General features: G+C 28.2%; 10 protein-coding genes across 23 annotated transcripts; 5 read left to right on the top strand and 5 right to left on the bottom strand.

The window, feature by feature from the left end:
- Window positions 1-27,614: 27,614 nt before the first annotated feature.
- On the top strand, window positions 27,615-32,918 carry LOC139426499 (uncharacterized protein MAL8P1.12-like). The gene has a single exon (XM_071185631.1). The coding sequence runs from the start codon at window positions 27,615-27,617 to the stop codon at window positions 32,916-32,918; it is 5,304 nt and encodes a 1,767-aa protein (XP_071041732.1).
- A 5,872-nt stretch (window positions 32,919-38,790) lies between these two features.
- Window positions 38,791-86,536, top strand: LOC107439004 (inversin). 3 transcript variants are annotated; one of them, XM_071181899.1, is made up of 16 exons: window positions 38,791-38,930; window positions 55,129-55,298; window positions 57,282-57,540; window positions 59,014-59,253; window positions 61,758-61,832; window positions 61,985-62,183; window positions 63,006-63,139; window positions 63,388-63,551; window positions 64,689-64,810; window positions 66,003-66,336; window positions 69,492-70,534; window positions 73,081-73,271; window positions 74,416-74,462; window positions 83,229-83,370; window positions 84,428-84,962; window positions 86,292-86,536. In XM_071181899.1, exons 2-16 carry the CDS (start codon window positions 55,182-55,184, stop codon window positions 86,434-86,436), a joined length of 3,747 nt encoding a protein of 1,248 aa, XP_071038000.1. In that variant the 5' UTR covers window positions 38,791-38,930; window positions 55,129-55,181; the 3' UTR covers window positions 86,437-86,536. The 3 variants fall into 3 exon arrangements, with proteins under 3 accessions (XP_071038000.1, XP_071037997.1, XP_015906942.2); XM_071181896.1 differs by having other exon boundaries at window positions 61,725-61,832; XM_016051456.3 differs by lacking the exon at window positions 86,292-86,536 and having other exon boundaries at window positions 61,725-61,832; window positions 84,428-86,281.
- On the bottom strand, window positions 75,114-80,905 carry LOC107439008 (uncharacterized). The gene is made up of 5 exons (XM_043038766.2): window positions 80,769-80,905; window positions 79,759-79,964; window positions 78,215-78,396; window positions 76,885-77,104; window positions 75,114-75,267 (listed from the first exon to the last, which is right to left on the bottom strand). Exons 1-5 carry the CDS (start codon window positions 80,792-80,794, stop codon window positions 75,176-75,178), a joined length of 726 nt encoding a protein of 241 aa, XP_042894700.1. The 5' UTR covers window positions 80,795-80,905; the 3' UTR covers window positions 75,114-75,175.
- Window positions 86,537-90,165: 3,629 nt separating the features above from the next.
- On the bottom strand, window positions 90,166-97,292 carry LOC107439013 (probable RNA-binding protein EIF1AD). The gene is made up of 5 exons (XM_016051468.3): window positions 97,040-97,292; window positions 95,951-96,056; window positions 94,192-94,300; window positions 92,239-92,347; window positions 90,166-90,354 (listed from the first exon to the last, which is right to left on the bottom strand). The coding sequence occupies exons 2-5, from the start codon at window positions 96,035-96,037 to the stop codon at window positions 90,186-90,188; spliced, it is 474 nt and encodes a 157-aa protein (XP_015906954.1). The 5' UTR covers window positions 96,038-96,056; window positions 97,040-97,292; the 3' UTR covers window positions 90,166-90,185.
- An 11-nt stretch (window positions 97,293-97,303) lies between these two features.
- LOC107439005 (abscission/NoCut checkpoint regulator) lies at window positions 97,304-119,966 on the top strand. 4 transcript variants are annotated; one of them, XM_016051458.3, is made up of 12 exons: window positions 97,304-97,393; window positions 99,199-99,255; window positions 100,568-100,692; window positions 101,681-101,731; window positions 107,065-107,198; window positions 108,596-108,684; window positions 109,010-109,177; window positions 110,640-110,802; window positions 113,731-113,777; window positions 114,647-114,736; window positions 117,115-117,221; window positions 119,526-119,966. In XM_016051458.3, exons 2-12 carry the CDS (start codon window positions 99,208-99,210, stop codon window positions 119,599-119,601), a joined length of 1,098 nt encoding a protein of 365 aa, XP_015906944.1. In that variant the 5' UTR covers window positions 97,304-97,393; window positions 99,199-99,207; the 3' UTR covers window positions 119,602-119,966. The 4 variants fall into 4 exon arrangements, with proteins under 4 accessions (XP_015906944.1, XP_071038017.1, XP_015906943.1 ...); XM_071181916.1 differs by having other exon boundaries at window positions 97,306-97,393; window positions 109,010-109,165; XM_016051457.3 differs by having other exon boundaries at window positions 97,311-97,479.
- Window positions 119,967-120,650: 684 nt separating this feature from the next.
- On the bottom strand, window positions 120,651-125,429 carry LOC107439011 (B9 domain-containing protein 2). 2 transcript variants are annotated; one of them, XM_016051464.3, is made up of 4 exons: window positions 125,279-125,429; window positions 124,647-124,767; window positions 122,302-122,427; window positions 120,651-121,280 (listed from the first exon to the last, which is right to left on the bottom strand). In XM_016051464.3, the coding sequence occupies exons 2-4, from the start codon at window positions 124,732-124,734 to the stop codon at window positions 120,964-120,966; spliced, it is 531 nt and encodes a 176-aa protein (XP_015906950.1). In that variant the 5' UTR covers window positions 124,735-124,767; window positions 125,279-125,429; the 3' UTR covers window positions 120,651-120,963. The 2 variants fall into 2 exon arrangements, with proteins under 2 accessions (XP_015906950.1, XP_015906951.1); XM_016051465.4 differs by having other exon boundaries at window positions 125,180-125,425.
- Window positions 125,430-125,604: 175 nt separating this feature from the next.
- Window positions 125,605-130,569, top strand: LOC107439012 (uncharacterized). The gene is made up of 4 exons (XM_016051466.2): window positions 125,605-125,936; window positions 126,567-126,677; window positions 128,408-128,533; window positions 130,316-130,569. Exons 1-4 carry the CDS (start codon window positions 125,781-125,783, stop codon window positions 130,448-130,450), a joined length of 528 nt encoding a protein of 175 aa, XP_015906952.1. The 5' UTR covers window positions 125,605-125,780; the 3' UTR covers window positions 130,451-130,569.
- Window positions 130,570-130,957: 388 nt separating this feature from the next.
- LOC107439006 (methylthioribulose-1-phosphate dehydratase) lies at window positions 130,958-136,476 on the bottom strand. The gene is made up of 6 exons (XM_043039292.2): window positions 136,361-136,476; window positions 134,530-134,696; window positions 132,619-132,719; window positions 132,436-132,531; window positions 131,208-131,314; window positions 130,958-131,128 (listed from the first exon to the last, which is right to left on the bottom strand). Exons 2-6 carry the CDS (start codon window positions 134,549-134,551, stop codon window positions 131,044-131,046), a joined length of 411 nt encoding a protein of 136 aa, XP_042895226.2. The 5' UTR covers window positions 134,552-134,696; window positions 136,361-136,476; the 3' UTR covers window positions 130,958-131,043.
- A 2,622-nt stretch (window positions 136,477-139,098) lies between these two features.
- LOC107439007 (COMM domain-containing protein 9) lies at window positions 139,099-150,499 on the top strand. Its single transcript, XM_016051462.3, has 5 exons — window positions 139,099-139,237; window positions 142,705-142,836; window positions 146,845-147,019; window positions 147,116-147,219; window positions 149,548-150,499. The coding sequence occupies exons 1-5, from the start codon at window positions 139,190-139,192 to the stop codon at window positions 149,686-149,688; spliced, it is 600 nt and encodes a 199-aa protein (XP_015906948.1). The 5' UTR covers window positions 139,099-139,189; the 3' UTR covers window positions 149,689-150,499.
- Window positions 150,500-150,630: 131 nt separating this feature from the next.
- Window positions 150,631-227,402, bottom strand: LOC107439002 (Rab3 GDP-GTP exchange factor). Of its 8 annotated transcripts, none has more exons than XR_001583472.4 (34): window positions 216,164-216,349; window positions 215,099-215,172; window positions 210,092-210,924; window positions 208,859-209,000; window positions 206,307-206,465; window positions 203,472-203,603; window positions 201,851-201,964; window positions 201,666-201,746; window positions 200,013-200,351; window positions 199,858-199,924; window positions 198,449-198,589; window positions 198,216-198,329; window positions 197,182-197,353; window positions 196,039-196,141; window positions 194,537-195,034; window positions 192,930-193,104; window positions 192,281-192,349; window positions 190,585-190,699; window positions 189,722-189,905; window positions 189,415-189,597; window positions 187,668-187,755; window positions 187,472-187,585; window positions 185,968-186,089; window positions 184,817-184,987; window positions 183,449-183,723; window positions 182,293-182,509; window positions 181,489-181,596; window positions 180,637-180,801; window positions 177,095-177,167; window positions 175,826-175,932; window positions 165,379-165,451; window positions 160,150-160,196; window positions 155,751-155,897; window positions 150,631-152,676 (listed from the first exon to the last, which is right to left on the bottom strand). XR_001583472.4 is itself a non-coding variant. In XM_071181801.1 (34 exons), exons 3-33 carry the CDS (start codon window positions 210,724-210,726, stop codon window positions 155,820-155,822), a joined length of 5,061 nt encoding a protein of 1,686 aa, XP_071037902.1. In that variant the 5' UTR covers window positions 210,727-210,924; window positions 215,099-215,172; window positions 216,164-216,349; the 3' UTR covers window positions 150,631-152,676; window positions 155,771-155,819. The 8 variants fall into 8 exon arrangements, 7 of the variants coding, with proteins under 7 accessions (XP_071037902.1, XP_071037894.1, XP_015906930.1 ...); XM_071181801.1 differs by having other exon boundaries at window positions 155,771-155,897; XM_071181793.1 differs by lacking the exons at window positions 155,751-155,897; window positions 216,164-216,349 and adding an exon at window positions 227,231-227,402.
- Window positions 227,403-270,504: the final 43,102 nt, after the last annotated feature.

The raw sequence follows: 270,504 nt of genomic DNA, 5'->3' as shown, positions 1-270,504 counted from the left end.
AGTTTATTACAACAAACAAACAAAAAAAACGAAAAAAAATTCGCAAAAAAAAAGCACTAAAAACTGCAACAACTTTCAACAAATTAGAATTTCGAGAAGAAAAACTATTGCTAAATTCCCGAATAAAAATAATCCTTTTAGCTTATCAAGTTTCCATTATTTAGTTATCTTCCTGCGCGTAACAGAGAGTGGCTCACACTGTAATTTTTACTGCATTTTTAACATTTAATATTTCTCAAACTAATTTTTAAATGCTTTATTTTTTTTATTTCATCGTACTATATGCATGTTTTTCTACACACCTTTGCAATTTCTAGTTTCTAAATCTTATAGATTCTGCGCAGTAAAACAAAATGGTACCAAAATGGAACACTAGAAACGGTGACGGCGGCGTTTACCATCTTTAAAAATATAGGTCATTTCTTTTTTTAAAAAAATCAATCATAAAATAATACTACATTTTTAAAGTCTCGTAATTTTTATTGCAAAATTAGTCTCGCAAAATTAAAAGTTAGAAAACGATTTTAAAAAATTATTTATATAAAATAACCATTAGAATCGTTTGATAAATAAAAAAGAATATTCCAGGTAATATGAACCATATCAAAATTAAGTTTATTACAACAATAATTAACAGGTTGTTGGGATTTTTTTTTTAAAAAAAAAACTTATTTTAAAATAGTTTTTATGAAAGGTAATAAATTAAAGTTTTCCTACAGTAAATGCAAAGCATGTGAACATGGAAATTTCAATTTAGAATATCAGAATTTCGGAGTAACTTAGAAATATTGAAATGTGAACATAGAAATCTCAGTCATTCGTCACATCAGCTGATTTTAAAAATGCATTCTAAACGGATAAAATAAAGAAAATTAGAAAGAGAAAAAGAAGTTAAATCAGATTCAATGGAGACAGACGATATTTAAATTATTTTTATTTGATAAATAAAAAAATTACACTGTGACTTTTGGTGAAAGATATTTAAGAACAATTGTACCGTTTGTTGCTAAACAGCCTGCCAGCATTAATATTTTTTAAAATTGATTTCCTATAATAGTATTGGTGAATTACTCTAAGTATAAAAAATCATACAAGTTAGTAAAAATTTTTAAAAGACTTTTTTAGAATTTTTATTTAAATCGTGGGAGGATTCTATATGCTTTTAATTGATAAAAATATTTTCAGTTAATTTTAAAAAATTTTTGTGAAAATATGGTATGTCGTTATAATTAAGTTAAATATGGTTATTATTGTTTGAATGTTTACTAGTTTCGAGCTTCTAGTTTAAGTTCTTTTGAAAAATTTATTTATTTGATACATTTTGTAGAATTTCTTTAAAATTTCATTTTCCTCAGTTGCTTAAAAAATGAAAAGAAGCGAATTTTTTGCGAAGTATAACTAAAATTAAATGATTAGGAATAATACCAATGTAGTCAATGTTAAAAGGAATTGTATTCTGGAATGTATTATATTTTACTGAAATATAATTTAGTCTAGATCTTAGAATATTTTTAGGAAAATATAATTCTGACAATAAAATTTTGGATTTCATGAATCATATTTTATGTTTTAAAATATGTTTAATTTACTAAGTCTATTTAGTTATTAAATTATTAAGATTCAGATTCCCTTGAATTGACAATCATATAATTTCTCGTGTGACCATTTTGGAGAATTTCTTCAATGAAACCAAAAGTTTATGTTAAATATTTTAGATCATATCGAGATAGAATTGGATAGTATTTAATGAGTTTTATCTCTTCTTATATACTCACGTCAAGAAAACTTATTAAGTTAGAACAAAAAATTTTATAGGAAAGGAATTGCGGATCATCAAAATTTTTCACAGATAATAACAGTAAACATTTGAATCATAGTTTGTCTCCGCAATTCTTGTATTATTGTTCTTTTTTGTATTTAAAAATAATCCTTTTAAAATAAGTACTTGATGCCAATGGTGAAAAAAAAATTAAGACATTTTTTTATGCTTTTAAGTTTATTTAAGTTTAGAATGAATAGTTCGAATAAGTTAAAAAACGAGAGCCTCTTTTCTATTTATTTTAAATCTGCTAGGATTTCGCAAGTGAGAAACACGGGGGAAAAATAGAGGCATATATGTCTCAAATACACCCTTGATATATTGTTTAATCTTTAGATTTTCTTCTTCTTTTTCTATTTTACCTTATCTTTTGGAAGTTTTTCATGATTGGTTATAAAATGTTAGTATGATAAATGCACATCTAATCTAATAAATTGTAATTTATTTTACTCGTTAAAATATGAAAATGTATGTTATTATAAAACTTTATGAGTAAACTTATTACCAATGCATGCAGAAAGGGGAGACAAGGGGTAACCAATCAATGACTACAGTCACTCAAATTGAAATGTATATTACAATTATGTATTTAAATAACTTAGCAGATAATATTTGGCTGTTGTAAAATATTTTACGCAGAGCGATAATGTAATTTGGAAGTAAATATAAAAATTATGGGCATTTGAATACAAAAAAGGAAGATTACCTAAAACTAAAAACAATTTCACATTGTGGCCCTAGCTAGATCTCGGGGGGTTTAAAATAAGGGAAAAAGCTTAGTGCCAAATATTTTATTAGTACACATATTTTATTAGTACACGGACAAACAAACATAAATTTAATTAATTAAGAAAAGGAGAAATAAGTGTAAGGTCCATTCATTTCGAAGTCTGAGCATCCACTGCCTTGTACATGGTGGCGCTGTTGTAGCTTAGCTATGTGGTTGCTACAGTCTCCCCCTCTGGCTCCGACGACGTCCCGGCGAGGAGACAGAAAGAACAACACTTGGATGTGGATTTTGGGAAAGGGTATTAATTTGGGGTCGTTTTGGCGATCTCGCTTGCGAAGAGGATAAATCGGTTGAGTGTCAGTATCAGGAGTTTGAACGTAAGGACTCAAGGAAGAGGTATGATAAGTTCCAACACAAACACTTGGTTCATTAGGAGTTGAAACTTCATAACTTGTTGGTGAACGTTGGGAAAGTATTATATAAGGACTGTCACGGTGAGGTGCAAATTTAGCTGATTTTTGTTTAGCTTTGTTACTTACAGGGTGTGAAGCAACCCATACACGATCACCAGGTGCATATTGAGCAACTTGTCTTTTTCTTTTATCAGCATATATTTTTCTTCGATTTTTTGCTTCTTTTCTATGAAATCCTTAATTTGTGCCGAATATTTCGAAAATCTTTTTAAGTATGATGTAATTTCTGCTACAAAATTGTCATTGTGAATAACTGGTCAAATGTCATGTTTTATGTCATCGAGAGTTCGTAGTTCTCTGCCGAACTGCAGAAATGCTGCAGTGTGTCCTGTAGTTTCGCACTATGTAGTATTAAGCGCAAAACGTATCATTGGAAGTTTCTCTGACCACATGGTATTATCATCTCCCACAAGAATAGAAAGTTTGGGTTTCAAATCTCGATTCTTGCGTTCAACTGGATTGGCTTGGAGATAATATACAGGAGTTAGTATTTGTGTAATTGTCAAGTAAATATCAAAGTTGTTGGAGAACGGCACGTGCGAACTGTGTTCCACTGTCACTAATAAGTCTACGGGGAATGCCATAGCGTAGAAAAACTTCTTCTAAAAGTGCCATGGCACATTCTCGAGCAGGGGCAGATTTGAGAGAAAATATTTCAACCCATTTTGTAGTTGGGTCTTCAATAATGAAAATCCATTTTTTACCGTCAGCGGTTTCAGGCAAGGGACCGAAAAGATTGATCGACAATGTTTCGAATCTTTGGGACTAAACTGGAGTTCTTAGAAGACCGGTTGGTTTTTGGTTACTTGGTTTGTATCTATTGCAATCTTTACAGTTTTTAACATAGTTCGTTATGTATTTGCGCCTTCCAGAAAAGTAGTAGCGTTGAACTACTTTATTGTATGTTCCGTCAATATCATAATGTCCAGCGGTAGGTGAGTCGTGATATTCTTTTTTAGCGCGCATTATGTTTTCTCTCTCTTGTAAAGGAACAACTAATTGGACTTCGCTTCTTCGGAGTCTGAGTTCGGAGCAAAACGATATAATACACCTTGTGACATGAGGTAACCACGGCAGGTCCAGTTCACGTAATTTACGTCCTTTTCTTTGCTTTCAACGCAGTCGATGATCTTTTTTAATTTTGCATCGTTCAATTGTGCCTCACGAATTTCGCTCGCTTTTCTGCCTGGAAAATCAATTTGGACAGTGCATACTTCACATGTTTTTTCTTGGTGCTCACAGACTGGGAGACTCAAGAGATCTGCAACAACATTGGCTTTTCCTGGGGTGTACTGGATTTTAATATTATAAGATTGTATTTCTATTTCCCATCGAGCAAGTCTACCGGTTGGAGATTTAACACTGAATAGCCATTTCAAAGGTTGGTGGTCGGATGCCACGATAATTTCTGATCCTTCTAAAAATCCACGCAATTTTTTGAGAGCCCATACAACCGCTAGAGCTTCTCTTTCAGTTGTCGAATAATTGCGTTCAGCCTGAGAAAGAAGTCGGCTCGCATATTCAATAGGGTGTTCGTCGGATCCATTGCCTTGAAGTAAAACAGCTCCTACAGCATAGTTACTGGCATCAGCTCGGACAATGTACGGCCTTGTACAATCAGCTTGTTTTAACACAGGAGGTGTTATAAGACACTTTTTAAGTGTTTCGAATGCCGTCTTGCTGTTGAAATCCCCAATTCTATTGAGCCATCTTTTTTGTGAGGTCACTGATGGGTCGTGAAACCTCAGCAAAATTTCGAATGTATCTTCTAAACCAGGAACATGTTTGAAGAAAGGATTGGATCTCTTTAACATTTTTCGGAGGTGGAATGTCTGGATAGAGGCCACTTTTTCAGGATCAACTTCTATTCCTTTTAGAGTTATCCAAAATCCTAAATATTTCACTCGAGTAGATGCAAAGCAACATTTTTCTCGATTGGCGCGAAGTTTGAAAAGTATGAGTCTTTCAAACACACTCTTTAAGTCGGAAATGTGTTTCTCAAAAGTCTCGGACAAAATAATGATATCGTCCAGATAAGCGAGAGTTAGAATGTCTTCCAGACCATGACGGAAACGGTCGATCAATCTTTGAAATGTTGCAGGGGCATTTCGAAGTCCAAAGGGCATACGTTTGAAACGGTTATTTCCAAAGGGACACACAAATGCAGTTTTATCTTTATCTTGATCATTTGGAACAACTTGAACTTGGTAGTAACCAGATTTCAGGTCAATCGTCGACATAAAGGTATTTGGTTTAGCTTCGTGTAATAAATCGTCTATTCTTGGTAATGGGTAGGAGTCTGGAACCGTAATAGAGTTAAGCTGTCTATAATCAATACATAGGCGCATTGTTCCATTTTGTTTTGGGATCAAAACTACGCGAGAGGCAAAAGGAGATTCGACCTCTTCAATTATTCCTTCTTTTAAAAGTCTATCTATTTCTTGCCTTAAAAGTTTTTTGTTAGTAGGTGACATTCTATAAGGCGGTACAGCAACCGGGAGATTTTCCCAACAAGGAATTCAGTTGCTTTCTTTGCTGTTCTGTAAGTTCTTTGCCTTCATCACTTCGAAGCGTCATAGGAGATGACATTCCAAGAACTTTAACTTGATTGGATAGTTCTTCATTCATTTTCTCAGAAGTAGTACTGGAAGTATATTTTGCATTCTCAGGAGGAACTTCATAGAAAGGATATTGCATACATGGATTTTCATGGAAATACCATGTACCATTAGGCACATTCAGAAAGATTCCCGCAGCTTGGAGAAAGTCTACGCCTAAAAGCGTCTTATTTCCTTCAGCTTCAGGCAGAACAATTAGATCTGTTGGTACCACTTTGCCTTCTACGTTAAAGTCGACAACAGTAGTTAAAGTCGACAACAGTAGTCAAAGCATCTACGTTGTTCTTTGTTCCATCAGCAAGTACCAAATATATGATCTTGGATCTAAATTTCACTTTTTCTTCTTGTAATCGATGATATAACTTCTCTCCAGCAATTGAATGAGATGCCCCAGTATCAGCACAGACAGCAGCATATGTTCCAAAGAGTTTTAAGAGAATCAAACTGGGTGGTGATGTTGAAGATTGAAATGCATACAAATTAACATTATTTGCCGATACTTTTGCTTCTCCTTTGGGCTTTGAGCAGGTAGGACATTTTGATTTAAAAACACCGGTAGCTTTAAATTAATTTATTTTTATGCAATTGAAAAGAAATTTCAATTAATTTTAAGAATATGTTAAATAATTTTAAGAATGGAATGAGCAAGTCCATGTTAAATATATTTAAAATATGCGCAAAAAGATTTAAAGGTGGCTAATTAAATCATGAAGAGATAAGTTCTTTTCCAGACATAAGATATTTTGTCATGATTAAATGTAAAATCTTAGAATTTTTTTTTGTAATTTGTTAATTTTAAGTATATTTATCTTTTATTACGAAAAGTTTTAAACATAATAACAACCGAGGGAGGTTCTCCTCTCCATGTAACGCAAATACGAGTTAGTTCCATCAAAAAGTCCTCCACGAAGTTAAATTTCCCCTAATACTTTATCCAGGAGTTCTATTGTCTTTTGAATTGGGTTCAAAATTACAAGACTACGGACATTAGTAATTGTAAACCCCAAAATCGGTTGTGATGTTCCACAACGGTTATAAAAATTAAAAAAACAAGACATTGCTCGACCACTCACAGAAAGGGATGGACAACAAGGAATGCTTCCTCCATCTTACCGCCCTTCCCTGACCTGCATGATCCCCAGATTTGTCACCGAAGGAGCATATCTGGGACTACTTGGGACGGCTAGTTGGACAGCCTCCGAGTTCAATAGATTAAGCGGTGTTTTTACAGCAACTGTAGAACGAGATGCCGCAAGACATAATTAGTCTCGTATGCAACAATGTCCGACCGAATCGCATTCTGTATTCGCTGCAGAGGCAACATAAGAGGGTACTAAAATCTCCATTCATTTGTATTTTTTCCTACAATAAATCATCATTTTGCTTTCATTTTTGATCACTTACTTATATCAACGTTGAACATACGTCTGTAAAATTTCGTTTTATTCTAACTGCTCTTTCTAAATGTGCTAATTTTCATGGAAATGAGTGATAACTCATAAAAGATTTTTCATACTCCTTACTTGTTTAAACAGTGCGTTTTAATAAATAATTGGATGCATGAAGAAATATTATTCAGTAAATGTTATGTTTATGTTAAAAAATAGTTTTCCTTCTTGGAACTCGTTTGAAAGTTTTTTTTTATTATTTAATTTGTTTTTAAACATGAAACATTTTTATTAACACATATTAATAACAGTTTTCGTTCTTCGAACTTGTAAATATAAGGCAATAAATATTCCACCGAATATTTTAAAGTAACACTAAACAAAATGAGGGAGGATTGAAAATGTTTTATTTCTATTGTTAATCTATGTACGACTACTAACAAAAGTATAAAAATTCGTATGGTGTAAATTGCTGGAAAGTCCAAAAATGTTTTAGCTGATATGAATTGTCTAAATGTGTCCTTTTTTTCCGGAATCATAAATTTCGATTTCTTTTTCTTTCTTTGTATAAAACTTCTTTCAACTCAACTATCAGTTCTCATAATAAAATGAAGAGGATTGAAAATGTTTTACTTCTATTGTTAAGCTGTCTACGAATACTAGCAAAAAGGTGAACATTTGCTTCATAGGAATGTTCTCCAACATCATACAGTTTCAAAATATTGAAAGAGCCAAAAAAATATTCCTGTTGATATGAATTGTCCAAATAATTACTTTTGGAATCATAAATTTCGATTTTCTTTTTCTCATCTTTCTTCAAATAAATACTAACAACTTTCACTTTAACTTCTTAAAATAAAAGTTCTTCTTATGGAAGTTTTTTCTTGTGTTCTTTTTTCCCTTTTGGCCATTTAGGAAAACTAAATTTCCAGATCTTTTTATCCTTTTGGGGGTCAAATGGACAATTTATTTTATCATTGCAAGACGCAGAAGTTTCAATGCATCCATCTGTTGGTCTAACATTTTTATCTTTTGCCTTTTTATCTTCATTAGGCTCATAATTGCCCTCCGTGGGAATCAGTTGGTCGTTGCAACAATCAAAACACACAAAGTGTCCATCTGATCGACTTACATTTTTATCTTTAACCTTTTTACCCTTTTTGGGTTTGTGATTGTCAGCCCTGATAATCAGTTCATCGTTGAAACAACCAGGATATTCAATATTTCCATTTAATCCACTAACATTTTTATCTTTTATCTTTTTAGCCCTTTTTGGTTTACAATTCTCAACATTGCGAGTCAGTTCGCCATTGCCATCTCCAGCAGCTTTGCTCTGCCGATCAAATCGACTAATATTTTTATCTCTCGTTGCATCTTCAACCTTTTTGGGCTCGTAATTGTCAGCCTTGCTAATCAATTCGTCATTGTAGCAACCGGGATAGCGTCCATCTAATCCACTATCATTTTTTTCTTTTATCTTTTTAGCCTTTTTTGGCTTACAATTCTCAACTTTGCGAATCAGTTCGCCATTGCTATCCCCAGCTGCTTTAATCTGCCCATCAAATCGACTCTTGTTGTTATCCCTTGTTGAAAGAACACTTATTTTAAAAATCTTTTTTAAAAGTCCTTTCTTGGATTTTTTAACCTTGGTGGCATCAGAAGACGAACATAAAGTTTTGGAACAATCTGCACCCATTGTTTTACTTGGAATGCTGTCGTTTTGAGCACTAGTAGCATCATCGCATATTTCATTTGAAGAACTATCATCTTCATAAGTAACGCTATTTAATTTACTATCAATTGCATAACGTCCTTCATTTGAGGTACTATCATTCTTTTCATCCACAGCAATTTTTGAATTATGTTTCTGACCACATGCCTTCTGACCTGATTCTAGTATTTCACAACTCTTTCTCGTTTTTATTTCAAAACTATAGGTAGGTGACACAGAAGATAAATATTTCATATCCAAGTAACAGCAGATATGACTATTTCGGTCAGTTTTCTGCTTTGGGTAAAAAGTCTCTCTTCTGTTGTATCTACATCCAATCGACAGAGCATTTTCTTGACTAGTTTGCGAAACTACGTTTCTGTCGATACTTTCAGTCACTTCAGCATGATGGGAACTTCCATGACTAAAAATAGGTGAAAAACCAGCACTGATGTTAAAAAAATTTCTTGTCATACACATACTCATAAAAAATATGCTAAAATCTCCATTCCATACTTGCTCTAGTCGAAAAGTAGTATCACTTAGGAACATTTCGATTAATCGATAGCAATCAAAACCTTTGGAAATATTTTGCAACGATTCAAAATGTGAATTTTCAAAACAGTTCCTAAGCATTGAAATAGGAGAGATATCTGCTCTCTTTTGAATCACGTGGCTGTTTGATCTTCCTTCTGGCCTATTGGGCACCGAAATCCAATCATCGAGTGCTTCATTGCGATTTATATGCTTGTTGTCAAATTCAGTGTACCACATTATAAGACATCTTTCAGCCATGTCAGCAAATAAAGTCTTTTGCAGTGACTGACTCAAATGTTCTAAGTTTATGTGGCAGGGTGTTATTTTTCCACTATCAGTTTGATTCCATATTCTTTTAATTCTGGTTATATATTTCGTCTCAATGTATGTATTTGCAAAAAGAGAATGTTGTTCTCTAATGTTATCCACATACTGAGCTTGATATTCAGCCACAGTTTTTTGGATTTCTAACGATTCCACCCATTTAGTGATCGTTTGTTCTGAAGAACATTTGCATTTCTCAAAATTCGAGGCAGTCTCACTTGAAAAAACAGTATTTCTTTCCATTTCAAGTACATTTATTGATGTTTCTCTCCTATGTTTAAACACAACCACTTTTCGTTTCTGGTGCGAAACATTATCCAAGGTTGCCGTAATACTTTCCACAAAGTTTGAGTTATTGCCAAAAATAAAATCATTCCAGGATTCTCTATATCTGTTGGGGCACCAAATCGGGCCACAGAGTTTTTTACAGGGCAGTCCATGAACAACAGTCTTAACTTTGCGTTTTCTTTTTTTCCACCCAATCGTTGGGCCATCACAATTTGTGGTAACATCTCTCTCTTGCACTTGGATTTTCAATATGCTTCCAGTTTGCAGTGTTTTGTTGACATAAAATGAAAACAGTTCATTGTCTTCATTAAGACTCGGTGAGCTTTGTTTATTTAAAGAATTTGCTTTCTCCTTGGGCATATCATTTATTTCCACACAAAACTTCCTGTATCCATTTTTAAACTTAGTAATTTTCTTGCATTCTTTGAAAGTTTCGAAAGACATCAAGAACTCAATGCTACCACTTGCATCGCCAAATTTCTTACATAATAATCCTTCGTAAGGATTATATTCCTCTAAAGCACTCTCGTTAGAGTCCCTTACACTCTTAAATTGGCTCGTCTCTTGTGTATTAAGGTCACACCATTCAATTTTCTCATCTGTTCCAGAAAATTCCATTCCTTTATCAGAAGCAATGACTTCACATTGGCTTCCTTCTCTTATTTTAACCGATAACACTAACGACCCTAATTGTCCACCATTTGGTGTTTTGATTTGACCGCAATCACCGTCGAAAGTTTTAGTGAAACCAAGGGAAGATTTGTTTTCTTCCAAACAAGCTGTTTCTCCAAAACCTTTTTCACTTTCGGTCGTTCTAACTGGAAACTCACTTTCCTCTTCAAAATTCAGGTCTCCAAAACCGAATTCTCCATCTAAATGTTCACCCATATACTCAAGTAAACATTTTCTCTCGCTGCCTTGCTTTTTAGACCTTTTAGAAAATAAGTTTATAATAAATAAATCAAATTACAAATTTAAGGAAATAAATAAAGTAAAACTTTTCCTTAATACTTTAGAAGTTCTAAGGGTTTATGTTAAAAATAAAAAAATAAAAACAATTTTGTGATTGAACTTGCTTAGCCAAATGACAGATACCTAGAGAAGTAACTTTGTGACCAATCTAACTAGACAAGTGAGGTTTTTATCGTTTGTATTTTTGCAAACTGAATCGAATGGAACGATACATTAACTAACATGACTGAAATAGTTTCGAAGTTGCAAGGATTTTTATGTATAAAATAACTAGCTTTGATTTGCATTTTACATTACTGTCTAGTTATTATATCTCTGTATTAAAATATTTTAAGCACCGCCCTCGCTACTGCTTTAAGTTTTATTACATTTAAAGTTTACTTTGCATTTTGTTTAACTGCTCAAAATTTGTTAGACTTAGCTTAAAATTATGAAGATATATATAGAAATATTATACAAGAAGTGCATTGGAATAAAAAAATAACATGTGATAATTAGTTTAAGAATTTTTAACTGTTAAACTTATGGTAAAAAATACTACACGAGCCACTCTGTAGGCCACAGAATTTTTCCGTAATTGTTACAATTTGTTCGGCAGTAAATGCAATTGGGAAATGCTTTTTCCTCTTTTTTATGTATTGCATTTTGTCTTGTGCAAAATTTATGATATTTAGAACCTTGAAATTACGAAGGTGGGTAGAAAAATGGACAAGTAATACGATAGAATAAAAAAAGATTAACATTTGCAAATTAGTTGCAGAGTCAGTACCTATTAAACTTGTAAAAAAAAAATTCCATGCGGACTGCTCTGCAGTTCACAGGTATGCAATAACGTAGTTGAAATTAAATTTGTTCAAAGGACCATTTTTATTTTCGAAGTCCGAGGTTTTTCGAAAGGAAAGTACAATTTGTACGAAAGTTATTGCAGTTTTACCTGTTTTTTGCAATTATTTATAAGCTCGCGTTAGGTTTGATGTCAATAGTTCCGAAATAAGTAAAGAAAATAAATAAAAAAAAAGAATGAATGTAATAAAAAAAAATTACGAGAGAAGGAGATTAGATGTTACCAGATATAAATCCAAACATTTGTGCCAAAATTTTTAAAAATGCAAAAGGCCCAAGAGGGATAATATCTGTTAACAATTGGAACAGTTATACGATCTAAGGTCATCATTACCTATTGCTAACAAGTCAAATTACTTCTTATTTATTACTTCTTAGTGTGTCAGCGCAGTTTGTATCTCTAAGTTTAAATATATATATTTTTTCAAATATACCTAATTACTTCAATCTATGTATCCGTACATTTCGATAAGATTTCCATTTAACATAATGTGATATGTTAAACTAATAATGATTACATATTTTATAAATAAAACATTCTTTTTTATCGACTTTTAAGGGGATGAAAGCAATGATGAATGAGAAGATTATAGGGGGTTGGTGAACGGAGCGAACAGAAGGCAGAGATTTCTCATCTGAATAAAAAAAAAGGTATTTATCCCTGTTTATTTTTGAAAGGTGACTCGATGAAACCTAACTCGACTTATAGAATCAAAAGTCTAAAAGTTCTAAAGAATTTATTCAAAAAGCATTATTTAAAAAGTATTACTTTTAAATTGTGCTCAAAGTATTATTTTTTATTGCATTCTTCTGAACTATTAGACACATTCTTTCGTGTTTGATCTCATTTGGTAAAGCGTAAAAAATTACATCAGATACAATATTCACTTTTCTATATAGTAATGTAACTTGCGTTATTAGAAACATTTAAAGTAAACATTTGTACTTTCTTCTTTATGAAACTCGTATAACTTCTGAACAGTTGGTCCTTTAGTTTAAAGCTCTTTTTATCCATAAAAATTCTCACAACTCCTGAAGTATTAGCTCCATTGATTCATCTTTGGTCTCATTCGATTTAAAGCACGAAACTACATTGGAAACAAGTTAGCACTTGTGGCCGTGTCAGATGCAGAGATTGGTACAAGAATTAAATTGTACTTTTTGTACTCATACATTTTATAACTACTGAACTATTAGTTTTAATGTCTTGGGGTTGGCCTCAATCGATTCTTTCTACGCCGGAAACAGTACCCTTATATTTCTACTTAATAAGTTTCTTCCCTTTTTAACATTCCCCCCCCCCTTTTTGAATCTACAAATCATGACGTGAAATAATAGTGAAACTTTTTATCACTTGCTAAAAGAAGGGTACTTAACAATTTGCTGCAGATAAGAACTTTTGTTTCTGAATGTCCAGTTGAAACCCTATTTTTACTCTACTATTGGGTCAAGAGTAGGATGCAAGAGCAACATTGGTTGCAAGTAAACTACTAGTCACATAATTAAAAAATACCTTTTGGTTTTGATTAGATTCTTTCTATACATTTTCATTTATGTGCGAAACATTTATCTAGATAATCATTAGATATTGTGCTGTGAATTATCTAACTGGAAACATTTTTAGAAATATTTCCCTTATTTAATCCTTTTAAAAATCCAGATACTAAAAGAAAGGCATGCACAATATTTGGACGGTGGATAAACCACAGGTTTTAGAAGAATTGTATGTTCCTGTAATGCTAGCCAGAGTAACAACTCAAGGTGGTGGTAATTACATGGACAACTGAGTAAATAGAAAATATTATAGACTAGTTTCATTTAACTAAAGGTTGAAGAATCCGTTGACTTAGGAGCGGAGATAATAGACAACTAGTCAAATTTTTATTTTGTGACATTGCTAAGTTAACTGCTAACCGAGCTAAAAGCCAAAACGTAAATATTTTCCGCATGAACATCATGCGGTTCATCATTGCTTTGAATCTAAACAAAAACCGGATCAAAAGCATGCGAAGAGGTTTTCCCCTTCCACAAACATACACAAAGCAACGCTTGTTACTTAATAGAACCAAATGAACCCTTTTCCTGGCTTCAGAAATCACCTTACTTATGAGGCAAACATAAACATTCAAACCGAAACAGTTAAGAGGCTTCGTCCCATTCGCGTTGTGTATATAGATATAAAAAAAAAAAACGAGAATCCAGAATCGAACATGCCAGTTAGACTTAGGATTATGCTATATCAGGTTAGAACTCCATCACGGCAAATTTTTTTCCACCTCCATAATTAGTTTAAAGTATAGAAAAAGTGAGTGCAGGCAAACCTAGAGAAGTTTCAAATGCTGAAAAGAGAATTTTAAAATATCAAATTGGAAGCAAATTATGAGAGGATTACCTTGTGGGGAAGTTCTATAATAATTTACCTGCATTTTAATATTTTAAAATTTTTTTCCAACATTTGTGAATGAAAGCGAAACACAATATCTCAGCATATATACGGATGTTGATGTTCGAGAAGAACGGCATCAACCATATTTAGTAAACGCAATGAGCCATACAAATCTTTTAACAATCTTTTTTTCAAAAATTTAGGGTAAACTTCTTGATTTACTCTAGTTCCACGTGAATTCACTTTTCTCTAAATTTTGAATTTCAATATACCAATGGAAATTAAACAGATGAAAAGTTCCTCTCGTGGTGTAGCGTGCTCTTAAACGAACAAACTGACTTAAGAAGCATTCTATGATATCGTTTTCTTCTGGGCTGGAGACGTATTGGTAGATAAAACAACGGGTACTGCGGCAAAATTCTGAAATAATTTTAAAGTTGGCGAGAATGTATCAGAAACAATCTTTAAATAAGGCTTTGGAGAAAGGTTTTTCTGTTGTGATTGAGAGTGGAGATTGAAGCCACGAAAAAGGAAATAAAGAGAGAAGTTGCCGAAATGGCACTAAAACTGATTGCGGGAATAAATTATAGCAATTCCTGAGAAGAGATGAAGTTATTTTAACACTTTATAAGGTCGTGGGGAGTATACTTTCCAACAACTTCATTAATTTTTAATTGTTGATAGGAAGCTATTTTCCCACTTATGATTTATGCGGTCATTAACTGGTAATTTCAGAAAATACAAATCGTATATTTCCAAATGTATGCCCATCCGTGCATAAGCCGAAAAATACGTTTTTTATTTGGAAATTCACCCAAAATTTAAAAACTCGTTTATAAACTGACGTAAAAAAAATTCGGCATGCTACTCTTGAAAATAAAAGTTTATCATTTCTCTTATGTTTGCATAGTGGATAAAAGAAGCAAGGAAGCATTTTTCCTTATCAAATTAAAAATGACTTTAATTTTTGCAAACTTTTACAGCTAATTAAAATGCTAATTGATTGTGCAGTTTCCCCATATTCCAACATTAAACGACATCAGCTTTATGAGAACTGATGATATTTTCGTAATTAATCTTTTCTTTTAAAATAAAAATTACAACTTACAGCTTTTTACGAATTCTTCGAAAAAATCGCAAAATGAACTCCATCTGTGAAAGATGATTAGATTAATCGCTTATAATCACAATAAATCACCACTTAATTAAGCAGCAAACCTATTATAAAGATTAAAGAGGTTTGAAATTAACAATTGTTGCATTAATATTTATTAAAAAATACTTCTTATAACAATGTTAAACTACTTGTCTAATAATTTGTTATCGTCAGTAAATATCTATTATTTGTTTAACAACAATATTAAATGTTTCAAATAAACTTTGCTTTCCTGCACATTGTTTGGTTATAAAATATTTAAGTTTCCTGAAAAATGCACGTAAAATGTTCACATAATGTACATTATTATTATAATAATGAAAAGAGTACATTATTATTGAAACAATTTATTTAAAAAAAGCTTAATTTTAAAATGTTTTAATTTGTTCCCACAACACATTTTTAATAAAGAGAAATAAAATATGAGGCTTTTTTTTGAAACCAGAAAACCTTTTTTAAAAGAATGTAATTTTTTAAATATTATTTTAACAAAACTTTATTTTTGAAAATTTTTTTTTTCTAATTTTTAGAGCGAAATTTTGGGTATTTTTACTAAATAAACGTATCATTTTTTTTTATCCGCTGAATTCAAATTTTCAACATTCAAATGAAGGAATGTCATGAAGTGTTCTCAACACTTAGAACAGTTCATACCGAATTACCAGTACCCCTTATTCGTTTAGATCTGTGATAAAAATTAAACTGAATGGAATATTAGAGTTATACAGGGGTTAGACAAAATTACGAAAATATTTCTATACTTACTCATTTATTTTCATGTTTCTCAAAAAATACCCAGAGAATTAATTTTATAACTTTGTGGCCCTTGCTAGATCTCAGGGGGTTTAAAATAAGGGAAAAAGTTTAGTGCCAAATATTTTATTAGTACACATATAGCACACAGCACACGGACAAACAAACATAAATTTAATTAGTTAAGAAAAGGAGAAATAAGTGTAAGGTCCATTCAGTTCGAAGTCTGAGCATCCACTGGCTTGCATGTGGTGGCGCTGTTGTAGCTTAGCGATGTGGTTGCTACAGTCTCCCCCTCTGGCTCCGTTCAAATCTCGGTTCTTCCGTTCCACGGTATTTGTCTGAGGAAAATAAACAGGAGTAAGAATTTGGGTTATGCCAAGAAGATGGCATACTTGCTGAAGTACAGAACTCACAAACTGAGGTCCATTGTCACTTATGAATCTTCTGGGAATTCCGTACCGTAGGAATACTTCTTCCACTAAAACAATAGCACACTCCTTCGCAGTGGCATTTTGGAGGGAAAAGAGTTCTACCCACTTTGTAGAGGTATCTTCGACGATGAAAATCCATTTTTCCCCATCCGATGTTTCAGGTAGAGGACCAAACAGGTCAATGGATAAGGTTTCAAAGGTTTCAAAACGTTGAGAGTGTACTGGGGTTCTCAACAGATCTGCAGGTTTTTGATTGTTTGGCTTAAATCTACTGCAATCGGGACAGTGTTTCACATAATCAGTGATGTACTTGCGCATTCCAGGAAAGTAATATCTGGTTGAAATTCTGTGAAATGTGCCCTCTGCACCATAGTGTCCTGCGGTTGGGGCATCATGATGTTCCTTCATCACTCTTTCTCGTTCGTGAATGGGGACGACTAACTGCGCTTCTTCTGAATCAGAATCTGGAGCGTAACGGTATAAGACACCTTGGTTCATGACATAACCTCTTTGAGTCCAATTTGCAAAATTTTCGTCTCTTGAACCACTTTCAAAGCTGTCTATTATTTTCTTCACATCTTCATCCTTCAACTGTTCTGCTCGAACATCACTGGCTCTTTTAGATGGTAAGTCCACGATGATTGTGCAGATTTCACAGGTCGCTTTTTCATGCACACAATTAGGACGGGAAAGCATATCCGCAATGACATTCGCTTTACCAGGGATGTATTCAACTTTTAAGTTGTAGGATTGTAGCTGTAATGCCCATCTTGCAAGACGACCGGTAGGGGATTTAGGGTTCAGAAGCCATTTCAAGGGTTAGTGGTCAGATGCCACAGTAACTTCCGCTCCTTCGATATATCCTCTAAACTTTTAGAGTGCCCAGACCACAGCAAGTGCTTCGTTTTCAGTTGTGGAATAATTTCGTTCTGCTGGGGTCAGCAAACGGCTTGCATACTCTAACGGATGCTAATCTAGACCTTGTCCCAGAAGAAGAACAGCACCTAATGCTTAATTAGATGCATCGGATCGTATGACAAAAGATTGTGACTCATCAAGTTGCTTGAGAACTGGTGGAGAAACTAAGCATTTCTTAAGGAATTCAAATGCAGACTGTCCGCTTTTTAGTAAGATTGCTCAAAGGACAAGAAATCGCAGTAAATTGAGGAATGAATCTTCGATACCAGCTGCATGTTTGTAAAAAAGATTGAATCTGTTTCACATTCTTTGGTAGCGGGATACTAGTAATGGTCACAACCTAGGCAGGGTCCACTTCGATACTGGAATTGGTAATACAATGTCCGAGGTATTTGACTTTGGAACAAGAGAAATTGCACTTTTCTCGGTTAGCATACAAGTTGAATTGTTGAAGACGTTCAAACACTAAACGCAGATCTTCGAGATGATCTTAAAGGGTGGGTGACATAACTATGATATCATCTAAATAAGCAAGGATGTTTACCTTTAAGCCATTTCGAAAAATGTCCATAAGCTTCTGAAATGTTGCAGGGGCATTCTTTAGTCCAAAGGGCTATCCTTTTGAATCGGAAAACCCCAAACTGGCATGCAAAGGCAGTTTTATATTTGTCTGGTTGATGCATGTTTATCTGATAGTAACCGGAACTCAAATCAATAGTTGACATGTATGATGTATGTTTGGCTTTGTGGAGAAGGTCGTCCATACGAGATAATGGGTATGGATCTGCTTTGGTGACCGCATTAAGCTTGCGGTAATCAATGCATAAACGGAATTCTCCATTTGGTTTTGGAATGAGAACTGCAGGTGAGGCATATGGAGAGTCACACTCCTCGATAACTCCTGTAGCAAGGAGTTTTTCAATTTCATTACTTAAAGATTTCTTTTCTGGCAGGAGAGAGTCTATAGAGTGCCGATGCAACTGGAGCTGCATTCCCAGTTTTGATTCGGTGTTCGATATATGGTGTAGCATCTCCCCCTGGACGGAAGATATGCTCGTAGTCATTCAATAAAGCACTGAGTCGTCTTCTTTGGTTAGAGTTAAGATTTTTCCCTTCATGTGGTTGAAGAAAAGTAGAATTCTTTGCCCTACTGGTCTCAACAGAGTCGGCAAATTGTTCAGCAACCCCTGTTTGGAGTGGAAAATTTCTTGCTGGTGTAGTGTTATTCGTAACTTCAGAGAAAGGGTCTTCAGCTTCTGGCAGACTTTTGCAGAGATTCGCTGGGGTAGCGTCATCCACAATTCCAGATAGATTATTTTTGACTTCCGGTTGAAGTACATCAGGATTTTCTGAAGTATCAAGTTTCGCAAGTGGGAAAGTTTTATATGGCCTGTTACTGAAGTTCCACGAGTGTTCTTTGAGATTTAGAACGATTCCTGCTTTTTCTATAAAGTCAATTCCAAGCAGAGTATTATTTCTTTGGGCCTCTGGAATAGAATTGAAAATCTTCCTCTTTCCAGATAAAGAAAACGGAGGAAATAAAAATAAAAATATGACCACCGAAGCCGACGTCTTCAGGGGGTACCGGCCTCGGTAGCCATAAAAACGAAACCATTTCTAATTGAGGGAGAAGCAAATTAACATTACAAAAATTAAAAGGAAAATTATTATTACTCAAATTATTTAAAACATTATTCACAGCTTCCTGAAAACTTTCAGCATTATTGCAAATATTTTTGATTCGAACCAATTGTGAAAAAACTAAATTTTTAAATATTTTATTACACAAATTAGTATTAAAGTTGCAGAAAAAAATAACTTTAAATTTAAAAGCTTTTCTTTTATCAAAGACACCAATTTTAATAAAACTGTCAACAATTTCAATTTTAAAATCTAAATATTCAACATTAAAACAATCCTCATTAGTTTTCGTCAAGACCAAATCTCCAGGATAAATACTATAAATAAAATTATAATTATTACAATTAAACAAAATCAAATCATCAATATATCAAAAAGCTTTAAATTCATTATGCTCAAGAAATTTAGCTTCGAAAAAATGCAAAAAAATATTGGCAAAAGCCCCAGAGAAGGAATTACCTTGTGGAATTCGAAAAATTTGTTTATAAAAATTTTTTTTATAAACAAATAATTAAAATTATTTTTTTACATAGAATACTTTCCGCATACATAAAAAATGAATTTACTTTAAAAAATCAATTTTGTTGTTTTATCCAACGTAACATTCGTTCCGATTTAGAGAATTCTCCTCTGATAAATTATTTACATTAATAATTATAGGTACAGCTGCTTACAATATTTCTTATTTAAAAATAATACTGTAATCAAAAATAATAAAAATATCATTGAAATTCATTATAATTTTAGCAATTCGTAAAGTTACAACAGAAATTCTTTTTAAATATGATACATTACATATATTCAATGTTTTAATAGCTCGATCCTTTCTGAGTAAAATCCAATCAGTATCATTTGCTTTAGTGTTACAAGGTAGAGGTAATTAAAATCCAATTAAAAAACTCCCCCCCCCTTTTCTTTTCTTTCCTTTTTTTAAAAACATATTTTGTGGATTTTTTTTTCATACTCTATGTATAGTAATTGACATGAATATTAATAGTATGACAAATTTTCTGAAAAATTATCCGAAAAATCATTTTACCTCTTGGCCGTTTTTTAAAAGTGCGTTACTTTGGCCTTATTGCGAGAGTCTCATTTTAGAGCCAATCGATTTTTTTTAAAAATTATTTATTTTCGAAAGATACCGGGAATTATTCGAAGATAATTTCGATTTTTTTTTTAAAACTAACCCTAGATAATTTTAAATAAATGTTTCTCTTTAACTATAATCATTCGATATACATGCTACGATTTAAATATCTGCTTACTATAGCATTCTTTTTATTCACGTCAAACATATTATGAAGTATTCTTACATTTTAATAAAATATAGATCATCTGTAAAACTTAACATTTAACATTCTTAAAATATATTAAAGTGCAAAATTGGCTCAGCAAGACTGACATATGTAGGTGTTTAGATATTAAAGACTGAATGCATAAGATTTCTGACGTTAGACTAGTATGCTATGTTGTACAGAAAGGGCGATAGTAATATTGTGCATAAAACATTAAATATTTTGAATATAAATTTATTAAATATTTTGTTATAATTTTGACTGTAAGTTAATGCTCGTTATCTGTGGTGCTAGAAGAATGTTAAAAATTTTATCATCTACCGCTATATTTGAAGTGTTTGCATTTGAATGCATACGTATCAGAGAACTTTTTTTTGTTGTTTGTTTGAAATTCTGAAATTTAATTCAAAATTTCAATTCGCTAGTTAACTTTTATAAACTTAAATAGTTTTGAAAAGTTAAATTTTATAACAATAATAGCAAACAGTAGTATGATCAAAAATTATAAAGGAGGACTAAATAACAGCGAATTCAATATAAATGCATGTTATATTTATTTTTTAATTTTAATTTTATTGTTTGACCAAAGAATGAATATGAATAAGTTTTTATCATCAAACCATAAATATAAATGTCAATTAGTAAGGCTATTAACCGTTAAAAATCTAAATAAATATAAAAAATGGAAGCACCATAAAATTGTAAATATCCTTTCCTGTTCTGATTTTTAAGTCATTTTTAGGCTTGTCAAGAAAATCAAATTTATGTCTCTGAAAGATCCCTTTAGCTTTGACAATCGCTGCGACAATCACTGAGATCAATAATTTAATTTACCACATTTCTTGCTGGGGCGACCTTGTTAACGACATTAGTTCCTCACCACCAGCGAGTGGAAATGCACTTTGCCCTGATTTGCTCCTTTCGACCACTGTGGTGTTTCGAATTCTGTTTTTCATTTTTTTCTCGCTCGGATATTGTCGCTTTTCTAGTTTGTTTTTCAAGTTTATTTTTCCATTTCACGTTGGTAACTTACCGTTTTATATTTCAAATCACTTTTGTTTCTTTTCATACACGTCTGACAAGTTTTGAAAATGGGCACCTATTTTTGAAGAGCATGAAACATCTCGACCGTTATTTGACCTGAAGCGAATGAATGATATTTTTGAAGCGAATGAATATTTTAATGAGAAAATACCATTTTATTGTATTTTTAAATTTTTATAAGTTTATAAGTCAAACAAATTATAGTTGGAGATTTACTAGGTACTCCTCCCTTTCTGGCTTTTTGAGAATCTTGTTTCAAATCGGGGTTTGGTGTGAATTCGAAGTAACGATCATGCTATTTTAAACAGTATCCAACATATATTTAAACATTTTCGTATAATCTCTCATAAGGTTTTTTTAAACATTCACGATCATTATCTGATAAAAATTATAAATATTTTATGTTATTTGATTACAAAATTACTTAATTGAGTAGACATATTTTAAATAACAATTAATTTTTGCTTATTTTAGTAATCGATTATTTTGTAAGAATAATTTATGAATTCCTTTATATAAGAAACCGAAATTTTCATTTACGTTTTGTAAGGTATAGGAGTAGTGAAAAATGTTTCGCATAAATCAGTCATAACAATAATAATGAGAACAATTAAAATTAAAAATAAATTGGTTATTTGAAAAAAGTCACAAATCTTCCTTCGAATATTTTTCTTAGGATTTAATAATAAGAATTTATTTATTTTATAGATAAATTAAATACGTTTTTTTTTTTTACAACTCTAGCCGTAACCAAGAACATAATTTATCTTTGAATCGTTCTTTATTCTGTCATTTGAGTTTAAAAAAATCAAGTCGTGAAAAGAAATTAAGACTCGTGGCTTTTCCTTTTATTTAATCAATAACATAACAGTCTAGTTTTAAGTTATAAAAATGCAAATAAAATGAAAGTAATAGATTTGCAATTATTGAGTTTATAAAATAAAAGCGCATTTGAATATTTAAAAATTTTAATATTAAAAAAAAAAAAAGTTATGACTGATTTTGACTGATTATGAATTATAATTTAAAAAGATAGGTCGAATTTCTTCATTGACAGTTGAAATGACACAGGAAACGATAACGATTCGTNCATGCACACAATTAGGACGGGAAAGCATATCCGCAATGACATTCGCTTTACCAGGGATGTATTCAACTTTTAAGTTGTAGGATTGTAGCTGTAATGCCCATCTTGCAAGACGACCTGTAGGGGATTTAAGGCTCAGAAGCCATTTCAAGGGTTGGTGATCAGATGCCACAGTAACTTCCGCTCCTTCGATATATCCTCTAAACTTTTAGAGTGCCCATACCACAGCAAGTGCTTCGTTTTCAGTTGTGGAATAATTTCGTTCTTCTGAGGTCAGCAAACGGCTTGCATACTCTAACGGATGCTCATCTGGACCTTGTCCCTGAAGAAGAACAGCACCTAATGCATAATTAGATGCATCGGATCGTATGACAAAAGATTGTGACTCATTAAGTTGCTTGAGAACTGGTGGAGAAACTAAACATTTCTTAAGGAATTCAAATGCAGACTGTCCGCTTTTTAGTAAGATTGCTCAAAGGACAAGAAATCGCAGCAAATTGTGGAATGAATCTTCGATACCAGCTGCATGTTTGTAAAAAGGATTGAATCTGTTTCACATTCTTTGGTGGCGGGATACTAGTAATGGCCACAACCTTGGCAGGGTCCACTTCGATACTGGAGTTGGTAATATAATGTCCGAGGTATTTGACTTTGGAACAAGAGAAATTGCACTTTTCTCGGTTAGCATACAAGTTGAATTGTTGAAGACGCTCAAACACTAAATGCAGATCTTCGAGATGATCTTAAAGGGTGTGGGACATTACTATGATATCATCTAAATAAGCAAGGGTGTTTACTTTTAAGCCATTTCGAAAAATGTCCATAAGCCTCTGAAATGTTGCAGGGGCATTCTTTAGTCCAAAGGGCATCCTTTTGAATCGGAAAACCCCAAACTGGCATACAAAGGCAGTTTTATCTTTGTCTGGTTGATGCATATTTATCTGATAGTAACCGGAACTCAAATCAATAGTTGACATGTATGATGTATGTTTGGCTTTGTGGAGAAGGTCGTCCATACGAGGTAATGGGTATGGCTCTGCTTTGGTGACCGCATTAAGCTTGCGGTAATCAATGCGTAAACGGAATTCTCCATTTGGTTTTGGAATGAGAACTGCAGGTGAGGCATATGGAGAGTCACATTCCTCGATAACTCCTGTAGCAAGGAGTTTTTCAATTTCTTTACTTAAGATTTCTTTTCTGGCAGGAGAGAGTCTATAGAGTGCCAATGCAACTGGAGCTGCATTCCCTATTTTGATTCGGTGTTTGATATATGGTGTAGCATCTCCCCCTGGACGGAAGATATGCTCGTAGTCATTCAATAAAGCATTGAGTCGTCTTCTCTGGTTAGAGTTAAGATTTTTCCCTTCATGTGGTTGAAGAAAAGTAGAATTCTTTGCCTTACTGATCTCAACAGAGTCGGCAAATTGTTCAGTAACCCCTGTTTGGAGTGGAAAATTTTTTGCTGGTGCAGCGTTATTCGTAACTTCAGAGAAAGGGTCTTCAGCTTCTGGCAGACTTTTGCAGAGATTCACTGGGGTAGCGTCGTCCACAATTCCAGATAGATGATTTTTGACTTCCGGTTGAAGTACATCAGGATTTTCTGAAATATCAAGTTTCACAAATGGGAAAGTTTTATATGTCCTGTTACTGAAGTACCACAAGTGTTCTCTGAGATTTAGAACGATTCCTGATTTTTCTATAAAGTCAATTCCAAGCAGAGTATTATTTCTTTGGGCTTCCGGAATAGCGAAAATTGGCATTGAAAATCTTCTTCTTTCCAGATAGATATTTATATAGGTTTTGAAAACTTCCTTTTTTGACTGGCTACCGTCGGTCAGAGTCAAGGTTTGACTTTTCGAAACGAGTCGCTCGTTCTTTAAGGAGGTGATAGAGGCTTTCACCAGCTATGGTATGAGTTGCGGCATTATCTGCATATGCTGTACCCCACATTCCATTGATGTTTACTTCGAGGATTGCCATCTGGCTGGATGTTGACAGACTGTTCAGCTGAATGCTATGGAAACGAGTTGAAATCTTCTTTTCAGTTTTACGACAATTTGTACAGTTTAATTTGATAAATCCTGGCGTGCTACAATTATAGCAGTAAACAGAGGAGTGTTCTTCTTGTTTGGGCTTCTCGAATTTTCTGACCAAGACCTGTTTCTTTGCAGAGTTGAATCTGGGATAGTCTTCTCTTGCTTTTGTGAATGGTTTCTTAGTGGCAACCACTGGTCCTTCTCTTTTTGTTTTATGACGAAGATTGTCGTATGCGTCTAATTTTTCAGCAAGTTCAGTTGGCGAAATTATTTCACTCCAATCATCCAAAAAATGTTCCTTGAAGTCTGGTGGACATTTCTTTTTTATCTGATCAGTTATTATGAGTTTTCTTAGCTTTTCAAACGTATTAACATTAACCTCCTTAATCCAATTTTCGAAATAGCTTCGAAGTTCAAAATAAAAATCATTCCATGTGCAATCAGGGGTTTTCTTGTGAGTTGCAAATAACTGTCGAAAACGCTCGGCACTTAACTTGAATCTTTTCAGTAAGATATTTTTTATAAAGTTGTAATCTTCAGCCTTTTCATCTGGTTCTCGAGCGATGATCTTTGCAACGTCACTGGGCAGGACTCCTACCAAATATGCAACCCACTGATTTTCTGAAACTTTTAGAAACTTTAGTTGCCTTTCAAAGAGATAGAGAAACAATGAAATGTCATCTTCTTTTACATTAAAGTTGGGGATCAACTTTTTCAATTCAAGTTTTGGTGAATCGGCGGTTAGAACGGGTGATGCCTGTGAAAGTGAAGACAACTTTTGGGCTTCAAGTTGTAGCTTAAGAGTTTCAAGTTCATGTGCTCTTGCTTTTTCTATTCTCTCATCTTCAATTTCTTTTCCTTTGGCGATTCGCTCCTGCTCCATTTCCCTTTGTTTAGAGATTTGAGCTTGCTCATTTGCCTTTTGTGTAGCGATATCTTGTAATTCAGATGCCTTTTCAAAGGAAATTCTCTCTTCTATTAAAGTGGTTAATAAATTTTTTGTTAGCTCTTTGTCGTATCCCTCAGACTCGACAATTAAGTCCTTTAGTTGGACTACTTTTAGATTTTCACCTACGTCCAAACCCAATTCTTGGGCCAATCATCGTAAGTCTTCCTTTCGACCTTTCGCAAGGTAAGCCATTTTGTAGAATAGTTAATTTTGTAGAATAGTTGTAATGTCTATTAAAGTTTCAGATTCACAATAACAGTTTGTAAAAGTTCGTGTTTTTTATAGTGTCCTATAAATCCTAATATAAGTACCACTTATTTATTTTAAAATCAGTTAAAATACCTCAAATTAAATTCACCTTCTTTTCCAATTTGATATTTGAAATTTAAATATGAAAACATGTAATAAATTCACATTGCCTAAAGAGTTTTAAAATTGCAAAAATATTTAAAAAATATTGTATTTACCACGTAAAATACTAAGTTCAATGATAGAAATAAAATTATATTTACTTAGAACGATGAATTGAAATTCTATAATGGAATATTATTTTTAACTGTAGTAACAAATCAACCTTCACTTTTATGCATGAATACTGATTCAAAATAATTTATTATAAAATAATTTATTGTAAAATTATTCATTCTTAAACGCAGAAAACACTACTATACAAAAATAAAACCAAAATAAAAGTTCTAATAATCTTCTTTAAAAGCTATACAAGATTGCAAAATATTAAATCTCTATTCTGAAGATTCAAAAAATAAATAAATAAATCATTAAAAGAAGCAATAGAGAACATGGCTTGAAAACCAAATTATAATACTTCTACAGTTTTATAAAATTTATAACTTTTAAAACATACTACATTTATTTATTTTGTAAAAATAAAGCATTGTGTACTCAAACCGTAACCAAGAAGATAATTTCTCTTTGAATCGCTCCTTATTCTGTCATTCAAGTTTAAAAAAATCAAGTTGTAAAAAGAAAGTAAGACTTGTGACTCTTTCATTTACTTAATCACTAACATAAAAGTCAAATTTTTTTAAGTTATAAAAGTGCAAAGAAAATGAAAGCAGTAGATTTGTAATTATTGAGTTTATAAAATAAAAGTACATTTTAATATTTACAAATTTCAATATTAAAAAAAACGAAAAGTTTAAAGATGACAAAATCCTGAATTATGACTGATTATGATTATAATTTTAAAAGATATTAGAATTTCATCATTGACGGTAGAAATGACACAAGAGACGATAACGATTCGTGTAAACAATTTTGGTATTGTAAATTTTTGACTTTTTTATACTTCGATTTGAAACATATAAAATGAAAATTTCGAAACGCATAAATAAAATTTAAGGTAGGTAGGTACTTTATTTACGTCGCACTAACACAATGGGCTATTGGCTACGGTCTAGGAAACATCCCTGAGGATAATCCGAAGACAAGTCATCGCAATTTTGATCCCCTGCAGAGAGGATAGCTTCCCTGCTTTGGTAACCCGACGACCTGCTCGTGAAGTCGAGCACTTTACCGTAGAACAGTTTAATGAGGACCGATACCGCTCACCCTCGGTCCCTTCGCAGGCTGATCAAAGTGGTCATCCACCCGCTTACTGACCACAGCCAGTGATGATGCTTGACTTCGGTGTTCTACTGGGAATCGCGTCCTTACGATCAGTAATCTGTGGGACAAATAAAATTTAAAGAAATCGTAACAGTTTAATATCACAATTTATAATAATAAAGATGTTCACGGAAAAACTATGTTCTTAAATGTCATTCAAAGGTGTTTTGCCAATTTTCCCGAAACGCAAATGAAGATGTGACTCTTAGCTTCTATTCTATATATAAATAGTATAAGATATTTAATAGCTTGTTTTCATTTCTATGAATTTATTACAAGATATTTAAAAAGTGTTTCATAATAATAAGTCCATACATTTCAGCATTTTGAGTTTTTGGAAATACATCACTAATCTACATTTTTAGTATTCATACCAGTGCTTTTTTTATTTATTAGCGGTTACTTCATGTTACACAAAGTTATATTTTTTAGTACATTAATGTTATAACTTGTTCTGAAAATGAGTAATAATCAGTACACATATGGTAGAAGTCAATAAAATATATGTTTATTATAAAGGTAATAATTTAATTTTACTATTTATAAATGTAATTATTTATAATTGTGATATTTTTAATATTAGATGCAGTGCAACGACGGAACACCTGATGATTTTGAAAACATGGAAGTAATTTCGGATTCCGAAAAATCGGAATATGGGTTTGAAGGTTCAAATCAAGGAATGATATTTGACAATGAAAAGAAGAGCTTAGCAAGTCCTGAAATACCAGTTACATGTAATATTTTACACAATAAAGAAGCAGACATAAACACAGATCAAGAAGAAACTCGTTTCGGTTTGTCAAAGAGTAAAGAGCTAAAAATATACGAATCGAAATATACACAGTCAATTGATAAATGGAAAAAATGTTTGGATTCAAACTGCAATATGAAAGAAAACGATAGTTCTTTCTACATCACCCACGAATCAAATGCGACAGATCTTATTGACAAAAATATTATAAACAATATTATAGAAGATTTAGATAAAACAATTTCTGAAACTATGGAGGATCGAAAACTTAAAATTACTGACTTTGAATGCTTAAATAGTAATAAATGTCAATTCGAATATCCGAAAAATCCTTTAGATACTTGCCTTATTTCGGAATTTAAAGATTTGAAGAAGTTTGGAGAGCACAACACTGTTAAGCACAATACAGAATTAAGTTTTAATAAAACAAATAATGCTGAAAAAACTTCGATTGAAAAAATTAATTCATTGAGTGAAATAACAATTCCTCGGCAAATTGACTTTTCTCAAAATCATATTTCTCATAATCATTCACCCATTTGTTGTATCAATTTTCCGTCTCTAACTTGCACTGAAAATGATCTAGATTCTTATGACTGTTCTCAGTCATTATTTGAATCTGAACCTGAAACTTCAAATTATGATGACAAGTTACAGTTCGTTTCAGAAGCTGTAAAAATAGATTTACATGAAAGTACACCAGAAAACAGAGATAATTATGTACGCAACTCTAATGAACTGCAAAATGAAATGCAGTTAAAAGAACAGCAATACGAAAGAACAATGAATGGGCTGAAAAATACGTCACCTAAATGTGAATATACAAAAATAAATGAGTTACCATCAAGAGTAGATCTTGAGATTTCAGTTGAAGCACAGACTCAGCAATGCAAAAATGTAACTAATGCTGTAGAAGATTTGTTACATGTATGGAATAATACCTCACCTAAAAGTAGGATCGAAAATTCACAGAAAAGAATGCCGAGTAACATTGCACAATATGCCCATGAAAATTTGTCAGTGGAAAAGCAATTAAGTGACACTTTATTTTTACATGACATACAAGATGGTGCATTATTTTATAATAAAAACGAGTGTGAAGTTGGAGATGCCATTGAAAAATCAGGCAAAAACAACGAACCTTTCTCACAAAAAGAAGAAAACTTAGAAATAGTTATTTCTTCTAAAAGTTCAAAAACTTCAGCTAAAGATGAACTTTGTAGCTCGGATGAGACACCTTCGTTTGCCATGGAAATAAATGAATGTTACTTATCTCACGAAGAAAAATCCGGAAGCGAGTACTTTGATAAAATCAGAAAGAATATATCCCCTTCCGAACATTCCAAAACAGTGTTATTAGAGACGAAAGAATTTCTTTACGAAAAAATCGAATTAACTGAAGAAAAAGTTTCTTTTAACGATACAGAAACTTCTAATTCTTCATTTCCGAAATCATCACCTTCTCTTTTAGAGACTAAAGAAGAGTTTCAAATTGCTAATAAGATTGATTCTATTGGCAACTATGATACATTTGACTATGTCAAAAATTGCGTTACTGTCCCTTCTTTGGCGCAGCAATCAGCTAAAAAAGAATTATATGCAAACTTACATGTCCCAGATTTATCTACAATTTATGGTCTAAAGCTGCCCTCAAATGACCATTCTAAAATTATGAATAAGACTGAAGAAGAAATTCAGGAAAATAACAATGCTAAAAGTTATTTTAAAACTGGACAGTCGCGTTGTCTAAAACGTTTTCAAGCCCCTTGGAAGAATGATAAAGATGGAATTTCGCAATCTATTTCGAAAAGGGATAAACATTTCCCACAAACTTCAATTTCTTCAAATATGGATATTAACAAATCTTGTGATAAAGAAGAAACAACTACTGTTCCAAACATTGATACTAAAGCAACAGGAATTAATGATTGTTTGCCAGAAAATGTAAAACCCAAAATAATCGAAAAAATTACAACTTATCAAGAGCACAGCGAGAAAAGCTCATTTGACAGTTCGGGCATCGAAGCTATTGACGAAAATGAACAGCCTAAAAACACATTTTTAGATGATGTCTCGATTGACGAAAAACTGACTGCAACGAAAGAAACTGTAAGCAACACGTCTTCGAAGAGTTTACAAGAAACTAGCATAGAAATTCCTAGAAATATTTTAGAGGATTCTGTCAAAACGTCAGTATTAATGGAATATAATGATAAATGGATATATGAACGCAACTCTTCTGAAGAAAATAATCAAAAAGCTATAATAAAATTACCAGTTACTAAAACAAAAAGTAAGTTTGGAGGAAAGCGAAAACATATAGATATTTCTAATAATGACGAGTCATACACAAATAAAGATAAACAAGAAAGAGAATATGGATCGACTCAACATAAAAAGAAAAAGCAAAATACTTTAAGTTCAGAAGATTACGCAGAGAAAATTCCGAGAAGCACGAAAATGGAACTCAGGATTAGAAACAGTGATCATCAAAGATATGCTTTCAAAGAAGCAAATAAATATTTATATGAAATAGGCAACAGCCAGAAGAGCAAAAGGAGAATTTTATCCATCGCCAATAATTATTCAGTAAGTCAAAATAAATGCAAAACTAATAATTTTGAAAAAGAGAAAAGTTTACTAGATGAAATTGAGGACAGACTTTATAAAATTGATCTTAAAATTACGACGAAAACTGTAAGCATTCGGGAAGCAAAGAGAATCAACACTAATCTGAGGAAAATCAATGATTTATTAATGAAAACAGAGCTATATTGCAAAAATTTCGCTCAGGAAAATGTAAGTAAATCTAAGGATTTAAATACAACTTACATAAATTCGAAGTTAAGTTATTTGATGACAACGTATAAAAAAATCAAAAAAGATATTGAAAACATAATAAACAAGAAGAAAATAATCACAGCTACTCCTGTTCCTTTGAAAGTTTCGCTGGTGAAGAAATGCGAGGATGAAAAACCAGTTTTGGAGTCAAATGATCGAAAAGATAAATCTATAAAAGTTATGAATAAATTTAGGAATGGTTATAGGAAACTTTCGGATTTATTACAAACGATTTCTTCGGAAAAATATTCAACGAGCACTTTTTATAGAAAAGATGAATCACTAATTAGTACGTTTTCTTTGATGCATGAGCTCAGTAACAATTCGCAAGAAAATTTTCATTCAACAATAAAACGAAATGATAAAATCCAAGAAAACGAAACTTTTGACATTCCAATAAATTATTCTCCAAGGTTGAGACAAGGACCCATTACTGAAGAAAATACAATAAATGAAATGACTTCTTCACCAATACTAGGAAGCAATCAAGGAAATATTTCCGAGAATAATGAAGATATTGGAGTAATTGAAAAAGAAGGGTATAAAGAAGGGAATCCAGAAAATTCAATAACTAAAACGATATTTTTAAAGCAGTTCGAATGGAATCAAAATAGTGATGCACCAATAGAATCAACTGGGAAACAAAAAGAGACACAAAAACTGGGGACGTCATTAATTGTAAAAAAAGTAAATCCATGTGATAATTTTTGTGGAAATGGTAAAAATAATTTTACTCCGGAAAATTTTTTATCGATTGAAAATAAAAATAAGTTTCCATTTGAAAAAGCATTTGATTCCCAAACTACAAGATACAATTTAAATCCAAACACAACAACAAATAAAGAAGAATGTGTACGAATTCAAATTAAGAAGCATAATTCACCAGGAATAAAATCCTCAAAAGAAATATTTAGGATAGGAAATTCGATTGATCTTTTTTGTAAAACTAAAAATGACCAACTTATCAATGAAACTTCTTCTGTAACTGAGTGTGATATCACAAATAAGAAACCTTGTCTAACAAATAGTGAAAAGAATAAAATAAGCACTGAAAGCATAAATGATGAATCAAAAAAAACTTTAGCAAACAATAATCGAAATGAATCCTTATCAAACGTTTCAACTACTCATTCTATTAACTTTCACAAACAACCAGATAAAATTTTGTCAGGAAACGAAACTTATAAAACAAATTTACTAAAACCTTTAAAATCTTTGGAAATATCAAATTTGAGTAGTGAAGACGATGAAACTTTATTGAGTTTAGAACTACGTTCTGACAATAATTTTCAACCTGGAGTGATTAAAGTTAAAAATAACGTTGCAAATAGCAACAATACAAATGAAAGAGAAATTTTTAAACCATTAAGTTTCAATAGTATGGAATCCATTAACACAGTGACCGAAGAAGGTGAGTCTCCGTCACTTTTAGAATCACGCGTTGGTAATGTCACAAAAATTAATAGTTTTAATCTCAAATTGATTACGAATCCCAAACCTCGAACCAACGATAAAAACGATCTTAAAACAAACGAATCGTTGACAATCAATTTAGTGAAACCAACGAGCTTTTGTCATCCAACATTAGGGGATGAGCAAACAGGAATTAAATCTTCCGTCCTATCATATTGCTCGAATAGATCAAGGATGTCTAATATAGATTATACATTGAATAGTGCAGAGAACGCTCACAATGGAGGGAAAGGAATTCTAGAAGCTCATAAAAAATCTGGTGAATTATTTTTTAATTTACCGGATAATCACAAAATGAATGATCTTCGAAAATTTATCCTTCTGGATTTATTGAGGCCAGGGAAAAATGTTCTTTCTTTACATACATCAAAAAGAATTGTGTTCGCTTCTTTGAATAATACGGGTGATATAACCTCGAACAAAGGAAAAACATACAAAACGCCTTTAGAGTGGTGCTCCGATTGCTCTGATTTTGTGACAGTAGGCAAAAAAATAACGAATAAAATGTGCTACAGCAAAATATATTATCAAGGACGTACATTATCCTATTTTAAAAATATCTATCAAGGGCTTAGTGAGTGGAAAGCATCCCATAGGACGAGTGGGTCATCAACTTTATCCGAGCCAACTACGTCTCTTGAGGTCGAACTGGGGTCAATTACGCCCGAGGGAAAGCAACCTGAATGTGATGGAAAGAACGTACCTATTGGAAACGTCCTAAATTTAGCAAAAATGAAATTGTTGCTGATTGGAAACAATGAGATTGCCCCGATGACCGCTGAAACAGACCAATGGGAAAATATAGACAAATGGGACTAAATATTAAAAATCACTTTCCATTCTGCTCATGGACTTAGAGTTATTTCAAATATATTTTTGCATTTTGAAAACATAATACTCATAAACTTCCTCTCTCTCTCTCTCTCTTTTATAAATTGCATTTTTAATATTGATTAGATTTGAGGCTATTTTTATCTTAAATTATAAACTCAAGAAATATAACATCACATTTAAATTAGGTCCTAAAACTTTCACATTTTTATACTGAAATGACATGATTTTAAATTCTTAAATTCAAAAGAGAAAAAGTTATATTATTTTAAATTATTGTTATGTGTAACTATGTTTTGGGACAATATTATTTTATATAAAACTTATTGTTTGCCCTTTGTTTAATGCTGTTTAAATAAAAGAATGAATCTCATTTTATTTCCTCATAATAATAACACAACACATTTTTAAACCAATATAAATAATTTCAATTGAAAGTTTAAAAAAATCATATTGTATATGCTCGATAAGAAATAAGGAAGGTAAAATTTATACTATCTTAACCTTTTCAAACTCAAAATGCTTTGATGACAAAACTAATATAACGATAAAACTTATTGTATCATAAGTCTTTTTAAAATCTTACTGTTTAGCTAAATTTTTTACAAAAAAAAATGGGCTAGCCTTTTCTTTTCCCTTTAATTTAATCTTTAAAAGTTTGTCTATTTGATCATTTTGACAACCTTAAACAAAGCTTCTTAAATATTTTTACTCATATCTCATCATCTTTCTAGAAAAGTTGCTCACAAAAATTTCCACTTTTAAAAAGTATTTAAAATAAAACAAATATTAAATTTAACTTTTAATTTTCTGTTTCTATTTACTTTTGCAATCATCAACAAAATTAAATCATCCTTGAGTTAATTTATTGATAATACTTATATGCTAAAGATTAAGTTAGCTGTAAAATAACACGCTAGATACTATAGATTTCTTACCCTGAATTATGCACCCTATTCGAGGTCACAATCAAAACATAACTTTCCTTTATGTTTATTTCTTCTTTTTTAAGACTCAACTGACAAAAACTTATAATTTTAAAGAACCTAACAAAACCGTTTATAACATATAGAACCTAATATATTATAGAACCTTATATTATATATAGAACCTAACAAACCTGTAATATAAGCAAAAGCAAGAGATTACTGATAACGCTGTAAAGCATGCATTTATTGTTTTTCGAAAGTTTTTCTTTTCTAATAGAATGAGGATTATGAAGGTTATATAAGTAATCAAAAACGTTTTTATTGGAGAAAAAAAAACTGCAATTAAACGCAAGTATTGAATCAAAGTATTTTCCCCATGGAAATATTTCATTTTTAACAATGCAAATTATTTTCAGTATAATTCATTAAGCATTATAATCATAATTCATCATTCATAAATGGATTTTATGGCATTATGACAAACATGCATGCAAGCAAAGGTACAAATAATTTATTTTGAGATTAAATATATAGTATATGAAAGCTTGAAAAACATTCATTAAGATCTCTCATTTTAGTCGATCTTTGAATACGGCTTTTAGTATCCATAGAAACCAAATGGACCTCTTAGACTATCATTAAATTCAAAGCGAGACCCTAACCTTTGTTGAATGCTTTGAATGCGAATGATTAGTAAATTTCCAAATGATTATTAGGTCAATTCGATATCTCGAAAGTATGTCACCCACTTTCATGGTTTTTTTTAAAGCAAAATCGTCGATACGGACGTGCCTTTCATGATCTTGCTTAGTAAAGGAATTGTAATGGATTCTTAACAAGTATTTTATATAATACTAAGAATTATTATTTTTATTCTTCCAAATATATATATTATATAGATGTTATATATTGTGCATAATTTTTAAATAAAAATTAAGTTAATAAAATAAATAATATACGTATTTGGTATTTAGAATTCTTAAAAAATTGATAATTTGACAGTATTTTAGGAAAATAAAACAATAAAATGTTTATGAATATTTGGGAACTTTCATTAATTATAAAATGCCTGATAGAATAAAAAAAAATTAATGAAACGTTACACGAAAAACAAAACTTTAATGTTTTGAACTACATCAGTTAGATTGGACATTGAAACTGCGTTTTGTTTTCAACCAAACCTCTAAGATGTTACATGAAATAGTGTCGCGTGACTACCTTAGACTCACTACTTTACAGTAAAGTTATTTGAAGAGCTCAAAAAGATCTCTATCCCTTGTAAACATACCATAAAAATGGACATTTTAAGCTACGAGATCAGATACAAAAACGCACTTTCTCTAAACAAGCATATCTTTTCGTCGACGGATTTAGATTTTTGACCATAAGATATAGGGGGCAGCCGCAATATGGGAAATATGGTCAAAACAGTTTGGAGAAAAGAGCTGTCCAACGCAAAATTTGAACCACTTAAAGTAAATTTTAATATCTGTGTATTTTGCTATATCTCGAGAACTTTTTAAGCGAATTGAAGTATTTTTGCACGCAATTATAAAATTCGTTTATCCAAAGGTAATTCCATGCAAAAGAACCAAGTTTTTAATAATTACTTGGTATTTCTTTATTTTATTTTTCATTATTTTTTCAATATTGGTCGAAAAAAGTTTGAATTGTAAGGTATAGTTTCTTATATCTTTTTAAAGAATGTAATTTTAGGTAGGTCAAAAACATAATGTGTACGCATTCGGTTGAATACTTCAGATAAATTGAATTAAAAAAAGTCATATATTTAAAATTTAATTTCTACTCCAAGGGCTTCGTACAAATTTTGTATTTTGCCTTATAAAATTACATTCGTTAAGTAGATGTAAGAAATTATGTACCTTACAGTTCAAAATTTTTTGACTGTTACTAAATAAAATACTAATAAATTATTAGCAAAATTTATCATTTTTGGCATGGAAATATCGATGGACAAATGAATTTTTTAACTTTGTGCAAAAATTTATCATTTTCCTTAAAAAGTTCTCGAGATATAGCAAAGACATTATGGGATTCATACATTGGACCGTTCTCCTGACCAAACTATTTTGACCATAACTTTTAGATTGACGTTATGCCACCTATATTTTGAGTATAAGAAATCCAAATGCATAGAAAAAGGGTATTTTATTCAAAGAAAGTACGGTTTTGTGTTTGCAGAAATTAATTAGCGTATTTGAAGTTACCCCCTCAAACCATTCAGCTAGATTCCTAGTATGTGAAAATTCGATTATTCGATCAAAAGTTTTTAAAAGTGATTTTTTTTTTTGCTAATTTCACACAAATTAGTTATTGTTAGTAATTACAATTGGATATAAAGCAAAAACTTTATTTTCTCTGTTTAAGCATATACCTTCTTTTAAATTTACTTAATTTTTCTTAAATCTTCGTTTTAATTTTATTCTTGTTTTTTAAATTTGAATGTGCTTGTTTATTGCATTATTATTCTTTGTAGTACAATTAGTTTAATTCTTTCCCCGAAAAAAAGGAAGGCGTCATTGTATATACAATTATTCGGTCGATGTTTATTTCACAGAAAACAATACTAAAACATTGCTATAAGAAATCTGATAAAAAGTTCAAAAATTAGGTTTAAGAACAGTACAGAAAACATCTCAAAACTTAACCTTCTTAACCGTGCGAGGTTATTTAACACATAAAAATTAACAACTATACTACATAAATATTTAAATTTTTTTTTTCATACATAGCATCTTTAAAGTAAAGTTTGCAACTTTTTCGGAAGAATTTGAAAGCTTTGAGTTACTGGTTTTAAATTGTTATATGCAATTAAAAAAAGCTTAGGCTCGATGCTGTATTTACTTGTAACTACTAGTAAATCATTTACTAACTAGGGTCAACTAAACTCTGCTCGCTATCGCTCGCCGAGACTAAAGGAAATCGACAGATATGTCAGTCATGGTATTAGGTAAATCGGTTAAGAGTATAGACTAGGTTGCCCCCATGAAATTGGCACTGTAACTTGGAGCATTTATTGTATATGAAATTTTCCATTTTTCTGTTATTTTTATCTCGACTCCTAATTATTAAAAAATATCACACTTGATTCATTTTTTCTGTTTTCTGCAAGATTGCCTGAATAAGAGAGTCACACACTATTGTAAAATTTTACTTGTAAATCATCTATTGAAGCATCTATCTTTTTTGGAGCCTCATGCATAAGTTATCTTCGTATGAGTTGAGCATAAGTTATCTAACAATAATATGCTGTTAACATGAATATATTGTCAATCACAATGGCACAATGTCAATCAAAATTTGAGTTGTGAAGGCTCAGGGAATAGAGCGTTCGCCTTTCAATGAGGTGAACTGGGTTTGAATCCCTGCAATGACTGGTCGATATGAATTCCGCATCCGACTTGCGCCGAGCACAGTACTGACGTGAAATATCCTCTGTGGTAAACTGATCATGGGCTAGATTCCCCTTTTCGTCAGGCTAGCTGAGGGAGGTTCTCGTTGTCTTCCTCTCCATGTAACGCATATGCTGGTTAGTTCCATCAAAAAGACCTCCAAGAAGGCAAATTTCTCCCAATACTTGTTTGTTTATGCATTTTATTGTAACCGTGATATATTTTTGTTTCGTGCACCTGGCAACTTCGATGCATATTAAATTTGATTATGTTCTTCGTGGCTTCCTGATTGTATTGTGTTAAGTAAGTAATATATAGTGAAAGAATTGTAATTTTGGTGAAAGAATATAGAATGAGTCATTAAAGAGAATTGATACTTGACGAACTTGGCTTACCCGAAATAGAATGGAAAGAACAGTTGCAAACGTAAACAAATGCCACGTTTTAAGAACCAATCAGGATCGAGATACCTACATTACGTCATTTGCAGGTATCCCATTGAAATTATCAATTTGATGCTGATGATTAGCACTCATTATTTATTCTCTCATACACTTATTTTTTCATCGTAAACGCTGCTAGTTGAGTTTTCGGAAAATTGGCAAATGCAATATCGCCAATCGACTAATTATTTCAATTATGTTAAAATGAATACTGTGCGTATTTTATTATCTCCATTTTAATTGATGCTTGTTAATTACAATTTTACTCACATTAAAGTTAAAATTTTTACAAATATTTTGATACTTTTATCCAACGAGATGAAAAAACAACTAAAATTAGGTTAACCCTGTGAGATCTGTGAGCTTCATTCGTTGGACCGACCGTGACTGTGTAACAAATATTTTATGAATCATTTGAATTTTTTTTTCATTTTTTATTCAAGCATTTGATTATCGTTGCCAATTTGGAGAAACAAATTCCACCCTTTTCTGGGAAAACGTTATTCTTTTATGTGTTTACAGAAAATTAATATTTTTAAAAATAATTTAATAAATAATGAAAAAAGTATTATTTATTTATTCATTATTATTCAACAAATTGCAAAAAAAGCTTTTAGCCTACAATAGTTTTCTTAAGTTTCCCTCGATTTACACCTAAAGCAAAAATTTTCGTGAACAAAATCATTAACATTTTTGTATAAAATGCTTTCTTAAGTTACATTTTAATCGGAAATTGAACAAAAAGTAATTTACAGCTTTTCTTACAAATTTATTATTGTTTTATCGTTTTGAAATTAATGATCTGAGGTCTAATAGCTGTTTGTTTGAACGTATAATGTAGGGCACTGGGGCTCACGCACATTAATCTGACGGTCCATCATCAGTAAAATAAATTTTGCTGTTCGTGATCTTTCCACATTTTGCGAAAAAGAATTACTTCATAACAACAGACGATAATAAAAACACATTGCAGCTGTCAGAGCGCCCTCTGTGGTTAGAAACAATTTATACAATAAATTTTTTTAAAAAACGTAGGTTGCCGTTGGAAACGGGAAAACATTAACTGAGTGTGAATTTGCAAGCCCACTCGTCAAACTAAGATGAACCCGCTCAAACGGAAAAAGGCAAATGTTCGAATGGTTAGTGACTCATATCTCGTGGAAAACATAGAACGCCTGCTATGCTATAGCTCATATGTTTTCAAGTAGTTAGCAGGTAAATTTTCATCGTATTCTTTTAATTTAATTATTTTGTTAAAAGTTCAAATTTATGTAAAAAAAATAATGAAACTGTACTATATTATGATTTTTTTAGAACAAATTGCTTCATTATAAGTTTATAAATAACAATAAATTTATGATATTTTTTAAAGTGCTATTTAAAAAAGTTCAAAATTGAAAATGTAGCATGAATAATTTTAAAAATTATATTATTTTTTATTTAAATCACAAATGTTCAAGGGCTAAATAAAGCATTTATGGATTAATATCTTTAGATATTCTTGCAATATATATGAAAGACCATAGGGAATTGTAAACTGCAATATATTAAAATTTCTAGAAAAACTGGTGTATTTTTATTTTATGAATAACAAGTAACATATGATATTATTCATTAAAATGGTAGTTTGAAAAAGCTAGAAATGTAATTCATGGCATAAATTATTTTAAAAACAGCATTGTTTCATTGCTTTCTATTCAAATAAGTTTTCAAAGGCTGTACAATATATTTGGATGGTATTAAAATATATTTAAAGGCCTGGAACAACATAGTTCTAGTCTATAATTTTTCAAAAAATATTTAACATTGAACTGTTCTTTTGTCCAAATAGAAACATCTATATTTGATTTGGAAATCGGTATATTTATTTTTAAAAGCGGGCTTATCATTACAATGCTCCTAGTGTTTCATTTATACAGGATAAAGTGTGTGATGAGTACAGTGCAAAAAAATTCGAATAATCACTCTGTACAGAACAAAACAAAAAATGGACCACTTTGAATCAATAATAATTTAATAATCAGATCTTCATATTTCAGAACTCAATCTTAATGATTTGAGGGGATGACCACAAATATGCTAATTAATTAGTTGCAGACGATACTTTAAATTGCGAAATCAGACACAAAAACGTACTTTTTCTGAATAAGCCCATACCTTTTCATCGACGGATTCAAATTCCTGACCCCCTAGATTTGGGGGTAGCCGTGGGGGTAGCCGAGAAATATGGTCCCAATAGTTTGGTCAGGAGAGCGCTCTAAACTTTTGACCGTTTAATGTCAATTTTACTTTTTGCTCATTCCGCTATATCTCGTAAACTTCTTAAGCGAATTGAAAAAATTCTGTACACAATTCTAAAATTCGTTTATCCAAAGATAATTCCATGCAAAAAATAACTTTTGCTGAATATTTATTATTTTTTATTATTTTATTTAATAATATTCGAAATTTTTTTTTAATTTGGAATGATTTGTGTTACTTATAGGTATTACGAGATATGCGTGTATATTATAACTTTTAAATGATAATTTTCTTATACTATATCATGTAATAGATTAACTTACGTCTAACAGATAGATAATTCAACTTTAAACTGAAATTCCGCGAAGAAATTGAGCAATATTTTAATTTTTAATTCTTTTTTGTGGAATAATTTTTATTTTTTACTACAAGACATATTTAAATTGAAGGAAAAACTTTACAACTTTTGTTTTTCGGCTTAATAATATATATTTATTTTATTTTTTTAAAAATTATTTTATTTTATTTTATTTTAATAATTTTTTCCCTTGTAGGTTGAAAATTACGAAGTTAATGATATTTCCATGAATTAGTTACATTAAAAAAAGCTCTTAAAATGTAATGAAAAAGTTAACTTACTTGTTTGAGAGAGTAAAAAATCAATAAAATTATTTATACGTCCTTATCATTTTTCAAAATTTGTTTTAAATTGAACAGAAGGAAAGAAAGAAAGTTATAATTTTTTAAAATAACAAGGCAGTAGACCTGAAAATTTAAGTTTTCAGTTAGTAGCCAGTGGCCGGTAGACTCTAATAACTTAGTAGCCACTTTTTTCTCAAACCTAAAGAGTCAGTGACCAATATCGATAGTTCCTCTTCCTTTTATGACCACTTTTCACAAACTTTCTTTTGCTTGAGTTAAATTATAAATCCAAAAGAAAAAAATCATATTAGAAACAATCTACGGCTTTAAAAAATTAATTTAACCTTAAAAATAATATAAATATGTGTCAAAATTGAGTGAAACATACTGATTTTAAAGAATTTTATTTAAACATATTTAAGGGTGGCAAAATACATTTAATATACACATCACAACTTTGAAGTATGAGAATTGTTAAAAAAAAATCTCTCCTTCTACATGAATCATTCCACCACATGATGGATTCTAAAAAATTAGAAAAGAACGTTTTTTAAGAAAATGTGTTCATTAATTTTTTAAAGATATGAAATCTCACTCAATAAAGATAAAGTAAAACATATGTTAGTTTCCATCAAAAACTTGAACTGGAAAATAAGTAAATTGGACTCCAGACAATCCACTTATTTGATTTTTCTCTGCATACTAAGTGCTTAAGTAAGAAAACAACTTTTACAGAGATAACTGTTTCATTACTGTTTACGAAACTTGCGGAGGAAACCGGAAACCGTGTTTTTTCCATTATTTTAATCGTTTTATTAATCTGCTTTATTATTTTTTACAAAATATTTGTCTAGCATAAAGTATGCAATTATAACACGTATTCGGAAGTCTATTATAATTTCAACTATTAGATTATTTTTCTGCCGAACCGCAGAGGCAAAAGCAAATAGGCAGTAGGCAAAATCCTACAAATGACAGTTTTTGAGATTTCTAAGGATTACTAAACTTTAACTTATTAGCTTCTCAACTATATTATGTATGATTCTTTGCATATATGATGCTCTTTTTTTATTTATTTTTGAAATAAAATGCATATGTCATGCTATTATGATAAAATATTATTTAAAATAAGGAAGGTAGACGCGTAATGACAATGTGAACTTGATAAATTTACGAAACTACCATAATTGCGACTAAAAACTGATTAAACAAAATGTAGGAGGTAATTTTATATTTTTATTTCAAAAAATGCAACGAACAAATTAGCTGCTCTTTTTTCAATAAAATATTATCATTAATATAATTTTATATGATGAATTTGGTTCACAACTTTTAAGAACTAGAATAAAAAACTAACATCTGTTCTGAGAACTGTTAGAAAGTTAAGGAATCAAATTTTATGTATGATAGTTTACACATGGGATTCTTATTTATATTTATCTTTAAAATATAATTTTAATGTCATCTTAGTTTAACAAGAAAAAATATCACGGAAAATAGTTATTAAGCTTCGTATCAAATCAATAAAACACATTCATCTTTATGCAGCAACTATTTTTCTTCCTTTTTATCGAAAAAATTATTTTTCATCTGGTGCCACTCAGCTACTTTTCGTCCAAAAAATATTTTCTGGTCTTTTTGGATGTAAAGAGATTTTTAATTACTATTTACTATATGTTCGATTACTTTTCAAAGTCATTTACATCGATATTATTTCCGGCATTATATGCGTCAATAATAATTACGTCAATAATAATTTTCCTGACGAAGACAAAGAGCTATTATATTAATTTAATGTTAATCACAGGTACCAAATTAATATCTAAGTATTCAAGTATGTAACGATTTTTAAAACTAATTGAGGGGATGAAATAATAATACAATTCGTTGTATGAACTCGATTTTGGACACATGCCAATGAAGTGCAGCTTAAACCATTAAACGTCTATTGTAGCTTGATACATATTTATAGCTTATAATAGTAAAACAGCTGAAAAGGTTAAGGTCATAATAAAGATAGTCTGCAAACCAACTTTTGCTTTTTTATTTCCCTTTGATTGTTGTTCAAATTCCACTCCTTAAATGGGCTATGTTAAGAGTTGTTCATCAAACTGCAAGATTCATTGCAAAAAATAAGATATAATAAAAAAAGTATGTTGTAATTTTTTCTCTAGCTATATAGTTACATAAATTGAAATTTTAACAAAGAAAGAAAAAATGATAATCTTAGGCAAATCTGAACAGATTACAGATGAACAATTGCATAAATTGAAGAATATATATTTATAATTTTAAACATTAAACTTTCTGGGTTATAAATCTAGATAAATTCTCTAAGGAGCTATAAAAAAAAATCAGAATAAATTACCTATTTTACTTTCAGCGAATGAACTTAGTTTTACAAATTTTTCATGATGCAAATTTAGTTATAAATTTGTATCACATAAAATTAGTTACAAATTTTATGTGATACTCTGTTTCCTTAAAATAAAATTGCAAAAATTACTTCTAAACAACTCTTTGATTTCTAAATATTAGGAGTTAAAATTTTCGATGCAAGAATTCAAAATTCTTTTTAAAGAAGAATATCTCTTCAGAATAACTAATATTTTGAATATGCGAGATTATGTTTTTGATTGCTTGATTCGTGATTTTCTTCTGAAACCAGATATATAATACAACATTTAAAAACAAAATGATCATATTTCATTTAAAAATTGATTTAATCTTTATGCAGTAAAAAAGTATAATATAACAGTAACAGCAAAGGAAAAATAGCAGGCTATGAGCTATTTTTCAAACAAAGGTTAAGTTTTAAATAACACTCTTCTAATACCCTTACGATAAATAAAGAATACCATTCTTTCTTACGCTTAGCGTGACATGCATTACAGTAGACGTTGGTCACACTACACCGAAATGGCTCAAGCTCTGAACGTGACCTATTTCTTGGAAAATCCAAGGCTGAGATTAAGGAGGAATTAATAAGTGACTTTCTGAAGAAGGCTGGTCAGTTGCCAAGAGCACGAAACAGCATTATTTCCCCCAATTCAGATCATACAAAGGATTTTTTTTTATAGAACTAATATAATATAAAGTGTTCGATAGTGGAGATAAAAGTGTCACTTTACTGTCATTTTACTGTCAAGTATAAAGTTTTTATAAGGTTATTTCGAAGAAAGACACCTGTTATAGTTTTTTTCCGGCAATATATATTTCTTTATAAAGATTAATAGTCAAAGTAAAATATATGTCACCAGTGTAAAATGGATATGATCTTTATTTCTTCTAAGTCTTAATTTTTAACTTTATTTTGAGATAAATTCAGAAAAGAAAAACTGGGTAAATCTCTGAATTTTAGTATCTAGTGCGAATGTGCACAAAATAAATATTGTACACGTTACGCAATAAATTTTTATTTTAATTATTGATTGATACCAAATGAACTATTGCGCTTAAAAGAGAAATTAATATTTTTTATAACAATATTTTCTATTAGTTTCTCAAATGTAAGTTAATGCACTGTAGAAAGTAGGCACTAAAATTTAAATAAATTTAATGAACCATTTCCTCATAAATGTTACGAGCGAATATTTCGTCAAATTGAGAAAATTGCAAACTTTTTTTCTTTGAAAATACGTAATTTGTTAAAAGTTTTAAATTTAAGAGGTGAACAGATTACACAAATGATTAAGAAATAAATATTGCTGCGTTTAAAAGTTTAGTTTTTAAAAAAAGACCAATAATGTGATATTCAAAGGGTAATAAAAAAGTTAATGCACTCTTTTTTATTGCAAATTAAAATTGTAGAAAGTGTGGCTGGGGGTAGATATGTATAATATGCACGAAAGCGTGAATGTTGTTCGCATATAATTTGTAACCATCGCGAAAAATGTTTTGCTATTACTTATTAGATTTTAAAAAAAGCGGTCTGTGGTCTAGCTGGAACACGGAGATTCCATAGCCTAGCTTTTTTATAGCGATTTCAACAATGAATATTGATATTTAAATGCAAAATCAATTAAAAATTATTAACACATTTAATTTGTTATTTTATTATTTATTTAAATGTTTACTTATTGAACTTTGAATACGAACAGTACTATCAAGAAAAAGAGAAGAAAAAAATTCCACAGAAACTATAACGTTGTACACATCAATCTTTTTTTTAGATGGTTGCATCAGGAATGAAATTTGATATTAATATTTGATAAAATATGTGATACAGTAGTTAAATATGTTAAAACAATTCAGTTTTAATTCTCTTTATTTTTGCACTATTATATATTGTAAAATGAGTAACGCAAGAAAACAAGATTGCTTAAGTGTGGAGGAATTGACAGGTGAATTTTATGAAAGTATTTATTAAATATTTTGAGTTAAATTATTTCTGTGCTAATCAGAGTTTAGATATACCAACCAAGCCGAAAAGGGAAAAACGAAATTAGTCAATAACTACCTTTATATCTTCAAAAAGCAGCTGAATTTAAAGAAATGTATGCTTGTATGCATAATAATCAACATATAAAGTTATTCAAAAAAATCGGTGATTTTTAAATAAATTGCGTCAAAATTACGTGGCGACAAAAGGACTGAACTTGAAAAAGTCAGTAAACTGTTTGAAGGAAGATCTTTAAATCAAGATTTTGTATTCGCAGAAAGTTTTTCGTTCGTTTTATCTGAGGGGTTATCACTGCTGCAACTGTGACAGTTGTTATAACTTGGTTTTATTATAGATTTACTGACATATGTAGAGTTCAGAGATGATCGAAATCAGTTTTTTTTAAACCAGTTTGATCCAGCGGCCCCTTAATAAGATAAAAACAAAGAAAGAAATGAATACTTCGCTACCCCCTGCTGAAAACTGTTTTGAAAAGATTTAAAAAAAAATGAATACAAATGTTTGGTCGCAAAAGCCTTAAAAGTATTAATTCTTTTAGAGATCATACCATACCTTTTTAAAAAAAGGCCTTGCACCTATGGTGGTATTAAAAATTTAATATAGGGATCGTCTGTTATCGCTTGAAAACAATTTGCTTTACTTTTATCTGTTTCTTATGCCACGTATTGAAGAATTTTTTATGGTTAAACAAATTCAAACTTTTTATTACTAGTTTCAACAATGAGAAGCAAAATGTTAACAATAACTTGAACAGTAATTTCTTTAACATATTGGTTTCTGCTTTGAACCTGATAAAAGGTGTGTGACTGAAAGTGCATTGTAAAAAATACCGATTGTTTTTTTTTTCGGAATTTCATCATATATTTAACGGTTAAAACCGTTTTGTTCACAGAACGGTTTTATTATGTTTTTTACCCTAATCCCAAACGGATTAAAACCGTTCCGTATTAGATATTTATTTTTCTCTAATAATTTTACGATTATTTTTTATATTTACTCTTTTTAAAGCAATTATTTCTGGACATCCTAAAAAAAAACTACGATTCGAATTTATTGTCATATTGATTTAATATTGAAGCGAAATTCTCACTATCACAGTTTCTTCATAATAAGATACCAAAGCCGCAGTGGTTCAGGCGACAGAGCGCGCGTTTCCCAATGAAATGACCCAGGTTTAAATCACAGCGATAACTGGGCTATACAAATTCTGCCGACATAAAATATTTAAATTTTCTGCGAGTACCGATTTACTTCGTAACTTCCACAGAGAAAATTTGTTTCTATATGATAAAAGTCAGTTGAGGCCACAGGGTTATTTCTGTAATAAAAATTTTTTTTGTTACGGTAAAAAATCTGTCTTATTACGGATTTTCTTCGTAATTTTTACGAAGAGAAACTTATGGTAAAAAACAGTTGTGGCTACGGATTTACTTCAAAAATTTTACAGTTTTGCACAACCAATCCAGCGGCGTTTTTAAAAGCGTAAATTTTTCGGTTTTAATAGGTGTATAAAACAATCTGTAGAATTTTTTTTTAAATGCATGAAACTTGTACAAATCAGAAGTACGCTTTTCAGAGGGAATGTTAAAAATCTTTGATGATGAAATTATTAAATTAATTTTGTTAAATTAATCAACAGAATCGTTCTGATTTTTTTCAATGAAATATTTTTACTTCTTCTTTCCTCAGCAGATCTCATCACATCTCTCCAAAAATGTCACCCATTTCGAAAATTATGAAAATAATTTTTAAAAAAATAATGCTTTTTAAGAATTAATTATTTTAGTGCCTTCACTAAACCAAATTATTTTTCTGAACAATATATAGTTACTGAATATGCAAACGGCTTACTAACCATTATTTATTTTAATTATCTTAAGCCCATCCCTTAAAAGTGGTGAAGTTAAAGTTAATTAAAATAAATAATGGTTGTTAGATTATTTTAAGTGAACTACTGCACCACCCAAAAACATGAGATGATAAAGTTTCAGAAAGCGTAATAAAAGCCATGAGTTGACCTCGATGCATATCCAATTTAGATAATAGCAAAACGGTTTATAGACTGCTTTATCAAACAGGAGGGTTCGATTCTCGGGAGAATTTGGTAGAGGAAAAAAAATCGCTTTTCAAGTATCTGAAGTTGATTAGATGGTTCTTCTCATGTCTCTGAGGAATAAGACAATTTTGTTTTGAGAATATCTTCAGTTGATTCGTAATGAAAGCTTGACCTCGGAATGACTATTTCTGAATGCGTGCTATGAACAAAATGTATGATAGTAGATTATTCAACGCAGTAAATTATTTTTTGACCGAGGGAAGGGCTATAAACAAGCCGAAAATGTAAGTAAATATTTAATTACTAATGTATTCTATCCAGTTAAACATAAATATACTGTAATATAATATACGAATAATAATTCAACATAATTGAACATTTAAAAATAATCAATCGTGGGATTTCTGTGAACTGTAGATGGATTATAATAAATAATTAGAAGCGTTTTGAGCAAAATAGAAATATTTTGCTAAAAAATTAAATCATAAACGACCTAAAAATGTTTATTTTCAAATTATTCTGGGGAACCTTATTCGGGTGTGAATTTTAAATTTATAATTAGTTTTGCTCCTAAAGTAACAATTTTGTTTAAATAACATTTTTGTCGAGATGTACAAGTTTAAAAACTTAATATAAAACATGGGGTTGCGAAATGTTGCGACTAACTTCTAGAGGAGTATACCACCTCCTCAGGTATAAAATTGCATAGGAACCCAAAACTGGAAATATAATTGTACGCGGCTGGAGGCGCTTTTCTATTATGACCTGTTCAGAAGCACACAAAGAAAGAGTTTTAAATAATCATCCCCTTTTTTCTTGCAGTAACCTGCTCCAAAAGTTGTGCTCCAATTTTAAGCATTGTTTACATATTTCGCATGACAATTATTTTAAAAATAAAATATAAAATTTTGAAATTAGTTTTTTTTTATCCAAGTACGCTTAAAAAAAAGAAAACGATTTTACATTTGTCAGATCTAAAGCGAAAAACCTAAGGTGCATTTTAAATGCATGAGAAGAATTTTTGCGGTAATAGAAGTTTATTACGAAAGTGATACACCTCATATTTTCCGCCTTTTGGTTAACAAAATTAAAATTATTTTTTTCTTTTTAATTTACAGGAAAACGCAGTATTAGAAAAAAATTATTTTAATTTCCAATTATCTTCTATATAGTAATACATCTGTTAGGTTGTATTTGTCAAAAAATGGCCGAAATTTCCGATAAAACAAAGATAAAATTAACATTAACTTCACTGTATATTAGGTATTAAAAATTAAATATGAAGTAGTTAATAATGATAAGTAGTTTATGAAAAGAAATACATTTGCAATAAAATTTCTAATGTCTAAGTTCTTAATATCAATTAAATTTAAAAAATAACAGCATTATTGATTCAGAAATTAATATTAATTGATTCAGAGCACTATCAAATAATCCCACAAAAATTTTTTATTGAAAGTTCAGTCTATACTTTAAGTGAGTGCACTTACTTAAGTTGCGACTTTAAATTAACTTTTTTATTCTTTTTCCCAAAATCATTTACCAAATAGTAAAATGAAGTTTATATTGCCGCAAACAACCATCAATCATTCGACTATATTTTCCCCTAAAATTGCTTATGGGGAAAAATGAATTCCACTTAATTATTTTCAAGTTATTCAATACAGTAAATTCTGTATCAAGGAATATCTTATGTCATGTGTTTAACCTTTAAACATATAAAGCGGAATATTATTAAGTAAGCAAGGAAGAATTCTGTGAAAAGAAGTTGTCTGAACCGAATAATCGATCGATGATAATAATAATATGATGTTTTTCTTCGAAAAGCTCGGCTTTTTTGTTTTCGCTGTCGTTGCTTGGAGCGGCCGCAAAACTGAAATAAATCGATTCCTTTTTTGTTCTTTGTGCTACTCTAATGTATTTTTTTTATCACGTGATTAGTAAACAGAACATCAATTTAAGAAATAAAAAATAATAAAAGCTAGAACTTGCAGCGTGTTATCTGTTTTCGGTTCGGTTTTCTCTTCTTCTCATATTCCTCTCCTTAACATATTCCCTTTCTGTTTTTTTTAAAAAAATTTTCAAAATTTTTATTAATTTTTTTTAAACAACGCGTGCGTCTCTTTTATTTTGGTAAATTTCGTTATATTACGCTATCTTAACCAAGTAAGCCCCCTCCCCTTTTTTTTAAGTTGGGCAGTTTTTTTTCTTTCTGTATTAGGTTCCTTATGTTAATGATATGGTATTGAACGAAGCTACAAAAGCCGTAGATGTGGTAGAATCTATGAATTGCAGTAAAAGACAATTAATATAATGTTTCTACTTTATTATTAAACGGCAGTATTTGCAGTATTTAATTTTAAAAATCTATTTGTGTTATTTATAAATTTAACAAGTAAAATTAAACTGTAAGAAGTAAAATTAAACTTTCTTACCTATTAAAATTAATCTCTTTCATTGTAATTTGATATTTTTACGACTCAACTCTAAAGTAGATGAAAAATGAAAATTAGTAGCTATAAAATTATCATTCTGCTTGAAACTATTTTTTAAGTATTTAGAAATGTTAAGTGTTATTGCATCAAATAAAAATTGGAGAGCTCTGAATAAATTTTATCCTAATGATCAGATTTTTATGATCTAACATGTTCAATATCCTAATTGATTTTTGCTTTAAAAATGATTAATCGTAAAGCTCGAGCCGTGTTAGCACAGGTAATAGGATGTTTGCCTTACAATGATGTGTACCGGATTCGAATCCCAGCGATGGCTGGTCGATACGAATTCCGCATCCGGCCTGCACCGACTACAGTGCTGACGTAAGATATCCTCAGTGGTAGATGGACCATAGGTGAGAGTCCCCTTGCCGTCAGGCTAACCGTGGGAGGTTTTCGTGCTTTTCCTCGCCATGTTACACAAATGCGGGCTAGTTCTATCAAAAAGTCCTCCGCGAATGCAAATTTCTCCTAATACTTGATCCAGGAGTTCCCTTGTTTTCTGGACTGGGTTCAAAATTACAAGGCTACGGAGTTGAACATTAGTGGTCGTAAACCCAAAAACTGGGTCGGTTGTTCAATGATGGTTATGAAATAAAATAATCATAAAGAGCAATAAGTGTCTCAGAAAAAGTAATATTTAAAAATTAATGACTGGTTGGAATTTCATAATTATGCTTACAATGTTACTTTGCAGATCGAAGCTATTAAATTGAATATAACGCAATTTACCCATCAAATCCATAATAAAAGAAAATAAAAAAAAGATTAGTGAAAATATTCTTGTGTTGTTTTTGAAAAAAATAAAACGTAACAACGTAAAAACAAGGTAAGAAATTCCGGATCAAATTACGGTATCAAAATTGGTACTTTGGGTGCATAATCCGCAAAATATTATACCTCAATTTTTGCAATAATATGTATGGCAAATTAATATTCAAGGAAGGAAAAAACTATAACGATGCCGAAATCTTACGAATAACGACTTAGAAAAGCGGGCTGAAAACATCATAATTTGTTTGACTTCCAGTGTAAGCAGAGAAGTATCGAAAGGGAATTGTTAGAAACTTTTCACTTTTCCCAGGCAATTAAACTTGTTTCGATGTGTACAAGTTATGTGCTTACCCTTTTTACTTCTTTTGTAGAAGGTTGCTTAAAATATACATTAAGAGTGCTCGTTACAGAGCATTCTCCATATCTTTAGCATATAGGGAGTGACATGTATCAAGTGGCAGCGTAAATTTAAGTATAATCTTAAATTATTTTAATACGTAAAAAAAATGAATTTTAAAAATTAACTTTTTTATAATTTCATATGTGTACTCATAATTTTGATAATTTGATCTGTATTTTAAAAAATGCGGTACCTTGACTGAAACGAAGGGAAAAAAACTAAAAAAGAAAAAAAAAACTAAATTAGAGCAAACTTTTATGATTTAATTTCTTTTCTTGTTTACTACTTTAAGAAAAGTATCTGAACTAAAAGAAAAATGCCATATTGATTTTTTTAAAGATGTTTATGCTGCATTTGCTTTTGAAAATGAATCACGAAAATGAGTACAATCATTTTCGTGATGAAGTTTTTATTCATTACTTAGCAACATATAATAAACTAAAATCACTCATTTCGTGTTTGTTGTTTCTATGTAAATGGAATCAGAGTAAACACAAGACAAAAATATTCGTTTCACTGTTTGTTTTTTTTCAAACAATTGAATCTAGAACAAATTATGTATTCAGAAATCAGTTTTTTGTTTTGTTTATCTTGGATAAGAATATTGAATGTCCTAAAAACAAAAATATAATGGTATATCAGATAAGCCACGAAAAAGATATTAATATGTATCACCATTATTTTTAAATGATTTTAACCTTTTAAATGCCGACTTAAGAAAGGGGAAAGCAAATAACTTGAAATTTGATAAATTCACTCGCAAACTTAAAGACAATAAAATAAGAAATAGAGCAAACAAATTTTAAGTGTGTTTTTAACGATGTTCCATTTTTGGGAACATTGACGTCTGACTGGGTCATTTTTTATTGATAATGGTCAAGATCGCTTCAGTTGTGTTCCAGTACATATCTTCTGTCGGAACAAGAGATATTCTCCAGGAATAGTTTTCAAAATATGTCAAGATGAGCACAATTCATCCACTCATGATATTTTTGCAACATTGTTTCAGGATTTTTCAATATTGTTGCCTCATCAAATTTCACTTTCTTATTCGATTTTTGTAATTATTAGCCTTTCTATTTTTTATTTGCACTGGACTCTAGGATTTGATTTTTCCCTTCATCTTCTTCAATATTACTTTAAAAACAATATTTTTCTATTATAGAATGGCATAACAGGATCTGAATTATGCCTAACATAAGGTTATATTATCCCTTTAAAATCCTGTAAATTTTGTATTCGTGAAATAAAAACTGAATTTTCGGTAAATTATATTACAAGTAAATAAAAATTTACAAATCATATCAAACTTTTAAAATTCTAAGAAAATCGAACAGTTATGGAAACGGAACCTAAGTGAGTGTAAATATACTTTATAATGTAAATTTTAAATGTATGAGAAATAATATCATTCGGACTTAAAATCGCTCACTCAATTCAAAGTCCATGTTCCATTTTTGGAGCTTTTTGCATGCAAATGGTTAAGCACTACAAAATGAAGGATTTTGTTTAAAACAAGCTGAATTTATTGTTTTAGTTGCTAAGATTTAGACATTTTTATATGATATTCTTAATTTTCTATCAACGTAGTGCAATTTTTATATGGAAAAATACAAAGTTTGAACCAAATCGGTCTAATTGTTTCTGAGAAATCAAATTTTAAAAATGTTTTATTTTTAAAATTCGATCCCTCCCACCGATTGCGATCAAATTTTGTGTTTTACCTTATAAATTTACGCTTATTAAAAAGACTTGAAACTTTGAATACTTTGCAATTCAATACTTTTTCGACTATTATTAAATAAAAAAAATAAATGATTTGTTAAAACTGATTTTATGCACTGAATTATCTTTTGATAAACGAATTTTATCATTGTGTACAAATATGTTTTAATTCCCTTGAAAAATTCTCGAGATTTGGCAAAATAAGCAAAAAGTAAAACTGACATTAAGGGGCCAAACTTTGAACCCACAACTTGACCAAACTGTAGGGACCTTCTTTCCCTGATTGCGACTACCCCTGATTGTGGCTACACCTGCGGCTACACTTGTTTATGACACCTGATTGGAGATCAGGTGTTATAATTTGTCGAAAAAAAGGCTTGTTTATTCAGAGAAAGTACGTTTTTTGTGTCTGATTTCGTTACTTTAAATATCATGAACTAATTAATTAAAAAAAATTTGAGGTTAACTAATTAACATTTTTATTTGAGGTCCACCCTCAAGCCATTAAGATTGAGTCTTATTATGTCAAAATGCGATTATTAGATCAAAAGTTCGTTTAATTAATTTATTTATATTTTTTTGCTCATTGTACATAAAATATAATAAAAGACATCATCATAATGGCTTTGTTATAATCTTGAAATAAAAAAAGAATATCTCAAGTTTGGACTTTCCTCTGCTTTCTCAAAAAAATCAGTTCAACCATAAAATCGGTGTTTTAAACAGTAACAGATTCGCTTTAACCTTAAGAAGGTGTTAAATTGTACCCTATTTCTATTAAAATTGTTCCTAATGGTGTACTGAGATTAAGAAGAATGAATTCTCACAATAATATGGTTCAACATTTTATCGCGCAAAGGTTGCAGTAATTTTGTCCAATATTTATAAATCAATGCGTTCCTGAATTTTTCACTATGTATTGAGGAATAATTTAGGAAATAAAGTGCTATGAAAGGAAAATGCGAAAGCTCTAAAAAATAGATATTTCGTTCCAGTTTTACGTTGATAAAAGTGAGTTAGATGAGAATTTTTCAATAAAGTGATTTAAATGGCTCTAATAGTTTTGCGCTATGAAAGAAAGTCCTTTTTCTATTAAATTTTTCAAGGAAAAAAATAGCTTTTTTCTCTTAGTGATTTTATTTACAGTAAAATGTTTTCTATAAAAAGGAGGACGATCAACGTATAACAATAAACATGTTTCAAAGCATAGCAGTTCCAATGCAAATGAAATAAGCGATGAATAAATTTTATAACGCTTGTTGTTAGTATGCATTCGATTTCCGATTCAAAAGTATGTCATGCTGTTGATAATATTTATCATGCTAAATATATTGATTACTTAAAATGAGTTCTTTTCAACGGGTATTCTATAAACTGATAAGTCTGGCACGCAGTTTAGTCATGCAAACTTCGATAGAAATAGAAATTGTTTTATGATTACAAATTTTAGATTTTAAAATGCTTTCGGAGGGGGGATAAGGATTGTTATTTCCGCAGTGATTGTTAAGATATCTTTAAACTAGTATTTTTATGCATAGTCTGGTGGAGCTTATTCAACAGAGCTATTTATTGCATTGAGACATATTTAGAAAATTATAAGTTAATATTTCATATTTTTTATTCAATCTCACAAAAGGATATGGCTGAAAAATTAACATAACAGTTAGTATTTGTGTTTTAAATCATTTTGATACATTTAAATCAGAGTTTTTTTCCTTTTTTTACAATGATAAATATATTATTAAAAACTATTAAAAATAATGTATTTCAATTTCTTTTAAAAAGCATAATAACTCCAAAAGAAAATAGCTCATTGTATCCCATTTGTGTATTAGGATAAGAGTAATTTAAATCTTATTCTAAAGTGTCTAAAAAATGTTTTCAAACATCGACTTATTTTCTTAATAATAAGTAATACATTTTAAGATAGCATAAAGAAAAAGATAAACAATAAAAACGGTTGGGTGGTTGTAGAGCTTGGTACGGAGACCAGCTAATCAATACCACTTTATGCCTTCCACCGATTTAAATATTGGTAGTGTAATGCGCATTTTGTGATAATATGATGATCATTAATATCTTCGGATCATCATTAAAGATGAACGACAGGCAGTCGCTGATAGCCCATTAGTGTAGCGTAACTTTAACAAAATAAATATATAAAAAAAATAAAGAAGCGAAAGAGTATCCAGATTGTTCCGTAATTATCGTATTTAGAATCCTTGTCTAAACTGAAGTAAAAAAAAGTATCCTTAAGAGGGGCTTCAAAGTAATTTTAAAGCGAGAAATAAAAACTTTATCGAAATCTATCGATTCAGTATAAAGGGGATGGCAAAATTGAAAAACAGCAAAACAAGTCTGATTGTTTCATGAAATTTGTAGATGTTTCTAAGAATCATCTTGAAACTCCCGGGCAACCAAACAGATTTTTATGCTCTTAAACCCACCTTCCTCAGTAGTGATTCATTAGGTTTCAATTTTATTTTGTATTTTTTCCTCCCCTAAATATTGATTTGCTACCCATAACTTACCAACTTTGTTAACTTTATTTTTGAGAAGAAGTTTCAAAAATACATATTAAGAGTGGCCATTAGATACACCCTGTAGAAATGAGATTGTTGAAATAATTAAAAATGAATATACATAATAATTGTAATGAACGGCACGTTATATTTCAGGATACAAACATACATGCCCTGATGTGATAGAATGGAGCTGATCCGCTCCGTTCATGGAACTGAGGCGTAATAAGAAGATCCAGCGATCTCTATCACCAAGTCACTCCTCCTTAATGCTCGCATGTCAACAGGAGAATAAGGAAGACGTCAGAAATATCCTAGACAGACAGGTGATCTCCCCTCAAACATTCGAAAGAGAAAGAATGTTTTTGAAATCTATTATTTTTCGAAATCTCTTTATACACTATCTAACCAATAAATATTTGGACACCTACGCAAATGGCGGTCCTGAGATACGTCACGCCGTCCGCCGGTATATTATATCGTGTAGGGAACAACATCGGCATTAGTCCCATGCAAGATGCCTACTGCACTATTTTGGATGACAATGTGCTTCCGACGTCGTGGCAGTTTTACTGGGTGGACCCCTGTTACTTCCAGGACGACATTGCCAGCTGCCATGTTGCGAGGGTCACCAAGGCTTGGTATGGTGCCAGTGGGGTTAATCGAATGGACTGGCCTGCCCAGACCCGAACCCTATCGAGAACCTCTGAGGCGAGATGGATCGCCGAATTAAGGGGTGTATTACCAGTCCAAAATCAGTGAAGGAACTTACGTGTCTTCTCCAAGCCGAGTGGAAGAAAATACCGTCACACGAAGACTTGTGGAAAGTATGCCCCGGAAGGTTCACGCTGTAATTGTCTCTCGTGGAGACTCTACCAACTATTGATTATGAATAAAGTTTGTTTTTCTTTTCAATCACACGTGTACAAATACTTAATGGTAGATAGTGTAGTGATTAATCACTAATTTTAAATCTCAAAAAAGGAACATTAGAATTAAAACGGGGTAAGTGGTCAGAAATTGATCCTAGCGATTGAAATCCTAGCGATCCTAGAAATTGATCCTTAAAGAAAATCGTCAAAACTTTTCAAAACATTTTAATTTTTTAAAGAAAAATATTTATTAAAATGCTTTTTGAAAGAATGTTATATCAGTGAGTATTTTCGTTACAGAACTTTTTTTGTCTTTCTTTGTTAAATAAAAATTTTGTGACATTTTCATTATAAAAAAATGAAGCCTGTAATCAAAGAGGGGTAAATTGTCATAAGAACAGACTTTCTTAAAGAAAATAGTTAAAAAAAATTTAAAACGCATTTTTTTAAAGAAAAATATTTTCCAAAAGATTGTTATGTCAGTACGTATTGTCATTTTAGAATTTTTTATTTTATTTTAATTTATTTTTTGGTAAATCATTATTTTGTGACAGTTTCGTTCTAATTTGTTAAAATAAACTCTTTAACAATGAAAAAGGGTAAAGTAATCATGATGGGGAAAAAAAACAGATGTCTTGTATTAAAAAAATATATAAATATTAGTTAAGAATATTTAAAACAGTTTTGTACTTAAAATATTAATTAACTTCGATTGATAAATTTGCCACTTTATGATTCCGTTAAATAAAAATAATTATCAATGAATAATAAATATTTCGATAAAAACTAATATAATATTTAAACGCAAATGATCTGTTCTTAAGTTATCATTTTCTTAAACTTATGCATATCTCATATATTATGTTTCACTTATCCAATAAGTTTCATTCGGTTTTTAAATTCCATACTATTAAGAAAAATGGAGCTAACTAAACGATTTATTTTGTATGAAATTGAAAACTAAAAGATTAAGGCTAGAGAAGAAAAAAAAAAGCTAATCCGTTCACCAGACGACTTTTAATTCTAAAAAATTCCTTTTAGACGTCTTTTTAATTTAGTTTCCAAAGAAAATAAATGATTTCCTAAAATAATTAAATCACTGAATTTTAATAAATTGAATTTAAAGTGTTAAAAAATATTCACATTTATAAAAACAGAGTATTTTTAGTTCCTATTGAAAATCATGAACATTTATTTTCCAGAAACTGCAAATATACAATGTTATAAAAAATCTTGCCTCTCTTCAATCATTATACTTATTTGAATAAAATGAAGTGTCTTAAAATGGAATTTAAAAATTACGTTAAAATAAAATAGTGATTTTGTCTGAATAATTATTTAAATAAAAATTTTAAGTCAAATAAAAGCATATTTTTATAAGGACATTTTTATTTTAATAACGATTGTTTTTTTTTTTATTATTTGCTTTAACAACAGCCTGGAGCTGCCCTACAGCGAGATCGCACAGGAAAGAATGCTCTTCATTATTGCGCCGAGAACAACAGCACAGAGTGTGCCAATCTCATCCACTCATCAGCCCCATCATTGCTGAATTCTGCTGACGATGAAGGCTATACTCCACTGCACTTGGCTGTCATAAGCGGCAACAAGTGTTTGGTAAAATATTTATTGGCACGAGGAGCAGATTCAAGTGCAGTTGATAGCGAAAAACATTCTTGCGTACATTGGGCAACAGGTAATAGTGCTTTACATCTTTTTTAATGCGCTTTTCATAATTTTTTTAAAAAAATATTCTTATAAAGCGTGTAAAGGCGAGAATCGTATCTTGGGACACTTTTAGCATTTAAATTTTTAACTTTGACGGTTAAAATATTTGCAATCTAAACACAACATTTAAGTACATAAGTAGAATATTCTGTAAAATACTTTTTTTCAACACAGGGATTTGAAAACAAATTGTTAGTTGTGTTTTAAGATATAACGTCTTACTGTATTTTGTCTTCAGTAAACAGAACCAATTTCTGTTCGATTATTTACTTCAACTAATTAAGCTAACAAATAAAAACTTTATTTTTGTGAGGTCTCAATTAAAAAAATGCATATGCAGATATTTTAAGTGAAAAATAGGAGTTCCCCAATATACATTTAAAGAGAGTCCTTATAGAAATGGGATGAATGGAAAAACGATCAGGAAGAGTATAATTTCTTGTAACATTTATTTCATGAACTAGCCGCCATTTGGCAACCAGCTTGGTCACCATTCGAAATTATTTCATGCAACATACGAGCTTTGATGGTAACCTTGCCGAATATACTGCCGAAACGTATTTAAATATTTTAATTCTTCAACCCCTCCTACAATCGTAACACCTGAATTAGTTATGAACAATGTATTGATTAATCTTTCTAACCATTTACCTGGTGGCCGAGTGGAAGTACTTTGATTTCAATGTTAACTCTGTCCGTGATAATGTCACATTTTTTATGTATCGGATTTTGGAAATAATTTAAAATCTGCCCAGCCGCCATTAAATCACACAAACCACCGTAAGTATGAATTCTGGACATTTCAGCATAGTAGACATCAGAAGCATTAAAATTATTTCTATTTCTGTAGTGAGATAAGACAGAAAGCTCATCTCAGTGTTCCATCACGTGCTGTACTGTAAAATTTATGCAGCCATTTTCAGAGAGGATCAAAAATAAAGCTTAATAATTAATTACTTGGTAATTAAGTTTCTTTTTTTACGAAAATATAATATTCTAAATAAATACTTTACGTATAACTAGCTGTTCAATACTACTTAAATTATTACTTAAGGCAACCAAACAAAATGAATAGTGTTGCCGATAGATAGGAAATTTCAGAGTTTTTAGTGAGAAGATAAGGGAAATAGATAGATTATGGTGGTATCAATACCGTTCTCCAAAAGTCATTCTCCCAATTTAATTAACTTTCTTCGACAAAGTGATTTTAGGAGGATTTATGTAGTTTTATTAAGATTGAGAAATTTTGTTGATCATAATAAACACACAAGTTAAATATTTTAGAGAATAAAAGATTATTTATTGAACCATAATGAAAATTGGATGAATATAGAACTATATTTCTTTCCCAGTTAAGATTATGTAACATTGTTACTTATATTACTATAATATACACTCATATTTTCAATTCCATTTTATACGTTCGTTTTATTTGGAATAGTTAGTGGTGACTGGGAGTGTTTGGATTTGCTGATTAACGCTGGTGCAGACGCTTCAACCCCAGATATTCACGGAGCTTACCCAGTCCACTACGCTGCACAGATGTGTGGACCAAACAGTGAGATGGGCAATGATGTGCGAGTAGGAATAGCTGTACTTCAGAAACTTCTATCACGTGGTGTAGACGTTTCTGTAGTCGACAGAGATGGTCGCCCTCCCCTTTTATGGGCAGCGAGTGGAGGTGAGATCTATAAAAGCATATATTACATAATCTAATCGACTTAACTGAATAAATGAATTTCAAAATATTCTTTATACTTCATTTGTGTAATTTATTAGGTTTTGTAATCCTTATTTAATATTTTAATTTATTTTTGCATTATGATTTTATAATGTAATTTTTGTGGTGATTTCATTACTGAAATTTTCCTATCAGTAAGAAGTTCGTCTTAATAAATAAGATATTTCATGCTGTATCAGAACTTTCTGTTAATGTTAGATAAATATTCATGACCAGAATATGGAAGTAAATATGTTACCAGAATATGGAAGTAAAGAAATTATCAACATTTACAATAAAATTCTTGAGTGAAAGGAATGTGGACATTTTGTTTCATTGTTATAATATGTTAAGTCTATGTTGAAATAGAAACAAATTAAAAAGTTGAAATAGAAACACATATATATATCTTTGGTTTATGTATTCAAAAAGCAAATAAAAACTACTCGTGAAAACTAGCAAAACTGACTAAAATGATTGCTTTTATTTTTTGATATGTTTTACCACATTTCACAAATTATAAGCTGAATAATTGTCAAAGTAATTTGATAGCACAATCTCAAGCTAATTTTATTAAAGTTAGATTTTGCAGGATTTAGAACGAAATTTTAGAAGTAAAAAACTTCTAAGCATTATATTGCATGAATGTTTTTCAAAATGCAGTTTAGAAATAAAATTTAAAATCTTTTCCATTTATTACTTAGAACAAAATGAAGAGTAGTCGTTCTCTTTAAAGGGATCATGTATCGAATTTCTCGACGAAAAATCACATCTTTTGTTAAAGAGTGTAGCGATTATTCAACAATTTTAATTTTTATATATAACTGGATTACAAATATTTTTTATGCTTTTTTTAAAGTCCGTTTATCCGTCTGTTCGATTATTCGACATTCTCAAAACTGTAAATTTTAGCACACATACACAAACTTTCTCTGAAGCTATTACTTTTAAATCTTATATTTACATTTCATAGTATATAATTTTTTTGAAATACATTCCTTATTAATATATTATTACTTGATGTTTATATTTATTTANTATTACATGATCTAATCGACTTAACTGAATTTCAAAATATTCTTTATACTTCATTTGTGTAATTTATTAGGTTTTGTAATCCATATTTAATATTACAATTTATTTCTTCATTATGATTTTATAATGTAATTTTTGTGGTGCTTTCCTTACTGAAATTTTCCTATCAGTAAGAAGTTCTTCTTAGTAAATAAGATATTTCAATGTTGTATCAGAACTTTCTGTTAATGTTAGATATATATTCATGACTAATTTTACCAGAATATGGAAGTAAAGAAATTATCAACATTTACGATAAAATTCTTGAGTGAAAGGAATGTGGGCATTTTGTTTCATTGTTACAATGTTAAGTCTATGCTAAAAAGATGAAATAGAAACACGTATATATCTTTGGTTTATGTATTCAGAAAGCAAATAAAAACTACTCGTGAAAACTTTCAAAATTGACTAAAATGACTGCTTTTATTTTTTGATATGTTTTACCACATTTTACAAATTATAAGCTGAATACTTGTCAAGGTAATTTGATAGCACAACTCAAGCTAATTTTATTAAACTTAGATTTTACAGGATTATATATTTAGAACGAAATTTTAGAAGAAAAAAACTTTTAAACATTATATTGCATGAATTTTTTTCAAAATGCGTTTCAGAAATAAAATTTAAAATCCTTTATCTTTATTACTTAGTACAAGATGAAGAGTAATCGTTCTCTTTAAAGGGATCACATCTTCTGTTAAAGAGTGTAACGATTATTCAACAGTTTTAATTTTTATTATAACTAGATTACAAGTATTTTTTATGATTTTTTTAGTCCGTTTCTCCGTCTGTTCGATTATTCTACATTCTCAAAACTGTAAATTTTAGCACACATACATAAACATTATCTGAAGCTACTACTTTTAAATCTTATATTTACATTTCATGGTATATAATTTTTTTTAAACTACACTCCTTATTAATATATTATTACTTGATGTTTATATTTATTTATTTCAATTAATGAAAAAGAGCTTTCGCCCAAAAATTTATTTAGAAAAGCTTTATTTAGAAAAGCGTGAAGAATCTTTTGGCTTTTTTGAAAATCTCGTATAATACCTAACAATATTTTTTTAGTGAATTCTAATATTTTTTCAAAGAAAAAACCTCGTCTTAAAATTATACAAAGAGTTCACTAATCCCTAAAACATATTCAAACTTATATATATTATCAATGTTTAGAAAAATACACTATATAAACTACTTTTTCGAACTTAATATGTATAAAGATTTTGTTGCGTAAAATAAGTTTAAGATATTTGAGCGTAAGTATGTGTGAGCGTAAATGTGCTTTTTAGTTTTATACTCGTGATTTTTTACAAGATTAATTTGAAGTTTATATTATTGTCTGATTAAAGAGACAAGAGCTAGTAAAACGTACTGTCCTTCAGGAAGCAGTGATGCCATTCTGGCCCTTGTGAAGTCTGGAGCCGATGTCAATGCCATAGACAGAGACGGTTTGACAGGTAATAACTTATTACAGGCTTATTTTAAAACAATCTTCTTTTCTATTTTATGGTTTACTAACTCATCGTAAAAAGCCTCTTTTTTTAAAAAACAGTTCTGTAAATTTAAATCTGATAAAAACACTATCCAAGTTGTATTTTTTTGTGCTTAGCTCTTCACTGCGCGGCCAGTCGAGGTCACGTGGATTGCCTAGAAACAATAATAACACTATGTGGAGCCGAAGTCGATAAGATTGATGACAGCGGTTGTTCCGCATTGTTTTATGCTGTCACTCTGGGACATGCTGACTGCACAAATCTTCTCCTGAATTTTGGATCAGATGCAAACAAGCAAGATCACAAAAATAGGACGTGAGTAAATATTAGAGTTATTTTACAAGAGGTCACCAGCAATTCAATTTGAATTAGTTTTAATTCGGCTTTTGCCAAGTTAGGATTCCACATTTTTTAAGAGGGACAATTAGTTTGATATGGGACAGCGCTGACAACTTTCTTTTTTTCCTTTTGTATTGTGGATTTCGAGAATTTACTTAAGCTTCCACTATGGGGTTTGTTTTATTTTTCAATATTAAAAATTATGTTTACATTATATAGGGGTAAAATTGGAAAAATTCAAAATTTTTTCAACAAAGATCCTACAAGAACATACATACATTGGAGGACCAAGACTGAGTTTACATTAATATTTCACCCCTATGGACTTTAGCCCAGGACAACAGCATAGATCCATCCTAAGCTGAATATTGGTCAAAAAATAAAGTCTGAATAGGTCAAACTCAAACTTATATAGTTTTGATATGGGCTGAATAATGGACATAAAACATCAGGTGAATCGAGTAATTCTAAATAAGCCCTATCTAGGTAAAATATTAAATGATAACATCCCCTGTGGTCATTTTTCAACCAAGATTTATGACTATTGGTCTCTTGCCCATGAAGACTTAACTGATATTGTTCGCTACTAGGGATGAAGCATTTCGTTTTTAAGGAAGCATATATCGTTTGAAATTATTTTTCAAGAAGCATCTGAATTAGTTTATATAATGATAATTAAGTAACCAATGATTAGTAAGAAAAGTTTATAAAGATGTACTTCAATTTTTTGCATTGTTTAAAGAAACTCGTAGATATAATAGAGAATTTCAAATCTTCACGATGTTTTACTTTATTTAGACCTGCCCACTGTGGAGCTGCCAAAGGACAGTTAGAGACCCTAAAGATACTCGCACACCACAAAGCGAACTTATGGTTGAGGAACACCAAAGGTGATATGCCGCTTCACGAAGCTGTCCAATCTGGTCGGAAAGGTTTGTTAAAATAAGTGAACAATTCAATTCTGTTTCGTTCATCTTTTTCATGCATTTACTACAATTGCTTTTCAGAACTTTCGAAAGTCATAATGCATTTAACATTTATTACAGTACTCCTCTATCATACTTAAGATATTCTTATCAACTTACCATAGCTCTTTCAAATGACATAATTGCATAAAATCAGAATGCACTTACTCTTACTACCATATTTAACCTATTCTTACTAACCATAACTCTTTTAGATCTCGTGGAATGGCTGCTGCAACAACATCAGGGCTCCGTTAACGTTTCAAATGCAAATGGGAGAACGCCACTGCATATCGCTGCCATTACAAATAACGTAGACATGTGCAAAGTACTAATGGACTACGGTGCTTTTGTCAATCCCATCATGAGGAATTCCAAAGCAAGTCATTTTCATCTCAAGAATAATTTATTTCTCGGTTTGAACACAATATCTGTACAAATGTTAAATCAGTGATGGTATAAAAAGTAATATAAGTTTTAAATTTGTTGTTCTATGTAATTTTTTTCTTCATTTCTTTCCACTTTGCAGACTGCAAAATGAAAAGTTCTTTAAATTTAAAATAAAACCCGTCTTATTTAAGGAATGCTTCTAAAATAAGTTTGTTAGATGGAAAGAAAATAGAAACCCGGGATTATGCAGAAGATCGCTGATGCAACTATAGTAAAAAACGTAATACTATCAATTTATAATATAATTATAGTTAAATATAACTAAGTACATATGTAAGTAAGTGTATACGAATTTAGTAAACTTGAAATTTTCAACACACAGTAAGAACCCATATATCTTTAAAAATACATAACAAATCTATTTTTGGAATAATAAATTTTTATTTCCCAAAATTTTTAAGAACGTAATAATTTGCCCCTGTTCCAAATTATTTCCTGTTGATCTACTCATATTTAATTTAAATAACAAAGAAAAAAGTTATATAGTTGCGATGCGTACCATGTAACGCTTTCCAAGTCACCTTGGTCTGAAGTGGAAAACCTTTTCTAAATCCTTCTTTCCTAAAACATCCGGTTACGGACACGGAGCTCCTTGGTTCGATCTCTGCCGGTAGCCGAACAATATTTCTACCAGTCCTCCATATGCAAATACCGTTTTCAAATGTATCTTTACTGAATTTAAGCTCCTTCCGAAAAAAATTACAACTAGATTCAAAATCTCTTGCCTTTCAAACAATTCCATAAGAAGTCATCAAGTTCCTAAAATCTTCGATAAATGTCAAAATTCACATAGTCGGTTTGGTGTATATCTGAAATATTCGTTCAACATCATTATTTCTCTCTTACACCCACAAATGTCACCAAACAGTATGCACTAAAGGCAGGGGGCTATAGGTAAAAAATAATGATAACAAACCATCAGTAAATAATGATAACAAACCATCAGGAAGATATAACTTAAAGCATATTTCATAAATGCATCAAAGCGAATATATGTGTCCAGAAAAGTTCTTTTAAAACTATTCACTGTAGTTATCTCTATATAATAAATACAAACTTCTTTTAGGGTCAGCATTTGACACCTCTTGATGCTGCATTACACCGTGGTAATCGAAGCTGTGCCAAATATTTAAATCTTCATGGAGCTTTACCTGCAAGTAAACTTTTAGAAAAACGAGAATATAATAGGTAAATAATGTATATAAGAATTCGGTAAAGATAAAAATTATCCAAATGAATTCTTAATTAATGTATTTCATTTTATATAATTTAAAAATATTTTATGATACGACAATTTAGTTATTTGCCTAATTAATAATATTAATAATGTCTCATTTTGTACAATTCTTTGCATAACAAGCTATTTTGTTTCGTATCTTGTTTTAATTATTTTACTCTAATTATTTAACTTTCGTTTTTTTGTAATAACTACTAAAGAACGTTAAAATGCAAATATTCAAAAAATACGTAAAATACGTTATTGTAAAATTGAAAAAATACGGTAGGTAACGATGAGCGTGCTCTACTCATAATTATTCACAAATACTTTAAAAGTTAATTCATTTTTAAGTTAATTAATTCATTTTTCATTCAAAAGTTTCATTTTTAATATGCATTTTAATATGCAATGCATTTTGAAGAGAATATATCCTTACATTGTTATTTCACAAACTTTATGTATGGTGACAAGTTCGTTCTTGATGCGAAGTTTTTTCGTCTCACTTATCATAATAATGTCATAAGCAATGAGTCACTCAACTTATTTTTCCTTGAGTCATCCACAAAACATGTACAAAAAAAAACATTGACACATGTTTTAAACAAAGCCATTTCAGTCGATTCTACTTTTAAAAAAAACTTTCATTGCATTGGTATCCTGAAGAAATCTATAGAAATAATAGCTAATAATTCACTGATTTGCAGATTCCTCAAATGTAACAATTTTAATAGTTTTCTTATTTTGAGCCTGTAATAGTTACCTATAATTGTTACGTCTTACAGAAGTGCGTTGATTTTGAAAATGTTTTAGCAGGTGGAAAGATACTAATTATATTTAATTAAATAGTCAGTTTACCACATCCTGACGACTCCGTCTAACTCAACAGCATTTTAAAATGGCTAACATTTTCTAAATTTGATTGTATTTCTTCATGCCAGTAGTAAAATATTTTCGTAACGACGACTGACTTTTTAGTGAGTCTCTTTGTTTATGGAGGTAATTTTGCGATGCTTTATAGGCAATTATGTGACACTGCGCGTAATCCAAAGTACCATAAATAATAAGTAAAGTAAATAATAATAAGCAAGTCGCAATAATTTTAAACCTACTTGTGCAAAACGGGGTAACTTGCGATTTAAATTTTTTTTCTCTCTCGAATAGATTTACAGGAACTCATTTGTCAGAAACTTTGGAATTAAGTCCCAGCACAAAACGTCGTCTCCTTAGGGATACTTCAGCACAAACGGAGACTCAATTAAGAGATGTGGACATTCAAGCTCGTGTCGAATCTAAAACAGTGTCTGCAATGGCAGACCTCAGTAGAAGTAACAGCATAACAGGAATAAAAATGTCATCATCCAGTGAAAGGTGCCAAGTCATGGGGCGATCGGGAAAACCAATCATTGCGAAAGTGTACCTCCACACAAAGAGGTCGAAGATTCGAAGGGTATCAAGAAAATCCACCGGCTACAGAAGAGAATGTCCTGGTGAAAAAGTAACCATTTCATTGTTACTTTCTTAAGAGAGTTGGTAGGGCATATTATATACCAATTATGCTAAAACTGATCTCTTACGACGTACCTTTTCTCAGTATCTTAACAAGATATTACTTCAGTTTTTTTCCACAGAATATGAATATATACATGTTTACACTGTGTTAACTGTTAATTCATTTCTTTGGCAGAAATTTGTAAAAAAAATTATGAACTAAGAACTTTTAATTTCAATGTATCAATATCCCTAAAAAATTTCAAATGGAAATCATAAGAAGTTTCTTAGAAAAGCTACATCGAAAAATGTTAGTTAACATTATTGATATAATGCCCTGATTTAATGTTAACATCATTGATATATGCCCTACCGACTCTTCTTAAAAACATTATGCTTAAAGTACAATTAATTTTACGAAATTGTTTAAGTATGATACTTTTTCTAACGTAGTGAAATGGTATGTTCGTTGGGAAAGTGAAATCTGCTCAGCTTATACAGAGGGATTCAAAAGGATTAGGAATTTATAAATGTTATTCGGAGCCTAAATGATACTAAGACCGTGAACAAAAATTATTTCACATCATTTTGTTTTTACTGTATTTTCAATGTTACACATTTATAATCAATATTAATATTCAATATTATCATTTATAATCAATATTAATATAGTTCTGGTTATTGCCCATTACATTCACGCTAAATAGAATGGAATACCTTGTTAAACATACCAGAAGTATCCTGCTACTGCTACCGACTAGCCAAAACTTTGAGCATCTCCTGTAATAGTATTAGTCAAAAATGTGTAACACGGGTGGCAATACAGCCAAAACCAAGTGATAGAAAATTGTATTTGTTTATTTTCCTTCTATATTACACATAATTTGCATGCTTCTCTAGTGACGTTCATATGACTGCTTTGCCTTTTCATTTCGGTCACGATTTTTTTAATCATCCTGGTTACAAATAAAAAGATAAAAAAAAGTATGGATGTTGTTATTGCAGACTAAATATGCTATATATTAAGATGGAATAATTGAAATAATGGTTCCAGAATAATCGTCCGTTATAATATTATTATTATTATACATTGAAATGGAACGATATTGTAAAAAGGATTTGGACATGAAATATTCTGTCATTGAATGGAGAAAAACAATTATTGATTTCAATTAAAATAAATAAATAAATAAATAAAATAAGAGCTCTTTTTGACAAAGTTTTAACAAAGACATACTAAATTTAATTAGAAATAAAATGGGTGATAAGAAGGTAAATACAAGTGGGAAATTTAAATTGAAAGGATCTTTAATTTTTAAAGAAAATTTAACGGTATAAAAAATCGATACAAAAGACATTTAAATTACTGAAATTAATAACAATTTGAGGATTTCGTATTTATATTAAAGCCAAAGAAAAAGGATGTAGTAAAAGGAATTAATTCCTTCGATACAGACCAAAGTCCGTATCTTGGAAAAAAAGGACAGGAGGTATAGTTTGTCTAAAGTAAGAACTCCCTTAGCCATTCATCTGGACCCGTGGCGGTGACTATGATGGTAACGAGGTATAACTATTTTAAATAGGAGTGTGGGGTCATTGTTTAGGACAGATTTTGGCTTGTGTCGGCGAGAGAAAGGGAATATTTTTCTTCGGTCAATTCGGAAAGCCCTAGAGTGAAGAGAAGCTACCCTCCATTAAAACGAGCTCTTCTTGTTTTCATAGCAGCAGACGACCTCAGACTTTGTGACAGCGGGAGTTCTTACCGTAGACAAACTATACACTTTTAGGTGTATCGAAAACAAGTCAGGGAATAAGTATCCTACAATATTCAAAAAATTCGTTGACTAAGAAAAATCTAGACAACCCATAACCGATTAAAATTCAGGGAGCAGAAAGTTTGAAAAGCGGATGATTAAGATTGGCTCAGTTTGTCTCCCAAAAAAGAAAAAAAACTGAAAGAAATTAACGCCGACAGTTGGCGACTTAAAAAAAATAAAGTCATAAAATATTTTCAATGACATCCTCTTTCAAAAATCGGCTAGTCACAAGAGGCGAGGAAAGAGAGTATTTACAGGAAACTTAATATATTAGACCAGAGGTGCAATGACCCTTGAAATGACTAAAGAAGGGCGAATAGAAAGTTAAGATTCTTTTCCAAAAAAAAACAAGTGAAATTTTTGCCAGACAAAAATATATGCAATATATTTACGCTGAAACTAAGAAAAGAATTCCTCAATTAAAAAAATATACGTGAAACATACGCATAGAATTAACTCAAACTGTTATAAAACTAAAGGTAATTAAAGATTTAAAAAAATTAAAGGAAAAGATTTAAATTAAGGAACAATTGCAACATTACACAAAGTGTAACTGTGACACTAACCCATCATAAGAGAAGGGTTATTTTTCCCCCTGAAAAATAAATAATTAAAAAACATAAGGAAAACTTGGATTGAAAAAAAGCAAATTTATTATATAAAAATGAATAAATGAAAAGACATGGGAAAAAGTAGTAGATTATTAGAAAGTATCTGTAAAAAATACAATAGGAAAACATCTAACATTTATACGTTATTAACTACGAAACATAATTTCAATCAAAAATAGATTTTATCTCAGAAAAGTATCTCCATTAAAATCTATTTTATCTCAGAAAATTATTTCGGCAACTCTGAGGAAAGTTTTCATTCGAGTAAGTACTTTTTGTTCCGTGCCTTTTTTTATTTATTAAGTCCTTCTAGTGAATTCATTACAAAAACATATAGATTTTTAAACTTAGAATTATACTTAAGCATCTATAGCACCATATTCATACACTTTTTGTGCCTGTTTTTTTGTATTTATTATGTCTTTCTAGCGAATTCATTACCAAAAATGTAATAAATTTTAATACTGAGGTCTGAGCTTATACTTAGTATTTTTCATACTTAGCAAAATGTTCTAATATTCGACTATAAAATACAAATATATATTTGCTACATAAATATTTTATGCCTTAAGGAATTTCATTTTTATTTGAATTATCTCGAAATAAATTCTAACCCCCCACTTTTTATTTCCCTGTTCTATTTCCTAACTTTCTTCTGCTCTTCCTTCTTCTTATCTTCCTTTAGATTTTAGTATGCATTATTTTTAACACTCTCCTCTAACTTTGATTTATAGGTCTCCAATCGCGATCGTAGGCCATCAGATGATAATTATCACTTTTCTAGAAATGGGGCTTCCAATAATCATACTGATGTAGAAACACCACGTCGGACGAGTTTAGAGAGAGACATCCCCAGTCGCAAAGCATCCCAGCCAGTGCTCTTTGAAGAATCCTACCCAATGCCTCAAGTAATCGAAACTGAGGAACCCAAAGAACCAGTGTCTGATCAAGATATTTACGTGAGGAAACCATCATATCCTACTCTTTTCGAAGAGTCTTATCCAATGCCTCAGGTATTAGAGACGGAAGAGTCTCAAGATTCTCCAATTGAGCAAGAGGCTCCTACTCGCAGAGTATCACAGCCTGTGCTTTTCGATGACTCCTATCCGATGCCTCATGTCATTGAGGCAGAGGAGCCTCAAGAGTCTCAGACTGATCCAGAACCAGAACCTAATGTTGTTGAACCACAAGATCAGAGAGAAGATGGCGATGTAGAAGAAGGAAGAGAAAAGTCTCCAGAAGAAAGGGTTGATGAGAAGGACAAGCAATGTGATTGCTATTCCAACCACGAAGAAGATGTAGATACGTGTGACTGCGACTGTCATAATGGAGATAATCCACCACAGATGCTCTCGGTAGAACAGGAGAGGCGACGCTCTTCTCTCATGACCGCTGGGTTTGACATGGAGAATCAATCCCCCCTCTCCAGCATCCGAAGTTTGGAATCAACAATCAAAGATTCCGGTTTTAGCGATGACGTTGACAGAGGACATCAGGCTTCTTCCTCATCAGATGATGATGACAGGGAACATTATTCTGACTCAGAGAGTAGGTCGGGCAGGACAAAGAAAAAACACATTGCTCGTTATATAGTGAGTAGTGGTGCGGCTGAAACGTTTCGTCTTGATGAAGAAGATGAAGAGGAAGAAATTGTGGTACCTAAACCCCGATCATCTAGTTTGCCCCAATTAAAGAAGAGAGAAGAAGCATTTGATAGCTATCCTCGTCTCTTAAATAGGCCAACAGTAACGAAAGAAGTACAAAGAAGTTTGAAAAAGTAAGGTGCATTTCACTACATTTTAAATTAAACATGTTATTTAATCCGGTATCAATGTTTAATTTTAAAATGTAATAGTGAAAAAAATATGATAAAATAATTCTTTTTTTCTTTTTTTTTTAATTCTTTTTTTTATAATACTCTAACATTTTATGTATTATTATTTTATCATTAATCACCATATTAGATTTTTTTAATCTCTATCACTTAATAAAAATGACAAGTTTCACGTATATCAAGCACACCAAAATTATGTAAGGTTTGGAAGCAAGTTAGCTACGCCTTAGCGATGAAAGTAGAGTTATTAGATATTGGCTAAAATACACAAAAAAACTTATTGCAGCTGTTTAATACACCACACATTCAAACCATATGGGTTTATTTTGCTGTTATAAATTTATTTTTATTAACGGATCTTTTCTGGTTTTACTAGGAATGGAAAAGGAAAAAAATGCTTCATGAGAATATGTAATTTTTAAGTACAATGTAATTTATATAAAGCTTCTACTGTACTTGAATGTTTTTTATACAGTTACTTTTATTTCATAATTATTTTTAGTTTATACTTTTGTTTGTCCAGGTACAATGAAAATTGTCGTCTCTCTTAGGAATCCATATTATTTTTACATATTTTATACGAAATACTTCTTTTTTAACTTTAATATGATTAATAATGCATAAATTTAAATTCTTAAACGTTAACTTTTTAATGATGTCGCATCTCAATCAGTTATGTCTGTTCCTAAAAGTAAGAAGAATGTCATTTTATAAAACAAAAATTCAGGTAAATAAATCATTCTCAGAAAATTTTTAAAATTCTATTTAATTAAAAATAAGAACCATATATACAATAAATAGTTGATTTCATTTATAATGATCTTAATTCACTGTCCAGAAAAATTTGTTACTGGATTCCTTAAGAACCAATAAATAATTTACTTATTTTGTTACATTTGAACCAATATGTTTCTAGTTGCAATAAAAGACGCATTCAAAGTGATTTATTTTAATTTTAATTAACGGTTTCATCATCATCCATTGTACGACATTTTTTATGAACACAGAAACCGATAAATTTAATAATACATTTTTTACTGACAATCATGGCAGATATAAAATTCAATAAATTCATTTCTGGTTCTTGAACAAACAAACAAATATGTTCTAAACAGATATATATTCAACAAGTTCTGCATGCTTTTACAATCCTTATTCAAAGTGAAAATTCGGTAGATAAATTTCAGGATCCCCCCGATATATACAAATCATCGGGTTGAAAATTTGTCATTTATACTTAGTAAATGTAAGTATACTATAAACAGATGGAAGAATTACATTCATATCTTAAAATTAGTTTTGATTGCTTTCTAAATTAAGAGTTTTAAGCTAAAGGAGATGTTTTGAACGTAATTGTGTAGTTGCAACTCAAGAAGTGAAGTGATTATCGTTAACCATCAAATTAACCTGACCATTATTAATAAATCAGATTTAATTTGATACCCGTAAGCGACGTCACGCCTGTATGTCGAACCTGATTAGCTTCTTGAATCAACAAATGCTACAATTTACCTACTATGACGTCACTTGTTAAAATTAGTTTTGATGGTCATCGTCACTATCCAATTCTATGATATTACCTTATTGCGCTACATTTTCAGATTAACTTATTAACATTGGTCTCTGAACTCATTAAACGTTTTACAGTTATTGTTTTTTTGTGCAAATTACATTGTAGCCATTATAAATTACCGTTAAAGAGATTCGTGTAATAATTAGAACTCAACAATCAGCTTCGTATACAATGAGATGCAGACACAAATTGTATTTAATATATCAACTTATTTGTTAAGCCAAAATATTAACCCCGTGTCAGCAGAGGAAAATTTAGAAATTCACCACCCTCCTTCCACTATATTCCATTCCACTCCAAAGCAGTGGAATTGTTTTACTGATAGCGCATGGCAAAGTGTATTGCGCAATGCGTAGTTGAAAGGCGTATATATACGCCAGGGGCAGTCAACGCATCGGCTTATAGAAGCGTATATATACGCCTGCGGCAGGCAAGGGGTTAAATTATTCTTGTGAACTCACCAAATTTGTTGCAACAATATGCCTTTAATTTTAAAAAAATTAATTACTAAGCAAAATTGTTTATGTTCATTAGTAAATCTTAATAGAATCATAAGGTAAATCGAATCATACGAGATTTTTTATTCTGTTTACCAATCAAATTTGATTCAAATTTAGCATTTAGTTTAAAGAAATGAATGTTGGAAGTGGGAAAAGTGGGGGCACAAGCATGAGCAAACAGAATACTTTATAGTATATATATTTTAAGTGAATAATTTAAACTTAAATTGGAAAAAAAAAACTGTATTATGGTAAGAAACAATTACTGCGAAGCAATCATTATATGTTTTGTGAGCAATAGCGAAAAGGGGCTTAGTCCCTTTGTAACTAACATAATTATATCAGTATTTACAGTAAATGATACTGAGTATTTAAGGAACTCTTGAGTTGTAAGATATATTTTATTATTATTTCAGATATCAGATGGAACGGCGACTGTTTTATGAACTTCAAGAATTAAAAAGAAAGCAGATAACCAGTTCTTTAATGGAAGAGAAAGAAGTAGTTCAAAAAATGTTGGACCGTTTCAGAGACCATGTTCAGTCACCGTTTATGACAGATTTTCAAGGACCTCTGACGTTTTATGCTTTTGAAAGATATCTCTATGGTTAGAATTATAGCATTCTTTTTTTGTTTATCCCTGTTCTTGATTTAAATAATGTTAATAGCTCAGGCATTATTAATTCCACGCATTAATGTTTATAACTCAATTTCGTCCAACGTAGGATTGAATTTAGATACTTGGTTAGTTAAATTTAGTTAGTTTGGGTGCTGTCATTTCAAATTTAGTATTTAAATGGATGCATACAAAGAGAACTTTTAACTGTGAAGTAATCGACATTTTTCACAACAGAAAATAACAATTCTTCCACTGGTTCCCAAAAATAAGAGCATTTTAAAATTCTAAAAGTCGAGGAATGGAAAAAATTGAAAAAAATAAAAATATGCATTTTTTAAAATCTTTCAGAATGCTTTAAAATTTCTAGTTTAGACTAATTTATTTTACTATTCAAAATTTAGATCAAAGTAATATATTTTTAAGTTCAATGTGTTTAAATATATGTGTTTTTGTTTATTACATAATTTACTAGGCCAATACAGGTTTATTTTGAGAAAAATCATTGCGATACCCATTATCATTAAGAATTTTATTTCTAAGTTCAGCTTGTCTAAATATACATATAATGTATAAATTTCTATTCATTGTGTAATTCATTCAGAAAAGCAGGCAAATTTTGAAGGAAAAAAAACACAGTCATGTTTTTTTTTTCAATTTCTTTTTTTTAAATTTAATATATCTGAATATATACGTTTTTATTCATTACGTAATTTACTTAGAAAAAGATATTAATATTGAGAAAAATAATTATAAAAATGTTTTTCAATAACCATTGCTTTTTCTATTCAATGTATCTGAATATATTTTTTATTCATAATGTAACCTCATTTTGAAAAACAGGATAAGAGTGAAAAAAATCCCAATGAAGTTTTCTCTTAACCATTTTGGTTACTTTTTATTTTATTATGAAGCTTAACATGCCTAGAAGGCATCTATATTATTAAACAACGTTCTTCATTTTTAAGAAAATACTACTTGACTTTTTTTACGCTTATATAATTGGACAAATAAACAAAATGTTTTCAAAACATTTAATTTCGCCTGTTGTTGCGTGTTGAAAATATTTGATTACATTGTTATCTTTAAATTTAAAAACTCCTTTAATATATTCATCTCCAACTTTTCATTTTAGAGCAGCTAAGAAAATTATCAATGGGAGGAAAAATCCCAAAGCTGAAAGTGAGTACTGTTTTAATGGCATTAGATATATTGTATAGGTATCTTCATTTAGAAAAAAACTAGTTTTTTAAAATGTGTTCCGCTAGAAAAAAAATATTTTTATCGTGTTTAAAACTATCCTAAAACAACACTGAATTTATGTTTCATTAATTTCCCATTTTATTAATCTATAGATATTTTCACCCCTTTTTAGAATTTTTATGATATTTTCCCAAATATCTGGTAAGAAGAAATTTCAACCAAATTTCATCAAGGAATAAAACTTCAAAAAGTTTTATTAAAATTTTTAGTCCGATGCATAACTTTCATTTTTGTGAAATATGTCAACTTATTCAGTTCTAAGCAACAAGTCAATTATTAATTGTTTCATTTTTTTTTCAAAAAAAAAGTTAAAATCTCTTTCGGTATTTTTATGCATTAGGAAACATGACTAACATAATGGATAAACATATTCTTATAGAAAAACATTACACGTGAATAAACATAGATAAACCTTATGGATAAACATATCGTTATGGATAAACATAAAAACTAATTTCTTGGAAATTTGTAACTTCAATTGCAAATACCAAGAATTTTTTCATTAAAATTTAAATGTTGATTTCTTATAACTATTTTATTTATGAAAGTGAGTTTTTGAATGAAAAAGAATTTAAACTAAGAAGTTCTTTATTGCAAACGAAATAAGGAAACAATTGTTATGTTAATTAAAATCAACAGTCTCTTGATTCCATTTCATTAAAGTGACGAGCTAATAATCTATTTGCTGTTAAGCCATAACATGAGCCAAAAGTAAAGTGCAGCCCTGAAAATATTAAATAAATGATTAAAATTGAATGTTATTTACTATGAAATGATATTTAATAAATGATAATTTACAGAGCAGTCTTTTGTAATAAAAAGCTCAAACTTTAAACTATATTAGATATTGTTAGCATATTTATTAAAGAAAAAAAACAATTTGAAAAAAATTGCTATGTGTTGCGTTAATGCCTAGAGTTAATGTCTAAGGCACATGACAAACAAACGAGCGCTTATCCATTTGTGGGTACTAGATGGAGGATGACGATACTCAGCTTGACTTCGTCATCAAAGCATCAACTAGTTCTTTATTTGACCCTAGTGGATTTTTTAAATTAAATTCTCTGCGATACTATTTATTTTTTATTATTATTTTTTTTTACCAGAAAGTATGTCCCTGCATTGTCCAGGAAGGTGGAATCTAAAATTATCAAAGACAATTTTTCATCGACAATTATCAAATCATCTGTAGTAATCAAAGTATTTTTCTTTCTTTTTTTTGCTCAAGCTTCCTTATTTTTACATTATTGTAACCTCCATAATTTTTCTATTTACCGAAAACATTATTAAATATTTTTTTGAATATTTCCTAATTTTTATTTATATATTATTTTTAAAAATCACTTCTCAATATCTAGGTGCTTACAAATTTATGAATTATTTTATTAGTAAAACTTTAGCATCGAACTTTAAACCCTTTAAAAAAAATTCTGAGTTACTGTTTACCTCTAATTTACCGCTATTATAGAAGATCTATAAAGGAATAAAACATTATAATCGCAATTTAAAAACAGAAATGTAGGGTTACATAGATGGCTAATTTCATGTTAGTATTACAAGCAGATTATAAAAAAGTGTAAACTTGAAATAAGTTCAGGAAAGTTGCGGAATCCGTTTTGAAACACTAAAATATACAGGAACGCCGGCTGTTACGGTCCCACTACACCCGATTACATTTAATTCACAAGAATAAAATATAACATTCGAAAGCTTGTCAGCAATTACAGGAATCGAAAGTTAGAAAGTGCTGCCCAGATTATGGCTTCTCTGTTTTTTCGATTCTAGGTCAGCCTTTATTTCAGTATGTGGGGAGATGACGGCTAACGTCGGTAGCCTTTTTGTTTTAACAGCTAGATGTAAGCAATTTTCTGGCACTGGGCTGTTAGATTTTGCTTTCACTGAATAATGAAAGTAAGAGCAATAATTGAAAAAAATTTTATGCGATTCTTCCTCACTCTCAATTCAACGTTTAAGGTTTTTATTTTTATCATTAGTTTATATATGTTTCACGTAAGCAAATTAAATAGTTTTTTTTTTTCAAATAGATTAACCGGTTTTCACTTAAAGCAAAATTTTATAGAAGAAGGAAAAAACGTTTGTAGAAAATGCTGCTAGCGACGCCTCGATTCAAAATTTGTTTCACTGCAATTCTGTTCAATACCATATTTTCAACTGTATATTTTTTCGTTGTTACCATATAAAAACCATATGTATATTTATTTCGTTGAATGACTAAGGGTAATGAGTATTTAATCCTTGTAGGAAAACATCGGGGGGGGGGGAGNGGGGGGGGGGGGGGGAGTAGGAACAAAGTGTTTGGTCATAGTTCTGAATCACTCACCAGGAACATGTCCCATGTAACTCGGAATCACACCTCCTTTTCTGAATTCATCATCCCCATCAAATTCACAACAAGAAGATTCGATCTCTCTTTCTAATTTTTTTCCATTATCGCGTGAACTTCCTCGAAAACAAGATGAGTAATAAGGTTTGGAACTGTCAAGAACTTTACTTTTCTTTTTACCCATATATTCACCACACACTTGAGTGCATAAGTAACCCTATAGAAGAGGAAAAACATGTACATATTTTACCTTTAAGATATTGAATTAACTGAAAGCCGTAGTGTGAAATTATAACAAACCACGTTTTCTATATTTTATAAAAAGATGAAAGAACGCAAAAACTGATGAGAAAATTTTATGGCACTAACTAGTTTCTGGGGGAGGTAAGAAAACGTAAAACAAAGATAAATGGGGCAAAATGCCTATAACAAAAATCATACAAGCATTATAGTACATTCAAATTAAATCAAAAAATGATAAATAATGGGAAATTTTTATAAAGCTGTGAAACATTTTAAAAATACTCATATGAGGTCTAGCAATAGAAAATAAAAAATAAGCACTTCACGAGAAGATGTCACCCCTCTTTCCCGCATAAAACTAATATTTTAGGTAATTTTTAAATAAACTTTTAACGCATGTTTTTTTTCAGGGGATTGAATGCTGAAAAATAACTCACGTAGATCCTATGAGAAAAAATTGTTCACATTCCCGATGGCGGAACTTTATTCACATTCCCTCTCTCCCCTGAAATCATAATTATTACGTACTCTCCAAATCATATTTTCACACACCCCATTTTTTTTCATTTTTCCAGTATTTTAATGTTGGAATTTTACTAATAGGGAAATTAATAATGAAACAAAAATCGTTCATTTTCTATGAAAATGATATTACATCCTCGCATTTGCAGTTATTTAGATGTAAGAGAAACAGTCATTCATCATTGAAATTTCGTTAATTTAGAAAATCAATCATTGATAAATTTTTGAATATAAATGAGAAAAAAAAACTCCAACTACTTTTTATGAATTTTATATTTAAGTACAAATATAATTCCTATAATTTAACAGATTATTTTAAGAAACTGTTAAAAAAATATTATTATTTAGTAACTAGACTATTTTTAATAATTAAAAAATACCAAAATATATTTTTGCTTCTAATTAGATCATCAGAAAAATATATATAAAAGGGGGCACCGGTGTCCCATCTGCTTCATAGAGTTAATAATATTCGTTATTTGTTGGTATATTAATATTTTGAATATTTAAAAAATACTGTTTTTGAAATTGAACGTAAATTTTTAGAAAAAAAAAACTTTACCTCTGTACCGTAATCCCCATATTTGCGAGGTTTTTTCACTTCCCTTTTTATGGGTCTGCATGGGGGACAGTTACAACATTTCATGCAAGGTGATCCTGATTCACTGCAACTGAGAGGATAAGCTCGCACAGGACAGCGGAACTGTTTTCGAATCATTCGGTCATTCTTTTCACAAAGATATCCTAAGTGGAGAGGTGGAGCAATATTCAATATGAATCTCTGGGATGATATCATGAACTGATAAATTGATATCAAACACTAATCACTGAGTGATACTCATGAATTTTAAAATTTTTAGTATATGAGGATAAATAAAAAAATGAAGATAGTTATCAAAATTAACGTAGGAGGCTGCAATTGCTTGATATCATTATAACTTGTCAAAAACACAAAGTTTTGGAGTAATGTATATTCATCACTACCCCATTTAGTCTACTATTGTAGATTAAAAATATCCTATGTTTGGGCTCATCACTATGCTTGTTCTATAGAATAGCAGTTTTTTTTAGGTCAGTCAGAATGAATCAAACTGGCGTACACCGAACATCAGCTTGCATCACCACTATGCTTGTTCCATAGAATAACAAACCCTTTTAAGGTCAGAATAATTCAAATTGTCGAACGCTCAACATAAGCTAGCTTGCTCAATAGAGTGACATGTCATTTTATGGTCAGAATAAATAAAATAGTCGTACACCGAACATCAGCTAGCATCACCACTATGTTGTTCCTTACAGTAACATGTAATTCTAAGGTCAGAATAAATAAAACTGACGTACACCAAACATCAGCTAGTAGTTAGAAATAAACTTCATATCCAGATGAAAGTGGGGCAATAATGACTACTTCTTCTTTCAAATCACTAGAAGTATATTTATTTATTTGCTTACCCCAGTCCCGCCAACAGGAGGAACCAATGGGCAGCCGCCACACCCTACGTAAGCATACAGTGGCTGACCTGCATAGCCCTCTTCTGGCCCTTACGAAAATTTAAAAAAAAACCAACTGTGACTGGTCAGTAAACCGAATAATTGGGACCGCATTCCCTTGTCGTCAGGCTAACCGTGGATTTTCATATCCATGTAACGCAAATGCGGATTGGTTCTACTTGATCCAAGAGTTCCCTTGTCTTCTGGATTGGGTTCAAAATTACAAGGCTACGGAGTTGAACATTAGTAGTCGTAAATCCAAAGATTTGGTCTGCTGTTCAACGACGGTTATAAAATAAAATATACTTTCAAACAAATGTTATGTTGTCATTTTTATATAATTTTTTTTGCAGGATAACTGCGTTTCTGTTCTAAAGACAGGATAACTACATTTCTGTTTTTAGTTTACCTTAACACCAAAAGTGGTGTCAACTATACACCAAAACTTTTTATTGGTTATATATAAACAAGTATTTGGTGAAAATTAAAACATTAATTTTCGAGAAATATTTTTTCATACCTCATATGTATCAAAAATTAAACACTATAAAAAAATCAATGAATGCAATTTGTTTTCACTATTACACAAAGAGTTAGGAAAACATTTTGCCTTACCAGAGTACCTTGGCGCACTGTCAGGACAAACACATTTGGAGGTTGCGCCATTCGGACAATTTGTATCTGTATTTTTGAAATGGTGGAAATGTAATTTAGCCACGGGAATTCTGTAACGTTGTTTATCTACTTCTGTCTCTGGCCGACATGAGAATTCGCTGCAAATGTTTTTTGAAACGCTGCAGCATAAACAAACATTACACGGACTATAAGGAAAAAAAAAATGTATCCTGTAACAACGATGTAAGAAGTTCACGAAGTTTAAAAACTAAAGTATATTTTAAGAAAAATAGTTACGTCTGCATAAGAGTCAGCATATATTTTATGTAATAAATGAAATGCTATTTACGAATCCTATTCGCACTGAAATACTTGTGGAAAAAAAATTTCCATTTCAAGTATTAAAAATTAAACATGTTGTGTTATTTGTATTTACTCTGCATGAAAATAATATAAAATTTTGCAAAATTATCACGTTACCTTCTGATGAGTTTTAAGGAGATACCAAGAATTTTAGAAGAGCATTGGCAGTTATTTTAGTTGTTAGAATAAATCAAATTGAACCAAGCATGCAGCGGATTAATACGTGTGAGGTTTTCTAGGATATCGAGATAATTGATATTTTTGTCGAAATAAAGTTGCCAATGTACTTAAAAAACATTATTTTTCATAGAAAGTACGATAGAAGTGGATTATGTGTTAGTGATATATTAGTCAGTGAACTACGATTTGCCAAAAAATAAATAAATAAATCACAGTGAATAAAATTTAAAAAAAAAGTATGAGTTACAAATTTTCAGAAACGCAAACACAAAAATACTCTTTTTTTTATCAATCTCAAGTTAATTAGATAAATATTTAGCTTTACAATTTGATTAAAATTGTCACACTTAATTTTTCTGTGACAGATAGTGAGGAGAAAACACAGTGACTTCAGAATCAGAGGAGAAATCAGTAGTACCCAATTTAAAAAAAAAATGAAATAGTTAACCTAATTAATTTTCACTTACCTGCTAATCTTAAAATCTTTATCCATTGATGAAAATAGTTTTTTTTTTATCAACTAAGAATTTTGATTATATCTAAATTTATTTATAAGTAAATTTTGATTTCAGAATCTGAATCTAATTGAATACGATAAACATTGCACTGCTACAATTTTGAAAAAAGAGTCAGATTTTCAGAGCATACTTAAAGCAACCTTACATTTTTCAAATTATTTAAATAACAAGAATTTACCTAATTTAAATAAATTTATGTCGTTTCATATTTTAAAAAAAGTTAAAGCTTTTATCACAACAGCTCGTGACCAACGGCATGATTGTGGTAATGTGGTCAGCATTGCTCACAGTCCACCTTCACTTCCCAATATAGCTAAGATTCATTGATATGAAGCTTCATGGGCTTCGAGTCGCCATTATTGATCGAAACTCAGTTCTTCACAATGACAGTTCAGTGCCTTAACCATTGAGCCATCAAGGCTCTTGTTTTACATTTAAAAACTAAAATCTTTTTCATAATTGTAGAATAGATTTTTGTTCAGGAAATATTTCAGCACGTTGTCAATAAAAATTTTCAAAACAGTGAAAAAGAAATCTAATAGGTCGTCTGCGTACAGTGAGACAAAATCAAGGATCATAGGAACTTAACGTGCAGCTTATAAGTTATTTGTCTGAATGCTAAAAAAACATGTAATAAACCTTTAACCTGATTGCCATTAGGTTTTTGACCTTGCATATTATAATTTTTAAGGTCGATTTTTTAACGGTTAATTCAAAATAGTTCGTGTGTCAACCAAAATTAACATTTAAGAAGAAAAAAAATAAAAAATTTTTTATTTTATTTAAAACAAAAATCTTTATTAAATAGTAGATAATAGAAGAATCTTTATTAAATAGTTAGCCACAAACTTTCCCAAATTGGATTTGTAAATGGAAAAAAACAACAATCTAGTTAACAAAGAAATTTTTAATAAATTTATTAAAACCACCGGCGGAAAAGAAATACAGCCAAAATTTGGGAGTCACGTACGAGAATTATACATATTAGATTATAATATACATTTAACTCAATGATTTTAGATGGAATTTAATTATAGTTAAACATCTATTTGTTGTTTTTTTTTTATCAAATTTTGGAAGAGTTGGTCTATTTGTTTTTTCGATAAATAAACATCATCGCAAATTCTTATAATCTTATTTATTTGATAAAAAATGGTATTTAACTTAATGTTTTTAGAAACATTAAAATGCCATGTAGTTAGTTTATTTATATTAAATTTGAAATTATTTCTTTTATCGCATAAATCAAAAAATGCAGATATTTTTTTCTTTTTTAATACTTTTTATTTATATTTTGCTAAACTATTTACTTATTAACAATAAACATAATGAAAAAAAATTACGAAATTAAGTGATGAACAACCATACACTCAGTTGCTTTTAGAACATCAAAATGTTATGAGAAAACATCATTTAAAGTTCATGAAAGCTCATTTCATCCAGACTCACGTCAATAAAAAAAGGACTGTATCATTTTTTTTATTTACTTGTTTTCGTGTGTGTGAGGGTGCGGTCTAGCAATTAATTTCATCTATTTTTTGATTAGCTAGAGTACTTAAGTATTTACTAAGTTTTTTATCGTTTACTGAGTGGTTTTAAGCAGAAGTTACAGATAAATTACTTCCATATGGAATTTGAGATCAATTAAAATTACGACCACTTTCCGACTATAACGAGCACTCAAATTTTAACTGGAGTTCTGTGGTAGACGACAATACAAGTTGCTATTGTTTCCTAAATGTTACAGGCAAATTAAATCTCCGTTGAAATTTCGCCAATCGATGTTTCAGCGATTTTCTGACCCAAGCAAATTAACTGAAATTTAAAAATGAGGAAATAATAAAAGAAAATAAAAATTTTAAAAATTGTGCTTTTCAAGCTGGACAAAAATGAGGAAATAATTTCATTTTTGGAATACCTAAAATAAGAAACGTATGTCGAAGAGCTTCCATAATAAGCTTCTATCACTACCACTGATAATACCCCCCTTTTTTTCGAAAATGATGCGCCATTTTAAATATCTGCAAAAATAGAATTATTTTTCTTTTTGGTACACTTAAAAAAAGCAGTTTTTTTAAATTTTTTATGTTAATATTTTAATTTTAAGTTTATACTTTTATTACGTGATATTCTTAAAAGTGTAAGTTATCAAATTGTGTTTATAAAAAACACTTTTATCTTTTAAACATCAGCAAGAGTGTTCCCATTAAAACCAAAAGATGCTACAGTCCTTGAAATATAACTAAGTTCTGCTTAAAACTTATTTAAATATTTTTGCTAAGTTCGCTCTAAATTTTGTGTAAAATTCTCTATAGCAAATTTCTCTTTCTTAGCAAAACATTGTCCATTTTTTAAATTTCGTGTTTAATTATGTTATTAAATTATTTTTGTTTTAAAAATATGTTCTAGAGTCATAAAGACTTACCTGAACGGATATACATGGCTCCAACAACTAAAAAAGATACTGATTCTAATCATGGACTATGGAATCGTGCTATATGCTTATGTAGAAAGAAAAGATGTTCACATAATGGACGGAATTACGATTCTGGTAAGAGAACAATTGCTTACAACTTTGAAGCAGATACATTAATTTTTGAAAATTTTTAATTCTATCGCATATCATTTCAAAACCTTTAATCATTTACACTGTATTTATTTTATAAAGCAATGCAAATATATAGCATGCGTATTATAATATATTTCAAATTAACAGTCATTTGTTACTTTAAAAACATAATTTTATTATTTATTTCTTAATTTCACAACTTCTTAAGCCAGAATTTTACTTCTCAAGGTCTATAAAATAAAACCGGTGACTATCGATTTAAATGGAGCTTGGTTTTCTGTTTACATCTGTTTCACTATTTTATTTCCACACTTTAAAAAACAGCCATTCTCTTCAATTTTTAAAAAGCAACTTTGATTTCATTGTTTGTCATACAAATAAAAAAAATAAGTAATTTTTTTTTAATATTTGCTTTCCTTTTTTGCCTTTGCATGGATATTCTGTATGTAGATTTGCTATTCATGCAAATTTTTTTCATAAGAAGGCACAGTATATGGCTTTTAAAGCTAACTTTATGAAAAAGGATGGATCCTAGGCATGGATTTTAGACATGTTTAAATTGGTTGGAATGCAATGTTTTTTTTAAAAATTTGATATAACTAACTAAAATTTAATAATGTAATTAAAATTATTTTTATAACCCAGCTCTAACGCTTTTTATTGTATCTAAATATTTTGTTTGCGATTACAAATTTTAAGAATTTTTTTTTAGTAAAACTAAAACACGATGTCTACCACATTTAACATACTATGAAGGAGTAGGAGATTATTCCTTTTTAAATAACATCATTATGACTTTATTTAATTCCTTAGGAGGCTCCACCCTCTTCTCCCTAATCCCCGTAATTACTTCTCATTCATCAAGTTTTTTTCTTAAAAGTCAATTCTTTCCATAAAAATACAGAACATTTTGCTCTTAAAATATACAATCATTATAGCTTAAGAACCTTTTGTTAATATGTTAATCGTAACAAAATAGACGATTTTTGAAAAATAATTATAATTTTGCAACAAATTTCAAACTTATTTCCTTTTCCAGATTATTCATTACATCGTTCAGACAGCATTCCACAATTACCAGAGATAATTCAAAAGTCTGAACCAAACGTTGGAAAGCTCAAGGGTTCAATCAATCGGTCAAAAAGCTGGGATAGATTAGAAGATAACCCAAGAAAGAATTCAGTGTTCGCAACATGCCCAGGAAAACTGGGCAGTGTTCGAACTTCCACTAGTCTGCCGAGCCTATCAAATCCTTTTCCCAGAAGAGTGCCAGCAGCCTTGTTAGCAGCTATCAGTGAACGTTTGGGGCCCGAGGTCCATCCAGACGACACCGTGGTGGTTGAGATGTCAGCGGAAAACATCAGTTCAAAAATGAGGCATGCTTTCACAGTTCAAGAAATTCGAGAAGTAGTTTCAAGATATGAAGAGCAGGTGGGAAGGAAGGTGAAACCTATTCCTTTAGAGACAGTGATAGATCCCGACGATGACGAACCAATAACATTTGAGATAAGGCAAGGAAAAGAAAGAAATATTTTCAAGCTACCAGCGACAAAATTGAAAGACAACAAAAAATGGCAAGTTACATTTACCATTGGAAAATCTAGAAAAATTTTTAAACCCCTTCATGCCAAGTAGTTGGTAGCTATGGTAGATATAGTTAATAGAACCCCATCCCTTGTCATGCCATTTTTTATTATGCACACTTATTTACGATTTGCTATTCATTCACTTGCAATAAAATCTTAGTTGATGGTAGTCAAACAATAAATGTAATAGATTTTTAAGAATTAATGAAAAGGGAAAGAAATTAAGCAAACCATTGTTATTTTACTATGCTTTTATGAAACTCAATAAATTCCTTAAAAGTAACATCTATAAATTTATATTGTCAACAATATTTCAATCAATACAGAAAGGTAAAAATAGCATGAAAATTTGATTTAAACAGAAAAAAAGCTATTAAAATAATTAACAAGGTATGAGTGATAATCATAGCTTACCCCTAAAAAAGGAGGGTACAGACTACAGAGGGTATTAAAAGGAAGGTAAAGGGGATATTTAAATAACACAAATACATTAATATGGCTCAATATCTCCATGACTAGAATAATGTATGAATGTTTATGTCAAGCCATATGTCTCTAGAGCAAGCCTCTTTTTGATTTTAGACGGTGCAGAATTGAAGCTAGATAGATCAGCATGTAAACTTAAAAAACCTTTCTTAAAATTAGCTTCTGCTCTTCCCACTTACAAAAGACTATTTTTTATCAAAATTCTTTAGCTTTTTTCCATTTAAAATTCATTTGGATTAGCATTGATAATGACTGTGCAAACTTTAAGCGGTGATAAAACATGATGAACACTTTCCACTATAAAATATGGGGAAAGGAATGTTATTAGATAGATTATCAGCAAGATTGCCAGTGAACTAATAGGTAAAAGCACAAAAAACCAGATATAGTACACAGTAAAATATTTTTAAGAGCAACTTTTTTAAAAACAAAAGTACTAAAAAGCTGTCAATTGACCAATGGGAAAAATCAATTCTCTAATAATTCATTTCATAACAAAAGTTATTAAGAATTTTTCTTAAAGCTACAATTTATTAAAATTTCAATAGGGTTAAAAAAAAATTCTGAATGAATAGTAAATGTAGATCACTATTTTAATTTTCGCAAAAAATTAGTAAAGCATCTTCATTAACCATTACTGTCATTGTAAATTATCATTATTGTATTTCCACTTTTGCAAATAATGTACAAATAAATCGATTCAAATCAACCAATCAATAAGTGTGCATAAAAATAGACGCAGTGCCAATTTTGTATCAATATGCTTTATTTTTAAATGATATGCCTTCATAAAATCTGTGTGCCAGCCACTACCTATATCTGTGTCAATAGGTTCCTGCATTATTGCCTATGGCCAGTAGGACGCTACTTCTTTTCTATGAACCGGGAACCAGTACCAGTGGAAGATATTCGATGGGAAGAAGTGCTACTTGGTCCGAGAGCTACACTCATGCTGCCTCCAAATTTCTGGAATTGACAATCTTTTTAAATTGGTGTTGTGCAATCAAACTTGTTTCATGGATTTTGCATTCATTGTATATACAACATTAAAAACGGTAATAAAATATTTGAATATAGAACACTCAATGAAATGTACAATAAAAAGTCAGTGTATTTATCTAGAGAATTATCAAGCCACAAAAACTACAATTCGTTATCTTACACTTCATCGTTCAATAGTGTGGCTTAAAATATATCGAAAGAACCATGAAGGGTGTCCTAAAATTCACAATAAATTTGGACTATTTGTGCAATAAAATGTGAGCAACAAAAAGAAAATAAAGGGGGAGGGGACAGCTAATAGTTCAGAATTAAGTATGAAAAGTCACCACACCAAAGAACACGTTTCCATTGTTGAATTATTCCCCTGTCCTAATTTTTCGTTTCAGCAACCGGAAATGGTAGTCCAGATCAAGTGATTAAACCCCATAAGACCTTTGATTTTTATTTTAAATATTTACGCCAACCAGCTAATCATTACCCATACCTTGAATAGGAAACAGAGTGCTGTGTCAACAAAATTCAGCCACATTTATGCAAAATGTTCATGAAAAATTTCGACAAAGCCGTGGAGGCCACTTACATGATTTGCGATTACGCACATATAACCCTATATGAATCAATAAAAAATTTACACTTTTTAATTTAAATCTTGTGATTTCCATCAAAATTATTTCTTGCATGAATTTCAGGACAACCTGCAAAGCAAAAACCAAGTTACATTGCTTACAACTTACACTTTGAATTATTTATAGGTGAAAGTATACCTTCTACATTAATTTCTGTCCACATTTTGCAAAGGAAAAATACAATGGAGAGCTGGATAGTTAGTACCTAAACTTTTTATGCCACATGCTTCACTTGTTAATTCACTAGTGTTTGAAACTTGTAATTGTAGTCAAAGGACTTCTAAAAAAATATTTACATTTCATTAAAAAAATCCCCAAGAGTTAAGTTTATTAAACAATGAGTTCAAATTCGTTCAATCGGCTTAAAAAAACTTAAGCTTCTTTTATATTGTTGAATTTCTTTTCTTTTCAATTTTGTCAGCTCTTCAGATGTGTGTTAGATCTTCGTTAAAAAGTGAAGGGACTGCGAAAGAGAAATTTAATGAAATGACGATCAGTTTGCTGCATAAAGTTTTCGTACAGAATTTCAACTTATTTAAGGTGTTAGTAATGATAGCTAATATAATTGGGCATTATGTTTATCATTGCTCATAAAGAGGTGGGCTAAAGTTGTAATAAAGGTTCTTTGTTTTTGTTTTTTTAAACAAAATGAAATAAAAATATAACGTAGCTTCTGAAGCAAGCATCAATGTTGTTATAACAACATAGTTAGTGCCGAAACTCAAAATCAATTTATAACACTAGATAAGGCTAACAAATACAGTGTTACCAGCAGAGTATGCCTGGAAATTCTTACTACATGCAAACTTGATGTAAGGTGTTTCTTTGGAAGAAGGGAACACTTCAAGTTCATTTTCCATTGAAAGGTAAAAGGCTGATTTGATTGGTTAAAGTACTGTAACCAATATTAACTGGTGAACATTGAGCAGCCTAGATGTAGATCCTTCTGCTTCATGAAACAAAATCTATTCACTTCAAATCAGAGAAGAGAAGGAGTCGACGTAACATTTAAAGTGAGCAGGTGACATTGGAGTCATTGAAATGCAAAGCAGAGAATTTAAAGGCAGGTTTAGCCTTCATCCTTACTTGATATAATGAAGAATATATAAAAAATATATGCTGAAAATAGTTCTTTTTTACCAAGTTAAATCAACCCAAATATCGAAATATGAGAGTATTATTTAATGAAGCTTTTAGATAGGAGCTATCAAAGTAACTTCAATATCACATGAATTATTTTTAATAAAATATTAAATTCCTTTAATTAACTATTTATCTTTTTTTTTTAAATAAAAAGCAGATACCTAGAATGAAATTGAATTGGTGTTTTAGATTTCTCAAATAATTGTTGCACAAAATATAGTTCACAATTTTATGAAAAAATTATGTAGAAAATAATTTAGTATATTAATTTAACTAATAAAGATCGCAAATCATGATTTTAAAAAGTGATAAACATATATACACACACATACATATGTGAAAAAGATTAAGAACGAATGTGAAAGTGCTGCTGAACGAATGTAGTAATACTCTTAGTACCATTTACTATACTTAAATATTTAGTACCATTTACAATAATAAGACTTATAAAAATATTAAAATGCAAATTTACTGCCCTTTAAAATTAATAGTTTTAGTTAAAAACTGTCAAAAAGATTGCCCAACTAAAATATTTGAAACAAAAATTTGGTCTTCTTTTCTCATATATTTGAATAATTCATGATTAAAAGTAGTAAAATTGGTTATCAACTGAATTATTATCAAACTGATGTTGGAGTAAATAAGAAAAATAATTTTTTTTGAGCAAGTTTTTTCATAAAATTTAGAACTGTTCAATAGTATAATTACGATTAAAAATAACTCATTCAATTAGGACATATTCGAAAAGTGTCTACCGTGACCTTGAACCAAGTAATATATGGTGGTCTCCTTTAGGGTATGGCTTTACATCAGACATTATGCCCAACTCCTCCATGCTTCAAATAGCAACTTAAAAACTGAAAGAAGAAATGCTTTTTCACATTTTATGTAGGAATCGTAAAAGAAATGAAATAAACAATATTTTTTTGACCTCCCAGCATATAACTAAATAATTAAAATATTGTTTCATAAATTTTTCAAAAAAAATTAGATCTTTTTTATTCTACAAAAGACATTTAAAAATTCCAATAAAATAATGACTGTAATTTCAAAGAATTGCATAAATTTAATATTCACTATAATTAAAATCCATTTTTGATTTTTAATCAGTTTTAACATCAATTTATGAAAAGAATATATCTAATTGAATAATTTAAATTGGTAGAAGATTTTCAATTTGTTAGCCTTACTAAGTTTTTAGATTTCTACAACTGTTAAATATTTTATACATATAAAGAATAAGAAACATTATTGACCCCTTTTAAATATATATAGTATAAAACTTGATTGAGAATAAGAAACATAAATGGGGTTAATAAGTTTATTCATTTCAATTACTCAAGTAGAGAACTCAACTTTTATAGTAAAAGTTTATGCTTGGCTTATTCAGATAAAAAGAAACTTATTCTTATTACTTATTTAAAAATAAAGACATTACAAAAGGTTAAGAAATACAACTTAAGAATGATATTAATAAATAGAAAATATTACTCGGCTTCCTTAATGTGCAGCTTAAAAGCAAGTAAATTATTAATATTTAAGAATTAATGTGTAATTCTTTTCTGTAATTCTTACTATGAAATATTTTGTTGTTTATCATTCTTATATTTTGGTTTCCATAACTAACCAATTTTCTTGCTATAAGTAATTTTTCAATTATCCACATTATTATTATTCATAACTGATAATTGCAAAGATAATTAAATAATCATAAGCAATTCAAATTCAAAAATATAATATCCAGATATTTTAAAAGTAAGAGAGATGCTCAAATACTGGAAATATAGGTATCCTTAAACTTTTGTGTGTAATGAGTCTCAGCATTCAGACAAATTTATGCTTGGATTTAATGATTTACTTTGCAGTCTTAAATCTAAAGTTATAAAACAAAACAAAATAGGAATAGCTTTTAATGAAAGTACTAAAAACAAACCCACATTTGAAAATAAAATCTTTATTTACAACTTTCTGTGTCACTTTCTTCTTCTTCAGATGCATCAGAATCTGATGAAGATATCAAAATATCTACATAAGGTCTATTAGTATTTATAAATAATTCATCATTAGAATTTGATGCCTGTCTTTCTTGCCTCTGAGGGACTGCTTCAGAAAACTGTTCAGGCCTGGAAAAAAAAATATGTGAAAATAAAATAAAGATCAACTAAATAGAAAATTGTGCACTTATAATATCTTTAATATTATTTTTAGCAATAGGATTCAACCTATTTAATAAAAGCTATGAATCATAAACATGATAAATTTTTTATACTTAATAAATAATCCTAATTAAGAAATTAATTGTGACAAAATTAATTTGGGAACCAATAAATAAATTTTGGAATCAATTTCGAATTCATATTGAATACAAGTAATTAACTGCTTAACAAATTTAATTTCTATAAAACTTATAAAGGTGGAAAAATAGACTTAACAGATTTTTATCAGTTAGTGTGTTCAAAATGAAATGTTTTACTTAAATAGCACCGTAATTTAATAATCAACTACATTTGGTTTAATAAAACTTAGATAACTTTTTAATCAAATTAAATTCCTTTAATTTATTTCTTAATTAAAAAAAATCACTTGATGCAGAAAGCTTTTCCTCTACAAATTAGGTTTTTTCTTTTAATAATGGATTAAAAATGTGAGAGAATGTTGATATTTGAAATTCAATAATAAAACTAGTTAAAAATAAAACTATTTCCAATTTTTGTTCAGGACAACAAAAAAAATTATATGAAAAGACGTTTTAAGTTAATTTTTGTAAAATGAATTCATAAGTCCACTTTTTAAAAGTGAGAATTAAACATTAAGAGTATATACTATATCACACATGAGAAAACAAAATGATTTTGAGAAAACAAAAAGAAATTATTACAGTGCAGAATCTATAGCATAAAAAAATAGCTTCATAGATACAATAAATTTGTTTATGCTTAAATCTTAAATAATCACTGATTACTTTAAATTTTTAATTAACTTCGTTAAAATTTTATTTGTAAAAGATTAAATAGTTTTTACAATCCAATTTTAAAGAAATATATGAAAAGAAATCTTGAAATTTATAGATTCAGAATTCAGTTGGTTCTAAAAATAAATCTTCCATCATTATAAATAAAGTAAAACCTTTGATAAGTTTGCAATACACCATAAAAAGCTATTTTGATTTTGAGAAATGAATCAAAATTAAAAATACTGAAACAATATGATGATGGAAACTTGCCTGCTGAATGGTCTATAGAAATAGTACTAAATGGCCTAAAGCTACAATAAGATCTCTTATAAAAGGAGTGATATTAATCTTGCATTAAAAATGTTGCAATAAACATTAATCGATCTTTAATGAGAGAGACAGAGCTAGAGAAATTGCATGAGAAAGACAAAGAAAAGAATCTTAACGGATTGTATTGCAAGGGTTAGTTAAGTAGAAATAAAATACTTCTCCATCCATTGAGTTCTCAAAATTGGGAATTACGTATACATTACAAATAAGATTTAAAACACACTTGTGATATCGATTGCCAAGTGTGAAATTTCCTGAATTGCTATGTTTATTAAACCAATTGGCAACAATGACAGATTATAGAAGAATATATATATATATATATGTATANATATATATATATAACAGGAAAAAATACTAGTTGAAACTAATTTTGTTTGGAACATTCTTTTACAAGAATTCATTTGTAATTTTCAATATAAATATGAAAAATGTATAGGTTTTGAGTTATGCGAATTATTATTATTTGTGAATTCAAGGTTTTCTAGATTTTGAGTTCTACCATACTCATAAAAAAAATCATTTATTTGCTTTGCTCCAAAACTAAAGAGGGGGGGGGACAAAAAATAACATTTGTTTGAGATGGGAAACCAAAGTAGGAACTATTATAACAAACTAAAAAACTCTTAATTTATATTGAATTTAATGCAATGTAGTCCTAACGTAGATTATAACGGCAAAAGACAATTCAAGTATGATATTTATGAATAATTTAATAACTTACCATACACTTTGCTGTTGGAAATAAAGAATCTGATCTTTAAGTAAAACTCGCATGATTTCTCCTTTGACTTTATCTCCTTCTACTATTGGCTCAATGATTACAAAATCTCCTAAAGAGTCAAAAAAAATTTCTCATGAAGAAGTTAATTGCAACATTGCATATTTGAACATGTGTGTGTGTATATAGATAGATACTATTAAGACTTAATTCTTTTTTATTTGTCACAGATTATAAATGAAGTCTTAATATTAATTTGATTTTAACTGATAATGTCAGCAAATCAGGGGTCTCTCTAGGTTTTTCAGAGAGGTACCTATTTTGTGAAAATTTAGACATAATTTGTGAAAAATTAAAAATTATATTAAAAATTCAACACAAAAATATGGATTTATCGTTTCTTAAGGGATACAAAAATAAAATTTTAAGAAAAAGTATTTTGTGAAACTACCGTTTTTCCTACAATTGAATTTGTGAAACTACAGTTTTTCCTACAATTGAATTTGTGAAACTACAGTTTTTCCTAAAGTTGAATTTGTGAAGGTACCGTTAAACGGTAGTAAATTCGGCCTGGACAGACCCCTGACTATGATTAATCAATAGCATCAATATAAGGTGGCAATTGAAGGTGAGTTTCAATATACAATTAAGAACTTTGTAGTTTGAGTAAAATAAATAAAGAAATAATTTTTATCTTTTATTTCTTTTTTTGAAACTGCACACTATATTCATATAAGTTTTTGTAACTAACAGCAAGAAATCTACTTTTTCGAATGATACAAATGGTTTAAATTAAAAAAGTAAAACACACACAACACATGATCTTAAGGAAGGGGGAAGAAAACACATAAAATGTTGTGGTTCATACATTAAGCTAATAATATTCAAAGTAATTATTTACGTTCCTGAATGAAGGTGTTACTGTACTTTACAATTAAAACAATATTTCAAGTTTAAAAGTCACAAGATAGCAACCAAAGGCAGCTATAGTCCTGATCTCAACCAAATACATTTTATGAATGTGCAGAGCAATTATAAATGAAGAAAGATTTTATGAAAAAATAGATTGGATTAATGTAAATACATATGTGTTTTTCTTATTGTCAGGAAAGGGCTTTTAGCATTTATTAGAACTAAATTAAAAATACAGCTTATGAAAACTAAAATGAACTTATATCTGTAATAAAACAGAAACACAGAAAAAATTGCAAAATCTGTATTTTTACTTTATTTAACTTCGAGGAGGTCATCTGAATAAGAAAAAAAACAAACAAACATTGGAGCATTAGCTAAAACAAATTTTAAAAATTAATTTTAATGTAAGCAAACTATGCATAAATTTAAAATATATAATTTTACATTAATCATCTTATGCCTTAAAATAAATTATATAACAAAAAATTTATAATGGATTGAAATAAGATTCTATCTAACATTCAAAATTGCTAAATTATTGCAACATATAATGTAAAATTTATTGCATACTGAATACAGGCATATTCAAATGCAAACTCAAGAAGTTTCACTGATTTCATTTCCATCTAAAACATAGTTAAAATCAAAGAAAAAGAAAACAAAAGTTTCTATTATGAATTGATTTTTTTGACAGTCCGCTACATTATGTTACATTTATTGAACACAGAAGCTCAGATACTTTCAAATAACTCGACAAGAAGTCTCATAAATTTTTTTTCCATTTAAAGCATATTATTCAAATCAAGGAAAAAATAATATGAATTTGTATTATGAATTAATAATAAGGTATAGTAAATTATGGCAAACAGGAAATATGGCATCTTGATTGCTCGAAAGAACAAATTTGTAACAAAAAATAAAAAATAATAATAATAAATAATAAAAATAAGAGAAAAATATTACAAATATATTCGGAAAAAAGCATTACATAAATAAGAATTAAAATAAATTATTTATTAAAATTTGAATCAATAACATTACCCCTCTTTATCCAGACATGCTTTCTGAACTTGTTAGGCATGCTGACCAAGAATGTATCACCTTTTGGAGTAAGAATTTCATGTAGATTGTTGCCCCGGCTTCCAACGATCTGTCATAATAATATTTTATAGTTTAAAAAAATGTTGAAAAATTTATAAAACAAATAAATAAATTATTGCATTTAGATTTTTTATAAATACTAAAGTAAAGAATTCACAGAAAATCAAAATCAAGAATAAAACTCAATTACTAAAAAAATTCTTAATGTAGCTATTTATAAAAAGTAAACATTTAACATTAAACTTTTACCATTATTGAATTTTTTTTATCTAAGATAATAATAAAAAAAAAACAGTTTATAAACAATTTATAAGAATAAACTGGAATATTTACAATGATAAATGTACATATTGAAAAAACAAAAAATGAATAACTTTGAATAACTTATGATCTTCACATACTATGACTCAATTTTGGTTCCATTAGTGCAGACGATTTTAAGTTATAAAATCAGACTTAACTTGTACTTTTTGAATATTTTTCCATATTTTAGAATCTTTTAAGCAAATTTTTTACATACAATTATTAATTTATTTATCAAAATTACAATTCATTCATTCAAAGATAATTCCATACAAAAAAGAATTTTAAATAAATATTATTTAACAGTCAAAAAAGGTTTGAATTGTAAGACATACAAAGTTTGACTTCATTTTAAAGTACATAATTAGTCAGTCTAAGGCAAAATACAAAATTTGAACAAAATCTGGTGAATAGTTTTTGAGAAATTTAAATTTAACCCACCAGTGGTTTGGGAAATGGGCAAAATCCAGATTATTTTTTTTTACGTGCAGAACCGTGAGGGGGTAAGGAAGTTTTACATTTAAAATTCCTTACTCAGGAACTATTCAACTGATTTTGTTCAAATTTTGTATTTCAACATAGAAAATCACATTCTTTATGTAAATATTTATGTACCTTACAATTCTAAATTTTTTTTTTTACTATTAATAAAATAATTATTAAAAATTATTTTTTTTGATTATTTATTAATGAGGGTCAGAAATCCAAAGCTGTGGAGGAAAAAAAAAGTATTTTTATTCAGAGAAAGTACATTTTTGTGTCCGATTACATAACTTAAAATATCTTCTACAGTAAATAATTAGCATATTTAAGGCTACCCCTCGAACCATTAAGATTGTGTCCCATTACGAGCAGATCCAATCATTAGATCAAAAGGTAATCAGGGTAATTTTTTTTTGTCTTTGGATATTATAAATTAAGAAAATGTAACTTTCATATAACAAAAAATAAAATTGGTGGTCATGTTTAGTGCGAATGTATCCATAATTGTTACACAACATTAAGTGCAGGTTAATTATATGCAGAATGTATGCCAATTATCAATAATAGAAATTTAAAGAAATGTTAGTCTTGTTTTGTTTAATATTTTTACAACACTAAGGTAAAATTATAAGAAAATATTAAACACACAGTTGTGAAATTGCATAATATGATGTATAATCTAAGTTCTCACAATAAAATGCATTCACAATTTTTTGGAATACTCAAATATTCTTGAGTGAATGTTCTCAATATACTCTGAAAGATTATTACCCAGATTTTTTTGTTTTATAATATGATGTATTTTTACTGCAGAACAAATATATAACACATTTATTTGGAACACATAAATTCTGAATTTCAATAAAATCAAATTTTTGAACTCCTTAGTGAAAAAAAAAAAAAAGAAACTTACTTTAACAATAGACTGATTGCTTGCTGGGAGATCATATGAATTTAATACTTCTTCAGTAACATGCTTCTTCTTTGTGAAACTGCTCATTTCAATAGACCAAAAATGTCTGAAAATAATTATAGCAACATATTCTTAATTATCCTTCTTCAAATAAAAAGTAAACTAACAAATAATGAAATGATAATAATTAATAAATAATTCTGTTGGGGGGGGGAATTAATTCCTCCTTTCTTTTCAGGATAATAATTATTTGTCAGATAATTAATGGAGAAATAAAACCCATGTGTATGCACATAAATAATTCATTAATTATCAGTATCACACTATTTCTTTAAAGAAACACAAATTATTTTTAAACTTCAGACACAATGAATATTAATTGAATTATCTAAATGATTTGACACATTGTATAAAGGACTAAAAACTGAGGAAAATTAACATTCCCAATTTCACATAACTTTTCATTAAAGAAGATAGAGGTTACTTTAGAGTACAGAAGAGCTTTTGAACTGTAAAAATATATAAGAAAGAAAAAAAAGTCCAGGTAAAAGAAATGTTCATAAATATAGAAAATATAATTAGGTCAGCAAGCTCAAGTTAAAAAAAGATACATTTGAAAGTATATTTTCTGGACCAGCTCCTGTGAGAGAAAAATAGACTAAGAGAGATTGAGAGTATTTAGAAAGATATAAGCATACAAAAGGTAAAAAATTTAAAAACAGTTGCTTCAAATCTTTTTTTAAAATTAAGAAGAAAAAATTTATGAAATACATATAAAAGTATCAAAAGAAATTTGTAGTCAACTAAAGGAAAGTCTAAATATTTAATTAAAAAAAAAAACGCAAGATCTTAAAACAATTTATATGAAAAGTAAAGAACATAGTTTCTCATCTCTATTCAAATACGAATTGCTAATAGTGATAAGGATGAGAATAAAATATTCCTCTCATTAAAAAAAGATAATCATAGTTAAAACACTAGTTACAAATATTTCATTTAGAAATTCGATCAGATATAAGATATTCCAAAAAATTAAGTTCGAAAGAAACATAAAGCAAGTAAAACTAATATATTCTAAAACAACTTCACATTCAAACGAAGGTAGGCTAATTCAAGTAGATGACTTCCAGCAAATATAATAAATCATTTAATATTCAAATGAAAAATTTAACTGTTAAAATATATAGTAATTATAAGAAATGTAGAAATGCGTGTCTAGTTGTGTTTTGTTATGTTTGAAGGATGTAAAACGTTTCCGGCTGCTCAGATTTGTTTGGTTGAAGCTCTTTAGGAAAAGGAAGTATTTCTGTTTACAAAATGTTTTTGTTTATTATTGTTTACATTAGATCACTCATCCATTGAAGTTGAAATGAAGAGAAGAAAATTTAGTTGAATATTTTGGGTGTTAATTTGACAACAAAACCAGAACCAAGAACGAACTACGTTTGTTTATACTTGTATATTTTTGTTACACTTTAATAAAAGAATAACTCAAAGAATTCTGTCCATAACTAATCGAGAAATCAAAAGTAATTCATAAAACTGATTGATTATCAAAATTTCTTTTAATTTACCAGCCAAATGAAGGTTTAATTGAGATATGGCTAAAACTAAATATGCTGTCAAGTAAAATCTATCTGTTTGTAAAATGTTTCCAAAATTACGTATCATCTCAAATTAAAAGCTAAGGAGCAGTCATTATTTTCTAGACGTGATGATGTTTATAATTTTGTTCAAACATAGTTATATTTATTTTGAATATTCAAAAATAGTGTACCATTTGATTTTATTTCATTTAACTCTCCCTTTTTATTGAAAGAGCTTTTTATGATGAACTATATTCTCTATTTTAATTAAAATTATGATTTAAGAATTTACACCTTTAAATGAGTCTTGCAGTAATAGCACCATAGAGTTTTAATGAATTTTAGCCATGTATACAATTTCATATAAAGAAATTTACTTTTTAAACCAAAAATTACAGTTTTTGTTAAAAAATAAATAAATTTTTTGTTGCTTAAAATTATTTTAACTGCCATAAAATGCATATGTTTATATTTATAGTGTGAGATTAATCATTAACAAATGGGACTTTTCTTTTGCTCCAAATAGCCATCTTAGCTCTATACTTACTTTTCAAAAGATTTTGTGTGATAGTAGTTGAGGGCACTGTCCTATATTGGATCCTAGTCAGGTCAATTTCAATCATCAAAGTGTCAGTGTATGGTTCTTGTGCTTACAAAAATTTCGAAAACAAATATTTTATGTCTTGGGGATATTTTCGTATCGTGATCTGTCGCACCAATTATAATCGCCAAGGTGCCAAATAGATTTTAAACTTGCAAATTTTGAAAACAAACAAACATGTAGATGTTTGCCTGGGGGTGGTTACGAGTTATACCTTACGAGTTGGTCCCTTTCTGTGATGTTTTTTTAGTTTCTCACTCGCTGCTGCCCGGAAGTTTCCAAGACTTGGCTATAATTCTGCCACAGATCACGAAATCTCCCCTATTTCTTACCTAGGTGTGGCTTTGAATTTGTTTCTTTTTCTCTTTGAATTTGTTTCTCTTTGTTCTTAATTTCACATGTGCTGATGTCTGATTGTTGCAAAAACTTGGCAACTTGCTGCATATCTGAAATAGAAATCTTCGCAAAAGTTGTAACTTTTATTTCATAATTAAAAAAGGGGCATTTTTAGAAATTTGTTGCCATACATAGTTATTGACTTTGATTAAGCTTCATAATTTTTTTAGGGATGTAATATATATTTCATGTATTATAAAATGCTTTAGGCATCAGCTCTATATTTGCTTCTATTGCTCTGTAGGGAAATGGTTGTTTTCTTAACCACCTGTTTTAATGAAAGGTCAATTTCTGATTAATTAGTTACTGATTGATATTTAACTATGATTTTTAATTTCATTCCTTCATTTTAGTGATATTTTTATGTTGTCTAGTTAAATATTTAAAATGCACATGATATTTAGACACAGAGATATTCGCATCTTTCAATTGGGAAGTGGATAGATTGATGAATTTTTCAGTGATTTTAAATAAATAGCTTTTATTTAAAAATGCATGCTCCATTTATTGCTTTTTTTTCCTTATAAATTTAGGTTTTATTAGGTTTATTATAGTTATAAATTTAGGTTTATTTTAGGTTTTAGCATAGATTTTTAATTAAACTACTGAAGTAAAGTGTATTTTTACTAATGATGAACTTTTTTTATTTATCTTTTAAATTTCAGATTTTTATAATGCCTTGTTCTGCTTGTGGAACAGAGTTTGGAATTTTCAAGAAGGAGGTAAATATTACGGTTTAGATAAAATTTAACCATTCATGTTAAATTGCTATTTTTTGAAAAACTTATGGATTTTTTTTCAAATATCAAGGTTGTCTCCAGTCAAAAAACAATATGTGCACTTTTATCAATAAAAAGATAAACTGTCAGTGAATCTGCTTTACTTTGGAAAGTATATGTGTTTGAAGCCTAGGTGTTCCAAATTTCTAGTTTTTTAAAATTTTTATTACCAAACGCTGTATTTTAAAATAATAATCAAAATCTCTATTTTAAAGTTACACATGAAATGTAAATATTTTGTGGTTAAAAATATATTTATAAAGTGAAACTTCGGTTAAGCAGACTCTCCTGGAACAGAAAATATTGCCTGTTTACGAGAACTGACAGTTTACTAAAAGCCGAATGAAAGAAATAACGAAGAAGAATTGCATTTATATTTTTAAATAATATAGAAATAATTAAATATTCTATAATATGTATCTATTTATATTCATGTTTATTTTAACTTAAAAAAATCTATAAGAGAATTGATAAGGAAATTTGATGTGTATATATATGCCTGTGTTTTATATTTATCCAGTTGATATAGAAGTTTGTTTGAAGCGGCTGAACTTACTATATTTTCATTTTACATTTTTAAATAATGTCACACTAATACACTGATTTCCTAATTTTTGGATAGATAAAACACTTTTAGTTTAGTTGATAGTTTCTCTTTTGGTTCTTTTTTTGATTGCATCAATTGAGTATTAGTTTCTTGATATTCTTGGCATCATTATGTGTGGCTATTTCCTCAATTTCATTTATATTTAATTCATTCTTTTGACATTATATATTCTTATCAATGTTTACAAAACCATCATTATTGATAACATTTTCTCTAGTTCAGCGAATCAAATTTGTTAATTCAAAAACTGGATAATCAGAATTTGTGTCATTTATGACATCTGCAAGATATTTCCAACAGGTGTGTCCTTTTTGAAACCTGTCTAAGTGAAATAATTTAAAATGGTTGATCATTTTACTTTTTTCTAAGTGACAATTATCCACAAAGAAGCTTAAAGGACATCTTTGATACACCTACTTGTAAGGCACGAGGTACTATGGAGTTGCTGTATTCACAATTGATCATTTGTCAAGAATATGAATAAATTTTTGATTTATATTAACACCTCAATAGCTAGATTTCTATTCCCTTTTTTTATTCAGCTTTGTTTAGTACAAGAGTCAAATTGATTAAAAGAAATTATTCTATTGTTATTGTTTTGATGTCTTATTGTCTTGTTTAGAGAGTAAAATTCATTTATTATTACAGATTGGTTGTGAAAATTGTGGTTTTGCTTTTTGTGGAAAATGCTGCAGGAAACAAGAAGTACAATCAGAGAGTGGAGACTTGAAAAAGTATTTAATTTGTAATGCCTGCTTTTTGCAGAAGACAAAGTGAGTTTAAACATATTTTATGACTACTTGTTTTACATCATTAAACATCCTTTTCACTATTATTTTGTATTTTAATTTAATCTATTTCCTAAATCTTGTGTTCTTTTAAAGTTTATGTTTCTTGACTGTTATAAATTATAAAAGAAAACGGTTGTAATGTCTGCATTTCCCTTATGCAGGTTCTTATCCTGTATCAGGTTCTCATAGCACAAAAAAATAATAATAGTAATAATAAATTGTCATTTATATTTATTATTTTTTACTATAGGAGTAATTTTCAACTAAAAATGAATATATTAATTGCTGAAATCTATATAAAACATATTTTAATAGCGAAAATTTTATTTATTATGTGTCTTATATTTATTTTTGCAGTTAAAGTTACTGTGGTTATTACATTGTAAATGAATTAAATTAGTTTATTAGTAAATGAGTTAAATTAGTTTAAAGAACAAACCTTTAATTTATACTTTTTCTGAAATATTTATATAATTCAGAGAAAAGTCAGGGAATTTTATAAATTGGAGGAAATAAGGGAAATGTCAGGGAATTTAATTATAATACTAAAAAATCTGGGAAAATAAAGTAATTTGAAATTGATATATCTAAAAGTCCAATATTTTTTCTAAAATTATTGGGTCTTGCAATAATTTTTTCCTTAAAAATTTTTTTTATTTTTATTTTCAATTTTAATCACAAGTATAAGTGTCTTGTAATATATTTTATAAGAATAAAGCATAACTAAAAAGTTTACTTAAAATTTTTTGCCGTGGGTTATAAAAATGGGAGAAATTTAATAAAATCAGTCTAATCACAGTGAATTTTTTTTCTTCTTATTGTTTGTGGCCATCCTGTTAAAGATGATTTTAACAGACTTTAATATTGTAATGATTCTGTTATTGTGAATTTTATTTAAAAAATTCATTATTTTAAAATTTTATATTAACAAACTACTTAATTACCCATTTTTTATTTCCTGCTCCACTAGAGGCCGTGCTGCAACTACTGCCGATATTTCACCCCCATTAGCCCACAAAAAGTAAGTTCTGCTGTTATCAGTATAAGAGAATTTTATTTGTTTTAATTAATGAGGTAAGAATAAGAAGAATGAGCAAAACATCTTGCAAGTGAACCCATTTTCTTGTCGAGTCTGTCACGATGATTTGTCCCAAATCTAGCGTAGAATGCATTTCACCTATCATAAATTGAAGACTTATTTTAGCTTAATATTGCACTTCTGTACTTAAGAACATAATTTGCACTAAAAAAATTGTTTTTCTTCTTTACTTGAAAATAAGTTTTATAATGATCTTGTGGACCTCGTTTAGCCATGTCAACGCATTAACCAAATTTAATCAGAGCATTTATAGTAGAATTGGACTAAATTATTTGTTCAAAAATTTTATTGCGGAACACCGAGAACTTTTTAACCAAAACCATTTTTAGTAACATAACAGTATATTTGTAATTTAATGATGTTTTTAATTTAGATTAAATTTAGTAAGTGGTAATGAGAGCAATAGAATACTTGTCCAATGGTATTTTTATATCATTAATTGCTTTCAATGTAATGTTCTTAATTCTAAGAGCTGTACAATGAAAATAATTTGTGATATGTTTTTTAAAGGTTTCTTTAATTTTAAAAAATAAAATTATGCAACTAGAGTTTTTAGTTGTTTTTTATATATCTTTACATTTTTTAAAAATACATTAATGTAACTAAAGTTGAACTAATTATTAAAGATAAAGATTATTTTATTGAAGTATAAATTGAAATCACATAAGACTCAAAATACACAATATTACAATGCATATCCAAAAGTAGCCAGTGGATTAATTAATTTTTTTAAATTTTTAGGAAAACTCTTATTCTTAGTTTTGTTATTCTAACTATAACAATTTATTTTATATTCAAAGATATAGTGTAATATACTTTATTTTCATTTTTTAGATGAACAGAATATGATTAATAATCCTAAAACTGTTAACTTAAATCGCGGAATAACATGAACACAGAAGCCTTGGAAGTAACATTTATTTAGTTAGTAAATTGATCTCTTTAAAGAATTTGTTTTAACACTAATGCAATATTTTTTCTTTTTTAAACCAAGACACAATTTTTATTCTAAACTATATACTAAATTAATTTCAGTGCATTTTTTTTCTTATAAAAACATAGATACCTTTATTTTATGCAATTATTTGTAAAATCTAAAGCAACATTTAAATTTAATCCCAGATATCCATGATTTTTTAAACAAAACTTGTTAGATTTTAGATAAATAGTTTATAAAATCAGTCTAATATTTTATTTTAAAACCTCTTGTGTGGATATTGATGATGTCATGATAACTACAATGAAAAATTTTCATTTAATGCTTTCATATTTCTGTATTTGGGTTAAAGCATAATAAACTTACAAGTTTTAAAATAAAACTTTTTATTTATTGAATTCCTTATCTCAATAAGTTATTAACTCTCTGGTGATAAGCGATGAGAAAAAGGGGATTTCTGCATTGATAGGTATACTCAGGGACAGCTATTCTTTAGTAGTAACAAATATTTACCAGATGGTCATCTACAACAAATAAAATAGATATAGTGGTTTTTCATCAAACTCGGAGACAATATGCATTTAATTAATTTTATTTTGTGGTATTAAAATCGATAACAGATGAAAATGCATTTTATTAGGCCTCCTCTCTTTTATATAAATGAGGTAGAGAACAATTCTACAAATATTTTTTTATATATTCTTCACATGCTAAGTGTAAAGAATATACAAATTCACTTATAAAATCTTCTTTAGCTAACCTTCCATGGAATCAAATGTTATTCCTACTCCTCTTATTCTTACCTCCATTGTTTTAGTCTGTTAGAATTGTTTTAAAACTTTATCTGAAATATGACTAATGCTGAAAATATTTATTTATAATATTTTGTTCAAACTGAAAACTAACATTTTATCTTAATTATGGGACTGTATTATAAAACATATGAATCTTCTAAATGCATCAGAAATTAGCAAACTGCTTATGCAATTTATTAATATTATCAATTGATTATATTATTTTTATTTAAAATTAGTCTATTTCATGACTTTTTTTTACTAAAGTCAGTTATATGCAATTGATAATTAAACATCACATAAAAAATGTTCTTAATTGCATTGTTATTAATTATCTGAATCTATAGGTACTTTATATTATATGTATTATGCATATACAGTAGAGAACCAATTATCCAGAATGCCTGGGACTAACGCTATTCTGGATGTCTGGATTTCCCGGTTTTCTGAACCACTAAAAAATTATTTAATACAATACCTATTAATACCTTGTTTTAGCTGATTTTAATTAAAAAGTTGTATTTTTATTTCACTATTTTTACTTTTTTATATTTATATTGTAAAGCATAGCAATGTTTTTTTCTTGCAATTTGCCACTTTCTGTTTGCTGATATTTCCCCCTCGTAAGTGAAAAACGAAATCATTCATTTCATCTGATTTTGTTTTTAAAAATAAATTAACATAAATAATAAAAAAAAAGATCAAAATTCCTTCATTCTACTCTGTGATCCATCTGGCAGCGCCTATTCGAGGAGAATTTCTCTCTTTGTTTTCCACAGTCGCACTTTCTCACAATTACATCATACCATTTGGCTTTCAGACATCAAGAATCAGGTGGACAGCTGTTGGTTTTTCTACCAACCAAAGAGGGCTGTTTTTCAGCATTTGGTTTGCAAGCTCGTCATTTCATATATTATTTATTTTAAGTGACGTCACAGGATTTTAGGAATAAGCTCTCACTGTGTCTTGTTAAATCGTAGTTTTATTTGAACATTTCTATTCTGGAGTTCAACTTTAAAAAAAAAACATGATATAAATATTTTATGAAATAAAAATAAAAACCTTTAATAAATTTAGTGATTTTCAAATATGGTGAAGAAAGGGTTGAAACTATTTACAAGAGTCAATAATTTGCTTACAGAAAGTTTTTTAATTGAGATTTTGGGTTCATTTAATTTATCTATGTCTGCCGCTTCTTTATGTTTGATTGAATGGGTAGAAAAAGAATCCCTTCCCACCTTCCCATCTACTCAACTTCAAAGAGGACTTGGTGATTCTAATTCAAAAATGGCAGGGAAAGCAGTCAAAGTTTTTCTGGATTTTCTAGAAACCAGATAAAAGGTTTTATACTGTGCAGCTAACTATACTCCTTAACTATTCATTAAAAAGTAGCTGTAATTTAGCTATTTTAATATTCCAATTAAAAATTTCTACTTCATTCATTTTACTTTATTATATTTGCATAGTAAAGTATAGCAGCATAATTTTTTATTACCCTTCCACCTTCTGTTCATTGGTAAGCATGTGTAATGCATTTCCCCCTCGTAAATCAAAGACTCACACCTTTCCCTCTACTGAACTTCAAGAGTGACTGGAATTTCTGCAATTTGCCTCAACCGTTTAAGTTCGAAATGACAGGTAAACCCAGCAAAATTTTTTCTGGTTTCTTGGTTTTTTAGTTACCGGATAAAACGTTTTGTACTGTAATAATTTTTAATAAATTGGCCGATGCTTATCTGTATTTAAAAGTTAAATTATTGTCAATGTGGCCTATTGCCAGATTTCATTTTACCAGGAGAAGCTTAGTGTTAGAATTCCATAACCACAGTAGATTTATTTAAGAGTAAAAATTTTCAAAAAATTTGAGTCATATCAGATTGATTGATGTGGTATTCTTTTTCTAATTTGTAACTATTATTGTTTCTGTATTTGTAACTATTGTTTGAAGTAAGTGTTATTTTTGATTGATGATGACCTTATCTACGAATGTGATTACTTATTCAATTTGAAAATTGCGACTAATTAAATCATTGTGGTATATTTGTTTCTCTTTACCTATTATCTTCATTTTCTTGGTAAATATTTTTTCTTCTTCTTCAAACAGTCGCAAAATTACAAAATAACATCTTTTCATTTGTTACAACATTGATCTGATTTCTATAATCACTCTCATTGAAATTTCATTTTCATTTTTTTTAATGCTGATTTCACTGAAATTTTTTTTCCTAATTTGGATAAATATTTACTGTTACGTAATTAATTAATCAATAATATTGTAAGAGCAGAAAATAAAGAATAGAAGCAGAGTTCATTCCAAGCGAGACCATATATATATAACGTCGTTGCCGAGTGGAAGGATTAAAACAGGTCATAGGTCGGGAAGGAGGGTACAAAATTTATTTATTAATTATTAGACAAGAGCAGTCATGAGAGTGAGTGAAAGTGCACATGAAAAATTGCGCTCCTTGGTTATATGTTAGGGAAAATCTTGCAAAGTAAAATCCGTAAAATGTCTTAATTTAGGGAAAGAGGGAAATCTTAGTAGTTGCTATTGGTTTATGAAAGAGAACGCGCGTTTCCCACACAAAGCAAGGGAAATATGTCCTGCTCTTAATTAAATGCATAGTTGAGCCAAAAATAGATTTAAAAACAGGATGTGGCTTTTAAAAGTGTGAGAAAGTATTTCAAATAGAATAATTAATTAGGATGAAGTTTTATAGCAAAGAAACTAACATAAAAAGATTAATTGAAGCTTTTTATGTTACATATATATGAATAGATAGATTGATATTCTTTAACAGGGTGCGTAGTGTTTTTAAAAAGTGCTTAATTTTCCCTTTTTCAGAATGATATCTTTCCTTAACTATGTTGATTTTCGCTTTGAATTATGCAAAAAGATACAGTTCAGATTGTTCTATTCAACATTTTCACAATTAATTCAACCCCAATCTATTTTAGTGTATTGTCATTCCGTAGCGTATGAAAACGCCATTCGTTTTACATGATTCAAAATTTCATGATTTTTGACAATTGTCAAAAACAATGCCAAAAGGTTTTTTTTTTACATGACGATTAAAACGAGATAAAACCATCAACTGTCAAAAACTTTCCAACCCTGCCTAATTATGATATTTTTTTAAAGTGTTTAAGAAGATTTTTTTAATTGCTTGAAAAGTGCTTAAAAGGTGCTTATTTTTTGTTGAATAATATGGCTACACACCCTGTTTAAAAAAATTACTGTAGCACACCGCTGCCAAGGCTTGGGTTTTTTCGTGTTTAAAGGTTCTTATTTTCTTATTAAAATTTTATGAAGTATGGTGACTGAAAATTAAAGAGTGGCGTATATAATGTAAAAAAATTGATATAATCTGAGCAATAGTTTTCAGCAAATACAGCATTTTTAAGGAAAAATTTTGTTTATTGATTGCAAACTTTAGTTTTAGTATTTAGTTTTTCAACCATTAGTTTTTTATGTAAGCAAGCTAAGAATTTAAAAAGTAGCTCTTGCTTTCCTTTCCCTTTAGACGTATGTCTCTTTTGAAAAAACAATCTTATAGTGTGGATTCAGCTACTCATGTGCAACTACAATCTGAATGGTGTGATAAAGACATAGAAATTGCTGAGAGACTTCAAAAACTTAAAAGTGATCGAATCAAAGGTAATCTTAGTTTTAAAATCTTTTATTTTTCACTATTAATTAATTAATTCTAATTATCTATTATTATGTGCACCAAATTTTTTTTTACAAAGGATTAATTATATTTTGAAACCTTGATTAGGTGTAAAAATGCTATCAGTCAATAAAAGGCATATCTAAATTTAAATAATTTTTTTTCCTTAATGGTTTTAATTAATTAGAAATAAATAATCTTTAAAATACTTTCCCATTAACAATTGAGTTTTTATAAAATATTGCATAATTTTCCTTACGGAAGGGGAAATTTCAAATAAGTTTTTTTTTAGCAAATTAAATTTTTAAAAATATCAAAAAATTTATTGTGCGACTTTAAGAATGATTATTTATCACCTTTTGCTTGAAATTTTTTATCATAATAGTATATTAGCGAATAAGATACTTTAAACATATTTGAGAAGCTGGATTTCTACATATTCAGTCAAACACCTAGCAATTTAAACTGTTTGTTCTTTTGTAATACAAAATGAAACTTTTGATTAACCTATCTATTTTTTTGTTGTTGATACCATTGATAAGTTGAAAACTTTGCAAAGCATGTGAGAATAAGAAACCAAAACAGATTACTACTATTACTGATTATTTTGTTAGTAATCCTTTCAAATTTTTGGAATAAATCAGTTAACTCTCATTAGTTAGTAATTTTTTAGTAATCTTTTATTTGCTTCTACAGAATTTAAAAGAAACAAAAAACCGAGCACAAAAATTTTACACTTTTTGAATTTTGTCTGAACTGTAATATTTTTTCTTCCTTTAAAGCTTTATTTAATTGGTTGCATTTATTATGAGGTATATAGAAGTTATTAATTGAATAGAAAGCGTGAAATATTAATTTTTTTGTATGTAATAGAAATTAAAAATTAGAAAATGTGACAGGTTATAGATATAGACAGTAGAAAATATCTGTGTATTGTTTGATTTTCATCAAAAAAATATCTAAACTGATAATGTGAACAAAATTTATGACCCCTTCAAGTTGAGGTTAAGGATGTTCTATTGTACTTATACATTTAATTTAAGTATTTAATTAAGTTCACTCACAATATTTATAAATTGCTTCTCATTTTCTATTATTCTCCAAATGTATTTCCCGTAGATAGCATCTTTTCTACTGAGTGGTTTCAAATCAATTACAATCTAGGTGACCCAATCTCAATAATTATAAATTTTTTTGTTGCTCTTTTTTACAAATAAAAATTTTTACAATTTGGATATTTATGTTTTCCCTTGATATCAAATTAAAAAGAATTAATTAGGAATTAGATTCTTTAGAATTTGATAGTTCAATTTTTATTAAAATATTTGACAAATTTTAAGATTGTTTTAGTAATGCATTATTGTTTTGTTTTGTAAATATTTAGCTGATTTGCCCAGTAATAGTGAAATCGAAGAAAGAATTGCAAAATTGAAAGGAATGGACCCATCAAAATACAAAGCTCCTCCCATTGAAGTAAGTTTATTTATGATTGGCTAGCTGCAAATGCTAACGAGTCTGCCTTGACAAACTTGTTGCTTTACTATTCTATATTGATATCTTTTCTTGGTGTTTGTTATATGTGGGCATATTACCCTGCTGAATAATAAACTTCCCACATTTCAGCTTCCTGAAATAATGTATTGACAAAGTGCAAATTGAATAGGTTCAAATGATGGAGAGAAAAAAAATCTTTTAAATTTACAAATTGCTATCATCATTTGGTTTTGAAAGTAATTTAATCTAGAAATATCGTTCAAAAGATACTTAAGAAGTTTAAATGTCTTTTTTCATTCTTTAGGTGTTCAGACCAGCTGATCGAAGATCTTCTTTTGAAAAAGCATCAGACCTCATGAAAGAAATGTCTGAAAAAGTTGAATTGGATTCGAAAATTGTTAAACCTGAAGATGAAATTGAAGCTCGTTTGGCTAAATTACGGGCTATGGATTCTGAAACTGTAAGAAATGATGTATCAATTAATATTGCCTTTTCTGTTTTAATTTTTTTTTATTGCTTACCTATACGCAGTGTGTCACAAAAGAATGAAACTTCTAGAGGAATTATCTGGTTTATAATCAAAAGATTCAACTCAAATTTTTTTTTTATAGTTTAAAGAAAACCATCTAAAGTTAACGCTCCTTTGCTCTCCTGGTTGAAAAATAAAAAACGACTCTTACAAGTTAAATAGGAAGCGCTTCATTGTTATAAAATAATTATTTCTGATAATTTATTTTAAACATTTATTTTTGAGTATTTTTTTGAGCATTTTCTCTAAAACACATAATTAATTTAGGGTTGCAATCATTTCTAAGGCAAAAACATTTTCAGAATATCCACAATCAAAAATTAAATGGTTAATGTGAAAGTTCTGTTAAATCTCGAGAACTGTAACAAATAAATATGCGAGATTAACAAGTTCTAATGTTTTTGAAATTTTTTATGTTATAAAGATTGATGTAACCTCAATTCTAGTCACAGCAAGAAATTACATAAAACAACCATATAGGGGAGAAAATGTAGGCATCATTTGTGAACATTTAGGATTCATTAAAAAAAAATAGCAAATTAAAATAGGGAACTAAATATGATTCCAAGATAGTTGATAAACTGTAAAAGAGAAAAATAAGCATATGTGTAACACTGTTATTGCTCCTTTAGACTTTGAATAACAAGTAATCTAAAAATTTGCTTTCTGAAAACAAAATATATAATTATATTTGAAATTTCTTTAAAATCTTCATGACTTTGTGAACATCACGTTCTAAATGCCCTATTTTGTTTGGATTACATTTTGATTTTTAATTGTATTAATAAATATAATTTATGATTAAGTTTTAAATGATTTTGTATGCATAAGCGTATCTTTTTTAATTAATTTAGGTTTTAATGTATTTAAAATATAATTTAAGATGTAGAGTGTCAGAAGAGTAAAAATTGATTTATAACTAATTCATCATGATGTAAAATTTTGTTGATGCAAAAAGAGATAAGCTGCAATTTATCGAACAAAATTAATGGTCACCACCTGGTTGTTACTTTTTTAATAAAATTGAACCTCAAGTGAATTTTATTATTTATTTTTTTGTTGAATAAATGTGGAATTATTTTCAATATTTTTTAATATTCAAAAAGTTCAAAATTAATTTAAACTTCATTTTACACTTGTTTCTTAAAATTTTCTTCATTTTAAAAATTATTTTTCAATGTTTACCATATTTTAAGAAATGCTTTGAAATATTTTTAATTTCAAAATTTTTTTAATTTTTTTTTTTTAAATTGTTAGTCTATATTTAAAACGTGGCCACTGTTAAAATAGTTGAGTAATAGAAATTTATATAAAGCCATATATTTAGCAATTTCTTTCAACCTTCATTTAATTTACTGAATGATTTTTAAAAAAAATCTTTTTTTCTTCTTTTATTTGTCGCTAGAGTGATGTGAATATTTCAAAACCTGAAAGTCAAGAAAATCTTCCAGAAAATCTGCTTTCTAAATATCAAGAACCATGGGAAGGTAGATCTGAAGAAGAACAAATTAAATATCTTCTTGAGAAATATAAAGTTCCAACATCCTCAACTTCAAAATCACATGAAGGTAATATATTTTTTTGTTGCTTATCATATATTTTGCCTTCTGTCAAGTAAACTTATAGAGAATTGTATATGATTTGAAACTCATTTCTATATATTTTCATGTTATGAAAAACATAGAAAACAGTGCATAGAAGAAAAATATTTTACGAGTTTACCCACTTGTAAAACTGCCAAGAATATGTAAAATGGCAGTCACTGTTGATGAACATTTATATTTTATTCATATTTTTTACTAAAAACTTTGTTTCTTTACATTTATGGAACATCGTAAATCACAATCATCGACTCATAATAGCAGCGATTCACAAATAATGTTCGTCAGAACTTCATAGTTATGTGGAATGATTTCCAGAGTTCCGAGAGTTAAATGTGTTATGAGTTTTCGAAACCTGTAATTAAATTTATATCCAATTAATAATCTTTCATTTATTTAATATTTCTATTGTTTTTATGAAAATATTTAATTGAATTGCTTGTGAGTGAAGAAATAAATTTCAAAATAATATCTTTTCTAAACAATGTAATGAACAAATTATGAAAGGGATATGCATTTATGAAAAAATTAAATTAGTATTTCTTATCAAGCAAAAATAACCAAATTCGACAAAGTATGTTTCTCTGATAACCATTCTCTAGGTTCATTTTGTTGGAAGCAGATTTTCAGCTCTTTCTTTTTAGTTTATGCGTAAATTAAAATCAACTTAAGAAGTTGACTTGATGCTGCTCCGTACCTGCGAATTCAAGTCTGAAATAAAACCCAATTTTAAGGCTAATATTGAAAAAACAATTTGATGAAAAAAATTCATTCGTTATTCATTCACTAAATATTTTCAAAATATAATTAATTAAATTTAGATCATTACAGGTTTTCAAATAATTACTAGTCTTTTGTTAATTAATATGTTCACAATTACTAATGAAATTTTTCTTTAAGTCTCAGGGTTTCGCCATATGTAGGTTATTCACTTAGGGTTCTACAGCCAAAAAAAAAAAAAAAAATGAGAATTGCTGCATTATGAAACTTGAATTTAGCAAAAATCTTGAAAGTTTTTTTTTTTTTTGAACACAATAAAACTTATTACATTAATCTAAATATAATGTAGCAATTTTTAAAATCAAAATATTGTTGTAGAGTTTAAAATTTCTATAAAAGTTGTCTTGGGAAATTTTTTTAGTAATTTAAATTATTTTTAGTGATAATTTATTGCCATTTTCCTAAAAGTCTACGGATAAATTGAAAATGTGTTAGGTTCACTATACCTTAAAATTGTTAAACTCCGATTATACAAATAGACTTCATTATAATATAATTGAATAAATTTTTTGTTAAAGAAAAGGATTATTTCTTAAAGAAATAGGTTTTTTTTTTTTTTTTACAATTATCAATTTGAGAGCTTACATTTTCGCAGTGCTAACTGTCCTATTTGAGTTTTTTTTTTTTTTTGTAATTTTGCACACTAAATAAATGTACACTATTAGAATGGAACAGAGGCTCTTAACTCTTTTAGTTTTACAGTAAATTGTCTCATTTTAAGCTAATCTCCGAAGCCATGAAAGAGGTTTAACCAGTTCTGTTATGTAACAAGTTCTGCTTTGAAAGAGGTTCAAGCAGGCTTCAAGCCTTGTATTTATTTGGATTTTGGTCAAAGATGAGGCAAATATTTTCATTTTGGCTGTACTCAGTTAACTGTTACACCACAAAATGTAAAAATGACTAGTTGTCCATCTTGTAGCCACTTATATTATACCATTTTTTCTCTCAAAGTAATCTGATAAATCAGTATACTACAGCTTTTTAATATTTTTAAGCAATAACATAAATGAGCCATTTACTTCATAGCTGAAATTTTATGTAAAACACTTTGTTGTATCTGATTGTGTGACTAGTTTAAACTCATTTTATTTCATTAAAAACAGTAAAGATCACTTTACTACTTTTTTTTAACTAACTGATATAGCTGACTTTTTGGGGCTAAAAAAACACAATACGAAATAAATTGTTTGTATGTAAAGTTTAAAATTATTAAAACACTTTTTTCAAGATTTATAAATTACCTGTATATTAAGTTATTATTATTAAAATATTTTTATAGATACCCACAAAAAAATTTATCAAAGCAAAGTTATCTTTTAAATTAAAAATTCTAGCTAAAAAAATTTAGCAAGTCCCATAATAGGTTTATTGTCAAGCATATTTCTTAGTCAACAAATATTTTAGAAAAATAACTATTACTGAAACATATTTTTTGCATATTATTTTTGGGTAAAAGAGTTTTATGATTACGATTTATGTGTTCATAATTAATAATGTGCATTAATTAATCAAAATTTTAAAAGGTTTCTTTTAAATCTTAAAGATTGCTGATTAATGCACAAAAATCTTATCATTAAATCTAGTCATTAGGTGTGGGAATTTGTGGTTTTTTTTTTAACTAACTGTTCATTTGTATTAATTTTTATTTGCCTCATACTGATTTTAACTTTAATTGTACTGTATTCGATTTAATACTTTATGAACCATAATTTTCAATAGTAAAAATTATTTGCTCTTTTTTGGTTAGCCGGGGCGTAAACGAAAAATTGCTAAAAAATGTGGTTAAAATTTTTTTTATTTATGTTTTTATTTTTTTAAACACTGAGCAGAATAATCATTCACCCAAAAAAAAAATAGAAATAGTTTTATTTCATTGTACACGGCTTACCAAGTTATTAAAAAGTACTAATTTTAATGCATGTTTTTACTAATACAATATAAAGTACTTTTATTTAGTGTATAGATGATAATTTTTAAATAGAACCAAGTCAATTGACTCAGATATTTCATTGAATCTAAAAATTCATTATCATTATTATACATTTTCATATTATATGTGTAAAATTAATGAATTGTGTTAATTAAAAAAATAATGAACTGTATTTTTTCTTTCAGATGTAGAAATGAATGAAGAAGAGGAAGCAGAAAAACTAGTTGAGAAAGTAATGCTTGTTTAATTAGTTTAAGTAAATATTCTCAATTTTCTTCAAGTCAACAGGTTCATAGATCTGGTCTGACTTCGTCAGGCCAGAAGAGGATAAGCAACAACAAATATTCTACATCGCTTTACTCATGTATCTTTTTTTTTTTAAAAGCTGTTTTGATGCTTATATTATGTCACCAGCGTTTTTCTCTTCTTGTTTCTTTTTTTGTGAAATTGCTCTATTTTGTCATTTGTTTATTTTTTTTTTCAGTCATGCTTATTGATTTTTGTTTATAATACTCTAGTGTTTATTACTTTCTAATTTTTTATTACAATAGGGAACCGATTATTCGGAATGATCGGGACCATCGCTATTCCGGATAACTGATTTTTCCGGTTTTCTGAAGCGCTATAAAAAGCCGTTTTTTTTATTGTTAAACCCAACTAAAAAATTTTTTTTTTGTGGAAATAATCTTAAAAAGACGAAAAAATGATGGAGTAATACACTAATGATTATTTCCAAAATGATGGTAAGGTAAACATCTTTTAAAAAAGAAAAAAAATCCTAAAATCTTATGAGGAAAAAAAATTTTTTTTTTTAAAAATGGCGGGAAAATTTATCGAATTTCGTTCCGGTTTTTTGGTTTTCCGATTTCCGGATAACGGGTTCTGTACTGTACTTATCTAATTATCAAGAATATTTCAAAATAATTGAAAAATTTCTATCAACTATAACTTAGCAGTTGATAGATATTAATTTTTATTTTCATTTTTTTTTCCTTATTTCAAGTATTCTATATTACTGTACTTATAAAATATTATATTAATTTCATCATTCTTAAATTTTATTTTAGTACTTAATCATTTTTAATAGTATGTTTTATTCAGCTTATGGCCTCGAATGTTGATGATGAAATGGAAGGTTTAGATAGTCTAAATGAACAAGAATCAGAAAAATCACTTCCAAGTGATGATCAAGTAAGACATTTTATATTTTTGGTTTTACTTGAGACAAAGTAATTTTTTTTCTCTTTATAATCAAATCAGTCATTTATTTTCTTTCTACCTAGCTTATTAATAAATATTTCTCCTCTTTATATGCTATGATTTATGTTTTGATTTATGTTATGTAGTCTTATTTGTTTACTTTATGAAGAAATATAATATTGATTATAGATTTATAATGTATAAGATCAGTTATTTTTCTTTCAAAAGTTATTAGGTAAATAATTGATGTAATAAACTGTTAATTAAATCAATCTACTTATTTTGTTTAAAAGGGTTAAATTTATTCTTTAATTAAATAACTATTCCTGGTTTCTTTATATCTCGGAACTGGTTGAGCTGCCCCAGTCATAATAGTCAAATCTATAACAGATGTTTGTTTGGGTGTTTATAATTCTGTTTTTATGATTTCATTGGCATATTAAGATATATATCCTTCAAATTTAGAACTTTACTTCTACTATAAATGTTAATATTTTTTATTTCTATCCATTTATGATATGTAAATAAGTGTATTCAATTTTAAAATAATTTAATTTTATATATTTAATTCTTTAATTTAATTTTATAAGTGTGTTTTATTTTAATTAATAAATCATCCTAAATTCAGAGAAATAAAAATTCATTTAATCAAATATGTTAAAGCAAGACAGATTTTAAGATCTAAATCTTGAATATACGTATCCCCTTGGTCTAGAGCCCTAGACCAAGTTCAGAAGATCATGTCGCATCAGCAAGTCATAGACAGTCTCTCCATCACTCATCAGTTGCCTCACAGAGGCACCGATGCAATCCAAAAGATGAGATGGAGAAGCGATGGCTGAGCAATGACAATAGGCAAAAGTCTTTTCGTTCACTCTGAAGTTCAAACACTTAATATAGCCAGTCCTAAGTCTTGACAAAGCTGTTTGAGCAAATCTATGACAAGTGCACTGCAGGGATAATCCGGGGCATTTGGCAGCATACCAATCATGATCTGATGGGTGCTTCCACACTGAATTTACCCTAGCTAACTTCAAGGAGTGAACCTCAGACACTAGTAGTTTAGAGGAAGGGGGAGTAGTAAGTTCACTCCCTTCCTTGGCAAGCCGATCAGCAATATCATTCCCATAAATACCCACATGGGAGGGGATCCACTGCAAGTGCACTGAGCCGATCTGAGACAAAGCAGTCAATTTGATAATGATTTCCTGTCCCAAATTTTCCAAGATACTTGGAGAGTTCTTCAAATATTGAATTGAACTCTTGCTATCCGTTAATATCCATATGTCAGTTACGCCAGAGTCCATGGCTAGGCTCAAGGCCTCATTTATGGCAATTAACTCTGATCGAAAGACCGAGGCATGGTCGGGGCTTCTAAGTCGGCGGTTGAGCTCTCCTTCGCCTGTCCTCATAAAAACACCACTGCCCGTTCTACCGGAGTCAGACTTGCTTCCGTCCATATAGACGACCAAGGCTCCGGGAGGGATATTATTGATTACCTTGAGAGCCAGGTGACGTAGTAACTCCGGATGTTCATTTAGCTTAGTAAAATCGATATTTAAGTCATCTTTAAAAACTACATTACTAAGAGAAGTATTAGGTGTCAATAGATTAAAAAGAGGGCATGGCTCGACATCAATGTCAGTCAGGCCCTGTCTCTCCATCAAACTAAGAGGGCTGTCCCTTTTCAGCCTCTGATTGTTTGTCCAGTTTGATAAAAATAATGCCGTCTATTAAGGAAGCTATAGCTCTTAAGCTTAGCGATGTACTTTGTGATGTTAGTCTCTCTTCTTAGGCACAAGGGTTGCAGATCAGCCTCATATCGAACAATATTATTTGGGCAACAGTTCTTGAAGCCAGTGATAATTCTGGCTGTACTTAATTGTATTCTTTCTAATTTTTCTAGATTGGTAAGAGCAGCTACCTGATAAATTTGGTTGCCATACTCAAGTATTGGACGAATGAGAGCAGTGTACATGCACCTGAATATACTTAAATCAGGTGTATAAAAAGCTTACTTTCAGAGTCTAAAAACATTTAACTGATACATAAATTTTTAGTATAATCTGTCAAATAAATGTATTATTGCCTCATTCATTGGGTAGGGGATGTGAGCGTGAAAACAGTGTTTTTTTATATATATTTTTTCTTAAAAGACATGTTACTGTCTGGATTTTGTCGTATCACTCTAAAATACATAAGCTAAAATTTTAATAAATAACTCAATTTAACTACAGAAATGCATAGCATAGAATGTTAATTAAAAGAAAAAAAAGTAGACTAAATTCTATATTTACAAAACAAGTGTTTATTCTTAAAATTATAGCTTATACAAAAATACATCATTATAATTTTCTTACTCATTGTAGAACAGCCCAGAAGAAGAAGAGTTTCCATGGTGTGTTATTTGTTCTCAAGATGCTAAAATAAGATGTTTTGGTTGTGATAGAGATCTTTACTGTTTACGATGCTTTAGGTATGCTATTTTAAAGTTGGTATTCAGTATAAATAATTGAAGCAAGTATTATTGGTAAATATGTGTGTCTTTATTATTATTGAGTGGAAAAATTTAATAGAAAATATACAGTATGTATAATGAATATACTATAAAATTATATCTTTCCTGACCCTCACTATAAAATTTTATTTTTGGTATATTTTAATTTTAAATTATCATTGAAATAACTTAAAATATTTTCCTTTTTAGTTGAACTCTGTGAAGAGTTGCAATATTTGTTCTTTACAACCGATAGTTCGTAAAAAATGGGTTCCTGAAAAAATCATAATAGTTCATACATACTTACATAATTATCAATATAGTATTTAAATTTTTTCCCATCATTTTTTCACGATACAAAAGAAGTAGTAAATTGACCTTTTTTGTTCAAGTTATGAAATTAGGCTTGAATACATTATTCGATTTTCTTTTAACTTTTGCCATATTAAGCCATAAGTCAATAAATATTAATTTTTCTGTACTCTGAAAAGTCAAAGTGATTAAATTCATCTATTGCATTGTTTTTCATTCAGGGTGTTATCGTCTATGTAGAAAAAAAAATGGATGAACATGCCCTTCATTTTACCTGAAAAAAGTAGATCATTACTTGAATTTTTTTATTCTATAATTTTATGTGTGATCAAGTAGTTAGGAAGGGGTGCTGAGTTGGGAGAAGTGAGAAACATAAATCAATGAGTAAATTTAACCATAATTATGAAATTTAAATCATCATCATTTGTATGACACTCCAGGCTGGGTACCTTGACATTCTCCTTGTTGCCAGTTCACTAACCTGATTGTTTTAATGTCTGCATTTATGGAGTCCAGCCATCAAGGCTAAGAACATCTTCTAGCTCTGCAACTAATTGGTTAATGCTTGAATATTTTATGTGTTGGGCAAGTTATATTTAAACAAAGTTGTATTTTTCTATAAATCTTATTCTGTTTAATTTTATAAAATTTCTGTTTTTATTTTTTATCTAAAGGAATTGTGAGTCATGTTAAATAAGCAAATTAAAATTTAGAAGTGAAGTTTTTGATATATTAGTGCTCACAGTTCCTTTTTAGGGATAGTTCTAAAAATGTATCATAAGCTAACTGGAATTTTTTTGCGACATTAATGAGCTTTAAGTATTTTTTTTTCTTTACTTGAATTTTATTATTATTTCCTAGAATTTCCTGATACTTAAATTTTGCTTTTATTTGATTTTATTTCTGATCACATTGTGAGAAAGGGGTACCAAGTTGAAAAAAAAAAACAAAAAAAAACAACACAAATCTAACCAATACTTAAAAAATTTTGTTAAATAAAGAAATATAAATTTAAAAGTAAAATGTTTAAGATCATGGGTTTTTTTAGGGATAGTTCTAAAAATGTATCATAAGCTTAAACAAAAATTTTTTTCTTTTATGAATTAGAATAAAGTATTCTTTTCTTTTAAATTTTATTACTGATATCAATAATTAAACATTACAAGTAGTGGTACAAAGTATTACAAATTTATGGGACAAAGGAATAAATTAAAGAAAAGTTTGAATACCTTTGTATCACGAATGAAATAAATTACAAGATGGTTACTCAATGGTTAAAGACCCTAAGATATCATTGTGAAGGATTGGGGCTCGATTTTCAGTGGCAGTTTGAAGTCCACCGAGTTACATATTGTGCAAGCTTGTTCGAGAAGTAAAGACGAGTTGTGTACAATGCTGACCACATTGCAATGATTACAAAATTGTTGGGCCTTAATAACTGTGATTCCCAGCACCACAATGGGCTGTAGCAAGAATGTTTCACTATTTTTAGTTAAGAATGGGTGAATTACAAAAATTTAAAATTCATCAGACTTAGGATATTTGAGAAACATCAGACTTTTAAATATCTTTATTGTTATAAATTCACTAGTTATTATATCAGTTATTGTTTTACATTTTACTTCATTATAAAACAAACTGCAAAAACTTTCTCAGGTGTATCTCAGTTATCTTACATCAAAATACCCATAAATTTTGAAAATCATATAACTGAATAATCTCTGACTGCTGCCAAATTAAATTTTTTTTTTTAATCCACATTCGATGATTTAATTTCTATTTTTTTTAACGGCAGAAAAAATCCTTTTCTTCAAATTCTTTTATTTTCAGTTACTCGTGTTTGAAACTTATTCTCTTAAATTTTTAAATTTGTTCAAAAAATGTTTTCCCAATTTAAATTTTTCTTTATTTTAAAATCTATTTTGATGATTTTATGATCATTTATTAATAATGATAGTTTTTTTCTTTCAGAGAATGCCATGATAGTTTGGATATAAAAGATCATAAAACTTGTCCTTTTTTGCCTCCTAAGGAGCCCATGGTTTAATATGCCTTGACATAAGTTTCTACTACTGTGATTTACTATTGAAACAAGAATATGTATTTAGTATATCAAGCAAAAAAAAATTTCTTGAAAGCTGCAATCAAATAACTATGCTGTATATTTTTTCATTCAGTCGAGATCCAACACAATTGAAATATATAGAATATATTGTAGTTAGAAATATATTGCTATAAGTTTACAAACACTACGTATATAATTGATAAGAACTTATTTCCATGTACAGTTGTTGTCTATTTTATTATCTCTTGAAATTTTAGTTTTTATGTGCTAGTTATGTATTATTAATATGATTTTATGTACTTTTTATTTTATTCATAAAAATAAAATATATTTACCATTCTAAATAACATTTTTGTTTCATTTCTTTAAATTTTATTTCCTTACTCATATGGGTCATTACTTAAGTCAAACTTTGGTAAAATTTTTATTGCGGTACATGCTTTTATTTGTTCAGAATTACTATTTTTTTAATGATTTAAAAAATTTATTTCATAAATATGAAAGGACACATTTACCGACTAAAGAATTTTTACCATACTAATAAAATGCTGAATTGATTTCAAATTTATTCCTAATTTCACAACAATCAAGTAGCAACATCAAAATATTTTGTTGTCTTAATTGAACTATGTTATTTCTATTACAAAGTTTGACAAGCCATATTGCATTTCTGATAAGTGGGTATTGAAGCAGCACACTTTACTAATTGTATTCTATTTTTATCAAATGTACCTGTAGTGCAGAGTTTAGTTAATGAAACGCAGATGAGTAGAGCCTATGATATTATTACCATGCTATAAATAAATTGATCGACATAAACTAGCTTAGATCTCTAAAGGTTTTGAAAAAGATAGTGTATTTTTTTTGTTGTCAAATACAGCCGATACTATTTTAATTATGTTATTTCTAAGTGCTAAATGTATCATGTAGAGAAAAATGTTAAAATATAGGTCTTCACATGTTAACATAAATAGTAGAAAAAATTTAAAGTCAAACAATGACAAGTATGATGATATATATATATATTTGCATTAGCTTTTTAACTATTTATTAATAATTTGTAGAACTTTTACAAAAGTATGAATTTTAATCTTACATCCATTCTTGACATTCACTTTTTATCTTGCTGAAAAACTATTATGTAGATCTTAAAGCAGATAAGGCACTTTAATTTTTTGCAGTTGTTAAAATTGATAAAGTTTTTATTAATGTCTCATTTTTTTAAATCATTATAATTTTGCGTAGTTTTAAAATACTATATATAGGAATATTATAAAGTCAACATAATCTGAAATCAATTTTAAAGGTAGATACTTTGAATTATTACCTATTTAAATATGATTTTTAGTTTGTTACAATTTTGTACTTATCAAAATTTCGAGTAATTACATGCAAATGTAAGTGTATAATGCCTTTTGAAGTTGTTTGAAGTCTGTATCTTTCAAGTCCTTGGTATATATTGCAAGGATTTTTAAGTTGCAAACCACCTCCAAGAAAATATTCATAGATTCTGTCACAGAAAGAAGACACAGGTTTCCATGTAACACACTGTAATTCATGAAAACCACTTGAAGTAGGTACATGGCAAAATCCATAACTAACGAACTGATCTCTACCATAGTCATCTTGATGCCACACTTGAAAGTGAAATTTTGGCCAACCTTTTTAGAAGAAAATAGTTTATATCATAAAATAATAACTGGAATGTAATGTAGTAACTGCAACTAAAAATGTAATGATAACTATAAATTTGCATTAAACAAATGTCTTATTTGAATCCAGTATTTCACCTGCACACTTCTAATATCATTACTTAGCATATTCCTTAATTCATATTTTTATAAAAATAAAATTTTTAAACTAATTATTTTTAAACATACATCTTTGAAAGAAATGAAATGCAATATGGAGTTATGAAACATTCTGAAAAAATTGCAATTAAATAAATCAATAAATGATGGAAGAGTAAATTAAGAACAAACAACATGTATTGCTAAGATTAATTTTATTTGTTATTTTGTGTTTCAAAATTATTTCATTTGAATTGGTATTACTTATGGATTTGAAAAGGATAAATAAAAATATGAGATCATGAACAAATTTCTAGGACATGTTTAATTTAGAAGAATATTTATTCTATTTATGCTTGACACTCCAAAATATAATTCTGTAATCTTATGAAAAAAAATTATAAAACATAAGCCTTGTTATTTGATTACTTATGAAATGATATAATAACATAAAAATATATATTTAAATTTTTTATCTGGTATCTTTTATTTAAAGAATAATTATTTTAAATAATAAAGAGATTCATAGAATAATATTTCTTTGTAGAATAAGAAATAAAGATTTTAAATTAATTTCGATCAAATACAGTGTAATGGATCTTCATTGCTTTGAATTCTGCTTTTGATTAAATACATTCCAGATAACTATCAAGGCAACTAACTATTCCAAATTCAGTATTTGCTATCTGAAAGTTTTCTTCCTTATTTACAATGCAATTATTTTTAATTCAACTGTGCGAAAATATTTTAATAAAAATCCAAATTTAAATTGAAATAATTCTACTTATATAATGTTTCTAATTATTATAAATTTCATTCATATAAATTGGATTAGGGAAAGTTTAAGTTGTGAAATATAATAATTTTACTTAATGATTTAGTTAAAATTTACCTTGAATCCCTTTTGTAGCATAGTGAACATCAACTGGATGACACCAATAACACATTTCATTACTTAAAGGATCGTCAAGCTGTGTTTGTCCTCCATTTAAACCTTCGATAATTTTCCAGTTTCCACCTTTTCAAGATAAACATATAAATAAAAATTTAGAATTAGTATCATTCCATACAAATGAATTTCTTTCAGGTAGTGACAATAAGAAAAAAATGTGTCAGAAAAAACTAATTTTTTGTCATAAGATAGAGAAGGTACTAAAGAAAAATCTAGCAATCATGTTTAATATTAAAAAAAAATCTTATTAAAATGGGGGGAATGATAATGTGAATAATAATTTTAGTTGTAAGCATGTTTAAAATAATAATCTTAATGAATAAATTTAAGTATCTATCAGTCCTTAACTACTTTAAAAAATAACAAAGTGAAACAAAAATATGTTTCTAACCAGTTCATTAAAATCAATCTAGTTATTTTCTCTCGGGGGAGGAAATGAGAAAATAATATTGTTTGCTTTTGAAGTTTATACCCATAAATGAAATTAGAATGATAATATATATTCTTAAACTATCCCATAAAAGATAATTAGAACATTTATTAGTACATTTATGGAAAATAAAATGCCACTCTCTCACAATGAGGGAATGATAAAATAAACAATAATTGCTTCTAAAGTTTATTACCATAAATAAAATTAAAACACTTATTAATACATTTTTAGAAAATAAATTAACAATATAAATGAAGTGTCATCGTAACACTTATCGAATATGCTTATTCAAAATCTTTTTATATACTGAATAACTTCTCCCACTTTACTGAAATTTGTTTGGCAGTTTTATCAAAACATGTTTTTAGAACACTGTGCACTGTTTCCACCTAAACAATAATGCCACAGATCTGAATCATTAAATCAGAATCTGAAATATTCTGAATTATAAGTTTAAAACTTTATTGCTGCATAAAAGAATAAATTTAAAGACTAAAAAATTAACTTAATACATAGAAACAACACTACAAGTGCTTATTTTAAGAAATATTTTCTAACACATAGAAAAAGAAATATAGAAGTTCATGGACACTAGCAAACCTAATATAAGAGTTGCCAATTTTGAGGGATATCAGAGTTCCCTCCTTGTTGGACAACATTACATTACAGTTCTTCAGAATTAAACTTCATTTCTTTATAGTGTTGTAAAAAGAGAATATGATTGGAATGCACAAAAAGTTTAATCCTACTACAGTTCTCAAAAAAGATTAAATTATTTTTATTAATTTGACTACTCAAATAATTTTAAAAAACTCTAGATAACAAGCTCATTTGGAACCATAATAAGTTATAATAAATGTTTCCTGCAAAAGGAGTAACAAAACTAATTTTACGTTAAAATATAATGGGCTAAAAATGCAGTCAAAACTTAGCACCTTAAATTTATTTTCTTGTCAAACACTGATAATAAGGGAACCAAACAAACATCATTTAGTAAATTTATTTTATTTTTTACAGAATCCTTTCTAAGAACAAAAACATTAATATGAAGATAGTTGTAATTATAACTTGAACATATATATTATCAGAAAAGTATAATACTTTTTAATAGTCTAGTGGGGGTGAAATCAAGATTTTCTTAGAGAAGGCTCTAAAAGTAAACTCTGCATTAAATTAATTTTAATGTAACTTTTGACCCATTTATATAGATTGTTCTATTTGACAATACCTAACAGCATTGTACATTAAATATAAAGCATAACTATGCTATTGTAGTAATTGTTTTATCATAGCAATGTTATAAAAACTATATTTTTTAATCCCATTTTACCCCCTGGGGTAATATGTCAACACAAAATACATCATATATATATGATGTACTAATTGTAAAGTTAAAAATATTGACATACACATTCAGCAGAGTATGGGATTTTAATTTATGATATCTATACAATACAATGTAAGATACAAATGCCATACGAATGAAAATTGAAGAGAAAAAGCATAATATATATACCAATGAATTTTACAAAATGAAGAATTGCACTAAATTTTAATAATTAAAGCAAGGAATTTGTGATTGTTATTATCTAATTGATTCTAGGAAACAATTATTAAAAACTAATCAGCTTAATTTAAATATATTATATGCATTAAATATAAACAAAATAGTTTATTAACTAGGAACTTGTGAACAATTTCTAAAGGTAAAAAAAAAGTATCTGACGCTAAAGAATACACCCCTTTATCCCACGGGTCCACAATCTCCCATCCGTGGTCGGCCTCTAATAATTCATTTCTTCAGCATTATAAAATAAATTAATCCTAATGAAAAGAAGAAGAAAAATATTACCTGAGTTCAAACCCCATTTGCAAAATAAATTATTTTCCTGAAATTCTGAAGCTCCTAGGATCTGTCCAATTATATGTACTTCACACATTTTCCCAAAGAAACTTTTTCTACATCCTCTAGTCTTTTTAAACAAAGAAAAAAAAAGAATAAATACTTATCAGTATTATTTCACTATCACATTAGCCTGTAGTTTTATCAGAAACAAAATCAAATTTTATTTTCTCATAGCAAATTTTGCAATATAGTAACTTTAAGGTACTTGTTAAGCATGAAGAAACATACTTTGAATTAAGAATGGCGGCATTCTAAAATCAGATCATAAATCAAATGAGCTTTTAATTTTGAAACAGTAACACAAGTTACTTTGTAGGAAAGTACATTTAAGATATATATCAGTAACATGTATGTATTTATTAATCGGTATTAGCAACGTTTTAGTAACTAAAACATCATACTAAACGATATTTTGTTTTGGTTTAATATGTTTTAATAATTGCGTATATAATTTGTTTAATTAATTATATGATTCTTACATTCAATAACAAAGACTACAAATATTAGCTTCAGATAAAAGTTTTATATTTATTCGCCTCAAACTTATACAATTTTGCATTTCAATGCAATTTCTTTACCGGTATCTGTTCCCACGATCATATAAACAAGAGTAGATAATTGAGTTGAACAGATTTGTATTAAATGTTTCAAAAATAATTTACATTAGCGTTAAACAAGATGTTAAAATTTGGTAAACATTGCCTTTTGTTATTTCTACAGTCAGTAACCATGGAAACGAGATAGTATCGAAAACGTCGTAAAAGTTGATTTTTCTAATTCATTTAAACTCTATGACATTTTATAACTGTACCAGCTGTAGAGTTTCAGAACGAAACTGTAAAAACTGTAATAACTGGATTGATGTTACAGAGTTTTTCTACCACAAGCCGTTCACTGTAATTGTGCTTCTTTTTTCTTGTTTTTCCAAGACAAAACATATTAAAAGTGTACTTGATCGGTAAATGGACGATAAGAAAACATCAGAGGCATAGTGGTCTGCTTGATTGTTTTTTGCAAGACGTCTGCCATCTTAACCCCCTTTTGTTTTAAAGACTTATTCAATCCACCTATTATATCATAATGAGTAAAAACGTTGAAATAAAAGCTAAAATATCCGATATCAAAACTTTTTTGCAGTTAGCATCGTCAATAGCTGATGGGCCTGCCCAGATCTTGGAACAAGTGGACACTTATTTTAAAGTGGATAACGGACGCTTGAAACTCAGACGTATACAGGTTTTAAACTTATTATTTCTGAATGTTCTACTTAGTTCCTACAATAATATTTTTCAGAGAGTGTAACAGGCCGTAACTCTGAATCTCTGTTCGTTATATGAGAGAATAACTGACATCTCAAATGTGTTTTGTAATTCACGAGCTGTACATAAGTTAGATAGTAATTATTTTAGCTAAATAAATAAATCCCACCCAGTTGGATAACTTAAGTATTTTGAGATTGAAATGATTAACACTAAGCGATTTTAATCTATTTTGATTTGCCTATTATTGTTTCTATGTCACATTTCAAAATTTTTTAATAAATTTTATGGTTATTAAAAATTCTCTTTGTGTTACTTTAATTTGTTGGAAGAAGGATCGTTTTCAGGATTTTTCTTCTAAATGATGGTCTTTCAAAATTGTTCTTCAACTTTTTCTCCTTAAAATTAAACTAAAGTGCGAGTAATCATCAATTAAAATTGCAATAATTGAGTGACAGTTATACATTTTCAATTTGTTTGTCTAATAAATAATAAATTGTTTTTATATATCTCATCACAATGTATTTTTATTTTCTTCATGTATACCTTACATAATTTAATTATTAATTAGAATATATCATTAATTAGAAGACTATTTTCAAAACAGGGTGAAGATGCAGAGTTAATTTTTTATGATCGACCGGACACTGAAGGACCAAAACTGTCAAACTATTCTAAACAAGAATTTAAAAACTCCGAAGAAGTTAAAGGGTTGTTAGTAAGTATGAAATAATTTCTTTGTTGTAAAAATCTTACTGTGACTCTTTCTAATCTTAAGGTCTTTAATTACCATGTTATGATGCCTGCACTTACAGGGGTAGAAATTTTTTAAAAAAATTACTGGTCCAGAGTACCAGTAACTAAAACATTTTACTAGTCAGCACAAAACTTTACTGGTCCGTCTACGCGTTCCTATTAGCTGCAAAAAAAAAAAGAAAAAAATTTAAATTTTTGATTGAAAAAATCATGATTTTTTTTTAAAAAATCATAAATTTTTGATTTAAATCGCATTTTTTTGATTAATATTAATTTTGTATAAAAAATTTGAAAAAAAAATTTTGAATAAGCTCTAAAATAGTTTTAAGTAAGATCGTTTAAGTTTCGTAAGATCGAGAATAGATCGGCTGCGAGAATAGATTAACGGAGAACTGCTGCGGCGGATGGTGGTCCAGCGGACCACTGTTTATTATTTTATGCTGGTCCGACTCCGATTTTAGTGGTCTCAGACCAACGGACCACCGTTAATTTCGAGCCCTGACTTACATTATTTTAAATTAATATTAGATTATCATTTTATGTATGAAACGTTTTTACCAGTATTAAGTTGCATATTATTTTATGAAGAAAAATAAGGTGGGCTCTTATTAATTTAAACATGGATAATGCAAGTACAGTCTATTTCATTTATAACAAGCCCTGAATCAATGAGCACCTGGATTTACTGAAGAAATTATAAATACTTGGTTGGCAGAATGTTAAGTTTATTGAAGAATTTTAACAAACATTTTAACAAGCAGTCTGCGGCTTGCTCATTAAACCTCAACCTGGATACTCACTAAAGTCGGGTCAAAAGCTAATGCTCACTAAAGCTAGGTTAAACTCATTATACCTTGCTTTAGTGAGCATTTTTTAAATTTTTTTTTATATGATTTATAAAATTTGTACTTGATTCCTCAGCTAATTGGAAAAATTCCTTTTTGATGTTTTTCGAGTCTATAGTTCCAAAATGTTTTCATGTTTTTCGGGTTGAGGGGACAAGACTGACCACCCTTCTAAAAATGCTTAGGGAGAACACTGATATTTATTAATAATTGAAGTTATCACATTTAACATGTAGCTGAAGAAGGAGGTTGTTGGCAGTAAACTGCTTGTCTTATGCTGACATATTTAGTACAAGTATATTTTAATTTGGTTTGAAATTATGCTTTTGTAAAATTTTATAAAACTTATGTGTTAGATACAGAAGAAATTATCAGTTCATCTTAAATGCATATTCCCTACCACTTTTTTCAAAAGGTTACTTTTTACATCACAACGAACAGTGCAAATGCAATGACATCAAGGAATGGTTTAAGTTTTTAAATACTCTAATTTAGTATAGGGGAACCTCGCAATATTTATGGTTGTTTGAACATTTATTTTTATTAATTCAAATTTTGAGATCAAAGAATAATAAATAAATAAAAGGTAGCTCTGTAAATGGGTTTGTTGTTAAACAGCTCTTAATTGTGTAGCTAGCGAATAAGTTTTTATTTATTTTCATGTTACAGATATAAATGTGTTTTTCATTAAACATCTCCTTATTGTGCAATAAACAAATGCAAATAACTTTTTTTTATTCATTTTCATGTTATGAAATATACATGGTAGATTTCTATATTATATAAAATATGTAGTTTAATTAGTTTAACTAAATATTTCTGTTTATGATAATTATCTACTTTATAGGATGTATTAACTTCATCTTTAGGAGTTCTTGGAGAAGTAAGAAAAACTAGACACTTACTAATGAGTGGACAAACGAGAATTCATGTAGATAATGTACAAAATTTAGGATGTTTCATGGAATTAGAAGTAAAAATTTTCTTTTGCTTATTCAATCATTTAAATTTACATAAATTTAAAACACTCATCTAGGTTTATATATTTATTTGAGTTGCATGCTATTTTGATTTTTTCTTTTTAATATAGACAGTTTTAAAATTACATGCCTAGTTCAAATTATTTAAATGTTTATTTATTTTAAATATATTTATATCTGGTAGTTTTCAAAAGCATATACAAAGCTCTTACATGTTCCATGCTCTCATTTTTATATTTCATAACTAATTTATTTTAATACAAGTTTCTCTCATGCTCAAAATCAAAAAAAAATTTAAAAAATGTAAATGAAAGAAATAGTAAGTGTTAATAGTACATTCCTTTAAAAGAAAATTAAAATAAAAAAAAATATTTCCCTTTTTGTTTTCTTCCTACAAAAACCCTTTATGACCATGTACTGTAGTACTAAAATATGCAGTCTTTTATTAATATTGCTCACTTAGTGAGCTTGCAATATGCAGTCTTTTATTAATATTGCTCACTTAGTGAGTTAATGAAGGCAGTTTTAATGTTCCTGCCATTTTCTATTATTAATTCATGTAAAGAGTAAAGCTTTGTAAATGGTATTCATCAAATAATGTGAATTTTTTCTTCTTCAAATAATTGTTGCTGTATTGCTTTTTACATTAACAATTTTATGTCTTAGCTCTAAAGGTGGTAATGATAATTTTAATTAATTTATTTATTTTTTAAATTACCACAAATAGTACACTTTTTTAATTTAGGATGATTTAACATTAAAAAAAATGAGTCACATCTAAATATTCAGTCCAGGGTGCGTACAGACTCCTTATACTCCTTGGAAATAAAAAAGTCTCCAAGGAGTACTTGGAACTACTTAGATTTCTAAATTAGTCCGTAGAAACTCCTTAGATTATTGTGTTGCATAGATGAACCTACTAAGTCTGCTGATGAATTTGCTGTTCAAACAGTGAAACTAAACGATACTACTTAGCTGTCAAAATCTAATAGTTTAAGAAAAAAAATTGAATTGCAAGAGTTAGAAGAAGAAAAATAACCGCAAATAATTTTAATTTTACATGTTACAAGCAAACTTAATAATTTACTGTGATTTTTTTTGTTGTTGTATAAAATGCCTTAGATTTTTTTATGTATTCAAATTTAAAAATATAAGATTGGTAGGTTTTTATCTTGATCTTTAACATCTGTACTTTAACAAGATTTATTAAAATATTTGAAACTGGAAAATGTATTTGTGTGTAAAAGTGATAACTTTATTTATTTTTCTTGGTAAAGTTTGACAAAGTTAAAATTTATTTCAAAAGGGCTAGAAAAATACATGCAAACTATACATTTTTGCGAGTTCCTTATAATAACTGCTTTTTAATTTTAAAAAAAAACTGTCTAGTTATCTTTTACACAAAGTTTTTTAATTTTTGATAAGTCCTAAAATTTTGGACTCCTTGGGTTTCTTCTGTTCTCTGTATGAACCTTAATATTCACTGAAACATTTATTAAGCAAAACACTATTCAGGGCATTAATTTGACTAACTTAATAATCAACATGATCTCAGAATAAACCTGTACAATGAGATAAGTGAGTTTTAATCATATTATTTAAGCCATTTCTTTTCTCTCGCAAAATTGCCCTTTAATTGACGTTAAATATAGCTTAATGTTGACTTGAGCAGTTAAATTTTCACAAATATCAGTAATATAAAAAATTATCACTGTACACAATTAGTTGTGCATCTTTTGTAGTCAATTTAATCTTTTTTTTTTTTTAAATTTTAGGTGGTATTAAAGGAAAATGAAACATTAAATTATGGAAAACAAATTGCAGATGAACTAATGGCTAAATTAAATGTTAATCAAGAAGATCTTATTTCTGGTTCTTATTTGAATTTGTTAACTAAGCCATCAAATTAAAAGATATTTCTTGTACTATAATTTTTGACTGTTATTTTGATGTAATTTTTCTTCATGCATCAAACCTTATCATTTGTACAACATAATAATATTAAAAAGATTTATTTTTTTAAAAATTTTATCTGCCTTTTCATTGTTTAAATTAAATCAAAGAAGTAAGCACTTTTAATTCGGTTTATTTTTTCTCTGTTTTTATCATGTAATCATATTGTATTGTTATATTGTAGTTATATGTTTTTATAAGTATCAGTTAATGCAGTTTGCTCTTTCCCCTTAGTGGAATCTGGTGTAATATTGTTATTCAGTATAATTTAAAATTAAAAATAGTTACTGCCACAAAAATTTTAACTAATACTTTTTTATTTGTAAAATAACTTTATTTTTATTTTAATATTATATGTTCATTAATTTAATTCTAGATGAACAGCATTGTGTCTTAGATTCCAATATTCTTCTTCTTTGGTCTTTTTATATATAAAAAAAATATGTATGTAGATGGAAAGAAAATTTTTTAAAAGAATTTTTATTTTATTGCGGTGAAAAGATAAATGCTCTAAATGCATACACATATAAATTTGAAAAGATATAAATTTTCATTCATTTGGATTTTTAGTCGGATCCAGTCCTAAGAGCTTCATTTGTACTGCTACTTCAAACAAGTAATCATAACATTCAGCCCTGTAAAAAAAAATTTGAGATTAATAAACTGTTTAAAATTTTTAAAAAAATGGTTGATAGAAACATAAATAAAAGTTACATTGTTTTAGCTTTTTGCCAAGTATCTCCCCAAACATAAACTCCATGCCTGCGTACAAGAACCGCACAGGCATCAGGATAAGCTTCCATAGCAGCAGCCATTCTGTCCTACAATTGTATTTGAATATCAAATTGATTTACCAAAGTTTTAATAACATTCATAAATTCCAACTATTTTATCCAACTAATTAAAATATATATTCGTTATATTTGATGCTCTATGTGTAAAAGTCACCCAACAACCTGGTTCTTAAATTACTATAAAAATATAATATTTGATAATTTTGGCTACATTAATAGATGCTTGAAATCATTTTTTCTAGCATAGATTTAATCACAAATGTATTGAGACTAAATACAAATTATATATATATATACTATTTTATTATGTTATGGAAATTGGTATTCAATAAAACATTACTACTTGAAATTAAAGCATAGAATTATCAACAATTTACAAAATATTTAAAAGAATTTTAACCGTGTAAAGAAATAATAAATATAATATTGGTACATAATTTTATAAATATAAAAAATTATGAATTATCAACTGTATATCATACAAATCCATAAACGTGTATGTTGTCTAGCTTTTGAAACATTAACTATGGTGGTTATTCTATAATTTGAATTCTATTGGCTGATATAGAAAAATAATTACAAAAATGTAAAAAGGGATAATGTTTCAATTAAAAAAGTGTATAAATATTAAATTAATTATTAATGTAATATTTGATGACTAATATTTACAGTTAGTTTACATCCCACACAACTGTGGCTTTATTTCATAGGAATTCTTTAATAAGTTGTATAATAAGTTTCATAGGAATTCCATAATAACTTTAATAATAATATTTAATTCTTTAATAAATATTCTAAGTACAATTATTATTTGTATAGAATTTAAAATGTCATTTAACACTGAGGAGTGGGATTATGACATTCAATTCTGGGAAACAAAAAAAAAGTAAACAAACTAAATTTTTGACAATGAGAGGAAATTGTTGAAAGTGAAAAATCATCACAAAGCATAATGCTTCGCGATGATTTATTTCAAGTGTTCCAGTTCATCTTCCTAAAATAAATGACAACTTTGTCTTGTTGGGTGCCTGTTTCAAAGTTAATTATGACTGACTACATAATAAATAAAGAATAGAAATTATCACATACTGATTACCTAATACATTATCACATACTGATTACCTAAAATTACCTAATCACATATTTACCTTGAGATCTTTTTCAAATGGAGTATTCTCAATTATTGGCACTATCAACTTGTCATCATACCTATATTTTGTGCCTGATGATCCTTTTTGTATACCCTGCAAAAAATTACTTTATAAAGCTCACTCATAGAAGCATTGTAGTTGGAATTAATTTATTTACTACATTTGTTATGTGTGTTTTACCTTTATCATTTCTTGATAGGTAATGACAAATTCAGATTTTGGATAAGCCAAAGTTGCTAACACTGCTGATTTTGAATGTGAATGTATAACTGCTCCTGCATCTAAAAATAAATATTTAAAGATGAACAGTGTTTTAAACATAAGAAAGTTACAGTTATAGAACATGCCAATATATATATAAGGGAGTGTCGGGTACCTCCGCCCACTGTCAATTTCATATGTATAGAATGTTTTTTCAAGTCAATGGGCCATCGGACATTAATTGTTATGTTAAAAAAAGATTATTTTCAAAGTTTCAAGTATTTATGCAGCTGGTAACATGGTAAACAATAGTTATGAAAATATGTTGAATACAGTAGTCAAATTTTTTAAATTTCCATTTTTTTAAGTTAAACTATTCTTTTTTTTTTTGGTTTATTCTTTTTGCATTATTTAATTAGATGATAAAACAATAGAAGCATACAAAAATATTGATTATTACTCAATATTATACAGAAATATAAGCAATACTCCTTAAGTGCGCGGGGCTACCCAACTCTCCCCTATGTGTATGTGTCTGTGTGTTTTGTAATATGAAATTGAAAATTACAGGCTCCAGACTTGATAATTTATGCTTAACCTATGTTATAAATGAGTATTTCTTTGGATAAAAAAGAACAACAGAAAAAGAATTGCAATGAAATTTTATTTTAAAAATAAATTATTACTTTTCGAAAACTATTTCATCAATTAATGTTTAATATTAAAATAGAAGGAAAAAAAAAGACAACTTTTTCATGAACAAAAGAAATTGATTTTTTTTTTTAATTAAAAAAAATCCTTACTATATTTGTACTTAAACCTTAGTTTTAAACAACATTTTGACATAAATGAATTTTGAGTTTTTTTTAGGTTTAAAGACAAAATAATGAACTTAAACATGTTATTTTCGATTCAAAACTAGACGCACTGATTCTTTAAAATTTGACTTTATTTTTGCTGTTCAAAATATTTGGGACCTTAATCCCCTGTGCCTTGAAATCTAGAACCCTGTATGGATTTTTCGCATAAAAGTATATACTTCTACTCCTTTAATACTTCTTTTTTCAGAGATAAGGATTGTGTTTCATTTATTTAGTTTTATTGTTTAGAGCTATAGCATTTTCAGTGATGAAAAATATGACCAAATATTTGTAGAATGGGAAATCTGAAAGTAATTTTAAAAGACATTTTAAGTACTTTCTTTTACTTTGTGATTATCTTGAGCCGTTTATCAATTGAAGAAAAAAGTGGGTGCAATAATTACACATGGAAAAAGTGAACCTTCTTTTCTTTCTATGAGCTTTTCGGCTTTCTTACGGCAATAATTCTTCATAAGAAAATTAAAGAAAACAATTTTGGTAATATAGCTTACAAAAGATTCAATTAAACTTTTAAACTATGAAAACTTTTACTATAGCAACAATATTTACTTTAACTTTGAATATAACAAAATAAATTATGTCTGCAATGTTTGACTCGTATTGGTTAGCATACAATTATAAATATAATTATACCCACCAAGAAAAATATATCAGTTGTAATTATCTTTTCTTCCTAAATAAGTTAAATTTAGTTTATTCCATGGTTTATAAAAGCAGGGAATTAAAATGTTTAACTGTCATTTTAAGTTGTAAGAGCATAATAACAATGGAAGAATTGGATGGTACCTTTCAAACAATTATTTTTTCATTAATTTATATATTTCATTTGAATAATAAGCATGAAGGACTTTAAGCCTACCATCTTGAGTTTAATGTACAGTAAAACTGCCTAAAAAAAACTAATGTATGTCTTCTGAAAAAAAATTTACTTAAAAAACGGTTTTACTTTCATACTTAGTTTCACTTTCAAAGTGTTATTGAAGATATGTAGGCTATCTTGCATACTTACTCCTTAATCGATAAGCATTCATAAACAAGGGTGTACATTCGCTAATTTTTAGTTTCTTCTCTGGATCTGGGGACTTAGTGACACATCCTTCTAGATCAGTTACAAATATATCACTTGGTTGAATACGTTCTTTCTGAACACCAGATGGAGCAATGAAAATTTCTTCCCTAGATGTAGAATTATTATTATTTTTTTTAGTTTTGAAATTACATTTGGCTAAATTTAGAGTTACTGATATGGATATAGAGTTTATTCTCATAGAAAAATTAAAAAGTAAGCTAATAAAATTGAACAGAACTATTTCATATTGATTAATCATAAAAAACATATTATTACTGTACTTATATTAGTATATTGGTAGTTATTATCAACACAATTAAGCACAATTGACATCAATAATAATTCGAATTCTTTTTTACGTTCCTCCAAAATGGAATAGTAAAAAATCACATTCAGTTTTAAAATCTATATTTTTATATAATAATGCAGTAGTATATAACAATTACATAAATTTTTTTGGGTCGGGATAGCCTGGTTGATAGGGCAGTGGGGCCCATGTCCAAGAGGTCGTAAGTTCGATCCCTGCCGGCCGAAGACTCTGAGTGTAGTAAATGGAGAATGGTGTATGTTAAATCTTTCAGGTCACAAAGTCCTCCATGTCCCTATAACAAATCGATACCTTTGGGGCTATGGAATAGAAGATTGATCGTTCTCTGGTTCAGGTCAAAATTACAATCATGTGGATGTACGAATGTGTCCATTCTCTAAACGGGCAGTGAGATGTGTGTGGCTGAAGTTTTATTCTTGGCCATAGTTGCTACCACTGAAAAACAAACGCACCCTCTGCCTTAAAGTCGCTTGGTTTCACCAAGTGGGTTTCCTGGTATGGGCAAGCAGCATTAGAAACAACAGCTAAACTTCAGTTCAATTAACCATGAAATATATGAGAATTTACATCTCTTAGTTTTAATCTATAGAACAGTTGAGTGAAATGGTATTTTATAACTTTTTTAATTTATTTCACTTTAGGATTTTCTATAGTTCTTTTGATAATCATATTGGATCTTTTGCAATTTTACCCAAAATTTAAATTAAGGTTGGTTGATTTTAAATATTTTTATATCATGAAGAAATTACTAATATCACTCAGTATGCTTACTCAAGAGAAAAGAATGTATGTTTAAGTTAATATGTTTGTCACCCAAATCTCGGTGGCCTGCAAAGAGGATAGAGATCAGTCAAAGGAGAGAAGTTAACTGATGACTAATAAAAATAAAGCTTTAACTCTATTTCTCTAACAAATATTCTGCTCAAGGAAAATATTTTATAAAAATAAATCTCCCTTCTTAAAAAAAAAAAAAAAAACTGTAAGGACCATCGAAGCTACTTTTTTAGGCATACAGGGTAACATTTTGGATTACAATTCAAAAATTATAAGACTTAAAATATCTGAAATCACGAAAGTGTGTAGAAAAATGTGCAAAGATTACGTTGGGGGAAAAAAGTAACATTCAATAATAAGTTTGAGAATTATTCACTATTAAACTTGTAGGAAAAAGTACCATGCATGCAACTATGGAGTTTAAATTTGGCATCCAGAAAAGGGTGTATTTGTTTATGAACTTAGCAATCCCTATTTCTAATCCAGAAGTTTGCCCCAGGCATCCACACACATCTGCACACTACTGCAAAATCTTAATAATGTAAACAAACAAGATCTTAATAATGATCATAATAATTTGCAAGATCTAATAATACAACATCTTAATGTAAACTACAAACTGATACTGTTTTGCCTTTGTTAATTTTTTAAAATTCTTGCTATAATTACCCATGCTTAATGCTTATTCCTCCACCAGTACCAGTTACCCAGCCAAGATTATAAAACTGTTTACAAAGTTCTGGAATGAGGTGATTTGGATGTTCCTGAAAATAAAACTAATGTAATATAATGAAATTATTTTAATTAAAAGTTATAATTTCAAAGTGGGGGAGGAGTAATAAACAAAATTAAATATTTCTTTTTCTTTATTTGGAACATTCATAACTATTTTAGGGACACTTCTGCATTAACGCAAAGTTAATTAGATGATCAAGATACCTGAGCTTTATTATATTTGACAAATTACAGTTGAACCCCGTTATAAATGAACTAGGAATATAGCGAATACTCAGTTGTAGTGGTCTTTTCTGAATTCCCATTTAACTAACTTAATTTTATACGCCTATGGTGAGTAGCTGAAAAATTGATAGTTCGTTTATAGTGGACTCCAATTACATTACCTCAGTTTTTTTTTATTTTACATTATAATACATGTGCAAGAGTTGCAGCATTTTTTTACATTGTGTTAAATCTCACTCTAGCATGCCTTTTACTTTTAAACTAGGACATAAATTTTTTTTTAAGCCTCATTAAATTTTGGCACAGAAATAAAACTAGCATTAAATATTCTGAATTTTTTCTTATTAATTGTCAATACAAAAATTGGTGAAACTGTACTTTAAAATCCTAACCCACTTATTACTTCCATAGAATCAATAGAATGTAAACATTAACTATTTTCTTTTTAATACTTTATTTATTATCTATTTAATCAGTTAATAATTTTAAAACAAATTATATACCTATAGTAATCACTATCTCCAACGATATTATTTATATATGCTAAAAAGTAATTTTTTTTAAAGAAATTGGATATAGTAAACCTATTTCTAGGTCAGTGGGCAGTTCTCTATAATGGGGTTCAACTGTATTTAAAACATCTAATTTTCAATGAATTATATCATATGGGTATTATACTTTGGTACAAAAGAGTGAAATTGGTATAACCAGATGCCAGTTACATGACAAGTATAATTGTGTTTGCTTTTGTTACATTCTAACAGTCAATTTCACTCAAGTTTGTATCGAAATTTCTCCAAAGGATCATTGTTTTGCCCTAAAATAAAACCTGATTCTGTGAAGGAGTGGGCTCTAATTGGTAGAAATCGTTTAGAGGTTCTAATTGGTAGAAAAAATATTTGTAATAAAATACCTATACAAAATAAAAACTACATTTAATCAATATTAAAACAGAATGATAGTCAAACAAATAGATAGTGAATGATGTAGGATTATTAAATATATATGAGCTAGATAATTTTAATTTATACCAGTAGTTCATATTGTGAATAATAATAAACAGAATTATTTAATAATATTGATTAACAATAGGATTCATAAAGTGCATGCAATTTAAATTCAATAGCTTTCTATAGACATTGAAATTTGAGCCCCATCAAAATAAATTTCTTGCAATAAAACTGATTTTGCTTCACTGTTAGTTTATGTCTGCTCCTCTAATTGAAGATTAAATCTTAAGTTACCTAGTTTTCGCAGTCATTTTTATGTCATTTAAATTCATAAAAATTTGAAAAGAATACTGAAATCTGAGAAAAAACTTTTTTAAATTAAATCTTAGATCTTATTAAGAGAATGTATTTCCCAAATACAAATAAATATAATTGAAATATTCTTTGCCTTTATGGCTGCAAAGATGTTTTTTTTTTTTCTTGCTAAATCATAAAATATGAATTTCTGAATAAGGGGCCGTTCAAAAAGTACGTACATCCCGAAGGGGGGGAGGGGATTCGCTATTTTGTACGGTTTTGTACGATGGGGAGGGGGGGTGGTATTATACAAAGTACGTACACTATAAGCATACACCAAATTTAAATTTGACTTTTTCCTACACACTCCTTAAATAAATATTTAATTTTATTTAAAACAGAATTATTTTAATTTTTATGAAAAAGGGGGGTAGACTAATAAAATGTACGTACTCTAAGGGGGGGGGGAGTAAGACCTTATGNAAAAAAAACCCTATATTTTTATATATAAATATTTAATTTCAAACGAATTTTTGGGAATAAGAAATAAACTCTGAAAATTTAATGTTTTTTATAAGAAAATAAAGTATTTTTTTATAACAGTGAGTAGAAGTTCATTATTGCTTAAATAATATATTGCTTTGATGAAATGTTTTTTTATTTATTTTTCTTATGTCATTTATGGCAATCTTATGAATATTCTATTGAGTCAATGAGTGAACAAAAGGGAACACAGTATTATGAGTAGTAAATATATTTTATTCTATATATTTATTGCTGCCTTTTCTCTATATATTATTAAATGCTCGTTAAATACTATTACAAAGGATTGCATAAACATATTTAAATTTAAAAATCATTCTCTATTCGGGTTTCCTCTGGTAATCCACCAGTCATTGCACATTTTGACATCAAATAAAGATTTTCGTTAGTCAAATATTTTAAAGAAATGATCATTCAACTCTTAAGGAGGTATAAATTTCTAGTGAAAAGGCAGATAATAAATATTTTGAATAAAGTATAGTCACATACCCTTTATGTAATCCTTGATTAGTTTTGGATAAATTTGAAGTAGTCACATTTTTGAAATGCCATTTCTCGCCATTTTCTATCGCGTAGTCATCTGACTAGGAAGGACAGGGAGGAGGCGTTACTCATTATGATTAGTATACTGCGCATGCTTGAAAACATGCCTTGAGGGATCATCCTGTTTCCTGAGGATTCACAGGCATCCTCACGCTATACACTACCAATTAACTATGTTTTTGTAATTATAGTTGATATATTCGAAATGGCAAGTCTGCAAATAAACTTTGATATTCTTCTTCTGTTGCTGAAAGTAATTGAAATATATCATCTTAATACATTTTACTAGTTTCTGTATAAATTCCGAAAATTTATCTTTTCTCTCTAATATCCTTTTTTTGCATTAACGNTTTTTTTTTTTTTTTTTTTAACTTTCAAATAAACTTAAATCTAAATATGTATATAAATGTTTAGATATCTATCTCTAAGTTCTAGTTTCATCGAATATCTATGTAACTTCCGTATCCTAAATTTCTTTATGTGTACGGAAAATAAAATGTACTTTTAAGCTAATGTTGTACATTGAGGCGATATGTGTAGAACTTACTAATATGTGTTTATAAGTGTAAAGTTTCTATAAAAATTCTTTAGAACTTCATGTTTCTTACTACTTCTAAATTTTTCACCACATCCAAAAATTTTTTTAAGAAATCAGTGAAGTTACCGAAAAAAGATAATTTTTTAGAGTTTTTTTATTACTTTGCATTATTACGGTTAGTGGGAAGATTTCCGTATCGGTGCCTGCTCCAAAGTAATTCACTAATTTTAGCGATTTGTGTGCATTAACCGACAAAAGACTAAAAAGAAAAAAAAATCACAAGAGAAAGTCATCTTGTAGCGACCCCCTGGCTAACTTCCATATAACTCTTCTTTTTTTTTTTTTTTAAATTTTTGCCAGTTTAAAATTTTTTTGCACTTTATCTAATCTAGGTGGCATAAACAGATACTAGAGATGAACTTAGCTCTCTTTTTGAGGTTTGAGCCTGGAGAATTTTAATTCGAGCCCCAGAGACATAGGGCCAGAGATATACGCCAGATAAAGGCAAAATTTTACCACCTCGTCACTTGGCCTTTGATGTCTAATTATTAAATTAAAATTGGAACTGGTAAATTAAAACCTTTTCTATCTCTAACTTGTAAAAGAGAAAACAAAGAGAAGAACTGAATCAACTGAAACTCCAAGATGACTAAAATAAAAATTAAATTTGAAAGTCAAATTCATAAAGTAAATAAAATCATTTGACAATTAGTGCTAGCCTCATAAAGCAAAAGCACTAAACAGAAGTAACAGATCGCTGTAAATTTAAAATGTAATGTAATGTAATTTTTTTTAATTCTCAGTAACTCAACCAAGCATTTGTTTCAAAGTAGTTAAAAAGTTTATGAAAATTTTATCATGAATCAAGCTTGCCCGATCCTGAAAACTTTTTTCAATAAATGAGCCTGAGGCCTTCTCATGTCTCTAACAGGTACCCATACAGAAATATTCATCGGTTCATACAGATATGCTGGGTATTAACTGGTCACTAGATATTAATTATTAATTATGATGAAATACAGGTCTCAATTATGCTAAACAAAATAATTTAGCTGAAAAATATTTTACAAGTGTGAAACATTAGGTTAAATTTGTTATGAAAGTGATTTTAACAATATTCATTTTTTGTGAGAATTGACTGATATTTTTACACCCACCTTTACACTGAAACATCCAACATTCTCTGTAATTTTGTCACTAGTTCTATTTACATTAGTAGTAATAATTATGTTGACTTCTATTAATCAAAGCAGGGTTTAAAAAAAAAATTTTTTTTGGGGTGAGTTTTATTAGTTTTTTTTTTTTTTGGTTTTTTTTATTTAAGATATTACCTAGTTTAACACTTTTTTGGGGTGAAATTTCAATTTTTAAATCAAAAGGGAACAATTTTAGATCAAAAGAAAACTTTCATAGGAAAATACTGAATTAAAATGAAGAGAATAGCTTTAATTTTAATGTAGTACCATCTTTTTATGAATGAAAAACATAATATTGGAGTCAAGGAGATAGGTTGTTTTCTGTTTTATTTATTTGTTTTTAAATGTTTACGTTATAGTTCCTTTTTCTTTTTGTGAATTCAAGATGTTTTGCAGACAAACTAACTACATAACTGTTTATTTATTAATTTCTTAATAGCTTTTTCAAATTGCTCTTAAAACTATGTGTTTAGAATTCGTTTTGTTGTGATCACTAAAATAATTAAACAATCATGTAAACTTTTATTAAATGAAATTTATTCTGCAAAATAAGTTAACGTAAATTTCATTATAGTCAGTATTTTATCATGGTTTGAAATTTAATGAATTTTTATATTTAAATTATTATTTTGTAGCATTAATATATAACTACTAACAAAATATTTTAATTTATCCACATGTATATTTTATGACACAAAAATATTCTTTTGAAAAGAATTAAGAAATTCTATTTTTGATATTTTGTTAGAATTACTTACATATGCTTATTTTATTCCTATTTGGAAACTTATTTATTGAAGAGATAAAAAATACATTTATTCGTGCCTGTACTCTGCACCTGTTCAATTGAAAGCAAATATCAAAAAAGCTTAAATTATTGTTTTTAAAAAATAGATTTTTTTTTTTTAATGAAGCAGGAAAATTTTTTATATTAATTCAAAGTTACTAACATATTTATCGAAATACACTAAGTTTTGAAAGTAGGATTATGTATCTTTGTGTATTATGCATTAATATTTATTATATATTTATAAGTTAAATAAAAAATAACAATTGATATAAGGGCATATTTTGAATATGTTTATAAAAAACACCATTTGAGTGCAGGTTTTATTGTTTTCTTTTTTAAAAAAGAACACTCAGGTTTTTTTAGGTTTGTGGGTAGTTCAAAAATTTCGAATCAAAGTGCTACTTAATTTGATGGTAAAATGCAATCTAATTATAGATTCATTTTGCAGTTATGGCGTATATTTATGTGGTTATCATCTTTTTTTCTTTATAGCAATTGTTTTCATAAATCAATTTCTGATTATACTTCTTTAAAGTAATTGCACGTTTTGATCAAAAATGTTCTAGTCAAGTAGAGGAATATTGGAGAGCCTGTAGTTTGATGACCGAACAAATGGCATTTGATAATAAAAGTCAAAAATATTGTCATAAACCCTTACATCACAAATAAAGGAAGGGGAAAAAAATCTTAACTCTAGTTTTTACTTATATGCATTCCATGTTGTTAAAAATAAACTGAATCAGTATCTTCTGCATTTAGTAACTGTTAATTGATTTTAAATATTTAATTCTGATAAAAAATTTAAATTGCTTTATTTTTAAATTAGTATGGGATTCTCTAAAAAAAGGTTATAATTTTGAAGCTTTTTTTAAGAGTGTTTGAAAAAATTCAGTTAATTTTAGAAGTCTTAAAATCTAAACATTTTTTAGGATAGTGGTGTTGGCATTTTCTTGTATGTGTGAAATTTTATGGTTGGTATTGCTTGAAAAAAAAAAAAGAATTTAAATCAAATTTTTAAATAACTTCAACTACATAAATACAAAAATAATAGTTAAAAATTGAAAAGGAATTTGACTTACTTTTAAGAAATATATTCTCAATACTTTCATATTTTATTTTAAAATAACTTACTTCTTAAAAATGACTTTTATTAAACCTTTTTTATATGACTTATTTTATGTACTATTCTCTTTTAGGCATCTTCAAAGCAGCAAGTTTTAGATATTGTTGAAAATGCTTTTAAATATCGAGAAAAAGAATTACCTCCTAATCAAATTTTAAAACCTGTTGCAGATTCTTTTGAAGTAGATACAACAGAAGCTTCAAAGGTAAATATATTCTTTATTTGTTCATTAACTATTAGAAAAATAAATTATTTATGTGAAAAGGCATTTTTATTAGAAATAAAGACAATATTTTTATTTTTTTACCAAGCTATCCAGTCATAACTTTTCAAACTTAAATTTGAACCTTTTGTTTTGGGTGATTTTTCTTATTGATTCATGTGATTAAAATCATCAATTTAAATCATAATTGTAATCACAAAATTGTATTTCAAAAAAGGATTTTATCAAGTCATTAAATTAAAGAACCAAGATTTAGATGATACAGCCAATGCTTAATATTGTCCAAACTAAAGTGAAGGTTATAATGCGAGTTGTATCGAGAGTTTATAAAAGTACCAAATAACCCTTAATAAAAGTTGCCATAATTTTAACACTGCAGTTTGATACTTTAATAAGAATTTTAAACTAGCACTATAAATGATAAAATGCAACATAATAATGTAAGTAAAAATACTGTTTAAAATGTAGTCCGAATATGCTGGTAATGAGCAGGCATTTTGTATTAATCACATACATCCTATTCCAGCAAAGTCTATAAATTCCAATAAATGAGATGTGAATACAACATATTTTAGCTCTAAAATAAACTTCCTAAAGAACTAATATTTTTCAAAAATTGAGAATGAATTTTCAAACTAAAAAAGTATGATATATATATTTATTGTACCCTTTGAAATGAAATTTACAGTTATTGCGAATGTACCTATCCTTTTAACCTGCTGAATGCATGTGAGATTCGGTGCCAATTGCGACACGATGCTGTAACTTTTTGGGTTATGAAGTAATCCATATTTTACCATTTCTTACTGTAAATCACGATCCCTTAAGATAAGAATGTTAAGAGTTGTGTCACTCTTCTTTCTTTCAAAGGGATTATTGGATGTTTCATAGTTACATCAAAAGAATGCTATGAGGTTCTTCTATTGGGAGGTCATATTAAAAAGTGCAGATTTTATATTACATTTAAGTAAAATTAGCAAAAAATAGAAGAATTTTAAAAATTCAGGAATTTCTTTTGATTATGAAGACTCAGAATTTTAACTACATATCAATACAGTGGGTGATCGGTTAACGAACATAATCCGTTCCAAGATTATGTTCGCTATCCGAATTGTTCGTTAACCGATCATCGATTCACCATAGACTTCCATGTGAAATCGATTAATTCATTCAGGAGATCCAAAAAATTAAATTTTAAAAAATTTATAATTTCTTAGTAAGTTTCTTAAAAAATAATACATGCATACAATCTTGCATATTAATCAGTCCTTTTCATTTTATGCTTATGGGGCGTTGAAGAACATGTCCAATGTCGATTGCTTTTCTCTCTTTCTCAAGATTTTCCGGAAGTAATTAATAGCATTGTCGTTGTAAAGATCCCCAACCCTACTGACATCAGCTTAGTTTGGGTGCCATTCTAAGACCATTGCTCTGACATCCTCCCACTTTTTCAAAAGATCTTTAATGGCAGATGTCGGCATTGGTCCTCTTTCATCTTCCTCTTGTTCAGACATTTCGCTGTGTTTCTTGGTGTTCTTCATTCAAAATTTCTTGGAGTTCTTCTGTCGTCAGTTCATCTTCATGTCCCCATTATGAGCTCTTCTATGTCATCCTCATTCACCTCCAATTCCAGATCTCTAGCAGTTGTCAAAATTTCAGAGGTGTCTCCCTGATCACCTCCGTCTCCTTGAACGAAGAATGGACACAGCTTCCGCCAAGCAGAAATCAACTGCCGCTGTGTGATTTCTGACCACGCCTTTTGAATGATACGAATAGATTCAAGAATGTCAAATTTTTCTTTCCAAAACTATTTTAAAGTCATTGTTGAGGAGAATTGGCTTGCTTCAAAACACCGACGAAACAGCGCGCGAGTGTACAATTTCTTGAAAGCAGCAATAACCTCCTGATCCATCGGCTGAATCAGCGAAGTCGTATTAAGAGGTAAAAACTGAACTGTCAGCCAGGGAAAGTCTGTCAGCAAATTATCTTCAAGATCCTTTGGATGTCCTGGTGCATTGCCCAATAGCAGCAGTGCTTTCAACGGCAAGTCATTGGTATCAAGATAGTCCCTGATGCTAGGGGCACAAACAAGACATTCCTTGAAAAGATATTGTGTGACCAATGCCCTCTGATTCGATCCCCACATTACTGTCAGTTTGCTCTTAGTTATGGAATTTTTTTGAATGCTCTGGGATTCTCAGAGTGCTAAACGAGAAGTGGTTTAACTTCATATCACCACTAGCGTTAGCTCCCTAAAGTAACGTCAATTGGTATTTCATAGGTTTATGCCCAGGAAAACTTTTCTCATCTTTCGTGATGTAGGTACAATTCGACATGCGCTTCCAAAACAAAGCAGTTTCATCACAATTAAATATTTGTTGTGGACGATACCCTTCTGTTTCAATGAATTCTTGAAATTTGAGACAGTTCTTCTCAACTGCTTCTTCATCTGCACTAGCAGACTCACCATGCATTAATACATCTTTAATTCCAGACCTTTTTTTAAACTTTGTAAACCAGCCAGTGGTAGCCTTGAATTCTAACTCCTCGGATGACGAACCTGGAGTTTGTTCTTTCAATTTCTCACAAATTTCTCTAGCCTTCTCTTGAATGATAGGCTTACTAGTCACATCTCGTTTCATTTCCCGTTCATTTATCCAAACTAAAAGCAACCTTTCCATTTATCATGAATGGCACTTCTTTGCTTCGCAGATGTGATTTTCGTTACTCCTTCATTCTCCATAATTCAAGTTTCATTTAGTAATTATCAATACTAAGCATGCTTTAAACATTTCTCCTTTCAGTGATCTTATTTTGTATGCAAAATGATAACAAACGTTTAATAGTACTTTTTTTTCAGGCCGAGAAGTGTTCGTTAGAATTCGTTTTGTTCATTATCCGAATATGTGTTCGTTGTCCGACAAAAAATCTTTCCTGAAAGTGTTCGTTATCCGAACACAAAAATCTTTCGAGAAAGTGTTCGTTAACCGATTTGTTCGTTGACCGATCTGTTCGTTAACCGATCACCCACTGTACCTGTTTTCTCCAACTATAATTTAGACGTGCCGAAGGGATTAAAGACTTGCTGAAAGTAAAAGAAAAAATATGTGTAGAGATTTACCTGGGCATGATTACGAATAATACCCTTCAAGAGGGTCCTTTTCTGGGATTTTTTTTTTTCACGTTTCTTTTGGGCCAATACCTGGAAATTTTTTTTTTCACTCAAATAGATTTTGAGTTTTAAAATATTCACCTATAAAAATAATTTGATTAGCTTTGATTTATAAAAAATGTATTAAATTGTCTACAATTCTTCTCCGATTGCAACAACCAATACATTAAGTTTATAGATTCGAAATTAGTGTAGTGTTCATTAAAAAAGTCATATTTACTGTTCATTCTAATCTGACATCAGAAATTATTTGTTTCTTTTTTGTCTTCCCCAATACTCTTAAAAAAACAAGTGTGGACATTTTTTGGAAACAAATACTTACCTTACAAAAATATAGTGTTGCAAAGATAAAAGAAAAAATAATGAAATTGTAGGAAAAAATATGGATTTTTTATACAACTGTATTATGTATTTGCGCATTTTAATAGTGTTAGTAAAATTATGGTGCATATGTAACTTTGTAACAGTTTATTGATATATACTTTTTTAATTCATTTTCATTTAAAACTATGCAGGCATGAAATTAACTATTTCCTTTTCAAAACATAAAATGTCAATGTTTCATCTTTTTAAAAGCTTTGTTTCTATGCATCATGGAATTTTACACTAGATTTAAAAATAAATTCACTAAAAAATTAAACTTAAATTCAAATTAACCCTATTAAAACTTGTAAAATATAGTACATAACTATTACTCCTATTTATTGCACATTATTTTACAGCTTAAGATGTTTATAAAAAGATTTGTCTTTATATATTTAATATTACCAAGCTTATGAATTATTCAGTGTAGTACTAATTTTTGCATTTTGTTTTAGTTATTTTCTGCATTGGGTGATTTCATTAAATTCATATTATTTAATGGATACTCTACTTATGAAAGCATTATATCACTTTTTCCTGAAGATTTTCATAAAAACCTACGGGACTTAGTATCAAAAATATTCATTGAAAAATTTTCATCATGGAAGACAGCAGCAATAACTAACTCAGGTTTATTATTATTATTTTATTTTAGAAATTAAGTTTTCTCTACAGAGGATCAATATTATTGTATTAAAAAAATGAGTAAATCATTTTTCCTTCCAGTGTCAGTGCCAAGACTAGTTGAATATGACTGGAGAGTTGATTTAAAAATGGCATCTGGAAAGATTGCTAGGATGAGTGAGCCAACATGTATTTTAAATTTGAAGGTACTATTCATTATTGATTTCTGGAGCATATCTTTATGACCTAAGTTTCTAAACTGGTTTTTTAACCTTCATGACCTTGTACTTTTAAATATTTCTTTAACCTTTTTGACTCCCTGGTTCGCATTGGGCTGTTACAGGAATGCTTCTTACTTTAATATGCTATCTTTAGGTGTTCAATTTCTGAACTATTATTCTTCCTGCTGAAATAAAGTTCATTGTTATGAAATTTATACAATAGTTTTATAAGGTATTATGTAATAAAATATGCATTTTAATTTTAATACAAACTACAAAATTATGAGAAAATATTTTTAGACTCAGCCATAAAGAAATTAATCAGAAACAATATCTTTTGATGGCAATGTCATACAACAAGCTTTGTTTATTTAAATATTTTTTTTTTTAATCCTTGATTATAAAAAAAATTTTGAAAAAACAAATTCTTTAATTTAAAAGTGTGCAAAATTTTTTTTTATGAAACTGTTTAAAATTTGAATTGATTTTCATAGTTTTAAAATTTATTCTAAATATATTACTCTGTTTATTAGTTTTAATTAATTATTATTGGTGTGCAATAAATTCCAATTCTTATAAAATGACTATTTTGAAAAATACTTTTGGAATTTTCAGATTCAAATAAAGAAAAAGTTCAATAAAAATAACTGTAAAAAGTAATCTGTATGTAAACAATTTACATCTAGATTATTCAAATACCCTCTTTTTATAGTGTTTTTGTGACAATAGGCTTATTTAAAAGAAGTACAATGTTTGACCTGTACCTATTTATTTACACATTTGATATTATTCTCTATACAAGTGAAGTATTGCATCCTATGAACTTTTTTTTTTATGCTGAATCAAACTAATGGTTCAAAAGTTGGATTTTTATGGATAAGAAGTACTATTTTTGAATCATACTTATTTGCATTTTTGACATTGCTATTTGGACAGTGACTTTGCTTATGTGCTATAGCGTGTCAAATATGTAAAATTCAGAGATGGATTTAAAAAAAAAAAAAAAATTAAGCATCTCCTGGTATATCTTAAATTTGTTTCAGGCTAGTAAAACTGCAAAAGTTTTCAGAAAATAGTGATCAGCACAGTTCATATTTGAACAACAAAGTAATAAGTGTTTAGCTTACCCTCCTTTTTTTGTTTGTGTCCTAATCTGAATTCCCTAAAAAGTTCATTATTGTTAATAATGTAAACTTGTGCAGCACAGTATAAAATAAAAAGTTTACATTAATATTTTATTTGATTGTTACGTTGATGCTGGGATGCAATTTTAATCTTTTAAAATGCATATTTTAAATATTCTAAATAATAAGCACAGATTTATTGAGTTACAAAATTACTCTCTAAAGAGTATTAAGATTAGTATTCTTCAAAATATATGGGGAAATCCAATATGGAAAATATCTTCCCGATCTAAGGACTGGTAAAATAAATTTGACTCCATTTTAATTCGATTCCTTCATAATTTTTCAACTATTTATATGAATCAAAAAAGTTTAGTGTGCATCAATTTATTTTGATTATTCAAAGAGCATTAAAAAAATATTTTTTAATAATTTATTATTATTTGATTTAATAACAATTAAAAGAATTTTAACTGCAAGGTGTAAAAATTATATAATCTTAAATTATGTAATTTTAAAATGTCAAAATTTAAATGAAATAAAGTTAAATAGTTTGAGTCAATAATTAAATTCCTGTAAATAGTTTCAGAGATATGACAAAGTACATGAAAAGTATAAATATCATTGAGAGGTCTTAATTTGTGGGACTATACCGTCTGCTTTAATTAACTAGCAGAATTAAAGGTTTCTGTATGAATCATTAAAATTGCATCTTGTGTGAAAATCTGATCATTAACTTGTATGTTATATAGAGTGTAATATTTTTTACTTTGTACACCTTTTTTTTCTTTTTGAAGCCAGTACATGTTATCAACAACTACTGAGGTTTTATTTTGTCAATGTGATTTGTATGTCTGCAATTCATTATAAAAATATAAAATTATTTTAAAATAACTTATAATTTACACATCTAACAATTAAAAACTAGATTTAGTAATAATTTGGGAATAATGTGTATATTTTACAAATTTTATGTATAGGAAAACAAATACATGTAATTAGCCTAGAGCTTTATCTATGGGATTTTAATGAAATTATTGTAATTGTATTTGCTTCACTTTTAAAATAAAATGTAATTAATAAAAAAATTTAAAAATAGAGTTACACCACTTTTACAATTAATGACACAACTATTAGTGCTGGTTTTAATTTTCATTACATTTAATTAATATATATTATTTTATTTCAGGTACTTGATCCTGTTTATCCTGAAAATCAGCCTGATCACCTTCAAACTCTAAATGTGGAACTGAGTAAAGAGAAATTGGATACAATGCTTCATGGCCTAGGACGTATTAGAGATCAATTATCCGCTGTTTCTAAGAAATAAATGTATATTCCAATTAGTCAATTAAAATATTCTAATTGACAATTGCAAAAAAATATATATAGTTTTTCTAATTAAAATCTGTATGAGTCTTCATAACCTAATTACTTGATGAAAATTTGCATAGCAGTTGATATGGTAAAAGATTCAGAGGATTCTGTTATCATTCTTCACTTATGTGCACTTAGTATCATTAAGCTATTATTAGGTTCATAAAAGTGGCTGAAACCGAAGACTTTTAAGAGGATACTAAGTAAGATCATGGACAATTAAATGGCAGAACTTTCTAGGAAATCAATATCAACTTGTGGAAGAAGTTTATAACAAATATTTCGGTTTTGTATCATCAAATTATTAGAAGATTTAACACAACATTATTATATATGTTAGTAAAATATTAAAGCCAATGTACTTGAATGATTATTTAAGTACTTTTGTTATGAAAACATTCCTTTCAGATGGTTTTTCTACGCAATAATTTGTTACCACTTAATAGGTCTAAAGCAAAACTTCTTTCAAAGATAAAAAGCAAAGTCTTCTCTTTGCTTTTTTAACAAACTTGTGGATTTATATATTCTTTAACATAATATACCAAAGGCTTGAGATTTTGACTGTTTTTAAATAATTATTTGCTATTGTTTGTTTGAGGAGGGGAAGTTTTTTTGGCCTACAATGCAAAAAGTGATCAAAAAGAAAAAGTTTGGGAACCATTGCTCTAGCTCCAATCGAGTAATCTAGATCATGTTCATTAGTGCACCGTGAAATTGTATCCACAATCTTCTATTTAATTAATTAAAAAATCTTTGAAAATGAAGTTTTATTTTTTTAATTTGTCTCCATTATTTATGAGAAATAAAAATATTTATTTTTATGAATTTAAGACTAACACAATTGCTAAGGTCCACAAAGAAAATTGGATTATTTGTAATCATAAAAAAATAAACATTAAAATTCTATAATTTTATTCATATGATGAAAAAAAATATACATAATTCCACATTTATTACATATAGTTTAAAAAATATTTGAACTTAAAATGAATAACAAAATTAAAATAATACAGGAACAGCAGATAAATTTATATACATTTATATTATTGCTTCTAAATTGTGCAATTTTTATGATTTACATACGTGGCACATTTTTACTTCAAATGCATATTTGAAGAATTTCATTAGATTTACTTCATTATCATGGGTTTGAAAAATAGTAAGAATACACTAAACTTTCTTACAATTTATGTCAGAACTGTAATTTAAAATAACATACAAGAAACATATTTGATAGTTTGCTTTAGAAAAAAGCTTGAAAATGTTATACAGTTAATAATGATGTTGAAAAAAAATTGCAAGTCGTGTACACAAAGAACTCAAAATAGAAAATTAATATTTACATAAGCATAAATTATTGTTTATCAGTTGTACCACTTAAACATTGTCTTAAATGTAACATGCATGTTGTGAGTGTTTAATATTGTAAATGTGAAACAAAAAACAAAATAAATAAATTGTCTAAATATTTAAAACAAGCAAAATTGTGTTTTAACAATTTAATTAGAATTTAGCATGTATACATATATTAAGAAAGAACTTTTAAAACAGAAAATAAATTGGATTGAACACACTTATTCTTTCATTCCTTGACTAGAAATGACTAGACAAATATTTTTTATTTTAATACAATTTGATTCTATTATAATTACTTTTTGTACATAAAAGAAAATATATTTCTTTTCACGGATTGAAGCATATCATCATCATTTTTGTTTCCTTTGAAGAACATGCAGCTGATATAATTTAACAATAGAAGTTTATCAGTTTAAAAAATTCATCTTGTTATTTATTAAAGTTTCAAATTATCTAGTATGATTAAAGTAACCAACTTATATTAAATTACTGTATGCATTAAAAAGAAATAATTTATACTTAAAACATATTTTTTAAATGATGATTAAAGTTTTTAATGAGTTAAGTAATGGCATTAGCAGACCTCTCCAGTAGCTACATGGACATTAAATGCATTATTTTACCAGCTTGTACAGAGTATATTTGTTTCCATTTTCTCACAAGCACCATAGAAACAAATGTATGCAATTTACCATTAAGTGAAACAAATCTTTATAATGCCACCGATTGATTCATTAATAATTACATAGTAAAATTAACTATGTTTATGGGGAGAGTTTCATTTTAAGAAAATTAAAGGAAATTTTGAACATCACCTTTCTCTAATAAAAGAAAAACTTTTACATGAAATTTTTTTTGTTAATAACTATTAATATTTTAAAATATTTATCGATAAAGCCTGAAACAATTAAAAAACTATAAAAAGACAAATCCAACTGCATCTGATCGCAAATACACAATTTGTTATGACACAAATAGATAGGCACTTTTAACAATCATCTTCCTTCTCATATTAGGATTGGTTCAGTAACTGGAACGTTAATAAAGTAAGAATAGTCTTTATGATAACATTCATTGACTATTTACACTTGCCAAGAGGAGCAAAATCTACACAGTTAATGAATAAACTGTTCTACAAAGGTATAAAATTATGACTTTGAGGAGCCAAACACAAATATATTCTATATCGCAATTAATCCCTTATGCATTTGGCAAAAGTACATGTATTTAATTAATATTGCATATTTATCTTATTTCATGCACTTAACTCAGTAAAGAGAAGTACATTCATAATTGGAAGTAAAAAATAGTCTGCCGAAAGTTACGGCCTCACAGAGTATAGAGATATCTTTTTATGAACTGCAGTAGAGAGAAACTCATCTTGAAGCAGTTGCATAGAGAATTAGATAAAAACCCAATAGACATAAAGCACAAGTCAGCTTTTCTTTGGAAGTCTTGGAATCGTGCTTTTTGGAGATGATCCTTCACTGTGAATAAGCCTTTTAGCAGCTTCTCTTTTTCGTTGTTCGATTCCAGCCGCGATATAAGAAAAAACACATAAAACAGCGTAACATATTTGGTCCGCCTAGAAGAAATGTTTCAAGTTAACAAACAAAAAAATTTTCAAATAAATATTTTCCCCTAATTTGGAGAAAGCTCTAGGTTTTTAATTGTATTATTTTTGAGTCACTTTAAATGTTTGTCTATTCCTGCAAAATAATCCTATGTTTTTAACACAAAATATATATTTTTTAAATGAATATAAAAAATACCAAACTAGTTATAAATATTTTATTATCTTACTTTTTGTATAAATGCAATGTATTATACAGCTTGAATTATATCATTTTCAGAAATAATTTAAAAACTAATGGAATACAAAAACTTAATGTCTTGTAAATTTTGATATTAGCAGGCATATGTAGGTGAATATTATGGCCAGTATGCAATAAAAACACATGGTAGTAATAATAAGATATTTAGATACTAACCTTATAATAATTTTACATACTAAGATGTCATCTCAATTGTGTAAGGGATTGTTTCTATCATTTTCCTTAATTATTTATCTCTAGATATGAGAAATAATTAGTCCAGACAGTTAAAATTACAAATTCAGTGAAAAATTTAACATTCTTAGCCTCCTTTTTTGAACTAATTCTTGACCACTTAAATATGGGGGTCTGATTGATTACTGAGAGTGCGTTTTTTTTCTCTTCTTTTTACTAAACATAGCCTTTAAATAAAAATGTTACTGCTGAAAATATAAATAAAATAGCCCAGTGGTACGGTTTGTATACAAGATTGAAAAGGTAAATTTTCTACAGCCTGATCACTCATTACTATGTCTTTTTTAATGATAAAGCACAAAAAACTAAAACTCAAAATATAATAAACAACTTTATATTAGTAAAACTGATGAAATAACTGCAAAATATGTTACGTAAAATATATAAATGTAGCATTACTATGTTATTTCATTTTACACTGCACTTATAGTATTATGAGTTAAAAGATATCACGATATAAAAAAGAATACTATCAATTAGTAACTAAAAATAAGAAATTGAATTCAAAATTTTGGCTAAAATATTTGTTAAATCTTTTCATCATACCTTTTATAATTTAAATAAAATCTTTATTCTGTCACTTTTTATCTCTTTGCTTAATCTTAATTTGATTAAATTGATAATTTATTGAATTGATTATTTTCTTCTGCATATCATCAACTTTTCAAAGATTTTTTAATATTTATTACTTTTTTTGATGGTTTCTATTTAACGCATTTTCAAAACGATAGTTACAACTTGATGCTTTTAACCTTAGGCATTTATACGAAAATTGATGCTGTATTCTGTCACATGCAACACACCTATAACAAACCTGCTTACTGAACTCTTTCAAAATTTCTTAAAGCATGCACATAAATAATAAGTTTTTGGTTGAGTTGAAGAAAAAATTTAAAAATTAGCAAACAAATAACTTAATAAAAATAAATTAAGAAATAAAACTAGCGGGGGAACTTCCATGCATAATATTACACATTCACTATAAAACACTGAATTGTATCAAGTAATTATTTATCAAACATATTTAGTATTTTTGTATTCCTAAGGTCACTGTTATACTTTTAGGAAAAGTCGGGCATTATTAAGAACAAAAAATATCAAGCAATCCAATAATTGCATTATTTAAATCCTACCGTTACTTTAAAATTTACACTTATAAAACAGATATTTAGGTATATTCTTATGAGAGAAAAAATTATTAATTAAAAATTAATTCTTTTCTTTATGGACAGTTAAAATAACTTTCGAAGTATAATACATTGAAATCTCTTGAGATATTAAGATCACAGACACTGTGTGGCAGAATTAGTATGGAATGACCACACCACAATTTTATTTTGATCTCGTGGCTAAAGTTAAACCAATTTTTTTTTAACCTAATCTTTCAACCTGTTAAGATTGGGAGACTATTTGTCAATTTATCTTATGAAGAGTTTAGTTTAGACCAGAACACATAACTGAAAAAAAAAATTTTAAAGTTACTTTGTTAAATATAGACAAACTAAAAATGGGTATAATTAAAAATGTTTTGTGTGCACAAATTATTTTACTAACATTGAAAATAAATTTATAATTAAAAAATTTCATGGCACTCTTATCCATGTTTAGTCCCCTTTTTTTATTTTCAGCCAATTTGAAAATTTAAATATTTATATGCATATCGCTTTTATTGTTTTTCAGTTAGAAGTCTTCATTAGGAAATAAAACTTTTTAAAAAATCGCACCCTAAATAATGTATTTCTAATTATATTGCTTAAAAAATATTTATACTAAAAATAATAATTTTAAAAAAATCAATTTATTTAAATAAATAATTTATTTAAAATAGTCAGTTTATTTAATTCAATGCTTTTTTTTAATGAAAGGAATATACATGCAAATATAATAATTTATCTAAATATCTCATTCATTATTTCTTAGTAAAGAACTCTCAATATCACTGATATCAGACTTTTAAAAAAACTTTTAAAGAATGTATTTATTAACTGTATTATACAAAAAAAATTTTACACTTACTAATTGTAAAAAAAATCAGCTTGTTTAAATTAATTGTTTTTAAATATACTATAATTTTTTTAAAAAATCATGCGACTTGAACAACAATTTTAATCATGCGATTTTAAACGCTCACTCTGACATTAAGTCAAATTCATTTACTACAAGAGACTTCAATTTTGTTTTTGTCATTCACGTCTTTTAAATTAATTTTAATGTTACTTCAATAATTCTCTTTAAAAATCAGCCTTATTAATTAAACGTTATATTTTATCTAATATAATATAGTGATAGAGAAAAATTTTTGCTTTATTTTTTATTATAATATATCTCAAGGAAAACTTCAGAAAATATGAAACAAATATGCATACAGAATTAAAAAAAAACAAACAATAAATTATAATTTATAGCTTTAGCAGTAAAAGCAAACAAAATAGCAAAACATCCAATAATAGCAAACAAATATTTTTAATAATTCTAAAATGGGATTTATATAGTGACAGACATTCATTCTAATAACAAAAAAAAACATAAAATAAATTAAAAACAGACTACATTTTAAAAACAAAAACAAAGTAAATAAAGACTACTTTACAAGCAACAAAAGACACCAACATGTGCATAACAGCATGTGCATATTTGAGAGTATGATAGTGCTGGAATATCAATTGAGGCATCCTGCTGGACGTTTAGCCACATGGACACCAAGAATACGAAGAATTGCTACACATATTTCAGGAGCCTACGTGAAAAATTAAGAATTAACTTGCTGCAAAACATTCGAATCTCCACTCAAAGGTCTAATGCAATTTTTTTTAATTGATATAAGCGGATACAAGGTTATTTTTTATAACATTTGTAATGCCTGTAACATTTATGTATTTACTAAGATACATAAATGCATGTTTGATATTTAATAGATTTTGTAAACTTAGCAACTGAAACAGAATCTAATATCAAAATAAAACCCTCCAGAGTGCGTAGCCAAATTTTTCAACAAAAAACAAACACCTTTTAAGCACTTTTAAAAAATATAATTAGGATATGTGCACTGATAAAAATTTTTTTGCCTATTGATGAAAGTTCTTCATTTTTACATAAACAATATGCAATATGCATATACTCGATCTATTTTTTAAATTAATAATTACTTTAATTATGTAAAAACATTTAATTCAAAATTATAATTAATTTAACATTATTTAAAAAGGTTATTAAGTGCATTTTTTATATTTAAATAAAAGTTATTTATAAAAGCATATTCAACAAAAGATTAACAAGATTAATATTATTAATTACACCAAATTTATAAAGATGTCTGAAGAATTAAGTAAACTAAGAAAACTTTAGTAAATTCATATTACAAATGTAAATTATTGAATGGCCCCTTTTTATTTCATTCAGTATTTCCTTAATGAAATGATTAAAAAAAATGTCAATAATTTTGAAATGTAATTACAATAAGTATTGAAACTAAATATTTTTGTTATAAGTAAATTATTATAAGGTCTACACCACACTCATAATATTTAACAAATCTGAGATAATTGAATTTTTCTCATTTCAATTATTTTTAAACCAAATCATTAAGAGATGAATTAAAGATGTTTTGGAATGACAAATCTGAACGACAAGATTTTTACTGCATTTAAAATAGTGAAAGTCCTTCACTTCATACTTTTTTAAAATCTTGCCTCTAAATATTTTTGAGTTTTTTCCTAAACAAATTAAAAAAAGCACTAAAAATTTTAAAAGTGATACAATAGTAATAAATAAAATATATAAGAAGAAAAACAATGTTTTAAAATTCTTATGCAATTAGTGGATGGTCCCTCAGATAAAAATCTTACAAATCTTGATCAATTTTTATCTTTATTAAATTAAACGTATAAAAAGGAGATGGAAATTTTGTGATGATGAAGCTTTGTTATTTTTGATTGCACATGAAAATACGTAATTAATGAATGATCCCAAAGTCAAGTTCAAAAAATAAAATTAAAATCATAAATAAAATTAAAATATGAAATAAAGAAAGAAATTAAATTCTTTTTTGCTGTGAGAAAAAAAATTGGCAATGTTTAGTTGTAGCCGTGATCAGCAAAAATTAGACAAATTTTTTTATTGGACTTTTAATTAAGTTTTATGTTGGATCTCAGGGGAAGTTGAAGCCTGAAATTGATCATCTCTTACAAAATGAAACAGAATTACACCCGAGAGTGCAATAATCTTTCCTGCTGAATTCTGCTCATTATATGTACATGCGGACCCGTAAGTATTTCATTAAACATGTAAAATGATTAACGCTTTCATGGGCTACGAACCGATGGTACACCGAAATGGATTGTGGTTGAATTAATTGTGTCAATGTGAAACCACGCTTTTTTGCATAATTTATAGTGAAAATGGACACGGTAAAGAAAAAATATTTCATTTTGGAAAAGGAAAAATTGAACACTTTTTAAAAACATCCAATGAAAAAAGCATCTCTGAGGGCTTTTAAAAAATCGAAAATAAGCACCTTTAGGCACTTTTTAAAAACGCTACACATCCAGCCCTTCTTCTTAAAGAGGTAGAATAACTTTGAAGGTTATTTTTGAAACTATTCAACAAAACTTAACTTTTATTACCAACTATTGTTGGGAAAGATTAAGAACAAAAATCTACTAAGCTATCAACTAAAAAGTTAAAGCACAACAATTTACAAAACTACTGCAAATTACTGAGTAGTTCCATTGTCAAAAATATTTTCCATTTTGTTAGGTATTAAGAGAATAAAAAAAAGGCAAGTGTAAATAAATTTATTCTAAGCAAAAATAAACTTTTTTATTGAGAAAAAGTAATTTAATTTCCTACAGACTTGATTATATTTGAACACAATTGTTTTGTTTTCGGCAAAATCAATGTCATTTAAAAGGAAAAAATGTTTTTTATTAATACAACTAAAATACGCTTATAAGTAAAAAAGAGCTTCATTTATGCTTTGAAATCTTCAATGCAATACCATAATATAAAAATGTTTTCATTAGGTAATAATAATGAAATGCATTCATAGATAAAAAGAGTTCCATTTATGATTCTAAACCTTGAATACAATACCATAAAATTATATGGTTAAAAAGTGTCTTATCATGTGCACAAGCTTGCTTAGTAGAATATTCAAAAGCAATAAGCTTTCATGATTCCAAAAAACAGCAGGTTTCTTGGAAATTAATTTTCTTTAACATTTAAGTTTGGTGCATTTTAGCACAATAAATTTTTATATTTTTGAAAAAATTTGTTGAAAGGCCTATAATCAGTAAACAAATATTATTCAAAAAGTTTATATTCTACAAAATAAAAATTCGAAAATGAGTTTAAAACATATTTGAATTAAACACACATTAAATGATTAAAATTTTTTTATTATAACTCTGCTTGAATTGATGTATTATTTTTTAAAAGTGATTCAAAACTTCAAAGATGATGAATTTGATCATATGTAAAAGTGGCATTTGTATAAACATATTTGTAAACAAATTTAATTCCTAACTGAAGAAAAGATAAATATTCAAAATTAAATATATTTTTGAAAGAAATTAAAAAGAATTTAACCAAAATAACTTTTAAATTAACTTACATTTTTAAACATATAAACTTTTAAATAACCATTTCCAAGGAAATTTTAACTGAAGGTTGTCTAAAAATTTAGACAAGATTTGAAATCAATACAAAAATCAGTTTTTTTCTCTCACTTATATATGTATTTTAATTCAAACATAAAGTACATAGGATAAGGTTATATATAGAATAGCACATCGTGCAAATGACCGTCACCGCTTTGCTGGCCCATAAGCATTCCTTTGTTTAAATTTTCCATGACCTTTTTGCAGAAATGTGGCTAAATTTCATTGACGCAGCATTGATCAATGATTTGGTGGATGTGGGCTTGTTAACATACATCTGACTTTCCATAGAGAGAAACCCAATGGTGTTCACACAAACTAAGGAGCCGATTTTGATCACCAAAATATTAGAGTACTCGACCAGGAAATATCTCATGCAGTAATTGGATTATTTCATGGGCTTTTAACAATGAAAATCCATTTTTCTTAATTGTAGGGCATCCTTATACATCCTAATACATCCTGCATTTTTATACATCCTAAACTGTCAGCTGTCCATTTTTTTTTTGGTTGACAATGCTAAATATTTAATTTTATATTTCATAATAATCACCTTTCATAATAATTACTAGATTTAATCTTTTTAAATCTAAAATAGTTGTTAAAAGTGAAATAAAGAAAAAAATAGCGAACTTTTAACTTTATGCAAAAAATTTATATACTAAGAGTGTAAACTTAAAATGGTTATGAATAAATTTAATTGTTCAAACTTGCACAAAATTTACCTTCATGAGAAATAAAAAAACACAATATTAACGAATGAAAATCATTCTTAAAACTTCTAATAAATGGAAAAATTTTCAATGAACAATACTAAAAATGTAAACAAATTAATAATTGCTTTTTTATTATAGTGAAAGGGAAAAAAACTACTGTTTATAATTTTTTTTTAGTGTCTCATCTGTGTTAGAGTGCATCATTTTCTTTATGATTTTATGAATCTTATTTAAATTTCTAACAAAGGATTAACCAAATGCCTTACCATAAAATATAGTAGTATATATTAAAGTTTACTTGCTTAATCTGAATAAGTAGCCAATTGCTGACAGTACCTTTAAAATGTTGTCTTTTGTTGGGGATTAAAAACTGTACAACTTTATTACAAATATAATATTAGTGCCTCTATAACAAGATAAAACATTAACAAGTAAAATAATTTTAATTTTATTATTTAATTTTATTATTTAAAATAATTAATAATATTTGTACAATTCCATTTAAATATTAAAAATATTAAAACATTTAAAATTATTTGTCTTAAATTTAAACACAACTCTGTTACATAAATTTGCAGTGAAAAAATACTAAATCACAAAATTCCAATGATCTTACCAAAGATGACTTATATTTTCGCTGGACTAATTGTCTTGTTTTGGGGTCTAAAATTAAAAATATATTAACATGATTATATGGATTAAAATAATGTAACACTTAAATATAGAACATTAAGCAATAAATTTTGAATGAGTTTCAAATGCTTTTTAAATTGTAAATATAGTCATTAGATTTAGATTTTATTGATGTGCATTTTTACATGATGAATTTTAATGGAAATGAAACATTACACTTATTAAAAATTTAATACACATAAAATTGAACACTAATCATGCACATGCCCATTCATAGAAAATATAAATATTTAGAAATGCAACATTAAATGTATAGTTACATGCAGAAATGTTTTTAATTTTACTATTTAATCAGATTTTACAGAGTAACAAATAGAGAAAAATGTGAGGCTTTTCAGAGAAAATAGTTAAATGTCATTTTATTATTAATACTTATGATTGTAATGTTTCCTTTTTTATATTTAAAGTGAACATTATAATTAAATAATCAATAGTTTGTAAAAAATTAAATTTTAATGAAATATAAATCTTCTATTTTCATAAAACTTTTGAAATGTTTTCTCGAAAAGTGGGAAAACCAGGATAATAAAAATACATGGGATCCTATAAAAATCTACATGTAAATATTGCTTTAATGTTCGATGCTTTTAATAATAAATGCAGCATATCTTTATTATAAATTATATAAATTTATCTTTCTAAATGATAAAAATCAATATTAAGTAGCTGCGATATAAAGTAAACCGACTCTTTGAAACCAGAGACTTAGAAGTTTCAATCATTTATTTATTTGTTTTCATTGAGCATTTTTAATTCATTAATTTGTATCTTTTGGCATAGAAATGAGGATTAATATAACAGGACAAAACTAGAAAAATTAATTAAGAATAAAAATTCATTATTAACTATAAAATTTCGTAAAATTTTTCCCAGGTTGAACATTCCCCCCTCCCTAAATTCCTCACAGAAAATAAAAAGATTAGGAAGGTTGGATATTCATGTTAACAATTGACATGGATTTAAATGGCTCATTTTAAAACAAAAAAAAAAGAGTTGTGAATTTTAAAATTGTGAAAATGCATAAAAATGTATGACATTAAAAAAAAAAAAAATACTTGAACATAATTAAAAACTCACTGCATTGCATACTTTTTAAAAGCATAAAATTTAATCTTCAACTATAACCATTTTTTTTTACATTATTGCAATTTTAGTGCCAACTGTAATACTTAAAATTATTCTCTTTGTGATGAGAAATATAATTAAAGATATAAGAAAAGGCTTCAGACTATCTTTTTTAAACAGCATGTAATGATATGGGCATTAAATATATATTTTATTTTAAATACAAAGCTTAGTTAGAACTAATAGCTGCAGTTATAAGGATGCAATATTTTAAACAATCAGTGTTAAAATAATTTTATTTCAAATACATTTACATGAGACTGAATTTACTTCCAATAACTAACTTCTTAATATACACCATACATGTCTCATAAAAGCAATCAGTTTACAAAGGTTCAATACTCAACAAAAATATATTGCAGATTAAAAATTTATACTAAAAACTTATAAAACACAGAAAGCAGAGAAACATGCAATTTTAAGTTTAAAAATTATCATTCCAAGAAAGAGGGTGAAAAACAATGTTGCAAAAAGTGAAAAAGAGTAGGGTAAAAAAAGTTAATTACAAAAATAAGGTTTGAAAAAAAAATTTAAAAAAAGAAAAGAAAATCGTTTTGAAAGAATAATTCCTCTAACAATATCAAGTATGTATTAAAATTTAGATACAAAAATTCTGTACAAACATTGATAACCAAGTAATAGTTGAAGTAAAAAGTTTTCTTCTAAACTGAACTTTTATTTTACCACTTTGTCACAGATCAAACAATAAAATAAAATGTCAGTAGAACCGAAACAACTATGAAAAATGAGTGACATAATTTAAGAATACAGAAAATTCTTAAATGATAAAAACCCCTTTTGAGAATGAAATTATGATAAGCCTGTAATTGCTGCTGTTTTCAACATTTTGAATATTGCAGTACAAAGATGACAAAAATTTAAACCAGCAATGAAGAAAACTTTACATAATGAATTATGTCATAAGAAAAGCAAGTAACTGAAACTTAAGAAAAAGCTTTTCCAACTTAGATGAAGCCTAAGAGATTTATTACAATAGACATAATCTATACAACATATCTAATTTGGAAAAAAGCATCAATCCCATATGCACTGAAAGACTTATGGAATTAATACAGTGAAATGATGAATAAAAAATCATAATTTCAAATGACAAGTACACAAATCATTAAAAATGTCATTAGTTTAGGTGTGAAAAACAATGATGAAAATCTATAAATGAATTTGGTTTGTTGATGTACCAACACATATCACTAACATTTTTTTTTTTTTTTTTGAATTTTTAAAGTTTTCCTTTTAACTTAAGATATGAAAATTATTTTACTTTTACAATTCAGACACAATTAGTTTCAGTGCTTTTCTTTTATGATATATGATAAATTGTTTAATTTCTGAAAAGTTGGAGAAAGATGTAAACAAAATTGAGAATATTAAAATTTCAAAGGTAATTGAACTTAGCTTAAAAAAGAAAACAAAATAAGAAATAATAATGAAGAGAACAAATGTTTAGAGAAAATCTAGAAAAAAAAAATGCTGTTTAAAATTAAAACAAACGTCAACAAAAAATAAAAAATTATAAAACGTAAAAGAAAACTGTAAGATAGCTTTAAGTTAGAAATCTGTTTATAAAACAATTTTAGCTTTTTAAAATCTTGAAGACCGAGCCAATCTAACCACTAAATATTTTCAACTATTAAAAATAAGTTTTAAGTTTTTCTTTTAAACACAAAACAAGTAAACTTCTCCCACTATCAACAAATTTCAATTTCAATAGAAAATTGACATTTAACTAAAGTAAACTGACTCATCCAAAATAATTAATAGTTTAGAAATTTTTAAGCAATTAATATCTTTATTCTCATTTAAAAATATGACACGCTTTTGGTGTTATCTAATATTCATTCTCATTGATATATTTCTTTTGAATATGTAAACAATAACTCAATGTAACCCATATTAACTTAGTAAAATAATCATATTTAAAAATATATAAATAAATACCAGTTAAATGGCTGAAATAATAAATCAAACTACTAACTTTAAAACAGCTAAGATTTCCTATCACACAAAAACAAGTTTTTTTTTTATTAAGCGAACAGCATTACACATATTGCATTGTCTTAAAGCATTACTTAGTCTTTAATTATTAACCATTTATTTTGCTTATTTGTTTAATTTAAACAGCATATGCTAATATAATTGGCATCTAGATTTTAAATTCCTTTATTTAAAATTTTATTTTATTATTTTATTTCAATTATTTTTAGATAATAACTTTTTTGTAAATAAAATTTTTTTTTGATCTTTTTTATCTATAAAAAATATAGCTTTCTATGAACTAGAATGATGTAATGTAACGCATTGCCCATTTTCCTAAACACTTTGTGACACAAAATGTAATTGCAAAATAGAAAATTTCTTTTAAATCAAACTCCTGCTTTCAACAAAACTAAGCTAAAAATACAAACTAGAGTTTCATAATTTATTCAAGTACAAATGATAATGAAAATAAAGAGAGGTTGCAAATATTAATCGTTATAACATTATGAATCATTATCTGTCTGTAACATTTGTAGTGAATTAAAAATTATATGAAAATAGTTGAATAAATAATCAACATAATAAAACACAAATTATGAAACTAACAAATTTATAAAAAAATCTGGTTAGTCAAGGTAGAAAGCATCACTGAGAATAAAAGATACTAAAAATAATATAATGATAGCAAAAAATGTGGGGAGGGAGAAACAGACAAAAAATAACATCAATAAGCTCTAGTTTAGATTTAAGTATTCTGGATGTTACATTTTTATTTAATTTTCATAATAAATTGTCTTGGATCTTAAATTTATTTTAAAAAACTACATAGGATAATTTAGCAAATGTGTTGACTTTGTGTCAGCTGAATTTAGTTTCTCCTTTCAAGAATTTAATCTATTTATTAATATGAATTTTGTGTACCATAATCATTCAGTAAAATTTTTGTTTTTCTTAAATAAGTTTAGACATAAATCTGAATCAAGAAATTACAACAAATATCTTGGTCTTTTTAAAGCTTATGATCTTCTTATGTTAAGGAGCTGTATAAGAAAATTATGCACGTGTCAAAGCTTTCAGAAATTATTAATGGGATAATAAATAACTAATAAGATAATAAATAATTAATAATTTTCATAAAAATTGACAGCAAATTATATTTGATAATAATATTCTAATTTTATCTTAATTGTTTTTTGAAAGGTAAAAAAAATTTTTTTAAAAATTATTATTAACATTTAAGTTATTTAATATGAAATGAAGAATATTTAAATTCAGATTTCAATATTTAATTTCAACTACTTTTGATTAAGAAAATTATTATATACTGAAAACTTCCAAATATAAAAAATAACATTTTAAGAAATTTCAGAAAGAAAAAAAACACCAAAATTTACATAATACCAATATTGCTAAGTTTTTGAACAGTTAAAAACAGTTATTTTGTTAGTGGGCAAAATAATCAAATAAAAACCTATCTTTTTTTGAACATGCTTAGTTGAATTATGTATTATTTAGCAAAGTTAAATAAAATATAATGTGAACATTTATTTAATTATTTTTCTCTCTACAAGAAAATTTTTAAATGGAAATTTTTCTTAGGAAGTGAAATTTTACCAAAAAAGTTTCATAAAAAGGTGTCCAATAACAAGAATAGAGACAACACACAAATTAGACGCCACAGAACAAAAAGAGAAAAATGCTTGAAAATGTGCACAAAGTAAAATTTGTAGAGAAGATATGTCACACAAACCAGGGTAATAGTAATAAAAGACGAACAGTTGTTGAGTAATGTAAAAGAAATATTTTTTGTTTAAATATAGCATCACAACACAAGATGCAGGCATTCCAATCCAAAAGGAAGAAGGAGAACACGAGAACATGCAAGGTCAGCGGCCAGACTGGATGGATGTGAAAATGCAGCAAAACGAAATACAGACAACGGGTCTAAGAAAATATCCCAGGTGGGGTTTTATGGAAAGCAGAAGAAAGAAACAGATTATAGGTATGTTTTTACTACATGTCAACTTACTAAACTCTTCCAGAATAAACAGCCCGCCCTTCTGGGTGAAACACTTTCTTATGTTTTCCAGCCTTACAAAGAACTGTAAAGTAAGAATTCATTCATTGTAATTTCTATCCCTATCACTTTTCTCTGCCTCTTTCTTGCAACAAACAATTTGATGGCATAATAACAAACAAAAAAAACGCTACCAATAATAACAAATATCTTTAAAAAATTAATATCAGCTACATTTTTTTACTTGAAATACAAAATTAATTCATTATAACTCTTATTAAAAGTGATGTGCAGCTTATAAACATAATAAAATAAAAAGCAATAAACATAGTTATACACATGCATCAGGGAAAAATAAGGAGTGCATCAAATTAAAACATGCTTAGTACGCTAAAATTGCAAATCGTAGAGGAGGTAGGGTTGATCTTATTCTAGCAAACATATTAAAATGTCAACTAAACAAACTTAACTAAACAGCAAGGGAAATCTTTATTTAGGGAAATTTTAATGGTTTCAATTTTAACTCAACTTCACAAAATAAATTTCAACAAAAGGGACAAGGAAACATATAATTGTAGATAAGATTTTGTTTTGGTGAGTGATATCCAAGTGATTATATATTATTAATATGGTTATAACCAAGTGCTTATTTGATTATATATTTACAAAAAATTTTCATTTTAATTTTCTTTACATTTATTTCCAAACTTTCCAGTGTTTTGTTAAACAGAAAAGTAAGTCTGTATCTACTGTGAAATTTCTTACATTTATTTGATTTTTTAAGTCTTTAAAAAAATTTGCCAAAACAACTTAAAATAAAGTGTTTATTTATGTTTTGATGCTCAGATACTTGTAAAGTAAAAAGTAATAAAATGTAACAAAATCCAATTTAAACTCAATCTACACAAATAGATGACTTTTTTATTCATTAGATTTTCAACTTTCTACTACACCAACAAAGATTTTTAAAATAAACATAAATAATGAAAAACACAAAAAGAAGTTTATAATAGATTTGTGTGCAAAAAAAAGAAAGGTTTCTTTTTAATAATGACACCAATTTCTATTAATGACACCAATTTTTATTAATGACACCAATTTTTATTAAAGACACATTCATTTTTTTTTATATTTAAATTAATGAAAACTAATTAAAATAAAAAAGTAATAAATTTAAAACTGAATAAAATTTTAGACTATCTCATTAATGTCCAAGTTGCAATTTTTTAACACTAGGGAAAACAAATATTCTAGATTTCTAGAAAGAACGTAAAATTACTTAGCCTAATATGCAATGAAAAAGTTTTAATTTAATTAAAGTTGTAATAATAAACTGGGATAAGGTTTAAATTTATTATTAAATCACTATTGTTCCTTAAAAACAGAATTAATTTGTAAGCTTTAGATTTTAAATATGTTTCTGCTTTTCTTTATTTAACAGTCATTGCATTCTTGTTTTCGAGTTTTCTATCCCATTATTTTGCACACTAATAAAAATGTAAAAAAATTAGCTGGAAAAAATTTTTTGAAAAAAAAAAAAAAAAAAAAAAAAAAAAAAAAAAAAAAAAACGACTGGAAATTATTTATTTACATCAATGATCGGTAGAAGAGACATTAAAGTTTTTTATGTAATTCAAAAACCACTAACAAATTTAAAAATTTTGAAAATTTCAAAATTATACGTAAAAACAATGTGTTGAATGCGAGCATTCATTAATAAATTAATAAAAAACTTGCCTTTCCCTCATTAATATTGCAAAAAAAAAGAAACATACTTTAGAGTCTGGCTAAGAAATTAAAATATACATTTCCTACTACTGCCTTGATTTATGCTCTTCCTAAAATTAAAAAATAATGCATACTTAAAAATAATTTATGTAAAATGTATGTTAAAAAACTTTTGATGCAAATTAAAAATTGTTCCTAAAAAGGGATTCTAGACATTAATCGGTTAAAACATTTTTAAGAAATTAAATTGCAATAACAGCATTAGTTTATCTTTGTGACTGATCATTCATTCTTTTTTGTTTACTTGGTGGTACATAAAACTATATACTAAAGATGATGCTAAACTAAACTCCCCAAAAAAGACATTTCCATCATAATATAAAGCAGAGACTAAGAAAGATGAAACAGATCAAATACAGATGAATCTGAAGTGTTGTATTAAAGTTTAAAGATGTTAGGAGAGTGATAACAAATAAAGGTGAAAGATTTCAAATGAGAAGATTGTGATTGTTGGAAATTTCACGTGTAATATAAATTTCTGAGTTCATTGTAAGGCTTTAACAAAAAACACCGATGCTAAAGATAGTTAGAAAGTGAGTAAAATAGCAAAAAGGTGTATAACTTGGTGACAAACCAAAGGTTTCATGAGTAAGAGTAAGCCTTAAATATTTAAATGTTTTAATTAAAATCTTATAGAAATTCAATCTTTTTGTTAAAGTGAGATCAAGAATATATTACAAATACTAGAACTAAAGCTTATATATGTACTTTATAACAGTATCTCTAATATTAGTCGTTCGATTATAATTAAACAAAATTGCAATCAGAAAATGAGTCCAATACTGTCTAAAATCCAGTCTCTGAGCGAAAATAAACTAGCAAAAGGTCACAAAGTATTGGGGTATTGATGTAATAACATTTTAAATGTCAAAGTTCAATTTTAACTGCATAAACACTAGAATTAAAGTTCCATAAAAAAATAATAAAAGTTTGATATAAAAATCAAAGTTTATAAATAATCACTCTCAAAACCTTGCAAAACTTGAATTGTGTACAAAAAATTTTTAAATTGCATATAGATACAATTTTGAAATATGTTTTCCAATAGATTTCTGTATAATTGGTGAAGAGTAATAAATGCATATAAATATTCAGAAAGAATACGAAAAATTAAACCTGCCTTTTTATTATAAATCTATTTGTAATAAAAATATTAAAAGAGAAAAATATTAATTCAAATAGCATTAAAACATTCTGGAAAAATTGCACGGCTCAAAACCATGTTTCTGCATAAAGTTTTATAGTTGCAGACAAAATTCTCTCCGTGACCATCTTTTCAAAGTGCAGGAATGATCATTTATACTTGATTAATTTCATAACCAATTATACACCGTATTCGATACAGTATACCTTTTTTAGTTTTGCAATTTTATGAACAGCAAAGCTACAAAGCTATTTTTTTTAAAAGTCCCACAAGTATTTTAGAAAGTAAAAGCTCATTCTTTTGAGTAAAAAAGTACCCATATATGCAAATATACAATTTTCAAAAATTTTAATTTAGATTTCTTTCTGCAAAGGTATTATTCAATTGATTATTTGGATTTTAAATATATTTCACAAATTCGTTTTTGACAAATTTATATTATCTTCCATATTAGTCAGCTCATACCAAGTAAAAATGTTGTACATTACACCTTACAAACAATGTAATTTAAAATTTAAAAAAATAATATAGATAATTTTTCAATAAACTGAGATACCTTTGAAAATAAAAAAGATACAACCATCACTTATGAAAAATACATCTGTTACAATTTTAAATGCTAGTTGAAAGCTTTTTTGTTTTCTAATATCACAACTTTTTTCTGAAAGAAAGCCTATGCAAAATTCTAATTTTTGTGCACATAGACATCAAAAAATGTAAATTATTTCGAAGTTTAATATTCAAAAAGCCCTGGAATACAGTAGTCCACATGAATTAGATGGCTTCAGGTAAAAAAAAACTGCTATATAGAAATGGAAATAAAACAATGCCATCATCAGAGTTCCTGAATCTAAACATAGTTCATAGATTTACAATATACAGATAAGTCTGTAATTGCCTGAAAGCCAAAATTTGCCAAAAACAAATTAAACAAAATATTCCTAACAGATTTAAAATAGAGTGCAATGACAAGCAAAGCAAGTAATCTCAAAATAATAAGTATTAGTTATTTTTATTGTTTTCAAAATGCATTTAAAGCATCTATTATATGCAATATTAGTGTTACATATCCATATACTGTGTGAAATAATTTCCTTTTAAAAATATAACATCTGGCATTGGAATATTATATGAGAAATAAACATTTAATCTTTTGATGAAATATTAGTTTTCTTACTAAGAAGTTATTTAGAGAAGAAAACTTTGCAAACAAACTAGAGATAAAGTTATATTTCTCTATTTAAAGAACTGAATCAACTGAACAATAATTTGTTCAACTTTAGTCTAATGTTGTGTCTCTTGGCTGGTAAAAAATAATATGTGGATATATTATTATTACCATTTCAAAAAGGAACATCTGTTTATTTTATTTCCAAGTTAAATATGTTAACCTGGTTTGTTATCGTACATATTTTGACGGTTATTTAAAATTTTAAATTTTTCTTCATCTATTCATGATATCTTGCACAAGGAAATATAAATAAATGACAAACTGTTAAATGTTTAAATCAAATAATTTTCAATTTTGAAAATTAAGTTTTTTAATTTTAACCTTTGACTAATGCTATGCAATAAACTATAAGTATAAATCAGATTTTCACTCTTTATTTTAACATAATTGTCAAAACTGGACTTTCTATTATCATAAAATTTTTATTTTATTAACATTAAATTAAACAAAACACTGCCACGATTAATATTCTTTTTACTTTAATTTCTGAACTTAATAGCACAAGTATTTTAAAGAGAAGTTTAAAAAGAACAACAATTTCTAGTATTTTAAAAGTTTTTCTTTTCAAAATGGAGTAATAAAATGACTATTAAAAGTATCATTCACTAATTTCACATTTATTAAAGTGATAATAAATACGTTTGGAAATCCTTGTTGCAAAATGTATCAATGTATATCTTATAAATAAAATGTCCTTCACTAGCATAATAAAAAATACTATTTATTTTACTTTTATTATAAAGCCTTACCCCAAATATCACCTCCAATAAAAAGTCACTATGATAACCATAAAAATCAAACTGCGAGCAAAAAATTTCAAAAATTGAGAGGAACAAAGCATGTTTAGAGGGAAACGTTGTATTTTTGATAATATTGATGGTTTTAAACGTACATAACTGTCTAAACTATATTTAGATGCAGGAACTTTAGTTATTATGTATGTTACAATTATATAAAACACACAAAAATGTATAAGTAGAATACAGATTGAATTACTACACATTTAATTTAATTAGATATATGTTTTAAAATTTAATTACAATTTGTATTCACATCAGAGGTATGTTTAGAAATCTAACATTTTTACCATTGGTTTAAAATTATTTTGTGAAATGATTGCATTGATTGATCCAACTGATGGTTAACTAGATAAACTATGTGCATTGATTCAAGTAAACCTGTAACTGATCAGCTAATTCACAATAAAATGTAAATAAGCAATAAAATGTAAATATGCAACGAACTCAAGTACAAACTCAAGTCTAAAAGTCTCTTTAATTTAAATAGTTAACGTTACTTTTTAATAATTTAGTGCATTGATAACACGAAGAAGTGACCACAAAAAAGGGTAATATATTATGAATATTTTTTGTTTTGAGGGAGGTAAAAATTTCCTCTTACGCAAATTTGATGTATACATACCTATAAAGCTATAAGGTTCGAATATAAAAGCTGCCCAATGAAAAATTGGACACACGCAATAGCTTCTGAAATACAGAACAGACAGCAGCCAATTATAAAAGAAAGTGTTGCAGAAGATTATGTGTAAACGATTAATCAATTCGTATGAGGGCATTTACAGTGAGTGTGAAGTCACTAATTAATTTTATTTATATTTTTAAACTAGTATACCAAACTTATAATATTGATATCACACAAATACTGAAAGCGAGCAATTACAATTTTATAATATAATAGAGGATTAAAATTACGATAAGGGAACCATTTTGAAATTGAACAAGAATTAAGAAAATGGCATAACTACAGATAAAGGCTCATATGTTCAAAATATCTATTTCTTTAACTTTGGTGTCATTAGAAAGAAACATGTCAACAATTTGTAACTAAGCTATTAAAATTATACAAATATTTATATAAGTTTTTAAAAAGTTTCATTGATTTATATTTAAAAAAAATTAAGGTCAAGAAAATATGTTTTTGATTTTCTATATTGAGAAATTTTTAGAGCTGCTGCCACTGGATGTTCAGTTTAATGTTACATTTTGCTTTGCTGTGTTAAAAACACCATCTTTATTTTTTTATGTTGAAAAATATGATATTTAACATTATGAAGAAGAAAAAAACTGAGGTGATAAAAGTTGTTACTTCCCAATTAAAAATTCTTGAAATTTGGCAAAAAAAATTTCTCAAAAATTATTTTAATAAAACTTTTTAACTTACTAAACTAAAACTTACATAAACAATTGCACACATTTTAAAAGCTTAATAGCGGAATGTTGACATTTTTCTTCTAATAACACGAAATTGGCTCAAAAAATTAACACCAGAACCTTCAAATAACACCACAATTGGCTTAAGAAAGAAAAATGTATAGACATTTTGAAAAATAAACAACTATCTGTAGTTATTCTCTTTAATTTGAGTTAAATATCAAAATGGCCAACTAATCGTAGTTTTAATCTAATTATTCTCAAAAATTTTTTTTTTTCATTTTTATTAAGAGCTTTTCCATAAAAGAAAAATTTATGAAAATCTGTGACATGATGGCAACAGCCATTGGCTAATTTCACTGTTAATCAGCTATTTGTTTTTAAACTTTGACAAAATATGAAAATTCCACATTTACATTGAAAATCTTAACTTAGTTAAATCTAAAACATTTAACGATATGAAAAACTAATTGTTAAAGCAATTTTATATCGAAATAAACATTATCATGAATAATTAGGGAATAAAATAAAGTAAATATTTTAATATGACAGACTGTGATAAATGATAATTAAAACAATTAATTTAACAAGATAAAGAATTTTAAAAAGTTTTTGACACTCAAGGATAATATATTCAGCAAAAAATGAGTTGTAGAATTTTCTATTATTCGTTAGCAATAAAGTTTCAGAAACTTAAAAACTAGTATAAGGGAAAAAAAAGAAATGAAATTTGATACTTGAAAAATAGATAAATTAAAAAAACTTTATTTAAATAATAATTTTAAACGAAGGAATAGGAAAAATCTATCTCTTGTGGATCATTGGAATATATTTTTTTCCTTCAAAGAAATAAAGTAAATCTATTTGTCAATTACTTCTCATGATGATTTTTCAAAGTAATTCCTTTACTTTACTGACAGATCGATGAGGCATTGATTGGAAACAAGAAACTTGCTATTCACAATATTTTGTCATTTTAAGAAGCGAAACTAATTAACCTTACCAGTTGTGGTAAACCAAATAAGTGGATTGCAACACTGAACTTTACTAAAAATAAAAATAAAAAAAAGTATCCCAAAAAAATATTTGTACAAGAAAAAAAAGTAAACATTTAACTTCATAAGCTAACATAAAAAATAGCTAATTGCAGGTTCCACAAAGCCTAAAATTTGTTTTTAAAAAACTATCACAACATCAGCAAACATCATTCACTATAACAACAAAATACGTAATTGAACATTTATTTCACAACCATGCAAATCATGCTTCAATCCATGAAAAAGCCATAAAGAAAAATAAAGCACTATCCCAAAGCTTCATAAAAACAAACATGCACGTTGATGCTAGAAGTTGAAAATAAAATATAGAAAGAAGGATATTCCATGCATTCATGCAAGCAACTGGGTGGTGTGAAAAGAAACTTTGGAGATGGTCAAATAACAATCAATCAAAAATGTAAACTACAAAACTAAAACAACATAATATCATGCTGTTAGCTATTATAGCATTTAAACTAACATAACTCTGTGCACAACAATTGTGGGTTGATCAATATGTTCACCCAAAATGGCTAGATAATATAATCAAGCCCTTGTTTTTATGACACAAAGGGTGCACTACTACATGACGGTCTAGAGGTTTAGACTACAATAGACTCTAGACCCAGCAACACATAAAAATGAAGGGCTGTAGTACCTCAAAGTCCTTCAGGTGTTGATGAAAGTAAGCATGGAGGAGAAAAGAGCTTCCTTAGAAAAACTGTATATTTTTTTCAGGTCAAAGAAATATATTATCATGTTTTTGGACCATCTCAAAAGCCCCTTCGCTTGCTATCAGATTATTTGTGAAGGATAATTTTGAAAGGGCAGGTATTAGTAAAATATATTGAACTAGCAGGTTTCGAAGGGCATGCATGAGTCAGTCCATTCCAAAAATAGTAAGATGGAAATAGGTAGTCCAGTAAATGGAGCAGAATAAGTATATAAATGAGTAGCCTGCATATGGGAGGAAATTAGAGAAAATATGAAATGTATCAAGCTAGCGTGACAAATTACATTAGCAAAGAGCATCAGCTGCAGTAATTAAAATAGAGAGTGCAGCTGATTTGATATAGAAATTATTATAAATGCTATATTAGTATACAGGATCAATGTAGTGTGTGATAGATCAAATGGACAGGCAAGCCATAGGATTTTTGAGAAGGTCCTTGCTATAAAATTAGAATGCCATAAATCAAAATACAGGTGTATTGCAAATAAAGCAAGAAACAACCGAAAAAATGCTCAAACTATTTTCTTAGTAAAAAATTTAAATAAAACAAGTAACGGCTGCAAAAATGAGCATAAGAACACATTGATTTATAATAGTTATATGACGAATAACATGTTAGCTAATTATATATTTTCAACTCCACCCCCCCAAAAAAATTAAAGATTAAGCTTAATGGGGAAAAATATATTTTTTTTTATGTTTAGGTCTTGAAAAAAGGTAGGGAGCTAGCAACTATTAAGAGTATAATTCAAAATTCAACTCAAACTTCTTTTATTTGGAACAGTACACAGATAGTAAAAATTAATAGTTGATTTTTAATCATAACTAAAGCAACATATTATTTAGAATTCAAGATTCGAAGATTCTGATATTTTTATGATAAACATTTACTATATTCACAAATTATCCTTAACCAAATAAATAATTTAAATAACTCTATTAAAACTATTTAAAATATAAGGAAAATAGTCATCAATATAATTTATATAATTATAACAATTAACTAACCAGAAATTATTAATAAGATAAAATAAAAATTATCTTAGTTAAGAAATCGATATGTACAATACAATTTTCCTCCAATAAATGTGTAAGCTTAAGAACTTGTTTCACAACAAAATCACGAAACCTTTTAATACAGTTGTATCTTATCAATATTTGTGACTACAAAATAAATAAATAAATAAAAATAAATAAAGAAACTCTTGTTCAATCAAGTTTTAAGGAAACAAAGTCCTTATAAGAATTCTTCCATTCAAAATATGATATCACTTTATCGCACAATTTACCCCATACTTTCAGATTTCATAATTCTGTGATCAACCTTATAGATTCAAAGAGTGAAATTAAACAATATTCATTAGATAAAATGAGACACTCTTTATTATCATTCTATACTTAAAACAAATAGATCAGGGATATTTCACAAATCCTTAACATACTTCCTTAATCCTTAACTTCCTACAAATCCTTAACATTATTGTAAAACATCACAACATAAAATAAATTACCACAAAACTTCATAAATGATATCAAACATATCACACATAAGAAAATGACTGGCATCTCTCAATTATCATTTAGTTATTATTTAGAAATTTTTAAATGCTCATTTTTATTAATAATTCAAGAACAGAATATTGAACATGTTTAAAAAAAATTTATTGCAAAAACTTTAATCCATACCAGTTTCATTAACAATGACTAAATAGAAGAAAAATCTCCACTTCTCTCAACTTTTATTTCAAATAAGATGAAAAATAAAAATTTTTGTGCTAATTGTGGAACAATCACAGCATAATTAAAAAAAGTAAATATGCTTCATTAAAGGTAATATTTATTAATGTAGTAAACATTTATGTAATTAATTATGCAGTTTAAAATATGCTTGCAATTCATACCTTTTACTTACTTTTTCTAAAAAAAATATATAAAACTGGCTAATTTCACAAAATGAATTAATATCTTTTGTTTTAACAGTTATAGAATAGAGATAAAAAATAATAATAAATTTTGCTCGAGATAGGAATGATAAACTATGCTTTCATTCTAAATATCTCAGAACATTATGTAATAAGCTATATCAGGAACTAGTGTGTAGGATTTTAAAAATTACTTTTATACAGAATATAAAAGTGATAATAAAACGAGTGAAGCGGGACATTGTATACTAAACACACTTAACGAATGCTGTAAGAGATGATTGTGATACAAAAATGGGATTAATATAAGGACAAAATTTATTAATAGTGTAAATGATAGAAATATCTCAAATACTAAATTTCAAAATAATAATTCATTAAAATAATACACAGGAGTATCAACAGAAATAATGACTTTTCAAAAAATACATACTTTACTGTTTGCAAACAAAAGACCAACTCCTTCCATGCACACTTGAAGCAGCCCTCCTTCACCAGTTTTCATGTCCTGAACAGGAAATTCTCCTCCAAGTTCTGTTCCTAAAGAGAATATTTAATTAATGTGTGTTTAATTTCCTACACAAAGGTTAAGATGCATATAAAAGCAAAAGTCTGTCTCGGGCAAGATATATGTTCGCAAATAACTTGAGAATGGGAGCACCAACTTGGATTGTGTTAATTTTTAGTCGTTATGAAATTTTTAAGGGGTGATTTGTAAACAATCACCTCTTTCCGGAGTTACGTGGTTTGGGCACAGTATCGAAAATATGAAATTTCATTAATGAAACAAATTAAAACATAGAACCACTGTCATGGAAACAGCATTTTTACAAAATATTTTTTAAAAAAAGAAGCAGAAGAAGCCACTAGAAAAAATTAAATATCTTTAAAGCTCGGTAGTTAAACTCATAGTTTAAGTGCAGAAGTAAAACCATTCTTCCACCTTGATCTTCAATTATGAATGAGAAGCAACCATGAGGTTTAAAGAGAGAAGCCAACAGGAAGCAGAGCCTCCTAGTTATTTTAAAGATATTATAGAAAATAAATAATCATCTCAATTTTAACCAAAATCTTAAAAATTTTAAACTTTTTTTAAGCTGTTCTCACTAAAAATAGTACAACAAGGTTTTTATTTATTATTTAACGAAGCCTATCTGTGGTAAATTTGTCTTTATTTGTGATCGATTTTGATTAAGGACTTAGTCACTTTATTTAAATATGTTTTTACAAGGATTCTGTTTTATTTTTAATTTCTTTATATAGTTTTAGTACAATATAATATTCTATTGAGATAAAAAAAAAGATTCTTTCTTAAAATTCAATAAATTACACATTATACATTAAGAGTCCAAAATTTATTGGAAAATCAATCCGAAAATTAAATTTGATTCCAGAAAATTTGAAATTTGATTCTGTTGGCCATAGAAAGCCTTTCTTTTAAAAACAAATTTAAACTCTAACGATGTAAATGCTATGATTCGAATAGCTTAATAAGTTATTTGTAGATTTTGCTAATTAATAGCTTGTAAAAAAGAAATAAAGACAAGATATTATCTTTATTTCCTATTATTATATATATTAGCTAATTTACTCAAAATTACTTAAATGTCACTTAAAACTTTCATAAACTCAGCTCTTCAATTATGTTACGTTTCACTGTTAATAATAAAAAACAATAATTTCCACATATACATAAACTAACCTGGCAACATGCCATTTCCTCTCTGGGCAGCTCTTTCCATTGATTCCTTTATGCAATAATATAAATCCTTGCACTATAAAAAAGTAAAATATAATTATATATCATATCATAGCAGTCAGGAAAAAATTTTTATTGCAAGAATCACATGGCAAATTTTGAAAAACATTTAAAAACTTTTTAAGAGATAATAGATTTTGACAGAAAGCATATGAAGATCAAGGGAGAAGAACCATTTCTGTCTTTTTTTCCACAAAATGACCAATGGACTGTCATCTGTGGCATTTTGAGGACCATCACGTTTTGAAAAATAATGCTGTGGAAAATCAGCTCCCTGCAAGAATTATTACACAGTGAATGTGGGTCGTGCTGAAGAAAAATATTTCCTATCTACCATCAAATTCGTTTTTTTCTTGCAATCAGTTTTCATGGACATAAACCTATCTTCCATTTTGCTCTTCATGTGAAATTTAATTTAACTTTTTTTAAGAATTTTAAATTCAGAACGAAGAAAATACTTGTAGAAAATATTTCATTAAGTTTATCTATGATCGTCACGTTGTATTAACTGTCATAAAAAATATACTTACAAATAAAATTACTTTAAAAAATAGAAAAGTAAAAGATTTAACAGTTCTTAATTATAAACTACCCATCACTATATACATTATTTTTTTAATCAAAAATAAACTCGTTTTTATATATATTTTTTAAATATTATGACAAATGTTTTGAAAATGAAATAAATTTTCTTTCAGTTACTTATCTAGCAACAAATAGATTAAAACATCTTTTTTACTTTCAATAGCATTTAGACTTTTTATGAGAAATATAAGTAAATTTATAAACTCTTTTTAAAATTCAGTAATATAAAAAAACCTTAAGTTTGGGAATAAATTGTTTAATTATTACTAATCAGCGAAGTAATCATGGTGTTTAATGTAAAATAATTATATTGTTAGTTGTGGAGGAATAAGACATGTGGGAGGAATAAGACAATCTTATCAGCAAAAACATAAATTTATAATTTAAAAGGCAAGTGTGAAAATTAGAAGCCCTCTATATGTATTAAAACAAAAATTTCATTTCATTTCATTCAGTCAAAATCTTTCTACTTTTTGCTGGTTTCATAAATTTTTTGTGGCAACCACATCAATAAATTAAAATCTTGTTTTAAATTACTATTTTTTTAAAAACAGCCCAATTCCTTAATACTGTTTGCTTTATTTAGAATTACTTATTACAAAAACTGCTGTGGTTATTTTTTATGATGAAAGTTAATAACTGTCAGTGAAAGCTCCATATGTCACAATTTTTTTTAAATGTGGTATTTTAACGCTGAATCAAATTAAAACAAAAAAAATTTCTTCAGAAAGAAGTCTTTTTTTATTAAAAAAATGAACCATCTCAATTAAAGTGATAAATATGTTACCTTCTAATTTCAGACATAGCACTTAACAGAAGAAAAAAAATCCAACCAATATCTCAAAAGTTAATAAAAGTGACCCTGTGTTTTTTCTTCTTTTCTCTTTGTGAACTCTACAGCGACAGAAATTCCTTCCTCATAATGGTGTAACTAATTTGTGGAAACTATTTGTGAAATGTAATGTTATTAAATAAAACAAATAAATAATCTTCAAAATGCTGTATAATGTTAGGTTGTAAAGAAAGTTTCCATCCACCGCTAATATCACCTGCATAAAGAGTTCGTGTTGGCATACTTGCTCATATTTCGTTTGACTATTTTTGGTATTTGAAAATAAGAGACTTTTAAAGCAATGTTTTGTGAAATCTGTAAAAAAAATATTTTTGTCAAGCACAAGTTGGTACTACAATTTCAGATACCGTTGTTGAATAATTTGACATTCTGAGGATCTAGTACCGTAAATTCAAAAACAAGGACTATGATTTTAAAAAGCAGAGCGCTCTAGCTAGCCTATTGATGTTGATGAGGCCAGTCAACAGGAACTTGTGGAAGAAAATTAATATTCAACCACCCAAGAGCTAACAAAGGAGTCAAACGTTGGTTGGTGCAAAGTTCATTAGTTTAATTGCTGGGGGCCGTTTGAGCTAACTCAAGCAGATAAGGACAGACTTGTTCATGCTGCTCGAATATCAATGCAACGACAACATTCAAGACTGAATCGTCACTTGTGATGAAAAGTGGATTTACATCAGCATTCAGTAACATCGCAAAGTGCAATTTGACTAAAAAGATCATGTTTTTTTATCTAGTGGGATTACAGCAGTATTATCCACAAAGGAATGGAAAAAAGTAAAACTATGAACAGTAAGGATTATAGCAAGATGTAAGCCAGTGTTGAAGCTATCAAGAGAAAACCTCTAACTGAGCTCTGATGAAAGAAGGTACTGTTCATTCAAAATAAGACTACATGTGTCTGCATTCACTGGCCGTGCAGACTTGAATTAAGGATCCTTTGTCATACCAAGCCCTGACATCGTTTTTAAAGACTTCCACATTTTTTCACACCTGCAGCCACATTTTACTAATGCTATTTTTGATTCAGCACAGGACAGCTAAAATGAGATTGTTCTGCTTTCGGACTTGCAGCCTCTAAATTTCTAGGCCAAAGGCTTTGAAAAATTACAAGAACGTTGGCAAAAAATTATAGATTTGGGTGGTGATTGCTATCTGCACTAAGGATACTGCCTTCAAATATTTTTTTTAATTCCATTAAGAACATTTTTTTGAGAAAAACATGTGTTACAACCTGATGTATAAACAGACTAAAATTAAGTTATAAAGAAGGTCAAAATGTTTTGATGAACAACTACTAATTTTAAAGTTAAATAATCTTAGAAGGGCTATCCATGAATGAGGTCACTTTTCTTCCAAATGTTTTTCCTCCTCCCCATTATCATAAAGCGTCATCTTTACTCCACACTTCCTTATACCCTCTTTTCCCCAAAATGCAAAGCAAAAATACTCAAAATATATACTTGCAATTCAAAAACAAAGCTTAATGTTATAGATCATAGTTCAAACATAATTTTTAAATTTTAACTAATGTGTTTTAATGAATTTATTAGCATAACAAGAATGATTCTGTGTGTATTTACTTTGAATGAAAAATAATTTACAGAAAACCTTTTAAAAAAAAGAAATAATATAAAAATATTTAGTTTGATTATAATCGTTTTTATTTTAAACAAAATATGAGATATCAACTTCTTGTTGCCTCTTCCCACCAAACATGACATTTGTGGATGGTCCCATAGCATTTCAAAACAAATGAAAGTCTTAAATCAATATAGTGTTAAACCATACCTTTTGCAAAGGTTACATCTTCATATCTCTTACTTAAAATGGTTTCCAGACATATGTTTTATAAATGTCCACTTCATAACAATACAATATACAGAAACATGTTATGGCCTAGATGGAAATCGGGGTGTTTTTAACGTAATCACCTTTCTAACAATTCAAAAACGTTGCTTTTTACTTTATCACCCAAAGGCCTTTAAATACTAAATAAAACTATGCACTAACACAATTTAAAAAAGGAAGAAATTCAAACACAAACTTTTTTGGTATAGTATTTCCGAAGTTGAGTTTGTCCACCATGTTTACGCCATAAACATAGCACTTTGTTTTTAGGACAATATGTCATATTTACAAGCCGTTCATACCACCATCTCTCCACTATCGCACCATTAACGCTGCGTAACACTATGCCATCATCTCTAACCTAATAAAAAGGATGAGTAACAAATTTAGAAAAATTATAGCAAATATCAAACATTGAAAAATAGTTTTTTAAAAAAAAATCAACAACTTAGTTTAAATATACCAAATTTGGCAGTAGACTAGAAAAATCAGAAGTGGTATGGAAAGAAATTACAACATATTTGGTTTAGATTTTTTTTTTTTTAAATTCCTAATTGAAACAGAACTAACTACTTATTATTTACTGGTCCAAACAGTGGCTATTGCTTGAAATTGTAAAACAAAAATTTAGATTTGGCATCATTTTGAATAAAAGGAAAAAATATTATACATTGTTCACACAAACTCTGAAGTATACGATTCCTTTCATATAAACTAATTTATAAGAAAGTTCACTTATTGTGTCTCAAAAAAAGCTAGAACAACACCATAAATGTATTCTATATACATTTAATTTTCATACTGAATGGAAATTCATAATTCAATTTAATCGGACCTTTTGTTTACTATTTATTTTAAGATAAATGATGCATTGATATTTTCTAACATTCTGTAATTTGTAATATTAAATAAATAAAATAAATAACTTACATTAATACTTTTCAAAGTCATTTTAATTAATACTTAGGGCATTAAATGGTATGCAAAAGTAAAAAGGTTGGGAATCACTGCTAAATAACATTTTTTATATAAAAGGTATATAACTTACTTCCATAAATAACATATCCCCAGTGGCATCTACACCTAAATGTACAGTGAAGGACTGTCGATGCATCTGTCTACTACTTAAGGGCCTGAGGTCAATATCATTACCATGCTGAAAAAAGAAAGCATGATTAAATTAAAAGGAATTTACTGATTTAATATGAAACGATTAGAAATCAAAGAGACTTTGCTTGATTAAAAAGAGACTACAGAAAAACAGTTTAGGAAATACAGTATTTTATTATCGGGTTGATTTGTTAAAGCGATTGAAAAGAGACAGAACCCATTTCTCCTCAAAGATAATCTTTCATTTGCTTAAAATCAGCTAGTATGGTGTAAGGAAATAGAACTGTACAAAATAGTTTTCCACTTGGTCAATTAAAATATACAACAATTATTTTTTTTCCTCACACGATAAATTTACAGTTCACATACCTTCAATAGGAATTCAATTACAAATATAACTTGTAGAGATGTATAAAAAGATATTCCAATTTATGCATAACACAGCAGTAAAAAAATATTTTATGTAATACAAGTATTTCATTTAAATATTTGTAGCAGTTTAAGGCAAAAAGATTATTTTACCCTTTTTTGTGTAGGGGAAAGGAAATGTATAAACACTAATTATATTTTTAAAAAAATACTTCTTTAATCATTTTAGCTTTTGAAAACCTCTTACTATGCGATAGAAATTAAGAAACACTGTCAGACAGACAAAACATATTTTGAAATTATAATAATGAATTTTAATTTACCACTATACCAATAAATTTTAATTACTGATAAATGAACTAAAATGACTTACAAGATTTACAATTTGATCTAAGAGTTCATTGACTTCAGCACTATAAACAAGGCTAATGTGGCATTTTCCCAACAGACGACAATTTTTTCTCCTTATTTCAGCTTTGTTAACTTTCATCATTACCATAAAGGCAACTGTATTATACAGCATAGTAGATAGAAGCCTGTCTTCATCATGTTCTAATCTCTTTTTATCCATAGTAGCTAGAGACTGATACCTAAAAAAATATTACAAAACATATATAAAGCACTCTGCCAAAGACCTTTAAATGGCAAACTGATTAGAAGATAAGTAAGAAGATTAAAAGAAAAAAATATTTTATTGAATATATTTCCAGTTCTAACGTCTTTTAATATTTTATCTGAATTATTTTTTACAGTCTAGTATTTCTTAGAAACTCAAAGAAAACTTTAAAAAAATAGGCATCTTATGAGTTTTTTTAAAAACTATATAGCATACCTGCCAACCACCACTTTGTAAAATTCAGAAGATTTAGTACTATAAAAATTGCAGAAGAAATTACCTAAAATACAGAATATTTTACATGCTTTCAGTTTTTATTCCTTATTTAAACAATCAATGGTATAGTTATTAGAATATAATGTCCTAAAGAGGAATGTAAGTGTTTTAACATAACTAGCACAAATAGATCTAAAATGAAATTAAAAAAAATTTTTTTTGTACTATCAGATGATTAAAATCTTTCATTTTACATCAATTAATGACCTAAAATATTAATAATGCTGAAACACAGTGAAAATGCAAGGTGCCATAATCTGGGCAAGTCACTAGAGCCCATCCTCACACATGTACGAGTATGCAGGTGTGTAGTTCCAAGACACAAAATTTTAATGTATATTTTTAAAATATGCAGAAGATTTGAGACTTAGTGAAAAAAAAAGCAGAAAATGGGACATAAATGCAGAAGAAATTGTAGACAATAGCACATAAAAGATTAGTGTGTAAGACTCTTAACAAAGAACACCAAATTGAACTTTACAGCATAGCAACTGACTGTAGTGACAAAAAGTACAAGCAAGACGTACAAGAATTAACAATTCCAAACACTTTTTGCACTGATTTTAAATTTATTTAGAGTTAAAAAAAAGTGATATAAACAATCTTGAAGCTTGAAAAAAATCGGAATGCTAATTACCTTTCCATCATTTCACCAGGTCCTTGATCCATTCCCACCATATCTCTCTCCTGAGCAACAGCATCCATGAATGCATCTTCCCAAAATTGCATTTGATCCCACAGAGTTGATCGATCTCTATTTAATAAACCTTCAAAAAGATACATTCGTGGCAGCTCATTTACAGGATTCGATGACGTGTTAATCAAGCTACCTCCGTGATAGCGGAAACCAGTACTAAGGCTACTTTTACTGCTCCATATGCTAGGTGTTCGTTTCTGCCGATTGTTTAGAAACTGGAAGGAAAAAAACATTGCTTAATTACACTGATCCTATTGAATTCCGTGACATTTGTTTGGTTTTCTCCTTCACAGATTTGCCATTTTATGGCTACCCATTACAAAACCTCAAAGTTTATTTTCAAAAATTAGATCAGTTCACATTTAAAGTTAAAATAGGAGATCAAAATTATGCATATACTTGCAGCTTCACAACTCCATTTTATTTAACTCAAATTTACAGCTCTAATTTCTTACTATCATACAGTGGATAAAAGATATGGTATTACACATTTACATTAAAAATAAAGACATAAGAAAGGGATTAAAATTGTATACTCTAGATTCTAAGTATAAACATTGTTCCGGCTGTCTATAACAGCAGTGCCTAAACCTCATCACTTTAAAACTCCTGTTGATCCATCTCAAGCATAAATCGAAAAAAAAGTTTAAAATTATGAATTTATGTAGAAATGATTGTGAGAATGGCAACACAAAATTTTCAAAACCAAGAAAACTATAATTAGGTTAAAATCATATACAGACTTGTTGCTCCACCTTCAATCTACTTAAGACTTACAGTTGGTCTTATATGTTTGTCTTAGCTATCTGTATTAAATTAAATAATCCAAATATAGATCTAAAATATAAAAATGCTATAAAAAGGCCTTTTTTTCATTTTTTGAATTGATATCAACAACAATAAAACTAGTCGTCAAAGCACAAGAACTTTTAAATTAAGAAAATTGGTCTAATATTAATACTATGAGATATATTTACAAAAGTGATTTTAAATATAAATTCTAAAACTGAGCTATAATGTGTACATTAGCAGGCTCATACATGCCTTGTTAAGTTTAATATTATGTAAGTGCCCCAGTTTTTAGTCCTTTTGAAACATTTAATAAATGCGAAAATTGATGAGAATGATCTCCCTCTTAATATCATATTCTTTTCTTTCATAGTAATACCAGAAAAAGTGGTTCGTTGAGCAAAAGAGGTAGATCAAAATGCGATTTGGTAGGTACAGAAACATTACAGGGTTCTGCAATAAATTTCACTTTCTACAATTAAAGTAAAAGAACGGTTTAAAAAAACATTTAACACTTACATTTCCAGCTTCAATTTCACTGTCTGAAACTGTAGAGCGAAAAGAGTTTTGATTTATTCTAAGATTTCTATGATATGATGGATTAGTGGTCATACTTCCAGTATCACTTGCATTGCAGCTTGGAGCTGCCTGGTCAGAGCTCTGACTTAAAGCAGTGCCTGCTTCCGAAACCTGAAAGACATCAAATATATAACACATTATCTTATCCTTTATCAACTATTATTATCCTTTACGATCCTTCATCAAGTATTAATTTCAAATTTTTGTAATTAATTTCATACTTCAATATATTATTTCAAAGTTATTTCCTAAAATATGCCTCAATTTCTCATCAACTTTTTTTTTCTTCACAATTTAATTAAAAATTTTTTTAGAACTCAATACTGTCAAAAAGGAATGTATGAAATATCTTTAACAACCAAAGATAAACATTAAATGTTTTTAAAAATATGAGATATTGAATTCTTTTTCTTCAATGAGCACTACAATCAAGAGCAGGTCAAGAAATTTTCAGCTTGCTACCTCCTAACAGAGCAATTCAATGCAAGATTTCGTCATTTTCTATTCCCATGATCCTGAGAACTTAGCTCAACTTCTTCTTTTACCACTTTTGAAAAATAGTTCATGATTATAACTAATTCTTCAAAAGTTATTTTCCTTAACTGTTCCAAATATATAGAGAAATTTTCATTCAAATATTTACAGTTTCTTTTTTCCCTTTGCACTTATTTAGCAGTCCATCTTTCACAACCATATAAGATTATTGTTATTATGAATGTTATGAAGACATTTATTTTAGCAGTTTTTCTAAACTGCTAAAATTTGGACTAAAATTGACTTTTTAGAACGAAGTAGCATCTATTTACCATTGAATTTTGTTATTAATTTAACATGTAATATCTTCATTGTGGGTAATGATTGTGCTTAGACTGTATTGGCTGATTTTTTCAAAGTATGATTTCCAATTGAGATACCTACTGTGAGCACTAAAATTGATGAATACTGACCATCATACTTACCAAAAGCAGCTTTTTATTTAAAATATAAAATAATTAAACTAGTTTCAGACTAATCTAGACATGAATAATCTAGTAAGTATACAAAATTCATTCCTAAATGCCACAGTAAAAGACTTAATTCACAAAACTTACTTCTGATTCGACGCTTGTAATTCTAGAAAATAGAATATTTCGTTTGGCATTTATTATGCTGCGAAACATGTCAGTTGCTTCTTCATGCTCTGAACTTTCAGGTGAAGGAGTAATATGGACATCTAAAAAATAATAACATGATACTCTATAATAAAGTAAATAATTTGAACAACTATAACATCTGAAAATATAAATAAGGTTCTTTATATAAATATACTTAAAAGTATCAATGTTACTAAATGAAAATAACTGAATATCATTGAATTTCTGAATAACTGAAATGAACTATGAAATGAAAATAACTGAATAACTGAATTTCAGGTGAAGGAGTAATATGGACATCTAAAAAATAATAACATGATACTCTATAATAAAGTAAATAATTTGAACAACTATAACATCTGAAAATATAAATAAGGTTCTTTATGTAAATATATTTAAAAATATCAATGTTACTAAATGAAAATAACTGAATATCAACACTTTGAAATTTTAATACTTTGTTTTTGCAAATTTAAGTTATTTACTTTCTATCATAAGAACCATTTTTTTCTTGTTATTCAAGAGGAAAATTGTTTATGGAGAAAAAAAAATATTTTTCTCGAATTTACCCAAATGCTTCAGATCAGGAAACTTAAAATGCTTCTTAATGGAAATCAAATATTCATACAGCAACACATTGCTAAAGTTTTTTTTTTTTTAGAAAAAACTAAAGTACTAATTTTTTTTAATCATAAAAGACATTTATCATTACGCTAATTTGTATTGAGTAAAAATTTGCAAAATAATAATACACATAGATAGAAAATTTAATATGAACTTACGTTAAAATAAAAAATTAATTTGGTAAAGGTATTAATAAATGCTTTGAAAAAAGCTTAGCAAAAAAAGAATAGTTAAAAAAAAATTAACTAAAAATATCCAAGGAAAACAATCTTAGACTAAATAATACAATTATAAACATTTCAGATACTTTAATCATTCCGTCAATTTCAACCACTTTTCGGCCGTTTAGTAATAACTATACAAAAATCAATGAAGTAGTACAGCAAAAGATGAAACTGTAAATTAAAAAAAACCCTACCATGTTAATTATATGCATATAACAAATTAAAAGTATGCATTTACAAATAAATAATATAATTGTAAAGATTAGGAGCCTTTGCATAAAGGAAAAACTTATCTGCATCAAAAGAAAAGAATTATATATAAATGCAACTATTAAAAAACAGCTTAGCATAGAGCATAATTAGTATTAGTGTTAAGTAAATACTGCTGTTAGTGCACCTGGAAGTACAAAACCCTAAGTATGATCAAAAGAATAAATAAATGTAAAAATAATATAAAAATATCTAGAAAAAATTTAATAGATTAAAAAAGCTGGAGCCTTAAAAACATTTTCCATAGCACCACAAATAAAAAAAAAATTTTTTTTAAATGTTTTCAAATTACATTTTTTTTGGAACAAAACAAAGAATAAATCAAAGAAAAATTAAAAACTTACTGCATTGTCCTTCTTGTAGTTGGCCTTTTTCTTGGTATTCCTTCTCACTCATAGGTGAAGCATGATGTTGAAGATCAGAAGGACTGCTATTGGTACTACTCTTAGTAGAGCTTGCTGAAAGATAAGGAAAATTTTTAAATAAAATGTACTTGGAATTCAAAAATTAATTAAAAAACAACTTATTTTATTTACTGACCAACAGAAAGATTCATAGGATCTTCAGTTCTACTCGAATCAGAGAGATGTTTATATAGGTTTTCTCCACTACCAAATGGACTGCTACCCTGAAAAAATAAAAGGCAGTTTTTACAATTATAAACATTTTAAATGATAACTAAAAATAAACGCTAGAAAAATACATACAACTTGTTCAATATCAAAATTTTAACTAGAGTATTATGAATTACCGAGATAATAAACTGATATTAAATTGAACAACAATTGAAATGTGTTCAACAATGCAATATCAATTAAAATGTGTTCGAAAGCTATAACTTATAGTCTACATTTGAAAATTAAAAGTTTACCTTATAAAAAGGTAAAATGAAGTAAAAAATACAGAAAAGTCAGAATCATAAATTTATAAATTAACATAAAAGGGAACTCCTAATTTGAAAAAGTTTGCTATATAGCTCTTCGTTAAATTATTATTATTTATTATTATTAAACAAATGCCATTGACTATTAGGTCATTAGACTTCTAGCTCTCCAGTACTTCTTAACAATACAGTCAAAGTCTTTTAGTGCAGAGCACGCGTCCAAATGCGCAGCAGTCAAGGCTTGTCCGGAGTTACATAAAAGACAATCTGATGAAGCAGTCAGCTTGAGGCGAAATAAATGAGAACATAGACAATCATGTCCGGTCAGAAGTCTCAACATGGCTGCTACAGTAGCACGGGGTGAATCCGGAACAGTAAGTTCCACAGAGCACATTCCAGGACTTATCGCTAGCAGTGTGAGATGCCAAACAATAGAACGATTGTTTGAATATTCTTTTTATTTCAAGTTTAGCAGAATGGGAGGATAGACCTCCACAGGATCTCTGAAGAATATAAGTTTTTTTTTGGCCAAAATTAATCCTCCATTTTGTTTCCTCGAAGACCACAATGAATGGGACTCATTGAAATTCAACACCCTCAATCCCTAAATCTTCTTCAGGACCTCTCTACAGCTCAATACAAGGGAACTACTATTTTCTGGGTTGCTTGACAAAGCCTGAAGGGCAGACGTAGAATCTGAAAAAAATCACAGCTTTTTCAATAGACGAACAGCAAGATGTTGAAGAGTAACATGGATGGCTTTGAGCTCTCCATCAAAGTGAGTTGAAAATGGCCCAGCATGTAGATAAAAAGAAAAGGTTTCATTAAAAATACCAGAGCCAGCACCCTGCGAGAAACCCAAGAGAGATTCGCTAGTGTAGATGTGAAGCCATTAATCAGGGGGAAAACGAATATTGATGGTTTTTAAGGCAACAGCAAGGAGTGCATTAGGACTTGTGTCACGTTTCCGTACATTCAAAACTAAGTCCAATCTGACATCGAGAATCATATATTCTAAACATCATATAAATCATCAGTTCGTATAGCGCATTGTTGACTACATTATATTGGGTATTCTCACAAACACACTGGATGAAGTATTTTTGAGTCTTCAAATTACGAGTCTTGCCACAGTTGTATTCTCAAGAGGAATAACTCTTCATTAAATGAATGCCAAGTTTGCATTGTATTGCATATTGTCTCTTAAAAATGTATTGTATATCATTAGACCTTTGTCTAAAAATATACAATACATTTTTGAAAACGTATTAAACATAGTTAATGGAAATTCTAATTAAAAAAATTTTCTTTTCATAAATCTAAAATATTTTTAATTTGCACATTTATGTAGACTTTTTTTAAATAAAAAAAAGTAAAACAATAGTTATGATTTAGAATGTGTACCTGAGATGGAGAAGCTGTATCAAGTTTTGATTCTTCACAATAATAATGTGTATGAGCAATTTCCAAGACTTGATAAGCACTAGCCATTCCTCCTAGACCATAATTACTATAGGTATGTTCTAATCCTGATATAACCGCTTGAAGGAGTCTCTGATATCCCTTCCAAACTTGTTTAGGTAGGCACTATTAAGAAAATAGAAATTTTTCTATTCCAAAAATTAATAAAACTAGCTCTAACTAAAATAAATTATATAGTATGGTCAGTTATGCAGAAAAATACATACATACATATATTCTGGATACTTACAACATCATCAATATGATCATCTGGTCCAACTTTTGTTTCTAAAGTTTTATTTAGTCGAGAAACAACCAAGTTCCGATAATTTTCGTCTTCCATGAGTTTTCTGACTTTCCCAAACTTCAACCAACTTATACCATCTCCTGCTAACACATTGTTGATAACTTCTTTCAAAAATGTTTGGTTATCCCTGAAATATGATTTCAGATTAAAACATGAGCAGAATAATAAAAATAACAGTCATTTAATATTTTAGTAGTCAAATTTTATTGAAACAATGATTTGGTTACATAATTTTTTTTTTACTAAATCATAAATATGTATAAAAAATATTACACATTAAAAATATATTTATAGACTAATAATAAATAAGAGACTAATAGGTATTAAGTGTGCTGAACAAATAATAGGTATAACAAAGCAATATTTCATAAAAGTTTTGAGTAAAAATATGTGATGATTATAATTAACCCAAGCCAAAGTACCTTGGTCTTACAGTCAAAATTACACCAACTTTTGTAAAGAAACTAAAAACAATATAAAAAGAAATTTTGACAAAAAAAAATAATAACTTCTTAAAATGGGGAATTCCTCACAATAATGCTAAATTAACAGTAGTACATAACAACAACGGAAAAGAGTATTATAGAATATTATCAACACACATGAAAAGGAAAGTTAAATAGACCATGAAAGACATGCAATCAATTGTTAAAAGATACTGATTACAAAATAAATGAATACTTGGCAAGATTGGATGATTTGTGAATACTTGACAAGACATAAGCTATAAGAAATGAACTGAATTGAAAAAAAAGGGGGAATTTTGTTAGTTAATGTTTATGGCTAGATATAAACTTTAAACTTACACGTGAGAGCTTTTATGTTCTTCAAACATTTGTAATTTTTGAGCATCTTGTTTCTTTTGGGGAGTTGCATGTTTGATGAGAGAATTTTTTTCATGTAAAGGGCCTTTTCTTAGACCTAAAAATAAAGTAACAAAAATTTAAAAATATTCTATAAAAATGTAGAAGTTCACACCCAAATGTAATACAAACACAAATAAGTTAGATACATTGTTCCTAAAATATAATAGAACAGCGGCTCCAAATTTTCATTCTGTTATAGAATCCTGAATGGTGGATTTCCCCAACATTACAAAATTTATCATCAATTCTGAACAAAATAGTCGAAGGAGGTTTAAAAATTATTTTGAAAATATCGAATATAAAGAAAATTTTTTTTATCGTTTTATCAATAAGACTTATAATTAGATTATAAGGGCCATACAGTTAAATTATCAGGACGGGAACAGCATCAAGTCCAGTTCTGAATATGCCCTTGGTTTATGTATAAGCTAAAAATTAATAAAACAATTTGACTAATGGTGAAAAGCAAAATAAGTGTTATGAAATTGAGAATGGATATTGGGAAAACAGTTCTATATTGTTGAATTTAGTTATTTTACTTCTAATTGATAACTGCAGTGGCAATACATTTTTTTTATAAATGCATATACTTTTCATAATTTGCGCTTTTCATAATGTGAAAATTATTAGAATAAATATTTTTTTTTTAAATAAATTTTTTCTATTGATAGCTTGCTTAAATAATTTCTTAAAAATAACCGGCAATAAATATTAGATTATCTTATAAACGTAAAATCATAATTTCGAATTTAAAAAAATACCTGATCTGATAAGAAAAACCTTAACTCACAGAATTTAATAGAATATTTAAATCTAAAATGATGGTAATGGATATTTCCATCATCTATTAACCTAACTGTCAAAAGTGTTGTATTAATAATTTGTTTTTCTGCAGATATTTTTTTTTTCTGTAGATATACGTAGCATGTCATGTTTCATAACGTACTTTGAAAATTAAACTTAATATTTTAACCATACATAAACTAATGATTTAGTTGTTTTAAATGGTTTTAAAAAATAAAAAAGAATTAAAACAATACTTTAAAATAAAATTTGATTGCCCTTCTAAGCCAAATCTGTACAATGCAATTTAGGACCAACAAACAAAACAACTTAAAAGACAAAAACATATTTTATCTGGAGCATTATTATAAAACAGATGGTTTCATACAAAATAAGAAAAAATTAACAATTTGCAAAGTTATAAGTTTAATTAAGGAGGTTAAAAATATTGACAAACTAAGTTAAATGAACTAAAAGCTCATTTTTTTGGAGGGGGGAGAGTTAACTCAATTATTTTTCAATAATTAAATCAAATTAATGAAAATTCACCATAAATACTACCAAAGCAAAAGATTTGCATCGCTCCGAGCCCTAGAATACTATCTCAGCTCAGTGACAAATGAACATTAGTCATTATATTAAAATTCTAAGTACCATACTAAAACATTTAATTATTGATTCATGTCCTTTTCTTCAAAATATTATTAATTTAGAAAACTTTCTTCTTAGATTATAATATTAAGTACAATCCTTACACAATATTATTTACTAGACATAAACTTAATTATGAGAAGGATATTTAAGGATTTTAAAAAAATGGTATTGGGAAAATGTTTCTGCTGAGAAAAATTACCTTTAGGAAAAGGACCAAAAGGCTGTGAGCGATCTTTGGCTCTAGTAGAAATGGAACTGGATCTACTACCTACATAAATAATAAGAATGTAACTATAAAAAAACTTTTATAAGAACACAAAAAAATCATAATTTTGATTTCCTTACATACAAAGGGATCTGCAAGAACCACCCTTAATGCATTATTTAAAATCCTAGCCGAAATTTACATAAAAAAAGTATACAGATTAGTGGCCTCTAATATTTAAGCAAGGAAGAAACAAAAATGTTATCGAACTCTGCCAAATCATTACTGGAAAAGTGGGATGAAAAAAATCAAAACCAGTTTGATTGCCAGTGAAATTAAGCCTGAAATTTAGAGGTGTTTGCCGAAGCCCTCTTTTTAACAATTCTGTTTCCATTAGCAATCAAACAGGTTTTGATGTTTTCAGACCCAATTTTCTCAGTAATGATTATTTACATTTTGATAGTGTATTTATTTTTTCCATGCTTAAATGTTAATTTGCCATTCCTAATGTGCATATTTGTATAACTTCATCGTTGACAAATAACTTCATCATTGACAAAAACTATATATATTTAGGGCGGTCATTGCAAAACACCATATATAAATTTAAAAAATCAGAAAAATGAAAATGAGAATTTCTTACTGAAGAAGCCAGAAAGCATACTGGATGTTTGTGCTGCTATACCATTCAATTCACTGCTAACTGTTGACATGATAGAACCTGGACTAGAACCACCATCTCTAGTTACAAGTTCTGTAGATTCAGCAGCATGCTTGTCTTTACTTCCAGTCATTGGTTCCCCTAAGGCTTGCCAATTCTAAAATTAAATTATTTCGGTAAATTTTTATTTTTCTTAACAATCAAATATTAAAACAAGTTTACATAAAAAGAACAATGTAAAACATTTATTACACACATCAAAATTTATTAGACACTTTATACAGCATTTTAACATTTTTTAACATTGCTAAAGAAAGAATTATTTATTGCTGATAGTCAAAACTTGTTCTTAAAAAAAATTATCTTCTTTCTCTTGTTGACTAAATTAACTTAAATGAAGTAAAAACAATTTTCCATTTGAACAATTTTTATTTTTCAGACATGTGCAAGAGAATCAACCACAAACAGAGAAAAAAAAACTATAACATTGTTTACCTTTGATATCTTTTGAATTTTTAAAACTGAAAACTATTGTATAGTAATAAAAAATTACAAAAAATTTAATGAAAGCAACAATTTATTCAAAGATATTTTTCTTGATTTTATTGTTGATTTGATTTGAATTATTAATTGCTGTACAGTGAACAAGATGAAAAAAGAAACCATACTTAATAACTTTTTTGTGACCCTCAAAATATAGGGGGTAGCTGCAATCTGAAAAATATGGTCCAAATAGTTTGTCAGGAGACAGGTTCAAAATTCCAACCTCTTACATGTTAATTTTACTTTTTGAGTATTACACCATATCTCGAGAACTTTTTGAAGAAATGAAAATTTTTTACGCACAATTATAAAATTCATTTATCCAAAGATAATTTCAAGCAAAAAATAACTTATTAAATATTTATTTTTTATTTAAAAGATAGACGAAAAAATTTTAAATTGAAGGTATAAAATTTTTTAAGTCATTTTAAAGTACGTAATTTTACATGGCAAAATAGTTCTAGAATGTGAAGATCCAATCATTATATTAAAAGTTATTAAGAGTGGTGTGTTTTTTATTTTGCGTATTTTGTATCATCCAAATACAGAGTCCACTCAGACTTCAGACACTGAAGTTTTGAGTACGATTCTTATTTCCCATAGTTAATTATATAATACCCAACTTTTAGCCAAAATTTAAAAGAAAAAAATTGCTGTAGTAAATGCATTGTTGTATTTCACATTTAATTCATGTAAATAATAGATATTTTATAGATTAACCTAATAAAAAGCAACATTTTTGCATCGTTTTAATAAGCGGGCAATAATAAACAAGACAGTTCAATAAACCAGAAATTTTTAACAAATAAATGCTTTTAATAAAAAAAAATACTAAATTACTTTTATGATAAATGGTGTAAATTGAAATGAACAATAAACAAATATTTTTTGACAAAATCAATTAAAAAATGTATGTAAATACTTTTTTTATATTTTTATTCTAAAAAACAAATTAATTTCGAATTTTAAATCCACATTTAGTACAAATTAACATACACAGACAGCTCTTTTAATGGTTCTTTAACTGAAGTGCAAAAAGCTCTTACTTTTAACAGACTCTTCTTTCCAGCTTCTCGGGCAGGCTTAGTAGCTTCCATGGCAGTTCGACTAGCTTCTACAGCTGCTTTACTTGCTTCACGTGCTACCTCTCTAGCTTCTCTAGCCATAGTCTCGAACAATGAGCCTTGACTATTCTGTGCAGTGAGAGTCGCACCTCCCTGGCTACCAGTCCTGCTTAAGACACTGCTTATACTCAGAGTTCTCGTTGGAGTACGAGTTCCAGAACTAGCACTGCTGCCCTTATCAACTGAAGGCTCTGAAGATACAGCAGCACTACCAGTCTTCGGACGTGAAGTTGCTGGGCTACTACCAATGCTGTGCAATGTATCATGAATACTTTCAACATCACTACTAAGGCTATCAGCTGGACTTCTACCTTGAATCGGTGGCTGAGGAGAGATAACTGATCGAATTGTTGAAGGTGTCAGTGTTGATGTTTCTGCTTCTTGGCTACTAAATACTTCAGTATCCCCATCTCCATGATCCTGAATTATTAAGAGAACAATATAATGTTAACAGTATAAATGATGCATATTACTTTAAAACCCAGTCATCCTTGAGCATAAAATAGCCTTTTTGTCTAGATAAAAAGCAAAGCAAAGAACACCCACAATGGCCAGTTCCAAAAGATTACAAGATTCTGCAATTTCAAAACTAACATCATGATGATGAACAAGTAGTCAGTAACACCTTTTACTACCCAAACAAGCTAAATTGGTAAGCTGGAAGCCAATTGTAAGTGACTTCAAATAATCAGAGGATAGAACTTTGATCCTTTATAAAGATAATTAAATATAGCAATCACTGTATTATTGCAACTCAGCTAAACAAATACTTAAAGTGTTGATTCAACCATATAAATGAATCTTTCATTGTACAATAACAACTACAAAAATCATTGCTCAATTTTCAATACATTAAAATATTTAAAAAATATTAGCAGAAATCGAGAAATAAAAATATTCAAGAAATTTCTAACATAAAATTCTTATTTTCTTCCTTGTCTTCCAAAAACATATTTACAGTGTTCATTTTTACAATACAAAAAAGTTAATCTTGATTCATACTAAATTTTATTAATAATCTAACTGGAAAAGTTTGGGAACGATACAAAATTTTATTACATAAAATCATATTATTTAATGACCATGCAGTCATAAAAACTAAGGAAACAATTCTTACTTTGGTTGATAACTGCACATTGTATATATTACTATAGATGACTTAAATCATGATGTCTAATGCTATAAGCCTGCAGTTATTAAAGGAAATGATTTATCTGAAAAATGGATTTTACAATACTACAATAATTCACAGTTAATGAAGGTTGTCTTGAAGTTGTCCGACTGACCTAAATTTTACACAAAATAGTCCCTTTTTTTGTTGTTGACAGAAACAAGACAAAGGGGTGGGAGCTAAACTTTGTAAAAAGTTCACAAATTAGGCACATAAAGTAAAATTAAGAAAGCTTAAAATAAAATAATCTCACTTGAGATTCTGATCTGTAGGCTAATGGTTGAAATCCTGGAGTAACAGCTTGTTCTGCAGCACGAGCAAGATCTTCTTCAGGATCACAATTATAAGACGGACTACTGCAAAACGATGAAACAAGACATATGAAAATTCAATTAATCAAGTCTTTAACAAATAAGTTATATAACAAGTTCAGTCAAATTCACAACACATAAAGAATGCATCTTTCATTGCTTATATTTTTTTAATCACATACAAAAGTTAGAATACAATTCAATTTAATAAATTAATTAATTTAAGTCATTTCATTACTTAAATTAAAATATTTAAAGGCTCTTGTTTTAACAGAAAAACAGTTACTAGAAATTTAAGAATAATTCCAATTTTTGGGGCAGTATAGATGATAATAATAAGCCAATTTTTTTAAAGATAAAACTTTGACATCAAACTGTTCCTTAGTATTGTTGGGGCAGATACTTTAAAGGTTTCTGAAGTTACCACTAAATAAGAACTTTAACAGAAATATCTTACTGACAACATGGAAGGACAAAAGAGAGATTACTGAATAAGAGATAAAATATTCCTATATAGAAAGAAAAAAGAAGTTACTCACTAATTTTTAGCAAGGCACATATGGAAAGTATTAGTGATTAGTATACATAAATTCTTGTTTGTATTCTATTATCAAAGCTAAACTGATTCAATCTAAATTGGGTACTCTAAATGGCAAGTTCAGACATTGTGTTTTGAAAATTGAGTGTTGAGACTAAAATGTCACAAATCCAAACCATGAAATAGTTATAAAGAAAGACATTTTACTTAAGATATTTGAAGCAATCGCAACAAAAACTTTGGAACATATAGCATTAAATACTTTAAAATATATTAAAATCTGATGCTAAATTCTTAAATGGGGGAAAGTAAAATTTGGAAAAACATATAAACACATTATTAATTTAATTTTTTTTAAATTTGAGAATATCAACTGTATTAACCTTTTATCTATGAAGACATTTGCACAAATCTATTTAAAAAATTTCCAGATGAACAATATTTCTTCGTTAGATAACATAAAGAAAAACTTACATTTAGTTTTCACACCAAACAAAAGAATTAAAAGTTTAAAACATATTCTAAGCATTAAAACAAAGCAGCAAACCTAGAAAGTGAAGAATGTGATGATGATGTGGAAAGTGAACCAGGTATAGAGAAGGCAGAATCACTACTATTAATACCAGTAGTTGGCAATTGCAATGTACTTGGAGGTTGATAAACTGAATGATGATCAAAAAGCACTTGAGTATTACTAGATTCATCAATTCCAGAAGCAGCTAAAAATATGAAAAATAACCTTGGATATCAGCATTTTCTTAAGTAAAAGGAAAGAAATACATTCACACTCTTTAAGTTTCATAGTTAATTTTTATGGCTTCAAAAGCAAAAAAACTTTTTTTTTTCAGGTTTGATTTTTCAAGGGAATAAGAATTTTCAAAATCCAAATGTAATGAGGTCTTTTATTTATTGTTTGTGTATTGGTAAAAAATAATAAATAAATTTTCCTAATCTTAGATTTCATTTATAATTCCAAAATCTATTGAATTACACAGATTAAAAAGAATAATTAAATGAATAGTACAAGATAAGAAAAAAATATTGAAAGAAGTCATATTTATATAATAGGCAATTTTCTTAGACTTAAATCTGATAGGACTGATGAAAATATTTGATCATTCGAAAGTTTAACTTACTGCTAGTTTAAATTTTTCACTTTAAAATAATAATTGTTGTGATAAGCAAAGCATTAGGAGGGGCTTAGGGGCTTCTCATTCATATCGCCCAAAAATTCTTTGAAGCTTCAAAATAATGTCATATCTCTTTATAAATCTCAAAAAATCTACTATTTATTTAAAAATTAAAAACCTTACATCGTTTATATATTACATAATAAAATAATTTCATGCAAGTGATGTCTTAAATGCAATTTAAATAATTTTATTAAAAACATATTCACAATTTGAATGCAATGAGTTGAATCTAACATTTATGTGCAGTTACTAGTTTACAAAAGCAGTTTATAATTATTTAATGTATTTTATCAAAGAATATCAATGGACAGAGTAGTAAAAAAAATAAATTAAAAAAGATTAAGTTAAATTGTTAGTAATGGCAAATTAGATAAACATGAACACAAACCTGGGAATCCCTCACCAACTATTTCACTGTTAACCATATCTGTAACAAAATCACTAAGAGAAGAATATGATGAACTTGTACTCCCAGCACCTTCACTATCACTACAGCTCTCATCTGATTCAATTAATAATAAAGAGTAAAGATTAAAATAAACCAAGACAATACAACATACATAAGTGGGAAAAATTATATTAGCTATAATACATGATCGCCTAAAATAACAATTTTAATACCTGTAGAGGGCTCAGACTGTAGAGTAGAAGAAAGCGAATTAATTAAAGTTGATCCTTCACTCCAGACTTTGAAATGCAATGGCTCCAATTGATTAATATACCATTTGGGTTTATCTCCAACTAGAGTAGGATCAAAAACTCCTGAAATAAGAGATTCAATTTTAAAACTTAAATTACAATAAAGTTAAGAGATAAATTTGAAATTTAAAATATAATATAGCTGTTGATATAAAAAGAAAAGAAAAAAAACAGAAGACTTCTTTTTCAAGCTATTCCATAATATCTTAGAATATTTTGGATGCAGGAAATGTTAAGGATTTTTTCAATAAAATGAAAAAGCTATATACTAAAAACTACAAATTTAAATTAACTATAGTATTTTTCCTTTACGATTAAAAATAAATAAACCTGAAGATCAAATATTTTTATTTTACTAACATCTGAAATTTTAATTTGAATAGAAATAGCTATTGCATTCATTTTAGATAGTTAAATGATATTCTTCAACGTATTTTAAAACAGTAAGTTCTATATAATAATAAAAAAAATTTAAAAAAAAGGAAAGAAAGAAAAAATTCAAATGTATTTCTACTAATTCATTTTATTATTTAGCAGTTATTAGAGCATCAATAAAAATCTATTTTGCTACAAATCTACTTATTTTACAAACAAGATAATTTTTTACTGAATCAGAAAAAATGAAGTTATCATTTAAAATCTAACAGAGTTGGCAACTGTAAATATAATAAAAAAAATTTAAAAAATTGGTAGTTCTATTTTAAGCTTATCAAAAATAGGGATGAGAGCAGACGAAACACTTAGGATTGAACTTCAGAAAAATCACTATTTTGGACTTGTCAATGAGTTGTAGTTGATGAGAGCTTTTAAAAATGAGATGTGTCCAAAACTATCAAAATGTAATTGAAAAACAAATTATTCAATTATTTGGCTATATATTTAACCAAAGAAATTTATTTAGATAATTATCACGAAATGAAGCACTATTGTGATAATGACATCAGTACGAAATTCAAATTAATGGTTTATTAGAAAGCTATAACTTTATACTAAATATTAATTTCATTAGAATAGTTTAAATCCTGCTAAGCATTACCTTCAAATACTCATAAAACAATTTGAAACAATCAATAACAAATTATATTTCATACAGTTTATTGCAGTCGAACACTAATTATCCAAGTAGACTTCTTAAATTGTATTTTACACATTAAAATCATCTTGATAATTAAAATTTATAAAATACCAGGTAGTTTCTACAAGGGCTTGTAAAAAGACTAAAAGCAACAGAAAAGAGATGATTGAAAAAGGGTAAATCCATAAGTGAAAACTTAGTTTTCTTAAACCTTACAAATTGCCTTTTGAAAATAAAATGTATAAAGGGTAATTACCCGTATGAACTCTTAAGAAAGCCACATTTGTTGGAGACAGAGTCCATTCTGCAAAAAACTCTACAGCCTAAAACAAATTTTAAAAAAAAAAACTATTAAGGAGTGAACTTTCAAAAATATTAATTGAAAAGAATATGGAATAATTATTAATATACCTGAGTACGAACAAATCCCTTCAAAAATTGGGAAAACTTAGGCCTTGAATGCAAAAAACTGTTAACTTGAAAAGCTACAACAGGTCGCGGATATAATCGCAATGTTCTTGTATGCTCCATAAAATTTGCTAGAACACCTGGAGAATTAAAGAAGCGAACCATAGCTATACGAGTCGCAACATCCACAGAGTCCACATCATTGCCATAGATTAAGGGATTGAAACCTGTAGCCAGTGGGGGGAGTGGAGGTTCATGCGATACTAAACGGTCAGCTACTCCTGGTTGAATTCTATCCAAATTTCTGATTGGTTGAGGGCTCATACTCATGGATGCTAGAGCCTGGAAAAAAATAAACCAAAAGGAAATTGTATTGTAATCACAATAACACATGGTCAAAGGTTGATACAGAAAGTTTCATTCTTATAAAAAACTTAAGAGGCTAAATATTATTGCATTTTTTATATTTTAAACAATCTAGTAATTGAGCTGGACATGTTTTGTAACATGTTTGTAACATGTAAAGCTTGTAACATGTTTTTACTTCAGAAAACACTTATTACAAGTATTATTGTTATATTTACTTTTTCATTTTACTAAATGTTTCCATTTTGTCAACTTTCCCAGACATTATAACTCCTTTTAAAACTTCTGATTGACAGTATCATCAACAGTAAATAACTTCTCACAAATATTGTGTTTCCTTATTACAGCTTCAAGAAATAGCTCATAAAATTATTTGGAAAAAAAAAGAGATCAATAACTGAAAATAAAGAAAACATTTTAAGCTTTTTAGAAATAAAGAGAAAAAAATTTTTGGTGATTGAAAATATATATTGATTTTAAAGGTGATTGAAAATTGTATTCAGCTAAAGCAGGTTTTTTCTTACTACCAGAATAGGAAAAAAAATTGTGAGTCCAGATTTTCATTTCTTTCTTTTTGATATCAAATACCTTTTGTTATCAAAGTTTGTGGTAACAAGAATGATAGTAATTGCAATCTCCATAAGTTTTCTAAAGCAATGCTGTAATAATATGTATATTTTACCTTCTTTCCATCACCCTGATGCTTCCCAAGAAATATAACTCCTCCAAAAAAATGGAAATCAGTTTATAACATTAAAACATTTATTAACATGTGTAAATGAATTTTGAATAAAAGTTAACATAATTAAACCACCAAAACAAAACTACTAGCATACATTTTCAACACTTCCGCTCTCCATTAGAGGCCTACCTTCTCTATTTTTTTTTTGCTTTTTGTTTGAGGGTGGCACCACCAGACATCACAAATGCAGTCCGCATAGCATATTGATGGAAACAATATTTTACACCACAGTAGTTGCACATTTTCCCTCTATTTAAACATTTTTATTTATCAAACATTGGCCAATTTTTAAATTTTATCAAATTTTACAATTGTTTGAAATTTTAATTTTTATTGCCAGAGTAAAGAAACAACTACCAAGCATAACACTTTATAAACTGAATAATAATTTTAAAATAGTTAATATATAATCTATTACACATAAGAAGTACCTATTAATAGTTTAATATGACAATAAAAATGCTAGATTTATGTAAAAATAAATAAAGATAAAACTAAGGTAATCAATTTTTTCACATTTTAAATAATAATCTGATTTATTATATTACCTGTTTCAAATGATTCTGTAATATAGTTCCTTCAGGTTCAGGAAGAGGTGGAAGATCTTCAACTCCGGGTGGTTTAGTTATCTATAACATATTAAAAATAAACACAAAGGATTTGTTAGAACAAAAAATATTAACGTAAAAAAGTTCATATAAATTTCAGGAATAATTTAATAATTAGAACTTACTCGATTAGAATCTAAATCTACTAGCCACACATCTTCAGGTAATCTACAATGTCTTTTAAACATAAGGAAACTAGCAGGAATCCCAATGATATATGGTGTAGGAGCTAACAGAAGCTAAGGGAAAATAAAGATGATAAATGTTTACCATAATTTAAACTTTTATTGGCATAATTTTTAATTATACACTGTAAAAATAAAAAAGAACTGAAACTAAATAATTACATGAAGACATTTAACGTTTAATTCTAAAAAATGAATTTTTTAAAGTAATATTATAAAGCTAATTAAATTTCAATTAATTAAAATTTCCTTCTGTACATGCATATCTTTTAATTGAAAAAAAAACTAAACTTCAAGAAATCAGGAAGACTAAGCTTAATTCTTCAATTTAATAAAAAAAGAGGTCTTCAAAAAGGATATTAATTTATTCATTTGTTAAAGAATGTAGGACAAAGAAAATTTTGCAATAGTCTGATATTAAACAAAGTTATACAACAATCCAGAAAAAAAAATTATTACAAGTTTAAAAAAACAAATTTAAACATTTTAAAGAAAAATTACTATAGATTAAGTTATTTCTTTATATTTTTGCTAAGAGCTAATTTAAATTGCTTCTGAACTTCACAATAGTTTGGTTAGTATAATAAAAAAAAATAGTATTTTTAAATGAAAGTTAAAATGTATTTTGTTTGCTTAGATGCTTAATATCAGAAGATTAAGAAAAGGGGCTCAGTACATAGAAAGGTTATGTGAAATGTTTCAGCCCTCATACTGAAAAACAACTTTTTTAAGAAATTATTATTTAAATAATGCTACACATTTTTCTTGCAATCCTATGCATTTTACCAGTATTACAAAAATACATTTATGACACTTTTATGATATGTTTTATCAGTTTTCAAAATAGCTATTACCCTTAACAGACCAATGCCGCCATATGAGCAAATTTATAATTTTACTTAGCAACTAATATAATAATTAACTAATTTAATACTAATACTAATACAACTAATTTAATAATTATTTGCATAATTATTATTAACTTTAAAACTATACCTAATGGGAAGTAAACTTGAAATATTTCCAGACCTTTAAGGGTTAAAAGAAATTTTTTTTTATTCATCATCACAAAATCTCTATAATCCTAACCTTTATATATGTTTACTAAAGATAGCAACAGATGAATTCTTAATAAGTGACACACATTTCTTCTTTTTAATTCTTTACACACTATTCTTAGAATTAACTATTATCATAACTTATTTTAAACATAGTATACAATTGTTCTTATTATTAATTTTATTCTACAAGTTGTTAGCAAGCATTGAAATGACAGAGTTGAATATAATGTGTTCTAGTATATTTATTTGATTTTATCTTGATATTTTAAATATAGCTGTAAGTTGATGATTATTGAAACTGTGAAGTTTATGAAATATTTGTTCTTTCAAACAAGCCAAAAAAAAATCCCACACAAAATCAAAAATCACTAGTAAGGAAAGATTTCTTTGTTAATAAAAATATCAGAACACATTTAAATTGCAACTTTGCCTCATTTATGCTCATTATGAATATCATCTATGCTATCTTTAAAAATAAATATGAATATATTGGTTATTACCTGTTCAGCACCATTCATACAAGTTGGAAGCAATGGTATCACAGGAAACATGTATTCCAATGGATAAATCATTGTAACAAAGGCCATTACACTCATTGAGAGGGCATTATAATCTCGGGATTGCATTAAAATCTGCACAAAAAGAGCACATAAATAGTGGAACTAACAATTATAAAATGCTATACTGATAAAGTACTTTATATGGTAAAATTCATAAAAAAACCTTTATAGTTTCATTCAAGATTAATTAAAACAAATGTGACACTAAAATCATAAAAGCCATTTGAAGTATATGTCAAATTAGTATTTACGTATGAGAAAAATTTCATTGTTAAGTTATTGAGGAAGTTTAAATTATTAGCTTATAACTTATATTTATCTTGAAATTTAAATCCCATGAGTCAAGGTTTAATTCCTTGTAGGAAAGTTTGGATTTCTAATTGAATTACATTTCCTCCAATCCAGTCTCAGTGGTTTGGAGTACACTCTAATATAATGAATGTCGCAAGTAGTTTCCAAGCCAGAAAAATTTAGGTACGGTTGGGGAGAGTACTGACACAACAATCTGAAAATCCATAACCAAACTAAAATTCACATACAGACTATGCCCCCATTTAATGTGTTTATAAAGCAGTTTAGTCATGGATTTTCAGATTGTTGTCTGCTTTGATTTAACAAAGGAATATTTTGAAGTAGGTTTTCGAACAACTTTTTTTTTTTTGTACTTTTGTATTTTGTTTTTGTATTTTGTATTATGTAATTTTCTCTCCTCCTGGACTTCATGCAAAACCTTTGAGGTACAGAGAGAGAGCAAATTTTAGACATTTTTCGTGTTTTCTCGATAGAAGAGGTTTTGCGTTTTTATGACTTTCGAGGCTGTTACCCTCCGACGACGTCAGCTTCGGATGTCATTAATATATTTTCCATTTTTTTATTGTTTACTTCCTTAAAATGTTCTATTGGTTTCAATTTTCTTACGGAATTTCCGCTGCATTGCGCAACTTTCCTTTAGAATTGTAGTTTCCAAATGTTTTATATATGATTAATGATTTCTCGTTTTTTTTACTATTACAATTTATTTCTTATTCTTTCACTATGTATTAAATATTTAAATACACATTAATGCTCATATCTATTGACATTATTCTTTGAGTAAATAGGAATTTTTCCATGATTAGAAAAATTGTTTTTACTTTTAAAATTTTAATTCTTCTTTCTGCAGTATAGTATTTACCATATATGGTTATTGTTAATTTCTCTCCTTATTTCAGCAAACTATTTGCTAGTGCTTGTTAAGAAGAGCTCTAAATCAGTAAAATTAATGCATCATGCATTTTTAATGAAAAAAATTTAATTAAAATAGGAGAGGAAAAAATCTCAGATTAAGCTATTGGTATCGCTGAAAACGAATACACACTTTCAAGAATCTAGTTCATTGAAATATATCTGCCCATCATCATCACCACAGTCTATGTGCTTATATTTAAAATTTTAATTAATGCAATTTCATTTTGTTCCATAATTTTAGCAAATATCAATAAGCTAGACATTTTTGCTTCACTAAAGTTAAAGAATTTAGAAAAGAAAAAACTTATGCAAAATGAAAAGAAATATTCTAATGTATATTTTTTATTATTTATTAAATAATTAAATATACAGTAATGTTAATATCACTTCTTACCATTTTTATTCTTTGAGTAAATAGGAATTTCACTATGGTGAAAAATTATTTTTCTATGTATTTATAAAATTTAATTCCTATTTCTCTAACATAAAACTAAATAAATGCATGTCCTTGATTTCAATACTCTCATAACATATATTAACGCAATTAAAATAAAGTTAATAAAATCTACTAGAATATATTAATTTCTTTCTTTTTAGTTTGACTTTTTTTTAAAAGAATGAATTAAAAGTTTTGCTGGGATCGCAATTTTTTTAAAAGGCTACTGTTATGCTGAATATAATTCCCTGGATTTAATTCAAGCTAGAATAAATAAATAAAAAATAAATAACTTAAGCTTTTTTACATTTTTAAAATCTAGAACTATTTAATATAAAAAATTTATTCAAAATTTTTTTCACTAACATGAAAATAATTAGAATTATGCCTTAAAACTAAGATTAACATAGTTAAACCCTTTTTTACTGAACTAAAAAATCTTTGATATTCAGAACCATCCACTATTAACAATGTTTCAATGAGTACCATATAAATTATTATATGTTATTATTATTAGAAAATATTACAAAAGTTATTTTAAGCCACATTTTTATTAAGCTAGATTAGGGCACAATTTATTATACTTATCTTTGTTCCCACATAGTTATTTACCATCTAAAATTGTTGGACTTAATTACTAAAATTCAAATGAAAGCAAAAACGTAATGGAATTCACAGCACAGCGATTGTAAAGGAATGGCAGACGGACATGAGTGACGTCAATTCGTGAATAATCACGTAACTACCCGTTTCAGATGAAAACGAAAGTAAACGTTTCTGGCTTCAAAATAACTTAATAATTAGCACTCATAAAAAAGTAATAAAATGTATTCTGGTGGTTTTGAAGGATTCTGAATGCATTAAGATTTTTAAAAAATTGACTGTAATTATCCATTTTCATACAATAATACACAATGGTAGATTTTAAGTGTAGATCTTTTATTTACATTAACCCCTGATTTAGATTAGCATTAAATAAATAAAAAAATAATGTTAAAAACACACATACAAAAATAATTTTCAGAATTTCCAAAAAGTGATAAAGGATGTAAATGAGCAACTCCAAATACACAAAATGCATAGATTTGGTCAAATTAAATTAATTCACTCACCTTATGTTCTAAAATAATGCACGTAAGAACTTTCATGCAAGTGTTAACACCTAATAATTCTAAAGGGAGATGAAGAGGAAAATCAACTAATGAAAACCTAGTATGGTCAGGGAGAGCAAAGGTGAGAGGAGGCTGAATATCTCGGGGCAGAATTTCCACCTGAAATGAAACGTTTTTAAATGCAATTAATAAGTAAAAGATAGTTCATATAACCAGGGGTAGCAGCAAAGTTTTTTACAATTTTAGGGTAATTTTAGGAACTTTTTTCAAAAAATTTTAGGTAAATTTTAGGGGTAATATATGATTTTGCTAGGATAAAAACAGATCACACGGTAGTTTATTACATAACAGAAGATTATTACAATTCATCCACACATATCATAAATAATTGCAAGCCATAAAATAAAGCTCTGAAATTTATTAAGTCAAGAATGAAATCTCTAAAGTGTAAAAATGAAATTTCAACTTTACATATTACCTATCAGAAATTAAGTGCATAATTCAGGAACAGGCAAAAGTGAGAATAAATCAAGAGAAAAAATAAATTAACACCAACTTGGATTTTTATTTAATTTTTACCTTCTTAATCAAAACTTTATTATTACCCTTTAAATTACCTTATTAAGAAAAACTATTGTGTGATTTTATTAGATTTCAAATCAGCAATTTATATTAAAAGTTAGAGAAAAACAAATTAATTATGATCATTTTGCTAATATATTCTTGATATGATTTGTAAGATTCTTTTACTGCCTTCAATAGTGTTGTGGTGATCTTCACCACTCCTCCATAATTTCGAATGGTATCTTTGATTAGACTAAGAGACATAATAGTATTCTCATGGTGACTCACATTAAGCATTGCTTTATTTATCGAAAAACCTTTCTCAGGATCAGAATTCCCAACTGGCAAAATTAAAACAGTTTTAATTAATGTAGTTAAATTCTTATATTTCAGATTATTGCTGTTTTATTTATATTTAGCCTATAACTCTAATTTTTTAGGAACACCAACAAAATTTTATCAGATTTTTAGGAATTTTAGGGTTTGCACATAGTTTTAGGAATTTTATGAATTTTAGGGGGAATGTGACCCCTGTATAACGCATGAATCTTTTATAAGATTACACAATTTGAATAAAACAATAAAATTTTTACAATTAGGTAATAGTATAGTATTATTTTTTTCTAATATAGAGGGAAAAAAATTTGTTTCACAAATTCAGAAAAATATTTCAATCAGTTAGCTCTTCTTTCTTATCTATATTTTTTTAGACCTTAATTTGTGTAAGAACAATTAGAATATTAATTTGAACATGATTATTGCCTATTCTATCTGCCACAATTGCTAAAAATGCCTCAATTAAATGCTTTATAAAAAAACAAAATCTTTAAGTGCATAAAAAAACTTCTTTTGTAGCTAATCAGGAAATATGCTGTTATTTCTCCTTGGCAGTTGCCTTCCTATTAAAACTACTATAGATGTTGAAGCAAGTTCATGTTCATTGATAATGGTGACAATATTAGCAGGTTGAGACTATTCTGTAGATCTTGAAAAAGGTGTCTCAAAATTCATGGAAGATTTGGTGCCAGTAAATATTGCCACAAAAAAAAGATAAAATATCAGCTGGTAGTTCAGAGTTGTTAAAAATGACACAAAAGAACAAATCATTTTCATTGCTGAGCATTGCAATTTGATTTCTTGGCTGAAAGTGCTCTCATTGGTTGTGGTGTGGAAGTTTGGAAGACTTGGGGTACTAGCTCAGGGCCCTGTTCATATCGCCTGACTAGAGTCAAAATTACATGGCATTCCTGCCATGCTTGTTGGCAATTAAACAATGGTCTGACAATCACAATATTTCATCAAAAATACACTGTTAAACATTTTAACGTTATTTTTAGATAAATATAAAATATTATTAATATTTAAATTCATAATATATGAATATAAAATATTATAAATATTTTTTAAATATTATGATTATTTTTTAAAATTTTAATTCTGAAAATTACTTTACTTCACACTTTTCTTTTAAAATTTTTCATCATTTTAAAATTAACCATACAATGTTCACCATATTTTCAGAAATGCTTCAAAAGACATGCCTCACAATATTGATATCATCAGCTTCCTTAATTCCATTTTTTTCAATCATCGGCTTCTTTAATAAAATTTTCAATTTTTAAAACAGCAGCCACATTTAAAAAAGGTGGCCATTGTTAAAAATTCAACAACTGACAAACTCTCCTAGTTTTCCTCTTACAGTGTAATGTATACTTTATAAAGCAATAAAAAAAGTTAAAGTAATCAAAATCTATGCCTTAAAAAAATTACTTTTTGCAGGAATTTTGGAGACACCATGTAACTGTGACTTGCTATGTATCTTATTTATAAACTTGTATGTGAATATTGATTGTCTTGTAATGCTAGTAGCCTTTTATACATATATATTTGTTTACTTAAATAAATTTAAAAAAATAATTTCTAATAACTCACAATTATATACAAACTCAGCAGTTAACAAAGTTAAGTATTAAAATGAGAATAAATACCTCCACCCTTGTTTTCCCAGGTATTGGAACCGGGGCACTGAGTAATCTCAGCATCCACATTTCAAGCTCGCGCATCCCATGAAGAATAACAGGTGGCAAATTGTCTGTTTTTCTGCCAGTAATGTAGGACCAAATTGTATCCCTAAAACATAAATAATAAATCTTGATATTTTCATACACTTACATTTATCATATTACAAAACACACAATTACGATTACAAGTAAATTTTTAATAGGTTTTTATTTTCTTTCAGGGCTAGAGGCATTCTAAAATTTTTTTTTTTTTTTTTTTTTTTAAAAAGAACTTTTTTAACATTATGTTCACAATAATTGCATTTTGTTAATGCATGTTTAAAGTAAAGAAAATAACTATAGGCAGAAATTAACATTTTTGGTTAAGCTAGAAAATTTTTTCAAAGCTAAACAAATATTCTTATTTCTAACTTCTTCCAGATAAAAAATGGCACTTATCTCATTTATGGGATCAAGTAGCAAAATTTTATTTTTACTTATTAGATGTCTTTAGTCAAATTTATACTGCATTCTGAATAAAATACATTTAATACGAATAAATATCACATGCCACGTAACCCCTGTAACCAAATTACATATTTTATGCTTGAAGAACTTGTTATTATTTAAAATTTCTTTGAGGCTGTTTCCAATTCTAATACAAATAATAATTTTACTATTCTAATATCCAAATAGTGAAACTAAATTATGTAATCATGCGTAGTAATCATGAAAAATCAAAATAATACAGGTAAATATTAAATAAATAAAAAGAAAATAATAAACATTTTAAAAATAAATAATTGAATTTAATTTGATTACTGTTGTTTGTTGCTGACTAGCATGTCACTTCCATGTGTTAAGCCTAGGTACAGCAACATGTAAAATAGACGCAAAATTAAATTGATCTAGATGTTTTGTTTTAAAAACAATCATAACCAAAAATGAAGTCGCACATAAATAAGTAGAAGAAAAGGGGGGGGGAATCTTAACAGCAACTTATGGAATTAAAAACACATGCTCTAACAAGATATAGTATAATGTCTGATCTGATATTTATCAAAGTAACTAATAAAGGAAAACATCGGATTAAAGTATACCTTTGATAATAAGTAGAGAAAAGAGATTTTTAATCAATATTGAATAAATAACAAATTTTAGGAAATAGTGTTTGCAGACCTGGAAATAAAGCTTGTGATCCAACTTAGAAATGCTAGTTACCTATTTTGTTTAGAGCCTGCAACTCTCTTAGAAAGACATCTTTCATTGGAGGCATCAATAAGTTTGCGCAAAATGAAAAGGCATTCTCGAAAAGTAGAAAAAAATGGATGATGACTAATAATACATAATGATGTCAATGAATGACTTTTAATATGTTGATGACCAATAGGTGAAGATGATTTAGAATCACCATCTGAGTCTTCTTGATGATATCTAGATGATGGATCTAAATATCTGCCGTCATGAGAAGTTTCATCTTCTTTGACTCTTCCCAGAGCTTTTTTACCCCTATTCCTTCCCTTTTCTTTAGTGGAAGGCCTCCTTTCAATAGTCCTATAGAAGTTGACACAAATTCCATAGCGTACACGACTAGTATCCTTTTCAGTCAGAGCAAAGACGAAAGAACTAGATTCCCTGAGACTGACACGTTTTGGCCCTGCACAGACACACCCCTCCGGTTGACAGAAAAATACAACATCAGGACTCAAGGGGAAGTCTTTGTGATCTTCCGCCGGATACCTCCTGAGGAGCTCTGGTGGCTGAACAGAGCGGTTGCGACTTGGCTGCCTTGCTCCGACAAACACTATGTAGTCCAAAAGCCGAGGACAAAAGTACTTCTTTGTGCAATCTGACATTTCTATTCAGATGCAGACAGTTGATAGCAGTGGTTAAAATGCACTGCACCATCAGGTGTTGAGAAAGAATAACATGTTTATAAAAATTATCTGCAGATATATAGGTAAGAATTTTTGTGATGAAATGTAACCAAAGCTCCTTCCCAGTAGTGGCACAGGATTTTCTCTTTCCTGGACTCCATATCATCAGCATTGAAACTAAAAAATAAATTTAAAAAATTACAAGGAATGAAAACGGAAACAACTTCTTTAGTTTTTTCAGTGTGCATATCTATAAAACATATATAGAAACAAATAAAAATGGTTTTATGAGGGACATCAGAATTCTTTTGCCCAAACAATTTTTAGATTTTCAGGTAGAAACTTCATAACTAATGTTAATTTGGTAATTTAAAAGAAAATTAAGTTTCTTAAATACTATCGTTACTTAGGTAAATCACATATGTTAAAGGTAGTACAGATGGTCAGAATAATCTATACTGCCTTTATACCTAAAAATATACTTCAGGTTTTTATGGAAGAGTTTTCTTGTTAAAACTGCCTAGTTAAATAATAAAAGTATAAAAACAAAATTTAAAATTTTTTTTTCAAAAATTTTACAACCAAAATTTTTTAAAAATTATCAATTTGGTTCTAAGATTTTATTGATTTGCCTTATACTCTCAAAACCTTATGTAGTATAAATTCTCAAAAACTTAAATTGTAAAAAAATTTGTTAACTGTACTGATTTAATACATGTGATTTTTTAAATTAAAAAAAATTCTATTAAGATTCAAAAGTTTCATCAATTTGCCCATGTTATGAAAACTTAACTGAAGTTAAATATTTAGCTTTTAAAATATAATATTTTAATAACAGTAAAAGTTTAAAATTGAAAGTAACTTATAATTAAACAGGGAGGGGACCAAAAAAATGTAAAATTTCTCGCAACTTTTTTAATGTTTTCTATGAAAAATACAGAACAATAATATAAGTTGTGTGACAACAAACTAATAAATCTTTTACACTTAGATTAATAAATTTTGTTTGGGCAAGTTTTACATTTTACAACTAATATTTTTTATTACATTACATAACTCATTTAATTAATAATGTGAAACATTTCTTTCTAATTAAATTTTCACAGAAGTAAAAAATTGCAATTTCTAAAATTCAATTTGCAGCTAAATAAATGCTATGATTTAACTTATGAATAGGTAGCTAATAGGACTGGGCTATAAATCGATATATCGCGACATATCGATTTAACGCCTATATCGGCAAACCGATACAGCAACTTTCATTCCAAGCGATACATCAGAAATCTGATTTAAGCCGTCGAGTGAAGAAGACGATATAACGATATAGCGATACACGCAAGGACTTTCTCTTACGTTCCGATGCCAACTCGCGCTGTGGAAGACGATATTGTTTCGTTATGTTGAGACGGCCTTGACTGATGAGCGGTAGAATCAGAATCACTTTTGAGACCTTATATCGTTATATCACATGTTCGTTTTCGCACCTTCGCGATTTGAAATCGTTTCTTGTAGATTATTTTCAATGGGATTAACTTCGTGATCGCCGTCGTAACCTTGTTCTGAACGCAATCTATTATTGAAAAGAATTTATAAAGAAAAGTTTCTTCATTAATTAGGTAAGTTTTTTATTTATTTTCTGACAAAACTTTTTTTATATTTTTAAATGTGAAAATTATCGGAAATCTAATTTAAGGCACCCATAAGGAATTAAATTACAAAGTAAATAAATTTGTTAGGTTATTTTTTTACTTTCTTTTAATTTATTAAAAACCTTTCGGATAAAACTTCTAATAATTTAATGGGCTTCTATTACTGATTTTAAATTTATAAATCTTGAGTTGTTTTTATTTTTAGAAATAAAGTTAAAACAAAACTTATTTTTTGGACATAAGTCAATAAACTTTATTTGTTCAAAAGAATTTGAAAAGTTTGCGAATTTTATTCATTTCTTTTTTTTTTTTTTTTTATCAATTACTACTTCGTTTTATTAGAGAGTAAAATCATTATTTTTTTTTAATTTTCGTTTTATATTATTAGTTAATTAGCTAAATATATTACCGAATATCACAATTCTTTTGTTTTTATTTTTAAGAATTTAATTAAGAAACTTTGCCTTACTTTGTTTTTCGTTCATAATTCGGTCATTATTTAATTTAATTTAATTATTTATATGAAATAATAATAAAAATAGTGTTTAAGAAGCATTTTTTTTTTAAAATTTATTTAGCTCTTTGTTTTAAGCATACAAATAATTTTTTAACGAACTTATTTTTTAAATTTTGTTCCTATGCTGTTAGGTAAATATATTGATAAATTTCACTTTTATTTATTTTTTTATTTTTAAACTAAGAAATCTTTTGTTATTTGCGTGATCATTTTTAGAAAATATAACAAAACTTGTGTTTACTTCTTCATTAAGAATTTGAACATTACGATCGAACTTAATAATTCTGTAATTATTTACGCATAATAGTACAAGCAAATATTGATTTGTTAAAAAAAGTTTCTTTTTTTAAAAAAAAAAAAATTTTTTAACACTTTGTTTTAAGTGTATAATGAATTTCTTAACAAACTTTTTTTTTAATTTTTTAAATTTTCTTTCAATAATTTCAGCTAGATATCTTTATAAAATTCCCTTTTTATTTTTAAACTGAGAAATCTTTCAGAGAACGAAAATTTTAAGAAATTATTACAAATCTTATGTTTACTTTTTAGTTTAAAATTCGAACATTTTTAATTTTAAACTTCGGCTTTTAGTCAATCTAACTTTTATTTTAATTAAAATATATTTTGAAATTTTAAAATCAGCTTTTGTTTAATAACAATATTTTTTTTCATTAAGGGTGTTTTAGGGGTTAACTTAAATTAAGACTGCTTATACCTTATAAACGATAAAGAAGTGCAAATATTTCATTCTGTATCTACACACATTTTTTCAATAAATATTTTAAGTAAGATTTGTACATCTTAGTCAATTTATTTAATATCTTTCTTTAGCAAAACATATATATTTTCAAATTTATAAATTGATTTAAATCAATATGCGTATGAAGTCTTGATAGAAATCTGACTTTCTGTGAAAAGTAAGTAAATGAAATTCAAAAATACTATATCGCGATACATCGCTATATCGCGATGCAAAACTGACGATATATCACGATATATAATTTCTAATATCGCCCAGTCCTAGTAGCTAATATTATTGGGAAGAGTACGACTAACTGAAAACTAAACGTTATGTGTGCCACTTTTAACATGTTAAAAAATTAAAAAGTTGAAAAATGTTATTCACAGGTGCTGGCGATATAAAAAATTATAAATAGAACAGAAGTATAAACTTAGGCTTTATCAATTAATATTTTTAAAGCTCCAGTTAGTAAGGTTATGTATAGAATAAAAATTAACCTGAAACATTTCATTCTAAATTAGTATTACAAAGACAGCACCCAACATGTCAGCAATTACTAAGCAGCATGCATCTTACACAGTAGCACATCTGCTGCAAGTTGGTCATGTTTGGATTAAATATTCATAATGTACTTACATCCGATATATTATAAAAGCTCTTAGAGCTTTTTATTTTTAAACTAAGTAATAAAAACCTAGATTGTTTATACGTGTCATACAGATACAAAACCTACTAGCTTTACTTTTTGCAAAAAAGGAGAAAAAAGAAAAAAACTTCAATTTTTTTTTCCTTAGAGAAAGTAAGAATAAAAAAAAAATTATATTAAATGCACTTTAATACATATAAGTTTTCATTTTTTTCCCACGAAAGTAAAATAAAAAAAATAAATGAAAATAAAAAATAAAAAAAAATTTATATCATATGTGTAAGTCATAAATATTAAATCTGTTAACTGTTCTTTTCGCCAAGAAAAGTACTTTTGTACATATCAGCTTTCTATCACCCTAAAATTTCAATCTTTTAACATATTTCATTTTCTCTGTTTTGTTTAAAAATTAGTTTGCAAGTTGGCTCTTAACCCTTTCTGCAACAGCAACTTTTGATTGTAGTTTTAACCAGGCAAATACATATCCAAAATCCAAAAATATATTCTATGTAATGTGACATACTTAAGCTCTTTGTTATTTAAAGAACAGTGGTTGCAAAACGTTTATAATAAATTAGTTTTGCATTTTAGAGGTTTGTAACATTTGTTGAATTAGTGTTGCCAGACTGACTACATTGCAAGTGAAAGAATTAAGACTAATCACATACCAGAAGATTGCAAGATTGAATAAATTTTAATAATTAAGCAAAGAAATAATTAAAATAATTTCATGCAATAAGTAAGTGATCTTAATGAATTCTAAAATAAATAATAATGAAAGAAAAAATAATACTCACTTATAGGTTTATAACATAACTAGATAACAGCAAAAAAGAAAATTTCAAGCCTTGCCATCTTTAGGAAAATATATCTATTAAAAAAACAACAAATAATTAATTTATAGATAAAATAGACTATGATATACATAATAAAAATATACATTAAAATTAGAAATTGAAAATAAAAACAATTTTCAGACAACTGGATTAATATAATTTCTTTAAAATTGAAATTGCTTTTCTAGTTTTTAAGAACTAAATAAAAAGAACATTATGATGGTAAAATAAAAGATATAAAAAATTACGACAAAATTAGGAATGCAAAATATATTGAATTCAATTACAAATTATTTTGTAAATAATTGATTTCAATCCCACCTGAAATATGTAACTTTAAACTGATAAATTATAAATAATTCTTAAATTCTCTTTCTTGTTTAGAAAGATGAAATTCATTAACAGAAAATATTGGTTGAAAGTTGACAACAAAACAATTAAGGTTAACATCCTCTCTAATTATAAACTAATGTTAATAAATTAAAATGCTGTTATAATTCCAAAGATTTATTTGTTTCATCTTTAAAATATTTACACAAGCTTAATTAGTTTATGCATAATATCATTCACTAAATATTAATTTGGTTCAGTAGTTATGTTAACTTCCCACTACACTAATAGGCTATCTTTGAACGTTAGTATAATTTAAACTTGAAGTTTTTTTTTTTCTTTTTTGATATTGAAAAAAAAAAAAAGATGAACAAACGAACTTTATCTTACGTAGTGATAAACAAATAACGAAATTGCGGATATAAAAAAGCAATAAATCAAGCAGTTTTTAAATTCAAGAAAATTTCAGCAGTAAATAAATAACAAGCCCGGTTATTTTTGTTTGTCCCATAGTTGTAATCATATTAAACAGCCAGAATATTACAGGAAACAATAAAATTTAAATAAATATTACACAGCATTTAAAAATCAAAGTTTACGAAATACCAGCCATTAAAGTAAAACATAAAATTAACAGTTATCTGTTTACGTCAAAAATCGGAGGAAAAAACAGGTGTTAGAACGTAGTTTACTTACACATGCCAACACTAAAGTATTTTGCAATATTAAATACGAAGAAAATAAGCGGGAAATAGGATCGCATAGATTATATTTTAAGGAAAATTTTCACGAAGCTCAATATATTAGATTCCGGTTACTACTTCCCGAATATTACACGCAAGCATAACGTAATGTTGATACGGAAACAGCTGGCTGCAGAACTTTTAAAAATTGATAAATCACATTCGGACTTCCTTCGAAACTAGCTTAAGCATTAATGCTCCACGAAAAATTTTGAAACTTGGAAATAATGTATTACTTGTTCGCACTTCAGCGTACAGATTTAGGCTATTCTAGGACCTAATTAAATAGGACTAGTATTTAAAAAATATATATATATATATTCTTTTCTTTTTTATCCAATTTACTGCACAATCTTCATGAATCAAAATTTGTCTGCGACTCAAATGCAATCAAAGGGAGACTAGTATTGTGATTAGAATTAAATGCAAGAATTAAATGCAAAAATTAAATGCAAGAAATGTATGTTTAAATTTAATTTAAAGAAAAAAAAAGTAGATCAAGTTCCAAAGTTTTACAATGAATGTTTTTGAAATATATCACCCCAGATAAAACGTTTTCAGACTAAAAATAAAAAAATTTAGCTTACACAAACATACGTATAGTGAAATTTGCACTTGAAAACATAGAATAGATTTTTTAAAAAAAAAATCTACTTAAAAATTTATGTTTTTTTAAATTTATTTAAAAAAGCTTTGACAAAAGTTCTTTACAAAAAAGGAAATACAAAAAAGAAAGGAATAAAGGAAAAGAAAAAGAAATAAATCCATAGTTAAAGCTTTTAATCCCCAAATGAAATTTTTCTAAACATGAAATCTAATCATTATATCAAATCAGATTATTAGATTACCTTAGATTCAAAACTGAAAAGGGAGTAGCATTTTAAAATTTAGGTGAAAAAATTTAATTAAAAAAAATAATAACAATTAAATATTTTTTCTCAATTTTTTTTTGAAAATTTTTAATAGGTATTGACTTTTTCCGAATGCATTTTAGTGAATAGAATTAACTGTATCAGAGTAATACAGAAAAAATTCTAGTTCAAACTTCTAGTTCTTATACTTCATAGTTTCTTCAACTACATTGTCGAAACACTGCACGCAGGTTACACCTGCCTGGTTTATTTTGAGTCAATTTGATTTGTCAGATTTCAATATGTGAAGAGATGATTTCTTATCGTTCATCAAAAAGGATAGAAAAATAATCTTTATTTTTTCATTTGATCTTGAAATTTGAAAATCAAATTTAAAGCTGGGAACTGGGGATGCGATTTTCTCAAATAAAATTGGGAAGGGGTAGTGATTTTCTATTTTTTCTGAGTGAAGAGGGGGGTGAGTGTCAAGTGGAATAAAATTGCAAGAAACATACTTGTGTAATATTTTAAACATCGCATTTCAAGTTTTTAATCGATTCTAAAATATTTCAATAATCTAAAATATTCACTACAATTTCGCAATGTTTGCAGCTATAGTCAGATCTCCATTTTCCATCTAAAAATGGGATAAATGTGAAAAAATTTCCTCTCTCTTCTGATTGTATGATTCAGCTGTTGAATCATCCACAATGCGGGAACAAAATAACAAATAAGTAAATAACACTCGAATGAAAGATGATTTATTTTTCACAAATAAAATTCCGATAGTACATAGTTACTCTACTAGCGACAGTATCTTTTGAAAGATGTAAAATAGAAATTCGACTTTATAATTTTATTCATTAGTTTCATTTACTTTAATAAAGCTAACAATTTATTATAATTATCATTATTTTCATTATTTATTTATTTATTTTATTATTTATTTATTTATTTTATTATTTATTTATCTTTTTATTTATTTATTTATTTTATTATTTATTTATTTATGTATTTTGAAATAAAATGAAATAATCAGCAGATAATGTGACAATCCACCACGCTTGCCATATATAAAAAAAAATATTACCATTATTTTCAATATTTTATTTTTTTATTATAATGCGAAAATTATGCATTAAATATCTTTCTTTTATTCTCTGTTATCCATTTGATGCCGTTCAAATATTATGTAAGCAACTAACGGTGATGAGGTTGTGTGCTAATTATTTTTGCTGACAAGGGGGTTTGGAGTGGTATTGCAAACGCTTGCGTAAGAAATTATTATTTTATTTCCAATTCTTTTGTTAAATTAAATTTTAAAATTTTTTAAAAAATTTAGAAGAAAATAACGCGATTTTGTTAATGCAAAGTTTCATCTTTACTTGAATTTAATTCGAAAATTAGATTGTTCCAGTGAATTCCACAACGAATATGTCAGAAAGGTGTTGTTCAGTATTCTACTTTAAAGTTTATTTTTCATCACCATAAAAAAAATTAAAAAAAATTTATACAATAATAAAAATAAAGTTTAAAATATCTGAAAGAAGACAAATGTAATAAATTGCATATCTGGAATTAAACATTGCCTAATTTTAGTGCTTAAAAGTTTTAATAAAAAAAAATCCATTCGGGTTTCAAAAGTTATCAAGAGCGCTTTTCCTCTCAGTGTAATAAAATTCCTCATTCTTTATATTATTTTATTATTATGATTATGAATTTGTTAAGAAGGGAAAAAAAAAGGTGAGAAAAGAAAGACAAAGAGAGAAAACATAGAGGAACGAAAATGGGAAATTTAACCTTAAATCAAAGTTGGCGAGGGATATTTTTAACAACAAGCATGTAACGATGCTTAGCAATATCACTATATAAGGCGTCAGTTTTGATTATTATAAGTTAATTGCATTGGATAATTCAAACAAAGCATCATTAATTTCTTTGGAAGTTAAATTTAGTTTTAGTATGGTCCATATAAGTCATCATTTAAATATTTATTGATGATAAGAATTTCTTTAGGATTAACTGTATATATATTAATATTGCTGATTCGTTCATAATGAGGCTTATTATAAATAAAGATACCCTTTGTATTGTTCTATTTGATACTTTGTGTCATAAATTAAATTTCATTATATTTTTAAATATTGAAGAACATCCAAAAATTTTAAATTTCATAATTGATGTCCTAATCTGTCTCTAAAAATGTTTGAAAGTTTTCTAAGGCTAATTATGCCAATAAAGCTCAGGTAATGTTTAAACAATAACATTAACAACGTTGATATTGAATATTTTAAAGCCGTGGTGTTTGATTTGATCAACGTATAAACGATTTTGACTAAAAAGATATTATAGACTAGAATCAGATTTGATAATGACATAAGCATTTACAATTGGCTAAATCACTAATTAAAGCAAAGCTTCTTTGTCTCCTAAAAAGGTTGAATTTAGTTTATTATGGTTCGATAAGCTATAATTCCAAAATTTAATTATTAGACAAATTTACATAGAAACTATGGTTACTTATATCAACAGAGAAGTTCTATTAAAATATTAATTTGTAAAGGAAGTAATATTTAGTCGTTTTCTTAACGTCAGTTTAAAATACGAGAACGTAATTACGTTAAAAATTCAATGCAACTACGCTCAACGTAAATACGCATCGTATGAAATGCTCTACGTGTTACAGTGAAACCCCGATTTTACGTTTCTCAGGGGACTGGGTAAAAAAAACGTAAAATCCGGGAAAANTGGTATTACCCCTTACTTTATATTCGCTCAGAAACATCTCCACAATCGCAGACGCTTCGAATGAAATGCAATTTGTTCTCTTATTAAATTCCAGTCACTTATGTTAGTCAATATTTAGTTAATTTAGTTCAGTGTCTTAATTTAGTAAGATTGTTCACCTTAATGTAACGTAAAAAACTTTTTGTTGTTTGAGAGAAATTTACCTTAAAATAATTTTTTTATACCTAGTCTATTGACGTAGATTGATAATTTTGATTCATAGATATTCTAATAAATTTGAGTTACTACGTACTGCATTATCTCTATTTGTTAGTTGATTAACTAATTTACTTCCATTTATTTTATTTTGAATTAGTTATTATATATTTTAACAGGTTTAACTACACCTGTACATTTGTATGGTTGCATTGTTCCTCATTTTATTTTAATATTATTTATTTATTCATGTTTGCTAGCATTTAATAAGCAAAAGAATTTTGTTTCAAAGTTATGAAAATAAATACTTTAAATTTTCAAACCTTGTTACTCAACGTTTTAATTCACTAAAGAAATGAATGACATATCCAAACGATACAGAGTTATTTTTGATAAAAAGGATGTTTAATAAAAATACATCATTAATTAAACAATGAACTTTATAATAAATTCACGACGATGAAAGCAGCACAGCAATTTGTAAACAAAAATGAAGGATATGACGAACTGGCATATTTTAGACAGCATAATTAATCATTGTAGGAAAGCTATTAAATAAGCCATTAGTTTTTCAGAAAAAAATCTTAAAGTAATTTCAGTTTAGAGAATTTAGTCCTGAATAGGGAGCCTCATGATTATCGTAAATCAATATCCCAGTACATTCGAGGTCGAATCAATGGCGAACGGTAGTACTGGTTTCAGGGCTAAGAGAATATTGATCAATACATGGGGGTTTAGAAAAAGAAAAATCGTAATAAAAATCAATAAAAGTAAGCTATAATTTTTGTTTTATTTTGTATGACGAAACTATTAAACCAAAAGGACGTCTAACAAACCATCGTTTTAAAACAGTTTTAAACCGTTATTGCAGAAAGTGGAAATAATTAAATTTTAAATTGATCGATGTCTGTGCCACAATGAGAGCTGAAATTATACCAGTTCCGACTGTCACTGATTTTGATAAATCAAAATCAGAATATAATTTCAATAAACTCTTTTAAAAGCTACAATAGAAGTAGAATATTAAAGAAAATGCAACCGAATCTCGTTATCGAGAATTTACTTTCGATTTCTCATCGCCTGTAAATGAATTTAACTAGAGGATAAGCATGGAGATGAATGATTATTTTGTTATATGTATCCACTAATACGAAAAATGAAATCATTCATTTGCATTTTTTATGGCTTTGCAGTGATTTTTTTTTTCTGTTGCTTGAAAACCGGAGAAAATACAAGAAATAGTGAAATTTTTAAACTTAATTAGACTAAAATGCAAATATATATATATATAAGTTGCTTTCTGTAAAAAACCTTAAATGATCGAATAATGCCGAGATCACAAGGCTGTAATTTGCTTGTACAGTTTGCAGGAAAAAACTCAACACGCACATTAGATAGCTGCAAATCCGGATGTGCACTGCATTGATCGATGAACAAAATTATTTTGCGGTTCTGAAATTTCATCTTTTTATTCAGTTTCTGCAAAAAGTCTTCGAAAAGGGCTTTTGTTATCCACGCTTTTTTGTTTGCTTCATAATTTGTTGGGAAACTTCTCACGTTTTTAAAGCATCGTGGTTTGCGTGATTTTCCAACNATGCATTAGAGATTGGCACAGTTTTCCTATCTAGTTTTTTAAAGGAGAAAAACTATCTCTTCTCTTTATCACAGAAATCATATCTTTACAAGTATCTTTCCTGCATTAATAGTTTACTTGCAGGGAAAAGGGCAAATTAGTTTACCCTTTCGTCTCATTAAATTAGCATCTTTCATACATACTTCGAAATAAATGAACATTAACGATTGAATATGTTTTTAAAATTTTCAACTTAATTACAACAAAACTATGAAGTTAACTCCTGTGTATAAAACAATAGCACTATTTAGTATCGAAGAAAAAACAACTTTGCTTGAAACATTTATTTATTGCTAAAACAATTTTTTTTATTAGTCTTAGTTTTTTTGGAGTGATTAAGTATTCTGTAAAAAATTTATTAAAGTAACAAGTGTTTTTTTAGACAGTATTGAGTAATTTCCTTGGATGACGAGGTATTTTGCTAACAATTCAAACAGATATGACGGAAATAATAAATTAAATGTAAAAGATATGATATTATTCAGGGTATTGCATTTTTTAATTGTAACAGAAGGGGCTGCACTCTAGCTCGCTTCTCTCCCTAACCTCTGTAATTACTTTGCAGTCATCTTTGTTACTTGTTGTGAAATAGGATTTTCCTTTATCAGCAAAATTTATTCCGTTTTATATTTTATTCCCCTCGAATATTGCCATATTCGATTATTGCCCATCGAGTTTATTTTACTTATAAAGCATAATTTAAGAAATCGGTTACTTACAAGCATCGAAGTACAAGTCTGTGGACAGTTCTTAACAGTCGATAAAATTTTGAAAAACTCACAAAAACATTTGTTGCTTTTATGAAAAACGTGGGGTGTTTTTTACTGAATATCCTCTAAAAAACGCTCTTCTGAACAATTTGAATATGTGACTTATCATTATATTACCTTAAAATTTTCAAGTATTTTATTGCTTAGCTCGACCTCGATAATGATTCGAAAGCTTTATAGTTTTTAGTTCTTCTAACTGCAATAGTAATTATGCCTATATATATATATATATATTTTTTTTTTTACTTCATTCGTATTATGGATTTTAGAAATGTATATTAAAGGCTGTGAAATTGAACTGTTTTTCATTTTGAGACTTTCTGTGAAACAAATGGTTGCATAATTAACGCATATTGTAAGAATCCTTTATGTATTTGCCCTAGTACACTACAATAAAAACTATAATACACATGAACAATATTTTTCAATACCTAGAGCAGTGATTCCCAATTTTTTTCGGATACGCAGCCTTAAATAATCAACTTTCTTTCGTCGGAACCCCGGCTTTATTAACAAAGTTTATTAAGCTAACTCTGAACGTTATAACCTATCAAAGACTATTTTTTAAAATAGTTAATTATAGGAATGACTATTTTTCATCATTTTATCATTAATAATCTTAAATTAGGTTTTATGTTTGTTCAATAGTTGAAATTGCTGTCCTTGTGCTATATCTAATCTAGATATGAATTTGTTTTTGGTGTATATACATAATCTCAAAATCTTCCGAATTATAAATTACTTCGAAATGAAAACTTAAAAGAACTGCAATAAACGTTGAAAATATTTAGTAGAGAACTATAATTCTTTATTAAAAAATGTATTATTTTGATTCAAAAAGTACGATAGAAAATACTAATGCAATATTTTATAAATGCTTGTTCTTTTCCTAATTTGTTCAGTATAATGCTGCTAAAAAAATTGTAATTTCTTTTAAAAAATGCTATTTCTATTTCATTGGCATTTTACTTAAAATAATTTCATAAGGACAACGGAGAGATTAAATAAATTATGAATTATAGGCAAGATCTAAACATAATTAGAGGTTTCAAGACAGTGGTCATAAAAAGTGGTCAAACCCCTGACCTAGAGTATTCAGTTACTGTTGGCCAATGATAATCTAATGTCAAAATAAAAATTGCAAATTAATTAGCATTTTTGATTAAATGAATTTAACTTTTAATTAATGCAGGTTCATAATTCTAAATTTTTAGCTTTGAGTATTTATAAATACTAATTTATTAACCTTGAAAAAGTAATTGAAAAATTATTTTTCTTTTCTAAATAAGATTAGAATTTACGAATATAAATTTTTAAGTGTCGCTTTACTTTTAATTGCATACATTATAAAAAATTAGCATTATAAAAAATTCTGCATTATAAAAAATTCTGTTTATGGATTTTGCTATAAGACATACATAAAATAATAATCTGGAGCCATATTATAAGTTTTTCATACGTTTTAGCGTTATAAACATTTGCATGATTAATTGATATGTTTTCTTTGGAAGATAAAGAGAGACGATAAAAGATAAGGTAATTTTATTATCCTTTTTAGATAATTCTACTAAAATGCATTTAGTTCAGAGATATCATAAAATAAACTATAAATCCAGAGAAAAATCTATATTAATAATTAAAAGAAAACATTTACGTAGGAACTATAAAGCAATAAGATTTATTTAATTTATTCTTCTGTCAATCTAAGAAGATTGATGGTATTTGTTAGAGATAAAACTATATTTTACTATTAACATGAATACAAATTTAAGAAAAATTAAATCAAGGGAAGTTTCAATCAATTTATAACTTACTTTTGATTCCATAAAATGTATTTTTGTCTTCTTTGACACTCGATATTATATAAAATCCTTTCAACAATTTTATGGAGTTAAAAAGAACCAAAAATCCAAACGATTACATTAAATTTCAGAAATTCATTTAAAAATAATAAAAGAAAACGATAAAAATCTTTGAATAACTAGTAGTTAACTTTATTACCTCAACGAGGCGCTGAGTACGAGGCCTAAAAGTATTGGTATTAACACTCTCGGGAGAAAAAAAAAGAATTGCTCTTTTACATGCATTAGAACTCAAACGCTTTAAAAGCTTTGTGGTTTCTTCACATTAAAACATTCAGATGTTATAAGTTGTGAAAAAAATTGGAATTACCCTTTTTACGTTTGTAAGTATGGAAAATGTTATTATGAATGTCATAATGAAAGGAAATTTTAAAATATGTACAGTTTACATATAATCCATTGTTGTATACAATAATAATTTTTAAATTAATTAAATAAGAATTTCTACAAAATATTTAGCAATAATAGACTGCAAGTTGCTTACAGTTTGGAAGATAATTGAAGCATATTTGTTATAGCTGAAATCTGAATATTATTATTTTTTAAATTTTAACAGTAAGAACATGTACCATCAAGTAATTGATCACTTTAAAACGAGTGAGCTACTTTATAAATGCCAAATTATTTTGAAAGTCTTTATCATGTAAACAGCATGAGAACAACAGCATGACAAGTTGGGTTGGAGAAAAAAGGAGAAGTACTTCAAAATTGTAATCTCACAGAAACATATCTAACAACAATTTAATTGTCTTTTTAAAAGTTGCCCCTATATTGTAGTAATGTAAATTAAATTATTTTTTATACATCTGAGTTTAATAAAATAATAGAGCCTCACAATGAAGAAATGCGCAATGAGCATTGTAATTTATCACATTTAACACCTCTTAATATCTAAAACAAAAGACACATCACACGGACAAGCAATTATAAATATACATAAGGATTATAATATATCTGGTACACCCAATGACATCCACATTTTGTGCCAAAATACTTACAATATAAAATACCTAGTCAAATATTGCTTAGAATACTTTTGAATAATGATCATGGTGAAGTTTAGAATAGCTGCCGTGCACATAATTCGTATTTTCATTTCAAATTACAGCCAGTAGCATGCAGTTCTCGTGAACTTTATATATACTTTATTAATCGTTATTAATTAGCAGCTATTTTACAGAAGTTAATACACATGAATATTAGTAGAAGTTCTTTTTTTTAAATTTTGAACTATCGAATAAATATTAAATTTTTTTTTTACAAAATAAAACAACGTTATCAAAGTTTTAAAGAAAATCTTTCCTGTAAATGCCATTTATCAGTCCTAATTGGAATTTACTTTGTGGGCGTTCGGGAACTCCGTCCCCCGCAAAATTCAAAATATAAAGGTTTCCATCAGCCCTCGCACATTTATGGAAAAGTCAATATACTATGTATCTTCAATTTCTGTAAGAATTAATCCTTAACGGTTCGGGTTTATTTCAAGTTTACTTCCCACCAGACATAATTATAATAATTGATTATACAATTAATCATAATTATATAATTTATTATAATGAAATTGATTGCAAATATGACAATAATTAATAAGTGCGATAAAAAATATTAAAATGATTTTAGCTATCATACGCGCTGGATTTGACCGAATGCGTGAAAATGCCATTCCTCTTATACGGCGACATTGGTGCGTTGTGGGTTAAATGTTTTCTCAAACACTCAAATAGTACTAATACTGTTTTTTTCTCAATAAGTTATCAAGTAGTAATTACTTTTTATTATTTTTATCATATTTTTTAAGTTTTCGCATACTTTTGTAAATCGATATCTTTAGTTATTTAACTTAATCGTCCTATGGAGAAACTAAAAATTGAAATGTGATACTTTAAGAAGTTTCTTCTTTAAATAGTTTTACTGGCCTTTTCTAATTAGATTATCAAGTATTAATTATTTTTATCATATTTTTTAAGTTTTCGAATATTTTTGCAACCTGATATCTTTAGTATTTTACGGCATTTTATGGGAATTTTTATTTTGTTAAGCATTTTACGGAAAAAATTAAAATAGAAATGAGGTACTTTAAGAAACCATAAACTTGATTAGTATTCAGTAGATATAGGATTATATTTGTGATGAAGTATAATTACGTATAGAGCAACGTATAAAGCATACATAAATTAAAGAAAGAATCATTTCAGTTCCATAATTAAGTGTTTTCTTGCCTAAAATTCCAAAGCTTCTACTTCTTTAAAGTTATTACTTCTTAGAAGTTAATACTTCTTTTAAAACAGGAATTCGAAAAAAAAATTTTTTTTTTCAAATAATAATCTATTTTTGCATAAATTTCTTTCTGAATAATTCGTAAACGTTTTGTTTTTTCTTAATAATTCGATATTTACCGTCAATTTCATATTTAGTCTTTCTGATTAAATCTTTTTCTCAGCGTCACTGAATATATAACTCTTAAGAAAAAAAATTTGCTTTATAATGTCGTTTTAAAGTTAATTTTTAATAGATTCATACATAAATAAATTTAAATTTACAAGCTCCTTATAGATAAACATTTTCAATGCTATAAAATCAATAGGCTCTTAAAAACTTTCAATACGATAATCAAGAATACACTTGATAAAAATCATGTAACAACAATTTTTTTCTAGAAAAATATCATGATGATAAATACACTATGGTAAAGGTAAATTTAAGCAAATTTTCATTTCCTAGTAATTTTATGAAAAATCAATTTTTGAATTGTTTTTATACATAAATATATTCAAATCCGCGAGCTCTTTCGAACTAAAAGTTTTCAATTTTACTAAAACCAATAGCCGTTGAATAAATTTTAGTACAATAATTAAAAATGCACTTAATCAAAATCTTGTGATATCAAATGTAAATCGTGTAACATTAAGTGTATATTTTTAAAAAACAATCTAGAGCCAAAATAATAAGAAAAAAATTTACCTAGCTATTTCTGGAAGAATATTGATTGAAGAGCAGTTCTTTTTCCTTTTTTTGGTTTGATTGTTTCAGAGGCAGAGGGCTCTTTGTGTCTGTTTCCTTGCTTGGCTTCTTCGCAGTTTCACCGGAACGTCTCAAATCATGGGTTTTTCTTTGCAGTATACCACACCCAGACGATGAGAAGACAGCGACACCGCACGTAGTGGCAGAAACTAGAACCAAATTAATTAAGTTAGAAGCAAACATTAACTTTCTCTCAAAAGAGTAATTAAAGAGTTTTTGAAAAATTTTAGTGTTGGGGAAGAAGAAATACTACTAAATTTGAAAGGAAAATACTTCATTTAACAGTAATATTCTTCGAGTTCTGGGTTGTAGAGTTGGAGTCGAAGACAGTTTTGCAGAATTTGGAATCAACAAAATGTACCGATTTCGTCACCGGTTAGTTAGAAGCAGTGCTATAAGGGAAACGAAGTCCTTCATCTGATAAAGATTGTTCAAACAAATATTTATAATCATAAGAAAAGAAAATACTTATAATTATATTTATTTGGTAACACAATTTTTAAAAAATTTCTGAGCAAATAATAAACAATTATAAATTATTCAGTTTTGCATTTTATTAGTAAAAATTTCCTCGATTCATAAATTCCAAAATCAAATTTATTAAGCTAAGTTGCAATAAAGTATGAATACATAATTTGAAATTGGTATTTTCTTAGTATTAATGTTAATAATCTCTAAAGATTCATATACAATTTTAATAGAGTAAAAGTCGGAGCTGGAGTCGGGCTCTTATAAATGTGGAGTTGAAGTTCAATATTTCAACTATCAACTTCACTGCTCTGGTTCTAATTACACTTTGTAACATTTGCATAACATTGTAATGTTGTAAAAGTATACTTTGTAACATTTTATAATTTTATCAACGTAGTTAAATTATAAAAAAGGAAATTACAAATAATTTTTACATTTTTTAAACTCTAAATTTCAGTTTTTTTTGTGCAGTTTCTCAATGTAAATATTAGAAATATACCGAAACGGTTATCTAACTCTTAACTATAGCTTAGAAGCTTTACATAAGCTAGGAAAAAGTTTCTTCTCAAATAAACGCAAATGCATTTTAATTCAATCGCGGCGGAATTACCTCTATAAAAGTAAAGTCTGTCTATTAAGCTCAAAATTACAATGTTAAGCTATTGTTTGATCCGCAGATCAGCTTTTCGATAAAGATCTTCAAATTTTTATTTAAATTTACAATTTCATCTTCTTATTTTTTTAACTGCTGCATAATTTTGATTTTTGAATAGCAACAAATTATAATTTTCTTTGAGTTTTCAAGTTAAATTACGATAAACAAATAGAAATTATTTTTTATATTCAGTATTTTACCACAGTTTTTATAGTAATAGCCCTGACGTAAGTTAAGAATAAACTGCACCCTATTAAATTTCCTTTGAACTCTTCACTCGTGTTGCGTTTATGCAATGCAGTCATTAAGCCCACTCGTTTCCATACTCGGTTGAGTCATTTTCTTTTACTTTTCGAAGAGTATTCTCGCCTGTTTTTAACAAAAATACAATACGTGTAGCTTACTTCTTCCGATTAATCTTACTTTAATCCTATGTTCACATTTAATTGATATCGTGCCACCATTTTAATTGTTTTATATTGTGACTGGAGGATTTGTTAAATGGCACCCATCATTCAAATATCTTTGCATTCCTGCTTGCTATTGGTAGTTAATTTTGAGGGGAAAAAATGGCTTAAATGAATAATCGATTTTTGATTTGATGTTATTCCATTTTTAATATAGTTTGAATATTTGATTTAGTTCTAGACTCTTATAATGTTTCTTATTTTCTAATTTGTATTTATTTTTTCGCATCATGTACTACTTGTGTCATTTTACCCCACATTCAATTCAATTCAAAGACTTGCAAATGACTATCATGATGATGGATATGCTTACAATTGAAATTTTTTACTGTTATTTTTTTTTAAAAATTATACGGACTTTAAAAAAAAAGTTTTAATCAACAGAGACTTCAGATATGCAAAGGAGTAAAAAGAACAATTTATAACGTGTACGAAACTGTTGTATGTAAATTTCTCCAACAAATTCGAAACTACTCCTAAAAACTACTTCTCTAATAACTGAGTCAAAGTTATGTCTACGATTAAATATTTTTCTTACACCTTCTTCCTAGATGAAAATGAAATAGATGCTGATAAGATAAAAGCATTGTAATGGGTTATTAGCTAGACAACAAAGCAGCAACCGCGAACGGGAGCTGCGTGTATTAAACTGATTTGTTTACTAGGACCTAGAATTATTCAATTATCTGCTAATCTAATTTATTTCAATTACCTTTTGATTCTAGGTACTTGAATAAGATTAGAAATAAAAGCAGCCATATAATAGCTCAAGACTTCGTTAGAAAATTTTTCCTTACAGTGTTTCTGATACAAAGTTATAAAATATTATTTATTTTAAATCTATTTAAATAAATTACTAATTTATAGTCCCATTTGGGGAATAGATCCATAAAATAATAATTATAACACGTTTTTAATTTTCAATTTTTTTCCTTCAAAATAATGAAAGCAGGAGTTGACATAGTTTGATCAAGCTTTGAACATTTTTGATCTATAGAAGACGGTATACTATGGCTTTGACCCAATTCAAAACAAAAAGTTTTGCAAACATGTCGTAATTATTCCGATAATAACTAAATCAACTTGTTAAATTTGGAACAGATTTACTAAAAATGTTTTATTTAATTATAAATTGGTTCGTTAATTTAATTATAATATATATTGTTTAATCTAATTATAATATATATTGTTTAATTTAATTATAATATATATTGTTTAATTTAATTATAATATATATTGTTTAATTTACTTATATATTACAAAATGGTTACTTTAAATGGCTTACATTAAAAGATAAAATTGATAAAGATTTTAAACTTCAGGACATGATTAATAACAAAATTAAAACAATAAAATCAACAACATGCAACAAACAGAGCACATCTGCAGTTTATGAACCGATTTCAATTATTCAAACATGTCAGTGTGCTGTCAAAGAACTTTTAAATTGAAAATCAGTACCGTTTTTACACATGGGCACCAAGGGGCCCTTGAGAATCCTACTTTTTATAAATTGTGTTTAAAGAATAATTAACATTGCCTTATATATTTTTTAAAATAAATATATTCTATTATATAAAGTGTGTATTTTTTTTCTACAAATAGTGATTGATTATCATGCAAATACCAATAATATGAATAGTTTAGTAACAAGAAAACTTAAATAAGGCAACCGAAATATATTTTTCTACGTGCCTGAAGTATTTATTCTGAAGTATTTGGCACTTGGGCATTGAAAGATGTTTTAATAACTGTTTAGTTTTACAAAATAATTCATACCTTTTGAATTTATTTTAATTTGCTATACCTTTTTCTTTATTTAATTTAATTTAATTATTTATTTAACTTTGATGATTTTGAAAATTATTTTATTACTTGAGGGTTACAACTGGTTAGCATATAAAAATTTTTTTCAAATTATACATAGTTTAAAAATGCTTTTTTTGAGTTTCGGGAGTAATCAAAATGTATTTAAATTTGTTAAAATTATTGCATCATATCTCAAAAATGATTTATTTTATGTATGTGAAGTTTTTTAGTTCGTTTTTAAACATTATGATAGGGGTTTATAATATTTTTGTGCCCTGGGGCCTTGCATGCTATTAAGACGGCCTTGTTAAAAATGACTGTAATGTTAATCCTATGGAAAAATTTTAAAAATTCGATAATAAAACATTTTTAATTCGTATAATTCAAAAATATTCGAAATAATATTTGAAAATCAGGTTTCGTAAAAAACGAGTCTACTTCTAACTTCATATTAAACATTATATCCGTGGAACTTGCTACTTTATTCATATCGGTAAATGCTACTGCACTATTTAATTTATAATTAGGTCTTGTTACTAAATGTGCTTATCAAGGAGACTTAGATGAGCCTGAAATATAGTTGCTTGTGTGACAAAACTGTTAAGCAAATGCCCTTCCATTTATTGCGTATTTTAAAGTGATGTGTATAGTAGAGGAATAGATTACAAAGGGATGCTTCATGCCTATGGAAATAGGGCCAATGTTCTGTCATATTTGATAACGAAAAGGCGAAAGGTTCAGGTAGTCATTCTTTTGCACGACAATGAGGAACTACACACAACTATGGCAAATTAACTTGTGTATAAAGTCAAATAGTAAGTCTTGAATCACCTACCCTACAACCCAGATCTGTTCCCAATTGATGTTCACATACTATCAACTGCTAAAAGTAAAAATAAAAAGTACTGAAGGTACAAAGGGACAATGAAGTCAAAGTGGGGTAAACGACTAGTTTAAACAGCAGGAAATAGATTTTTCGAGCATGACATTGAGCGATTTCGTTTGGGAACGAACGTTTAAACAACTATAGGCAATACTTTTGAATGCCATTAAAAAATAAATAATCTTCGACTCGTTATTTATAGGCAGTTTCTATTATGTATATTATAAAATCTTGTAATGGTTTTGGCCACTTTAAGGACTTATTTTAATATCCAGTTCTAATCTTTATAAATTATGTCTGCATTATTTATTTATTACACAACTAGACATTTGTTTGTTGTAAAAAATGACCATTAATATGGAGATAAAAATATTTGTAAAGGTATGTCATGTACAAAAACAATTAATAAGAATGATGCTGCTTTTTATTAGAAAAAATAAATAAAATTTCAATTATTTCCGAAAAAATAAATTTTTAATAATGCACATTTGCATAATGCTTATCACATCACATCTCCCTCCACAAACACAACATGAACTTTAAAAAAAATCTTATACTAAAAATTTATTACTAGACAATAAAATATCGTCTAATATTAAAGTTCATATTTTCAAATGATAACAGCATATTTTAGCTTTTATGGTATTAGTATATTCAAGGGCAAACAAGGGATTGGAAACTTAAGTCATTTAACAGTTTTATATAAAAGATTAAACTAAAAAAATTTAAATATTTTTTTATAAAAGTAGAAAGCGATTGATTAGCATATATATTATTGTTATACTTTTTTTATTATTATTGTTAGATGTTACAAAAGTTATTTCCTATACCATCAAGTATTTGAAAATCTTTTCGGTTTTTTTTTTAATTCTGAGAACGGGATCTTGTTAGAAGTAAATTATCTGTAACAGCAAATGATCCACTCAGTCTTTCCCATGGAATCTTCTCAACATTATAACATCTTTCTAAAGCTTCAAAGTAAATATTAAGGAATTATCATTATTATCATTACTAGAAATATATTTTCTTTAAATTATCTTCGAGATGACATTATTGAAAAATAGTTTAAAAATCACTTAAAATTATATAAATTGTATTTCAAGATTAACAAATCATCAAAATCTTACAAATCAATCTTAACAAACCATCTCATCATCATCAAGATAACAATCATCTAAACTCATCATCAAGTTACTTCAAGAATTTTCATTACCCTACGAGCAAAAACAAATAATATTTATAAAATTTTCGTGTAATATTTTTGCGTTTTCTTTAAATAAATCTAAAGAAAATATTATATTTATAAAAAAAAATATTACATCAAACTGCAAGCATTCCAAAAATATTCATTTGATTTTACCCCGGGTGTTGAACAGCTGACCCAATTACGAGTTTACAACTAGCAATTTTCAACTCCATAGCCTTGTAATTTTGAACCCAATCCAGAAGACAAGGGAACGATTGAATCAAACATTGGGGGCAAACTTGCTCTCGTGGAGGACTTTTTGACAGAACTAACCAACATTTGCGTCACATAGGTGTAGCAAACCTCGAAAACTTCCCACGGTTAGCCGACGGCAAAAGAGTTTAACCCACAATCCCTCTACACTTATGATATTTAATGTCAGCATTGAGGTCGTTGTGAGCCTGGAACAGAATTCGAATCAACCAGCCAACACTGGTGTCGAACCTGGCTCGCCTCATTAGGAGGCGAGCGCTCTATTTCCTGAGCCAACTATCCCCTCAGCAACGCAGCACTACCAAAAATATTGTGAATATTTCGAAAGCCGTAGAAATTATGCCATACTTAGAGGGTTGGGGGTAAAATGTTTCTGAAATCTAAGTAGAACTTTTTATGTTGTGCAGAAACTGTAAGAAATAAAAGCAATTTGACGCATTTTTAGTTACATTTATTTTTTCCGTGTTGAACATTAAACTAAAATCACAACTTATGATATGTTTATAAAAATGTACGAATTTACTGAAAAATGTTAGTTATTTTGTTTCCAAAAAAATACATACGCATAAGCATTAATTGGAATATTGTGAACTAATAATTAAATCAAAGTTGATTTTAAATTGTAAAACATGAAATTCGAAAATCAATCGAAATTTCAATCATTTTGAAAAAATGAAGTATCATTATTCAAGAAACTCTCCACAATTGGTAGGAAAACATAAATAAACGAATGCTTGGTAGTAAATGGAAAAATTTGCTTACCTTTTTCTTCGTTCTTGAATTATTTTATTTTCTGCATAGATTGCAGAAAAACACTTACTGAACATACTTTTTAAATATCCCATATGCATTGTGGATATTTGTGACAATAAGATAGGATTCAAGTATTTGCTCATTTATAGTACACCGTTATAAACTTTTCAAATTGTCCACCCAACTTTCAAATCGTAGCAGACGAAAAAAAAAATCAATAGCTATATTTTTCCAATTAGCATAATCTTTAACACATATTTACAAACGCTGTTTATTTCTGATCGTTTCTAAAAACAATTGTAACAATAATAAAAAAATAAAAATAAATGAACAAATAAATAAATAATAACTCATCCAACAGCATATAAATGTCTTTTACGTTTTCAGTTTCGGACATATCTAGAGGCGTTTTCTCAGAAGTCAAAGTTACTATTTTTTAAAAAAGTAGAATACAAAAAGACTCTTAAAAAATATCCCATGCATAAAATCACGGTTTTTGACATCTGTGATGACGTAACTTGAAAGCTTCACTCGTTTTTAACACTGCTGGATTCTGACAAAAAATTTGATGCAAATGTAAATCAATATATTAGGAAAAAACGTTAAAGAAAAAACTAATGCATACGCGTGACTTATCTGTAATTTTCCATTGCAAATTATCTAATCAATAATTCTCTGATGATGAATATATCTGAGATTTATGCAAATAATCTAAATTTATTACAACTGTGCATGATAGTCCGACTTAAAGTAAAATTAATCCTTGAATGAGGACTTGCTGAATTTTTAACGCTACCTGGTAATTTATTTTTCCCACGTTGAATTATCAGATTTTTTTTCGTGAAAAAACTTTTACCAGCAGTCAGATTAAGGTATTTTAAAGAATAATGCAGTATTTAGGAATTTAACTAAGCATATAACGTAACTATTTAATAGCAATATGCTGTATCTATCTTTCCAATTTTTTTTAAATCGAATTTAAGTAAACAAATGAATGGAAAAGGAATGTAGACTTTCTTGATTTACACAGAGTTTTTGGTCAATGTGCCGAAATGCAATAATCACTAAGTGCTACTATGTTCAGATACGTACTTTAAATCCTAATTCAGGAATCATGTGTAAATGCGATATAATAAAATCATATGTAATGCGATATACTGTTCATCGTCACATACGCTATCAAGTTGACAAAAATTTCATGGCAAAAAGGTATACTCTCAACAATACGTTAAAAGTTTGACTGCTGTAAATGCGACAATAGTGCCTTAAATGGCATATCTTGGCTTAGGTTGCAGATGAAAAATTCAATTTCCTCAAAGAAATATGGTTTTTCTGTGATTATATTCAATAAAAGTCCGAATATGACATAATTGTGATAAACTTATATTAAATTACGCTCTATTTGAGCATTGACCTCAACTGTGAACTTTTTGAACGAGGTTAGACTCTTTACCAGACAGTTGGTCAAAGTGAAAAAAGTTCGAAACGACATCGGAGAATCCCAATTAAGAAAATTGATTGAGACTGTCTTGGCTTGTAACAAGCTGCGGTTCCGAAGAAGAAAAAGCTTTTTCACATTAAAAACCAATAAAGTAATTGAAGAGCTTATTAAGAATTGTAGTAAATTTAGGAACGCAAGCATTACAAAAAACAACAACAGCTAAGAGCTGTTTATATTATAGCTTTCCCATTAACCCTCTTCGGCCTAGTGTTACCAGTCTGGCAACACTAAATCCAAAAATGTTACTAATCTCTATTCGTTTCTAAGCGCTCAGAAAATTTTTAGCTTCTACTATTCTTTAAACAACAAGAGATAAAGTATGAGATCATATGAAGTACAGATCATTACAAATCCACTGTTTGAAGTCGCAGTTTCTAATGTGTTCCTTGACTAAAATGTGCAACCAAAATTTTTGCTGCTCCGCAATGTTTTTAAATACGAAACTCTGTAAAGGGTATCTTGAAATTCTAGCAAGATATAAAATTTGTACTATTTGTGCTATAAAAAGAATAAGACAAAGGATCAGCTGACAATCCATGGCTATTGAAAATGGAGCACTACATATTATTAATTTTTCATTATTGAGCCTTGTTTTGAGCATTATCCTGTAATTATCCTGTATCCTGCATTATCCGTTTTAATGATAACAGTTGACCCCCAGATCATGCGATTAATTGCAATTTTCTTTCTTTCATTCTTTGCTTTAAAAAAAAATCCAAGATTTGTATCACTAATTCTACAACCACCAACGTGTTGAAGAACAAAACTGTGCGCTGTATTCAATTCCATTTATGTAGAATGATTATTGAACATTTAAGAAACACGCTTTGTATATGACATCAGAAACACCGAGACCATTTATACCACATGCTATTCTATATATTTAATTATACATTATATTTAATTACACATTATAAATTACAATTTTTAATTAAAAACCAGTGTTTTCTATCAAAATTACTTCTAGAGTGAATTTTGAGGCATGCCTTCAGAGTTCCGTTTGGCAAATGTTTCGTCTTAGCTCTTCAATTAAAGAAATGAAATAGTTCTATCTGTTCTAAATGAAAGGAATAAACCCGAAAAATGTCCTTTCTTTAAAAATATATAGTTTTTAGGACTTTCTATTCTGGCTGGAATTCAACAAATAGAGGAGAAAAGAAATTTGTTGCCAAGAAAATGACAGAAATTGTCGCAAAATGCTTAAGTGTTTCGCAAAGTCGTCAAATTTTTCCTTAAAAAATGCACATTTCCATTTTCAGTATAAATTTTTAGATTCAGAATGGCCTGAAAAGCTTTTTCTTTGAATATTATTGCATTTTCGTACTATGTATTGGACTCAAAATAAATGTAGAAATAATGCTCGAGAAAACGAGTTTTAAAAAGCCTGATATTTAAAATCTGATTTCTCAAGAACTTTTAAGCCGATTTCACTCAAATTTTGGATTTTGTCTCCTAAAATTGCAATCTTATAAATGATGTAACGATTTGTATACTTTACAAAACAATATTTTTTTATTTATAGTCAAATAAAATAATAAAGAAATATAAATAATTATTATGAATAATTTTCTGCGTGTAATTTATCTTTGGAAAATTAAATTTTATAATTGTGGGCAAAAATTTTTCCGTTCACTTAAAAAGCTCTCAAGGTATGACGAAGTATCTAAAAGGTAAAATCAATATTAAGGGGTCCAAACCTTTAAATGCTGTCCAGACCAAACTATTGGGATCATATTTTTCAGAGAGTGGCTACCCTCGATATTTGGGGAAAGAAATCTGAAACCATCAAAAAGTATTTTTATTCATAGAAAGTAAGTTATTGTATCTGATTTCGTAACTTAAAATATCATCAGCACTAACTAATTAGTAAATTTGAGATCAACTGCTCGAGTCATTAAGATTGAATCGTAGTACGTGGAAATTCGATCATAAGACAACTCATTGATATTCTTAGGAAAGAGTAAATGAAAATGAATGGGCTTATGAAGTTAGTTGGCTTTTTGCCAAATAACAATATACTTATTTTTTGAGAACTTATTGATTTATTTTGCCGAATACAAAAGTCCTTCGAAAATATTCATTTTTGCTGCGCAGTTCAAACACTAGGAGGATCTGCCTCCTGTTCGCTAACCCCTGTGGTTGCTGTTGATTCATCATTGCTGTTGATTCATCATTGTCATCAAGTCAATAATAAAACTCGTTTATTAAAAAAATTATCATTATTATAATTTTATGTAAGCACATTTTATTAATTTGATAATCGCAATGAAATGAAAGGATACTTGGATTTAGAAAATAATCAACTGAATTTGAAAAAAGAGTTTTTTTTTTCCAATGCCCACCCAGAAACTTTTTTTTCCAATGCCCACCTGGAGAATGACTTACGTCATACAAGCATCTGAAGTGCAGATTTGTTGGCCACTCTTTCAGGGGCACCATATTAGGTGCGCCAGCGTTGCTCCCACAGTAAGGACAGATAGTACAGAGAAGGAAAGAACATCCATGCCTTGCCCGAGATTCGAACTCAGAACCTTTCTGAGGGCAGTTCCCTAATCCCTACACTGGCCGGTCGGCCAGAATAAACTTAGCAATACAGAATGTGTGACACAAAAAGAAGTAATAAATGAGAATTAAGTTCTTTACTTGTTAACATCTAACGATAGCCATATGTCATATAACATTGGAAACAGTTTTTATCTCTCTTCAGTTCATATATTTTTGAAAATTTAGATATAAATATTAAGATTAATATCCGGCCTCATCTAATCTCGTTAATTTTATAATTTATTCCAAAAACAATTGGTTTTGCATTAAGTCAAACGCAAGCATATGAAAATCGCAAGAGAGGTAAATTTTTCTACAACAACGGATAAATAATTATTATTTTAAAAAAAACTTACAAAAAAACCCCACTTAAAATTGAAATAACTTTCAAACCAATTAGAACTTTAAAAAAGCCTATTTTTAAGTTTATAATTTAAAATGGTCCCATCAGCAAGTCAATTTTATACTCTGTAGTTATATTTCAGCAGGCAATAGACTGACTGACATGTTTTTGTTAATAATCGAGTCGTAATTTTTTTGTTCCATCAAACTCCTTGATCGTATTTCTTCGTAATTTCAAGTTCTTAAGCCTTATAGATTTTGAACGGAATAATTAAATGTTTGGGATCTTTTTAATTAGCTTGTTTAGCTTTACTTTAGTTTGGAAATCTTTTGAATCTGGTTGTGATGCATTATAATTAGTTTCGAAATTTTATATATTTATATGGATTATCGATCACTGATCTTTGAACACAATTTATTCGAAACTGTGCTTCTCGTACTTGCAGTATCTCTAACTAGTACAATTTTTAACCGATTTACTTCAAATTTTGACCCAATGATGACAATAAATATAGTTTTCGTTGCACTTTAATTGGGATTTTTTTAATTGGGTAAACTGAGTTTGAGTAATCCCCGAAAATGTAACTTATTTTATTTAATTTTTGTTTTCAATTTTTTTTTCTTTAAAACACTATTTTCTGAAGAGAAAAAACTATTTTTTAAAAATTCTGCTTGCAACGAAAACTACATGAATGTAGTTTTCGTTACAAAAACGGAATCAAATTGGGATGATTTTTTCTGCTTATGATTACAGCAAGGTATGAATAATTTAAAAAATATATCATAAATATGGTATTATATAAGCTCTAGCTTTTGAATTTTTTTATTTTAACATGATTAAATAAAAATTAAAATATGTACAATAAGATAAAATTAAATGTATTACGTTAAGTTCACCATAATCATTGAAAAATTTCATTTAGAAATCCTTCTATTTTACTGGATTCTACATAGTTGTTCCCTCGCTATTATCTCTTAGAGAAATTTAGTTCCATATTAAAAATATTTGGAAGAGATGTAAAGTTCTAAGTCCTTAGTCGTCAAATTAATGTCCCTTTTACCAAGAAGCATGGGACTGTTGCCCCTTCCACCTCCTCTTCCTCTGCATGTCACTGCATCGAATAAATAAATATTCAAGCTATAACAATTATTTCAATTTTTTTCTTCAAATGTTCCAAACAATGGATATGTTGTGTTTAGCCAATATAACGTAAAACTTTCAGAGATGCATTAGTAAATTTTGCAAAATTGTTTTAACTGCTTCTTAATCAATTCAAAAGAGACAAAGCATCACTATGAATTTTTTCAAGTATGTTTTTTTGTTTATATTACACAATTCGACAGCATGCATATTTAGGAAAAGGGCTCTAAAAATAGTGCTCTAAAAACAGTGTTTTAAAAACTTAAGCCCATCTTAGCTAAAATTAAGTTTGTATTTAAGCATGCAACAATTAAATAAACGCTTTCAAACTTAAAAAAATAGAAAAAGATTTCAGAAAAGTTCGTTTTTCGTGTTTGAGTTCGTAATTAACTTTATATGCACAAATTAACTGATATATTGAGATTTAGTAACTTGAACCATTCAAATTCCATCGTAGTACGTAAAAATCCGATCTCTTAATCAAGAGACATTTAAGTGTTCCATTTCTTACTTATTTATCTTGATATTTATTTATTTTATTCTGAGTAGTGTACCATTAACGAGTGTTTTAAACAGTTTTAAAAACTGATTGATAAATCTTTTATGTGAAAGGTATTTTTTAATCCATATTTCTAAACTTACAATAAAAGCTTTTTATCTAAAACTTATTTATAAATCTTTAATAAAAGGATTTTTTTTTAAAAACTTATTCATAAACTTTTTTACAAAATTACGTTAAAGGTCTATGTTAGAATAATTTTTACATACAAAATGAAATACTTCAACAGATCAATGCATCCAAAACAAGGTGAATAAAGTCGCTATGGTTACTAAACGAATTAAGATAAAGTCATAGTGCACAATCGATTTCGATGGTTTATACGAAATACATATATTTGTGTCAATTCTTTCAGTTTTCTTTCTAGTTCTTTTACATTAATCATTTCCACAGAAATATGGAAGAATATTTTTATCTTTACGAGGTTTTTAAAATTTGAAATGGTATTATAAAAAATGGTTGTGTCCATAACTGCATCTGCACCGTGAAATGAAATATTTTCTTAGATTTCATAAATTTGATATCTGACTTAATAGAATTGCGTCTCATTTGATCTCATTAATGTTCGAAATTTTGTATTATAAAATAATAGAAAGTAAAATAAAAAAGTTAAGAATATACAAGGTTAATTTAAAGAAAAATACTAATCCTAAAAACATGCTCTTTAAATGTTTTGGTGTAAAAAAATGTTTTTAAGTATCTTTAAATTTCATTTTCACAATTTTTTTAAAACTTTTTTTTCAGTGAGAAATATTGTTGCTAAGTTAAAGCTGCCGAAATCAGTGAAGTTTAAACGTCTACGTTTATTTTTGAATAAAAATTTTAAAAAAATAAATGTAGAACACTATTATTAAAATTTAAATGCACTAACTGATTTTTAACTATCTATTTTTTAAAAAAATAATTATATAAAATAGTGAAACAAAAAAAAAAAATTTTACATTATTTAAATTTAAACTAACTTTTTGAAGACTAGCTTCAAAATTTTCCTAATTTTTTTAATTTGTATTTAAAGAAACTGTTTAAAAGATGTTTCCATTAATGTTACGCTGTTTATAAATGTTTGCTACCTAATACTTTATCCCAAGAAGGTGATTATATTTATTCAATTGACATTAAGGTAAAAGTGGGGTAAGCCCGGGTATCTATGAATCGCCTGTTGGAGCTAAATTATTCGACCTAGAAATTATCTGATTTAATCAAAATATTCATTGTTTAGTTGTGTGAAATATATCATTGCTAAAAAGTTATTTATGCACTGCTCTTTTTATAGATGATTTTTTTTTCTAGAGAAAATTCCCCTAGTGGGGTAAAACTGGGTACATATTTTAAATCTATGGGAAATTTAAAAATACTAAATTTTAGTGAAAAGGTAGCAATCATTGCTATTTTATGTGACAAATTCAAGAAAATTATGCAAGCGGTTAGCATGTGAAGTAATCAAGGCCGTACTCAGGAGAGAGTGAGAGACAATTGTCCAGGAGCCCTGGACTACTGTGGGCCCTATCGAAATTCCTTGCAAAAAATATGATACCTATTAATTAATTTCTTTTAAGGAAAAATTGTAGAGAATTTCTTTATATTCATGCAAAAACCACGATTTTTAATAAAGGGTCTTTAAAAATTCTGCAAGGTACGAAAATATGGCTTTTAGTGTTTTTGAAAAAGGGGCCCGCAATAAATTTTGTTAAACCATTGTTTAACCTTGAATGTAGTTGTCTTCTTCCTCCGCTGCTCTGTAGCTTTCACAAGTCCAGCATAAATGCTTATCAACGGTATCTTTAATAACCATTGTTTAACCTTGAATGTAGTCGTCTTCTTCCTCCGCTGCTCTGTAGCTTTCATAAGTCCAGCATAAATGCTTATCAGCGGTATCTTTAATAAACCATTGTTTAACCTTGAATGTAGTTGCCTTCTTCCTCCGCTGCTCTGTAGCTTTCATAAGTCCAGCATAAATGCTTATCAACGGTATCTTTAATAACCATTGTTTAACCTTGAATGTAGTCGTCTTCTTCCTTCGCTGCTCTGTAGCTTTCATAAGTCCAGCATAAATGCTTATCAACGGTATCCTTAATAAACCATTGTTTAACCTTGAATGTAGTCGTCTTTTTCCTCCGCTGCTCTGTAGCTTTCATAAGTCCAGAATTTATGCTTATCAACGGTATCTTTAATAAACCATTGTTTAACCTTGAATGCAGTTGTCTCCTTCCTCCGCTGCTCTGTAGCTTTCATAAGCCCAGCATGAATGCTTATCAACGGTATCTTTAATAAACCATTGTTTAACCTTGAATGTAGTTGTCTTCTTCCTCCGCTGCTCTGTAGCTTTCATAGGCCCAGCATAAATGCTTATCAACGGTATCTTTAATAAACTTCATACAAGGTCAAACGGTATCTTTAATAAACTATTGTTTAACCTTGTATGTAGTTGTCTTCTTCCTCAACTGTATTGTAGTTTTCTTAGGCCCTGCTTGAATACATCAATGGTATATTTAATAAGCCATTGTTTAACCTTGAATGTAATTGTTTTCTTTCTCCACTGCACTGTAACTTTCGTAGGCCCTGTAAAAACAGAAAAAAGCGAAACAAAACGCTGCTACTATAGGACGAAATTCTTATTGTTTGTTGGGGTATGAATTTTTAGTAAGCGTATAATAAGTTGGACTAAAAATAATTTTTATTACTCTAATGACCAATAAATAAAGATAGCTTAAAAAAAAAGAACAATAGAGAGTTGATTCCAAGAAACAAAGTTATGTACACAAATGGCGGGAATTAATCGACAACTACACGGAAATATGGTAAGTCTTTCTTCCTGACTAATAAAGTGTAATTTAGAAATTGTACACTAGTAAACAGAACTAATTTCCACACATACGGGGAACCCGGTCTTACCCGACTCTACTTACCCCACTCTATGACCTACTTAGTGCAAAAGACCAAACCTTCCGCTAAATATCGATGTTTCCTTCCATACTTGTTCGAATGTTCGAAAATATTTATTCATTTTTTAAAAAAAATTCTTTTTAACAGTCGGGAAATGTAGACGTTTAGCATACACTAATGGAAAAACTCTAGGGGAAATAATGTAAACAGACATTTCTGTTCAGAATTCACAGCTAAATGTAGTCATTTTACGTTGTAAAAGCTACTGAATAATTACTGAATTCATTCAACAAAGTGACTAGATTAAAGTAAAAGGAGGAGAAAGTTGGCATCTCCTAACTTTCGGAATTTCGCGGTCACATATACATGAAGGATTTAAGGCATTCTATAGTGATTAAGTCCATTTACACCAAAAGTGAAATTTTTGTATGAGGCCGTTCCTTAGCATTGTTTCCTGAACAGTACTTAAAATGCTTTAGGAATTCCCATTAGATAACAGCACAATGGAACAAAATATCTCATTGGACTGTGATATTTTTTTCCACAAAAACATTCTCTTGAAAAATTCAAAAATGTGGCCTACCATTATTTTTGAGATAAAGTAAATATACTTATTTTAATTAATAATTGACTTTCTTAATAATTTTGTTTTTCGCCAACAATGTTTTTTCAATTAATTTGAAATGTAACGTATCTTTGACTTGAAAGTAATTTCTTTTTTACTAGTCCCTTTCTTAAACACATTTAATAGTTTTAGAAATAGTATTATACTTTCAAAACTTGGAAGATCGTTTGATGTTTCAGTCTAACAAGAAAAGATTTTAAACTATTTGGAGTAAAATGGTGTAAGGCAATTACTGTGAAATTCAAAATGTTGACATTTCTGTATAACATTTTAAAAATACTTTGTCTTTCAAAAACTTTAGTTCTTTTAAAAGAAAACAACTCTTCCGAAAGCAAGCAAAATATTTTCTAAGGACGTTTCATTCTAAGAATTCCTCTAAGAATTTAAGCAATATTTTATTGGCTTAGTTCAAATTTCCTGAGAAAAGAAATAAGCCTTGTTTTTCTTCTTAATGTAAGAAATATTTTATCTTCAAAAGAAAACATTAAAATATAAAAGTCTGAACTTCAACAAAAGTTATTCTTTCATGGAAAATAAAATTTAAGAAATATTTAACTTTGGCAATTATTTTTAGTTAAAAGTTTTTAGACAGTTTTTTTTCTTCATATACTGTTAAACTGCTAGTATTATTGATTTCACTAAAAAGCATCAAAACATTTTTCGAAGAAGAAATGATTTTTCCAAGGAATTCTGAACATTATTCTTTATAAATTGGAATATTTTATCTCTATAATTAATTTACATAAATATCTATAAAAACAAGGCGATTTCCATTAATTTTAAATTCTAATACAGTTGAAGATCCACCACAGTGACTCAGCATTCGTTGCAGCGGCATCAGAAGGTGACCGTTAGGCCAGAGGTGGGCCCAATGACACAAGAGCTCGAGTATCACATGGTGAATAAAGGAGACGAGCGAGCTGTCATCCGATTCCACAGGGCTCATCTGAACACACTGAAATAACGTGTTAAATTGAACTGTATTTTCATTCAAATTGAAATACTGAATCGTGAAAAAGGATTTATTTGCATTATAGTATGTTTTAGTTAAACTGAACAAAACTTAAGCAATATTATGCACCAACACGCTTCTGAGTTTTCTACAATACAGTATTACCTTATCTGAAAAGGGATTAAAATTATAAGACCAATTGCACATTTCAGGATTTTTTTAAAAATGATTTAGATTCATGGTCTGTTCCTGGACAGCACTGACCAGAAAATATTCGTTGATGGATTATGTGTCTGAATCCCATTAATCGCGAAATTTTCCAAAACGTTTGTCTTACGCCGATCTTGTTTTCTCCCCTGGTTGTATTGCAATTTGTAGGGAGCTTTTCACGATGTAAAGCTCAAACCAAGTTAGCGCGTGAGTTAGAGTGGGAAGTCGTATTGTTTATCAAAATCTCTCTATTGTCTTGATAACCTGGGAGGTTTTCGTAGTTTCCACGCTATGCGATGCAAATGCTATTTAGCTTCACTAAAAAAAATCTCTTATAAAGGTCATATTGCTCAGCTATTAAGCTCAGTAATCCATTTGTTATCAAAAATGAGTTGAACAATACCGAGCAACTGCAATAATAATAATAATGAATAAATAAATTCGTCTTTTGAAAAATGTTTTAGTTAATGACTAAAAACAAAACAACGGCAAAGCATTCATATGATTATTGAACAGGAAAACAAACAGATATAGTGAAGAACGTTATTATGCTGCTTTGAATTTCAAGATTCGAATACTATTGAAAAAAAATTTGAGAGAAAACCAAAAGAAAGAGAAGAAGTTTTTTTTTTGATTTAAACTTTTATTCAGAATTAATTTTTTACTCACGTTTTCAAAATGCATTTTTCATTCTATAACGAGCTGTTCTAATTAGTTAGAGCAAAAAAGTATTTTTTAATTATTATTTTCAGCACGTCTAGCATTAAATAAATTTTCTAATTACTTTTTACTTTTTTTTCTAATTCTATTCAGATGAATCTAAATTTTAATAATGTTTCAAGTTTTTATTATATTTTGAAATAAAAAAGAAATCACGGTCCTGTAACAAAAAAATAACGACACGATTTCTCAGTTCCTTGATAATTTTAACTGATTTAATTTTGTGAATTGCTAACGTTTGTATTAATGTAATCATTGAGGTTTATCCCAACAGACTATTTATTGAATTGCGTGTTCTATTCAATAAATTTGCGAGAACTCTAAAGCTCATTTACAAGTCTATTTTCAATTCTTCCTAGAGCAATGCATCGTCCTTTTCCTCTATTATGACTAAAAGGTCTGCTACATTAATCTAATTTAATGGATTTTCACAAATCATTGCAGAGTTATTCATATATTTTCTAAAGTTAACCAGAATTTTGAAGGTAACCATATTTTATTATAGTAATATACAAAGAAATATCATAAATTTTTTAGTCTAGTTTGTTCTTTTTAATTCCTACACTTTTACATGACTCGAGAAAATATGCATAAACAATAGCATTAAGAAAGATTGAATTTATATTTCAAACATTAATAAGTAAATAGCGTTTATTCTGCTTTGTCAATGATTTATAAATTTAAAGCATAGTATAACTTTAAATTGTTAAATTTGCTTTAAGTTTTATTGTTGCTTAATTCGCTGGTGAAATAAATTAAGAGAATTTGCATATTTTGTCGAATTTCATGAAAAGAGCTGAACTGATTGTAAAACCATTGCTTCGAGACAAAAAAGCAAATTTTGTACATCAAATACGTAAGCGTACACGCATATGTAGGCGCAGCCAGTAGAGAAACCGGCTTTATAAGTGCGCGTAAGTTAAGACGCATTTCGTTCGCTAGCACACCTCGGCGAATTTCTTGGCGATATTTTGTAGCAATAAGTAAAATTCAAATCGTAATAGTAAAAATGAGTAACCACCAAAGTTTAGATGATGGAATGAGGTTTCAAATTGTGGGGAGGCTAGAATCAGGCCAATCTCAGGTCCAGATTTGTAGAGAGTTCAATTTAACGCCCAGCGTCGTGTGTAACTTATGGAAACAGTTCCAGGATACCGTATCCATCGAGAGAAAGCCTGGGCAAGGTCGTCCAAGAGCCACGACGGCCAAAGAAGATCTCCATTTGTCCATTATAGCGAGGCGTATCAGAAGGGCTACAGCTTCTCAGCTCTCTCGTATCTTGTATGCAGTCACAGGAGCCCATGTATCAAGGGTGACTGTTTCGAAACGACTTCATGAGCGAGGGTTATTTGCGTCCCACTCCCTTCTACGAACAGGAGAGTTCGTTCAGCATGGTGCAGAGAGCATAGAGATTGGAGTATGGATATATGGGAAACCGTTCTCTTCACTGATGAGTCCCGGTTCAGCCTAAGCACCGTACGTTCATATGGAGAGAGCCAGGGACCATCTACCTACCCACCAATGTCCTCGAAATCGACCGTTATGGGAGAGCAAGTTTAACAGTCTGGACAGGCATCATGTTGGATGGCCGCACACCACTCCATGTCTTTGAAAGAGGCTCTGTGACTGGTGTGAATTACAGGGATGAAATCTTGGAACCCTGTGTTCGCTTTTTCAGGGGTGCAGTTTCCCGAGTTCATTTTAATGAACGATAACGAGAGGCCACGTAGAGCTCTCCTGGTCAACGAATATCTAGAAAGTGAGGATATTCGCCGGATGGATTGGCCAGCCAGATCTCCAGACCTCAACCCTATAGAGCATGACTGGGACGCTCTGGAGAGGGCAATTATAACCCGCTACCCCTCTCCGAGAACCGTTCAGAGAATGAAGACAAAGTTCAGAACGAGTGGTATCAATTGCAAAAGAAAATTATAAACTATGAAATTACGCTTCAAGGCCTGTATATCTGTAAGAGGGGACCCTACCCCTATTAAGTAAAATTTTTTCAAGTGTTACGCATGATCATGCGTGTGTATTACAGTTATTGCATGGTTGTTTGTTTTGTATTGTATCAATGTATGTACATATCAAATTTCCTTAAATTCGGTCCAGTAGTTCTAGAAATAATCGACCTAATCTAAATAACTTCTGTTCTAATGATCAAATTTGCATGATTATAATAATCGAATATTAACATATATAAAGTTAATCACTGGAACCATTAGGATCGAGTCTTAGCACGCGAAAATCTGATCATTAGAAAAAAACTTTTCAGTGTGTTCTGTTTTCATTTTTTTCTTCTTTTTTGCGCACTGTGCATCGATTGTATATTTGCATAACAATTAAAAATTCATTCGGTTATTATGAGAAAAAATAATAAAAAATAACAACTAATTATTAAAAGTTATTGTCTTTGAATAAAAAGTTAAATAATTATGTGGTGACGAATTTTGATTTGCATTAAAAATTCAAAAGATTCTGTGAAATACGTAAGAAATGAAATTACATTAAGGGGTCCAAACTTTCCCCCATTCCTGTTTAAGGTATTGGAATCATAGCTTGAAGATTGCTGCTACACCCAATATATATGAGAGTTAAAAAACCAAATTTGTCGAAGAAATAAGGTATGATTATTGAGAGAAAATAGTCTCCAAGAATGCTTTTTCAGAGAAAATGGAATCAGACACAAAACCCTATATATTGAAAATTCTGTCTGATTCCATTTTGTGTCTATAGCTCGGATAAGCTTCAATTTGTAATTACAAATAAATTTTAAAACAGATTTCCACTAAAAGTAAAAAAAAAAATCGTTTTCATTGATTGCTGTAAATAAGGTTTTACACTCTATGCTTTGAATACCCTCAGATTTTAGATAAAAATTTTTCTAAATTATTTTATAATTAATTTGAAACTATTTCAAACTTAAATTACCGAAATTACTATTTACAAAAGCTATAAGTTATTTAAATTATCGATTAGTTCAACAATTTCCGTAATATACGAATTTCTGCAAAGTTACGCAATAGAGTTAGACAGCTTAATATTTATCGGCTAGAACAAAAGCTTTTACCTAAACAACTCTAACCATAAGGCTAATTTTGTAAATTTCTATTAATTAACTATTCATAACCCTTTATCGTGGAATGCTCTAGGAAAAGTAAAAAGGCTTAACGCTCAATATCTTAAATGCTGAAAGAATCAATTTAAAGAAAAATATTCAATTACTTATTTAGAAATATTGACTATAAAAATCAATAAAAATATAAATTATTCATTAATTTAAATTCATTTGCAAAAGCTAAAACATTCTTAATGCACGAATTTATATAAAGTTATGCATTAGAGTCATGCAACTTAACATTTATCGGCTATTACAAAAACGTTTGATCAAACAATCTTAATCATAAGGAGAATCATAAGTCTTCTAATCTACAATAAGTCTTCTAATCTAAACTAAATAAGTTTAATCTAATAGTCTAATCTAATCTCTCTAAGTCTATTCTAATCTAAATAAGTCTTCTAATCAACAATCTTAATCATAAGTATTCTAATTTTCTATTTTCTAGTAATCTTCTAGCTTTTAAGTATTTAATGTTCATGAAGTAAAGTAAAACACTCCCACAAGGGTCAGTAGATGGCTAAGAGGATCATAAAGGACAAGGTTTGAAAAACAAACATTAGTCTCCAACGACATAACGGAAAGAAAGTGAGGATTGCGTGTCAACCGCCTTTACTTCCCATTCAAACTCACACGATCAGAAGCTTGGTGAGTTTTAAGTTGCCATTGTGGAAAGAACCCCGCGTCTTCACAATAGCAGCTTTGTACCTTAACCACTACGTATAGTTTATACAATAAATCAACCAGTGAGAGCATTATTCATTTAATTGCTGGTTAAAAAGTAAATCAAAATTAATAATTTCCAAAATTAATCATGACAGTTGTGAGTATTATTGCTTGTAAATAATGAAAAATAAAAAAATAAAGGAGAAAATAAAAAAATAAGAAATCTCTTTCCTTGCTAAATGCTTCTCTTGATTCTCGTTTTTTATCAAATTGCTCAAAAACATAAAACATTTAATTCTAAGTGAAATAAAAGCATAATAGTTCCACCTGCAGCAGCTTTTATTGTCTGTTTCATACAGCAATGAAATTCCTTGGGGCTTCTTCATTATTTACTTCCAAGAGAAAAGGCTTATTTCTACTCTAGGCTGGATTACTTTAGACAAAGCTAATGAATTTTTAAGAGGCATGTTAAAAATATTTCACTTACTGAGACTACCAGAAAAGATTAAAAGCTGTAAATGGCTCTCGTGAATTATGGCTCTTCTGTAATGATGGATACTTAAGAGTAGGGACTTAATTTACTCCATTCAATGCAGCATACCTCTTTATTTATTTTTTTCTTCAATATTATAATTGCTACTTTATGTCATTTATTTAAGTAAGAAAAAAATTTTGTCTCGTAATTGCGATGTTCAGGGACACACTTTTGAAGCTTTTGTTACAAAATTTTTTTTATAATTATAATTGTTGTAAGATTGAATATGCTTACAAAATTAGCTCATAAATCTTAAGTTTCAAAAATTTAGAACAGTGATGCTCTTGGCTCTAGACTTTACTGAAAGAATTTTGTTGTAGTTCTAACAATTTTTTTTTATTCCTTTTTGTTCAAACCATTTTAATCCAAATTTTGCATCAAATTTTACTTCATCTTAGCATATTTTGCTCTTTTTTAAAAGAAATTTTTTAAAAAAGTTAATTGTAAATTTGCACCTGTTTTTCTTTTTATTATTTTTTTAAAAAAATTATGTACCGAAATTCAGTTATTTTGAATATTAAAGATAGTTTAATGTAAAATATACGTTTTCCAATTTTTTTAAGTTAATTTTTTGGAGGATTAAATTAAAAAAGCATGAAGAAAAGATTGATCATAAACAGAAAAGAATACAAATATTTAACACTTGAAAAGCAATGTGAGGAAAAAACGAAACTAACAGGTTATATTTCGTATTCTAATTGAAATTCAAAAAAAAAACCTCCCCTACTTTTTAAAAGGAACTGAAAGCCTTTATTGTTATTATTTTTTTAAATAATAAAACAAACTTCTGAATTTGCAAAATTTCTGAATCCCCAAACCTATTTATAATCATACAATATTTTTTGTACAATATTTTACAAACACAGTTCATTTAAACCGTTATTTCAATTTGTGTCCTTTAGTCATTGCAACAAATTTCTTTACTTAACACTCTATTAAATTTGTGCAGAATCTATGTTAATGTATTGAAATTGCAAAAATTTTATATTTAAATGCAGCGTCTTTTTCTTCCCAAACATAAAATTTTTGCTTTTGATATTATGAAGTTTTCTAAAACCACAAATACTTTTATTGCATTATATTGAGGACTCATGTTTATTTAAATAAATACATACAAGAATTTGTACACTTAAATCTATGGCATTTGAAATAATAAAAATAATAAAAAAGATTTTGTTTAAAAAAAACTATTCAAATAGGGTAAAAAGGAAATAATTATATTTTTGTTACACCTAAAACGAAAAACGTAGAGTGTATGTCATTTCAAAAGACGTAGACGAAATTTTTCATAGTGGTAAAAATTTATTACGAAAAGGATGCGCTCAACGTCTTTCGCTTTTGATGTCACGAAAATATAGTTTTATTTTCTATTTTTGTCTGGAAAATATTTCAGCATTCAAAGTCACTTAGCATACAGCTTCAATTAAAATGAGTGCTCCAGCTATTCGGAAAACGGTCAAAATTATCATTATCAGCGATAATAAGGCAATAAATTCTGCTCGTAGTGGACAGAAAAAGATTTGAACTTGTATTTTTATCCAGCACAGATCTGCGTTAAAAGATATTCAAAAAGTGATCGGAATTACTATTGGCGAAAATTTCTATTATTAATAATATCGCGATAAATTCAGCTTGTAGTGGTCAGAAAATGATTGAATCTAGTATTGTCATCAGGCACAAAGCTGATAAATGGATTTGAGTATTTTGGTCGATAAGCGGTCGATATTTTGATTGCAAGATTTCTTCATCACGTACACAAAAGCTAGTTCATAAAATAACAGTAATAATTCTTGTCTATTTGAGTCCATTGATGTAAAACTACAATTGAGAAGGAAAAAAAAAATTTCCTCGTTATTATTCGCATTTGATACGCCTTTTGAGTATGCCATTAACATAACGTACCATTTCAAACTTTGATAAAATGTGATACTCAGGTGCCTAGATCAGTGGTTCAAAAATGGTGTTCCGCTGAACTTAAGGGTTCCGTGGAAGAGATAAAGAAGTTCTGAGAGTTAAGATTTTCTTTAAGCGATTTTTTTTTTTTTAATATTTTCGAAATGTCAAATTATATTCAGATTCAATCAATAGCCCATTATTTACTAATTATTTCGATAGCCTTTATGAAATTATTTGGAGTACAATGCCAAGTGAGAGAATGTTACTTTTTTTTAAAAAAAAAACTATATATATAATTTTTCTAATTACAATTATGAAAAGAATATGTATTTATAAAAAATTTCAATAATATTTCACATTGCGTTTCGTGAATCAAAATATAATAACTTTGTATTCTTTAATAAGGAAATATGTTTCTCTAATAACCTTTTTCAACGCTTATAGTAAGTCTTTTTTTTTTCATTTTATATCAATATGAAAACAAATTTCTAGCTAGACAAGATGCAGCAACAGGAGTGCGAATTTAACTGTCGAACGCAAAACCTAATTTAAGATTATTAACGATAAAACGATGATAAAATTTCAATCCTCTTATTAAATATACAAATGTCCGATGGTCAAAATAAAGTATCTTTTAATGTGTACAATTGTCTTTTCACTGCTCATACACAATATGAATGAAATTACCTTTATTAATTACATTTGTAATGTCGGGATTCCGCAGAAAGAAGGTTGAATATTTAGGGCTCCGTAACCGAAAAACTTGGGAACCGCTGGCCTGGACCGAGAAACTATAGATTCTGAAATATATCAAACTAATAAACGTAAAATTTCAGTAATAAAAGGTGCTAAAATTGTAATTTAACTGAAACTATTTCACTGATACATCATTGAGGAAATCATATTTTACTGGGTTATTGCACTAATAATACCGTATTAAAAACCTTAATTGAGATTATAGGAAACATTTTTAATGCAACTTAAATGTTAAAATACTATCAATAACAAAACCAATAAAGTGTACAAACTTTGAAATTATACTGTAAAAAGAAATTTTAAATTGCATGATTAAATTAATAAATATTAATTAAGTTATCAAAATAATAAATCTTAAGAAGGACAATCAAGTGGTATGACATAGTTCACTTTTGTTACTAGTAGGAAACAGGAAAAACTGCACGAATTGTTGAAAAGGACTAAAAAAATAAAATACTTGTGAAGTGATAAAACAAAGCTGTAAATCACCATGATAAAACGTAACAACTTTAATCCTACAACAGGATATCATAAGCTTTAAGCAAATATCGCTCTTTAATTTACTTTTAAATTCGATTATCTTTCATGGTTGACTTCACTTTCATAATCAAATAAAATTTCTGTTTTTTTTTTCGTTGTTTATATTTATTTGAATTTAGCACAAAGTATCCAAAATAACATAGCTGCTAAGGGAGATTTTATTACCTTACCTTATGAATCATATAAACCTCTTTTTATATGCAAATAAACAAATTAAATAAAGCAGATAACTGAAAAAATTGAATACAAAAAAAGGAAGAATTTTTAAATATGCTTAAATCAATTTTGCATTGGTAAAAATTCTCAATACTCAATCCAATGCTCAATTCGGATCTTTAAGGAAGATAACAAAAATAATAAAATTTTTTTTATCTTATTTGATGAGGAAAAAAAGGCAAACATTTTAACTAATTTAATAAAAATAAGTTTTAAAAGGAAGAAATATATTCATTTCAAACCCTTTATATTCTTCCTTTCAAAATTAAGTAATAATGGTGGTAAGAAATTATTAATTTGAATTACTGAGGATCTACCATTCATTTTTTAACGTCTGCTGTAATCCATAATTAATTAGAATTATTTCTATAAAAACAACCATAAAAAATAGGTTTATAAACTAATAAAATATTGCATGTTTATTTACTACGAATGATAAATATAGGATTAAGAATTATTGAAATAATAATGAGAAAACCATTATCGTTTTTAATGAGTATTGCGTCTTTAAAGAACATTTAAAGATCATTAAATATTCCTTTTTCTTGAAAACTATTCTTCTGAGAGTAATATTTGCACTCATGAATAATAGAAAATTCTTTTAATGGTCATTAAAATATCTTTCAGGTAAAGAAATTTTTTATCTATCTTTATTTCTTTAACATAATATTCCATTCTAATTCTTAATCCAATGTATTAATATAATCAGTTCATTATGTAGAGAAAATTATGCATAATTACACTTGCAGCATTAGTAAAATTGTAATAATAACTTGATGTTTTTAAATAATATTTTTAAAACTAGTGAATTATTTTAAAAAATGGTATGTACATAATGTAATTCTGTAACAGGACCAGAATTTCGTTTGTACCAGATTTTTATAACAATGTTAGTGCAGCAAATTTACACAAAAAGTCAGTTTTGGTTAATAAAATTTAAACAAAAATTTACAGCTATGTCGGTAATCTACAGTACACCAAAAAAATGAGCCACCTTTAATCCAATGATTGGATCTTCACGTTTTAGGAATTTGAGCAAAATTTGAACGAAATTGGTTTAATAGTTCCTGAGAAATCGAATTTTAAGAAATTCGTATATTTAAAATTTGATTTCGCAGGAACTAATTGACCAATTTTGCTCACATTTTGTACTTTAACATGTAAAATTACATATTTTTAAAAAACTTAAGAAATTGTATACCTTACAATTCAAAATTCTTTCAACTATTATTTAATAAAATAATAAGAAATGATAAATATTTACTAAAATTCATCTTTTACATGGAATTATCTTTGGATAAACGAATTTTACAATTGTGTGCAAAAAGTTCTCGAAAGTAATTTTAAAGTAATTTTAACATTAAGGTAAGTAATTTTAATTAAACCAAGTAGTAAAGTAATTTTAACATTAAGGATCAAAACTCTGGATCACTCTCTTGATCAGACCTTAGTAAGGGGACCTTATGTCCCTGATTGCGGCTACCCCCTATATTTTGGGGGTCAGAAATCCTAATCCGTCAAAAAAAACGGCATGTTTATTTAGAAAGGGTACGTTTCGCGTCTTATTTCGTAACTTAAAATATCGTCTGCACTAATTAATTATCATATTTGAGGGCATCCCCTCAAACTATTAAGTTTGAGTCTTAAAAAGAGAAGATCCGATTGAAAGTTATTCATCGTGATCCGCTTCTTAACGTACTGAGCATAATAAGGTTTGTTGAACACTATTCTGTTTTGAAAAATTAAAATAATTAACTATGATAATTAAAAATAAATGAATTTTTCTTTCACCAATATTTTCTAATATAAAATAAGCACCTTATAAAAAGAAATATAATGCATCAATGTCTTACAAGAATTTTTACTAGAATTCATCCAAATTGATATTTGATAATGAAACGTTACAGCAGTAAAATATTTAAAAAATAATGAGTTCTTGTTCTTGTAAATTACAATTGTTTTGCACTATTATATTTTGCATTATAATCTTAATTAGTGGAAAAAGACGATTCGTTACAAAAATTTGACCTATACCATGCTTCTCATATACATACCACAATCTCCTATTCGAAATCATTTGAAAATTTTAAATATCTAATGTTAAAATTTAGAGTACTATTTAAATTAATATAATTTTTCCAAAATTCCTTTATTCAGTATTCTCTAAAAGTAAACTGTGAAAATTGTTTAATCAATATGTGATTTCCTTAGATTTTAAAACAAAATGAGATTTAATTTATGTTTATTCTTCATCCTTATAAGTGTGTAAATAATATATTTGAAATCACATACAATAATCTTTATTTTATTAAACTATATAATAGAAAATGTTACTTTAATTATTATTTTATAATAAATATTACTATTCCCACTGAAAAACAAGTGATGTAAAATTATTTATGGATTAAATATTTTACGATCTTATATACTATTTACACGCGAAAAGAATTGAGGATGAGATAGAATAAATCATTCTTCGAATGAAACGAATTATTAATGAAGCAAAGTATTTTGAAAATCCCGGCAGGATTGTTTTTCTACAATAACCTAAGTAATTGCTCATGACCACACAGTATAAAAACAAAGAGAAGTAAGCTAATTACATAAATAAAAAAGGTGAAGATAAACTTTTTGCACTATTTAAGCAATAACTTTTTCTTTTGTCTATTTGCATCAAGGACGTATTAGTTATGATGTTAATAGTTTTAAGAGTTTTATGAAAAAAATAAGGAGAAAAATATATATCCTTAATAAGAAAATAGATAAGAAATATCTCTTCAGTTTATTATAAAATGCGTCTGAAAAAAGAAGCTTTTAATTTTCACAAATGAACTTGTACTCAAGCAAATGCAAAATTTTCAAAAATTCTCTCAAGATAATCTTATTTTAATAGTGTGTATGTTCAAGATGACGTCGTTTGCATAAATTTGGGCAGGATCTCTTGTGATGTTTAGACTTTCTTAGATGATGTCTTGGCAGGATCTCTTGTGATAAACAAAGATTCATCTCTGAGGTATAGGACTGATATCTTAGATCCCATTGTGAAATTATTTAGAGGTGCTCTTTTTCCGAAATTAATTTTATGCATGACAATAAGAGTCCGATAAAGACTAAATTAGTCGCAAAATACTTTAAAGATTGCACTTTAAAGATTACACTGCATCCTCTGAATATTATTTAGAGGATGCAGTGGCCAACTAGATCTCTAGACCCTAATTTCACCCCATTTTTCGTTGTGGCGTAGGGCTAAGATCTTAGAGCCCTTTGTAAAATTATTCAAAAGTGCTGTTGCTTCCCAGTTCATTTTTATGCAAAACAACAAACCTCCGATCATGATTAATTGGTTGAGAAGTACCTTGAAACCGATGACATTCAGAGGATGAAATGGCCAATCAGATATCCATACCTAAATTTCAGAGATTATGTCTGAAAAGTTCTTTGGTAGAGCATTTGCAAGTCGCTACCCCTTCCAGAAGCCTCCCTCAGCTATGAAAACTGCCTAATTAGAATGGGTTTGATTGTTTCAAGACTTTATCAATAAGCTCGTAAATCGCATGAAAGTTAGTCATGAAACCTGCATTGACGGGAAGGGTGGTCGATTAAACCTCATATTAAAATCACCACAAGTGCCATTTTTCCATTTTGCCCCATTACTTTTGGATCTTCTTGCTGTGATGCTCATTAATTCATGACTTTTGGATCGACCATTTAACTTTTTGCTATCATCACTTTTTTAAATAGTTTGATGTATATTTTATATGAAATTTCACTTGATTTGATTTATTATTTCTCTAGTTTTTTGTTTGGTAAAATGAGTTTGCCTGTGAATAAATCGGCTACTCAACCTTGTTTATAAAATAAAATTAAAAAAATAAACAAGAACAAGTAACTCAAAATGCGATACCTAAATAAAATGAGAAATTTTAAAGGTCCACTTAGGACGAAAAAGGGATTTTATAATGGTTGGCTAACTGAAAAGTGAAAACTAGTGAAAAAGTCAAAAATAAAGTTGAGATAGCTCTGCCACCATTTAGAATAATAAACGAAGGCGTGAGAAACGCATCACAGATTGTGTATAACTAAATTATTAATTCGCATGATTTAAAGTGAATGTAAACTCATGATAAATTAAATGCATTTAGAAAAGAGAAAAAAAACTGCTGTAGTACGGTTTATAGATAAGGCGAATGTTATGCGAATATTGTCAACGAATAGTGACTATCAATTGCAAGCACTATTTATAACGAACGGCTCTGAACAAATGGTGTCAAAATTTTCGAGAAAAGGGAGTATCAATATCGAATCTGCCAAGACGATGGCGAGCAAACCCCGAGATTTCCATTGATTTCATTGCAGTTGTGCTCGATAAAATGAATAAAAACAATTGGAAAATTGCGCCTCGTCATATTTGTGCACCACTTTGAGTCGAGGAAATATGCAACTCCCATTTGAAACTAAGAACTGTAATATCGCGTGCTGTTATTTTCTCGACGCATCCATATTATTTATCATCCATTATAATTCTTTTTTAAAAACTCTCGCGAAAATTGGTTAATTAGTTATATACGATCTGCAGTGCACTCCGACGCTATAAGCGTGATAACTTTTCTTTTAGACTACCTTCTAATGTTGATCTGCGTAAAATTATAAGAACAACTTATTCATTAAAAAAATAACTAATGTTTTTTAATTATATTTCTTGTTTCATTTTGTTCATAGAAATGTGTTCCATTGAACCTAGTTAGAAATTTCAAATTTTTAGGTTTCAAGATTAATTGAAACTTTTAGATTGCTAAAAGCTTTAAGATTGATAACTAGGCTCAATCAAACATATTTCAATGAATAAAAAAAAGCAAAAAATATTTAAAAATACTATACTTAATAAATGGAGAAAGGACATTGATAAAATTTTTTAATTTAACATAAAGAAGCAGGCCCTTAATAGTAATGTTTTGTTGATGTGATGAACAAAGATCTTTATTTTACTTTATTGACATCATAACTATGCACTATTTATTTCTCTATTTATCTCCAAACTCAGAAGTGAGATAAGTGCTACATGACAACAAAAATTACTCACGAATGAAGAAAATATATAGCACTAAGCTGAATAGAAAACCTAAGTTAATCCGCGGGACATGGAATATTTTATATGCGAAGTAGTCGAAACATTTCATCAGAGTGATTGCTTGCTGCGAATTTCCATTTATTCCAAAGCAAACATAAAGGCCGACAAACTCTTGCTGTGGATAAAGAAACAGGAAGAATGGGAAAATATAGCTGTACTTACTCGCTCTTTGTGATGGGGTTAGTAGAAATATATTGGAAATGATATTAACTGGTGTTTGCAGATGTTGAACCCGCATGTGGGCGCGGCTGGAGTTCTCACTATACTTCCGTGACTTCAATAATAGTGTACATGTCAGTTTGACAGAGAAAAGGGTATGAAAGACACTAAATGTGACATCTGTAGCACCTGTTAATGTGATATCAACCTACTTATTGGATTGATTTCTAGATACTTTTGATAGAAATTATTTCTATGTATATATATAATTGATACAAAAACGCTTATTTGTATTATCTTACTCCAAAAATGGTTTTCTTTAACAGACTCAGAACTGAACTTTTCCACTACGAGTGCTTTGATATAATGAGAATTAAGTGCTTTGATGAAAATGAGAATGAAAGTTTAATGAACCAAAGTAAAAATTTTTAGATCAATGTTTTATGTTTGTTAATAAAAGAAGCAAATCCCTTTTTCATGCAAAGTACAAAGTAGGGTGCATCACTTTTGAGAAACAACTTTTGACAGACAGTGGACATTTTCGCTGAAGATAGATTTTTATTATGAAGTTGATGCCTCCAACATTTTTCATTTTATACGAGAGAAAAATACTATTGTCACTTCTCTAGTCTCCATGTAAAATGTTAGCTTTTAAAATTTCTATTGTGTTTTATTGTACTCTTTTTGGTTTTTGTTTGCTAGTTTGTTTACGACGAAAAAGTTTCAAAATTTTGCTTAGCGATAAAAGAGAGTTAAATCTTGCGTGCATCATGTAGAAAACAAATTGTCATCAGTTTCAATTGAATTTTTAACACCCCAGATAAACGGAAAGCGATCGAAATTTCGATTGATGATAAATTGGAGGTAAATTTTGCTTCAGTAGTCCGAAAACGATGTAAACTTGTTTTGACATGCAGCACAGATCTCCAATTAAAATAAAAGCACCCTAGCTATTCGGAAAATGAGCGAAAATTTTTATAACAATAATTTCATGATAAATTCTGCTTATTGTGATCATATATTGTCATCAATTTAATCCTGGTGTTTTCATCAAGAACTTTATTCCCATGTCTGTACTTAAATTTGATACTGACAATAAACTTTCATTACCATTTTTCGATAGTATTTCGAATAATTTTGCTTCAAGTGTCTGGAAACGATTAATACTTGCATTGTAATCAAACACAGAGCTCTTATAAAGATTTAAGTGTTTAGTTGAATATACTTTTAATTGGGTACTTGCACTTCAAGTAGAATATCTCGGATACCCACACATATGATCTATGACGTCAGCGCCAGCTGATAGTTATAAGCTAACTAGCGTGTTTAAGTTGAGCTAAGTTTCTCCACTTAAGTTAGAATGTTAATTAACGTGAAATTAATTAAATATAATGTCGCATTGCACCTAAAATTTGTTGAAATATAATTTTTTCTCGTCAACGTTTTTTTTGATTTACCTAAATTTATTATTTGCTTATGTATCTTATTGTAACCGTGATATATTTTTGTTTTGTGTGCCTGGCAATTTCGATGCATAATTAGCTTGTTTGTGTTCTACTTGGCTTCGTGCCTGTCTTTGTGTTAAATAAGGGAAATTTGGTGAAAGAATTGAAATCTTTGAGAAAAGATATCAGATGATGTCTCTTAAGAGAATTGATCCTTGTCGGGGTTGGCTTACTCGAAATGGAATGGAAGGAACAGTTGCTAACGCAAACAAATGCCACGTTTCAAGAAGAAATCAGGATCGAGGTACCCATACTACGTCTCTTGCTGGTATCCCATTGCAAGATTCTGTCGGCACATACACTAAAAGAAGTTTTTAAAAAAATAGTTAAAAGAAAACTTTTGTTTTCTTTTAACTATTTTCTTCTTTTATATTTTTCTCCTTTTATGTAATATTTTTCAGAGCAAATCAAAGTGAGTAATTATGCAACTTGTAAAATTAAATGATAACAGGATTAAGATTAAATGATGCAATTAAATGATAATAGGATGAAGAAGTTTCTTGAAATTTCTGTTGAAATTTACAAAAAATTTTCTCTTTTATTAAATGTTACAAGAAAATATACGATTTCTGAGCAGTCGAAGTAACTACATCTAATATATGTGAGAACGCATATTTTTTTTAACAGTAAAACCAATTGCTAACATTAAAACTAGTGTGTAAAATAAATTACGAGGCATCTTAATAATTTTTGATCTAATGATTGGATTTTCGTGCAAGGACGTAGCATGTAATTTTAATAATTCAAGGGATTAACGTTAAGGATGTTAAAGTATTTGTGCAGATATTTCAGAGTTCCAAGCACAAAAATATTTCTGAATAAAAATTGCCGGTTTTTCGATGGATTTGAATTCTTGATCCAAAAAATATACGGGCAGATGCAATTTGGAAAATATAATCAAAATAGTTTTGACAAGAAAGCGCTTGAAAGTTTAGATCCTTAAAAGTTACTTTTACTTTTTTGCGTATTTTACCATATATTTAGAACTGCTTAAGGTAAATAAATATTTTTTGCATGCAATTGTAAAAGTCTTTTATCCGAAAATAATTCGAATTAAAAAAGGTTTATTGTTTTTTATTATTTCCCTTAATAATGGTCAAAATGATTAATTATAAGATATTTTTGCATAATTTTTAAATTTGTAAATTTTAATGGCAGGGAGAATATGGACGGAATTGGTCAAACATTTCTTGTGAAATAAAAATGTAAAAATATGCCTTTTTTATACTATTTAGCGTGAAAGAAGTAAAATTAACATTAAGGAGATCATCCCCCAAAAAGGGAGCAATTACAATTATTTAATGATGCAATTAAAGAAGTTATTTCACCTATATTTCTGCGAGTTATTTTAGGAGAAATAATGTATGCTGGATTATAGACAAAAGCAGGAGAAAATTCGGTGATAAATCTTAAATTTATACATTTTAAGGGCCAAAAACATATCCTCTTTCTTTGAAGTTCCGAAAAATTCATATTAGTAAAATGACATTAAAGTTGTTTTTTTTTCTCATATTGATAATGTAATGAGCTGAAAAAAAGTGTTCTGGAAGATTTAACGCCTTCCGATTCAAATGCGACTAGCTTCAAAATAATAAAGAAGAATATAGAAAAACTCAAAAATTCATAATTTCATCATCTACATGATCATCAACGAGCCAAATTTAGCTATAAATTTGATATTTATCAGTTTTAAATCAAAAGACTCATTTTGACCAATAGATTTTACTTTCATGCAACTTGTGTTTTAAAGCTATTCAGAGGAATGCTATTGATTGAGTGATTGATTTGTTCATTTACGTCAGAGCTGCACAATGGGCTATTGACGACGGTCTGGGAAACATTCCTGAGGATGATCCGAAGACATGCCATCGCAATTTCGATCCTCTGCAGAGGGGATGGCACCCCCGCTTCGGTAGCCGACGACCTGCACGCGAAGTCGAGCACTTTTCGGTAGAGCAGTTTAACGAGGACCAATACCGCACACCCTCGGTCCCTTCGCAGACTGATCCGAGTGGTCACCCACCCGCACACTGACCGCAGTCAGTGATGCTTGACTTCAGTGATCTGCTGGGAACCGTGTCTTAACGATCAGTCCACTGCGGGACCAGTGGAATGCAAAGAGACCTCAACTTGAGTAGTCGAAACATCCACTTCCTAGTATTTAAGCTGACTTTTATTCGACTGGTTGAATTGATCAAAAATGCCAATTGCAATCGAAATACGCAATTATTTCAGAGGGATCATAATCTTTACCTATTAATAATGAATACGTATCACAAATTATAATACAAATATTCCTTTACGATATACCTTTATAATATATAATACAAATATAACTTTATATATAATACAAATATACCTTTTCATAATACAAATATTCCTAAAACAAATATTCCTTATAATTCCTTTTTTTCGTNCGAGCACTTTACGGTAGAACAGTTTAACGAGGACCAATACCGCACACCCTCGGTCCCTTCGCAGACTGATCCGAGTGGTCACCTACCCGCACACTGACCGCAGTCAGTGATGCTTGACTTCAGTGATCTGCTGGGAACCGTGTCTTAATGATCAGTCCACTGCGGGACCAGTGGAATGCAAAGAGATCTCAACTTGAGTAGTCGAAACATCCACTTCCTAGTATTTAAGCTGACTTTTATTCGACTGGTTGAATTGATCAAAAATGCCAATTGTCTTCAGTCAGTCTTTTTCGATAATACAGCTCCCTTCATAATTTTAAGATTGTCTAGCCAATATTACAATTATTGGAAATTGAAATATTAAAGGTAAATCTGTAATCGAAATACGCAATTATTTCAGAAGGATCATAATCTTTACCTATTAATAATGAATACGTATCACAAATTATAATACAAATATTCCTTTACGATATACCTTTATAATATATAATACAAATATAACTTTATATATAATACAAATATACCTTTTCATAATACAAATATTCCTAAAACAAATATTCCTTATAATTCCTTTTTTTCGTGAAGTATAAATAATGCTGTTGATTATCTTTTTTTAAAGATCGACAATAAGACACAGGACTTTGATTTTCGATGATAGGTTTAAAATTTCTTTGAATTTATTCAGATTTAATTTCACCTTGAGAATTAGTTTAATTAAATTAGTTTAGTTAATTTGAGAATTAAAAGCAAAGAAGCTTTTCAGCAATGTTGTAGTATCATTGACATTGCAAGTGGATGAAGAAGGGTATGAAAGAGAAATTAACACACATTCTTTGTTCTCCTACCTTCATTGAGATAATAATAGTTCTCTAGCTTCCTACAGAATGAACCATGCTACTATTAGGTAATATGCATACTACTCTCGAACTGATTGATCATTGTAATAACACAAAATATTCTGCGTGGTCGACGAATCATGGATCACATACCAATTACCGTTGAACTAACCGTGGAGCGGTGATTTGGTGCTCTTCAAGCAATTTCTACTCAAACATTTCCCCACAAAGAGGTGTTTGTTCCAAAGCATGACGTATGCTCATTGTCATCACAATGTCATGTTTATGAAATTGTCATCATAACAAACACACCTTAATCCCATTAAAAATATCCAGTGTAAAAGAATTATACCACAAAAAACTCCATGAATAGGAAATATTACAATAAATAATGATAAATTTTTAGGGCTACTATTCTTACGAGATTCCTAACAAAACGATATTTTGCCCTAACCAGATTTTGTTCCACAGATTTCTAAAAAAAATACTCCCTAAATTTTGACTATGCTATGAATTTGATCAGTTTGGTCAGAATATTCCACCCAGAACATTATGATATCCCTACTCTTGAAACAAACCCTTTTATTTAAAAAAAAAAACATAAAATAAATAAATTCTTAATACAAGAAGACAATAAACTGAACGAAAATTCTTATCTATTTTTATTCTAAATAACTAAGTATTCGTCTAATAGACTACCGATTTTTGTTAACCTATGAGTCGAATGGTTTGCTATAGTGGTTTAAGATAAGATATCTATAATAGGATGGCTTAAATTTTCTTATTAATATTCCACAATTCATATTTAAGCTTGAAATAACAGATTTAATAATAATTAAGATTACAAAACAATAATTTTCCTAAATAACAATAAGAAACTACTATTCATCTGTAACAATAAAAGTAATCAAGTTTGTGAAACATTGTACGAAAAAAATATGGTACACAAAAGTTGGGTTGTTTATTGAAGACGACGCGGCCTATTTTATATGTTGTTTTGTACGTGTCAGGAAATATAAGGTAGGATATAAAAGAAAAGATATTTCAAGTATGCCACCTATTCTCACACGTTAGCTCTTTCCGGAATACGGGTTCCATGATTCGATTGTGAGAGACGTCACGGGAACTGGAGCTCTTATCGATCCTGTTGTCCTGGATACGTGTGACGTCACTGCGGTGACGCAGTAGTTTGAAATTTCATAAAAGTGCGCACCTTCTAGCGCTCCGAGATCTTTAATTCATTTATCTTGACTTTAATGATTAGAAAAGGTAAAATTTAATTTTGTATAAAGTCAATGTAAACAACCCAAATCGAATAAAGGGTATTGTTCTCTAAACTAAGTAGAGACTTTAAGCCATTATTAAAACTAGATTTTAAACAATTCGTTGTCTGATTCGATTATTTGTTATTCGCTTAATGAATGTTTACACTCTCGAATAACAATGAAACTGATAATTATTGAAGCATTTCAGATATTTTTCAAAGCCTTTTAAAATATTTTATGAATTATTATGATTGCTTCAATAATTTTAAATTCACAGAATCATTTTATGAAAAGCAATTGCAAAGAAAAGAGAAACTCCACTGAAATGTATGAATTTAAAATGCTAAGTAAATTTGAGGAATAAAGTCCGGAATAAAACAAAGAGGAAATAATGGTTGCTTTAAACAATTCATAACCATACTCAAGCAATTCGAAAAATTTTATATCAATTTTTAGAAACATTTTTATTTCCTAATTTATTGAATAAGTTTGCCTCCAATTTATGCTTTTTTTTAACCTAGAAAAAATATAACTTGAGATTCAAATGATTCGGTTCAAAATATCAGGTACTTCAAGAACAATGTATTTATATGCTTAACAGGAACTGTTGAAAAATTCTTTAAATAAGCAAAAATCACTACTATTGTTGTTGTTTCTAATGCCACTTGCCAATATCAGCACGCTTGCTTGGAGAAACTAAGCAAACTTAAGGCAGAGGGTGCGTTTTTTGTTCTTCAGTGGCGCCATCTATAACCAGAAATAAGACTTCTGCCACACACACAGCACAGCCCGTTTTAAAGGGCGGACCCATTCATACATCCACAGACCGTAATTTCGACCTAAACTAGAGAACGATCAATCTCCAATTATCCCATCAGAGGTATTGATTTGCTATGGGAACTTGGAGGACTTTGTGATCTGACATATTTAACGTGCACCAGTCACCATTTACTACACGGGGAGTCTTCGGAGGCAGGGATCGAACTCACGTCATCTTTTACATAGGCCCAATGCCCTACCAACCAGGTTATCCTGGCCTACTACTATCATACTTTATAAATACGTTTTTATTAACTCGTTTTTGTGTGTGTTAGAGTGGATTATTACAAACAAAACTCAGGCCATTTTCCGGAAAACTAGAGCACTTATAACTCTCCGTACCTGTTGGCAAAGCAAGTTTCAATGGTTTCCTAACCTTCACAGATGCAATTTTCCAATTCATAGATAATCGCTAATGTGAATTTATCTTTAAAGTTTTAATCTTTTTCTAACTAATTCGATCATTTAAATTTTAAATGGAACTTTGCGCTGGTTATCACCACAAGTTTGAATTCTTTTTTATCTTTGCAAGCCGAGTTTATCTCCAAAAAATAATTTGTCTTTGCATTTCAAATTTATCACCGTATTTCGAGAGAGATGCCCCCACGTTTCTTGTTTTCGTTCCGATAGGAACAAAATTATTTTTTATTTTTAATTCATCTAAAAACATAATATTTAAAATTTCTGTTGTGTTCTGTTGTCTCATTTTACCAACGTCATTGAACAATCATCTACGCAAGAGATACTGAGATCTTAAATTTGTAATTTTGAACTCTTCTGAGAAAACAAGGGAAATTATGAGTAAAGATCAACTGAAAGCCTCCTCGTTGCATCTTATAAATATTATACCACTCAGAAAAATGAACTAGTCAACTTCTATCATTAAACTTTAGAAAGATATTTATCTTGAAATTTATATATTTGGTTTATTAATTTAGAGTAGTTAACAAGGACGTGAGAAAAATCAATTTTATTTTCAAACTAAGTCTACTTTGAAATATACAATCATCATCCTTCTAATTTTCCTAGCTTTTAAGGCAGCTCTAATAAAGATTGTAAAAATTACTTTTCAATCAAACTGCAAAAATACGTATATTACAAATTATGCAGATTAAAGAATTGCTGTGAAAGATTACTTTTTCTCATCCTTTAAAATACACCATTACACAGTGGGCCATCATCCAAGTTTTCGTGGCCAAAATTAGTATTTCGATAAAATTTGTTTCAAAATTTGGGGATTTTTACTTAGGGTCTTTTATGTGCAGGTAAATTGAATTCATAGTTGAAATTTTGAAATACACTAAAAATACCCCAAAAAACAAAATAGCGACTGAAATATGGTGAGAAAAAAAATAATATAGTACATTTAAATAATTAAATATAGCAATGAAAATATAATAATTTTCGTAATTTTATTTTGAAAATGAAAAGCAAATTATATTTCAGAAGTAATATTACAAAATAACGCGTAAACATGAAAAAAAAACATAATTTTTGTTTTACGGTATATTTAGTCCACCTTTGCAATACGGAAAAAATGGGGCAGGTTTTTTCGAAAGAAGACAACAAAAGAAACATCAAAGAAGAAGAAAGTTTAGCTAATTAACTCGCGGAACTTTTTGGAACTAAGTTTCGAAAGTCATTCAAACATTGTAAAATGTTAAATGATAAGATATAAACTATAAGTTTGTCAAGAGTATTATCTAATCCAACAAATTGAAAAATTGTACTGTAATTTCAGACTAATTACTCTGATGAAAATGTAACAGCAAGGTGAAATTCCTATATAGATTTCTGAAATAAAAAATTAAAAGTTACATTTAAAAAAATTGTAACATATTTTTCATTAAATTGTACTCTCGTCAGTCCAAAAAGTAAATTCTAATGTTTGGAATGATTATGAATACTTAATTTTGGCTACATTAAAACTGCCTACACATATTTTAGTTGAAAATTTAATTTTTGACTTTTGGCCAAAGATCATGTTCTTCTGACCCACAGTGCATTAAAACAAGTGAAAGGAAAGTAGTTCAGAGCATCTCAAATTTAACCTAGGTGCTAAAGGATTTTACCTGAAATAATCATGCAGAGTTTTTATTTATTTATTTGTAGTTTTTTTTCTTTGGGGGGGGGGTGCTGAATCATACCCAGTGTTTAGTAAATACCTTATAGATAGAAGATAGATATAGATAGAAGATATCTGAACGCATATCAGTATATTAGAAATAAAAAAACTACATACAATTTAACCTTAGGGTAATGGAGAAAAAGAATTGCGAGTATAAGAAAAATGACTATACAGCTGAAGTGATGCCTCTCCCAGTACTTTAACGGTAAAACAGGGGAGAATAATCAATAGAGGTTTGAAATTTTATAAAAAGTATTTTTTGATGTATAGTATTTTTAGACCAAAATATTTCTACACCCTAAGAGAAATACTTCAGCCCCCCAATACCACAGTTTTTCCTAAACCTTCCCTACAATCATAATTTTAAAGCACTTTTCGATTTAAAGAAGAAGAAAAAACTTTGGAATATACTTATGTGATTTTTATTATTCCTCTGAGGAATGTCTTACCTTAACCCCTCTACAGTAACATAATTTTCCCAAACCACGATTTCTAATCTCTCTTTTTAAATTTTGGAGCGTCAGATTTTTCAATAATTTTATATTTTTAAGGAAAATAATATCCTCATCCCTGCAAACCATAACCTTTAAGGACCTTTCTAATTTTAACTTCGCGGTCTTTTTAAATTTTCAAGCAACTAAATTTTTAAAAAATGGCCTTAACATTTCGATACGAATGAAAAGTTTATACAAGACAAAAATAATAATAGAACAAGATTAAAAAAAATTGAAACAAAAGCAAAGTTTAATTTTACAAGTTTAGAACAAAGTTTACCTTTTCTAAAAATTATATTCAAAGTTTCCTCTGTGGAGATTTCCGATTCAGGTTTATTTTCCAACGGTGAATGTACAGTAGTTTTTTATTATCTAAACTCTGCTGCGTATTATACTCGATTTTTTTCTCAATCGCATATTTGCTGTACGTTATTGCAAGTTCCACTGCAATTTAAGCATGCAATTGAGCCTTGTATTCCAGCTTTACGGCAGTTACACACTCTCGTGCACCCTTTATTGCAATCAAACTTTTTTTTTTCCTAACGAGAAGGCACTGAACCTTTCGATCTTCGTATCGGAAGCCGGCAAAGTCAAACCTAATGAATTGTAAAACTTTAAGGGGAATAGAAAGTTGAACAGTAGTTAGAGACTAAATACCAACAAAGAATTTTCTCTATCCTTACATATCCTGATAGGTTTTGCATCACCAAACCATTGCTGAATTTGATGATATACCCTGTAAGAGTGTTATTTTGTAATTTTTACTGAGCCTGGTAATGTTTTTAATTATCGTAAAGACTGATTTAAAAAAATAATGATACCACCAGTAATCCAAAGAAGATTAAATAATAATATAATGCGAAGAAGAATTTTCACCATAATTTTTGACAATTTGTGAAATAATCTGCGCTACCTCTTCATCATACAAGTAAGCGTTGAGGCTTACTTGCTATTATTTCAATTCCATAGTAATTTTTTTTCATTATCGCAATTCTTTGGTATGTTATCCTACGGTCAAGCTGTAGATACAGATTCTGTAGAAAATTTTTCATAGTTCTAAAATTTATCATCAGAAATTTTCTATCGCAAACGAAATAAAATTTTGAGTGAAAAAGTGATACGTATATTTGGCAAAATTCTTTACAAAATTAATTTGAATTTTGTTGTTGTAGTTCATTTACGTCGCACTACAGCTGCACAATGGGCTATTGGCGACGGTCTGGGAAACATCCCTGAGGATGATCCGAAGACATGCCATCATAATTTTGATCCCCTGCAAAGGGGATGGCATCCCCGCTTCGGTAGCCCAACGACCTGCACGCGAAATCGAGCACTTTACGGTAGCACAGTTTAACGAGGACCAATACCGCACACCCTCGGTCCCTACGTCGGTAAGTGGGTCACCCACCCGCTTACTGACCGCAGCCAGTGATGCTTGACTTCGGTGGCCTGCTGGGAACCGTGTCTTAACGATCAGTCCACTGCGGGACATTTAAATTTTGACTTATACGAAACATAGTAAACTAACTTTAGGTTCTTCAATTATATTTCAATTCAGAAATTATTTCAGTTTAACGTTTCTAGGGTAAATAGTGTTTCTAATGTAAAAACTTAGTAATTAAATATCTTACCAGTAATAGAAGTTATTACCCAAAATAATTTCTTCTTTAATGATTCTGATGAAACTAATTATATTATTGTGTTGCAAAATAAGAAACAAAAAGAAATTTATGTTTCATTAATTTTTTTTTTTAAATTTTGACAATTTGAAAAATTTATATCTGAGATAAAATGAAGAAAACTTCACTATCGATTAGTTTAAATTAGTTCATACTAATTTAGGTTAATTTATAAATAAGTAAATAAATTCAATTTAAGTAATTTTAAACGCTTTTGCTGTCGACTTCTGCAATTTCCTCAAAGTCTGTGCAGAATTTTCAGCAGAGAATGACATTAAATTATATCCGCTGATTTAATTTTCTAATCGAAATAGTTGGAATAAGGAAGAAGAAATTCAATTACTCAAGTTCTCTACTTTCCACCAAAAGCATCTGAAGGACAGGCGTTTCTAATAAAACGAAGTAGGTTGATGTTGTCCAAACTAATAACAGTTTCTTAAGTTTTTACTAATCGATATTGCATAACTCTAAAGATTGAGAAAATCTCTTTTAAAAAAGATTTGGGTTTAATCCCATGAAGTGACATGAAGTGAATTTGAACTATAAGTAATCACGTTTACTGGGGTTCAATTTTGAATAGAGTCGAATGTTTTGCAGTAAATTCATCAAGTTTAAGTGAGAAGAGTCATTAAAACTTCTTAAAAATTTTCTTTTGTATTAATTACAACAAGCACTTTGTTTTAATGATTAGAAGAAAAATTTTATTCCTTAAAGTGCACGAAAGTTCTTTTCTTTAAATTACACTTAAGATTCATATAGATCGAATAGATTTTAAGTTGATTAGTTATCTGAAAAAGAAATTTTAAACTCTTCCTCCTGAAACACAGGGTAAAAATTCGACTTCTATTTCTCGTGCCCGTGATATTTTCGGCCTAGAGTGGTCAAAAGTAACGCTCCAAAAAGATTAAAGCACTCTATTTATGAACGAAATTATGCTTATTTCTCAATCTATACACTAGTGGTCAGTACCATGCGATTTGTAAATTGTATATAGTTCATTAGATGCCAACACTCATCAAACACAATTATTTTGGATTTATTAAAAAATTAAAAATGGGTGCATATATTGTACAGCACGCAAAA

The sequence above is a fragment of the Parasteatoda tepidariorum genome, chromosome 1 (genome assembly GCF_043381705.1).
Source record: "Parasteatoda tepidariorum isolate YZ-2023 chromosome 1, CAS_Ptep_4.0, whole genome shotgun sequence".
In the NCBI taxonomy this organism is placed as follows: Eukaryota; Metazoa; Arthropoda; class Arachnida; order Araneae; family Theridiidae; genus Parasteatoda; species Parasteatoda tepidariorum.
The sequence above is the reverse complement of the archived record's forward strand: the minus strand, read 5'-3'. Positions and strand labels throughout refer to the sequence as shown.

Bases quoted from the DNA above. Each gene is read 5' to 3' on its own strand.
- LOC139426499 (XM_071185631.1), top strand. From the start codon at position 27,615: ATGCAGTGCAACGACGGAACACCTGATGATTTTGAAAACATGGAAGTA.
- LOC107439004 (XM_071181896.1), top strand. From the start codon at position 55,182: ATGGAACTGAGGCGTAATAAGAAGATCCAGCGATCTCTATCACCAAGT. The intron at 62,184-63,005 runs GTGAGTAAATAT...TACTTTATTTAG, and splicing joins CAAGATCACAAAAATAGGAC to ACCTGCCCACTGTGGAGCTG. The intron at 63,140-63,387 runs GTTTGTTAAAAT...TAACTCTTTTAG, and splicing joins TGTCCAATCTGGTCGGAAAG to ATCTCGTGGAATGGCTGCTG.
- LOC107439008 (XM_043038766.2), bottom strand. From the start codon at position 80,794: ATGGATAAAGATTTTAAGATTAGCAG. The intron at 77,105-78,214 runs GTAAAGTTTTTT...CCTCTTCTATAG, and splicing joins ATGGGGATTACGGTACAGAG to GGTTACTTATGCACTCAAGT. The intron at 75,268-76,884 runs GTGAGTGATTCA...TAATATTTTCAG, and splicing joins TTACATGGGACATGTTCCTG to GGCTGCACTTTACTTTTGGC.
- LOC107439013 (XM_016051468.3), bottom strand. From the start codon at position 96,037: ATGAGCAGTTTCACAAAGAAGAAGCATGTTACTGAAGAAGTATTAAAT. The intron at 94,301-95,950 runs GTAAGTTTCTTT...TTATTATGACAG, and splicing joins GCAATCAGTCTATTGTTAAA to ATCGTTGGAAGCCGGGGCAA. The intron at 90,355-92,238 runs GTAAGTTATTAA...TTTTTTTTCCAG, and splicing joins TTCCAACAGCAAAGTGTATG to GCCTGAACAGTTTTCTGAAG.
- LOC107439005 (XM_016051458.3), top strand. From the start codon at position 99,208: ATGCCTTGTTCTGCTTGTGGAACAGAGTTTGGAATTTTCAAGAAGGAG. The intron at 100,693-101,680 runs GTGAGTTTAAAC...CTGCTCCACTAG, and splicing joins TGCTTTTTGCAGAAGACAAA to AGGCCGTGCTGCAACTACTG. The intron at 110,803-113,730 runs GTAATATATTTT...TTTTTCTTTCAG, and splicing joins AACTTCAAAATCACATGAAG to ATGTAGAAATGAATGAAGAA.
- LOC107439011 (XM_016051464.3), bottom strand. From the start codon at position 124,734: ATGTGTGAAGTACATATAATTGGACAGATCCTAGGAGCTTCAGAATTT. The intron at 122,428-124,646 runs GTAATATTTTTC...TATCTTGAAAAG, and splicing joins CAAATGGGGTTTGAACTCAG to GTGGAAACTGGAAAATTATC. The intron at 121,281-122,301 runs GTAAATTTTAAC...TCTTCTAAAAAG, and splicing joins TGCTACAAAAGGGATTCAAG to GTTGGCCAAAATTTCACTTT.
- LOC107439012 (XM_016051466.2), top strand. From the start codon at position 125,781: ATGAGTAAAAACGTTGAAATAAAAGCTAAAATATCCGATATCAAAACT. The intron at 126,678-128,407 runs GTAAGTATGAAA...TCTACTTTATAG, and splicing joins AAGAAGTTAAAGGGTTGTTA to GATGTATTAACTTCATCTTT. The intron at 128,534-130,315 runs GTAAAAATTTTC...TTTAAATTTTAG, and splicing joins GATGTTTCATGGAATTAGAA to GTGGTATTAAAGGAAAATGA.
- LOC107439006 (XM_043039292.2), bottom strand. From the start codon at position 134,551: ATGAATGCTTATCGATTAAGGA. The intron at 132,532-132,618 runs GTAAAACACACA...AATTTTTTGCAG, and splicing joins CCTATCAAGAAATGATAAAG to GGTATACAAAAAGGATCATC. The intron at 131,129-131,207 runs GTAACTTTTATT...TTTTTTTTACAG, and splicing joins TGGCAAAAAGCTAAAACAAT to GGCTGAATGTTATGATTACT.
- LOC107439007 (XM_016051462.3), top strand. From the start codon at position 139,190: ATGGCAAGTCTGCAAATAAACTTTGATATTCTTCTTCTGTTGCTGAAA. The intron at 139,238-142,704 runs GTAATTGAAATA...ATTCTCTTTTAG, and splicing joins TTCTTCTTCTGTTGCTGAAA to GCATCTTCAAAGCAGCAAGT. The intron at 142,837-146,844 runs GTAAATATATTC...ATTTTGTTTTAG, and splicing joins ATACAACAGAAGCTTCAAAG to TTATTTTCTGCATTGGGTGA.
- LOC107439002 (XM_071181793.1), bottom strand. From the start codon at position 210,726: ATGTCAGATTGCACAAAGAAGTACTTTTGTCCTCGGCTTTTGGACTAC. The intron at 201,965-203,471 runs GTAATAACCAAT...ATTTTCCCTTAG, and splicing joins GTATGAATGGTGCTGAACAG to CTTCTGTTAGCTCCTACACC. The intron at 187,586-187,667 runs GTCAGTAAATAA...CTTATCTTTCAG, and splicing joins TCCTATGAATCTTTCTGTTG to CAAGCTCTACTAAGAGTAGT.